This window comes from Narcine bancroftii, chromosome 9 (assembly GCF_036971445.1).
Source record: "Narcine bancroftii isolate sNarBan1 chromosome 9, sNarBan1.hap1, whole genome shotgun sequence".
Classification (NCBI taxonomy): domain Eukaryota; kingdom Metazoa; phylum Chordata; class Chondrichthyes; order Torpediniformes; family Narcinidae; genus Narcine; species Narcine bancroftii.
The window spans coordinates 32,546,848-32,790,640 of NC_091477.1; the positions used below are offsets into that span (position 1 = coordinate 32,546,848).

A 243,793-nucleotide genomic window follows, 5' to 3' on the forward strand; every position below is an offset into this window, starting at 1 on the left:
TAGTAGTTGAATCCAGGAAGAATTGAAGGGATCATATAGAGAATAAAAGGAGATGTGTTAAAAAAAAAAAAAAAAGTTTGATAGTAAGAATTCGCTTCATGCTGCATGTTCTATTTTTATCTCTATGTACGGTGTACTTGTGTTTTTGTGCGTGTACCATGGCCTGGAGAGATGCAGTTTCATTGGGTTGAATATGTACAATCAAATGTTAATAAAGTTGAACTTGAGTCAATGGGGGATGATGAGTCTTTGTGCTTTGTAAATTCACGCAGCAAATTCGGAAGTTTTCTACAGATCGAACACCATAGTAAAAGTTTTTAAAGACAGTAGTCCTGAAACAGAATGTGAGCTCTTCTACCTCTTATGCAAAATACTTTTGATATTTTGAATCCACAGAAGTGACAAAAATTAGAAGCATAAAACATACCCATTGATGTTGTCAGGAGGAATAGCTGTTCCATTGCTATATATGAAGTAGACCTCCATAATGGACCGGGCAGTGTTTCTAAGAGAGAAACAATGATTCTAGTTATTTTGGTAACTACAGTGCTCCTTGAAAACATGGAGGAGCATTTGGTTGTTTAAATGTAGGAAGCCTGAGACTTCCATACCCATGCTGTCAAATGTCCTCAATTTACTGACAGACTCAGAAGGCCAAACCTGTCACTTGGCTCCGCCACTGAACTCCCCACAGTTTACGGATAAAGGCAAGACTTGCTGTAATTCAATGGGAAACCCCTTCTCCATGTGAAACAGGAGGATTTAGGAGGAAAGATGCAAGAAACAAAAGGGAAGCTCATGCCAATGTTTTCATCATTGATAGGTGATTTAGGAGTTTCTGGCTTAATGTTATTTAAATAAATCATTTTTTAAAAAATAATGTGCTTTATTTTAATAGCTGTGAAATGTTTCTCAGTAATGGAAGCATTTGAAAATGTTATCTCTGCAACTAGCAAAGCTGAAGGAGGGGCTTTGATGGCTTCAAAGATCTTTTGGGACAGAGTCTCCTCATTCCTGCTCCTGAGGCTGTCCATCTGCTCAAATCGCCAAGAAAAATTAAGATTGGCCATTTGTATCAAGACTAATTAGGAATAGGCAAGAATGGATGTTTCTAGGACTAGAGGGCTTCAGCTATAAGGAAAGGCTAGATATATTGTGACATTTTTCCTGGAGTACAGGAGGCTGAGGTGACATATGGAAGTAGATAAATCAAAGATGAGGTTATATAATCATAGTCATTTCCCCAGTACAAGGAAGTCTAAAACTAGAAGGCATAGGACTAATGTAAAAGAGTGGGGGGGGGGGGAAAGGGGATGGGGCAGGGGGTGCCTTTTTCCCAGGTGTGTGAAGCAAGCTGCCGGAGGAAGTGCTAGAGGTGATTACAACTTTCAAAAGGCATTCAGATAAGTAAATGATAAGAATGGTAAATTCTATGAAAAGTTTAGAAGGATCATTCTTACCACAGCAGCTTGCTAGCAATTTAAACCATTCGGTAAATTTATTTTGAAAATACATTCCAAATTAAACCTTGACCTGTCTGAACTTTAAAAGCAAAGAAACGGCCTGCTGGAGGAAGTCACTGAGTTGAGCAGAATCAGTGGGAGAAAAAGAAAGGTTGGTATTTCGGGTCAGAATGCTTCATCGTCTTCTCCCACAGATGCTGCCCAACCTGCTGAACTCCTCCAGCAGAAGTTGTACTTTCAAATCAACACTGAAAAGGGCAAATTAAAATTCAACTTTCTGGTTGCTTTTGAGTAACCTTTTAAGTAAGTTAAGATGCCTAAATTTAAATACATTAATCACTACTCAACTATATTGCTTACATTATGTGGTATAGGAATATTAATGATGTACCTGGTTAATGATCGAATTTGTCCATTGCCAACAGCATTTATGCTCACCACACGTGGATCTGACAATGTAGCTTTGCGAAGAATGCTACAAAAAAGATAAAAATTATGAATAAATATCCATGAACAGCAAGCACAACAGCTTACAGGTGCAAAGTAATAAATTTGTTAGTTCAAGAACTTACGCAACTATTTCATTCATGTTTTTCTGAACTTCCTCAGCTGTCACCTGAAACTCTAATCGTGTTTTGAAAGTGTCATCCACTGTAATTAACTGCAAAAGTGCAACAACATGCAGAATAAATGTAATGGCATTGATCATGACCCCACTCTATTTTGCATCACCTGTCTTTTGCAAATCAATATTCATTATCTGCAACTTTTTTATATCCAGCAAGAAAAATGCAAATGACAATGAGTGAATGCAAATAACTTTCTTAATTTTCTTGGTCTTTCTCACAAAGGATAAATAAGCCAAATATTATGTTTGACTCTCTCCCTGAAAATCACTTGAGAACTGAAGAAAAAAAATTCCTTTTCAAGGGGCAAGATGAAAACTTAGAGCCTTTCCTTTGCATCAAGATTAGTCCCAGGACTGCAACTCTCTCCAGTGCTTTCAAACCCTTACCATTACCAGCCCCACAAAGTAAATATCAAGATGTCTCAATCTAAACTTTCCTTTGTCACGTCTTTGGTTATTTAAAATAGAATAGGAGCATGATTTGCCTACACTAATGGAAATCTACATTTAATAAAAGATAATACGATTTTACCTGGGGCATGAGGGAGACATCAGGATTTAGAAATTCATTATCATACACCATCAGAGAAGCTTACGGAGTCTAGGCTCTAAAGGTTAAAACCTTGTGCTTTTGATTCTTAGTTAATGATGTCACGTCTCCAGAATGGAGGACCATCGCCTTCCTAAGATCGTGTTCTATGGCGAGCTCGCCACTGGCCACCGAGACAGAGGTGGACCAAAGAAGAGGTACAAGGACTGCTTAAAGAAATCTCTTGCTGCTTGCCCCATTGACCACCGCCAGTGGGCTGATAACGCCTCCAACCGTGCATCTTTGCGCCTCACAGTTTGGCGTGCAGCAACCTCCTTTGAAGAAGACCGCAGAACCCACCTCACAGACAAAAGCCAAAGGAGGAAAAGCCCAACACGCAACCCCAACCAACCAATTTTCCCTTGCAACCGCTGCAACCGTGCCTGCCTGTCCCGCATCGGACTTGTCAGTCACCAACGAGCCTGCAGCAGACATGGACATACCCCTCCATAAATTTTCATCCGCGAAGCCAAGCCAAAGAATGTTGTTTGTAGTGTTTCCATAGTGACGATGATGTACTATGTCTAATACCAGCCCAGGCTAACGACTTGTGTCTCATTCTACAAGATTTGAAGGAAGCGTGAGCACGAGAAAAAAAATTTTAAGCTTTGGTATCTCTGAATACCTTTTTGTATCTTTATCATACAGTAAATCCTTTGTTATTCATCATTGTGAAAGTCTTATTGAGAAGTTTTGCAAAATGTTTATCTGTTCTATCAACAAATTAAAACTACATAAAGTAACAGCCACAGAGTTTGATTTGTTGGATTAAAGAGATCAAAATTTGGGATATAGCACCTCATGCTTTGGAAGATGATACTCTGAAATTAGGATATATTAGAATAAGGAAAGTGTCGTCTAATTGGGTGCTCAACATTGTGCAATCAGTATACCTTGTGTCAAAATTGATTGGTTTTTCAAACCTATGGAGGTTTATTCAATAGTTCTCTAAATCTGAAGAAATCCAGCCCATCGACAAAAAGCATATATGGAACTAAATTTATTCATATTGAACTAACCTGCATGGCATGCTCTAATCACACTCCAAGAGATACAAAGGTTAAATCATCCTGGAGGTCCTAATTTACCTCCAGGTTCATGAATTGTAGCTTGTGTAAAAGGTCTGCTGTCTGAACTCTTGGGTATGGCTAAGTTCTGGTACAAATGATTACAATGGAGGCAATGAAAAGGGCTAGCATGGCTACAAACAATTCACTGTGGTCACACCAAGTCAGAAGGATTTCTACCTTTTCTGGCTCCAAATACAAACACTAATGGTTTGTTTGGTGGCTTCTAAAACCTCTGTAGATCTGGAAACCTTGGTTAAAATATATTGCATCAAGGTCTAAGCCAGTGGTTCTCAACCTTTTTCTTTCCACTCTCATACCACTTTAAGTGATTAGTAAGGGATTGCTTAAGGTGGTATGTGGGTGGAAAGAAAAAAATTTGAAAACCACTGTTTTAATCGTACCTAATTGACTCGTTATGTGCACGGTTTCATAACTCCAAAGGAAATGGGCCAATGACAATTTTTCTCAAGCAAAATATTTCAGTAACAATTGGGTCTTGAGCAGTGATTCTCAACCTTCCCTTCCCATTCACATCCCACCTTAAACAATCCCCTATTAATCACCAACCATCAATGGCATAGGGATGACTTAAAGTGATATGAGAGTGGAAAGAATAAAGTTGAGAACCACGGTCTATACAGACATTAGAACAGCCGACAAAGACTAAATTGTTTCAGTTCCCATATAGGTGCCTGAAAGATTGGTATGAAAAAACCTTATGCAATAAAACAAAATAGACAGCTTGCATACAAGACACTAATATTTTTGCTGGAAGCAGCTGTGGATATTTGATTAAAAGGAACCTGTGTATTCTTCCTGTGGCAAAGCTAAAAGGGAATGCCCACGGAAAAAAATTATGCACTATTTGGGTATGTATATCCAACTTTTGGCTAATTAAAGATCCAAAATTCTACACCAAATTAAAGTCCCTCTGATAGTTGATCTCTAACATGCCAATCAAAATTGTTTTTTTTTAAATAATTATGGTACTGTTTGACAAGAAACAAACTATTGATATCAATGAGTAACAGGGATACATATTTGGAACCCAGGATATGGAACACAAGATCCAAACTGAGATGGAGGGGGAAAGTTCAAACAGCGCTTGGTATTGACATCAGATTGATGCAGGGTTCCTCCTTGTATCTTCCTTCACTACCAGACTCAATACTATCACAAAGCAGAAGAACATCAATATTGAAAGTACCTGCAATGTTAGAATCAGCCAATCATTGTTATACTTAAAAACTACCACTGATATCAGAGATTCTTCAAGTTGCTACAGTATTTGGCTTTTTACATATTATCTATTTGCTCCAAACTAAGCACTAATATTATTATATTAAGATACTTTGATGAAGGCCTTAAACCTGAAATGTTGGTTATGTATCTTTATCTTTGCTACATAAAATACACAGTTTGGCATACTAAGTTTCTCCAGTATTGAGTTTTTACTTCAGCCATGGTGCTTGCAGCCTTTCATGGTTTACTAATATACATATCAATAGGAATATATATTGATTTTAAAAAAGAGTGAATAATCTTAATAATACTTACATCTAAGTAACTTGTTGCATTTAAACTGGGATTTCCTTTATCTTTTGCTGTAATAGTGACGTTATATTGACCCCTTAATGTCTTGTCCAGTGAAGATTTAATCCTGTAAAACAATAGCAATAAGAAGATCAATGTTCCTGACATCTGCATAGTAGTTCTCAATCTTAGCCAAAAGCAAACTAAATTCATTAGAGTTGATGTAAAAGTAATTAATGTTTACTCCAAAAGCAACAAAAAAAAAAAAAATCAGGCTGCAGAGATAGAGATGGTGTGATGGATTTGTGCTAATATTAATCTTTTGGGGTGGATGACACACACACACACACACACACACACACACACACACACACACACACACACACACACACACACACACACACACACACACACACACACACACACACACACACACACACACACACACACACACACACACACACACACACACACACACACACACACACACACACACACACACACACACACACACACACACACACACACACTCCTTTGAAATGGCAGCTGGTAGATCTCTGAGATTGTGTCTGCTTATTCATTGTTCTTCTGGAACCCTGTTTGCTTAAAGAGTCAGTGTAACTGCTAATTCAAAGCTGTAAACAATCATAAAAGTCTTATGACTCCATTGAAAATTCAACAATAGGTGTTTGCTCAGAAGCATCTGTATACACGCACAGCCATTCTGCTGGCTAGACTCAATAGACAATTCGGAATCCTATCCACTCATACTTTTGGATGAGATAGAACTTCAAAGTCAGCAGGTCACATGATTCAAGACATTTTCAGAGAACATATTACTAAAATTTTGAGACTAGAAGAAGGTGCTTGACCATCCTGTAAGTCACACAGGATTGAAATTCAGTAACAATCCTTTGGAGAAGGAAGGCTGTTTCTGTTCACCTTATGAAAAGGAGGAACACTGAAAAATTGGTTTTGAAGAATTTAGCTACTTCAGCTATCTCTTTGAAAAGAGAACAGATTCATCATGACCATTTCTACATGGCCACTTCACGAAACCCTTGCTTGGGTTTGTGAAATCATTGTGGAAGAGAAACAATTTCCATGCAAGAAAGGAAAACATTCGTATGAAGAAACAATTATTTGAAAACAACTTTACAAGAAATTTGTGAGTTTTGAGAAGTCTGATGCTTCACACTTGCTCCATAATTGCTTTTGAACAACAGTAAAAACATTGAGTGTCAACAGAAAAACTTTCGGAGATTGAACTTTAAAAATCATCTCTTTGGAATTAAGCTTAAACGGTAATGGTTTCGGGTTTGCTACAGATACACATAGTGGAGTTATGTAAGAAGTGTTATGTTATTAATTTTAAAAATATTGTTTTGAAGTTACCATTGTCTTGGTGAATTTCTATCGCTGCTTGTCTAGTATGTAACAATTGATTCATAATGAATATCTCTCTGAAAGAGGCAGCACAGGGGCAATAGACTGAATGGCTTCTTTTCATACAATACAGTGACAGTGTTGGTAGTAAAGACAAAAGATCAATAAAGTTCAAGAAATAGTAGAAAGGCTTTTCTGAATCCCTGAGCCTGCTGTAAAAAACAAAAAAAAAACCCTAAATAAGTCATTAAGAGGAGCTGAACCAGTACCTTACTTATCTGGCAGACTGAATTTTCAATTTCTCCACCAAAGTGAATACATTCAAATTCATTCAGAATTTACCATTTTTTGTTAATGCTACCCATCAGAAAAGCATTATTGTGAAAGTTAAGCAGAGTTCTTGGAGCTCAAGATTTTAGACTACATGTTTTGTTGTTCAAAAGTTTCAGGGCCAGGTGCTGAAAATCAACAGCAAATTGTTTCATAGCAGGAATATAGCTAGTGTTCACATTCATCTTTCTCTCGGATTACTCTTATATTACTACAGTTTAGTAATATGCAGACTTTTCATAATTTATTAAGTCACAAAGAAGTTTAAACCTTACCTGATGGTCGCTGTGTATTCACCGCCATCAAAGGTTGCTTTCGAAGTTTCAAATAGATCTGGCAAGATTTTGCTTGGTTGTCCATCCAAAAAAAGGAATAGAACTTGGGTTACTACAAAGTAAACGTCAGCATTTTCCCCAGCATCATTGTCAGTTGCCTGTAAAAAGAAATCTTACATTATTTGCCAGTTAATTTGTAACCTTGACCCAAAGGAGTTGAAAGTCCTTGTCTCAGTTTTACATGTGTGAGCGCCTGGGAGTCTAGTTCTGCAGCTGTTTCTAGGGTGATTGAGAGACATGGGGATCAGGCGGTGATTTTGTGTTTCGGGACTGAGGATCAGAAGGTGAAGGGGTGGGGGGTTGTGAAGGAAAGCTGGTAATGAATTTGGAGGCCATTCACTTATCAGGTTAAAGTGACAGGTTGTGACCTATGTGGGGAGGGTCTCTTTATAAGTTGCACACCAAACATGATTCATGCTGAATTAGACTGAGAGTCTCCAGTAGCATATCAACTTTAGTGTCATATGGCTGAATTCCACCAGTCAATTAGTTAAACAAGTGTTGTTCAGGGGAGCAACATAATTTCACGTGCCTCCAACAGGGAAGCTAACTGGTACACAAACAACATTTGCAAAAGGAAGTGCCTGATTGAGTTTTCAGAATGATGGGATTTGTCTCAGATTTCAGAGAAATGGCATCCGACTCCAGTGAAGAACGAAGTGCCAAAGGCATGTGATTAAAAAAGAAATTCGTTTGTAAATATGTTAATCAAATTTAAACCTTTGTTTGAAATTGGAAAAACAAACAGAAAATCTGAAATCATTTCTAAGTTAAACTCAACATTAACATCACTCAATTTTGACATTTGCAACTCATACCATCAGAAGGAAGGTGAGTATAATTTAAAAATTGCTTCAGATTTTCCTGTCAAGTTTCCAAATAAATGTTTAAAGTTGATTAAAATACTTGTACTGTATCCCCAATATGAAAACAGACTATCAAAAGTTACCCCATGTTAACATCATTATACAGCAAAGGTTAAATTTGGCGTGCAGTTTTCCATGCATGTTGAAAGCAGCATTGTAATATATAATAAAGTTGAAAATATTTGTGCTATTGTTTTGATTTCAATCTCCTTTCATTATCGATGTCCAGTGTGGCCTTTTTGTCTTGTTAACAAGTTAAACATATACAGATATACCTCAACAGGAAAGTCTCAGATGCGATGATTGTAGTGCCATGTACAAAAATGCTGGAGGACCTCAGTAGGTCGTGCATCATCCATAGGAAGCAACAGGATCGAACCAACGTTTCAGGCCTTAGCTCTTCATGAAGGTATGAAGAGAAAGCAGGCAAGAGTAGCTTAGGCCCAAACATTGGTTATATCTTTTTGTTTCTGATGGACCTTGCTCAACTTGCTGAGATTCTCCAGCACTTTTGTGTATTGCATGTACAGATGTAGATTTGATAGGAGTAAATAGGTGGAATGGGTCTGTATCTGGTGGTGTGCAGGTTTACAAATGGAAACTCAAATCATTTCTAAATTATTCACATTTTCCCATTACATTCAGAAATGGGTAAGTCCTGTACAAAATTAAGTGCCCCCTGTCAGGACACAAAATAAATCAAAATCAGTATGAGAATGGATTTTCCACTGTGGGTGCAATAGGATCTACAGAGGTGTAGAGAGAGACTTACTGGTGGTCAATGAAATTTAACAATGCTCACAGAAATTTTAACATACCTGAACTGTTGTTACTTTAGCAGAAATTGTTGCTAATTCTGCCACGATAACTGAAAAGGAAAAAAAAATTGTCTCTAAGATTGATAGCATGGAACTTTGTCTGCAATTATTTGTCCCTGAGTGTCCCCCCACCCTAGATATTAATCACAGGGGTCAGATGTGAGGCAAAATTGCAAACTACTTTAGAAGCTCAGCAAGTCCAGTGTTTGTACAGGCAAAGGAATGATCAACATTTCAGGCTGAGACCTTGCTTCAGGCCAGAGCGTAGAGGAAAGATGGCCAGAGAGGGTGTGGAGACAGAGGCTGGTAGGTGATAGGTGGAAACAGAAAAGGGACAGATGATGTGAAAATGAAATCAGATGGCCAAGGAGATAGGAAAGGTGAAGTGAAGGAGAAGAAATACAGGTAGATAGATACAAGTAAACTTGCTGCATATCAAGCTCAATTTTACTGAAATGGGAAGGAAAATTGAACATTGTTTTTAATTGACGAGGATCTGTTATCAACAGTTCCACCTTCAGTTTAGGTGATACTTACCCAACAACCTTACCTTACTGTTAAAGGCTAAATAAAATGAGATGACTGAGAAAGATGATAAAACTTGTCATCAAGAATGTTAATATTTTGCCAGCACAGTTATTCTCTTGAGCTCCAACAAGCTGTACATTATGTTCATGTCATTGCTATTCTTGTGCCAGTACAATATGGTTATAATTCACATGTTTAGTAAAATGATTGTGGAAAAAGTAACTATTTTATATCAGTTACCTGCCTCAATTTTTGTTCACAGAATCTTATAATCATTAGGAGAGCATTAAAAAAAAAATCAAGGAATTAACACCTTTGTTACCTTTGAAACTAGGGGTTTGCACAAATTCATTCCAAGCAATTGGTTTACTTGCTAAGTATGGTATAGAGACCTACCAGATTTGCTTGTAAAGGGAAGAAACACGGGTGGGTTGTCGTTCACATCCACAATTCTGATGGTCAATGTGCCTATCAATTTTTAAAACAAATAATGATTATTTTTTTTAAAACCCATATGGTAACTCCAAATTATCCAATTAATTATTCACAAAGGAAGTTTTAAATGTATGGATCTCTGAAACACATGAAAGGGTAGAAGTTAAATATCATTCTTCTTGAAGTTCAGCCAGGAGGACCAGTTGAGACAAGTGAGGTGATTGGCTGCTCGTCTTTTAAAGGATGATATATGGTAAATTGGGAAATTATAACCAGATAAATCATGCAAAGATGGAGTTTACAAATGACCAAACCAGCAGCAGTAAAAACACAAAAAGACTGGAGGAACTCAGCATGCCTGACAACTTCCAGAGGACTCCATTCAGTTTATCCAACAGAAGTAATACTTACAATAATGCTTGCAGAATGGTTTTAATATCAGAAAAGATGCCATTCCAAACCACTTATACTCCTGTCCCTATCAGTGAATGGGTAATTTTCTTAATGATCTGATATGTTTAGATTGTAATTTGCTCAAACAATTATTTTGAAGTACAGTTAAACTCAGATAATCCATTATCAAGTACTGGTGATGCTGGACTATCAAGTTTTACAATATCATGAAGATTTATTTTAAGTTTTTACATAGAACAATAACAATCCCTATTATCCAGTATTCAATCAACCAGAAATTCAAACAACCAGCAATTTTTTTTTTTTTTTTTTTTAAATCAAAGAAATAAATATTTTTTAAAATTAATAAAGTTTTAAATAAAAGTTTAAAATTGTAAAAGTAAATGTTGTCCAAAGTAACACACAACCCCTTGGGAGCAAGCATTCAGCCAGCGGAGGGCCCCGATCATGCCCCACCTGCAGCAGCTAATTGAATAAAGTTTCAATAAAGTTGAGATTTAATAAAATACCGGTGTCCAGGATGAAGAGCCGCCTGATGCCGCTTGCCACTGGGGTAACACTCCCACTGGGTCTCCCTATCCCTGCTTCGTGAGAGTCTTTATCTTTATTAGTATATTAGTAAGGCTTTATCTGCAAACTTGTGAGAGGGGGCTAATTATGATGGCAGCACAGTTCGCTTAACAGCTAATGCAACATCATTACAGTGCCAGTGACCAGGGTTCAAATTTATAGGAAGGTGCACTGAGGGCACCTTGCGTGGAGGAGACATGGATTACGCCAATGGTCTGACTGGGACATCAGGATGAAAAGCTGATCAATGCCTTTAGTCGTTGGGGCGACTCTCCTAAAGTGTCTCCCTATCCCTGCCTAGTAAGTCTTTATCGATATTAGATATGAGTTAAGCTTTATCTGTAAACTTGGGGGAGGGGGAGGTTAATTATGACAGTAGCATGGTTAGCACAGCGGTCGACAAAACACTTACAGCGCCAGCAAATGGGGTTCAAATTAATATATAAATTTTGTAAGTTACAGGAATTACTTTACTGAAGTAAACTTTACATAATTAAAGACTGCAATACTGATTTTATTTCTTCAAATTACAGTGAAACCTCATTGGAACGCGATTCGTTATTCTGAGGAATCGCTTATAGCGCGGGTGTCTTTGGACCACAAACATTGATTTTAGGAGGCCAGGCTAACAGTGACTAACAGCCACAAACTCAAATATGGACTCTTACGACTCATTTACAAGATATGTATGCTCATATGTGGAATTTAAAATTATAGGGTTTGAGTCACAGTATTCTGTTTTCCTGACATATATGCATCTGTTCCGCAACTCGGCTGTAATGTGATATAAAATCTTGGACCACGACTACCGCATTCTAACAAGGTTTTATTGTACTTCACATTTTGCATTGTCTTTTATACTTTAAATGGTGTATTCTTAGTGCAGTTGTATTAGTTCGGCATTGTAAGACAGAGTCTCAGTCAACTGGAAAATTCACATTTTTAGAATCCATGATCCCCATAGGTATGGGATTTTACTGTATTTCACTATCTGCTTAATCTTGCTCTGTTAAATACAAAAACCTGTTGGTTTTACTTGTTGGCTTGCATCTGTGAGAATAGTTTAATACAAATGATTGTTCAGGCAGCTTCAACCAACTATTGGTGGAGTTCAGGAATCTCCGAATAATCAATGACATAAAAATACGAGACTGTGCCAGAAAGATTAGCAGATTACTGCAAATTCACCTGCAAGTCCTTCTACATCATTGCTATTTGCAAAAAATAGTCCTTTTGATTATTTGTCAATGTTGGCATTTTTCTTCCACTCCCCCTCCTATCAAAAATATATGCTTAATGAATCAGCCCCCGCATTAAAACTTTCATCTCTAACCACTCTGAATCGATCCAAATCTTATTACTATGCATCAATACCCTCGACATTTTATATTCCTACAATCACAAATGCACATCGTTCTTTCCTAAGCCCTTCTTAAAAATATTATAACTCAATTTATTAAAAACATGATCATTTTCATTTCCTATCCCATTTTAAAACAGCAATGAAGTGCATGAACTCTCAATTCTACTTGAAAACAGGTATTTTGCTGCTAGATTTCCAAATTCAATGCTTGGTGATGATTCAGAACTAAAATATAGTTACATTCCTACCAGACTACCATGTATGCATAGTAGAATTGGAACAATCGAAGTCAATTCTAACTGAGAAACATTGATTCTAGAGTATCAAAATAGACCCTTTGCCCCATTCATTCTGTACTGTCAAGTATTCATTTGCACCAATCCTACATTAATCCTGTTTTTTTTAAACCAAAATTCTCATCAATTCCCCCAATTCTACCACTCACACACACAATGGGGCCTATTAATCGACCAACTTGCACGTCTTTGAAATCTGGGAAGAAACCAAAGCAGCCAGAGGAAATCCTTGTCATGAGGAAGTCAAACTCAACACAAAGATCACACAAGGTCAGAAGAACCGTGGGGGGAACAACACTCCCAGCAACACCAGTCTGCTGCCCTACACCGTTATTTTGATCCTCATTCTCCAGGCTCTGATTTTTTTCTTTCAGGACATCATAGAGCAATGCACTCCAATTTTGCAATGGGATGGAGAAATTATACATTCCGATGTAGTAAAAGTAAGAAATCAGATGGTTAACATTACACTTCACAACCAGTTTGATGGCATCGAAGCAGGAACAGAGAAGTGGGAATGAACGGGGCACATATATTTGACCAGAGCTCTACAATTATTGCTCCTTCTCTTTGGGAACAAACTGATACTTTGCATGTTCCATCAATACGAAGAAGGATGTGGAAAGCAAGGTGCAACAAAATAAAATTCAGCATTAAAAGATAGGCTTACCATCTGTGTATTGATTGTTTTTTTCAGTGTAGACGTCAATAACACGAATTTCCATGATCACCTCATCATACTCTTCATAATCAATAATTGAAGATTCATTCACGTAGAGTGAGCCATTGTTATCAAGCCCAAACCAGTATTGGCATGATGGGTTGGATTGCTTATCAGTAATATCATGTTTCTTACAATCCAATGAAACCATTTGATAAATCAGGGAGTGGTGAGTATCAACATCACTGGCAGTAATGTTTCTCACTATTCCAACCATGGTATTATTTTCCCAAACATCTAGATCCTTCATTGAATTTTGATCTAATACAGGTGGTTCATCGTTCATATCCAATACAGTCACATGAACAGTTGCATAGGCTGATCTTGATGGCAATCCCAAATCTGAGGCACTGACCCCTAAAATATAAAATTTTGGTCCTTTGTCATAGTCCAGTGCAATAGCTGGATCAACTGTAATATTTCCTTCATATTGTTTTGGGTCAATTTTACTGGTTAAGATTGTTCTTATCAGGAAAGCTCCTGTGCTGCTGTTTTCAATACGATATATCACACGGTTGTTGATTTCTGTCGCATCATTGTCGCTTGCTTTTACCAGTGTCACGAAGGCTCCTGTGCACACAGGAATAAAAAACAAGGAAAGTAAGCACATGTTCACAGATGAGATGATAACATTCATCCACCAAAAATAAATAAGTAGACCACAGTTACTATTACCGTCAATGAGATTTGCATGTTTATTCTCCAGTTTTTTAATTATTTGAAGAGTAAAAAGTAAACCTGTGATAATTGATTTGAAAACCATGCAGCTATTTCATCTTCAGTGAAGTGTGAGCAGTATAAAGTTCTTTGTTAAAAGCTTTGTGATATTTCGACTGAACAATCAAAGAGGCACAGTCCTCATTTACTATCAAGTTCTAAGCGATGGCCCATCAAATTATAAAATTACAAAATAGAACACAGTATTGGGTTTACAAATGCTGACAATGTTTGATGGACTAACTGTGATACAAGAAGTTGATTATGAAACAGCCTGCCTTTAATAAACTGGACTATAGGGCAGTGGACTTCTTTGAACCAATCTGACAAATACCAATTTATCAGCTCTTAAGTATAAAGAGCTATTTAAAACAGAAAATCCCGGTTCTAAGTGAGCAAAGGTCATCAGGGCTGTCTTGCTATCTTCATTAAAAGCCATCCTAAGAAAGCTACCAGACTACACAAACAATCATAAATTCATAGGAGCTATGTTACAAGAGGTAGTCATCCAATCCACCATATCGATCATGTGAAGCTTTATAACTTAGTCCTTCTTTCTGTAATCTGATAGGTTAAAGCACTGGAATTGCTCACCCTAGGATCTCAAAAGTGTTACTGCCTTTGCTTTCAGAAGCAAGATCCAGGCCCATGGATGAAGGTAATGATCAATTCCTCTCCAATCCTTCCCCTGACTATCTGAAAGTTGTTTCTGCTGGATTAGTGGTACTTGCCAAAGGAAGCAGATCTTTCTTTTTCTCCCTGGTCAGTTTTCCTCATCACAGGTTTTTCTTAGGTCAGTAGCAATACATTAAAAAAAAACAGGATGTGGTTTGAATGGCTATCAAAAATTTATTTGCGACTTAAAATGACCAACCCCAGAGGGTCGCCACAAGGAAGACCAAGACAGGTTCTGGAGGGAAGTTCTTGCTGGGGTCATTTACAAGTTAGGTGAGGACTTGGTGGGTGGACGTGGTAACCTAGTCACTACCTCACTGTAAGCTCTGGACCAATCTGCTACCATCCAATTGGTGCTCAAATCTAAACACATTATTCAATTTATTGCACAGATAACCCAGCAAAAGAAATTAAGCAAAAAGTGAAAAAAGAGATTGGAAAGGAACAGAAAACAAAGCAAGCTGCTTACCTAATGTGTTCTCCATTACAGAGGCATTGTAGATGGACTGAGCAAATATAGGAGAATTGTCGTTTATATCCTGCATTTAAAAGATTGTTATTTAAAAATACAATAAAACCAACCATATCACAACTCTTTGCTCACTTCCTCAACTCCAAAATATCTTTTAAAATGCAGTTGACATAATCATCCATATTTATCTCAATTACTTTTAGACATCTGATGAATTTGGTAATGTCAATACCAAATGTTACTGATGATGTGGGCAAAGACAATATCTATTAAACAACAATACCATTATCTTTAACACTGCTATTTGTAATTTTAAAAATAAAATGATTTGGCATGCTCAATAGCTCACCAGAAAATGACCAGAAATCACAAAGAGAAAATAATAGAACATTGTAGAATGTGAACTTGCTTAAAAATGCCAAAATGCATTTAAAAAACTTGATAAAATATTTAACTCTCGGACAAGAGATAATAAATGAACTTGCAGACAAAAATAAACAGTCATAAAAGAGCATAACACGAAACAAGCTCTTCAGTCCAACTCATCCATGCCGATCACGTTGGCATTCTAGAGCTGTGTCATTTGCCTGCATTTGATCCATATCTATCTGAGTCCTTCCTATGCATGCATCTGTCCAAATGTCTCGGAACATTATAATTGTCATGTATCTGAGGTGTGTACAAAGAACAGTATGTGTATTGTGTTCAGATTGTGCTATTGTAACAAGCCCTGAGATACCTAGCTCACAATATTGAAATACTTACTCCTGGATAACCAATGATCACTTAAAATATTTTATTATAATTATGAATCTATGCAAAGGTAGAAGGCAGGGAAGCAAAACAGCAAGCCAATAAATGGGCAAGTCTCCTCATTGTTTTGTCACAGTTCTGACCAATATGCCAGCTCTTAAGCCAATGTATCTGAGAGAATTGGAAAACAGCAAGAAAAATCACTTCACAAAATAACATGTCTGTCTATGGTAAGTATCCAAAGTGAACATGAAAGCAGGTGGCTCCAGATATACAAGGATTCACTGGAGCTCTATTGTTTGTGTCCACATAATGCAGTTCTTGTTTGTGGCTTTAATCAGGATGAGAAAGAATTGAATTACACTAAGTGAATAGCCTGAACTAGGCCGACACCTGTTAGGGTAGTGCATGGAAATTAAGGATAATTCATGCACCAAGATTACCTGTACCAGCAGACTTACCTGTCTGATGTACAATGCAACTTTTTGCTTTGCAGCTCCAACCATTGCAAGATGGAAACATGCAAATAGTTTAGTATATAAAGTTATTGCAGAACAAGTAAGTTTTACTGTGACAGGGTTAATACGAGATCAAAGCCTGGCTTGGTGATGACATGCATAAAGGATTTACAGAGATGATTGAAAGGTTCGGTCTGTCTCATAGACATTATTACATTCAGGTCAAAGAAACCAAGAATTTCAATGTGAAATCAAAAGAGTGGAGATGATTCATCCTGGTGGGATGTCTGTAAGAATACTGCAATCCACCCACACATAGAATTATCTCTCAGACTTGATAATTGTCCTGTATCTGCTGCTGCTGTTCTGATACTCTAGCCAAGGGCATTGAAAAGTAATTGGGATACTGAATAAAGCTTATAGGATAAAGAGAAGCAGGAAAAATGTGACTCAGAAGAATTAAGATTCATGCACACTTGAGAGTGGACTGCAAGGCCCTGATTCTGAGCTGGGAGCCCCACCACATAATGAAATACTTTTGACTGTTCGGCTAAATTCTGAAAGTTACATAATTTTCCAAATTAGCTATTTAATAAAGGAAGGTTAATCTATGAACTGTATAAACACTATTTGTCTTGCAATGTCCTAGTCTAAGATGCTTTGCAAATAAACCTTCAGTTCAGTCCAACTCCAGAACCTTTCTATTAATGAGAAAAACTTGATATAACCAAGAGCCAGTTCTGAAGAAGTGACCCCTGAATGTGTCTCACAACTATGCTCTATACTTAATTAGAAGCTTTGTCAATTATAATTCTGATACTTCTGGACTAAAATTCGTTCATCCAACCAATCATCTGCAGCTTGCATGTACAAAACTTAAAGTTCATGTACAATGAATTGCAAACGAGAATTTCAGTAAAGCTGACTTAAGGTCCATTGTGATTCCTGTCCAACTGACTTATTCTAAGAACATCTCAACTTGTTGCAAAAAGCAAAAGGATGAAGCTAATGCTGCAGGCAACAGGAGGAAACAGACATTAGAAAGGATAAATCAAGAAATAGAGGAGGTGCTGAGCATTTTACACCAAAGTTGCTGTGGGTTCTGGAATCCTTAAGAAAGGGCAAAAAAGAAGAGCTACAAGGGAACATGAGGCGGCCTTTGCAAGAAGGATTAAGGAAAACTTGAAAGTATTTTACACATACGTGAAGAACAGAAGTATGATGAGTGTGAGGTTAAGACCAATTAGGCATAGGGGGGGGGGGGGGGGAACATGTGCCTAGAGGTAGAGGAAGTATTAAATGAATACTTTGCTTTAGTACTCAGTTGGCAAAGGGATCTTGGTGCATGTGAGGTCAGAGTAGAACCAGCTAATGTGCCTACTGCAGGAGGCAACCTCTGTACCTGCAGAAGTGTAAGGGGGACAGGATAACACCTGGCCGGCTGTCAATCAGTCGACCTGAATGGATCAAGCCCCACCCGGCCGGGTGTCAATCACCCTCCGGGTTATAAGCCTGCGCTGGCCTCCGAAGTCTCACTCAGAGTTGCTGCATCAATTGCCAGCCTGGTTCTGTGGAAGTCTTTGTTGATTAAAGCCTGTTGAACAGTCTTTTCCTTGTATGTGTCTGGTTCTGTCTAACAGCACATCACACTTCTTAAAAATATTTGGATAGATAAGTCCCATAAACAGACACCTCAAATTACTACAGGAAGCAAGCAAAGAGATTGCTGAGACTTTGGCAATGATCTTTACATCCTCCCTGGTCACAGGAGAGGTACCAGAAGATTGGAGAATGGCCAATGTGGTTCCCTTGTTGAAGAAAGATAAGAGGGAGAATCCTGGGAATTATAGACCAATGAGTCTTATATCAGTACTGGTCAAAATATCCAAGAAGATTCTCAGGCAAAGGATTTACAAACATTTTGAGAAGTAGAGTCTACTCAGGGATGGTCAGCATGGCTTTGAAAGGGAAACATCATGCCTAATTGAGTTTTTTTGAGAAGGTGACAAAATAAATTGATGAAGGTATAGATTTGGTGTGTATAGATTTGAGTAAAGCATTTGACAAGGTCTCTCATTGTAGACTCATTCAGAAAGTCATAAAGCATAGAATCCAAGGAACCTTGGCTGCTTGGATTCAAAATTGCTTGCCTGCAGAAGCCAGAGGGTGGGAGTAGATAGAATGTATTCTGCCTTGAGGTCAGTGACTAGTGGGCTCCACAGGGACTCCTGCTCTTCATAATTTTTATAAATGACGTTGATGAAGGAGTGGAGGGATGGGACTCTGTCTGCAGATGACATGAAGATTAGCGGTGTATGGATAGCATAGGTGATCACAGATTACAACAGAATATAGGTCGAAAGCAGCGTTGGGTGGAGAAGTGGCAAATGGAGTTCAATCTGGATTAGCATAAAATGCACTTTGAAAGGTTGAATTTGAAGGCAGAATACATGACTAATGGTAAGATTCTTAACAGTGTGGAGGAACAGACAGATTTTAGGGTCCAAGTCCATAGATCCTTCAAGTTTTCCGCACGTTGATATTGTGTTTAAGGAGTATAGTGTGTTGGCCTTCATTAGTCAGGGGGTGAGTTCAAAAGCTGCAAGGTAACGTTGCAGTTCTATAAAACCCTGGTTAGATCACAATTGGAGTGTTAGGTTCAGTTCTGGTTGCCTCATTTCAGGGCAACATGGTTGGTGTAGCAGTTAGCACAATGCGGTTACAGCGCCTACAATTGGAACTGGGGTTCAAATCCCATGCTCTCTATCAGGAATTTGTACATTCTCCCCACGTCTGCATGAGTTTACCAAAGGATATAGTTTCCTCTCACTGTTCAAACAGTATCAGGGGTGTAGGTTAATTGTAAATTGGGTGGCACGGACTTGTGGGTCTGTTGCTGTGCTGCATGTCTAAATTTAAAATGTAATTTAAAAAAAGATGTAAAAGCTTCCAAGAGGGTTCAGAGGAGATTTACCAGGATGATGCCTGGATTTACCAGGATGATGCCTGGATTTGGAGCAACAAAAAAAAAATGAGAGGTGACTAAACAGAGGTATACCTGGGGGCATATATAGAGAACCAGCACAGTTTTCCTCGAGGTGACATTTGCACTTACCAGAACACATCTCTTTAAAGTGAGTGGAGGTAAGTATAGGGAGTTGTTACAATAAATATGTCCCCCCCCCACCCCACCCCACACACACAGACCGTAATGAATGGTTGGAACGCATTTCAAGGGGTGATGGTGGAAGCTGGTACAATAGGGACATTTAAAAGACACTTAGATAGGCACATGGATGCAAGAAAAATAAAGGGTTATGGGTGTGAGGTCGAGAAGCATTAGATTGTTTTGGAGTCGATTTACCTAGATCAGCACATTGATGGCCAAAAAGCCTATACTGTGCTGCAATATTCTCTGTTCCTTCTAATGTGGCTGGGAAGAAATCAAGGCAGATTTAACAGAATTCTGACAGCTATTTTTAGATCTACTCACAAATTGGATTGGAAGACAGCAAATGTTGCATCTTGCTTGGAGAAAAAATGAGAAACCTTGTACATGTGAGATTGCAAAAGAAAATTGATAAGTAACTTATATGTGAGTATCGAAGAAACAGATTAAAAGGACTGTTTAAATTCATTTGCAAGTGTTTGAGACATAGTAGTGGATGGATGTTTTCTCACTGGAAATTGAAGTACTATGTCATCTCCATGTGATCTGTATTGGTCCACTGCTCTACCAATTATACCATTTTGTTTCATTAACAATGGTGCTTCATAACCACAAGTGTCAACAAAGTTAAACTTTGCTATGTTGCACATAAAGAGACAGATTTTAAGGAAGTTTTGGTTAATGAAGTGGGCAGGAAGATGTTTGGAAAAATAATATCAATAAATAGAAATGTATTTTTGGAATATGAACAATGTCAACTATAAGATTTGGATGCAGATATAATGTCTGGGTTACATATACATAATTGCCTGATGGTCCTCAGACAATATTTATCAAGCGGATAAGAATGCACAACGATCCTTTGGCTATCGAAGTAAAAGGATGGCAATAACACTCTTTATATTGATGACTTCAGCTCAGTTTTGGTGAGCAGTTCTGGATACCATAATTTAGGAATGACCTCAGAGATCTGGAGAATATGCAGAGGAGATTCACCACAATAATACCATGAATTGGGGTCTTCATTTGCAAGAACATTGCAACATTGGAGACACTGTAATTCCCCACAGATAACGAACCATCAGCAAATTTCAAAATTAGGAAGAGAGAGGTAGAGCAATTAGGAAAGAATTGCTTCCTCTGGCACACAAGTTGGCAGCTTGAAATTTAAAATAATTGACATCAGATTGTGAGGAACACTTGTTTAAAGTTTTGAAAGAGACTACCTGAAAAGGTGATGGAAGAAGTTTCTGTTTGAAAGCTCAGAGACATTTAATCAAGGAGTTGACTAATTTACATTATTATGGAAAAGTTGAGGTACAGGAGTAAATTGTATTATTCTTTCAAAAAGGAGTCACAGGCAATTCAGGAAGTATGATGGCCCTCTATGCTTTAAAGATGCTATGGTTTCTCTGGGTTAGGTTATTCTAATTTCATGCTGCAAAATGCTGTAACCATCCAAAATACCATTTTAATTAATCAACTTGGATGTTATTTCTCTGGATTTCGAGATCATTAATTTCTTACAAATATTGTGATTGACAACATGTCATGATTCTATGAATATATTTCCTTAAAATATCTTTTGGTATTTCCAGTCACTATCATCTTCTTTGAAGTGTAGCCATGATTTTTTGAAATATTGTGCATATTTTTTTTTATATAAAGCTTACTTTTCACAATTGTGTACTCAATCTGTATAATTTCACCAACTCCTTTTGAACACCAATCTCTTAAAATTGTTGTAGACATCAACCAGATCTTATTCCCAGTATGGATCCAATTTTCAACTATACAATTCTAAAATTGACTCTTGCCATTTTGTGGTTATCAACTTCATAGCAAATGAGTTGGGACAAGTTTCAAACTTCCACTCTCATTTCCTAAGATTTTGCTGTTTATAAAATCTACCTCAATATTGTATTTTGTTTCGAGGGCCAGAAACAATGTGGAGTTGACTTCATAGTTTGCAGCTCATCCATGCAAGGGATCGCAAAGACCTCTGCATTCCTGCATTTATTGTGTTTCATCCAAACAGCCAAGGAGCTGCATAGATGAAAGGGAGGTAAAGAGCACAGCTGATCAAAATAAGAGAGGAGGTTAGCCCTCACTGGAAAGAAAACTTCACAGATATCCTCAGCTGATATACTGTAGAAAGATAGGACTAAATGTTGGAACCCCAGAGAATGAAACTGGAAAATTAATAACAAGGAAATGGCAGATTAAAATTTTCTTTATTAATTTTAAATGTAGACATACAGCAAGGTAACGGGCCCTTTCAGCCCATGAGCCTGTACCACCCAATTGAACTATAACCCCTGGTAAATCTTGAAGGATGGAAGGAAATTGGAGACACCAGGGAAAACCCATGCAGACAGAGGGAGAACATACAAACATCTTACAGACAATGTGGGATTCAAACCCTGGTCCCGATCGCTGAGACAGTAACATCATTGTGCTAACCATTACACTAACCATCCTGCCCTTCCGATACTTTAATACTGTCTCAACCTTCACAGTGTAAGCCATTGGAAACATACCAAAGAGATGTGGGCGTAATGCCAACCCACCAGTTAGAAAAATGGTTCTCAACTTTTTTCTTTCTACTCACATACTATCTAAGTAATCCCTTACTAACCACAGAGCACCTATGGCATCCTATGGTTAGTAAGGGATTGCATAAGGTGGTACGCAAGTGGGGAAAAAAGGATGACAACCACCTGTGTAGGCTGAATCAATGATAGAGAAGGACAGAGCTTTGATGAAATCGAGAAAGAATGTGCAAAAGTAATCTACCCTTTGTCAGAGAGGGAAAGCAAGATGCTGGGAATTGGATTGGACAATGTGAGCAAGCAGACCTGAAAGGAACAGAACTTTGTCGTGCATGTAAGGTGAATGGTAGCAGCGATGGACCAAATGTGGCAGGATTCATCATGGAACATCCAACAGTAATTTATGTAGAATCGTTCAGGAAAGTAAGGTGGGCCGGGTGACATGAAGAAACAAATGTGAAAGGAAGATGGCAGCGCGGTGGACATGCAGACCGTGAAGGGTGAGTCACTAACATGAAGGGACGGAGCATGATGGAATTAAGCCCGAGCAATGTGCCGCCTTGTGAGGAGGAAGCTCAATGACAAACCTGCCAATGTGAGGGCTGCACCAGAAGAAGCCAGCGCACGGTAGTAGGGTGAAGCAAGAGTAGGTTATCAAGCAGAAGAAAGGGAGGCAGTGGCAAGATGCTCAGGCAGAGCTGTAAGGAACACAGTAGTACAATCTTCAGCGGGCCTGGAAGGAATACACAGTGTCAGTGTAATGTGGGTCTGGATGGATGACTGCATCTTCCAGCCCAAGCGGAAGTGAAAGGAGAACGGAAACATGATGCTTAAGCCGACTGTGTAGGGTGGATGAGTAAAGATAACCAGAGTTCAAAAGCATTAACCATGGAATGTACAACAGTGATTCTTATAGGGTCAAACATGGATTGTCTGTAACTGAGCCCAGCAATGAGAACAGGACCTGCAAGAGAGCAGACTCAAGGGTTCTGAGCAGGGAAAAATCTCTAAGAGGGATAGACAACGTTTTGAGGAAATTAATCAAGTGAAGCCCAGCAGTAAGCCAACTGGTGACTGTAGTGAGTAGGGACCTGGTTCGTGAACCCGGCGATGGGCGGACTACAGAGTGACAGGGTACAATTAAGTAAGAATGGGTTGTTCAGCATTTGAAAAGAAGACTGCAACACCGTGTTCAGGAGGAGCTGCAAGGGATATGGTCGCAAAAGATGGAAGTGGACCTGGAAGGAAAATGCAGGGCGAGTATGAAGCAGCCCTGAAAGGTAAACTATAACCTGCTTCTCAGGCAGATCACATGAAGTGAATCGAGAACATGGATGGATGGAGAGTCGATGAAATTAACCAAGTCATGTGCAACAGCAATGAACAAAGGGTCAGGCAAGTAAAAAAAAATGGGTTTTGAATTGGATGGGACAATATGAAGAAGCATGGTTGACACCAAGGGGGGGGGGGCATTCGCTGGCATGCATCCTGCGAGATGCCGGATCCCCCCTGCGAGATTCCATATCCCCCATGCAATAAAAACAGCACTTTTGGCTGCTACATCAGAGGTACAGAGAAGGTTTACGTCCACTCAGCAGGTAGTCCACCACCAGCCCATTCCCCCCCCCCCCTCCATGACTGAGTGACTGTCCCCACCCAGTTACCCGAATGCCTTCCTCAAACACTCTTTCTGGTGCCGACCCTGTGAAGAAGAGGACCCAAAAGGAATAGAAAGAACAGTGTGGTGCATAAGCAGGTTGTGCAGGCTGTCCCAATAAGGGAGAGAGAAACCTTGGAGGAATACCCCAAGGATTGCTGAACAGAAATAGGCTGCTGTCTGAATCAGGGGTTTGTTTGCTGACCAAGAAGTGTGAGGAACGCTGCCAGTGATCCTTCACACAGAGGGTGGGGTGAAGCAGGAATGGGTTGTCAAGCATCAGAAAAGGAGACAGTAGCATGCTGCTCAAGGAACATGGCACAGTCTTTGGCAGACTTGAGAGGAATATGCAGGGTGAAGTTAAATCGGACCTGAAAGGAATCTGACAAGGTGGTACTTAAGCAAACCTCATAGGGTGCATCAGTGGCTGACAGACATTGATAGAATTAACTAAGGAATGTGTATCAGCAACTGACAGGGGGGTCAAATAGGGGAAAAAATTTGGGGATTTGGAATTGGGCTTGGCAATGAACAAGTGGGCTTGAAAGAAATAGGACGGTGTGGCATGTAACCGGCTGGTGTGGAAGAATCAGTAATGGGACAGAGAATCCATGGAGGAAATAACCCTCTGATTGCTCATCAGTAATGGGCTGCTGGCTGATTCAGGAGTTTGATCATGGACCTGGCAAAGTGAGGAATGTAGTTTGGAAAGCCACCACACAAGGTTGGATGAAGCAGGAATGAGTTAACGAGCATCTGAAAAGGAAGATTGCAGCGTGGTTTTCCAGCCAAGTTGCAAAGACGACGGCAGTGCTGGTTTAAAGGACCCAGAAGGAATAGGCAGTGTGAATTCCAAAATGTGGGAAAATATTTAGACCATGCTTTTCATGTCTTGGGATGGAAACTACTGAAGATATGAATATAATGTAAAATTGAAACAAAAAAAAGTGGTGTTCATTCTGAGTATTAAAGTATTTTACTGATATTAGATTGCTTCTGCTTTTATAACAGATATTTCGACATTGCACAAATACGTCAAGTTGAAAATCTTACCTCTATATTGATAACAACACTGACATTTGTTGAAAGAGAGGGAACACCTGAATCATAAGTTTCCACAATGAGAGTGATTTTTCCGTTTAATGAAGGGTCCATTTCTTCTCGATCAAGAGGTCCAATTGAACGAAGAATGCCCGTGAAGGTATCAATGGTAAAATTTTGTCGGTAGTCACCACCAATTATAGCATATTCTACTCTACTGTTATTGGTACCTTCCTTGTCATTGTCAAAAGCCTAAAAGAAATCAAAAAGTTTTCATGCAATGCATTTGCTGCTAATTCTTTTCAATGATTCATTCTTCAACTGTATTGTATGACAATCTGATTCATCAATCACTCTCCTTCACCCAGGGAACATACATTAAATGCTATGTTTTGATTGAACAAATACAAAATAGAACAGAAGGAAGACATAGCCTCTGTCGCGCACTAAAGCCTGGCCAGGACACAGTTCTTTCTTTCAGCCAATGGTGTGAAGCTTTGTGACTTTTTTTTAAACCAAGTTACAACTGTACTTTCTGTTTAGAAAAGATAAATGTGTTTGTCTTCATTTAAGATAAAGATGTGCGTTAACCTCAAAAAATCTTCATATTGCCCTGTCCTAAATTCTCATCAGAATTTGGCTAATTTTACAGTCGACAAATATTATGCTTCCTGAACACTTTGGAGTTTATTTTATCGATATTGGCGGCTGATCACGAAAGCACCTCAAAATTTTCCAATCATGTACTGTTTTATTAGATATAACCTGTTTTTGTGATTTCCTGTCATATTTTTAACATGCTTCAAGCACACAAAAGCAGTATCAGGGCAACTGGAATCCATCAATGCTGGACACCGACACGAGAGGCATTTTTAGGTCAGTTGACCTAACACAACATGTCAGCATCATTATGTGATTAAACATGCTAAATTTAACAAAAATCAATTGAAAATCTCTCCAAATTCCTACTCAATGCAACAAATCTGAAAGTATCTTTGTGTTCATCTATCATGATCCCCAATGGGTTTTTTTTTTTTAAAAGGTAGAAAAACTTTTGAAAAAATTGCTGTCCAGTGTAATCTCACCAGGGATCTGTATAGTGTATAACCAGTCCTGCCTAGCATTCCCACCTTTGGGTTTTTCCAGCGTTACTGACCCTTGCAGCATTTTGATTTCAGGTATCAACATCTGTGCTTTGCATTTCCTGTGTTTGACAATTAGAGCAGGGCTTGGTTTCTTCAATGCTAGAAGTCGGATTCCGATAATGGAAAATATGCTATTTACCAATAACATCTCAACTCATTTGAACAGCAAGAAGAAATAAAAATGGATTTTGACCTACCTCAATTTTAATATTTAAATCATTTATTGCATCCTCTGTGATGAATGCATTGTAGGAATTTTTTGTCAGTTCGGGAGGGAAATCATTTATGTCCTCCAGGATAATTTCAAGCAAAGCAGTAGCTGCACGGTTCCCACCATCAATTGCCTGAAGAGTCACAAAATAAATGGGGCGTCTCTCCCTATCAATTGATGTGCAATTCCCAACTGTGATTACACCTGTTCTGCGGCCGACTCTGAATTCATATCTTCCATTAAAGAAAAACAAATTATACTTCAGGAGTCAGTATTTTACTTTCATTTTAGGCAAACACTGTCAAAATTACAAAAGAATCATCTGGTAATATTTCCAGTACTTCACCTTTGAATTTCCTAGATCCCATAGTTGTAAAATTCCAGGGAAGAATTTACATTCCCACCACCCTTTGGTGGGCTCCCATCATCACCCCACTTGAAAAGAAAGGAGTAAGGACACATAAGTATACCCACCACAATATCTGCACCAAAGTCATCTTTAAGTCACCTGAACATCCATGGTGAGTTGGTTGGTGATGAATGTGAACACAAATTCAGATTAAATTGATTACTGTTTTAATAGTGCAATGCAGAGCTGAAGTGAACACCTCTATGGAACATCAAGGATATTCTTTATTTTTCTTATTAGTTTTTACAATGAAAAGGGAACAAAACTGAAAATACAGTATTTTATGTGCGAATATTTGTTTAATCCTGAGAAGCAAGCTTTTAAATTTTGCCCCAATGTTTTTTTTGCTTCATGCAAACTATTGCATTTAAAGCTTTCCAACAAAAAACTGAAAAAGTACTGTAAAACTCCAACAATCTACAACACAATGTTCCAGAAATCCCAAGAGTTCATCAAATGACTCACCAAGTGATGTTCACTATGTTCCCTTGAAACTTACCAAAGTCTGAATACCATATACCTATTCAAAGCACAGGGTCCCAGTTCCCACATTCCTAAACTCATCAGGGCTCAGATTCAAAGTTTCCTCTTTTTGTCATGTAATAATACATTCAAAATTTAATATACAAAATATATCTCAACTTTTATCTGCCGTAAGGCAAAGAGTTGCCATTAGGATTTCCCAGAGTCCTTAACCATAGGAGAAAGAGAAGCAAAAGAAAGTCTCTTCAGAGTCATTGAGGGCCCATGGGTTCACCTCCCATACACCCACAGCCTCTGAGGCCACACAGTCTCCAGTTCAAACCATCGGTAACCTGAGCTCCAGATCCAAAGTTCTGATACGATCAGGAAGCCTTCAGCACCCAAGACCCTTCAGGAGTCCTTCTTGCCCTTAGCACCCTTTTGAATACCAGTTCTGATACTTGGCTCCCATGACCCAGTCTCCAGCAGTCTGCAGCCTGTGTGAGTCTATCTACCATAAGTCACCACCATCCACAACCCATGTAGGTCCTTCAGCTGCTGAGTCCTTGATGGTCTACTGCTGTGGACACTATCCTGTGGGGTTGTATTGGGAAGGGTTGTGGGCGTCATGTGACAGCACTTCCCCCTACCTAGTTGGAGAACACACCAGCTGCCAATCAAGATTTGGTTCCACCCCACCCATTAGTGCCTACCTTGCTGTTGGACACATCTAAATTACCTGGGCTGCACTCTCTAGGCTGCACTCTCTAGCCTGCCTGTCCTTGGCTTTGGCCCATTGGCTGTTGTAATTAGATTAACCCTCCTGCCACTGAGCTATTGGTCCCCTGTAAATGATCTGGGCTTGTTCCCCCAGCCCTATAAAGGTGCCATGTGCTCTTTGTTCTCTCTCTTTGCCAGTTTGGGATCACCCTGCTTCACTCTAGGTCTAGAAATGGGGAAGGGCGCTGTAGAAACTGTTGGTAAGATGTGCATTGTTAAAAGGGTTGGGAGTGTTTAATTAATGTCCCTTGTAGCATAGAGCCGTGCCTGCACTGAGTCAAGAGGTGGTGGGGCATCATTGTGATTTTTCCCTGATCATTGTATGCCCGTGTGTGTGCGCGCGCACGCTCTCGCTCTGCATCAGTTGCCATTTTCCCACACTTGCCTTCTGTAAATAAAATCCTTCCCTATATTAAAACGGTGTTCAGAATCCATGCCCTTGAGTCCTACCAAACCTGTTTCCTCACTCAAAAAAAGGGGTTATCTCCTACTCAACTGGGAGAGGGGTGGGCTTCCCATTTCTGATTCCATACACCAGTCTGAATCTCCCCGGAGTCTGCAACCCCTCTTGCTCAGCACCAGCATCACCATCTTTGGCACTGATCCTGTGGTGGCAGGATTTAACAAAAAGTCAGCTCCTTTTAGAGCCTGTATGGAGCCTTTGATGTTAAGCTTAGCTGCAGGACCCTGCGGAGCTGACTCTGCTCCCTGTTCTTCCAGGGAATGAGAGATGCAGTACTTCTGTGCTCCATCAAATCAACCAGGACCTCACTTCCTATTCTCCCTTTAAACTTACTAAATCAATTAGAAAAGCATAAGCTACCAAATGGTCACTAACAAAGTCCCTAGTGTGGCTGATTGTTGGAGTTTTCCTGAAATACTAATGCCAAATAAAGCTATGTCATGTTGTGAATCTGGATGGCAATATTTGGGAGTTTGAAGATGGCAAATCTGCCCAGATCAAACATTCCAATGGTGAAGATCCTAATCCTTGACCCTTTATGGCTGCAGCACAAAGTAAACACCCTCTAGTGCACAAGAGAGAACTCGAGGGGGCAAGGATTATTTGGGCTTGCATGCTCAAAACATCAGTAATAAGTGCAGGTCTCGAACAATTGTCGACAAGGTGTAGAAATAAAAATGGGATAGACAATGAGAAATGGCAGAAACTAATCTCATCCAAGGATGCAATGTAAGCGCTACTCACAAACTCAAGATAGTTGAAGAGAAATCAGAATATGGCCACAGCACTTTGGAGCAGCAGCTTTATTTTGGGATTGGGGAAAGGAGGCAACAGGAAGTACAATGTCACAGATTTAAGGAAGAAAACATAACTTTGATCAGAAGATAGTTCCGCAGAAGCGGCCAAATCTGATGAGTATTTCCAGCATGTTCACTTTTTTATTGGCATCTTTTCATTCTTTGTGACCATGATCAAGGATACCCCTTGAAATGTTGGTTGAGACATGGAAATCAGTGTTGGAATAAGTAGATTAGAATTGAACATCTGGCTGAAAGAGCGATATTATATCATCCCTCCTTCACGTAAAGGCTAGAATGATGAAGAACTATTCCATTTGGGAAGGCTTTCCTTTGGATAGAGGGCAATCATGGGAAGTTTAAATTGTAAAATGGAAGCAAAAGTTTAGGAGGAAAAAGATCTTACTGATAATTTGTTCCAAAGAGTAGAGTAAAATTTTTTAAAATTTAAAAAGCAAAATATATAATCATAATTAAACCAGAAGACAGAATGCTCTTACTTTCAAGTGTTCAGTTTGCTTTCGAAAGCCACAACTGAATCTGCACCTACCATAGATTCAGGCAGTGCATTCAAAAATCAGAACTATTCCCAAATCTTGTTTTACTCCCTTTTTTTTTTAATGTAGGGATATAGCACAGTAATAGGCCCTTTCTGCCAATAAGTCCATGCCACCCAAATGGACTAATTAACCTCTAGGTTTTCGGAGAGTGGGTGGAAATCCATTCAGACATGGAATGAATGACAAAATCCTTACAGGTAGTGCCAGATTTGGACTCAGGCCTCCGGTATTGCACTAACTGCTATGCTAACCAAGCTGCCCAAAATGCAAAAGCTTTCTTCTCAACATCCCCAAATATTTTTCCCGTCACTGCAAATCTATCTCTTTTCACCCTTGACTATTTTGCTAATGGGGTGGTGGGCATTTCTCCCTATTTTCCCTTATCTAAACCCATCAAATTTATGTATACCTCTATCCATTTCCTTCCAAACATCCTCTGCTCCAAGAAAAACAGACACAGGATTCCAGCCAGTCTTCTGGATTCCTTTAACCATGGAAATGGCCTCTTAAATCTTTCTGCTCTTTCAGGCCTTCACATTCTTCCTAAAGTACAGTGACCAGATCTGAATGCAATTGTAGGTTAATTATAAAATGCTACAATACAAGCTCTGATCAATTTCTAAAGTTAGTCGAAATTTGAACCTTCAATATCTGTGCAACCACGTTACATTTTCAACCTCAAATTTACACTTTCTGTGATGTTGAATAGAGTTGGGGGGTGGGGGGGAGATCACAGATCAAGTATCCCAATAATATTTTCATATATTTTAAATTTTAAACAGTGGCCAATCATTATTATTCTTTCTAAATGTTGCTTGACCAACAGTGTCCTTGCAAATATACAAGTATTTAAGGGTCTATGCAAGAACTATTCAAGTGTCTGTTTTAACTATTGCCGTTGAGTAAATAATGCAAGATGGTGAACCTATTTCAACTTATTCTGGTTTTCTTTCTGAGCAGGAACCAATAAAAACAACACTTTAACTTGCGCAAGAAAGCACAGCTACCAATCACTTCCATGTTCTGAAGCTGTATCACAAATACTAATTGACTCATTTTGATTTAAACCCATTGAGGTTAGTGGCAAAATAATGGTATTAAATTTTAATAAATGAACACATACATGCTTTGTGGCAACAAGCTGTACGTAATTTCTCCAAAGATGCCTTCGTCAGGATCAGTAGCCTATGGAAAAAGAAATATTCATATAAATATTAAAGTAGTCAACAGGCACATCATTCTGTTTTGTTATAATGTTTAGCTGCCTGATGTTAGGGGATTTAGGCCAACAGGTGGTCACCAATTGTCATCATGAATTGAAACATTTTAGAAATGCAATATATTGGATCACACATGTATCATACTCCATCAATACCAAGTATTATTTGAAATCCAAGTGCTTAGGAATAGTAAGAGCCAATGGCAACCCACCTCAACACCCCAAACCATCTAAGTTCTCGTTGATTTATCACCGAACTTTAGAAGGATCCTTAATGATTTGCAGGTTTCTACTTAGATGGTTCAAGAAACGTAAATTAATTCATTCAGTGAATAAAATTCTGTTACTATAGCTGAGGCTGCGGTGGAATCTGCAGTTAATGAAATGTAATCAATGTTCATGGATATTTTCGCAGACTCTCTGTAATCAGTTATGATTTATAAATGCCAGGCTAGTCTGTCGATGCCTTTATTGTCCCATATACCACCAAGTTCTAATTACCAGTAACTGTACACTATACACAAAGAAAGAACTGTAAACAAACTCATTGTGCAAATACACAAGTATAAATATTCAGTAATAAATATTGAGCACAGTACGAGACCTTAAATGAATCTTTGAATGAGTCTGTTGTTCAGGAGTCAGGTAGCAATTATTCCTGAACCTGGAGGTGCAAGTCTCGTGGCAGTGAGAACAGAGCACGTCCTGTTGGTTTGGATCCTTGATAATTGCTGCTGCTCTCCAACAGCAATGTCCCATGTACATGTACTCAATGATGGGGAGAGTTTTGCCTGTGATATATTGGGTTGAGTCCACCATTTTTTGCCAGATTTTTCACTCAGAAGTATTTGTGCCCCCATATTAGGCTGTGATGAGGCTGGCCAGAACAATTACCACTACACATCTGTAGAAGTTTCCCAATGTTTCCGATGCTATACCAAACTTCCAAAAACCCGAGGAATTTGATGCACTGATGTGCTTTCTACAAAATTCAATTAACATGATGGGTCGAGGACAGGTCAACCGAGATAGCAACCTCCAGAAATTTAAATTTGCTCACCCTCTCCAATTCTGATCCTCCAGTGGTCACAAGATTGTACACCTCTGGTTTTCCTTTCCTAAAGTCTTGGTGGCATTGAGTGTGAAGTTTTTGTTAGTACACCATTCAGTCAAGTTTTCAATCTTCCTCACTGAAGAATGTTGCATTCCCCTCTTGGCGAAATCCAAAGTAAGGTCAGAGGGGATCATGTCCTGTAAACAGAGAGTGCCCACGAGATGCAAAAGGCAAAAATTTTCACTGGGCTGCAAAGATCTGCCATAACCTGGCAAGGCACCAGTGCCGAATGAGACACTAAATCTCCAAACACATTGATGAAAACTGAGCCTTTGCTTGGGTAAAGGGTATGGCCCTCTCTATGTGCAGATGAGTCAAAGAAGCATGATGATGTTCCTGAAGCTCCTGTAAACGTCCAGCCATTCATCCTTTAGGTCCCACCATATTGTGTCACAAACAGCAGTAACTGTGATGTCTTCAATGGGACTAGCTGTGATAGTACAGACCTATCACCAATGTATATAGTTACAGTATCTAGAGTATGTATGTAATGACTGTGCTTACAGCGATTGGCTGAGAGCTTAGCCACGCCTACTGTCTGGGCCTTAAAGGGTTGTGTCCCTAGCCAGGTCAGATCATTCCGGACTGGTCGGCCACCTGTGAAGAGCTCCTGTCTTTTGCTAATAAAAGCCTTGGTTTGGATCAACAAGTCTTTGGTTCTTTCGACGAGCTCTACACTAGCTAACTGCAAGAAGGCACATTGATGTGTATTGAAGATGAACGTCATAGCTGACCACCACAGACTAATGATCACAACACTTTGCTAAAGTAATTGCAAACACTGCTATTCTATTGATTTTTTTTTTCTCCCACAAAGTCACCCAAGGCTGCAATATTGATTGTGAGATGTGATTATCAACCATTCAATCCCTTGCAAAGTTGCACCATTCGCAGCACACCTTAAATAAAACATGCCCCTTGCATTATGTTTAAAAATTGCTCTGAATGAGTCATTGATATCAAAATTTAAATTTAGAGACACAGGAATATAACAGGCCCTCTCGTCCCATGAGCCTGTGCCATCCAATTACACTCAATTGACCTGCACCCCCAAGACATTTTTGAACAGCAGGAGGAAACCAGAGCACCTGGAGGAAACCCACACAAAGACAGGGAGAATGCACAGACAGTGCCAGATTCGAACCCAGGTCACTAGCACTGTAACAGCATTGTGCTAATCACTACACTATTCTAAGGTGTTCTCCTGTTACCACCCAGAATACATGGGTACAATCCAGATGTTAGCGTGATTACATCTGTTTCTTACTCACTAGAATTTTGTCAGGTTTTAATGGCATCATTCAATCAACCCATGTGAATGCATCCTTCACATGTCCCTCTTTCGACTCAGCCTCAGGTATTCAGCCAAGTAAGATATTGCAACATACAAAAACACATCTCATAATCATCACTCATTTACTTCCAGAACAAGGCAAGGAGCAGGAACTGACCAAGGGAGGAAGGGCAGAATGGCAGCACAACTCCATGATGAGGATTCCTTCAGGTAAGTCATCCAGATGGTAGCCAAGAAAGGAGGTATGACCAAAGGGAAGGCAAGAGAAAGATTGCATGGACATTCTGGTCAGAGTAGTAAAATGCTTCAAAAGAAGCTCAGAGAGGTGATCTGGACTTTCAAGTTGAATGGGTTCTACAGAGAACCCCAGGAACACAGAGATCTACCCTTCCAATGGACTACTGAGGTACTGAGAATCTCCTTAAAGAAGCAGCACAGGAATTGTGAAAAAGAAACCTCCTGGCTTCTCTTCAGAGGGGAGCAACCCTGATTCCCTTTGATTTTCCTCTTGGCTGTGAATGTTATAATTTTGTCCAATTAGGAAGCTCTGAAATTCAATTGCTTTTAATTTAATTCTTTTCAGGGAAAGTATGGAACAAATCAAGTTGACAAACTTCTTGACAGATTCTCACAAATAGAAGTTAAAGCCTGAGACAATTCTAAAAAGTGACAAGTGATCTTTGCTCAGATAGTGGTGAGTGTCTCTGCCAGATTCAGGTCATTAATCTGGAATCTTCTTGAGATTTTCCGGCCCGTTTTTGTTTATTTTCTCTTTCTCCTCCACAGCCTCATCCGCATCTTCCTTATTTGACTCTGAAGAACCATTTTTGCTCTTGGTAACCAAGTGCCAGGTGTACCAAATCACCATGAAGCTGAACCTCTCAATCACCCTACTCCTCTCCTCCAGCAACTGGTGATTCTCATTTCCCTTTCCCCATTCCTCCGGCAGACCAAAAGATGGCTGAGGCATCTGCAGTATTTACCAGTGAATTTCTTGAGCGACTCTTTGCTAGTTTCCAGTCAGGCAGAAGAGTGCAGCATTTTTCAGTTGTTGTGTTCAGAACAAATGCTGACAGAACATTGACCACTGTGGTCCAAAATCCTTTTCAAACATACAAGAGTCAAATTATTTGCAAACACTGAGTGAACAGTGACAAGAGGCCAAGAAGTTTCAAAGTGCTCCTAATCTTCTCAGACTTCATTGCTTCTGTTCAGTGTACTGCTATCAACAAAATTACTTACAGTCACTTTAGTTTGCAATAGAAGACAAATAATTGATTATTAAAAGTTTAATCAGCTTGGAACAGTTGTGTTTCATATGCACTTAAGCTCCACTACTATGGTGGCATCTCTGGGTGTGGTAGCTCAATCTTAATTTAGCCACCTCTGAGATTCCCTATCACCTCAAGTATAAAGCAAAATTTCCCTGGAATCTCCATTGGTATTTTGCATATCAATATGTGATTTTAGAATATTGCAATTGGCTCGAACTTGCTGAGTGTTTCTAACAATTCTGATTGGATCTATCAGCACTCAACTGTCTGGCTTTGTTTCAATGCACTTTTCTGTGTGGGAATCTAGCAATTACGGAGTACAGATATGTTGCTGGTTTTCATTCAGCATTTCTTTAGAATCAGATTGGGCAAGGACCTGACTTCCCATCGATTATGATCCAAATCTATAGTTCAGTGGCCTAGCTGTGTTTTGTGCACTTTTTTTTTTAATTAAAGCATTTACTTAAATTTTAATTATTTTCAGATGTTCCTGAACATTTAAAACTATAAATCTTATTCAAGCTTGTAGAACCGGAAAAGTCCTACCAAGCTCTTCTGGATATGAAATGTCAGAGTTTCTCAAGGACAGGATCCCCACAGTAAGCTGCCCAAGGCCCATTTGTCGTTCATACTTCACTGCTGGATTCAAGAATGCAGAAGACCAGAAGAGAACACATCAGGCACCCAGCCCAACTAATAAAGTGAATGTGGGCCATGGAGGAAAATGCCAGGCTTAGCAATGACTATTCCAACATTTCAGTTCATAGTTTTGGACGGCATGGTTGGCATAGTTGTTAGCACAACGCTGTTACATCACCAGTGATCAGGATGGAGGCTCGAATCTGTAAGAAGTTTGAACATTCTCCCCATGTTTGAATGGGCTTCTTCCAAGTGCTCCGTTCCCTCCAACCATTCAAAATGTACCAGGGTTGTCGATCAATTAGGTGTAATTAGGTGGCACAGGCTCGTGGGCCAAAATGGCCTGTTACCATGCTATATGTCTACATTTAAAATTTAAAAGTGATGGACAGTAAGAGAACCAACCGTAATAGTTGCAATTATAGTTCCAACTCTTGCATGTTCTTTCACAGTCAGCTCATATGTATGGCTTGGGAACTCTGGATTGTAATCATTTATATCCAAAATGTTGATGATCACATTAGCTTTGGAGCAACAGTTGATCAGATTGGTTGTATCATTTGCAACAATCTATCAAAGAAATTTAAAGCAAATTATTATGGAAATTTTGCACCCACAGAATTTGAATCAAAGTACAAATAAAACTCTAAATAATTGTACAATGATTTTCAATTTCTAATGACAATTTATTAACACATTTGGCTCCAGTGCAGCACTGATAGCTACATTTTGATAAGAGCACATTAAAAACCTATGAGCATTTGCACAAGGGATTTCATGAAAATCCCTGCATGTTTCATGGAAGGCAGAAAGAGAAAGTAAACATTATGCCAAAAGGCAGATATCATCATGTGTGTGCAGCAGGTTGATTGACACAGTGAGTTTCAAAGAAGAGTTGAAGGAGAGAAACCGATGAAAATCCTTTGCATGGAGACTGCAAGACATGGTGGGGTGTGTTGGGAGAATAAATAACAGTAAAGGGGCCAATAATGGTTGAAGGGAAGAATGCTGCTAAAGAGGTAGAAGTGCCCTTCATTTAAAGCTGATATTGCTGGTGAGAATAGGTTATAAATGTAAGAACTAGAACCAGTAGCCAATCCTTCCCTCAAGACTACTCTAGCATTCAGTGAGATCATGGCTGATCTTTCCCCTTAATTTTCCTGCATTAGTTCCAGGTTCCTTGAAGCAAACATTGTCAACAGGCAACGTATAGGTGAGGAAATGGTTGGATTTTAAAAAATCATCTTGTTGGATTCCAGAATTGATAGTCAAGGGGTGAAAGAAATCCCACTGCTGGAAGTGACCTAGCTAGGATTGGTGGGTAAGGATAATCTCGCAAGGTAGACATTGAAGATTAGAAATTGGAAAACATGGTCAGCTTTGCATTGCAGCAGGGAGTCAATGAGGATAATGAAAGACAATTTAAATAATGGTCACCCTATCCTTCATTCTATTCAATTGTACATCAAGGTACCACATGGAAGGTTAGTTAGGAAGGTGCAGTCTTTAGGTATAAATTTTAAGATAGTCAAATGGATTGAACATTGGCTGAAAGGGAGAGGCCAGAGAGTGGTAGTGGATAATTGTCTGTCAGGTTGGAGGCCGGTGACCAGTGGTGTGCCTCAAGGATCTGTATTGGGCCCATTGTTGTTCGTTATATACATTAATGATCTAGATGATAGGGTGGTGAATTGGATTAGTAAATATGCAGACGATACTAAGATAGGTGGAATAGTGGATAATGAAGAAGGTTTTCAAGGATTGCAGAGGGATTTGGGCTGCTTAGAAAAGTGGGCTGAAAAATGGCAGATGGAATTTAATGCGGATAAGTGTGAGGTGCTTCATTTTGGTAAGAAGAATCAGAATAGGACATATGTGGTAAATGGGAGAGCATTGAGGAATACAGAAGAGCAGAAAGATTTAGGAGTAACAGTACATCGTTCCCTGAAGGTAGAAACTCACGTGAATAGGGTGGTGAAGAAGGCTTTTAGTATGCTGGCCTTTATCAATCATTGCATGGAATATAGGAGTTGGGAGGTGATGTTGAGATTGTATAAGACGTTGGTGCGGCCTAATTTGGAGTTCTGTGTGCAGTTCTGGTCGCCTAATTATAGGAAGGATATAAACAGAGTGGAGAGAGTGCAGAGAAGGTTTACCAGAATGTTGCCTGGGTTTAAGCATCTGGAGTATGGGGAGAGATTGGACAGATTGGGTCTTTATTCTTCGGAGCGTAGAAGGTTGAGAGGGGATTTGATAGAAGTATTTAAGATTATGAAAGGGATAGGCAGAATGGATGTGGATAGACTATTTCCGTTAAGAGGAGGAAAGATTAAAACAAGAGGACATGAGTTGAGAATTAAGGGGCAGAGGTTTAGAGGTAACATGAGGGGGAACTTCTTTACTCAGAGAGTGGTAGCTGTGTGGAATGATCTTCCGGGAGAAATAGTGGCGGCGGAGTCAATTGTATTATTTAAGAAAAGGTTGGACAGGTATATGGATGAGAAGAAGATGGAGGGTTATGGGCATTGTGCAGGGAGGTGGGATTAGAAAGGGGTGTTTGGTTCGGTGCGGACTAGAAGGGCCTAATGGCCTGTTTCCGTGCTGTAAATGTTATGTTAATTTCCTATTTATTATCACTTTATTGTTTCACCACCAAAGGAATGTTAACATCTATTCTTGCCTCAGTTTCTCTGCCTTAGTTTTAAAAAAAGCTGTTTTTTTAATTATTGAAACATCTGTCACCTCAATATTTATTGTTTTCCTTTGTTCATAATCGATGACTGATGAGTTTCTCACAATTATTTGTACCATTCCTTCATTTTTAATCACTTCTGGAGAGACAGTAAAAGCAGATGCATATTGTCCATCCAAGTATAGCATGAAGGTTCCATTTATGTCCTGTGGTCACATACAAGATTAACAATGATTAATACATACAGAAATACCAAAAATGGAACATAATCATAGCTTAGATCTTCAACTCAGTTTTATAACTTAATTATAAATGTTCCCACTGAAACACAGCAACTGCACATTATACATAATATTAGATAATTTATGATTTCCTGGAGTCCCAAATACCTAAAAACCAGAAAATGTTTGTTCTTGTAAGTCAGGGAAAAGTCACACTTATTTTTGATTGTCTCATATGAAGTTTCAAAAATTGGCAAATAACAAAATAGAAGAAATTTTATCCTGTGGCAGTGGATGAAGGATATCCAGTGTAGCTTGCCAATACTGAGATAGCCCATAAGCACATCCTCCAGAAATGACCAGTCAAGTTGAAAAAAGGAGACAAATCTGAGGGTCCATGTGGTTCCAAGAAAGTCAACAATTAACAAGTTTCCTTACTAACTAAAGGGTTCCTGTGGTTCCTTTATAAAGCATTTTTGTGATTAATTTTGTTTGATTAATTGGGAGGCACTTGTAAATCTATTTCTCTTATTTCACATTTCAAGCATGATCCTGAAAAGCATTCTTCAATTTCAAAGATGAATTACAAGATTTAGAAATGCATTGATTAACGTGACAATGGGAATGCGTACCTTATCAGGATCATGAGCCACTATTGTTAAATCTTCTATTGGCATTCCTTGGCTGGAGTGTTCAGGAAGCGAAATGTTAAATGAGTTTACTTTTGAGCTTTCATTAAAATTACAAGAAATGAGCCTACAATTATAGAAAAAAGGTGTGTTGTCATTGATATCAGTCACTGTGATGTACACAGTTGTATTTGTCCAGGCAACCATTCCATTGATATCAAGGTGGTTTTCTTTAGCCTACATGAAAGAACAAATTAAATATTAGATTTATCCTTAATAAGCTAATGTTTTGGAAAAAAAATCTTAAATACCTTTGTGCACTAATCTGTTAATTACTTTGCTACCGTAGCCAGTTTTGACAGCAACGTATTCATAATTCAAGATGGATCTCCCAGAATAGAAAACATCCCATTTGCCTGTGTTTTTCCCCATATTCCTTTAAACTTTCCTATCCATGTATGTGCATAAATGCTGTTTAATGTTGTAAGTGTACCCATCTCTACCACTTCCTTGAACAACTAATTTCATGCATCTACCATCCTGTAGGTTTTTAAAAAAGTGTCCCTCAGATCCCTTTTAAATTTTCCCCCTCTTACCTTAAACCTATGCCCTCTAGTTTTAGACTCCCTCATCCTGGGAAAAAAGAATATGACTATTTACCTGAACTCAACCTCACATCTCTATGTCGCATCCCTCTCCCTCTACACTCGAGGAAAATATTTCCAAGTCTATCCAGCCTCTCCATTAAACATCTCAACTCCTAAACTCAATGATCTTACCAATGAAGGCAAGCATATCAAAAGCCTTTTTCACCACCCTGTTTACCTGATTGCCAATTTCAGGGAACTATGTACCTGTGCTCCTCAGTCTCTTCATTCCACAACATTCTCCAGGGCCATACTATTTACCGTGCAAGTTGTGTCCTGGCTTGACAGTGTAAAATGCATCACAGCGTTTATCAAAATTAAATTCCATCTGCCATTCCTCGTCCCATTTGATCTAGATCTGTTGTTAACTTGGACAACCTACCATATTCATCGCAAGTAACAATGGGGCAAACTCTGATCCCTGTGGCACACCACTGATCACTCCCCTCCAATCCATAAAGCAACCCTCCACTCCCACCCTCTGACTTCTTGCACCAAGATAATGTGGAATCCATTTACAGGTTCACCTTAGATCCCATGCAGTCTTCTGCAGTTATAGTTTCTTCTTCTATGCAGAATCACCCTAAGAAATGTTAAATGGTTCTCTGTGCATTAGAATGAATGAAGCATTCCTGTCCTTCCTGAAACCAGAACTATGATCATTGATTTACTCTAGAATTGCAGTCATATTTTGTTCAACAACACCAAGGGCTATTTAAAAAGTAGTCCATGCATCTATTATCAGCCATTTTATTTTAAACAAAATGGCACCACTGGTGTAGTAGTTAGTGCAACCCTTTTACAGAACCGGCGCTTGGGACCAGGCTGGGCTTTGAATCCTACACTGTCTGCAAGGAGTTTATACATTTTCCCCATGTCTGCGTGGGTTTTCTCCGGGGCTCCAGTTTCCTTCCACCATTCAAACAAATGTTGATACGGTATAAATTAAGCAGCACGGACGCATGAGCTGAAATGGCTTGTTACCGTGCCATATGCCTAAATTTAATTTTTTTTTTAAACTAACAAATGCAAAAAGGCTACTATTTACAATTTAACTCTGTATCCACTTTTTCCCATGTAACACAATCAACAACAAGTGCAAAAGTGATTCTTCTTGTAATGTGTTCAACAAAAAAAAACAATGACCATTCTATAATGTATTCACTGGAAGAGAATAATTCCTATTATTCCATTTAATAATTTTATCTTATTAATGTATGAAATCATGGGTTGCTTCTGCCATACTTCCCAGCAGAGAAATTCATAGAGAGGACATATTAAGCCAATATGTGTCTATGGGTTTTAAATTATTACAAAACTTTTTTTAAAATTTCATCATGTATCCATTTGAATGCTAATATAATTTATTCAACCAATACATTCAGGAATCTTAATATACATTAAATTTTGTGGATAATGTTCTGCTGTGTTTTCACTTACTATAACTTCCAATTCAATGACTGTATTAAAGTCAAGAAGATCTTCTCTGTCCAGAGATCCATTTACATATATTTCTCCATTTGAAAAGCCAATTTCAAAAAATCCTGGAGGCTTTGCATCTGCATACAAAATAAAAGGCTGACAAGCTTGTGTTTTCTTCCTAAAAATCAGAGTAATTTTTGTTCCATGCCTGTCTGATTACTTTAATATGTACTATTAGTAAATTAAGAAACATGCATTCGTCGAATAACAAGCTAGTTTTAAAAAAATTGCAAAGTGCTCAACATTCAAAATGTATCATTCACTCCATCATGCTCTAATCTACCTCCACTAAACTTATTCCCTTCTCATGGTGTCTTCCTATGTTATAACAGATCCAAGACCTACCCTTTACTTTTTACCCTTCCAACCATCTAAGCACTAAAACAATCTTTCAGCGAGAAACAGCAAATCACTTGCATGTCTTGCAATTTAATGTTCACAATATGGTTTCCTCTACAATGGAAAAATCAAATGCAGGTCAGGTGACCAATTTGCAGAACAATTCCATTTATTCTGCAAGGACAACCCAGAATTTCATTTCCCTTTTATTTTTATTCCCTATCCAATTGCATTCCAATCTTACTGATCTTGTATTATTATTCTGTTCCAATGAGGTCAATCACAAGTTCAAGAAACAGCTCAACAGCAGTCTATCTTCCTACTAGGCACAGTGCATCCTCTGAGAATTCCAATTTCTATCAGAACTGGTCATCCAGTAAGGTTTACTTTTCCCACATATGCCATGCATTTCTGGCATGTTATATGTTTACAATTGATATTTGTTCCATTCATTGGAAAGTGCTGCAAAATACTGACAATAAAACAGTGGAATAGAGGTTATAAATTAGTAAAAAATGAGTGATCTCTTTTTTATTGCCTTAAGATTAATATTTTGGTCATATCATAAATGCTATTAATTACGTTACAATGTGTGAAAACTGATGGCAGGTTTGTAATAAAGTTGGCATGCAGTATCATGAAGAAGTGAAAGGAAGAACGTCTCTGCCTTACTTTGAATAGAATACGTTACTTTGTCTCCAATTCCTCGATCACCATCTATGGCCAAGACACGAAATATTGAAATTCCCTGTGAAAGAGATATAATTCAAAGCACATTTCGGAAGATAGTTCAGCTAACTGCAAATATTACACAAGATATTGACAGCATGAAATAATAAATAAACATATATCAGACTTTCTGATAAAGCTACTTTATTTGAACTTCAAATTCTTTAATGGTGTTCTTAAAGATGGTTACTCGAATTGATATTTTCCATAAATATCCTTTTTAACTCAAAATAATAGCTGATTTATATCACACACTATGGAACAACCATAATTAATCTATTATAAGGAAGCAGTTTTGACTCATCTTCTGTTATTTGGAGTATTGTGTCCAGAAAAAAACAATTACAGTACAGTAGAGAAACAGGAGGCAAGCAACCCAGGAATACTTGTAAACTTCAAACATGGGATTGTTAGATTGGGCAAGGTTGCAGGATCTATAATTTCATCTCCATCCCCTTCTCCAGAAATAATAATAATGCATTGAAGGTTTATCAATGCAGGGCACCAGAAACTGGGAAAACAACCACCCCCTCCTCCGTTGAGGAGAAACAGAAATGTCCCTGCATAGAAGATGACCATGGCACCTGACCAGTGAGGGCCACAGCGGCTGAGGGACCTACACAAGTTGTGAGTGACTTGCGGTCAGGGGACCCACACTGACTGTGGGCTACTGGTGATGGATTCATAGGAAGCAGGTATCGGAGCTTGATTTCAAGAGGTCAAGAAGGGCTCCCAAAGAGTCTCCGGTGCTGAAGCCATTCTGATCATGGTCAGAGTTTGGATCTGGAGCTTGGGTCGCCAATGAATCAAACAGGAGTCTGAGTGGCTAGGGAAATTCTGGAGGCAAATCAATGGACACTCAATTACTCTGAGAGACTCTCTAGTTTCTCTTTCTGTAAGGGACGCCAGGCAACACTAATGGTGACTCTTTGTCTGCCTTACAGCAGGCAGAAGGGAATTTTGTCTGACATTACATGACAATAAAGGAATTTTGAAGTTAGTTTGTTGTATTTAATTTATTCAATTCAACATACTCATTGAATTTGTTTATTGTCATGTGTTTTGAGATTCAGTGAAAAATGTTAGTGTGTCATTGAAATTCTGTTCACATTTTTAAAATTTACTTATTTTAAGCCTTTGTTATGGTAAACCATTGTTTTGTATAATTGTCTGGTCAAGCAGACCTATTGGCCAGTTTTACCTGTGGCCCTTCCCCCAGGCTCCTTTATAAAGGTGACTGTCCCACAGCCCCCTGCAGGACAACGGAACAGTATGGATGTGCTTATGTTCTTAAGTGAATAAAAGCCTATTGGTTTCTCCACAATAGTCTTTTGTGTAATTGATGATGCATCAATTGTAAATTTGTTTCAGTTAATTCCTAGATAGTCACATTTGTAAACTGAGCCTGAAATGAAATGCATACTGAAACACCTTTGTTATGAGCCCAGAGGACTCCAAACCCCAGCAGCAATAGAAATTCACCAACACAAATGGTTACTTAAACAAAAGTTGATTTTAAATTTTCTTTAAACATAAAAACACTATCAAACCAACATATTACTACTAACTTAACCCTCTACTAATTCTAAGCACACATGCGTGTAATGTGTACATGTTCAGGGAAATTATTTGATTCACAGTCCAATCTCACTTCTCACTCCTCCAAGTTCATCGGTATCAGGCAATTCTTATACTGTGTACAGAATTTAACATTTATGAATTTTCACCAGGCTCTGGTGCAGAAAGGCAAATGGTTACCACTCAGGAAGGTTCTTGTTGGTTTCAGAGAGATTTGTTGCTTATTGGACACACACAAACTGATTTCCTCTGATCAGTCACTTCAGTGACTTGCTGAAGAAACTTGCCCCATCATGGGTTTTCCAAACGATAACCTCTTCTTCCAGGTCACCACAGAGTTCCTCTTGTTTCCCCTATTTCAGGAGAAATGCTCTAGCCAGACATTTCCTCTTGTAAGGACTACAAGGGTTTTGAATAGGCTGAACTCTGAACTCACAACCCATCTACAAAATTGGGTTTTCAACAAGCCTGCCAGCTTGTCGTGTGTGCGTGCGTGCGTGGGTGCGTGTGAAATCCACAACTCTTTGCAGGGCTCCAAACCCAATCTTGGAAAGATCTTATCAACCTCTGAGTGTGGACATTATCCATTTGCACCTGCTTTTGAAGTTCCTTCCAAAGGAGTTCCATTGTCTTTTGCAAACCCACTGGTGCCTGAATGTCTACCTTCCGCCAAGCTCTCGCATTTTAAATGAAATATGAAGTGTAAGTGTCTGTTTGTGAAGTGATCAACACTAAACCCCCCACAATCTCTTTTAAAAATATATTTATATAATATAACCTCTAACATGTCACTCAGTGAAAAGTTAATTAAAAAGTTCAACAAATTGGAAATAAGCCCATAATGTCTCTAAGTAAGAATATACCAATACATCTTTGAAGAGGGTGAAAGTAAGCTTGACTAGTGCACCTCTCTCTCTCTTCCCCCTTCCCCCCCACCCCCCCCCCCTCCCCGCTAATGAACCTTTCTATCTGCATCTTTAAATTTGCCAAGATCATGACAGTAGTGTGCCAGGAATCAAGTAACAACAAATTGGAACATAGGAAAATAATGAAAAGTCATGTGATATGGTGCCAAGATAACAACATCTCTCAACATCAGTGAAACAAGGGAGAAGATCGCTGACTTCAGAAGTGGGAGGGGCAGAGACCACAACCATCCACGTTAATGGTGCTGATGTTGAAAGGATAGATAGCTTCATGTTCTTAAGAATAAATATTTTAAATTGTCTGACATGGGACAAGCACATCAAGATGGAATCAAGAAGACCACACCAATGCCTCTGCCTTCTTAAGAACTCTTGCATGTCCCCTGTTCCTCAACAACTTCTACAGGTGCACCATCGAAAGCATGCTTACTGGATGCATCACAATGGCTCAGAAAATGCTCTGTTAAAGATTGAAGCTGCAGAAGGTACTGAATGCAGCTCACAACCTAATGAAAACTTCCAACTATTCTATGGAGTCCCATCTACATCTCCCACTGCCTTGGAAAGGCAGCCAACACACTCAAAGACCCAGCTATCTCATGCCCTCTTTTCTCTCCTACCATTGGTAAGGAGACTCATCAACAGACTTCAAGGCTATTTCTTCACTGCAGCCATCAAGCTGCTGAATGAATATGATAAGAGTCTTCTCAAGCTGCCTTGCCTGGTGTTAATTGATCTTCCTTCTTTGTGGATTCTGCTCCTTTCATGGCTGGATGAACTCCAAAGATAATCTGTCAATTGGCTCGCTGAAGATTCCTTCTCACTGTATTAGGTATGTGGTGACATACAAACTTGAAGTTCAACTTAAATATGAAAATACGGATCTATTGGTCTAAAAATCTGGCATTTATTATGAAGTGTGATATAATCTCACTTAGAAAATAATAACATGATGGAGCAGAGTCAACATGAATGTATGAAAGAAAAACTATGTCTGGTAATCTATTAGAGTTATTTGAGAATATGGCCGATAAAATAGATAAAGTAGCAAATACGTATTTTCCAACATTTTTTTTTAAATGTTTTCATGCCAGAAATTGAACTAAGTTTGAGTACATGGAATGGGTGGTAATATATTGTCAATTGACAGGGTTAAAAGATAGAAAACTAAGAATAAATAAGTGGTTCCTTCTCAGATGGACAGATAGTGACTGGTGCTGTACAACATGTTTCAGAACTTGGGCTTCAATTATTCAAAATCTACACAAATATTTGACTGACATCATGAAACTAATTAAGGATGTGACGAGCCATTAGGATACAAGGATTCAATAGCACATGGACAAACAGAGTGAATCAGCAACAACATGTCACAGCATACCACAAGCCCAAGTAGCAGACTCTTAACAACTGCAGTTCTGGATCCTCTGTTGTTTAGTTGACTTAAATTGAAAATAATGTTCAGAAAAATAAGCAAGCTTACCCTCAGGTAGTCCCTAAATTAGTGAAATTAAGAAAAGAATTATGAGATCAGAAAAAGTTGGTAAGGGATTTTTAGATAATAACACCGCTCTCTTTATTTTTAACATATACTTAGAGATTGCAAGCTTCCATTTTCTCCTTCTAATAATATGGTCAGGAATTGCACAAATGCTAAATTAGAGCCAAACAATGAACTAAAAATTTTGCTCCTGTTTGAGTTCCATGATTAATTAACTGGTGTCAAAAATTGGATGAGCAAAAGTTCCCTTTAATTCAACAAGCCACCAACCCCATCTCTCTCAACGTTGTAATGTTTGATCAAATGAATGTCCAACTAGAAATCTATTTCAACATTAAGGCTGCCTAATCCACATCTGTAACAACCATCCAACTTCGCTCCTGCCTCTTTGTTGAAGCTCTCATTCTTCTTTTCTTACATCTGGTAATAGAAGTTCCATTTCATTCCTGTCCATAATTGTACAAAGCTGATCTCCATAGGCCCAATATGATGTTCCTGATTGGTTTTGCATTGGTTGAGAGTCTGGAGGAGAAAAACATCCCTCCCAGTGCAAGAAGTTTACCCAGTTACCTCCCTGCAATCAAAATTCTTCCTTCACCCTTAACACTGCCACAGCAAATGCAAAAGGCTGCGAAGACTGTGCTCCAACATACAGAATGGGTCATAGATTGACAACTGGACACTGTTCCAGAATGGCAATTAAATACACCTGATTCCCCCACACCAAGATCAGAAAAATCCCTCAATGGGCTTGCAGGCACAAATATCCCTCATTTCACCTGGAAATGGATCTTTCCTGGACAGTATAGCCATCTCCCACCACACTTACAAAAGATATTTGCAAGGGCCACATCTCTTCTTGGGATGTGGCCTATTTTCTAATTTTTCCTGTTCAACAGGGAGACAATCTTAATAACCAGTAGGATCAAAATTGCGTGATGTTCAGGCAAAACCAAAACTTGCCACATTAAATTGCATTCTCTATCCACTACCAAATACTGCCCCAGTTAAAGTTAGGTCTGCTGGTCACACTAAATGTCACAAAATATTATTTAATTATAAAAGTCTATTGAGATTTGAGGTAAATTAAGAAATTACAAACTGCACCTACCTTCTCCCTCACAAAACCAATTCCATAACCCGTATATTCATTACACTGAGGGAATGTTCATGCTCAAAACTGGATAGATTAGAAAAAAATTTGTTTTTGGGGCACAACTGCAAGACTCGCTTTGTTATGGCTAATCAAGTTCTAAAATAGCTCCTATCCAAATTTCAACACTATCCACAGGTTCTTCCAAATTCCCTGACCATCCAAGACCTTTCCAGCTGACCCTCACTGATATTTCTATGCTGACCTATCTACAATCCTACTCCATCCAAAATGTTCTCTTTGTTCACTAGCTGCAGCCCAGAACAGGCTTTGCGCCAGACAACTAACAAGCATATCAATCTTGAAGACTATCAATTCAAAGAAAAAAAAAGGCAGCATGTACTTCTAACATTAAGCTGGTAGAACCTCCACATCAACCCCACTGCCCATCTCATGCTGGAATCAAAGGGTTAGTTTTTAAATGTACATCACTCTTCATCTGCTTCAAATTTTCTTGGCAATACATAATTGTTTTGGATTCTTACCAGAGCAGAATTCTCAGGGACTGTAGTTTGATAAGGGGTGTTAAGAAATATTGGGTTCATGTTAGGGACATCTTCAATATTTATAAATGCAAACGCAGAGCTTTCTTGAAAAACATATTCTCCTTCATAGTATCCTCCAAAGTCCTAGATAACAAACAATATATTTATTCAAAACTCAAACTATTAGAATAACGAATATGTTGGTTTGATCAAAATGATATGAACCTTACTGAAGCATTGATCTTTAACTGATAGTTTATGCTTTTCTCAGTGTAATTCAGAGTACCATTCAAAATAACACTCCCATTCTGTAGAATTTCGAAAAGATAAGGGGATTCTGGCAGAACCTGCAACAGAATAAGATATCTCAATTACTCATCCATTTAGAGGATATCAGATGATTTTATGACTCATTGGATATATGACTCATACCATGAGTGGGACCATTCACATAACCCAAAAGCAATTGTGTGTTTTATCTAAGCATACATTGGTGTTCCATTTATACAGTAGTTTTGGTATTGGTGTTGTAATTTTATAGAGAAAAAAATATTCTTTAGAATATAAAAAAAAGCATCATGTAGAATTGTACAAAATAATTACAGAAAAGTTCATAGTTTCCAAAAATCAGTGACGTGGTTATTTCTGAACTTTTGCTACAGTTAAGATGTTTCTTGCAATCATAGCTTGGTCAGAAATATGTAGCTACAGTACATGATGAAAATTGTCATGGTCAACTCCAACTGAATGAAGTTTGTGCTGATGTTTTTTCAAGACTATTTTCTACTAGTTTAATAAATTACACATTTATGACTGCCAGAAAATGAATTCTGCATTGAAATATTTCATAAACCCACAGAAGATTAAATTATTAGACTGATGAGAACAGAAACTGATTTGACTTTTAAATGTTTCACTGTCCTTTTCAAAATAAAGGTTCAAGATTTATTTTGATGCCGATAGAGCAATTGTTCTAAAACTAAAGTGGTCAGATCAAGTACCAGTTCTTTCAATGCTTATTACCATCGCGAACTGTTATCCGAGCACTCAAAGCCAGAAGCAGCAAATCATCCGAATGCAATGCCTTGGTTTTATGTTATACTGTACTTACTTCCACAATTTTATACTTTATTTCTCCAGCAGCTCCTTGATCATGATCCAGAGCTACGGCATTAAATAATATTGCACCTTTAGTTTCATTCTGTAAGATATAATGTAAACTATTAATTCATACATCAGGTAAGAGATATTTCGTCGTGTTGTTAACATAGCATGTTAATCTCAATTACTTGTTAATTTTTTTCCAAAGGTCATGGGAAATTAATGTTACAGGAGAAGGAATTTAGAGGCCTAACTAGTAAGTAAAGGCCTGGAGAAATTAATTGGAATCCCTGCAGGACAAGACGTAAATTTAAATTCAATTAAACTAATCTCAAATAGAAAATCTGCCATCGGTCATAATGGCCATGAAAGTAACATATTGTTATTAAAATCATTTTTAGAGGAACTCAATTTAGAGTAAGCAAAATGCAGGACACAGTGTTGGCACACAGACTACAATGCAAACTAATTTCTGAGCATATATTGATTAGGAACTAAAATCTGTCCAATCTATTTAAAAATATCACCAATGCATCTTTTGATTCTCTTTAAATAAAAGGATAGAGAATTGTGCATGTAATGAACCGATTCAAAGAGAGAAGGAAAAATTTTGTAATTAAACACCGCTGTTTACTATTTCATATGCATTTTGCAATTATATGTTTTTTTGGTCTGTTTTTATTTTGCCCATGTTCTCACTGTCTAATTGCTCCCATTAACTCATTGACCAGATGGCTACGATAACAGCTTATCCCCAAGTTCAGCCCAAATTTTCCTCTGCAAGAAACAGCCCCCAACTCCATCCTCCTTGCATCTTAACAAACATCTTTGGTCTCCTTCCCAGTTCTGACAAAGAGTCTTTGACTTGGAATGTTTGTTCCTTTTCCCACAGATGCAGCCTGACATTAGTATTTCTAGCAGTTGCTATTTTTATTATCATTTAATATCAGTTGTGAAAACATTTGTGGAAACAATAATCATCCTCTGAATTATCATGGGATGACAAAAGAAAAACTCCTTTGTGTTTTGATGAGGTAACAAAATAGGCAAATGAAGTCAGTACCATTATAGTTGGATATATTGACTTCCAAAAGAACAAAGCCTGCTTAATAAAACTTGCATAACACTAAAGCCAGTGGTTTTAAATATGCATTTGTAACATGGATACACATTAGTTCACAGACAGCAGTTTTGGCAAATGATTGCATTTTAGGGCTGCTGTGGTGCTACCACTATGTGTGTGTATGTGCTGTACACCTGCCCAGAACCTGTGTCTCCTCCCTCCCAGGTATCCCCATAAAGGCTGTCATGTCTCAGTATCTGCCTTGGAACCAGGCCAGAAACATTCAAGCTGTGCTGTCACTTTGAGGTGATTAAAGCTCACTAATCATGACTCTCTGTCTTATTGTGGTTGATTGGTAGTATATGTGTACACTGATATTCTCTCAAGGTTCAATGTCAGAAATACTATGCATTAATTTTGAGATACAGGAATAATTATGATTTAGAAGTGCAATAAGCAGTGATAGATTTTTTTTTTAAAAAGACATGAAACTGTTACAGAAAATTGTTTGAAAACCTACATCTGGAGTAGATTTAAAGCCTTGACTCAAAGCTAAAAGAACAATTTTATTCATTACTTCAACACAAGAAGCCTCAAAGTTCCAACTCACCTCAAAAATAGATATTGTGTATGGAGCATTTTTAAAAATAGGTGAATTATCATTAACATCATCAACAAGGATTGTTTGTTTCTAGAGATAAAAGCAAAAGTTATTTAAATTACAAATCACAGGCCAATAAATAGACAACCACTGCATTTTGTCTGAGCACTGCAAGTTAGATTGAACTGGCCTTCATACTTTCCATTTCTAATTAAAGGTAAATGGACATTCCATAATTTTCCAAGGTGTCTCACATTTCTAAGATGTACTTCACAACTTTACTGAGATTTGATTCCATTTATACCAGTCATTTCTGCAGTGTTTACATACAGGAGATATGCAATCCTTGAACAATCACTTTTGTCTCTGCAACTACTTAATAGTTAATGGTCTGTCTCAGAAGCCAAACCTGCAATGTACAGAAGGACAATAAGTTCAGAAAATAGCTTCAGGAGTTTGTCACTCTGCCCTTCAAGTTTGCACCACATTCCACTTCACCGATCATAGCTGATGTACACAGGTTTCATCTGCTCTTCTAGGCCAGTCCCCCATAGTTCTCAATTCCTTGGTTTCTTTTAAATTAACTTCTTGCACTTTAAACACCTTCAATAATCTCACTTCCATACCCTGCAGGATGTACCCTTTCAGAGATTAACCACCCCTCTGGAAGAAGTTCCTGATCACCTCAGTTTGAAATGGCTGCCCTGTTATTGTGTCACACTCCTGCTAGTAGAAAGTTCTCAATAGCAACCCTGTCATAGCTGCTCAGAATCTTGCATGATTCAATAACTTCACTCCAATTAATATTATTTCTCTAACTACTCTCGTTAGCAAAGAAAATTCTCATCCTGGGTTTTAGCTGACTGATTTTTTGGGGGGTCCACCACCAATTCTTTCTTTAAAACTGAAACTGCACATTATAGCAGGTGTCTTCTCATTAATTGTAATAATACCATTCTATTTTAAACTCCAATCCTCTTGCAATAAAGGCAAGAAGCTATTTGCCTTCCCATGGATTTGCAGCACTTGCCTGTTACCATCTGGTATCTCTTGCACAAGAGCATCTAGATTCCTCTCTATTTCACACATCTGCAATCTTTTGCCATTAATATAATAGTCTGATTTTTAAGTGGTTTTGAGTATGGTCTTTAATTAGGTGATATCTTCAAAATTATCCAAATTGCCTCATAATCAGTACAATCTCATCAAATTCATTCAGAAACTTGCATCAGAAAAATGCATCTAAATAATATAAGTTGATCATGTACTGATCTCTCATGAATCAGATCAGATGAGTCTCATATTTTTTTAAAAGCAGAATGAGATGAATATGCAAGGTGAGACTTTGCAGCAGGTCAGGTGAATTTAATTAGTGCTAATCCAGATGAAGTCAACCAAACAAAGTAAAAGACTGAAGAATATTAAATCTAGAGTATATTATACATGTATATGCATCAAATATTTATAACCCTGGATTAAAAATAATTTCATCCAAGCTGTTTTATTTGTTGTGTACATTATGCTATGTCCATATCGATGGCAGCATCAACCCCTTAGTTGCATTCACTCAGTTCAGTTAAATCACTTTTGTTTTAAATGAGTTTTCCAAAACTTACCAAGCTAGTTGTATCTTGACCATCACTTACAGAAATAATAACTTTCAAAATCTCCTTAGTCTGGCATTAAAAATAAAAGAGAAGGATTTAGCGAGAACAAACATTAATAGTTTTAACTTCATTCATCAAATTTTAAATGGCAAAATCTCTTAAGGCTTCTTCATGACAACAGATGATTGAGCTCACAGCCACTTATAATCACGTTGAACCATTATTTGAAGCAGATTCCAAGCAAGGTTAACCATCTAAGTAATCTTTTTACAAGTGAAAGAAGGGTGAAAACTTTTCAGTCAACAAAGCAATCTTTTCATTCATATCCTCTATCCATCCAGAATCTTGAAAGTTTGAGTCCTTGCTTCATATTTAACCATAAAATCTGAAATATAGGAAGGAAAATGGTTCTGCCTGAATGTGAGAAAATCTGGTGGTGGCAGGAATCCATTGAAAGCCAAATATGTAATTAATGTTCCAGGAATGACCCTTCTCATGTTGCCCGGCCTGCTGCATATATCCAGCAATTTCTATATACAGTAAAAAATCCACATTATCTGGAATTCAGGTAACCAGTAACACGCAAAAAAAAAGCAGAAAATAAATAGGTAAAAAATATTTTTGTTTAAAATTGGTACCCCTAGCAGTCATTCAACATGCTATTTCAAGCAACCAGAAAATTAATTTATCCACCATCTACCAATCCCCATAGGTGCTGGATACCAGGGGGGAGGGTGGGTTATTGTATATAGTTTCATATGAATCTGATCATCAGGTAAAGTGCTTGCTAAAGATATTGCATGAGCTAAACTGCTATGTCAACTCTCTTTTTTTTTAAGTATTGCTCATCCAACAGACATTTCTGGATAAACAGAAATGTCCTTCAACAAGTGGAAAAACCAACGCCATTGCCTTTCATTCTCATTGCAAACTGCTTCCCTGTCATCAACTCAATTCCTCTCCCAAACAACTTGCTGAAACTGAACCAGGCTGTTCACACAACTTTGGTGTGAGCTATGACCCAGAGATGAACTTTGAACCAGGTCCCTATGCTGACACCTAATTTCACTGCTTATCAAGGCCACACACCTTGTCTGCCTCAAGAAAAGGGAGTTAGGAATGGATTGGTGACAAAATGAGAGTGGAGCTGAAAGTATTTTAGAGAAATATAGTGGATTAAGAGAATAAGCAGAACTGCAGCAAATAGATTTTAAGGGCACCAAATAAAAGGATAGAATAAATAATGTTCAAATTGTGAAAAGCTAAAATCCAAAGAGACTTGGGGATCCATAAATACAGATCATTAAAGTAATCAAAAATCACCATCTACATACAGAGTACAGGAATATTACATGAAGCAAAAAAAAACAAACTGCTAGACCCACTCCAGCAAGCAATAGCCCCTTTTCCACTGACATCCCAGTTAATTGGCTGTGCAGTGTCCTTGGTTTCCACTGGGCCACCCTTAACTGGGACACTAGTTTCTTTTCCATTGAACACACTCATTCCCGGGGATCAGAGTGTTCTACCTTCAACTGGAAATGGGTGACGCTCTGTTGTCCCTTTTCCACCTGTTTTATCAGCAAACGCTATGGATATGAGTAAGGGTAGAGGCAGTTAATCCCCGGCGTGAAATGATGTCATTTGACAGTCTTCCTTTTCCACTGGACCCTGTCCCAGTAAATTCCCAGTTAATTCCTGGGACAGGGTACCAGTGCATAAGAGGCTTATGAGATCAAGATTCAATTTATTGTCATTCAATTTAGTGTCATATTACATGAAATTGCTCTTACAAAAAAATTATGGAAAATAAATAGGTTAAAAAAATGCAAGTTTAAAATTGGTGCCCTAGCATTCAGTTCATCAATCACACAATCACCTCTGCTTCCCCTTCTCAGACGGGGGATGGTCTCCCCATTTCTGGTGACCTGCACCAGTTCTCCACTCCCCTGGTGTCTACAACCCCTCATGGCCATACTCGATCCTGGGCACCGCCATCTTGGGCGCAGATCGCACAGTCAGAGGATTTTAAATAAAACCACCGCTGACTCTTTTAATGGGCTGCTCAAAGCCTGTGCAGAACTGACAGCAGTTGACTGAGCACTTGGACACCACAGGAGCACTGTATTTCCGCTCCCTGCAGGTCTACACCAGTTCGTGTTGTGGGTGTTGGAGGGAGTTCCTCAAGCAATTATTTTTTGCTCTGATTCCAGCATCCTGTGTGTCCATCAATACAACAAATTACACAGTGATTGTGTTAGAAAATACTTTTTTACATGCAGAGTAAGGTACATGTTTTGAACTTCTTCCACAGACATCAATTGATACTAGATAAACTGTTTTTATTTTCCTCTGAGGTTTAAAGTATTTGTAGTTGCCAATATTAAGAAATCTGGCAAATAGGTATGTGTAATGATAATGATCATGTGCAATGCAACTAGCAATGTCTTACCGTTTGATTAGACTTGGCTGCCAGCAGGGGGCTGACACACTGAACAAGGCACTACAGTATGTTATCTGTAATGGAGGCCTGAAGCCTCATGGCCTGCCTCATGGTGCAGTTTACAACAATATTAGGTGCTGACCTATTCAAATGTCAAGGAAGGACTATCTTTAGTCACAGACAATTACTCCTTGTATCCAGAGGTGTGTAGACTGAGCACCACCACTGCAGATGCTGTAATAACAGGTATGAAAGCCATATTCTCCAGACATGGTGTGGCAAGTGAGGTCTTCACAGATAATGGACCCCAGTTTTGCAATTTAAATTTCCAACAGTTGGCCAGAGTGGGACTTTGTACACATGAGTTAAGTCCTCATTTTCCAAAGTCCAATGGTCTAGTGGAAAAATCAGTACAGACAGTGAAAAAACTGATGAACAAGGCAAAAGACAGTGAAATGGACCTCTACCAGAGCATGCTAGTATACCACACAATGCCACCCGAGTGTGGTATGTCACCAGCACAACTCCTTATGGGACGTAGGCTAAGAACAAACCTACCCATTCAGGAGAACCTCCTAACAACAAAAGAGGGGGAGAAAGTGAGGAAGTTCAAAGAACAAAAGAGGGGGAGAAAGTTAGGAAGTTCAAAGAACAACAGAAAGAAAAGCAAGAGTATTACTTTGACAGAGGAACATAAAAAAAACTACCAGAGCTCTACACTGGTGACCAAGTAAGGCTAAAAGACAAAACAAATTTATGGACTCAGAAGAGAACTGTCCTGAGTGAAGTCCAACCAAGATCATACACCATTCAGACAGATGAAGGTGCTGTTCTGTGAAGAAATTGTCAAGACCTTCAAGGGGCCTACTGTTCCTGAAATTTGGACACTGTCCCCTCGAACACTGTGTGCTTCCGCTCTAATGGCACATGGGCCCAGATGTATCCCTAAAAGAGGGCCAGGCAGTCAGCTCACCCTGAACCCTCAACTGCCCGCAGCCTTGACCTGTGAATAGCCAGCTTGGCCAGGCTCAATAACAACCCGACAAGGAGATCCTCCAAGCGCCCAGCTCCCCTCGCACCAGGTAAACATAAATCAGGAGTGTGGGGCTGAAGTGCAGCAGAGCCTGAGGAGCAGCTTCTTCAGATAGGGGCCTCTCCCATTCCACATACTCATGCTACCATCTCTTCCCGCTGCAGAAGTGAAGGGTGGCCAGAGTGTCGATTAACTCAATAAGGAAGCGGTACAACACTCTCCTCCCTGGAACTCCATGTAAAGAGGGAGGACTCACTCAGACAGAGACCTCCACCAGGAAACCTCCTTTCCTCCTCCCACTCCACCTGTTCATTCTCAATGTGATATCATATTGCAAAAAAAAGATGGATGCACAGCAGGAAGTCTGTTAGTACCAAACACTTTTGGAACTAACACTGGGTATTGTCAGTTATTTGGAAATAGTTGCTATTCCCTTTAAACAAGATTCATGGTCTTGAGGACAATGAGGATAAGGGTTCCTGCTGTTTACAGATTCATTCTTTGCATGAGATGAACATAAATCATTAGAAATGTGCTGTCTAAGCATGTGTGGTGATTTGTTCCAGTTACCAAAAAAGAACTGTAAATCAAAACATATTTTGTCTGCAGGCTTAAAAAGTTAAAAATGCCCTCCTGAATAACAGTGGTTGGCCAGTTGATAGCACAAATGTGCCTACGTGGCCACAAAACAATGCTTTTAGTACTCAAGCAAGGGCTGAACTATGAACCATTGTATTTTAGTCAGAAATGGAGGAATTTCTATGTTCTTTGATTCATTTATGTTTTTAGCCTTTTGTTATGTTTTATATCACACCTTTTCACAATAATTCTGCCATTTTGCATGAGCATATTTTATTGAGCAATCTTTGAATGATATCCACTCAATATTCAGAGGTGGGGCGAGAACTTAAGTCTTTTACAGTTACTAACAAGCCAAATTTCTAAGATACCTCACGATCCAGTTTAACTGCAATTGTGACATTGCCGGTGTCTTTATCTAGATGGAAGTATCTTGCATCAGTTCCAGACATTTGATAGGTCAGTTTGTCATTTTCTGGATCAGATGCAATGAGCTTATATGCTTCTTTACCTGGAAAATTAATAATAATAACTATTAATTATTGTTGTATTAAAGTTGTGGTTACTGTTAATTGATTCAAATATTATGCATATTTGTAAGGTTTCAATAAGGTCTCTTAGGCATCAAGACAAAGAGACATTTCAAGTATCCTTGCAAGTGCTGCACAAGACAGAATTAATTTATCATCTCAAATTAGTCAGTATTCTTGCCAAACTTTTTTCACTCTGTCCTTCATGCAGCCTTTAATCATCATTTACATGGTTTATCAACAGTGGAATCAAGAAATTCTATTAAGTAAAGCAGTAACGTAAAAATCTTTAAGCACCATTAAACCACTCTTGCAACTCAAAAAAGATCTGCTAATCTTCAAGAGCATTCATTTAAAGAAACATTGAAGGTAAATGCCAAAGCCAAACATGTTTTGAAATCATCTTCTTCCCTCGAGAGCAAAGCAAATCATAAAGTGGTTTACAAGCAGGGTGAGCCCAATTCAATAAGCACTAGCCATTGACAAAATCATAATCACATCTTCAATCCCACTCACTTATTTGCAAATGACATCATGGGAGCTTATTTGCACAAGTACGAACGCCTTCTCGAGAAAAATCAGGAAGATGTTAAACAGGTGCCTCACTGTGTGCCACTGAAAATTAAATGGTTCAGGAGTGATAAGTCTCCCAAATATATTCTGCATCCATGATAAAAAGAAAACATGGATACAAATAGATTTTGGAAACATCTGAAAATATTGAAAAAAAATCAGAGCCTTGCCAGGGGCAACACATTTACCCTACTCACCTACAACTGACAAAATGTGATATTCCCATAAGATTCTGTCCAATCAACAATCTGTGTGATTAGATTAGAATATTTGGCTTTGGTAGAACACATTTAATTTGATGGCTTTGAAAGACCACAGTAACATTCGTTCCTCTAATTAGATAAAACACAAGGATTATGCTTGAGATTTGATTATACTCAATAACTCAATTACTTTCAAGATCTGTTGGATTAACCAATAGACAGAATTTTTTGATGAGACTGATGACAGAAATAAAAGATAAGCGAGGACAAACACCATCCATGCCTGAACATAAATATATCATCAGTTCCACTGGATAATTGGGGAAATCTGGGAACAAGTGTGACTGGACAACTTCTATTATAGTTTGGTTTTATGAAATAACTTCAGGGACATGGCCCCACTCAGTGTAGAGGTTTGAATTGTATGTGGACTGAGGTCATCATCTGTAACGCTAAGACCAGTATGTTGAGTGTGCAAAGTTATATGGTCTAAGGGTCACAGCCATGCCCACAAATTGAAACTAATACAATTTTGATATTGTGTTTTGTGAACGACTGCTTGAATAAAAATAAATCTTGCTTATATTAAAATGACAACCAGCACAGTTACAGGAACTGATGCAAAGTATTAGAAATTCTACATTAAAAAGTGTTGATTTATCTAGAAGGTAATTGAATCAATGACCGAGTGGGAATGATCCCATTATTTGAGACACAATACTGGAGAATTTATAGCAACAAGAATCGTGGTTCTGATGGGATTGAAAGGTTCTAGAGAGGCAGATGTCTCTGCTTGACTCAATGTCTTCAACTTGAGCACGGTAATGACAAAGTGCTATCAGAACTCAGTTATGTCAGTCCCTTATACCCAAAACTAATGTGGCCTCTCTTTCTCTCTCTCTCTTTCTCTCTACTCAGCAAACAAAGTGAATGGATGAATTATCTTTCTGGAATGAACAATGAGTCTTTTGCTACTGGGACCTTTCAATAGTACCACGTAAGGAAGTTTCAGAATTAAATCTATTTTGAAATGACTTTTGCAACATTCCATTGTGTCGGTTGAGGGGATTTTGATACAACACAAAGAAAGAAATGCTTACTTTCTATTACACAATTTATGCATCACGTCTCAATACACAACAAAACACTGGTTGGTCAGTTAAGCCCCTTCATGATGGGGGGGGGGGGGGGTATAGAAATGCTAAGTATGACTTTTTGGCACTTTCAGAAATATATCAGAATTTATGAAGGAAAACCAACTTTTCTAAATATTAACAGTGAACCAACCTACAGGTGTGTCTTCTCGAACACGTACAAGAGTCATAGCTGAATCAAATAATGGTGCTTTTGCAGCCGACGCTGAAATTTAAATAAAAAGAAAATTGTTATGTTCAAGTCTTTTCACTTTGAGATAACTGAGACATCTTAGCAGCATATCATAAAAGGAGAAAAATATCAAACTACAGTCAGTGCTGATCACATGCAAATTAACTTAGTCAGAGTTGGAGTTTCAATAAGACAAGCTGGTCTCGAAACACCAAAAAGAAAAGGATGTTATTGGAGGGCAAAGACCTAGTGTGAATCAACAGTAGCCTTGACCTTTATAGCTTTATGTGGAACCAAGATCTTGCTGAGTCCTTGGTTAGAATATTTTACAATGTTATGATACTGGTTAGTTTTCTGCACAACCTGACCTCACAGCAGGCTCAGTGCCCTTCTTTATTTGTTTAAAATGGACCAGTATTGCTCTCAGGAAAATAGGGAATCGATAAACCAGTACATGATGATCATATGTTTGGCTTGAAATGTAGCATGGCCTGAAGATCTCCGCAGTACTGATCTGCAACTTCACTAAATTACTCTAAACTTCCTTGTGTTCAAAGTATCAAAGTTCCTGTATTAACGTTTTACCTTTCACATATAGAAGAGCAAGAAGGAGAGTGCACATTATTTTGTGTGATCTCATCATCTGCAAAAAAAATTACATATTTCTGAACAATCATTCCAAAGGAAAACAATTATTTTAAATACACTTTAAAGCAAAGTTACAAGGTCATGATTCATATAAACCCTTTTAGATCAAGCTACTTAATTACTTTTCCTGTGATAACCAAGTACTCTTTTAAAGAATGGGAAGTAACTTGAGGGGGGCTAATCTTTGCAGGATGTTTAATGCCCATTCAACAATTCAAATATCTGTTAAATATGTTCAATATTTCAGTTATATATATTTCACCTTTGTTATCTGTGTGATAACAATTCATTGCAATTTCAGACCAGAACATTTTATTTTGATGCGAGTGGACCTGGATGTTCCTTTTACCATGCCAAACTTTAGGGCTAACCTGGATTAATTCTGACTCTGTCAGCTGCTAAGATGCATTTTACTAAATGAATCAGAAATTCATACAACCTGAAGTTCAAATGTAACTTCCAACAGCATCAAAATATTTTAAGTTTACAACAATTCACTCCAACAAGTTGCAAAGTTTATATTTCTTCCCCCTTTGACGACTTGAGTATGTGGAAACAGTGAGCTGAAATAAGATAACATGTCATTTCCATAAAAAGCATAAAGAATGATAAGAACACTGTGATACTACATATTCTATCACCAATGTGTCTATGTATAGATGGTAGTGTAGGATGACTGTGATTGGCTGAGAATGTAACCACATCGACTGGCAGGTCTTAAAGGATTGCTCCTAGCCAGACCAGGTCATTCTGGACTGGTCAACCTACTTGTGATATGCTCCAGTCTTTTAGTTAATAAAAGCCTTGGTTTGGATCAACGAGTCTTTGGTTCTTTCGACGCACACTACAAACACTTACACGCATCTACTGACAGCCCTGACCCATCAAGAGTGCTAATTTACAAGGGGGGTGGGAAGGAGGGAGGGAAGGGAGGGGGGATAAAGGGGAGAAAATGACACTGTGTATATTCAAGAGGGAAATGTTTGTGTGTATTTTGGTTAATATGGTTCATAGTGTGAAAATTTAAAAAAAATGTTAAAAGAGTGCTAATTTACATTGTTAGAAAACACTCCAAATAGACTCAGAGTTTCCCATGCTTTATTCTCTTAAACAGAGGACAACTAATTTCCATGGCAACTGTCCACTCTGCTTAGATTTTTCAAGCACTTCAACACTCCCAAGTATTTTGAATAATAGCTGCAAATTATATCACCGCATTTTATTTTTACGAGTTTATCCCTGTGAATTAAATAAAGCATATATTTTAATGATGGAATTTTCATTACATCAGGATATTTTATACTAAATGCTGAATGTTTGATTAGTAAATTCTAAATTTAAAAAATCACTTTAAAAAATGAATACTGGCTCTCTCACAATGATGCCCAGTCTTTAAATATAATCACGTGTAACTGCAAGTTGAAGACTGATGCTTAATTCCTGCTCAGAAGATAGAACATTGTCCTTTCCCTTGTTCTAGATATCACAGCTCTGTGAGATAAAAATGTGTCTGTATATATTTAGCAAATCAACAATTATTCTATGTGAGTACAAGATACAGTCAGGGACAAAGGAACAATTGTTAGTGATAAAAAAATATGAGAAAGAAAAATAACAAGTCTGTAGTGCGTGTCAAAAGAACCAAAGACTTGTTGATCCAAACCCAGGCCTTTATTAACTAAAAGACTGGAGCATATCACAAGTAGGCCGACCAGTCCAGAATGACCTGGTCTGGCAAGGAGCAATCCTTTAAGACCTGCCAGTAGGTGTGGCTACACTCTCAGCCAATCACAGTCATCCTACACTACCATCTGTACATAGACACATTGGTGATAGAATCTGTACTGTCACAGAGTCATTCTCAGGTGATGCGAGATGCACCTGTTTTAAATGCCAGTGATTGGTTTCTTTACTGGTAAACATTATTTCCAGGTTACACAGTAGGTGTGAAAATATGTCCTTCATGTTGCTTATTTACATGTTCCACTCAGACACAAGGCATGGCCTTGCTGCCAGCATATGATATGCAAATAAAATTGCTGAAGATGTCACAAATCCTCCAACTTGTGCATTCATATGATACCCTAATAAAGTTAATTAATTTAATTTTGAGATGCAGCATGGTAACAGGCCCTTCTGACCCATGAGCCTGTGCCACCCAAATGCATGTGAGCAATTAACCTATTAAACCTGTACATCTTCAGAAAGGGGGAGGTAGCTCCCTGAAGAAACCCACTCAAACACGTGTAGGACATACAAACTCATTAAAGGCAATGCAGGATTTCAACCTGGCTCACTAGTGTTGCAATAGCGTTGTGCAAACCCAAATCTTCTTCATTAATTCTTTGAAATTAAGCATGGGTTACAAAATTCTGACTAAAATAAAAATTTATTATGAAGGTCTTATTTAGGAACTGTTTCCCAGAGATATAATCTCATAGAAAAAGATATGCCAAAGATAACTCATCTGAAAGGTAACAGGGTGTTTAAAGGTTAAGGGACATTTAAAGTGAAAAGTCATTGCTGGGATAGCTTTATTTTAATTACTTTCACTTACCTTTAAATCAGTGATCAATTCAAATAATGTTGTGGGTGGTGTTGAAGATACCAGCCAAGAACAGCAACAAACTAAAGGCCAAAGTGTCTTTGATCCCACAGGTCTACATGTTATGGTACTCCCCTATTCTCAATGGTACAGCTTGTCCAATATGATTTTACGTACAGAAACTTCTGACTACTTAATCCCCAAGTTCCTCTTCTCCTTCCCCGAAGAAATTTCTTTAAATGTATTCATTTGAGCATGTTTTTGGTCACTTTTCCTAATTCCTCATGCTACCTTGTGGCTCAATGACAAATTTTATTTGATATTGTTCCCTTGATGCATGCTGCAACATTTTGCTGCATTGATGGTGTAATGAAAAGATAAGTTGGTCTTGTTGCCCAGGAAGTTTGGAACTGAAGATCATTGCCTTAAATAAAAATGCGTCAGCCATTTTGAACTGACATTATGAAAACTTTTCATTCAAAAGGATATTAACCTTTGGAATTTTCTACTCTGAGGGACCATGAACTCTGATATACTGGGTAGATGATGCCAGAGATCAATAAAATCTTAGATTCTAGCAGAAATCAAAGGACATGGAAATAGTATGGGGAGGCAATAAATAATAGGATCTGACTGGATGATGGGATAGGTTCTGAGGTCTAACTGACCTCTCTTACATTTATTTCCTATATCCTGTCCCGCATCGGACTTGTCAGCCACAAACGAGCCTGCAGCTGACGTGGACTTTTTACCCCCTCCATAAATCTTCGTCCGCGAAGCCAAGCCAAAGACTTTGAAATTGAACAGACATATAATATATTGTTGTTCTTCCTCCAAAGAATGTAAACACTTCTAAAATAACTGGTAGTCTTATTTGTATAAATTAACTCTTAAAATTTGTACATTAAAGAAAAAGCTTATGGGAACTTTAAAGTCTGATGTGTTTTTAATATAACCATATAACCACATAACCATATCAAAGGATAGTTCGTGATGGGAATTGAAAGCACAGTTCAATGCTAGAACGTCTCATGTTGGGGAAAGGGGAAGTTGTGTTATTAATTTCCAAATTTAATATGTCGCTCAAAACTGAGTGAAGAAAATTTGCTTTTCCACACTGTGGGAATGAGATGAAAATGTGCTTCTGCATCCATAGAGGAAGCTTAGGTTTCACAAGCCTAATATCAAACACACACAGAAGCAGCATTAACAATGGCAAACTCTTCTACATTTAACAGGGCTTGGCATGTGAATGAAAGTATTTAACATGAGCATTAAACAAAACATCAAGAAATGTACTAGTCATCAGAGAAATAATTTCCATCTGGTAGTAAAAATAGCTATCTTTCATATAAATCTTATTTAACAGTGATAGGTGAATAATATCCTCTTGCGGGGGCAAAAAAACTGAAATAAGGAGAAAGACTTTGTTTTAAATATCCAGAATGTCTTCAAAAATTTATTTACACAATGATTAATAGCCATATCCAATCTGAAAAATTTTACCTTAACAATCATCAGATTGCCATAATTATTTTTCAACAATTTGTAAAACTAAAGCAATATACATGTTTGGGAAAATCTCCAAGCAGTTACAACTACTTACGATTTGTATGAAACTGTCCTCTTTTATTAATCTATCCACGAGTTGCTGGTTTTCACTCTGATACACTTCTCCTTGTTTCACTATTGAAACAGCAGCCCTTCCTATATTATAAATGGTAATCATTAACAAAAGCGTACCAACAGGAAGAGTTCTCAATGCCTGGAAAGTCTTTTGTTCATCACATGTCGGAAAGGAGGAAGAAATAGTTGCTCTGAACTAGTGGCTACATTATTAAAAACTGGGATAAAAATGTATCAACATGTCAATAACATCACAGAAGAAATAATATTTCATCCCTCCATTTTTTTCAATGTATATTAACACCTGTCAGAATTATATCACCCTTTAGTCAAATCATACAGCAGGTTAATTATATGGCTTATTTCACCATGGATGTTGATGATCAACTTTGTTGGCTGGCAAGTTCATTATTTAGTCTCAAAGCTACTTTGCTAATAACTAATCCACAATCAAGATTTTTCATGAAAAAAAGTAATAAAATCATCAGTGAAAGAAATATCAAATTTTGAACTAATAGAGGAGGAAAAGAAGATGGTGTGATGAAAGGTGCCATGACAACTCCCAAAAGAAGTTGTCTGTAAAAATGGCTGCCGCCCAGACTCTCTTTCATTTCTCCTTTCGATGATGTCATAAGTGCTGAATATCCAGCTCGTCGGGATTCTGCCTCCCCTCTCGCGAGAGCCTGAGCGTCTGGATGATGTTTCGAGGACGAAGTGGCGTGATCCGCCACGTGTCCCCCCCCCACCAGAACCGGATGGGTTTGGTCATGATGGTGGATGCCCTCGGCGGTGGGGTTGTGACACTTGCTTGGAGAGCAACTTGGAATTCACTTAACTAGTGACACTCATGGACACTCAACATCTCCTCACTTGCCAGGAAGGTGCAACAACAGAGTTGGCACCAGAACGAGTGTTAGAAGGGGAGATTAGGATAACGGGGGCGGAGGAGGGAAAACAGTCCAACACTCGTGTAGAGCTCGTCGAAAGAACCAAAGACTTGTTGATCCAAACCAAGGCTTTTATTAGCAAAAGACAGGAGCTCTTCACAGGTGGCCGACCAGTCCGGAATGATCCGACCTGGCTAGGGACACAACCCTTTAAGGCCCAGACAGTAGGCGTGGCTTAGCTCTCAGCCAATCGCTGTAAGCACAGTCTAGATACAGTAACTATATACACTATGTACATTGGTGATAGATCTGTACCGTCACAACTCGTAAAGTCGCTCAGCCAGGGGGAGGGGTGCTGGTACCTACCTGCCAAACAAACGTTAACCTCCTCTGTCCCTCTCACGTAGCAGTCAAAAGCGCTGCTTTTATTGCGTGGAGAGTCGCAAGTGTGTGTCAAGCTAGATGCTAGTGATGCGGGTTGAGCAGGGCCAGGTTTGATGGCTAGCGCTGACCACGAGCACATGGGGGAGGCACAGCACCTCATTTGGGGGGAAATGCACTCAAATGCCCCCCCCCCACCCTTGGTGCTGACCCTGTGCAACAGTGACTGCACTTCCTGAGAAGATTAAAGTGGGCAAGGCTACTGGCCACCATTATTTCAACTTTCTATAGGAGCTCTATTGAGGTTTCCTGGCCAGCTGTATTACGGCTTGGCATAGTTGCTGCAGAGAAATGGATTGGAAGTCAATCCGCAGGACCATAAAAGTGGCAGAGAGGATCACTGGAGTCTCCCTCCCATCAACATATCTGAAGAGGGAGCACAAAATCATTGAGGACCCCTTCCATCCTGCACACAGCATCTTTCAGCTGCTCCCATCGGGAAAGAGATAGAGAAGTAGCAGAGCCTACACCACCAGGCTGAGGAACAGCTTCTTCCCAGAATGATCAAATGAACTGCTCACACTGACCAACTGAGATTCTCATATATTTAAAGCAATATTTATTTGTCTGCAAATGTATTGTTTGCCTTTAAGAATGTTATATCTGGATGTGTGACTGCATGCTTTGCACCAAGGACTGGAGAACGCTTAAACTTAATAGGATAGACATCAATTTTTCTAATTTTAGATAACCCCCCACCTCCACCTGGTTCCACTGTTTCCATATCTTCTTTACCTATACCCATTCTTACTTTTCCCTTTACCTTTCCACTGGTCTCTGCTTCTACCTGTCTTTTCACCTCTCACAACTCCCGTTCGATTCCGTATCACCTTCCCGGCTTCTTTTTCCCTTCATCTATGTAATATCACCCTCATATTCCTTTAGTCACCGTGAGGAGGCCTGACTTGAACGTTGATTGGCCTTTTTTACCCATGGATCCATTGATTAAACACTCTGGGAATACCTTCACCAAAATGACTGCAGGGATTTTTTTTTAAATGGTGTAGAATCATCTTCTTGAGGGCAATCGGTGATGCATAAAAATGCTGGTCTCCTCAGACCCAAATCTGAAAATGAATTTTAATAATAACCTCATGTTTTGTGCTCTTGTGTATATTGTGCAATGTATTTAAGATAGAATTCTTTTGGGTAACTAAACATAATATATATATAAAACTGCATAGAATTGCAAAGTGTTATTACGTAGAAATCCCTATCAAATATTCAATGTCCACAGCAGGCAAATTATATTTGTGTAAAATAGCTGCTGTAAATAGTGGAAAAGGTATTACAAAAGCGATTTCAAAATAACAGGCCTTGTTTCAGAGAAGGTAAACAAAATTTATAACAAATATTTTGTTAGATTTGAACACCTTTGAATACCTGAAAATTCTTAAGTAGCAATAATGTATTATATACTATGTAATGCTCTGCCACTTTCACTGAGATTCTACAGCAAACACATTCCCACCCTTACCTTTTATCTTTCAACATTCTACAGTGACTGTTCTCTTTATGATTCCTCGTCCCTTCTTCTATCTTTACCAATTACTTCTCATATCCACTTCTCTCCATGCAACCATAGGAGCAAAAAGACCCTGACCTTTTACCCCTTCCCTTCCTGCCATCCAGGGACACAAACAGTTCTAACAAATAAAAGATTCATCTGTATTACTTCAAATCTAATTGATTGTCCTTCATGCAATGTTCACAAAGTGATTCCCTCTATATTGGAGAAATAAAATGCAAACTGCATGACCACTGTTACAAGCCCAGAGGACCCCAAAACCCAGCAGCAATAGAAATTTTCTTTAAACATTAAAACACGGTCAAACTTTAACTTATTATTATTAACTTAACCCCCTTCTAATTCTAAGCGCACATCTATGTAATGTGTATATGTTCAGGAAAGTTCTTTGATTCACAGTCCAATTTCACTTCTCACTCCTCCAAGTTCATCGGTATCAGCCAGTACTTATACTGTGCACAGAATTTAATATTTATGTATTTTCACCAGGCTCTGGTGAAAATGTAAATGGTTACCACTCAGGAAGGTTCTCATTGGTTTAAGAGAGAGAGATGCTGCTCATTGGACACACTCAAACTTATCTCCCATGATCAGCCACTTCAGTGTCTTGCCGAAGAAACTTACCCCCATCGTGGGCTTTCCAAATGATAACCTCTTCTTTCAGGTCACCACAGAGTTCCTCTTGTTTCCCTTATTTCAGGAGAAACGCTCTAGCCAGCCATTTCCTCTTGTAAGGACTACAAAGGTCTTTCAACAGGCTGAACTCAGAGCTCACAACCCATCTCAAAATGGGGTTTTTAAACCAGCTTGTCATGTTGCAGCCTTGAAAGCTGCAGCAGAACTGTTCTCTCATTCTCTTTCTCTCTCTCTCTCTCTCTTAGAGAAATCCTATTGGTTCTTTCCTCTCTCTGCTTGTAAAAACTAGAACTTCTTCCAGGGATAACCCAATCCTTGAAATATCTTTTTCAGCACTTTGAACCTGAAATGATTATTTGCACCTGCTTTTTAAAATTCCTTCAAAAACAGTCCCATTGTCTTTTAGAAAACCACTGGTCCCTGCATTTTAAATGAGATGTGAAATGACCTATACACTAACCCCCCCCCCCCCTCCACCTATCATTTTTTTTAAAGCCATATTAATATATAATGTAAAATTTAATATACTCCATAACACTACTTTCCAGTGTGCCTGTGTCAGCATGTAGGGCCAACCCTAAGCTTCTAGTAGCCTGACATTTTAATACTCCTTCTCCAACCTATCTTTTGGTTGTTTGCTGCTCTATTATAATTGTGAGAGATGAGTAAAACTAATATGAAAATATGAGAGATGAAGAAAGCTAGTATGGATATATGTATAATGAATAAAGCCAGTATGAATAGGATAAGGGTAGATAATAGAATGTAGGAAGTAAAGTTACTCTGAATAAGATAAGGGTCTTCTAGCCTTAGACAGAAATAGCAAGTTCTGCATATAAGAATTAGTAAGCCCTGAGGGTTGGGAAGGTGTGAATAAGGACAAAGGCAGGTGAATAAGGACAGTGACATGATGGGACACAGACAGGATACCGCCTGGTCCTCCAAGTTCACAGAAACAGCACGTAGGCAGACAGGATTGCCTAATGCCAAACTTATCCAGGAGGCAGAAGAATGTTAGGGGGGGGGAGGGTACCTCTACACTGAAATGAACTGTATAAAAGTTGGGTGAGCCCCAGTATGTGTGTGTATTCCCAGGGTAAGGGGAAGCACCCAACTTTGCATTGTTGTATAATAAATGTTCTTTATGTTCTCAATTTTTGTCTCGAGCAAATTCTGTGAAGGTACTTCTGTTTCTCACAACAATAAACCCAATATAAGCATGAAGAACAGCACCTCTTCATGTTGCAACATTCTGGACTTGGTTGAATTCTATAATCAGGTAGTCTCTGTTTCAGAGCTGACCAGCTCTGCTGCTGATCGTCGAGAATATTGGCTCAGTTTTTCTCTCTCTGCTAGCATGGCCTGACCTGCTGTACATTTTTATAGCTCTGGACTTTGCTTTTTTTTCTTTCCTTTGTATTTTCTCTCTTGCTAATAAATGACATCACCTACATCTTATCTCAATGGAAAACTGGCCTCACCCTGTTAGAGAATTCACTTTGACCCATCCCTTCCTTCCCCTCTCCTCCCTTTTTGCAATTTAATACACAGCTATTTTCTCCCCATCCCATTTCTGACAAAGTGTGTGTTCCCTGAAATATTGGATCAGTTAAATTGTTGCTGCATAACCTGTGGAGTGTTTCTCACCTTTTCTGTTTTTATTTTAAATCAACACCTGGGTGTGACAAAAACCACTTATTGACTTCTGATTGATGTCTTCTTCTTCTTTGGCTTGGCTTCGTGGACGAAGATTTATGGAGGGGTAATGTCCACGTCAGCTGCAGGCTCGTTTGTGGCTGACAAGTCCGATGCGGGACAGGCAGACACGGTTGCAGCGGTTGCAAGGGAAAATTGGTGGGTTGGGGTTGGGTGTTGGGTTTTTCCTCCTTTGTGTTGTTGATGTCACTGTTTACTGGAACTACATAGTCAGCAATTACTTCATATTAAGCAATAACTCAATATAATGTTGAAAGAGTCTCCTGATAGATAAGTTTATATCTGGGTAGGTATAAAGGAGGGAACTTTGGCTGTCGTTGCTGGTGTGAGATCAATGACAACATATGTACTCACCCCATAGTTTGGTTCCTCTGCAGATCATTGGTTGCCAAAGCAGCCAATTAAGGTTCACTGTTGGCAGAAAAGACAAAAATTTCCCTGCACAGATTTGAAACTATTTGATATCATTGTACCCAGAATACCCCCTACAGAAAAAAAAACTAGGGTTTCTACGCAGGATGTCAAAGCCTCAGAAATATTTTTATGAAGCTGTTCTTCTGGTATCACCTCTTTTCTGAAACATATGATTTCAATTTTTAGCCACTTTCACATACTGACTCTGCCCTATTGGATTCCAGCTTAATGAATTGATTGGCTTCAAAGCAACACCCTATTTTCACCTAGACTGTATCATTTAAAATAATATATGAACTTTGATACAGGAATATCATTTTTAACATGGAGGGTAATCTCAATAAAACTTGAATACATTGTTCATCTTAACTCGATGAGGAAAACAAGACCATAGAATTTCGTCAGCAATGATTTACATGATAATTCCTGTGTTTGATGACGTCAAGGTTCAATCTTAGTTTATACTGCATTCAAAGGTATGAGAAGATCAAATTTCAGTGTCTTGTGTATACTCTTTTTGTTTATAATCTAAAGGCAGGAACATAACTAAGGACAGAGAACATAAGAAATAGGATCAGGAATAGGCCAACTGGCCTCTCAAGCCTTCCCCACCATTCAAAAGGATCAGCTCAAGTTCCCCATAACCCATAATTCCCCCAATATTCAAATATCTTTCTCTCTATCTGAAACTTAACTACATTGAATGAGGCTGCCTCTACTACTTTGTTTGGCAGAAAATTTCACAATTCATTACACTCTGGGAGAAACAGTTCTTCCTCATCTCTGTCTTAAATCTACTCCCCCAAATTTTGGGGCTAGTTCTCATCTCACCTGCCAGTGGAAACAATTCCCCTGCTTCTATCTTATCTATTTCCTTCATAATTTTGTATGTTTCTATGAGATTCCCACCATCCTTCTGAACACCAATGAGTATAATCAAGACGCAACTAGGAACACTGGTTGAACATTCTTTGTGGAAATTATGCTTATGGTTGTCAGCTGTGAAGAAATTCATTGAATTATAACGTCCTCTCTGATAAAATAGCCTGCTGCATCTGACTCTTTACCTTCTGCATGATGTCAAAATATGAACAATCAAAAGATCAAACTCATATGAAACCTACTTAATGACATGATAGTTAATACATCAGCATCAAGGTTACACAGATCCTTTACAAATGGCCCAATGACAGAAGCCAATCTTTCAGAAATAGGTCATTCGCTAACTGTGTTGACAGATGAAAATGACTCAGCTCCAATAATAAACTTGATAATTTGGATAAATTAAGAGAAAGCTCATGAAGGTTTTGATCTGAACCATGCAAGCAATTCCACTTTTGAAATGCATGCATGCAGAATATCTTCTCTGTTTACACCTTTGGTGTGTTTTTATAATTCTCTGTTTAATTGTAAGGATAAGTCGAATGGACAATGCAGGCACTCAGATGTCCTAATCCCAAAATCTGCAAGGCACCCAATGGTTTAGCATCCTAAATATTTAATTTTAGAGCTGGTTTAATGCACAAATGCAAGGCACTGGGCTCATTATACATACAAGGATATATAGCCTAATTAGGAGACAAGATCACCCAAAGTAAATATGGGCATTATTAAGGAGACAGGCATCCATGTTAATTTGCACATTGTAGACATGCTGAAAACTGCAAAAGAAAGAAGCCGCAACCCACAAACTTAAAGGATTGCGACCCCCAAAAGAAGCTTTGGCCAAGTAATTGACATCATGTAGAGAAGGGAGGCCATGAAAGTGAAGGAAAAACAACTTGATAGACAACTGACCATAGGTCCAGCAGAGATGGGTATGAAAGTTACGAGACCCAGAAATAGTCAAATACTATTTAAATGATTAACAAATTCAATTGTATTAAATATACAAAATAAGATGATGTTAAAGCATTTAAATAAACTAAAAAATTAAATCAATCTAAAATTTCTAATATTCGTGCTTTCTTTCTCTATTAAAATCAATGGAAAATTTATTCAACAGCAAGTTCTTAAAGCACATTTCTCTTGTCAGTCAGAAATTTACGTAACTGAGAGCTTCACAAGGAATGCGTTCTTAAAAAATGCTGCCAACATTTTGCAAGTTTACATTGATGGAAATCTGAAAGTTGCCTTCAAGCAAATAAGGACCGGTTGGTTGACAGTTTGACAGGGAACTATTGATTTTTCGTGACAGAGTGCAGATTTTTATCTTTACTGCTCTGTTTTGGACAGAACTTTGCCTGTATTTTCAGTAGTTAAGTTCTGATATCTTTTACTATTTTATGAAATCTGGAAATGTCAATGCTTCCTGATAAGAGCTGTGAACATCCTCTCCTTTTTTGAGAGTGGTGAGCAGAGCTAACAGAAGGAAATCTCCAACAAAACCTGCCAAGGTTCGAGTGAATGCAAATCCCTGTCACTTCTCACAATCTTCCATACATAAGTAGGATGTTGGCACATTCATTTCTAGGATAAGATACAGAAATTCATCCTTATCAATACAAAAATACATCCCTTGTTGGTAGTGCTAGTATGATAGTATGTGTGGCAGCAAACTCCGCTTCTGAAATTCATTGAATTTCATTCCAAGGAAAAAGGATAAAATAAACACCCCATTATTGTTCCAACACTTTCATTGGATCCCACAATTAATCAGGTGATTATATTACCTGTCGAAAAACATTGAACAACAAGAAAATGCTCTCTATTTTTATGATGTAATGGAATTTCCACATTTGATTTCATTGTGATGACTATAATACGACACTAACTGAAATTATATTGGAAGGCTTTCTATTCTATTGACCCCATAAAGAAGGCCATATTGTGGTAATTTAATTCATACTATTGTACTTGGGATTTCTTATCTACTTGTTTAGCAGCAACATGTAAGAATTTCGGTGTATCTGTACATTGGGCTTAGGTACGGCACATGGCAATAAACGCGCAACTCATCAAGTTATTACAGTAATTAAATCTTCATCAGCTCTGTAATGCTCCTGTCATGTTACCTACAATCAACCTCGCACCACACACACCCCCTCCCCCAACCCCCACAGCACTCCTCAAAAAAGGTCACAGTACAGTGGAGCCTTGATATATTCACCATCATGGTTAGTTCTCAACCAGATTGCCCTCTGGCAGCAGAACCTAAAACAAATTCCTTGTGCTCACAGCTCTTGAGGTTTCACAAGCTGCTGTTTGTGTCCTGAAGGAATTTGCATAAATTATCATTTGTTTACAAAAGCAAAACACCAGCTAATAATATTTAGGCCTCTGGGAGCATCCCTGCAATGAGCTCAGTACTGTTTCATCCTCCCTGAACCAACATCCTGTGATTATGGTAGTTGCAAGTTCAAGAAGATTGATGACATGACAAGAATGAAAGTTTGTCATGCACATAAGTACAATGTACAAATACACTGAAATTCTTGCTTTAGGACAGAGGACACCATTTAGCCTATGGCATCTGTGCTGGTGGAGCAGAACTATTCAGCCTAATCTCACATTCCACCACTTTGTCCATGGCCTTGTGATAAGGTTTCCTGCCTCTCCCATTCTTTCAGGCAGTTAGCAAGCATTGTCCAACCATTAGAATGTCATCCATTCTAATGCAGGCCAATTGCACACAGCAAGAAAACATAAACTACAAACCAATTAATCTTTCTCTATTGTTGATATTGGTCATGTTATCAACAAAAACTTTAATGGCACCAAGTAAGCTCGTCTGCCTTCACCTAAATAGATAGGATCTGTTTATTATTTCATTTAATGACTCTCACTTTGCACATTATTTATAACTGATTTTTCTTCTGTACTGCAGTCAGTTTGTTGACATTTCTTTCTTTGTTTACATTTCTCTCTTTTGTATCCGCATATTTTTCTTGTCGAGTTTTCACTCTACTGATAAGTAGAAATTCTGCCTGGCCTGCAGAAGTATGTGATGTTCTCTCACAATAAATCTGAAATTTTATACCCTTTAATACCATAAATTAATTTTAACTTAAAAATAATACCTCTGCCATTGTACCAATATTTATTTCTAAAATGGAATTGTCATCCTGAATGACAATTCCATTTTATAGTAATAATTCAAAAGAGTGGAGTTACAGAACTATCAACTTTTGTTTACAATAAACTTGAAGGTCATCCTGTGCTGTGACCCAGGCTTTCTGGGGAGGGGTTATGGCATTGGAGGCTTTATACAGGGTCAAGAGGGAGGAGTCACGGGTACAATGACAGAACTGGGCAGAGCCAGATAAATTAGTGTACAGCAGTTCACCACATTCACCTCTTGATTTTATTATATTTTGCCAGCAGTGTGACGTGGGGTTTCCAATGAGACTGGCAGAGAGCCGGTTACTGTGCTGTAGCTTGGGCCATTGTTGAGTCCTGGACCTCCAGTCCTGTTTCAATCTGCTGGGGGCGTGGTGACTCAACCAGACTGACTGGGATGGGCTCGGCTTAGGAAGCAATAGTATGTAGTGTGTGCCCATGGAAGGAGGGAGGGGATTGCTCTTTGGTGGGTATGCTCTTTGGGTGCCTCTGCGTATGCGAGGTCCTGGATGGAGACAATTTCCTCATGCCCATCCAAGTAGGCCACATAGGGATATTGGGGTTTCACATGGAGGAGCTGGACCCTTTCCACCAGTGGGTTGGTTTTATGGCCCCTGACCTGTTTCTGTAGCAGGTCCGGCCGTGGGGATGTCAACCAGGATGGCAGGATGATCCCCAACGCGGTCTTCCTGGGTAATAAGAAAATTAATTTGTGATGTGTAGCATTGGTGGCAGTACATAACAGCAACCTGATAGCGTGGAGTGCCTCGGGAAGGATGTCCTGCCAGTGAGAGACGAGCAACCCCCCTGGACTTAAAGGGCCCTCTCCACCTGGCCATTCCCTCAGGGGTTATATCTAGTGGTCCTGCTGGTGGCGATACCTCTGGCCAGCAAGTATTGGCACAGCTCGTCGCTCATGAACGAGGACCCCTGGTTGCTGTGGATGTATGACGGGTACCTGAATAGGGTGGACAAGTTGTGCAGTGCCCTGATGACTGTGGTGGTGGTCATGTCCGGGCAGGGGATGGCAAAGGGGAAATGTGAATATTCATCGATGACCATGAGGAAATACGCAGAGAAGATTTACCAGGATGTTGCCTGGATTGAAGAACATGCCTTGGGAGCCAAGGTTAGGGCTTTTCTCTTCGAAGTGTAGAAGGATGAGAGGAGATTTTCTGGAGGTTTACAAGATAATGGCAGCCATAGATAGGTTGGACGGCCAGCACCTTTTTCCCAGGGTAACATTTGCAAATACCAGAGGATATCTGTATAAGGTGAGGGAAGGGATAAGTTTGTTTTTACACAGAGAGCAGTGGGTGTCTAGAAAACATTGCCGGGGTGGTGGTGGAGGCTGGTATAATTAGGACATTTAAAACTTTTAGACAAGCATATGGATGCAAAAAAAAATAGAGGGTTATAGGTGTGAAGGAGGAAAGGTTTAGATTGTTGAGTAGGGCCTATATGTGCTGAAATGTTCTATGGAGACCATCATTGCCACCCATTTCACCCCTTTGGTGATAGAAAACTTCTTGTGTTTGAGAAGCTTTTACAGGGCTTAACCCTGCAATGTTTAGCATTAGAAGGACCAAAGACTGAAGTCCTTCTCCACAAAGCCTTTCTGTTGGCTACACTAAAACTCAATTCTTATTCATTGACTCAGCAGCATTTCCTAATGGGTATCCAATTATATCAGAAAGCCAATAAATTACAGGCAGCTAAAGTGTGTATTTTACCAGGTCGATGATGTTCCAACTGTGTTTAATGTTTGTCTTGGGGTGCATCCCTGGAAAAAGCTTCTAGATCATACTGGCAGAGTATGATCTGCCTCTGTTATACAGTTCTTCAAGATGAAATCCTTTCCCATACTTTCTTTGCAAATCTATTGTCTACAAGGTTATGGGAAATCATCTCATCTATATAATTGCTGTCATAAAGACAGTGAGTGTTGTGAATGAGGCTGACCATGCAGGAAGGATCAGATATGGAGGATCCCTCTCACTGCTAGTAAAGCAAGGTCTTGATGCTTGCTGGTGATTTCTGGTGTTGAGGCATTCTGCTAAATAGTCTGCTCAGGGAACCATCCCACAGGATTCATCATCCTTCACTTTTCCACAAAGGATAATGATGTGGCTATATTTATCAACATGGGAGAATGTGTGGCAACGAGGCTTGGCCTATACTTCAGAGTACCAGGGATGTGTCAGCTGACAAGTGGCATAGAAGAGTAGATTGCAGTGCTTCAGCCCACAATGTTTGATGATTGATATAAACCTATTCCAGCATCAATCTTGCCCTTCCCAATTCACAGCCCATATCATTACATTTTTCTTACATCCATGTGCCTATCTAAGTGTCTTTTAAATTTCTCATTTGTACCAACCTCCACCTCATTCATGCATTCCAGGCATCCACCACTCTCTGTATAATAAAAAACTTATCTCTGGCATCTACCCTAAATTTTCCTCCACTCACCTTAAACAGATGTCCTTTTGTATTTGGCCATTGCTGCTGTGGGAAAAAGGTGTTGCCTCTCCACCCTATTCTTGCCTCTCATAATCTTATACACCTTTATTAAGCTGCCTCTCAACCCCATCGTTCTAAAGAGAGAAGTCATAGCGCAGTTAACCTTTCTTTATAAGACATATTCTCCATTCCAAGCAACATCCTGGCACCCTCGGTACCCTCTCTAAAGCTTCCACATCCTTCCCTCAATGAGGCAGACAAAACTGAACACAATACCCTGTGTGGTCTAACCAGAGTTTTATAGAGCTGCAACATTACTTCACAGTTATTGAACTCAATAGAAATCAATGAACTCAAGCATAGTGACTCTTGGTGTTAGTGTACTTCAGTTCTATGCACAGATTAATGGAGACACATACAAAGGCAGTGATCAGGATGCTGGGTATATTTCCCACCCCCGACCCCCTACTTTCTGCCAGAAATGTTCCATTGGGATCTCCAGATGAATCAGAAGGTGGCTCGAGTGACTGTTGTGAAGGAGGTGCAGAGTATGACCCACACCTACAGTAATACTGACAGCATCTCACATTGATGACCAATTTTGTCAGTCAATGAGGGGAAGCACCACTTCCACAGTCCCATTTCCCTTTAACCTTGTTTTATACTACTGGCCGTACTCCTACCAGCCTACTGCAAGGAGCCACCACTGTACCTGCAGGTAGGCAAACCTGGTAGGCTGGCTCCATCTGCCTGCTGTCATCACCGGCCTGTATAAAGACTCGAGCAACCCCTTTGGGGATAGTCAAACACATGAAACCAGCAGTATACTGAGACCTGGTGTGTACATTTAAGCTAATTAAAGCCTGTTGTGCAGTCTGTGGACTTGAGTCGGAATTATTCACGCAGCAGCGCTTACAATACTCTAATCGATTTTTGGTACAGGCTTTACCTCGTCTGAAACAGATGCCCAGTACTATGTAGTCAGACTCAACAGCGAACTCTGTAAGGGTCAAAATATAATCATATGACGTATTGATGGAAGTGATATTGTCATTCCATATATTCTACATATTCTTATTCAGGTTAACCAATCTAATCTCAATTATCTAACAAAGGGGAAGAAATTCAAGTAATGCACATGATTTGTCCAATGTCCAAGTCATGATGAAGAAAAGTAAATATGGCTGGAAAAAAAATTATCAAGGAAAACTAAGAAGGGAAGAAAAAGACAATTCCCAATAAAGCTTTAGAGAGACAAAAAAATGGACAGAGAAGAAAACTGACAATAAGCAAAATTGATTAAGAAATAAGAAAAGAAAATAAATGGGCCTTGAGAGTTTGAGGGCAATGGATAACATTAGAAGTGTCAAGGCCGATGTCTTTTCTTTAATCTTGAAAACCATAATTATGAAACGGTCACTCAGAACCAGGAAACGAAATAACAGTAATGGCTCTTGAATAAGATACTAACAGCTCAATTTAAATGTAGTCTTCTGAACTTCCCAAAATGGCCAATCTGCTGAAAGTCCTTAAGTTTTGAGTATGTAATTGGCACCTATGGAGATGGCAAACCGTTCGCCCATTTGTCCAGTCCAGATAGCTGCATGAGATAGATGCAGATATTGTTTCTGAGGTTTACACCAGAAGCAAAATCTTGCAGATGTTGTCATGGCAGATTAGTTCAGCAAAGGTAACCATTTTCTCTCGTAATGATTTTTTTTCTCTGAAGTACATAATCCTGATTATTTTTTTCATCAGGATGGAAAGATGTGAAGATATGACAAGCACCAAAATAAGGTTCCAGATGTTATTATTTACTTCAGGTTTTCAGGATCAATGCATATTTTTGATTTATTTTTCATCCGAATGCTATTTTGTTCATCAGCCAATTTTAAAAAAGCACAAAGCTCTGTGTCATTTTGTGAGCTGGATGCTCCATCTAGTGGCTATTTTGAAAAACGGGTCCAGCTATAATTGAACAAATTCCTGGAAATGGAAAATCAGAGCCCACATGCCACCTTGCTCCTTGGTCCTAAAGGGAGAACAGAGGTAAGAGCAAGGAAAGCACTATGTTAAAAAGGGTGAAAGAGACTTGTCAGCACATCGTGAGGGTCTATTTTACATTCATTGGTGCTGTCCTTATATTGTATGCACCTGAGTGCCTGACTGGCACCTTTCCATTGTTTTGGTTTTGTGGTGGAGTATACATAGTAATTGAGAGTGATAGCTTTGATCCCATCATTGTTCATTCATATGGGTACCATTCAGATTCAGATTTTGGATTTATTGTCAGAGTACATACATGACATCACATTACATACAACCCTGAGATTCATTTATCTGTGAGCAAGGCCGAATTACCACTTATTAGTCATGCAAAAAAAGTACTCAATGTACACCTGTAAACAAATAAAGAAATGTAAACAAATTGTGCAATACAGAGAGAAAAGAATCAATGAAGTGCGTAAGTGAGAGTCTTCAAATGTGTCCCTGATTGAGTTTGTTGTTCAGGAGTCTGATGGTGGAGGGGTAGCAACTGTTCCTGAATCTGGTGGAGCAAGACTTGTGGCACCTACATTTCTTCCTTGATGGCAGCAGAGAGGACAGGGCATGTGCTGGGTGGTGTGGATCTTTGATGATTGCTGCTGCTCTCCGACAGCAGCGATTCCTGTTGATGTACTCAATGGTGGGAAGGGCTTCACCTGTGATGTCCTAGGTTGTGTCCACTACCCTTTTCAGGGCTTTACACTCAGGAGTATTGGTGTCCCCATACCAGACCATGATGCAGCCACCAGCACACTTTTCATCACACATCTCGAGAAGTTTGCCAGGGTTTCCGATGTCATACCAAATCTCAGCAAACTACTGATCAAGTAGAGGCACTGAGATAATTTCTTCACGAGGTGGGAGGCATGGTTGGTGTAGCAGTTAGTGCAATGCCTTTACAATGCCAGTAATCAGGACCGGACCTGGGTTCAAATCCCATGCAGTCTGTAAGGAGTTTCTTGTGACAATCTTCCTTTATAGTCACCTGGAGAGACGGGAATGTTGTTAAAAAATGATCCATACCAAAGTTGAATTGAGTTTTCCAAGGTTTATAAAATCTTACATGGGTTACTGCATTATTACAACTTTGTTGTACAATTAAATGATGTTTAAAAAGATACTTAAAATGGTTAATAAAAGTTTTGAGTCTATTACAAGACCTCCATCTTTGCACAACAAAATAAAATCAAAACTGAAATTTATCTTAAAACAGCATTTTAATGCATTTCAATGGAGACACTTAAAGAATGTCAATAATGTCTTCACAGACTCCTTGAAGTATCTACATTTTTAACCCTTGCAATACTGGCCCCTAATTATTATATCTAAAATATATAATAATAATTACCATACAAAGAAAAAAAATCAAACATAGTAATAAATATATATATATATATATATACATAGCAGTTAAATATTCAAAAGAAAGTGAAAATCAACTATCAAAGCTTTTGGCTTCTTGTAAAAGACAGATTTTGGTCATTGCTCTGTTCAGTAAGCCAGTTTTAGTCTTAATCCAAACTTGACGTACAAGTCCTCTTTTGTCCTGGATGGTATCAACAATCTTCCCCATCAACCAGGAATTTCGAGATGCTGAATGTTCCATGACATTCATTCCCTTTTTCCACCTTGCCTTTTTAAAACAATTCCAGAATGAGAAGTAATAGATTAAATGGATAATTGAATCCATTTCTTCAGCTATTATCTGAACAGCATTTGCAGTCTTACTTTTGATTTCAATGTCTTCTCTTTTGATTTCCGGGTCTTCTGGTAAAATTTATTTTAATTTATCAGGATTTTGAGACCACTTCTTTTAAGGCAGTAGAAGAAACCCTGACACCCACATTTCATTCTTCAGAAAAGACTTGACTTTCGAACTTCTGGAAGCCAGATCGGCAGGATTGTTAAATGCATTAACATATCTTGACTGGATTGGACGTAAGACTTTTATCAACATCAGTGATTCTGTTAGCCATGAAAGTTTGAAACCTTGTTGTTGTATTTGAGCACAGAGGTGCTATCAGTCCAAAATATAGTCTGTTAGTTCCATTTGCAACTTCTTTTACAACACTGTGTCCATTCTGTTTGTCATGGTAGCAGACATCAACTCCACTTGTGGGATAGTAACTGGTTTCAATGGAGCCACTCTGGCCTTTCCCATTTGCAAATTCACAATGTACTTGATCCTTATTATCATGCATTAATAGGTAACACTTCCGTAACTGTCTTTATATGCATCAGCAAAATGATGCAATTTGCAGATGTTACCGTTCCAAAATTTGTGGGTTTGACGCATCTTGAAGTCTTCCAGCTTCCGAAGATCCTGTATCCAACACATCCATTTTTGTACAGTCGATTCTGGTGTCTCATCATCCTAATCAATCTTTTTCCTGCACAAATCTTGCAGGATCTTCTTGGCAGTCAGGACAACTGGTGCCAATATCCCTAGAAGATCATATATCGAACTGACTGTTGGCAGAATCTCCCTTCTTGTGAGAGGTCAGTCCTTCAAAGTGCTTTTGAACTTAAAAAACATCACATTGAACACACCATTGTACACCTAACACTCTCTCAACAGGAAGGTTGTCATGGTCTAAGTCCAAATTCTTCATTTATTTCACTCTCTCTTTTTCAGGTATGGCAGGTAATACCTGTCAATTGTTGCTTGTCCATTTGGTAAGTAAAAAACCACCTTTGTTGCAGAGCACCTTTAACTCATGATAAATAGCTATTGCTTCTTTAACTGTTGCTGCAGAAGTGAGACAGTTATCCATATAGAAGTTATTCCTGATGGTTCTTATATCTTGAGAGCTAAATTGTTCCATTTTGTCCTCAGCGCAATTCCTAAGGGCAAAATTCACATGACTTGGTAATTAAATTGCTCCAAATAAATGCCCTGTCATTCTGTATTCTACCATGTTCTGACTGTATTCTCCATCAGACCACCAAAGGAATCGTAACAAGTCACGGTCTTCATTCAATACTTTCACCTGGTGGGACATTGCTTCAATGTCTGCAGTAATGATGAAAGGTTCTTTACAGAATCAAGTTAAGATTCTTATCAACGTACTGGTCAAATCAGGACCTTGTAAGAGTTAATAATTTAGTGGGAACCCCCCACCCCCCTTACCACCACCACCACCACCACCACCAAAAGGTTGCTCCACAATCAAATACCACATGAAGATTTTTCTTCTGTGGATGCAAAGCTCCATGATGTGGTAAGTACCATTTTTTTGCAATCACTATGTCCAAAAATATTATCTGGTACTTTCTCTGCCTATACATTTGGTGTCGACTAAATTAAAGGAATAAACTTTCTTGAATCTTCTCTTTAAATTCAGTGTACAGTGTTCAATAACACTTCTTGTATCACGTATGCGTATTTCCCTTGTCTTTAAAGGTAATCCAATGCACTAATGATCATTAACCAGCTTGGCAGATGTTGACACTGATTCCAAGAACTGCTGGTCTTCCTTTGAATGTTCTTGGTCATCATTGATGAACTCAGGAATGTTATTCTTGACCTGCTACTCCCACACCTTATCAAGCTTAATAATCAATCTCATTTGTACTTATAGCCACTGACTTTGAATCTATTTTCTTTTTCCAAATGGTCCATTACTCATCCAACCAAGCATAGTTTTGAGCACATAAGGTCCATCTCCCACACTCCTTATCATATCTAGTGGTTCCAGATCCTTTGGTACATTTAAATCAATCAGCAACTCAATGTCAGAGTTGATTTTGTAAAACTGAACATTTTTCAAATGCGTCCATGGTTCAATGTTGTTTTGATGTGGGATGTTTTCTTTATGCACAGGTAGAATCTTTTGAGTGTATACACCAGGGAGTTCACAAAAATCATTACCATTCAGCCCAGTGATCTCTAGGCCAAAACAATGTTGGTTTCAATGTGTTTAACTTGCCTATAGTTCTCAATAGAATTTTTGTACTTCTGCCTTGTAGATTAAGCTTATTCATTAGCCCCACGGTGCAAAATGAGGCAGTGCTTCCTGTGTTGAGAAATCCACAAGTATGCCCTACTGCACTTCCTTTCTTGGCCTTGACCTGGACAGGTACTTTCAAAAGTTTGCAGTTATTTTCACCAGCCCCAGTATGACAATTTGTCAGCGCTGTTTTCATCCGCTTCTTGTCATGTTGCTTGTTTTTTTCCATATTCTTCTTTTTCTGGATGATACATAGCATTTTGGGATGCTTTCAACTACATCATGTTGCAGCTGAGTCACTTTTTGCAGTTTTTTGCTGACGTGTCCTTTACACAGACAGCCAAAACATAGTCAATTTTCCTTCAAAAAAAGTGCCTCTTTTTCATCTGTGCCCACTTTTCCAAAACATGCTTATCATTGCAGAATAATCATTTCTTCACAACAGGCAAACATTTACTATCTTTAATTTCTTTATCTGCCACTGCCAGAGAGGTGGCAAATGTACTTTTTAAAAAAAATTTGGTCGAGAGTATGATTTGGATCTCTCAACTTCTTTATTTACTGTTTGAGTGTGGTGGTACACCACTGGCCTACTGCAGGGGACAACCTCTGTACCTGCAGAAGAGCATGGGGACAAGACAACACCTGGCCGGCTGTCAATCAGCCAACCTGAATGGACCAAACCCCACCCATCGGGTGTCAATCACCCTCTGGGATATAAGCCTGAGCTGGCTCTTCGAAATCACTCTCAGAGTTTATAGCAGCATATATCATAGCTGACTCTGTGGAGGTTTATGTCTAATAAAGCCTGTTGTATAGTCTTTTGGTTTTGTGTGTTTGCTTCTGACTGACATTGAGGACCATTGATCATTCCATTCATTGGATCTGTGACAACATCCACTTGCCTTTCAATGAACTTAAAAGTAGCTGTCACATAGTTTCTTTTCTGGAATTCAACAACTTGACTTCTCCATAGTTCTCTCATCCGAAAGGGTAATTTATTTACAACGATTACCATATTATTAGGTATGTTAAGCTCTCAAAGATGGCCAATTTCCATCATAACAGTGAAGCATCCTCTTAGAAAGAGGGTGTAAGCTTGTAAACCCTGTCATGTCTTGACCATGAAAGAGCCTTCTGTACACAAGCTGTAGAAATTTTATACTTGTTGCCAAAATGTTTCTTTAGTAATGACTTAGTGTGTTTGAATCCTTCAATCAGAGCCAGATGTTGGCAACTCTTTACAAGATCTCATGGTTGTCCCCTCATGAACTGCTGCAAATAACATAAACAATCCTCTGAGTTTTGACACTTAATTTCAATACTGCATTCAAAGCTTTACATAAATGCTTGAAATTCAAATGGGTCACGTCAAAAACTGGAATCTTTCTCTTGGGAAGAGAAGGGAGAATCTGTAACTGAATTAACAATTAATCTTGTCTTGTCATGCCTGGGCATACATTACTTTGTTCAACAAATATCTATTAGCTGCTGGGAATGGGTGGTATTATGTTTCGCAAGATGGTATTAGGCTCACATCTCTGTCCAATGGGGTTGTCATTGGGGTTTGAGATCTGACACCACCCTGTCTAGTTCAGGCTCAGCACTCTGCCTTAATCTAGTTCCTGACCAAGCACATCTTGTGACCATAGCACTGGCTCCGCCTTGGTATTAAATATTTTCTTTTTCTGTTGTCCTTCCTCAAAATGTGATGCCTTAGATCATTTACTTTGAACACCAGTTGCCTCCTTAACTGCTCCTCCCGCTCTTCAAAGGCAAATCTATATTGAGGCAATTGCTGTTCATTTTGTTTCAAGAGCTGCCATATCGGCCTTAATCTTCACACATGTAGATGCAACAATTGAAACACTGGAGGTTGATCTAGAACTACTCTTACTTCTACTGCTTTCAGCATTTGACACACTAGCCTCAGGTCCTACTACATCCTGTAAGTCAGATGTTGCCTTAATATCTGACTCTGTCTCCATTTTGGATTTCCCACACTGAACTTTATCTTAAAACACAGAGAGAGAGACCTTGGCTAAGAATAGATTTCTATGGAGACATTCAAAGAATGTCAACAACGTCTTCACAGATTTCTTGCAGCATCTGCATTTTTAACCCTTACAGTTTTACATTTTCCCTGAGTGCGTGAGTTTTCTCCAGAAGCTGTGGTTTCCTCCCACCATTCAAAAACATACCAGGGTGAAGATTAATGGGGTGTAAATTGGGCTAAATTGGCCAGATTCAGTGCTCTATTTTTAAAATTGCGCGTTAGGTCCAGGAAAGATCTTCCGAGATAGGGGGTCCTAAAAAATTTAATTTGCTCGCCCTCTTCATGCCTGACCCCCCCCCCCCCCACCTCCCAATAATCACTGGATCATACACCTTTGGCTTTCTTTCCCTGAAGTCAACAATCAGCTCCTTGGTTTTGGTGACATTGAGTGTGAGGTTGTTGTTGGTGGACTATTCAACCAATTTTCAATCTCCCTCCTTTATGCTCCCTATTTATAGAACCCATTGCTGTGGTATCATCAGCGAATTTGTAGATGGTGTTGTTGTCATACTGAGCAACACTCATAGTGGTACCCCGATTTAACACGAATTCGGATATAACATGATGAGTCATTGGACTCATCAACAGGAATAGGGACATCCATATATTAACTACAAAGAATGGGCAAGTGGTGGTGTGAGATACGAGTTACAATTCCTCTGTGCTAGATAAGCTCTGTGCCTCTCTGTCCAGTCCCGAAGCTGTCATGCCCCTGAGACAGTGAGAGAAAATGGGTAACTTTGACCACGTTCCCCCCATTGCAGGGTCCCAGTGCACAAACCAACAGACTCCAGAACCCCTGGCTGCAGGGATGGTTATTTGAATCACATCAACCACATATGAACCAGGCAGCAGCAGCATCCAAGCAGCCACCATCATCCAAATGGCTTGAAGAGTCACCAAGGTCAGGCTGCGAAGATCCATGCTTTATTCCGAGAGTACAAGATCAGGTGAAGGAGGGAGGCAACTCTGGGGGGAATACAGGGAAGTAGCCACAGACGCTGTCAGGGGATAGCCCCAAGAATGTCCACTTGCTCATGAGAGCTGGAGAGGTGGTGAGCTGGAGAGCACTGCTCCAGGCTGAAGAACCAGCAATTTGGATCAAGCGCAATGCTTGCTAAAATGCCCACAAAGTGACCATACATGTGAAGGTGTCAATGGCAGACATGCACTAAGATAGATACCTTATAAGCACCATAAGATAAACAGGGAGATCAGCACTGTCCCTAGAATTACAAAAAAGGTAACGACCTACAAATATACTGGATTGGGTGGGGGAATCACAATAGGAGGGGGGGGCAATGCTCACGAATGCCCCTCCTTGGCGCAAACCCTGATCTTAGACATGTCATGCTTATAGAGTGAAGCCCTGATTTAGCGTGACCCCTCTTTTTTTGCGATGCAATCTTTTGGACCCAAACCATTGCATTATAACAGGGTTCCACTGTATATAGCAAGTAGAGCAGGGGGCTAAGAACACAGCCCTGTGATGATCCAGTGCTGATGGAGATTGTGGAAGAGATGTTCTTACCAATCCTCACTGATAGTGGTCTGGAGATGAGGAAATCCAGAATCCAAATACAAGGTTGGATGTTGAGTCCCATGTCTTGGAGTTTGCTGATCAATTTTGAGGGGATGATGGTGTTAAATGCCAAAATGTAGTCAATACAGAGCATCCTGATGTATGCAGCTTTGTTGTCCAGGTGTTCCAAGGCTTTGTGTAGAGCCAGTGAGGAGATATCTGTTGTAGACCTGTTGCTACAATAGGCAAATTGGAATAGGTCAATGTCGCTGCTCAGACAGGAGCTGATATGCTTCAACACCAGCCTTTCATCACAGTTGATGTGAGTGCCACTGGTTGATAGTAATTTAAGCAGGTTACCACACTCTTCTTGGGCACTGGTACATTGAAGCCAGTTTGAAACAGGTGGGTACCATGCACTCCTGGAGGGAGATGTTGAAGATACCTGTGAATACATTGACAAGTTGGTCAGCAAAAATTTTTAATACTCAGCTGAGTACTCCATTCAGACTGGATGCTTTCCTTGGATTCATCCTCCTGAAAGAAGCCTGCACCTCATCCACTGATACAGACATGAGAGGGTCATTAGGGGATATGGGTTGCGCCATGATGGCTTTTCCTTGCTCTTGTGGTTGAATTAGGGCATAGAAAGCATTGTGTTCATTTGGGAGTGAAGATCTGCTGTCTCCTACTACACCAGATTTGGGTTTATAGCAGGTTATTTTATTTTGACCCTGCCATAGCTATCAGGTATCCTTCGTTCTTTCCATTTTCATCTGGAAGTTCCACTTCACCCAGGAAATGGCTTTCCAAAGGTCACACCTGCTCCTTCTGTAGTGATATGGATCTCTGGACTTAAATGCTTGTGATCTTAATCTCAGCAGCTTCTGGATTTCATCCAGGGCTTCTGATTGAGGAAATCCCTGAATGATTTGGTGGGGACAAACTTGTCCACAGCTGTTTTAATAAAGTCTGTGACCGCCCTGGTGTAATCATTCAGATCTTCAGGTGAGTCCTTGACTACCCAATCTGTTGACTCGAGGAAGTCCTGTAACCGTTCTTTGGCTTCCTGCAGCCAACTTATAGCTGTCCTGATCTCTGGAGCTTCTGTTTTTAGGCTCTGGCAGTATGAAGACAGAAGGAGCACAGCTGGGTGATATCCAACTTAAAAGCAAATTATTGTTTTGGCAAGTGTAGTCCTCAAGCAGGGATATTGAGCTGAGATCTATCAGTACACCCAATTTCTGTGAACAATGTCACCAAGGAGAACATGTAGATGAAAGATACCAAAGGTAAATGTCTGGACAATTCCAGAGGTTGAGGTGCAATGGTGATGCAAGTGAGATATTTGAATGATGTTTTTACCTATTGCACCAACTGGGTGCGTGAAAAATTAACTGCATTGTTTAGTGCCTCCTGGGAGTATGAGCAAGTTAAAATTCAAAGAAGAAGAAATTAGGAAGTGATTATCTTACTGGAAATTACAGCTAGTTACTCCTACAACATATCCTAAAATCCATTGCTCTGAAAGGCTCCTGTAATGGATCATTAGGAACTAATTCCTATTCAGGAGAAAAAATGAAAACAGGAAAACATATAAATTCATGAAAAGTTGACTTGCTTCTCATTTATTCTACTGCTCCATAAGCATTGTAACCATTTTCCCCCACCAGTTTAACATCACCTCTCATCTCCCAGCTATTTTCATGCTTGAAGTAACAAAATTAGCAGTTGGTAAAATAGCATAATGATATTAATGGATGCCAATGCTTCACCTTGCCAGCTTCCAGGCATCCCCAGCTGTGCGCATCTTTGTATGAAGCATTCTTTGGAAACAGTGAAAATACAAGGGGTCGGTTAATATAGAGTTCATGTCTTTTAGAGAGCAATACAAAATCCAATTTATGCAGCATTTGTGATCAGTGTGTATCAACGATTGCATTGATGACCAGCCATTACTATATTCTTCCCTTCTTTGGAGTCAGCTCCTCAAGGTAAAAGATGACCCTTTTACACTCAACTGCTCTTGGTTCTGAGGTGAATGAGGTCAATGCGAGACCTACAGACTGCCACAAGTGGGCAGGAGGTGTTTGACAGATAAGACAGGAGGGTCATTAAGGAGATGATGTGTTCCTTCCACTAATTATGCTTGGACATGTGTGCTCCCAGCAAAGGAACACGATTTTCTTATTGCCATCCCAAATGCTTCTTCCCCATTTTGAATGGTCATAGTCTAAGGATTCACTCGAGTTACTGGGGATATTGCCCATTTGCAAGAGGATTTTGGAATCATTACTTCTGTTCATCTAGTAATCATTTATCATGAACAAACCCAAAAGTAGAGAGCTTTTGGTGTCAGGCAGACAAATTACACAGTCTACCAATCAGAGTCAACTGAATGTAATTAAACCATCAGTCCCAGAACTAAAGGCCTAGGGGAGAGCATTATTATAAATTTGCTTATCCAATCAGTGGATTTGGAGAATTTTGATGATGGTTTCTCTCTTATGCTTTGAATTGACCACTTCAGATCTCAGAAGTTGACAGGAGGGGCAGTAGTTACAGTTATTATACAGATCATTAGCTCTGGGCGAGTTCAGGGTTTTGATCGTCAAACACTCTTTACCTCAGTTAGCAAAAAGCTACGTAGGCAAACTGAAAATGATGTAAATTTCATTAACCCTGACTGCCTTCACTGAGAGGCAGCACCTGAAATATGGGAAGTGTTTCAAATTTTCAAAAAATGCCTTTTTGACCTTGACTGTGTGAAGGTAATATTGTACAGCAGAGACAGATTGGTAGAAGTCTTTTGTTTTGCACTTGATAAGAACAAGGTGAATTTCACTGCATAGTTCAGTAAACAAAGAAACAATGACTCTGATGTCAAGCATATACTGCAACTCAGAAACAGAGGTTGGAGCACCTGTTATTCTGAGCAGAGATAAAGCAAGATAAACAGTTTCCCATTTGTCTTTTAGATTAATTGTCCTCCATTGGGAAGTCTTTTAGTGATGAGATGCAACATTGATGTGAGAATGATTGAGGGAAGTGGAGGGATGTTGATGAACTTTTATTTGACATCACTTTGCACTAAGGTTGTCTGTTGTAGATCCATTGGTTGAGATCACACCTTATATACAAGCGATGATGATACACTTCTACAGCAACCAAAGGTAATTATTTTATTTTATTTTTTATTTAATTTGACATACAGCATAGTAACCAGCCATTCTGACCCACAAACCTGCTCCACCCAATTACACCCAATTAACCTACAACCCCTGTACATTTTGAAGGGTGGGAGGAAACTGGAGCATCCAAAGGAAACCCACATAGACACAGGAGAACATACAAACTTCTTATCGACAGCGCCAGATTCATACCCCAGTCATTGCCACTGTAACAGCATCGCTCCAACTGCTACGCTAACCATGCTAACCTGTTGCATCCGGAGATTGAGAAGGACAAGGGAACAGAGCGGCAAGCCTGGGGCCCTGAAGGTGCAGCAGCAGGCACACCCATGATGAATATTCTGCGATACTCTGATATAATATGTTTACTAAACAGTCCTGGGTTGTAGGCTGATGGCATCACTGTGACATCATCAGCCTGCCCCTAGCTAGCTGCTTGCAGTGGCTGGATGTTTATGGAGCAAGGTGGAGTCCTCCTCTCCACCTCTGACCCAAGCCTATGGAAGGATTGGAGTCAGTCCCTTGGAGCTCCTCACTGACCATTTACAAAGGTAAGGTTTGTGACTTAAGGGCGAAGAATCTCTGCATTTAGGTTTGGATTTTATTACTTTATAAAAGGCCCTATTGATACTGCAGTGACAGAAAACAGAAATCCTCCCTCACTACCATTCGGGGGCCCAAACAGTCCTTTCAAGTGAATCTGCAGGTGTTACTTAGTGCATCCGGTGCTCCCGTTGTGGTCTTCTCTACATCGGAGAGATTGGGATTTCACTTTGTTGAGCACCTCTGCTCAGTCTGATGAAATAACATGGATCTCCCAGTGGCCATCCATTTCAATTCCCCATTCTATATCCTTGCTGCTATGTCTGACCCATGGACTCACGCACTGCCAGACAGAGACCACCCACAAATTGGAGGAACAGCACCTCATCTTCCCACTGGGCGCCTCCATCCAGATGGCATTAATATTGACTTGATGAAACATCTCACCCTCACCTTCCCACAGCTCTGTCTCTCTTCCTTTTCCCCGTCTCCTTTCACACAGACATAATCAATTCTCACCTCTCCCCTTAACATATCCAATGTTCACCTTTTGCTGGTTTGACTCCTCCCCCAGCCAACAACTGTCTCTATTCTGAGATTTCCTATTTTTTGCTCATTCTGTTTATTCTTTGCTTATTCCTTGAAGAAGGTTCAGGCCCGAAATGTCGGCAATATATCTTTGTCTCCCATGGACACTGTGAGACTGGCCGAGTTCCTTTAACATTTTCATGTGTTTTTACGACAATCACAGTGTGTCCAGTCTTTCGTGGTTCACACACAAATCATCTCTATTCGCATATTCACAGAACCAAAATAGATCACTAAAGTTTATTAATTCACCTTAGAATTGGAAATGAGTATTCAGTTTGGTTTTAGATAAATCCATCGCAATGAGTTTATTTTTAATGTTTCAGGAGTGAATTTACATCTGTGCAATTTTAAATGTTGGTGACACATTAGCAAAATGGAAAGGCCTTAAGAATGGTATCAAAGCTGAGAGCCTCGGATAAAGACACATACACCAGGATGCTTTTTATTGACTACAGTTCGACATTCAACGCCTCAAAACTGATCAGAAAACTCCAAGAACTAGACCTTAGTTCACCAATGTGTAATTGGATCCTGGATTTCCTCACCTCCAGACCATAATCAGTGAGGATGGGTAAGAGCATCTCCTCCATAATCTCCATCAGTTCCAGAGCACCACTGGGCTACATTCTGCTTGCTTTACATTTATGACAGTTTAGCTCGGTACGACAACAACCCCATGTACAAATTTGCTGATGATGATACCACAGTGGTGGGATGTAGAAAAAGGGGGGAAGGATCCACATGCAAGAGGGAGAATGAAAACTTGGCTAAATGGTGTATTCACAACTCACTAAAACCAAGGAGCTGATTGCAGAATTTAAGAAGGGTTCCAATTCAATGATCATCGGGGGGATCAGAGGTAGAGATGGTGAGTACTTTTAAATTCCAAGGAGTCACCATTTCAGAGGACCTTTCCTGGAGCCACCATCATGAAGAGAACACGTCAGTGCCTCTATTTCCTCAGGTGTTTGCAATGGTTTGGTATGGCATCAAAAACCTTGGCAAACTTCTACATATGTTCAGTTGAAAGTGTGCTGACTGGCTGCATCATGGCCTGGTATGGACCAATACTTCCCTGCAAATGAAAGTGGACACAGTCCAGAACATCACAGGCAAAATTTTCCTCAGCAGTAAGAACACTGTAGAGAACAGTAACAATCATCAAGGATCCACAATATCCAGGGCACACTCTATTCTTGCTGCTGCCATCGGGAAAGAGGTATAGGTACCCCAGGACTCACACCACCAGGTTCAGGAACAGTTGCTACCCCTCCACCATCACTCCTCAACAACAAACTCAATCAGAGACTCATTTAAGGACTCTTAATTTGCACGTTATTTATTATTGAATATTTATTTTCTGTATTTCACAGTCAGTTTGTTTAAATTTCTTTCTTTGTTTGCGTTTCTCTCTTTTGTATATGTATATTTTCTTAAGTACAGTTTTTTTGCCCTACAAATGAGTAGAAATTCTGCCTAGCCCACAGAAAAAAAAAATCTCAGGGTTGTATGTGATGTCCTGTCTGTATTCTGACAATAAATCTAAATGTTGAACTTTGGATTGGATGTGTTTACTTTTGTAAAACCACATAGACTTAAATAAACAATTTGCTGTGATGAATGTGTGTGTATTTTTGGAATCCTGGTGGGTTTGTGTTTTAAATGCATCTGTCTTTTTTTCTCTGCAATAATTTGTAAATCACTTTCTTCTTACCCAAAAAATCAACCCGGGCTTTTCAAGATACTGCATCTTTAAAATGAATAAATAAGCACAGACTGACTGACACCTCCTTTAGTATGGGGGCAGCTGTCTTGCTGTTCTCATCCCATTGAATTGCTGAGATTAGAACATCCCACCAATTGTGCCGCATTTGTAATCAGCTGCCATGCTCATCAGAAGATAAATGAGCGGATGGAGAGGGACCTACAGATGGGAGCTGAAGGACTAGTCTCGAGTAATCTACAGCTAGAGGATCGATCAAAGGCTTTGCCGGGAGATGGAGAAAGCAGTGGAAATGTTGAATGAAATGGAGGGAAATAAAAAGACAGAAATGTTGAAGGAACTCAGCAGATCTTGCAGCGTCCATAGGAGGTAAAGATTATATCTGACGTTTTGAACTTGAACTCTTCTTCAATGTATGAGTAAAAAGCAGGCAGGTGTCTGAATTAAAAGAAAGGGCAGGGGGAGGAGTATAGAACAACTGACAAAAGATGTTATTGGATATGGAGAGGAGATTAGGAGAGAGGAAAGATGAAAATTGATAGGGGAGATGGGAGGAGTTTGGATCTGTGAATGTAGAGCTGGAGTAAAGGAGACAGAGGGAAAAGAAAAGAGACAGACAGACAGACAGACAGCTAGAAGAAGGAAGCCATGGGGAAAGGTAGGGGGTGCTAATGGAAACCAGAGAAGTCAATGTTAATCCCATTCAGTTGTTGGGTGCCCATATGGAATATGAGGTGTTGTTTCTCCAATTTGCGGATAGTCTCAGTCTGGCAGTGCATGAGACCATGGACAGACATATTGGCAAGGGAATGAGGTGGAGAATTGAAATGGGTGGCCACAGGGAGATCCCTGCTATTGCAGCAGACAGAGCCAAATTGCTGAATCTCCCAGTCTGTATCCATTCTATCCAATGTAGGGGAGACCATAATGAGAGCACCGAATGCAGTAGATGACCCCTGCAGATTTACAAGTGAAGTGTTGCTTCATCTTGAAGGATTGTTTGGGGCCACGAATGGTGGTGAGGTAAGCGGTACACTTCCTGCAGTCACAGTGGTCGTCAAAGAGGGCAATTGGTGGGAAAGGAGGAGTGGATGAGGGAGTCACAGAGGGAGTGGTTCCTGCAGAAGGCAGAGAGGGGAGGACCAGGGAAAAGATGTTTGGTGGCAGGATCACATCGTATGTGGCAGGTCTACCTCCTACGGTCTCCTCTTCATTAGTGAAACTGAATACACACAGGGAAATCGCTTCGTTCAGTGCCTTGGCTCTGTCTACCACAATAGCAGGGATCTCTCAGTGGTGACCCATTTAAATTCCCCATCCCATTCACTTGCTGACATGTCTGTCCATGGTTTCATGCACTGCCAGACTGAAATCACCCACAAATTGGAGGAACAAGACCTCATATTCTATCTGGGCATCCTCCAACCAGATGGTATTAACATCAACTTCTCCATTTTCCATTAGTCCCTATCTTTCCCTGTGTCTCCTTTCCTCTAGCTCTCTTTCTCTCTCTCTTTCTCTTTCTTTCCTTTTCCCTCTGTCTCCTTTACCCCAGTTCTGTATTCACATAGCCAAACCAGCACCCCCCACCCCCAATCAATTTTCACATTTCCTGTCTCCTGACCTCCTCTCCATATCCAATTAACACCCTTTGTCTGTTTGTCTGTACATCTCCCCCTGCCCGTTCTTTTAATTCACACCTTGTGGCCCAAAACACCCATTATAATCTTTACCTCCTATGGACAGTGCAAGATCAGCTGAGATCCTCCAGCACTTCTGTGTTTTTATTATAATCACAGCACCTTCAGAATTTTGTGCTTTAATGAAATGAGAGGGAAGTTGCAATGGGTAAGGGAAGAAAAGAGGGAACAGAATTCTTTTTTAAATAGATATATTTTTAGATGAGAACAAAATTGTCAAATGTGCAGAGAGGAATTACAACTCTTGCCATTTTATCCTTTCCTTTTCCACCATCTGGAGACCCAACCACTCCTTCCAGGTTACATCGGGATTTCCTTCCACTTTTTCCAATCTAATGAACAACATTGGTACTTACAATACGCTGAGCAGCAGATTACAGAAACCAAACACAGACTTTGAATAGCAATTTTGTTCAATTTGAAAGGTAACCCTGAGGTTTCAGTTGCTTTTCATTCTACTTCTCCATCCAGCTCCGACCTCTGGCTTTTGATTTTGCCCTGTTCCAATTGAAACCAATGTAAAATTGTCTAGTCATGATTTAAGGCCATCAACCTTAGCATTAACTTATCTTTTCTCTTGACAGAAATGCTACCTGACCGTTGATGTCCTTTATATCACATTTATGATAACTTGAGATCAAAAGAGAGAGAAAAAAAGTCATTTCTACATCTCTCTTGGAAGATCAGTGATAATTAATGAGCCTTGAATGAATGGCTTTAGTTTATACAGTAACAGATTCCAACATACCATTTATATTGTTTGATACAATTTCTAGACTCTGTTAAAAATATAAAAATTTGAAGATATTCAAACATTGATGCTTGATAAAGATGAATGTAGATTTGGGATGGAATACATGGGAAGTAGTTAGCAAGGATTGAGGTCTTAATAGTTGCTTTTGATGAAAAGGATGATAATGGTGAATTTGAAGAGGATATGGTCCATCAGACCAAAAGGCATAGGACCTGAAATAGGCTATTCAGCCCATCAAGTCTACCCCATTTAATTATGAGCTGATCCATTTTCCCAATCAGCCCCATTGCCCAGACCTCTCCCTCTTGCCTTTGATACCCTGGCTCATCAAGAACCCTTTAATCTCTGCTTTAAATACATCCAATGACCTGGCCTCCACAACTGCCTGTGGCAACAAATTCCACAGATTTGCCACTCTCTGTCTGAAGAAATTTCAATGGTCTCTGTTCTCAACAGGTGCCCTTCAATCTAAAGTTGTGCCCTCTTGTCCTCAACTCTCTTACCATGTGAAACAAAATTTCTACATCTACTCTTCCCACGCCTTTCAACATTCAAAATTTTTCAATAAGATCTCCCCCCCCCCCCCACCTCCCCATTTCTCCTAAATTTAAATGAATACAGGCCAAGACCTGACAAATGCTCCTCATACGATAAACCTTTAATTCCCAGAATCATCCTTGTGAACCTCCTCTGAACCCTCTCCAATGTCAGGACATCTTTTCTTAAATGAGGAGTCCAAAACTGATCACAATAGCAAGGAATTTCTGTGAGGCATGGTTCAGTGGTAGTCTTGGATTGCAAAATAATTTAATAAGCATTATATAAAATCTCCTAGCTTTCACTTGGTTTTGAAGTAGACCTAACCAGTGGTGATTATTTGCTTTTAATAATTCTGTTATATCAGGAGATTAAAACATTCATCAATCGCACAGCAGAGGAGACACCGCCTCCACCACCCGCAGCCTACAGTGGCTCCAGAACACAGCCCACCACCACCCCTGAAAGAGCAACCAATGTCGCTCCAGCCAGGGACCCCCAAAGCACAATAGCACAGGCCACGACCAAGCACAGCTCAGAAACTGTGCAAACATGGAACTACTGGAGAACTCCACAGCTAATAGGGGGACTAGGAGAAGTTATCTAGTAAAAATGCATCTGGGAAAGAACAGGATGAACAGAGGGGGAAGAAAAAAAAAGATAAGAGAGGAACTAGGTAAAAATGCAAGGCATACAAGTTTGGCTTGAAAATTGAAGGACCGGTAAAACCTTACTGGATATAACTGAGTGGATGGTCTCAATTTTAATGACAAGAAGAACGTCAGTTTCTCGCAATTGGAACAGAGTAATTAATTTATGGGAATAGTAATCTAGACCTGATGATCCAAAGACGTTGATTCAAAATCACTTTTCTTAGCAAGAGAATTGAATTATTGTAAAACAAATGATCCTTATTTATAAAATCTAGTATCATGGTAAGCATGAAATTAGCCCTCTAGGTTCAAGAACAATTTATTTTTCCAACAGCTATCATATTCTAAAACTTCTCCTTACTATTCTACTCAGTGTAGTTGTCAAAGTCAAACTACTCTTGCACTACTGTAACTGTGAACATTTATCAACAATTCTTTTATATCACCTCTTTCAGTGTTGTAATTTCATGTATAATATTAGGGATTTTTTTTTAAATACCTTTTTGGCTACAGCAATTAAGAATTTTGGTGCGTATATATATTGCATTTGATTCGATGACAATAAACTCATTAATTTATCAATTATTTTGTGAGTTAAACTTCATTTTCTGCTCAAAGAAGATAATAAACTTGACTTAAAAGATGAGCATCACTTTTGGGGATGATTTTTCCAGACAGTATCAGAGATTCTCAGAGTGAAATTGGATCCTTGTCCTTGTATAGATTTGTTTGGCTATTCTCAACAGGAAAATATTTCCCTAAATTTAACCCAAAGAAGAGTTGCAGCCTTTACTTCACTGATAGCCAGATGAACAATCTGATTAAATGGAAAGATAGTTCACCACCTACTCATGCGTTAGATACAGGAGAAAAATTGGATATAATATTAAAGAAACTATGACGGAATTTCATAAATTATGGGGTCCCTTGGGTTATTATCATTATTTGATTAAATAGGCTTGAATGCTCTGGGGTTACTTGCTGATTGTGTGGAGGTTGAAACTTGATTACTTTTTTTTCCTTTTGCTGATGACCATGTTTAGAGGGATGGGTATGATTACTATGGAGGGGGGGGAAGAGGGGTTCTTTTTCCTTTCTTTTCTCCTTTTCTCTTTTATCTTTTTCAATTTCTGTTTTCCTTCATTTTATTTTCCTTTTTTCTCTACACATCAAAGAGATAACTTTATTTAGTTATCTTATAAATTTATTTCAGTAATAGAATATGAAGCAAAGTTCCTTCAAATGAACTTCTTTTATAAATGTTTATTGTATTTATTGTATAATTTGGTTATGATTTGTATTCTGTATTTTATCATATTAAGATTGATGATTACTTTTTGTTCAACATACAACTTGTAATATTTCTCTCTTTAAAATCAATTAAAATATATGAAAAGAAAAGACAAGCATTAGATATTCAGCATAAATTAACTTTACCAACAATTTAAATAAACCTAAAACTGTCTATGTACATGTACATTGTTTTGAATATCTGCATCATCGAGATAACTATTTTGGTTTAATGGACAAAACTATATCATATTAACCATAATGTTCCAGGTTCATTGCTCAGGTCAGAGCTGAGTAAGTTGGTGTCAACTTCATTTTGAAACCAATGATTAGGCTTCTGGATGATACAATGATCTTCTCTGAAGTGCTTATCGACAAAATCTGGTGACACTATAAAGTTCAAATGAGTAAAATAGGCTCTCATAGAAAAAATGACACATGTCGGATCAGAGAAGACTGGAGGAATGAATTTGTGGATGAAAAGCCAAACTTCATCATATTGCCTGAATATTCCACAGTTCAGTAAAGATTTAACAAATTTCAGAAATTTTCAGGGTCTTCTCAAACATGTTTTTAATAACTTCCATCTTGTTCACGAGAAACCAATGCAGAGACAGTTGGAATGTGAATCGCCAGAATTAGGTGAAAACAACTAATTCAGTTTACTAATTTATTTTAAAATGACTTTTAGTATATTTACCAAATTAAACTGGAAATCAATATATGTGTGATTAAGTAATGCGCAGGTCCATTTAGTTAATAAGATTGATTCTCTAAAGATCTTCATTGAAACGGCAAGAATAATACGATAGTGTCCTGAACATCACCAAGTCAGCTGAGATGTGCAGAAGAAAGGGCTGGACTGAGAAAAAACACAAAATTGCAGATGCTGGAGTCTTGAAAAAAACAACAAACTGCTGGAGGAACTCAGCGGGTCAGGCAGCATCTGTACATTTTGGGTGGAAATGGTCAGTCAACATTTCCAGTCAGGACCTTTCATCATGACTACAGTGAAAAGGGATGGGGTGTTGATATTACAGATACAAAGGGAGGAAAGAAGCTGGTAGGGGCTATATGGTGATAAGTTATGAGACATAAAGTGTTTAAAGTAGAGAGACAGGTAGAGGGAGTGACAACTGGGAAGGGAATGGGGAAAAGTCAGAGAGAAAAGTTAGTACAGGAGTAGGGAAAGAAGAAATGGAAATAATGGAACAAGATCACAAGATATAGGAGCAAAGTAGGGCCATTGGCTTATCGAGTCTGCTCTGCCATTCTAATTATGAGCGGATCCATCCTCCCACTCAGCCCCATTCCCCACCAGATGGAGGTGGGGCTTACCTAAAATTTTTAAAAATGGTAAGTAATTCATGACTCTTGGTCTCAGGCTATCCAGGAGGAAATATGATGTGTTGTTTCTCAAATTTACTGACAATGGATAAGGCCTTGGACAGATACCTCTGTGTAGGCATGGTTGACAAGAGCAGGATTTGGTTGCCTCTAAGAATCAGAGAAATTTACACACAGGAGGCATGAAGTCCAATGTGAACCTGCTGGTAGAAAACATTTTGTAGAATCCGGAAACACCACGGCTGCAGATGCTGGATTCATAAACAGACAAAGAATTGCTAGAGGAACAGACAGCATTCATGGTTAGAAATTGTTAATGTTTTGGAGTGGGACCCTTTATCAAGACTAAGATTCAAAGATGAAATTACAAATAAAGTGGGAAAGATGCTGGAGGAGGGGCCCATATAGGGTAAAGGACAGGTGTGAGAGATGAAGAGGTAGAGACTGCAGGGGAGTCAGGGGGGAGAAATGTTTGAGAGAGAAAGAAAAAAGTATGAGTTGATAAAGAAAGCATGGAAACTGGAACCAGAGGTATTCAGAATAATCCACTGCCACTCTTGGCCTCTGACCAAGCAGGTTATGTTGCATCTAAAATCAGAATCAGAATTTACTATCATGAATATGTCATGAAATACATTTTTTTACACCAGCATCACAGTGCAAACTTTTATATAAACCACATTTCAAAATGTCAAAAAATAGAGCAGAGGAACTGGCTTTTTATCCCATAATATTTGTGTACTGACCCTGGTGCCAATGTAAATTGCATATCTACTTGCATAACTAATTATCTCCAATCCAGACAACATCCCAGTGAACATCTTCTGAATCTTTTCTTAAACCTCTACATTCCTTCCTTTCTTATAGTGATTAGAATTGCCCACAATATTCCAAATTTGACCCAACAAAAATGTTCTGCAATTCCAACATGATTTACCACTTTTATACTCAATGCTCCAACCAAGCCAAACCTCTTCTTTCCCATCCTCTCTACTTATGTGGCCATTTAAAGGAAATATAAACCCCAAGATCCATTGTTCACTAATGCTCTGTCTTCTTACATTTGACCTCCTAAAGTACAACAGGTCACAGTCATGTCCTTTACTGAACTGTCGAGGTTGGATGCTGGTTTGGGGTGGGGTGGGAGAAGGAAAGGAGAGAGTTCATGAACATTATTTGATTTAAATGTGTCATGCATTTCCACTTCTATTACTCATTTCAATCTTTTTTATTGAGTTTTATAGAACAAGAACACATTGTATAGAGAACACAATGTTACCAAATATGAAGAATATAAGTACATTTCCAAAAATAAAACAATAACGATATACCCCTTCCCCATAAAATGTGTCAGAATGACAAAAAAGAAAAGAATAAAAAATAAAGAAACCAAAGAAAAGAGCTTTAATCCCCTACCGAATAAAAAACCTGGGATGTTTTGACATAAAATTAAAGGTAATGTAGATCCGCTGAATCTATACAACATTACTAACTGAAGGAAAAACCATGTACGTAAATAAAAACAATCAATGATCGAGACAAACAGATTTAATGAGCATGAAAATAGTCCTCAAACTTTTTCTGAATGAAAAATTTCCACAGGTTCTTCATTACCATTCCTCTTCCCCCACTACCCAGTTATTTAAATTTATAGCTCATCATATGGCGGTCTCTGTTCAGGGAAATTAATAATTAAATATTAAGGCAATTAAAGAGGAATACGATTAGATCAGGAAAATGGACTGGTCCAGACAGAATACCTGGCTAAGTATTAAAAATCTGTGCTGACCAATTTATCAATATTTTCACAGATATCTTCAACATCTCACTCTGACACGACATGGTACCCACCTGTATCAAACAAATGTCAATTATACCAGTGCCCAAGAAGAGCACAGTAACCTGCCTTAATGACTATCGACCAGTAGCACTTACATCAACAGTAATAAATAGTTTTGAAACGCTGGTGTTGAAGCATATCAGGCTCCAATTCACCTATTTTATGGTGGATGTCATCTCAATGGGTGAAAACAAAGCCCTGGAACACCTGAATAACAAAAATTCATTCATCAGGATGCTCTTTATTGACTACAGTTCAGCGTTTTACATCATCATCCCCTCAAAAATGATCAGCAAACTCCAAGGCCTGGGATTCATCATCCCATGTTGTAATTGGATCATGGATTTCCTCACCTCCAAATCACAATTAGTGAGGACTGGTAAGCTATCTCTTCTCCAACCTCCATCAGTACCAGAGCAGCACAGGGCTGTGGTTCTGTGTGGCTCGATACGACAATAGCATCATCAACAAATTTGGTGACGATACTATGGTAGTGGGTTGTATAAAGAAAGGCGTAATACAGGATAGAGATTGAAAACTTGGCTGAATGGTGCACCAACAACAAGCTTCCACTCAATGTCACCAAAACCAAGGAGCTGATTGTTGACTTCAGGAAGAAGTCCAGAGGCATATGATCTTCTGATCACTGGGGGATCAGGGGTGGAGTGGTTGAGCAAATTTAAGTTCTTGGGAGTCACTTTCTCAGAGGATCTTTCCTGGACCCAACACACTAATGGCATCATGAAGAAAGCACACCAGCCCCTTTACTTCCTCAGGAGTTTGCAGAGGTTTAGTATGATACCAGAAACCCTGACTAATTTCTACAGATGCATGGTGGAATGTGTTCTGACCAGCTGCATCACAGGGACGCCCATATCCCTGAGTATGGGGACACCAATATGGGGATACCAATATCCCTGAGCGTAAAGCCGTCCAAAAGGTAGTGGACACAGCCCAGGACATCACAGACAAAATCCTCCCCACTACCAAGAGCATCTCAGAGAACGCTGCTGTAGCAGCAATCATCAAGGGTCCACACCCTCCAGCCCACGCCCTGTTCTCGCTGCTGCACCAGGACTTGCACCACCAGGTTCAGGAACAGCTGCGACCCCCCCCCCCCCCCTCCACCATCAGACGCCTCAACAACACACTCAATCAGGGACTCATTTAAGCGCTCTTACTTGTCCCCTTTATTGATTATTTTTTTCATTCTCTCTGCCTCGCACAGCTTGTTTTACATTCCTTATCTATTTACAGGTCTTTGTTTCCATGCGTACTTTGTGCACAGTTTGTTTTTGCAACTGCCAAGAAGTAGTAATTCTGCTTTGTAGCAGGGTGGTATATGATGTCATGTCATGCCAATAACTGGGATAATAAATCTGAAACTGATCAGCCATGGCGGACGGACTAAATAGGGTTTGTTTCTGACGTTTCGTCTCCTTTGAAAAGATGCCAGCAAGGAGGTGAGGCCAGCCGGGTCGCAGAAGGAGGGGAGGGGAGTGAAAGCTCTCCCCCAGCACCCGGCGCTAGGGAATCGATGCGTCGAGCCTGAGTGTGGATCTAAAGCCCGGTTCCAGGAAGGTTCGGATGAACATAGCAGAGCCAAGCACCCGGTCAGGCTGACTGGACCGAGTTGTCTGTGGCGGCGCTGGGGACACCCCCACCCCAGTTACTGGACTCAGCACAAAGTTTGTGGCCAGGTTTTCCTTGGAGAGAGGTGGACAGTCCCCTGCTGCTTTCTGATCGGGTTGGGGGGGCACAGGGCAGCGGTGAACCATTGGTTTCGAAGTTTGCCTTGCCGATACCCGGGGGAAGGAGACGCATGAAAAATCCACCGGCTTCAAGGGGGAGTCGCACATGATGGAAAGTTTAACGCTTTGAGAGAGGAAGCTGGAAAAGAGAGGAGAGAGGGTTGGAAAAAGATGCCAAGGACGAGTGGCGCCCGGCCGGCCGGGGAGCCTCGGCTGCGGACGCGGCTCCGTCCGATGCTTGCGACCAAGCGCGGTGCCCGGTGCCAAGGGCGAGGCATTGGCCGGCGGGCCGCTCAACTGGAAACCTCCGATCGAGTGGGGATGCGCCGGCCGCCGCAGCCTTCCGATGGTGGACCCGCTCGACGGCCCCAGGCCAGCACTCCGAACACCGGCTGCAGCCCAGGGCCGCTGCGGCGGGGCATCCGGCTCCCCTCGCCGGGTAAGCGGGAGATGGGCAGCGGCTCAAACAAGGGGTCCAGTCATTTCGTGCTCGTTGGTCTATTGGTAATCGAGATTCTCAATTGTTAATCGCAATCTCTGTTTACATTTCATGTTTATATATAAATCTAAGGGTCCAGAAATGCAAAGGTGGGGGGTTGTGGCTGCTTCCAACGTTGGATGTCTGGGGCGAGGGAGTGTTTCACAGACAGAACGTTTGAACTTCGGTGGCAAAGTCGGGCGTGCAGGGAACTGTTGGAATCTTCCCGGAGACCCACGGATTTGTGGTCATAATACTTCGCCAACCATCCTATCGCCCAAGCTCCTCCACCTGCCTTGAGGAGGCTGGGGCTTCCTTCCCTGCTGGCAAGCGCAGCGTTCGCAGGAATCCACTGCTGCTGTGGCTGTGGCAAAGTTGAGATCCTGCCCGAGAAAAGACCAATACAGTTCCTGTTGCCTGCACAGCGAGACAAGTTAGAACGGGGTCAAGCCTGACGTGCTCATTAAAGAATTGCTCTAATATTTTCACTGGAGTATCTCCAAGGCAGATTTTTTTTTTGTCTAGACGAATGCTGTAGTAAAGTGGCTGGTGTGCTTTCTTCATGATGCCATTAGTGTGTTGGGTCCAGGAAAGATCCTCTGAGAAAGTGACTCCCAAGAACTTAAATTTGCTCAACCACTCCACCTCTGATCCCCCAATGATCAGGAGATCATATGCCTCTGGACTTCTTCCTGAAGTCAACAATCAGCTCCTTGGTTTTGGTGACATTGAGTGGAAGCTTGTTGTGAAGCACAGAATTAAATGAATGCGGTGCAGCCGGGGAATTAGCCTCGAATCGACAAAGCCGATGTAATCGGTGATCAAGGAGGCAGTTGAGCCATTTCCCACTTTAGTCCAACCAATTTGGAGTTACTTCAGTTGTCAGAATGTTCTCTTCTGGTTAGTGATTCAAACAAAATGATTTAAAATAAAGGTACTGAAAAATATTATGCCTTATCCATGGTGGGGGGAAAAATGGTTTAAGATCTCTGATCTTGCATCAGAACTGGCCCATATCTGATCCAAAACAAAAAGTCCAGGCTGATGTGCTAAAATTGTTGATTTCAGTATTGACCCCTGGAGGCTGCCAAGGGTTTTGGGAGATGAATGTTATGTTTCAAATTGTGCTGGAGGGTTGTCATCGGAACAGTAAGATGGAAAATTAAACTGACAGTCAGCAAAAGCTCCGGGTTGTGCAGGGCGAACAGAGGTTTCTTTCAAATGGTCACCCAGTCCAATGTAAATGGACCACATTGTGAGCTCTGAATGGGGTTCACTGGATGGGAAGAAGTCCAAATGATTTGCTGGTTCATCCGGAAGGATTGATTGGATCCTTGGATGGTGATAGGGGTTGAGGGAAAAGGGCAGATGGAACCCTTGTCCCTGAACATCTACATTGTGGCTCTCAATTCTCTGTGCTCATTTAGCCATTAACTTGATAGTTTCATAAACATTGTGTCACCTGGATATCTCACAGACATTCTTACACTTGGTCCTCCCCCTCTCTGCAACTTTATCCATACTTGCTCTTTCACTTCTTCAGGTTTGAGGACAGACCATTGAAGTAAAATCATTAACCCCCTGTTTCTCTCTCGACAGACCTGTTGAAAAATTCATTTTTATTTCAGATTTATTGCATCTGAAATTTTGTTTTTTAATATTTAGATGTATTATCACCTTGTCTTTGGCTACTGACTGAAAACGAAAACAAACTTTCCATAATCTTGGTGTTCTATTTGACTCTAAATTGAGCTTTACAGGTCATTTTTCCTGCTGTTTCTTACATTGGGCTCGTGGCTAGCCTCCACTGGTTAACTCTGCATCAATGAGGAGGTCCAAAACTCTGTTTACACCAATAATTTATATCTCTTTTTTCCCTCCCTGACACCTAATTAAGCAGGGCCTCAATTTTTACAATTCTCACTCTTGTATTTAGAGTCATCTGTTGACTTTCTTTCCTCTTTCTCTGTAATCTCTCATCTTTTATTCCACCAAGGTTTTTTTTACCAATATTGGCTTCTTAAATATGTATTCCTAGATTTATTTGTTGCAACATTAATTAGAAGTCATGTTTTTTCCTACCAATGTCTTAAAATTTAGAATACTCTCTTCAAACATCCCCAACCTGTAACTACTTTAAGAAGCTCTTCAAAACCTACTCTTTTTGTCAAAACTCTTGGTTATTTTCAATAACCTCATTATATGTGCATTGTTATCAACTTACTTTTCATAAACATTCATGTAAAGCACATTTGCTGTGTTTATCATACTATATTAGTATTGTCTTGTTACCCATATCATTTGATTAATTCCAATGATGGAAATTGTTTTCTAAAAAGAAACCTATTGCCAGATCCCCATTCAGTAACATATATATTACATTTTATATTCTTTTTTCTTTGGCTTGGCTTCGCGGACGAAGATTTATGGAGGGGGTAAAAAGTCCACGTCAGCTGCAGGCTCGTTTGTGGCTGACATGTCCGATGCGGGACAGGCAGACACGGTTGCAGCGGTTGCAGGGGAAAATTGGTTGGTTGGGGTTGGGTGTTGGGTTTTTCCTCCTTTGCCTTTTGTCAGTGAGGTGGGCTCTGCGGTCTTCTTCAAAGGAGGTTGCTGCCCGCCAAACTGTGAGGCGCCAAGATGCACGGTTTGAGGCGTTATCAGCCCACTGGCGGTGGTCAATGTGGCAGGCACCAAGCGATTTCTTTAGGCAGTCCTTGTACCTTTTCTTTGGTGCACCTCTGTCACGGTGGCCAGTGGAGAGCTCACCATATAACACGATCTTGGGAAGGCGATGGTCCTCCATTCTGGAGACGTGACCCATCCAGCGCAGCTGGATCTTCAGCAGCGTGGACTCGATGCTGTCGACCTCTGCCATCTCGAGTACTTCGACGTTAGGGAAGAATGGATGTTGAGGATGGAGCGGAGACAACGCTGGTGGAAGCGTTCTAGGAGCCGTAGGTGGTGCCGGTAGAGGACCCATGATTCGGAGCCGAACAGGAGTGTGGGTATGACAACGGCTCTGTATACGCTTATCTTTGTGAGGTTTTTCAGTTGGTTGTTTTTCCAGACTCTTTTGTGTAGTCTTCCAAAGGCGCTATTTGCCTTGGCGAGTCTGTTGTCTATCTCATTGTCGATCCTTGCATCTGATGAAATGGTGCAGCCGAGATAGGTAAACTGGTTGACCGTTTTGAGTTTTGTGTGCCCGATGGAGATGTGGGGGGGCTGGTAGTCATGGTGGGGAGCTGGCTGATGGAGGACCTCAGTTTTCTTCAGGCTGACTTCCAGGCCAAACATTTTGGCAGTTTCCGCAAAGCAGGACGTCAAGCGCTGAAGAGCTGGCTCTGAATGGGCAACTAAAGCGGCATCGTCTGCAAAGAGTAGTTCACGGACAAGTTTCTCTTGTGTCTTGGTAACTACTGACATGGTCTTTGCCCTCAGACAGCTCCAAGAAAAGTGCAGAGAACAAAACAAAGGACTCTACATCACCTTTGTTGACCTCACCAAAGCCTTCGACACCGTGAGCAGGAAAGGGCTTTGGCAAATACTAGAGTGCATCGGATGTCCCCCAAAGTTCCTCAACATAATTATCCAACTGCACGAAAACCAACAAGGTCGGGTCAGATACAGCAATGAGCTCTCTGAACCCTTCTCCGTTAACAATGGCGTGAAGCAAGGCTGTGTTCTCGCACCAACCCTCTTTTCAATCTTCTTCAGCATGATGCTGAACCAAGCCATGCAAGACCCCAACAGTTTATATTACCTTAAACATAATTAGCATGAAAACAAATGATAACTACACTGAGCACTAATTTAACGTACAAGAGAGATGTTGGATAATTTTGCTTGGTGATTTGATTTGTGAATTCTTGTGATCAAAAGTTATCATTTTATCTTAAACATCAAAAATCAATGGTCATTTTCCATCTTCCTTGAACTGAATGGCATGGCCATGAGTGAACATGTTTTTTCTTAGTCATTCTACCCCTGACATTATAGTGCACAGACACTGAGGAACACAGGAGTCATCTGTATAATAACCCTTTGTCAACTGCGAGAGACACAACTGCCAGAGATGTGTCGGATCTTAATATATAAATGATCCACTTTTAACTTTTAAACTCTATGGGTTTTTCCAATTTTTTGGGGGAAGCTGATATTGCTCCATTCCCAGTTGAGAGAAGGGGACTTACAGCAACTTGGGCCGAACTATTTTAAAATATGTGCTCTGCAGAGCTGTAATTCTGGAGCTTACCAAAGTGCCTAGAATGCCATTCTTCTTGCTGAAAAAGGTAGCAAAGCACACAGTAACTTCTAGCATGAGGCATCAACAATTGATCTCGATGTCGCAGTTCCGATTTTTCCATAGTCGCTGGGAATAATTAAACAAAGGTGCCATCATGACATAGCTGTACAAAGTGTTAGTGAGATCATCATTGTGCAGTTCCGGTCACCCAGTTTTTGAAGGGATGCAGAGGAGATTCATCAAAATGTTACTGGGATTTGAGTTATGGGGAAAAGCTGGATAGGCTGGGCCTTTATTGCCTGCAATGTAGGAAGCTGAGGGGTAACCTTGTAGCAAAAATCTTGGGGGGATTGGGGGGGGAGGTGAATAAAGTGAATGCTTGTTTTCCAGGGATGATGATTCTAAAACTTTATCATGAGAGGGAAAGATTTAAGAGGAACCTCGGGGATAACATTTTTCACTTGGACGGTAGTATGTATCTGGTACGAGCTGTCAGAGAAAGCTATAGAACGAAATACAATTTTGATTTTCAAAAGACCTTATGGACAGCAAGGGTTTGGAAGAAAATGGTCCAGAATGCCAACTTGCCAGAGACGAGTTAGGTTGAAGGATTTGTTCCATGTGGAATGGCTCAATAACTCCATCTCGGATTTACTGGTGGAAATGTGAAGAGGTTTTGAAAAATCTTGCTTTCTAATTACAGCCTCAAGCAGATTGTCACCATAATTGGACATTTATGTAATGCATTCAGTTGTATTCATTCAAAAAATGCTACATGCAAATCCTGCTGCTTTTAGACTAAATTTGTAGTCACACAAATGGGAAAGTAATACGAATAATGTTTTAATAATTAGGATAATTAAAACAAATGTGACAGGCAGATAGCACTCATGAATATATTCAAAATGTAAATGAAACATGAGGAAAACTTCAGCTACTGGTGACATTAGTTCATTCGGGCTGTACAGCACAGAAATAAACTCTTTAGTCCAACTCCTCCATGCTGACTGTGAAGGCCATCCAACTCTAATCCCATTTGCCTGAATTACACCTGTATCCTCTCTCTCTTTCCTGTGCAAGTGCTTGTTCAAATACCCTTATAATGTAGTAATTACATCTACCATTTCATATCCTCTGGCAGCTCATTCCTCATAACCAACATCTTCTATATTGAAAAATGGCGCCACTCTAAACATTTTCATTTGCCTCAAACCTATACATTCTAATTTCTGACTCCTGATTCCTCCCATCCTTAGAAAAGGAAAAAATATCCTATCAATGCTCCTCAAAATTTTATAAAATCTTCTGCAAGTTAAGATTTATTTTCTTGTGATTTATCAAATAATTAGCTCTTTATATTGTTCACCATGTCAATAGTTGGTCAAGTGTAAAATGGATTTTTCATTGTAATCTAATATTATTTATTGCAAATAGCAACCTGCATTTTTCATGAAATAACCTGAGGGTCATTAGTTTTCATTACTGAGGAAGATGTCCTCTTAAACCAGAATTGAACTCCTACTTTCATCCCTCGTAATCCAGGCTTTTGTTCACTTCTTGACTGAACACTCAAGATGTTGTCTTGAACAGTCTCAGTGGTCTGTAACAGTTTTCTGCAGTATCCTGCTGTCTGAATTCTCTCCTGTAGTGAAGGCTCATTGTCTTCTGGGGCCTCAAATTCAAATCTCTCACCTTTGTGTTTAATTTTGTTCTTGACCTTTTAATTTGCTGATTTTTATAATCCCTTCATGTCAACCCTTCAGGATTTCTGCACTCCTTGAATCTATTGAGACTCATTTCCACAGCACCATTAATCTTTTCACATCACTCCTCCTCCTTTTCCTAAGCAATATTTATTGATATCACCATATCAAGCAATAAAGTGGCCTGGGACAAATAACCTGGAGTAGTTTATTATGCAGCAGGTCTTTTTAGGTTGGGGAGGGGGAAAGAGGGAGTGAGGCTCCATTTAAAAAGTGGATAAAATAGAAATGACGTTATTTCTCAATAAAAGCAGTAATTATTCAAAAATTATGGTGAATGGAAGACAGGAATGCATATATTTGATGCAATAACCAATTTCAGGGTAGCTGCTAATGTCTCTCTCTACTTGTAGCCTTCCTTAAGAAACACTCTTTTTAGACATACAGCAAGGTAACAGGCCATTTCGGCCCATGACATCGTGCCATCCAATTTACACTCATTTAACTTGTACTCTGAGAGCGTTTCAAACAGTGGGAGGAAACTGCAGACACGGGGAGAACATACAAATTCCTTCCAGTGCAGAATTCGAACCCTGGTCCCGATCGCTGGAGCGGTAAATGCATTGTACTAACTACTATGCCAACCACGCCACCCTTTCGAATTTTTCTTGGCTCCAGGCAGTCCCAGTGTTATGAAAGTTTGTCACCCATTTCTTTCATAAATCAGAAATGAATTAAAACCATGTGTGGGAGAGGATGCAGAAACAGCTAGGATGGGAGATTGAGCAAGCACACGAAGAGTGGCCTCCAACTCTCTTCACTGAGTCAGTGAGGGAGTGAGTCTGCTCAGTGCTCACAGTTCTGCACGACTCCCCCCATCCCCCCCCCACCCCCCCAGCCACTAATTGTTGAGGCTTGTTCGCATGTACAAGACTCCATAAGTCACGCATTCATTACCCAGGAGGGCCAGAATACCGTCAAGTAAATTAGGTTGATTCTTTTACCTCCTATATCTAATGTTATTTAAATATCTGGTCATTTAAGAGGCATTAATGTAGTGATAAATGACAGGATATTTTTAAAAATTAAAATACAAATGTACAGAAGAACATGCTTTGAAGTATTCATTTTGATCTTTTCACTTTCAGAGGAAAAAAAATCTATCAACTGGGTGAAAAAAATCTCATTAATGAAATGTTTAGCAAACCTTTATGTTATTTAATGTTTTTACCACAAGCTTTCTAATGGCATAATAACTCTGTCAGCTATGGCTAACTTCAAAACAAAATTGTACATCTGAAAAAAAAATTACTGTGCCTCCTGTAACAGATAAAAGCTTGGGTGCAAAATAGTTGTAAATGGTTGGATACCTATTTTAAACCTTGATGTAGAATAGGTTGTCTGCTAGTTGGAAACTTGGTGTTTCAGCTTTTGTTTAGACAGGGTTACCTAATGAAATTTCTCTGACTCCTTGCCTTGTTGGGAGCCTTTCGTTGACCTTGCATGAAGCAGTTGTATTTGTGGCACAGTGTCTTTACTGCCTTTGGTTTTTGTCAGAGAAGCAATTGTGGATTTCTTTTTTACATTTGAATATGCTGTAACTTGCAAAATGTCTCATTCTACTGCTTTAAGAAAACTAAAAGAACGTGCATTCTGGCAAGCATTTTAAATGTGCTTTTTATTTTGGGTCCAGAAACTTTGACAAGGACCGAAGCTAAGGGGTATGTTTAACATGTATGGGGCACCAATACCTCTGAATGGAAAGCCCTGCAAAAAGTAGTGGACAAAGACTGGTAAAATCATCCCCACTATTGAGAGAATCTACATGCAGCACAGCCGTCGGAGAGCAACAACAATCATCAAGGAAACACACTGCCCAAGACATGCTCCATTCTTGCTTCTGCCATCAGGAAAAAGATGCAGGTGCCACAAGACTCCTGCCACCAGGTTCAGGAAGAGGTGCTACCCCTTCACCATCTGACTCCTCAATGACAAACTCAATCAGAGACTCATTTAAGGACTCTTACTTTACACATTATTTATTACTGAATATTTACTTTTTTTTCCGTATGGCACAATTTGTTTACATTTCTTTCTTTTGTGTATATATATATATCTTGAGTTCAGTTTTATGCATTACCGACAAGTAGAAATTCTGCCCAGCCCACAGGTAAATTAATTTTGGCGTTGTATGAGATATCATATATGTTCTCTGACAATAAATCCGAACTTTGAACTTTAAAATGAATTAGTATTTCAGTGTTCCAGAATGTACAGGTGTTGGAGAGATGGTTGATGTCTAAGCAGAGAAGTTCAAGTGTAAAATCAGGAAGTATGTCAACGCATGGATAAATGGTTGAACTCTGAAACCGTCTTCCTCAGAAGGGGAGGGGAGGCACTGAATAGCCAAATTTATGAGTGAGAAACAGAAGTTTTCTGACCCAAGTAGGAATTGGAAAACAATGCTGTCACTTCTTTTTGTTAGATGACAATCATGGGGAATGGAAGTGGTCAAGAGAAAGCCTCCCAGGTGCATAATTGAGCTCACAGATGGGTTAGCATCCATGACTAGTTTGAACTGACCTGGGGTGGGGTAGTGGATTCAGAGTCACTCACGTGAAACCACGTTCTTTGAAAAAATGGTCCAACGAATCCCCCGTTCCTTTCACTGTCTGGTCCAATTAATAGTAGGTCATAGGAATATGCTTCAGAGATGCCATGATATTCAGAAGATTTGGGTGAAATGAAAATGAAGTTGTGAATATGGGAGCAGTACTCCATTTGAATGGTTAAAAATTATTGGCTGTGAAGTGTTCCTGATGCAACCCTAGTATGTCCCATACTCTGGTGAAGCCAACTTCCATCTCTTCCAGGCATCCAAAATGGATCATGTCAGTTCTACAAGATCTACAAGTCTCCAAACAAAGAAGAGTAAGCGTACCTCATGCACGTGGATATCAGGATGAAGATAGTATATTATTGCATCAAGCTGCATTGGAGCCAGAGTATTACAAACCCTGATTGTTGGGATGTGCTGGGATCCATCTATCCTTGATAGATGACCCTAGTCCCTTTGCCATGGAATATTCCATTCATGTGGACTATACTGCATTACTGGTCTCTTGAAGAAATGTTTCTGAGGAATAACAAGTGGATCAGGCAGTGGACCACATGAAATATTTGGGAAAACCAGCTACTGCAAAGAAACTATGGTGGAAAGCCTACAGTCACAGACACTGAATGGCTGAGCACTGTATAGTTGCCTCTCCATGTGATGAAATGTTTGTCAAGGTCACAAAAGTGAATGCATTGAATTTCTTCATCAGTGAAGAAAGAAATTGCCAGGCCCCAATTTTATTACCAAATATTTTGCAATATTTTTTACAAAAATATTTATTCTAATAGAATTGGAGTATAATGATCCTATGAAAGATAAAATCTCAAACTTGCATCTGTTTATAAAATGTGGAGGTGGGCTGCCATGGTATCTTCAGTATTTCTGACTTGAGAAGAACAGTACTGCACCTATGGGTTCCTTCCATCTGCAGTGAGACCCTGTTGCCAAGGTAACATATTTTTAATTGACAAATGAAACAGACTCACCATCATATCCATCGGCATGCCTGGGCCTGTCAATGTGAAAACTGGTGTAATTAAGATTCTTCCTTGGCAATGCTCACACCTCATAGCAGACCAAAGTTGAAATAGATCATGTATGTTACATTTTTAAGTATTATTATGTGACAATAAAAGGAACATTGATCCTAATTGAATACAAATGCTTCTGAAAAGCTTGATAGAATCACATAGTGATAAGTTATATTGCACATAGCTGGATGAATAGAGGTTAATCCCATCTGTTCGAACTCCATCTGATCACAGCCAAGTATGAAAAAGTGATATTAGAATTGGCCTTGGTCCTCAACAAATAGGAAAGGGGGAGTTTGTTGAAACTCCTTCTTTTGATGGCTAATCTGCACCCTGTTGATGGTGTGAAAGTTGAATAAAAAGAGGATATCTAGTGCAAATCTATTCTTGACCAAATAGCATCAGGTAATAGCCACTGGTGGCTTGAGAATATGCACCCAAGGAGGCAAGAACTTCACATTTGGAAGAGGGAGAAAATTAACTGTGTCTCAATCCCATGTAGTTTCCCTCACTTCCCTTATTGCTAGATGATGAATGTTAATGAGATGGAAAGGTGCTGTCCCTCCTACTCATACTCAATGGTAATGATTTTTTAAAAAAAAATGTATTTATAAATTTTAAAACCACAAAAATACTCACTTATTTTACAAAATTACAAATGCATGAGTTATATACAAGAAAAAAGAAAGAAAAAGAAGAAAGGCCCCCTATTTAACCTCCCCCCCCAACCCTCTACAAAAACAAGAAAAAAATAGAAAAATATCATACAAGAGATTTTCAACAAGAGTACTCCTCACTCCTTAATATATGAAACCTATTTTAGGAGGAAGGGAATGTCTGAGTTTCATTTAAATATTCATACCAACACTTTGTAAATATGGACACAATATTTTCCAATGGTTGGACGATATGATGGCATGTCTAACTTTGGGGGAAAAAATAGATGTTTCTCTGATTCTGAATGTAACAGATTTAAACTTTTCATGTTTATGGGGTCCTTTTATCATTTTTTTTCATAATCTATAAGATCATTTAGATCTTGTCCTTGTGAGTTTGTATTTTTTTAATGGTAGTGAAATTTCATATATTTATCAAATAACTTTGGAAGGGAATGGGAGATAATTTGTAGTATAGTATCAATTTAATTTTTTTAAATCTTTTTCAATTAGTCACGTTATAACTGATTAAATGATTACTTGATTATTTCCTTTTTTGTTTGATTGTTGTTATCTAGTTTATATGTAAAACTTTTCTTCAGTCTTTCTTTTGTATGTTTCCTTTTTCATTTTACTCCTTTATTTTTAGATAAATATGGCTTCTACATTTTGTATTATTATTGTAAAATGTAATTAAAATATTGAAACAGAAGAGAGAGAAAAAATGGTATGAAAAAACTGCAGAGAAACACAAAGAGAACTTGGTCTGACCAGTAAATATTTATATATTATATGTAGATTGCCAAGAAATTGTGTCAAGCAATTCAGTTTCCACAGAACTTCAGAATTTATTAAATTACCTGAATGTTAGTGTAGAGCGCGTTGAAAGAACCGAAGACTTGTTGATCCAAACCAAGGCTTTTATTAACTAAAAGACTGGAGCATATCACAAGTAGGTCAACCAGTCCAGAATGACCTGATCTGGCGAGGAGCAATCCTTTGAGACCTGCCAGTAGGTGTGGCTACACTCTCAGCCAATCACAGACATCCTACACTTCCTTCTGTACATATACACATTGATGATAGAATTTGTACAATCACAGTTAGGAAACCAATGCAACAGATTTTAAATGGAGATATCTGAAATATCAGTATGTGTCATGTGTGTTTTGTTTGTGGTTGGGAATCCAGAGTTATGAATTTTATATTCCTTTAATCTTGTTTCAATTCATTAAGTATTATATTAGATGGATTGATTATGGCTTTGGGAAAAGGTGATCTTAAAAGAATACTTCAATTTCCGTCTTTCCCCTCCCAAAGCTAATCTGATTCATTTTCCTGTTCCTCAATGGCTTGAATGCCGACCATTGATATCTTTGATCACACTATGCAGGCATTGTATTTGCTTCATGTCGTGACATATAACATCACTTCATTAATCTGCTGAAAAACATCGTCTTCTTGGCATCTGTATCAGTCCTTTAAATCTAGGCCATTGCAATTCCTGACTGAGAAGCCACTATTGTAATATGGATGCATCTTCTTATCCATTTTTGGCCTTCTCTTAATAAGTTGCAGGAAGCAATTTGATTTGGATAATTTCTAATCTGAAAATTCCATAAAGTCCCAAACTTGACTTTGAGACTTTCTGAACTAATGAATGCTGGTAGCATAATGTCACATCCATGGAGATATTTTTTTTCTTTTTTTGTCTGCGGTGAATCATAGCAGTCTGTAGTTTCTCTGGATATTGACAAGTTTTCAGTACTTGTTACTCAATGTTAATAGCATCATTTCTGGTTGTCATACTCAGAGGCACTTTAATGTTGAGGTCATGAAATGTGAATCCTACTGCTTATTTTTTCTCTAATTTAGGTATTACAAACTGAACCAGAGATCAGTTGTTTTATTTTAAAAGATGAGCTAAAGGCAAAATTGATGATATTGAATTAGAATTGTGGTGAGCTGTTAGACTGAATCAGACACACACAAGGTAAAGACTGTACAACAGACTTTAATCCACAAAGACTTCCACAGAGCCAGGCTGGTTGTGGCTGCAGCAACTCTGTGTGAGGCCTCGGGAAGCCGGCACAGCCTTATATCCCGGAGGGTGATTGACACCCGACCGGGTGGAGCTTGATCCATTCAGGCCAACTGATTGACAGCCGGCCATGTGTTGTCCTGTCCCTTTACAATCCTGCAGGTACAGAGGTTTCCCCCTGCAGTAGGCCGGTGGTGGACCACCACAAGAATCAAAGTAGAATGCATTGAAACATTCACTAAATTGTATCCACCAACCTCTTCCAGTCATTGAGTGTATAAAGGAACCTCCATCCAGATCAGGCATAGCTGTGACAATTCCCAAAGTCTGCCGACATTCTCCTTCTGGGTTCACGTCACTGAAAGCAAGCTGCAGAGTGCCCAGTGATGACTCAATGCCAGCAGGAGAGGAGAAGCACAATGTTTTGTGGGAAGGGGAGGAAAGAACCATAAATAACCGAAAAGAGAATAGCTTACAGGCAGCAGCTTCAAGACAAAAGAAAGCAATGATTTGCAGTTTGACTTGATGTTAAACTACCCAGTTTTACAAAGCTGTTTTGTGTAATCTATATTATACATATTATTTGACGAGAGACCAGTGGAAACTCGAACATCCATTACTATTTTAATTGGTAAAACAAATAGTGCATAAAACAATAGGATAACAAAAAGATGCTGAAATGCAAATAACCTGGAAGTTGTACGCACTTAATGACGGAATTTAGAAGAGGTATGTTCAGGAATATTTCTTTATATGCCTTTTTAAAGCAAAAATTACGATTGCTTTGCAATCATCTTTTAATGATTTGATATATGCATTCTATGTTTGCTTCATGACAATAATGGTGTTAACTCGACCAGTTGTCTATTGTATTCCTTCTTTTGGAGGTGATGCTTGGGGATGGGGTGATCATGTGGTGAAGAAAGAGGGAAAGGGGAATGCCTAAACAAGGTGCTGGATTTTAATTAGTATCAGAAAATTGGTACTTAATACCCTCATCCAGGAAGTTTATTTTCAGTCCAAGTAAGCAGGAATAACAGATAATTTAATAATCCTACAGATTTAAGCAACTTGCATGTCACAGAATCAAAATCAATTCTAATGATGTTTATTTGGTGCAAACTAGAATCTTAATTTTATCCTCTCAATTATTCCAACTCAATGCATTTACTTATTATTAACTGACTATGCTGGGGGGAAAAAGTGATTTCCTTAATTAACTGCTTAATGACAAATGGAGTTTGTCTATTTGTATTTATGTCTGAATATGAATGTATTTACACTCTTCTGAAGTAAGAGAGTGACTGATACTTGGAAGGCAATTAATTTGATATTTTTTTAAATAATTTTAATCTTGAAACATTTGGCAACCAACTGGACAAACCAATTGATAGAAGTGGTCATTTGAAGACAAATATTGTGAGCACTGGACTTTTTAAAAATTACAAAATAGCTGTAGTTTTCCAAGGCAAAATGTATCCAATTATATTTTGGTTATTTTGTAAGATGTGTTCCGATTTGGTTCAAATACACCAGTGTTGATTGTTTTATTCTTTGCCTTTTACAATTAACACGACTAATTGCTTTGAATTGTTCTGTGCTGTATATGGTTTATATGGAATTGAACGTATTGATTAGCAAGTTTTTCCAGTCTGACTTGTCTTTCATTTTGTCTACGCAGGGGAGTTGAATGGACCCTTTCAGTACCAGGCAAACCAAGAAATCTATTGCTGTCACGAAAACAGAGACAAGGTAGGTGCTTCACAAAAAATTCGAGCAATAAAAACTTCAAAATAATATGCAAGGGGATGGAAATGTCAATGTTGTGGAGAGAGTTAAATTAAATCTTTATATCCTGATCATTTATTTTTTACTGCTGTAAAGGAAGGTCTAGTTGATGAGTTCAAAAATATAAAATCGTGACAAAAGTTGTATCAAAAAAATTATGTACATCATAAAAAATATTGTAATGGTCATTTAAGAAAGCACTTAAATACAAGGTCTTATTTTATGAGAGAGGGAAAATAAAATGTTGTGAATTACGATGAACCACTTTTAATAGTTCTGTATCAAACATTGTCTTTAAAGATACATTAAAATAAATGGTCATTAGCACCTATGATGGGTCTAAAATTCTGGGTGAAGTACCAGATTGAAATCCTAATTTTGAGTAACTTTTGCATCTTCCAGAAAAAAATAGGTTGCATCACCACGATATCAAATAAACACAATTTGAAGCTATAATGCCATTTTCTTAAATTTTGTTTAGGATGAAATGCTTTTTATTCCTGGTTAAAACAGTGATTGAGAGTATGAATGTTTATCATGTACTGTGTGATATTTGATCTGGGACCATTAGCTTTTTCCAAAATTACACAATCAGTGTTTTCTGGATTGGAGCATTGGTTTCTAACCTTCAAATTGTAAAACTGGGGAAATTAATCTCTCTGATGCCCATCTCAAATTATGGTTTCAAAGATGAACATTTTTTTGCATCAGAGGTACAAGTAATGATAACATGCCTCATGTAACAATCCTTCATATTTGGTCCAAATGTAGCCATTGTTTGGTTTTGAGAATCTCCCCACATTTTCACACAGAGCTTTCTTGTACTGCTACCATAACACAATTTAAAATGAGGATGCCTGAGCAGGCTGGAGAACGTAATTGGAGTGAACCTGTTAACATTATTGCCTCTCCCAATCCTGTCTGCCCTCCAGCCATCTAATTGGCTTCCATTTATTCTACAACTTTACCATGGAAGGCTCATCCTTGCACCTCCTTCCAATTCAGAAATCTCCCTCCATCTTCTGCTCTGAACTTGACTGATGTACAGTATTACTATCTGTGCAAGGCATATTACATCTGATGAGCAACACATCCAGTGTGAGGCCAACTCTGTAAACCTTCAGGCTTTACTGAATTTTCATACTATAATGCCTATAATTACCTGTCATTAGTGCACATGTAGTGACTGATTAACGCACCATCAGAGGTGCCAATGAGTTCCACGTCTTTGGCCCTCTGAACCAGATAATATTCTGAAATTTTGCCAGGATCCTGAAGATTTGACTGCCTGCACCTGTTCTATATTAAGTGTTGGGAATTAATGAAGATCAGAATTGCTACAGATATCACAGGGATTTCATGATTAAACCAGAAAATGCCAATTCAATTTGCCAATATTTTTAAAGACAGATTCTTGTCTCTAGATCGTGCCTTAATAACTGAGTAATTTAAAGGAAGTCATTGTGAGTAATTTGATCGTTCTTGTCAATAAGCCAACATCCTGACAGCCAGATTAAATGTTGGTTTATCAATAGTCAAATGGCACACAGTTAGCTTTTTTTTTAAAAAAATCAGTTTTTTTTACATGATTGGAATGATAAGCCCAGCAACTTTCTTGATGCTGCATGAATATTGGAAGTCATCCTGTAAGAATAAAGAACTATAAATTAATTTCCAAAATTCATATTGTACTATAAAAATATAGTAAAAATGGAGAAGGCTGCCCCAATACAAAAAATACATAAGAATCAGTTTCAAGTGTTAAATAACTATTTCCATTGTCACTAGAAATACCAATCATATGGCACCTTTAATCTTAAAAAGAAATGTCAAAATGTTTCACAGTGGCATGTAAAGATGAATAGATGCCCAAGCTGGGAGAAGGTATTTAGAAGATGTAACCAATGTTTTATGTAGATTAGATCAGAAGCCTGAAAATTTGCTATTTCCATGTGTTTTAATGCCTAACTTTAAACAATTGTCTCTACTCCAGAACGGAATTTTCAGATACCTTTGTCTTTTATTCTTTTCCAACTGAGTTTATCTTTAAAAAATAGCTTTATCTTTATTTTTTTAATTTCATAAAAGCTATATCATATTGTCAAGTTAATACATGGAAGAACCAATGTCACTCATGTGGCTTCTTTGAAGAATATGCTGTTATAATGTTCAATGGTCAGTTATACAGCACCCAGCCCCTAAGTGTTGAGTGGTGCAGGGCCTTTGATTGCACTCCTTTCTTGTGAAGTATTTGCATTGGCTGCAGCAAGTTTCTGTGTGACTGAGTACATACTTCTGCAGCCTAGAATGTACCAGGCAGCAATGTAGGCATCTCATTATACAAGAAGACCAACGAGTTTCAGATAGATCAAAGTGCATCTTGCACAGAGTTCATGTACTGTAGATCGAGCAGCACCTTGTCTTTCTCTTGTTAGGAACAAGGAGTCCTTTGTTTCAGACTTTCCTTGCAAATGCACAGTCCACAATCCACAGTCATTGTTATTACAGTTGTCTTGAGAAGACCGTGCTTCAGGAGTGAGGCTGTGCAGGAAGGATATGATGAGGAGGGACCCTGCCAGCCAAGTGAGGTCTTGTTTTATCTATTTTGGTTAAATTTGAGCCCATGACTTAGTGATGAAATCACGTTGTGTTAAATTGGTATATGAGCCAGACTTGTCTCTCTTTTGAGACTTTAAATTGATGGTAACTATGTATGTTAGTATTAATTTCAGTTTTAGAAGGACCAACTTTTTTATGTTTTAAGCCCAGCAATATCTTTTTCCTGGATGATTCATATAAATGAAACTAAGATCAAATTGTTTGAGCAGCGTATGATTGATTGCATCATTATAAAGTGGCCTGTACTAATTAGACTGCTGTGAAATACAGTAGCCACTTGGCCCTACAACTGTTCTAACATATGCTCTGTTGTGAAGCATCAGCAGGTATACAAGAACAAACAATTTGTCCCAAGAGTGAGCTGTTTTTAAATTATTATTAAAGCCAAATAAACCAAATGTTGGAATTTGAAAATCAAACCTGAACATGTTTAATTAATTATTTTTACTTTGCTGTTCTATTTGACCTTTGTTTTGCATTATGGCCAAATCTACATTTAGTTACTCAAGTACATAATCTCAATTTCACATTTTCTGTGATCAAGCTGAAAGTATTTCAAAGGTCTTTCTACCCGAGATGGAGACCAATCATCCCATTTTTCCTGTGCTGGCTCTTTGAGCAAGTTTATAATTTAGTCCCACATTTCACCCCATTACTCATTAAATTACTAGTCCACTTGCTTTTTGAAATTTCTCATGTGGGGAAGTAAATCATATTATTCACCTTCCTCATGCCTTCTACTTAGTTTAAATCTATGGTTACTGGCACAATTGACTGAGAGGATTGTATATGTAGACCTGCTCTATCAAAACACTCCAATTGGTGAAAGTCAAATTTCCCTTCAGTCATTCTTCACTTACAAGAGAATATTCCCAGCTTTGCCAGACTTACTGCATAACTGGTCTCTTACCCAACTTAAAAAAAAACTTCCACACTGCAAATCTTTGAGAGCTTTAGTAAAGTATGGAACCTAGAATCATACACAAGGCAAAACCAGTGATTTCTGAAGATTTTGAATGGCTTGATAAGCTCCCGTGTCTTTGTCAAAGATTTGTGAACTGCACCCCCCCCCCACCCCCACAGTTTTTCTGCTCTTTGCCTTGCATTGGAAATACCATTTCTATTGTGCCCCAAAGTGCCTCATTTTGAGCTTCACTGTTGCTGCTCATTCACTGTACTGTCTTTAGCCTTAAGTCTGCTGCTCTTCACTACTGACCATATTATCTGATGATAGGGACTTCAGAAGGAGCTCAAGAGAGATTTTGGCAATCCTAGCAAAAGGCTTCACCTTTGTTTTATTGCATTTATTTGAGACTCTGCTGTGGAGTCATGAAGGCACCATCTAACATTGTCTTTTTATTACCCATTGGCATTCATTGTGCGATGTGCCAGGCTCTGGAATTTTGATCTAATCTGACAGGATTATTTTGCCCTGTCTATTGCGTATTGCTTCCATTATTGATTATGTAGTACAATGTTATCACTTCACCAGGTGGACACCTCATTTTAGCACATGCCTATTGTTGCTCCTGGCATTCTCTCCTGTGTTCCTCATTGAACAAGGACTGACCTTGAGTGTGACATCAATACCTACATGGGAGAGAAAGGTTTTGGACTTCCTCGCCACCAGATCAAGATGTCATAATTTATGAAAATTGGTGTGTAATGACTAAGCTATGTGAAAACAAACCATTCAATATGACAGCAACTCCAGTATTTTAAGTTTGGGGTTTGGAATATCAGCCTGTTGCTCAACACTCCAAATAGTAACAGGGCTGAACACCTTTCTATTATCATACAAAGTAGCTCTGATGCTTTGACATTGATGCTGATGCCTCAGGAGATGAGGCAGTGGCTAGGTCTTCAGATTTAGAAGCAACAGATGCATTACTTGAAGATCAATGTCAAAGCTCACAAAGGCTGCTCTTCTCAGATGGTGTTTCAACTCCCTCTCTACAGGAGCTGCAGCGTGTCCACAGTGTTCTTCAAGTTCACCATAATTGGGAGAATTCAAGAAGAGCTGGGAATGGCTTGATGAATGATTGTGAACTGAAAATCTGGTAGCTGAAGATTGATGTGTGGCTCAGAAGCTCACTGACACCGAGTGTAGGTTCTTCAGCTGGTAATGTAATTTACTGTCTAAGCATTTGAGGCTCCATCCCACTGAGAACCAAGAATTAAGTTGAGCTCATCAGGGACAGAGAGGCAGTCAATGTGTAGGAAGGGAACTTCTGAAGACCCCCATCACTGCAATCTGTCCGTAATGTGGGCACCTTTCATTCTGTGGCACAGAAAATGATTTAATGTAGCCTTCCCACTGCTCCTCATTGACTGGAAGAAAATAACAAGGTCTCCTTGTTTGGACACCTGCATCCTCTTAGGACCCCCTCTCCTTCAGCTGCATTGGGATAGCTGGTCAACTGACTTCTTATTATGCTCAAATGTACTGCATGCCTCTGTGATTTTACTGTTAGATTATCTTTACTGCAACCATAAAATGTATAAAGCTTAAGACTATGAAAACATGCTGAGATTTGCAATATTTGGTGTTCACCATCTTTTCACCCATGAAACTGATAACAATTTTGTGATTTCCAAGCATGGATTGTGAATACCAGAAATACTAATTTTTAATATTTAAACATCACCTTCATGGGCTGTATTCCTTGGAGACTTTCCTACTGGATTCATAAAAATCTTTTGAATTTGTGGCACTAAAAGGCACAAAGGAACAGATGTGGAAAAAATCACATAAAAACTGAATGGCAGGAAGTCCGACAGCATCTGTGAGAGAGGATTAAATTTAATGTTTCAGGTTTTTTTTAAAATTCAGAACCCTCTTGCGTGTCCTGGTGAAAAGTCGTTGACCTGAAACATAGCCCATGTTCTTTATTTTTAATGATGAGTTTGAAATATTTCCTCATAGTTTCACTTAAAAATTGATTTTTTGATGCACAACATGTAATTAAGTTAAATTATCTTTTTGTTGCCTGTAGATGATAGAGTAACTCCCTTGCGTGTTATTTTTAATTTTAATTTTTTTCTTCTAGCTTAATTGTGCAATTTTAAAATTCTTGTTTTCTATGAAAAATTCTGATTATTTTAAAAATGTTTTTTTTCTTTGTGTCACCTGAGAAAAATCTTTTTGTAATTGACTTCATTCAAATCAATGAGGACCCAGAACCAGGGTGCAAACATTGGAAGAGGAACTGGGGATGGTCAGAATGATACAGGGTACTAATCAAAGAATAGCTTTTGAGTTTGTGGTCTGCTGAGAATAAACCTTCCCAATGTATACCTGCACACTTAGGAAAAGAACAATGGAGATTAAGTTTTGTGCTTTCAAGGTTCTGAAGAAGATTAATTGGGAGGGGAAATTGTTACACAGTTATTATCATGGATCAGTTAGGCTGACTAGCATATTTCTGAGCTGTTAATATTTTAATTATTTAGTTTATCCATCTTTGTCTATCTTCACCCAAACACATTCTACTGTCATTTTGGCTCAAGGCCGTTCCTTATTACTGTATTTATTTCATCCTCTATTATTATATCGACATTTTCCCATTCCTTCCCTTCATTTTCCAATTTGTTTGAATATTCAAAAACTAGATTTCCAACTTGTGCTGGCATGGTTTTGGAACAGGTTTCAAGTTAAACTAGACCCCTTTTATAGTGGAGGAGAAAAGAGTGAATGTAAAGGCAGAGGTTCTACGTCTTTACATTGCTGCACTTGCCTCCATAAAAGGTCCAAAGGCAGGTGGACTGCGCAAACTCATTCCAGCTTCCATCCACCTAGGGGGATACACTTAGAGTAAATCCATAAAAGGATTGCCATTGAAAGCAGCTACAAAGGGGAGGGCTGATGATGCCATCAGCCTATGCTCAGGAGTGCGTATTTTTAAAAACCCATATGATTAATAAAGACTATTACGTTGTGCAGAAGATCTGGCTGAGTACTAAGACTGCTTGCACAGATCTCCACTAGCGCTCTTACCTGCTCTTCAGTCGCCACTGTTGAGTATAGGCCGTTTCAATTCTCGGTGCGCAAGTTCAACGTCATGGTGGTGCTTTTGCACCACTTTCCCCGCCTCCTTCAGCTCTGGAAGCCGACTCAGCTCTGGATAAAATCATCGCAGATCTGCCTTATAGGTCGTTGTCATAAAAGGTAAAAATCACCATTTTTTTTTTAACTTGAGCCGGCTGTAATGCGGTGTTTCACCATAAAAAGGCCTAGAGACGCATTGCAATTTGTGCCACCAGTTTGTCAGGGTTTTTTTTTTAAGATGAATGTCTCTTGCACAATGTCTTTTCAATTTGTTGCCATTTTTTTTCTTGAACTGACCTTGTAGTGATATACCATCGTCATTACACTCTGACCCTTGTCTCATTGCACTCTGACCCTTGTCTCATTGCACCCTTGTCTCATTGCTTTCCTCGACCAGCCTCGACGCCTCTCTCGTTATTGTAAATACTTATAGATGAACAATAGCATCGATAATAGGAATTTGCTTTTTCTAAACTGCAAGTGATTCAATTACTTTATAAGCAGAAGATTAGTTATACAATTAAAGATGTTTATGTTATTATTTTTCCTTTCTTTCCTCTCTTTGAGATGAGAGCTCTGTGGATTATGATTACCCTCCGGTATTCAGCTTGCACGAATAATTAGTACATTCGCTCAAAGTCTACACTTCAGTGATCAAGCTTCAAGCATCCTGGTTAGTTTCCCCCCTTCCTTGACTGAGCCAATTGTCACGTTCCCATGACTGTTCTGACTGACGTTTGTTAATCTAGCACAAACCAGTGTTCAGAATTGGAATTTAGCTCTTTTACCTCAGCTAAATTCACAAATCTGTCAAAAAACCTTTGCCACTTTCATAAAATATTTCAAATAGCATACTTGCCTTAGTCAGCATTAGCTCACTGATGACAACTTGATACTCTGGAGCAGCTTCAAGATTACCAAAAAATAGTTATTATATTGGAATGATGTCCTAATCAGTATGGAACATGAAAACCAAAATGGTCACAATATTTAGATTTGGTCTATGTATTAACCAATTTCATTAGATCTGAAATTATCCTTAGCATTTCTATGTGTGACAAATATTAGCCAATTTCTTTGAATAGCTCCTGCAGCAAAAGCATATTTTCCTCTGTGGATGCGTTTGCACCTCGGATGTGGGCAGACAGATTAGATTCAAGAAAAACAGCATTTCGCTTGCTGTTCAAACTTCTGTTATGATGAGGTACTGGAGAGCAGGTGCAGAGACATATTCCAGTTAAGGTTGTGTTCTGAATATATGCCAGTAGTATTTTCAACCATTGCCTGAAAATGAAGAGCATTCTAAAAACTATATTTAAAAAAAAATCAGTGTCCCAGTCAAATAATTAACTTAATATTAGATGATTGTTTTGAGTGGAGTACTTGTACCCAAATTTTTTTTTAAATCTCCGCTTCCTACTGACTTTGAATTTCTCACCACCAGCTGCTGTTTCACATACCCAGCACTTTTATATTCCTGTGTTTTGTGTGGCTTACCCTATTGTTCAGATATTGACTAAATTTCAAACCCTTCCAGCCTCTTTCCTTCCCAATGATGCTTATATGGTCTTAGGTCTTTGGCAATTATAGAAGTGAATAGGTTTTGAAAGCCTTTGAATTGTACTTCTATGCTCGTTGCGGTAATAAAATTTATTGCATACTAATGTCCTAATTAGCACAGGGAAAGATGACTTGATTCTTTAGTATTTGAAATGTTGCCTCATTATAACATACTGGTGTACTTGTCTGTGTTAACGATAGGCATTTCCATTAAATTACTAGCATTCTATCCCAGATATATTTTTATTGCTTGATTGCCCGCCTCAACGATTATAAGAAATAATGATCAGAATTGTTTTGGCTTTGCAATAGCTTTGGCTTTTCAAGGAACACTAGCTATCTGGAGAATTGTTTTTTTTCTGTACTAAATAAAGTAAAATCAGATGAATAAACAAAATTATATTCAAATACCAAGTGAGCAAACAACATTTCAAAGAAAAAGATACATTAAAGATATTTTTCGCACACAATTATTTTTCAGGAATTTAACTCGAGCTGTTCTTGGGTGCCTACCATAAACACTGTTCTTTAGTCACTGGCATGATCCCTCTTCCAAGCAATTGTCTCAGACAGAATCATATTTATTATTGTATTTCAATCCCATGTTGATTTTCAGATTTCACATTTGCCACAAATTCTAAGATTAACCATTTACATTTCCATCTTTGCCTCAATCCATCTGCAATTACAATCCTTAAACATACCCATTACCTTTTACTATTTGACTATTCCATTGCACTCCTCTCCAACAATTACTTCCCCTCTTCTCTCTCTCTCTCTCTCTCTCTCTCTCTCACATACACACACACACACACACACACACCCCTACCTCCTTCTGTAATTACAAGCATATCAACACATCTGATGCCTGTATCCTGGCACACAAAATGTATCTGTCTGTCACTCGAATGTCTGCTAAATTACACTGCTTCACTCAGAATTTTAAATTCTCATCTTTGTTTGCAAATTGCTCCATGATTTTATCTTTCCCTATTTCTGTCACTTCTTTTAGTCCAACAAACTTCTGAGGAAAATAAAAACTTCAGATACTGAAAATATAAAAATAGAAGTCAGGCAGCATCTATAGAAAGAAAATAACATTAAGGTTTTATATTGAAACTTTATCAGAATGGAGAAAGCGAGAGAACAAATTAGTCTAGGTAGTAGAGAACTGGTAAGAAAATTTATATGATAGGGTGAAAATCTAACTCTTCAGGGCAGCTAAACTCCATTGCCTCTGTAACATGTTGCTAATGTTGAATAGTCCAGCCTTCTGCAATATGCCCAGGGGGACTGAAGATTCTAATAGAAGGAAAGGAAAGGCAGGCAAAGTAGCCAATCCTGCTACAAACAGGAAATAAAAGCATTTGTGTGAAGCTGGAGAAGTTGAGAGTTCTGAAGACTCTTACGTGTCCAGATGAAAGATTAGGCCCATTTTAACCAGCAGATGCCTCTGTTCATTCTCCCCAACCTGCCCTCCCGTCCTCATCTTACTGACAACTTGAACTTGCCTTCCTCCACCCCCACACCCATTTGATTGCCCAAACATTTTACCCAAACTGTTCCTCTCGTTTTCAAAATCTCTCATCTAACAGGACTATCCCACTGGTCTCTGCTAACTGCCAACAAGAAATTGAGTACTTTGACTCTACTCCCTTTGCTCACTCTAAGGTCCCTGTCTCCACCACCACCCCCTCCCCCAATGAATTTGCAGTACGTTACAAATAAGGGGGTTGCTGTTGAGATCTGATATACATCTCTGGGGACAAATTTCAGTTTTCAGACACATCCTTGTACTACCATCTACACTATCACTCCACCATTGAACATCAAGCCACTGTCTTCCTTGGGTCTTCCTCCGCGTCTTCCCTCCCACAACTAACTTGACCACAAGTCCTCCCTTCCCGTACCTGGAAGGGGTCTTGCATTCTCCCAGTTCATCTATCTCCGCAGCGCATCTTCCAATGAAGAGACTTTCCCCAAAGATCCCTCTGAAATGCTTTTCTTCCTAAACCGTGGTTTCCAAAATCTCTCCCATCCCTTTCCATTGTGGACAGAGTGCTTTAATTTACCCATTTCCTGCCCTTCTATTGTGCCTTGAATTCAACCCAATCTTGAACAAATTATGAACCATACTTAATTATTAGTATACATTTTTGAACCAATTACAAGTGACACAGCTGAGCCAACTTGATGAATGGGTTTCACAATATTCCTCATTTCAATTTTTAATTCCTATTAGACTGCTAACGATGACTGTCAAATAAGATTTAGTAGATTATAACCTTGACAACTGTCTATAATATTCGAGTTTAAATTATTAACTGTTTTCCTGGTTTGAAATGCTATCACTTACCAATCCATGATTGGCATCAAATCTGATAAAAGTATGAGTTGACTTCAGTCATGAATATGTTTATTAAATATTGGAGCAACTCTCCTCCTTTCAATGATAATCTTCAAGGTGCATCTGTTTAAAGTGCCTTCCAAAAACAACCCCACTTTAAATTACTGTGCATGTCCTTGCTCTTGTTATTTTGTTTGAGTAAATAGATTAGCATTAGATTTAAGTTTTTCCAAACATTGCCAAAAAACTGGCCTTTCTGCAGAATTTAGTCACTAGAAGAGAAAGTTTGAAGCAGTAATTTCAACACCTTGGTCTTACTCTCTTTTTAAAAAAGTTTCACCGAGGGGATAGTCACAGACAGAGTGGGAGAATAGTTGGCCGGACAAAAACTGCCAACGTGGAATTGGATAAGATCAATGATCAGCTAGCACAACGATTCTGAACTTGCCTGCTGCTTTGCCTTGAAGTGTATGCTTAATTCTACAAACCAAATCTCCAAATTCAGAGAGAAGTCATTAAGAACAAAAAAAAAACACACTTGCTGAAAAATCAAAATATGTCAGATGCTGGAAACCTGTAATAGAAGTCGAAAAACGCTGAAAACACTCAACAAGTTGGATAGTATCGGTGGAAAGATGAAAGGTTAGTATTTTGGGTGTGAAACTGTCACTCTGTTCCTCTTTCCACAAATGCTGTATGATTTGTTGTTTTCTGTTGTTTGTTTTACATTAATTGAACATTAAGTCATCTACATTTATACTCCTGTACATCATCATGCAAAAGTGATTTTATTAAAAATTTGGAGAAAGCTGCCCACTCTCTTGTTTAAAGACTTGGGGGTATTAAGTGCATCAGCAACTGCTGGAAATTTTCATTTTTATAACTTGGTCACATTTCTGTTACTGTTTACAACACCCTACTATTTTTATCCCCTCAGAGCACGGTCAGTGTCATGGGACGCATCTGCGTGCCCCCCCCCCCCCCAAATTAGTTATTGTGCCCCTATCCTCCTGGTCCACCGCTGCCACCCTCACGCCCTGTCTGGCTCTATCGCCACCATCCCTCACCCCCCAGTCTGATACTGCCACCACCATACCCCCTGGTCCGATGCTGCTGCTGCTGCCCCCCCCCCCCACAACCCCGGTCCGATGCCACCAAAAAATCAGTGCCCCACTGCAGTTACCCTAATGCCCCTCAATTAGATTTGTTCTGACACCGACTTTGCCTCAGAGTAAATTTCTTTTCTCTCATCCAAAACCACATCTTACTATGAAGCCACCTTTAATTAGCATCAAAATTCAAAACAGTCTCTTTATTATGAATCTACATTTTTTTAAAAATTACAGGTGCTTCCCAAAAATGTGTATGCTCATAAGCATCCAAGTTCAATTTATTGTCAGAGTACATACTTAACATCACATACAACCCTAAGATTCATTTTCCTGCGGGCCAGGCAGATATTCCAACCAGGAAGGGAGATGTACACAATCTTGTATTGGCAAATGAGCCCAGCTAGGTGATTGGAGTTTCAGTGGGGGAACATTTTGGAAATAGTGATATCTAGAGTTTCAAGATCAGAGTTGGGATGAGTAAATTTGGAGCAGCTGTTATCAGGCAACTCCACAACTGACACAACTAATTAGAGTTCAGGACAAAGAAAAAGAACCTTGGTTGATGGGAAATGTCATGAATTTAGTGAAAAAGAAAAGAGGCACATGTAAGATCCCAGAAGCTACAATCAGACAGGGGCTTCGGAGAAATATAAAGATTCTAAGTAAGAGAGCAAGCAGGGTATCAAGGGCCATGAAATAGACTTGGTGAGCAGGATTTTTTAAAAAAATATGAAGACATTTTACACTTGCATTAAAAACATGAGGACCAGGAAAGGATACAACCACTCATGGGCAAATTGGGGGTGGATTTATGGAGCAAGGAGGAAGTGTGTGAGGTAGTAAATGAGTACTTTGCATTTGTATTTATCAAGAAGAAGAAAATGATGATCGGGAGTTTAAATTTGAAAATGGTCATGTGTTGTATCATTTTGAAATCAAGAAATGTGGTGGTGGGTCTTTTGAGAAGCATTAGGGTGGATGCTCCTTGGGCTTGATGGGATCTATCCCAGGTTATTGCAAGAGCCAAGTAAAGAGATTCAAGAATGGTCTCAGGAAAAAGCCTGGGCTAGATACCAAAGAGAATATATGCATGCACTTGGATTGTCAAGGGCTGATTAGGAATAGTCTGCACAGGTTTGTAAGTCTCACAAATCTAAATGTATTTTTTGAAAATGTGAGCAAAGTGTTTACAAGTGCATTGTGAATATGGATTTCAGAAAGAGACTTGATAAGGTTCTGCACAGTAGGCTGGTCTGGACGATTAGATTGCATGGGATCCAAGGAAAGATTAGCTGAATGGAAGAAAATAGAGGGCAATGGCAAAAAGTCATTTTTTGGACTGGAAGCCTGTTATTGGGGCTGGGCCTATTGTTGTTTGTGATTTCAATCAATGATTTTGATTTTAATGGCATGATTAGCAAGTTTTGTGAATGAGACTGAAGAGGCTGGTATTTCAGAGAATGAAGACAGGTGCCATAAATTGTTTGATGTTTAATATAGAGAAATGCAAAATGTTGCTTTTTGGAAAGTCTAATATGGGTAGGACCAACCAATGAATTGTAGGGATCTGGGGAGTGTTGTAGAACTGAGGGATCTGAAAGTAAAGGTACATTGTACCTTGAAAATGGTGTCACAGGTAAATAAGGTAGTCAAAAAAGGCTTTTGACACATTTGTCTTCCTCAGTCAGAGTAGTGAGTATAGAAGTTGGGAGGTCATGTTGTATTCTTTAAGACGCTGTTGAGACCATATTTGGAGTATTATGTTCAGTTTTGGTCACTGTGCTATTGGAAGATTTTGTAAACCTGCAGAAGGTGCAGAGAAGATTTATGAGCATCTGAGTTTAAGGGAAAGGTTGAATAAGCCAGGACTTTTTTTTTAGTTCACTGGTTATATATGGGTTTAATTATGGTTGTCTTCGATCAGATCATCAAGTTAAACAGAAATTACTCAGTGTCTTGATCAAAGGATTGTACAATGCAACTTGGTCTCTATCCAAAATTATTTTAAATAAATAATGTTAAATAAACAAATATTGATAGCTATTTTGAATTACATTTACCATATATTTTGGCATACAAGTCAAGTTGTGAAACTCAAAACAAATTCCAAAACTGGGGATCGACTTGTACGCTGGGTGTACTTTTGAAATCTTCAGTTCAGCTCAAAATCCAATCTGTGCTGATCTGGTGTATAAGTCGACCCTTGAAAAACAAAAAAAAACCCAACTGTGACAGATTTTCATTGTGATTTTTTTTTTAATTGAAAACAACAACACAATTTGCACCCTTCAAAATCACTCTCATTGACTGAAAGCAATACATTTAGAACCCTTCAAAATCACTCTATCACCGTCTGCAGCAAGCACCTCCATACTCTCACTGTTTAAACAATCATCATATGGGTGTGATGAGGCAGTTTCAGCTTCGTTGTCCGTGTCCCACAATAAACGATCTTCTGTGCCATCGATTGCACAAGAGATAGCACACTTTTTACTGATTTGAACCACGTTTGGCACAGACACATGGGCCAAAAGGCCTGTACTAAACCATTTGTACTACGTTAAACCTATTACCAAGCCTTTAATTTTTATTTGCATTTCCAACATTCTATAGCCTCTCCTGATCAATATTCTAGTTTCTGATTTCCTTCCACTTTCTGCACTTGACACTATTTTCTAATATAGCCTACCATCCATATAGCCAAGCAATATCGCACTGTCTGTGTAATTCACTTTTAATATCACTTCTTTCAAGAAGCTTTTGATCACACAGTCTTGCCATATGTTAAGCATTCTTTCTCTCCTCCCACCACCACCCTCAAAATGTATATACATCTATAGGAAAGCAAACCAGTTATTTGCTTCTGGCCATCTGGATGCATTACATTTAGTGTTGATTCCAGAATGCATAACATCAAGACAATGACAAAATTGAATGATTATTAATTTTGTGCACAGTAATTTTCAAATCCACTGAGATCTACTTTAAATACAAAATGAGATTACAAAATAGTCAAAACCAAACATTTTTACTGATTGTGTGCTTCGTCCAGAACACTGCCTAAACTTTCCTCTCCTAAGAAATGATATAGTGACCAAAATTATCCTTGGTGGTTTTGGCATTTTTGTTTGCTATTTCAACCAATTCAACATTAATGTAACAAATTTAAAGCAGGAAATGTTTGTTTATCCTTTCTTGAACTGCTCTGAAAAAGGAGGCATGTGGGGTGGATCAATTCATTTGTGACCGTGCTTTTATTTTCTCTAGTGCCATGAATATGAAAACTGATTTCTACCAACAGCCCATCCTCCATGCTAGAACCAAATTCAATTACAATAATCTCCAAGAATAAAAGCCTCAGGAATTCAACGAGGAACTCCAAGCTGCACTTGTACTGATGAGATTTCCATATTGAACTTTTATCTGCCATCGCCAGTCCTGATGTCATTCTAAGGTGCATCTTTTGCCTCACAACTGGGCTTCTTTTTTCTGCTAGACTTTTACTTTCCGGGAGCTTCCAAGCAAATCTCAGCCGGGTGCTGGAACTTTAACTCGAGTATATTTTCTGTAATCACTTAACTGTTTGACGTTTGTAACCTTGACCATCCATTGACACCGTGAACTGCTGTTTTTTTTTATAAACAGCACATCCTTAATTTGCAATTCTCTTGGTTCTACTGGAGGAGAATCCCAGCAAAAAAAGTCTCTTCCCTTCCCCCTCCCCGAAACTTCACTCCCAGATTTATTTGCTACTTTCCAGAGTGCTTCAGGAATGGCACAAAGCAATGTGAAAGGGCCATTCGATGGTGTTGATGCCATGGCCCCTGTGAATTATCAATGATTAAACCAGTCTGTGCTGTGCCATGCTGATTTCTGGGTGTGTGTGTTCTCTTGAGGGATAAAGTGTTGGGACTCCAAGTCACGAGAACAGAATTTACTCTTTCAACCCCTTATCCAAACACGAGGGTTTGATTTATAGCAGTGGATCTGTTTCTCACAGATCAAGATCACTTAAGACCACAGCCATTCTCTTCGGTCCATCACATTTCATCTCCAACAACCCTCCGAGATGATTTTTATTCCGCGAGTATTTGGACCCCTCATCGATACAAGTTATGCCCATGTCTATCATGTGGCCGGATTTCCCTGTTCCCTCAGTACATTAGTGGCTGGGGAAACAAAACTCTTATCCCTGGCCAATATTCGTCCACACCCTGAGGAAGAAGTGACGCTCTCTCTACCTTCCATCAACTGGTTTATCCAAAACCTTTGCTTCTTTTCACCCAGTTCTCTCTGCTCCTGGTAGCTCAGCGGCTCATTTGTTTTCAAGTCCTTCCGGGATGACTCATTCTTCGTAATCTCCTCCAGTTCTCCTCCCCCACCCAGCCCAGCACCGCCCCCCGATGTCAACATCTCCACCATTGCTGATCATGTGTGTGTCCCCCTCCCCACCTTCAGGTGGTCGTATTCACCTGGAACTCCTCGGCGCTTTTGGAAGCTCCACGACATCAACCTGGCAGCGTCCAACGTGCTCTCTCGGAGTCCCACCCAGTGGCTTCCACTGGATCCAAAGCCATCGATGTCCCAATAGAATCCAATAACCGAGCTCCTTCAAGTCGTTGCCATTGTATCAGTCGGAGTTGTTGTCTTCAAGTTGCCCAATGTCACCAACCCAGGTCTGAACGAGCTGTTCGAATTGAATTGTCTTTGAGAGCGTCGCTGCTTTCAACTCCCCGGACAATTGGTATCAATTCAAAGTAAATAAGACTTTGCAGTCATCCTGAACCAAACTTATCCGGGCAATGCTATTTCGCCCTCCTCTCGAAGTCCTGGCAAAGGTGGAGCGACGACCGTCCGCAGTCTCTCTCGCTCGCCTGGGTTCTGGGCACTGAGCTGTCAATCAGCAGCGTGGTCGGTCGTCGGCAGCTTCAGTGCGAGCAGCCCAGTGAAACCTACGCGTCGCGCAGATCGGCGAGCCTCTTGCCAGCGGCTGCAGCCCGTTGCCGGCCGGCCGGCCGGAGCATTGGAACTGGGTCCACTTCACACAGGAATCGAGCGTCCTCCTGGGTGGGGGTGGAAGGGGGGGGGGGGGGGGGGGGGGAAGGAGTCTGCAAAAGAGCCGCATTGGTGTAGATCGAGCCCGATTACTTACCTATTTATGTTTGGTCACGCCCCTGGACGGTTCCATTTTGAGCCTTGGCGGAGCAGCAGGGAGAGAAAAAACGAGAGAAAGAAAGCGAGCTCTTAGATAAGAGAAAAAGCACTGAAACATGTAGTGAGAGGGTGAAGGAGGATGAAGTGGGCCAGATCAGCGGTTAAAGTGATGTCCGATTAAACACCTCAATCAGGTATCTGATCATCCTCTGAGAGGCTTTTTGCAGAGTGTTGCGCATATTTCGAAGAGCAATGTTTGGGCGGATGTTTGCATGGAAGGAAGGTTGCAGCAGGCTGGCTTTGCTCCGATTGCCTCCGAGTCTCCAGCCTTTTGTCTTAATGTCGTGCACTGCCGTCAGATCGCAGCCCCCGCCTTATTTTTGTTGGTGCTGTCTTCTATTTTTATCCCCCCCACCTTCCTCCCTTTTCCAGTGGTTGCTCGGGCTACGCGGCGACTGAGTGCGTCGGTTATTTTTCTGGGTGTTGATCGGATCGCCAATGTTGGGACGATCTGCTTTTCTTTGAGGTGGTGTCGAGGCCTGAACTGTAACTGTGTCCATTGTGCGCGTCTGCATCGCTCGGCCTTGCACTGTCTGATGTCCAGTCATGACAGGAGGAGCAAGGGTGACCCATTTTAGTGACCCAGCCAAGCTCTAGCGCACTGTTGGGCTCTTGCTCTCTCGATTGATTTTGGGAAGGGCGTGCGTGCTCTTCCGCCTGCCTGGTCGGGAGAAAAACAACACTCTTGCATCGTTAGCTGTTGTCGAGTTCAGAAATGCTCGTTCGGGCTTGTCGTGTGTGATTAAGAGTTTAATTGCAAAAGGCCATTCACTGCCGATGTTTGCATTCAGAAACTTTCAACAGTTCGGAACAGTGCGAGCCTGGACTTTCGCCTTTATTGTGTACGGAGTTTGTTATTGCCTCAGTCAGGCTCGACTGCAAAACTTCTTTCTCCAGTATTTTAAAGATTCATCTTGAAAGGCAGACATTGAAATAATTGGATTTATTTAAAAAAACATTTGATTAAACGCCAGTTGAACCATTCATGTCCATGTGAGTACTTTCATCTGTTGCCCAGTCGTAAAACGTTACCATGCCCTCAATCAACTCGATTTATTGTCCGTATTTCGGGAAAACTTGCCTCTTTCGCATTTGCTTTGTCCAGATACTTCCTTCTGGTTCTGCTCTGAACCTACTGAGGTCTAGTTCCTCTGTGTTGCTGTTCAGGGAAGGTGGAGACAGGAGGAAGAGCCGCTGTTTTGGAAGAATTGTGGGGTGGGGACACATCAGATCGGACACCATATTACAAATCCCCTATTTTTGAGCAATGTAATTTGATGCTCATTTCATTTGTGGTAAGCTTGTTGGGGATCTGCATTTATTGCATTAATGTTTGTGGGTTATTGGCCTCTGGGAGTAGGGAAGATTGATTTTGAAATAGCCATGGTTTATCTGAAACTCTCTTTGCAGAAATAATTCAAGTTTACTTGTACAACACTGGAAATGCCATCTGATCTTTTGAAACAACTATGCATATTTATGTTGTGATTATAGAAACACTAGAGCTATGGCCTTTGTTTTTTTTTATTAACTTTCAATTTACATCATTGGTGTTGATAATTTTTTTAATTATTCTTTCCTGAACTAGTCTGAATACTCCAATAATGAACTTAATAAATCTGATAATATTCTCACTTCATGAATAAGAAATGTAAGTCTATAAATCCCATTCTAGGCCTAAAATGGGTATTCTAGATTGGAGGGTCGGTGTATGACCAGGGGAGCGAAATATTGCTGAAGGTGCCATCTTCTGTTCTAATGACTGCCAGGAACTGTATGTTAATGCCAACTCCTTCTTACAACACACTAACTGAGACGTTGCCATGTTTGTCAATCTCACAGTGATTTAATTGAGCATAAGATGCATAGTAAATTTAGCCTTGCACTTAATTGTTCATCCTCATTCTTTTGATGTCCCACTGTGCAATCAGGAGCTTAAAACTCACCATTTTAAACCAGGTTCGTCTCCTCTTTTGCAAGCCAAATGTTTATCCCATGGATAAACTTGTTGATGATAATTCCCCTCAGTGCACTGATCAGTTAAAAGTCCACACTCTTATTATGGACTGTGGGTGATTTTTAAATCCAACTTGTGTCTTCTTTATTGATTGGACAATAAACCACAGAACCACCACAATGCATTCTGCTTTAATTGTACAGATGGGGTATATTGATGTAATCAATATACCAGTTAGAACTCTATTTGAGAAAAGTTGCTTTTTCTACATGTCAAATGAAAATATTAGTGTAATATGTTGTGTTTCATATATTCTAAATTTTTTTAAAGAATGCATTCACTGGCATTGGGAGTGTGTCATTTCAGGATTCCCACATGCTAGACACTTATAGGAAATTATCTGAATAACTTCCAGCCAGGTGACAGACTGAGTGTTTTGTTCGCAAGTGAGCATTTGTCAAGAATTACAAATGTTTTTGCCTGTAATTTCTATTCATTTAATATGTGAATATTGGCAAAGGCACTTTCTCTTTTCTTGTGTGCTATTATAATCTTGTGACTTACATGAAATATCTGGCTCGGAGCTATAAATCAACAGAGGGAATAAATCAATATTCCTTATCTAACAGGTTATGAACTTAAACTTGTCACACAGGTATCTATCCAGGATTCTTTCATGCTGGTGTGAAGACCGTGTATGAGTATCTTTCTGATATTTCCACATGTTCCATCTTCCACCTTTACCTATTCTGATTGTTGATCCATTGCTAAATTTTCTGATTCTGGTTTAAGGTTTGAAAGATTTAAAATATATTTTAAAATTTAAAAATATCAATATTTTCCCTCTATATTCTGAATATTAAACTGGAAAATATCCTGGATGTATTAATGCCTGGTTTAGAACAGCCTTTTTTTTGCCTACAGCCCCCTTAGGACTCAAAGATTATGTGCCCCCTTCCCTGTGAAGCAGTTAAGTTTAGTTGGCTTCTTCTGTACTTTTACCAACTCCTTTATTTTAAAAAAAATCAAACATATTTTATGATTTCAGTCCATGTCCCCCACCACCACCCTTAAATGTTTTGTGGCCTCCATTGAGAATGGCTACTTTAGATGAATGAACAGAATTTAAGTACTAAACAGCATGGGAATATAAATGGGATTGAAAACTTTGATGTCACTTCCTTTCATTATCGAGTGTTAAATGTTTTTAACCGATTATTTAGTGGTCTGTATTCTTAAAAACTCTCCTTCCCAACCACCAAGTACCATTCAGATTCTTTTCTCCTGTTTTTTCAGTGGATACCTGATAAATTAATGTATGACAAGAAAAGCACAGTAATTTTTGTCAAAATTGCCACTATAATTTCCGCAATAACATTTCCCATCCCAGCCTTTCATTCAACCTTTTGGTTTTGTGAACAAGCTCTTATTGGTTTTTTTTTAAATGTTTTAAAAATATTTTTACAGCTTTTGTAATCCTTTTTATATTATTAATTCGTATTCCTTCCAGGCTTTTGTTTTCACTTTCTTTCTCATTCAAGTTTTTGAATATTTGCAAAACATGCCTGATTTTGTTTTAAAATGAAATCTGATATCTGTTCATATAATAAAAAAAAAGGCTTGTTAATTATTTAGGCAGCAATTGGAAGTTGTGTTGACAATCCACTTTGAGGGAAATAAATATTTTTTGTTTGCTTTTCTTTCCCTTTTGACAAAACTGTCCAAGTCTAGATTGCTCATGGTTAGAGAGATTCCATATCACCAGTGTCTACTAAAGTTCAGACAGTACATAAAAGTGAGGCCCAGCGGGCAGTGTCATTCAAGAGGTCACGTGAGATTTGATCAGAGAATCAGCAGCTGGTTGGGAAAACAAAAGAGATGAGGCCCCAAAATTGTGTGTGTGAGACCCGTGTACATTTTTGAACAAATATTAGGAACCTTGGGCTGGTGCTGAATCCTAATGGTGTTTTTGCATGAAGCTGTGAAGTTTGAGAATATTCAGGAGAGCAAGAGCTGGATATTTACTACCAAATGATCATTTACTCGGATGTTTTCCTTCATTTCTGCAATTTCTTTTGTTAGAATTGAAACTGAAGGACAAAGTTAGAACATGAAAGATTGTGTAGTTTGTTAAAATGGTTTTCTTCAAGCTCACTCAAAAGTAACAACGTAAAGTACAGGTGAGCCTTGCGTTATGGACTAGTTGCATCAAAGCTTAGAGTGATTTTTTTTCCCCATTAAATAAAGCTGCATCTTGTGCGCTTGTGTCAAGAAATGCAAGTTGAGACAAATAAATTGTTTATTGAATTATTTTGCACAAATTCTGTGAAAATCAATTTTATTCTTTCCTTCAAATTTTTGGAGGGTGATTTGTAAATTTTGTAAGGGCAAATTTGTATACCTGAACAGCCATAATGTGGGACAAAACCAATCTGGAAGAAAGTAACAGATCGAGCAATGTCAGTGGGAGATAAAGAATGCTTGATATTTTTGGTTAGAACCTTTCGTTCAGACGAGATTCTTCTCCCACTGTTGATGTTTGACCTGCTGAATTGATCTAGGAGATTGTTTTTGCTCCAGTATTTGCAGTCTGTTGTGTCTATTGCTTCTTGCCTGTAGTTACAATATTCTACTGGACGTTTTTATGATGTTGCTAACAATTCCCATGGTGACGTATAGAATTGTTCATTGTCTCTTAAATGTTTCACTAAATACTGGGACAGTTCTTTTTCTCTAGATCAGACTAATTACTACCAAAGTTATTTAGACTTGCAATGACACTTGCAAATTGCCTTGCAAAAAAAAATAAAAAATTGCAACCCAATATTGCACCAAAGAAAATGGTTTCTGAGTCCTGAATGAATAGGAAGGTGTCCATTACATTGAGAAGAGAAATAAAGGAAAGAACAGAAATGTTGTTTGGAGCAGAAAAGACAGTTTTCAAATATTTTTAAAATCTTCAATAAAAACGCAAGACTGGAATGAATGAGAATTGCCATTTGTAATAATTATTTTCAGTGCCAGCGAATGAGTGGTAGTCATTACACTTCATTAATAGACGGAATACATAGACGGAAATGGACAAGAGTTAATTGTTTGTTGTACATGTATATCTGCAAATGGATGCAGGTCGAAGAATGTGGAACTGGTTGTTTCACACAGATATGGGGAAAGGATAGAGAATTGCAACAAAAAAATGCATTGCCTTTCATTGAACCAACACAATATGATGAAAATGAGTTTATTGTCCTATACTTTGCACAATGTACTTGTGCACTGGAATTCTTACTAGCCAAACAGGTACCCTACAATAATGTACACTCAAGAGATAATAAATATAAAAGATTGAATTATGCTGGTGCAGATAGCCCTTTTTGTGGTGTTGATGGGTTGTTAAGGGGATGTTTACAAGCCCAATAGCTGTTTGAAAGAAACTTGAATGTTGCATGATTGTCCAAGTTACTTTCTTATTTTGATGCAAGTCTATGATGTGAACACAGCATATGGAATGATTTAAGATTATACTAGACAATGTATTCAATTACACTTGTTGTGGGAAATGCAATATGGAAGGAGTCAAACTAGCAAATGGGAAAGGGTAATGATAAAAAGAGTGATGGAGTGGAAGTAATTAGCTGAAAGAACTATCACATACAGGTCAAATGCCCTCCTGTGTGGTATGATTCTACTTCACTACTCCTGCTATTCACTGCATTTGACGAGTGTGGCAAACTGTAAGATTCATTTTTTTTTAATGCAGCCACTGATGGAAGGGCACATCCTGACACCTTTTGGATTTTTTGTAACTGCACATTGCCTCTTACTGGAGTTGTTGTAAAACTTGCACATAAATTATGAGAAGTTCAATTGTATGTTACTTTGACACCATTCTTTTTTTACCCATTAATCTTGTAGCTGAAAAGCTTGCTAAAATTAGGCTTTGCTAGATTTTTGTCAAAAATGTATCTGTCACAGTGGGGAAGGACTTCTGATTTTTTTCTTCTTCTTCTTGCTATCATATGTCATGTTATCTAGTGCTCTGGCAAAGGGAAGGGTGGATCTGACCCACACTTGTCCTGCATGTGCTTTGAAAGGACTGGTTTGAAGTATCAGATGTTTGTGTGTGGGTAGAGTGCTTCTACCTATCCACTAGTGAGGTAAATAAGGGGGCTACAGAGGAGAGAAAGTAACTTGTGAGGTTGGTGGTCAGTAATACCTTATAACCTTAAGAGCTTTTTGTAAGTAAATTGTAAAAGCCTTATGAAGTTCTGTAACATGATGTGAATTTCATAGATAACTTTAAGTGACGGAATTGTTTGGATCGAAGGTGCCCAAATTTTATTTTGTTGCTCTTCACTTCAAAAAGATTTGCTTTGATTTTTTTTTTTCCTTTGCAGCCCCTTCCTATCCTTCTCCAAGTAGTTTTAAATATTGAAATAATCTCTTTGGTTTTATAATTGTGCCTTTGTTCAAACTTTACCAAGGTGCCCATTTTGAAATTCAAACTTTACCAAGGTCACCCATTTTGAAAGCCAAGAGTTTTGGACTGATTTGAACTGTGAATGTCTTTGGTCTTTTAAAACAATGCTAAGGATTTCTTTGTCACAAAACCACTTCTCCATCTCTTCCCTTAGATCTGCAAATCTGTGTCAACCCATCTCTATCCCTTGTGTCCTTCATTTTTGTTTCTTCTCTTATTGTTTTTCTGGTCTTCTAAATAAGTTGCCTTATTAAACCATTCCAAGTCCATTGACCCCATTTCCGCTGGTACACTGACCATCCAATTATTCGTTCCGTTGTCTTCTAAGAAATGTTATGCTTACCTGGCAATCTTCTTGCTTTTAATCACCACCCTTTTAAATAACAACTTTCAACTGCTCATTCTCTTTACTGTATACCGACAAACCTGACTACTTTCCCCATCAGCTCTCCTCTTTCTTTGTCCAGTTCGGCAGGAATGCCCTTGGCATCAGCCAGAAATGGGCTGCGTCCTCACTGCCTCTCTATTATCCCCAAATGGTTTCAGCTTTAGAGTGACACGGTTGGTGTAGCTATTAGCGCAATGCCTTCACGGGACTGGGGTTCGAATCCAGCACTGCCCGGAAGGAGTTTGCACCTTCTCTCTGTGTCTGCGTGGGTTTTCCCCGGGGGCCACCGGTTTCCTCCCACAGTTTGAAATGTACCAGGAGTGTAGGTTAATCAGGTTTAATTTGGGTGGCAAGGACTCATGCACTGAAATGGCCTGTTACCATGATGTATATCTAAATTAAATTTAAAAATTCAGCAATCCTACATCATCTGTAAAGACTGCCTACTTCCATCCAGAAAACCACTTCTTTCTTGTATCATGGCATCTCTCCACCTTTCTCACCTTTTACTGATTTTGTTTTAAAAACAAAGTTAGTTGTACAGCACAGAAACGGCCCCTTTCTGCCCATCACTACCAAAGCGACTTATCCTCCTATCTACACTACCCCATTTGTTCACATTCTATGTTTTGCCTGTCTGTTAAATGCATTGATTGATACGGTCTCCTTCAACTTCAAAACAGCAAGTTCTAGATACCAACTCTCTCCATATCTATTCAAAACATTCCTTCAAATCCCCTCACCTTAATCTTGTACTCTCTTGTTTTATTATATCTCTCCCATTGGAAAATATATCCTGTCTACCATAAATATGCCTTTTTAATTTTGTATACTTTTGGGTCACCCCTCCGCCTCTTTCACTTCAGGGAAAACAAATCCAGCCTATCCAATCACTCCCCATTACTAAAGTCCTCCATCCAGGTAACAACCTGGTGAATATCCTCCTCGTGCTCTCCAGTGCAACCATATCCTTCCGTTAGTGTGGTGGCCAGAATTTCATGTCAAGAATGATTGAAACAGTGTCTTGTAGTTGTGTCAAACATTAGAAACATAAATCTCTGACCAATTTTGTCTTGTAGCATATTTTTTATTAATAATTACATGATTTTTAATGTATTTGGCAGTGAAGCTATAAAGAAGTAAATTAAGTAATTTAGTTGATGTAATTATTTTCTTTTCCAAAGAATGTGTACAAACTGCTTTGCAGGTATTAAATTTGTTTTGAAATCTAATCATCATTGTAACTGAGGGAAGTGGGTGACTGATCGACTCACGTCGATGTCAATAAATAGTAGTTGATAGATTTGTAGATGATATAAAGAATGTTTAGCAATTGTGCTCCCACAGATCATTTGCAATCACTCAGGACCAGACAAGACCTCAGTTTAAATGTCTTATCTGAAAAATCATACTCTCTCACAATTTAAAATTGAAAATTGAAATACTCAGTCGGTCAAGCAGCATCTGGGAGAGAAACAGAGTTAACATTTGAGGTTGAGGACCCTTAACTGAACAGGATATCCAAAGCATAATTGAACTCTTTTTCTCATTCCACAGATGATGTGTGACTTGCTGAGTATTTCCATCATTTTCTGTTTTTATTACATGTATCCAGCATCTATGTTTTTAACTTTCATTTAATAAAGTATTTTAATTTATAATGCAAATTGAAATTGATCTACAAATCATCAAATTTTTTTGCTAATTCCTTATTCATTAATTCAGAAAGGTCCGTATAACCAAATAGAACTGGCTCCATGTGCAATAATTTTTGTCAGTAATAGCAGATGATCCTGAAAGTGTTTCTGAGATCATGATATTTTTATTGAAGACATGGATTAATTCAGTCAATGACTATATGATCATGTATGTTTATTAATGAATTACTGAAATAAATTCAATGTTATAATTTGATACAGGGTTTGTTTAATTATATAAATGGAATTATATAACTAGTCATTCCATTCTGTGAAAATAATGCTACAGTTTTTGAAATTAATGACTTGTTTGCAAACTGTATACTTTAGTTTTTTTTTAACATTATTTCTGTGCCTCTCTGTCTATAAAGTTTTTCCTGGCTTTAAATTTTAATAACATTTTGGTGGAAAAGAGTCAGCATTATATTTTACAGGATGGAAATGAATATCTCTGCAGCCCCCATGTTTTATGGGGTGAATAAGCCTCATTTTTGTCACCTATACAATTGTCATAGAACACTTTTGTAGTCAGAAGAAGGGGTTTTTTTTGTTTGTTTCTGATTTTTCAGCTACGTTAGCAATAGTCTTAACACTATTTGACAGATCCATTCCTGCTTACCATTCATTGGGCATTTATCCAATCTTGTATTTCCACTAGGCTTGTCCCCATTCTTCTTTGCTCTTGTATGCGTTGTATATCTATATCCTCTTGTGACAAAGAACATCACATATATACTGCTTTACAAAATTGCTTTGACTTTTCTGTGAATGTGAGTACATTTGCTGGTGTGTATCTATCTTCCAGGAGGTTTAACATCTGAAGCAAGAACCTGAAATGACCTGCTGTTAATATTTGGCTAATGATGGGTTTATCTGGGGCAGGGGGTGGGTAAACCTTTTAAACCATCGACCTCTTCATGGATCCTTGATCTCTCATCGACCCCCAAGCATGTAAAATAAATAAATATTATCAATTATAAATTTCTCTATAGACATTTAGCGACCCCTTGAATAGTCCCATCGACCCCCAGGGGTCAATATAGACCACTTTGTCAACCCCTGATCTAAAGAGATGGAAAATGTTTTTTTTTGTTGGTAGTCTATGAACATGCAGGTATGTAAAGGAGTTCTACTTCAGTCCATGTACAAATTTATAAATGTGCTTTTATTCATTTCAGTTTCAGTATCAGTGTACAATTTCAGTATCAATTAATGCTGTGAATCTCTGCAATCAATTTGAGGTAATCTTACACACCGATTCTGAAACCCCAATTACAGGTCAAAGCTGACTGAATATGAATTTGCCATAATCAAATAGTCTACACTAAGTAATTATTTAACATTTCTTCTTCAATTTAACCAAAAGCTGTAGATGCAAGCAATAGACCAAAATGTTTCCTGTTCAACTACTTAGACAACTGCAAAGTACTGTATCTGGAAAATCCTGAAATAAATCTTGAGATGGTTTTGCCATTTAAAAAAAAAAATGCTCCTTACCCAAACTACTTCTAATGCTGGGTAAGAAACATCTCAACATTTTTGAGGAGTGTCCATAGTATTGTTTATAATCCTGCGTATAATTTTTTTTAAAAATAACAATATTTTAAAAACTTAGAGGTTTCATGGGCAGTTGTAAATCATTTCATTCAAACTTGTAATCTCGTAAGATTTTGTGGTGTATTCTACTCTGAGTTCATTAGCATGAATTATAATTTCAGTCTAATTAGTTTCTTCACCAGTTTTTTTTTTCTCCTGAAGGTTTCAGAAGAATTTGGGTGCGGGTTATGGTCCTTTCCTAAGGCTGGGTGGAAGTTATATTTTCAGTCCTTTTATGTTGCATCCTGTATCAGAGATCAACTTTGACTGGGCAATTTCATGATTTGCAACATTTGTTTCCCCCCCCCCCCCCCCCCCCTTCACTTTGGATTGGGTATGGAGGTGGCTTTGGGGAAGAATGTTGCTACAGACAGTTAGATTTGATAGTTCACTCTTGCATCAACACGATCTGAAATGTAGTTTTCACTCTGTAGTATATCCCTGCTCTGAGTAGTTAACTCGGGCTCCCATTCTTTGTCGTTGCTGAAGACTATCAATGGGAACGTCTGTGTTGATTATCGGGTGAGAATTGAGATTGGTTGTTAAATTGGAAAGTTTGTGTTGCCCTTCATTTGAATAACTTTCTGGCAATTCGGGGTGAATGAAACCCACCTTGTGCCCATGGATCCGTATCCAGCAAGCATTTAACTTCTGGAAATGACAAGGAAATTGGTGAGAAAAGAATTAAAAAAAGCCTTAATGGAAATTGCTTCAAATGCTCCAAGTGAGTTGAGGTGAAAGATTTGGAACTGGAAGGAGGAGTGCAATTTTTTAAGCAGTAATCGAAGTAGAACAAGGACGAAGAGCACAAAAGAGGAACGTCTGTGGAACGAGATTAATAAGCTACAAAAGGGATACAATGGTGGAAAGCATTAAAAGAGAACGCCGGAGATCCTCATAGGTTCAATGTTTTGTTTGCTTAAAGAGACAAAGGTGAATCTGGAAGGGTAAATCCATAGCAATGCCTTCGTTTGCTGGAAAATCGCCAGGGTACCTTGTAGAAGAAACCCCAACAAAGTTTATTTACAAAAGTAATGGAGAATATAGATTGCACTTGAAGGTAGAACTCTGCTTCCCATATAACAACATGTCGCTTCAAACAAAACCGCTTTCTGCTTGAAGGCCATGCTGCTTTTGTGTGAAAAGTTAAGAGGGAGCAAGCAGAAATCAAAGGAAGAGGATCACGACCTCCATTAGGCACTTTGTCAAACGTGTTGAGGCTGCCGGGGCAAGGGGGGGGGACGGACTGAGTGCAACAGTCCCGCCGCGGAGACGGGTCTTCCCTCCTCCCGCTGATCATCGATCACGTCTGCCCCGCTGAGGGGGCGGATTTTCCATGCCTGTGAGACTCTGACCCTCCAAACACGAGGCTGGGCGCCGCGGGAGCGCGCTCGCTCCCGAATGTTGTGAATCAAACTTTTTTTTCCCCCAAGGTGGTGCTCGTTCGGACTCGGGGAGTTTAATCGTCCACGTCGCGACAAGCAGCGGCGGGGGGGTGGGGGGGTGGGAGCGGAGCTTGCAACAACCACACGGCAATAAACGGGCAAGGTGGGGGCGAGGGAAGGTGGTTGCGGGCCAGGAAGGATTGGGAGGCGAGTGAGTGAGAGCGCGGGGTTGATTGGATACATTGCCCTCGATACATTGTTTCAGCCGGAGCGGCTCTTCCTGATCAGCAACACCAGGTAACAGCGCGGCTCCTTCAAACTGCCCTGCGGCGCTCAGTGTGCGTGTGTCTGCCGGGATGTTTATTGTGATGGCTTTCTTTATTTATTGATCTGCCTTTGGACGGAGGCAGCGCGGTCTAACTGAAACGGAATGCAGCCGATGTTTGTATTTGGTTTTTAAAAATTATTATTGGTGGTGGGACCAGGCTGTGGGGTGTCAGTCGCACTTCCCAAGTCCTGGGCTCGATGCCCGACTGGTGGGATGGGGAGGGGGGGGGGAGAGGGGAGAGAGAGTCTTTCCCCGGCACCCACAGCAGAGCGGTGGCGGCGAAGGTGCAGTTTAACTGAACTCCCAGTGATTTTTTTTTGGGTGGTTGTTATTTTTGACCTTTGTTCGGCTTCTGGATTCGGGGGCGGTTAAGGGATCGACACCGGCGGGACTGGAATGGTCCCGTTTACGCTCCCTTCCCCCGGCCAGCCCCCGTGGGCCGGGGAGACAGTTGCGATTGTTACCCGGGTTCGGAGCCCCCTCGTCTTCTGCTCCTTTTCTTCCCGCAGATTCATTGTTGCTTTGTTTGGCTGCGAGCACGTGGTGTCCTGGCGGCGCGGCCCCGAATCGCTACTCCACTTGCATCTTTGCATTGTATCGTTGGGTTGAGTCACCCCAACCACGGACAAGACCGCTGGAAAGCAGCCCGGACCCCCCCCCCCACCCCCCCAAGGGTTTCGGTTTTGATGGGGAAACTGAAGGATGTTGAGTCTCCGCCAGCTTGATCGAGTTTTGCCACTGGGCAGGGTTACCCCCGAGTCCTTTCAGGTTGGGCAGGAAAAGCTACATTGTGTCTTTTTTCTTTCCACTGTTGGATTTCCAACCCCCCCCCCCCCCATAAAAAACACATCAAAGTCGCAACTGGGAAGTTCCCCGCCGGTAGACTTTGCAACTTCCAACTCGAATGGAGATGTACATTAAAAGGTTTTGTGTGCTTTCAAGTTTTCATTTCTGGCCATTCGATTCACGCCATATGGCCCTCACGATCAGCCCGTGTCAACCAAATGCTCCCCTTGTCCGCTTGCCAGTCCACTTGGCAGATTCTAACCCATCGAGGCATCTGTGATGAGGTCACGGTTGGTGACTTGAAGTACGTTTTGTCTTGCACATTGTTTTGAGTTGGACAGAAACGAAAGGGGGGAAAAAAAGCCCTCACCTGGATGCAAGTGCCTTGTAAACGCTAGAGCAGTTTATTTGACTTCTTCAAAGAGCCTTCATCCAACTGAGATGTTTGGAGGTGTTTTTCCATGTGTTAGTTTTTTGGGAGGATGGATTTATGTTTGATGGCTTTTTCCAACTGGTAGGTCATTGACTGGGCATAATATTTTGCTCTACAATGTGCTCCAGATAAATATGTACCTTTTTCCAAAGATCCCAGTGATCAGAAATGAAAACAACTTTATGACAGTTTGAATTTCTGGTCGTTGTTATATCTCTGCAGGTACGTGGCACTTTGAAAACCATAAAAACAGCCAATTGGATAATAAAGAATTAGCAGTAGACATGGTCAGTCAGTATTTCGAGTTGGGACTCTCTATGGAGCCTAAAGTGAAAAGGGATGTGACATTGCATATTTAAAATATAGAATACTTTACATATGTATGTAATAATCTTCCTGTTTCACTTTGGTCTTGATAAAGAGTCCAGAGCTGAAACATTGACCATTTCACCCTTTGCAGATCAGATGCTGCTGATCTGCTTTGTTCCTCCAGCAATCCATTTTACTCAAGATTCCAGTGTCTGTCGCCTTTGTGTTAATCGACTGATAATGACGGTTGAAGTATTATTTCCAAATATTAGGAGGAGAAATGGTAATAGTTTTCCACTTGGTAGAACAGCACAAAAGCATAATAGGGTTCTGGGTGGCACAATGTTCTTGCAGCACCGGAGACACAGGTTCGAATCCGGGGCTGTCAGAAAGGAGTTTGTACTTTCTTCCTGTGTCTGTGTGGGTTTCCTCTGGGTGCTCTGGTTTCCTCCCTCGCTTTAAAACAGATGGGGGTTGTAGGTTAATTGGGGTATTTTTGGCAGCTCAGGCTCATTGGCTGGATATATGCTGTATGTCTAATTTTTTTTACAAAATTAAAATTTAAAATTAAATTAGAGAACTTCTTTTCCACAACGCCAAACAAATAATGTAGAATTATCTGGTTGTAGTTATAAAACAAAAAGTGAAAATGCTAGGGAAAATTTCCAATCAATGTCTTTTTTTCTGCAACCTCTCCAATCTCAGCTCATGTGAGAGGTTACAGAAAACATTGACTTTTTTTCTTTCCACGAGTACAGTCTGATTTGATGAATTTTTTGAGTATTTATGATTTTTTTTATGCTTCATTTTACATTCATGATGCATCATTGGACACACTAGTCTGGAAGTTCATGCTGAGCAAAAGATCTTGTCTGAATAATATTCTCTTTTTTAAAAAAATAATCTGAATGTACGCTGCATAACCAATGAAATGCTTTGAAGCAATGTCAACTCTTAGTTCTAACAGCTACATAAAAATGGCATTGAGATAGAGTAGAAAAACTTAATTAGAACCTTGTTGAAGGATAAATATTGTGTAAAACATTGAGAAAACTTGTTTGTAGATGGATCTTGACTAGATTGTAGCAGGTTGTGATGTGATGTTTTGATTTAATTAAAACAGTGTTTACAAATATTATGGATACTTATTTTTAAGTTCCTTACTATTTGGATAAATTGTATGTGATGTGGAGAGTGAAAGAAGAATCAGAAGGAAACTAATTTTATATAATTGATTCTTTTGTCAGATTTTCATTCTAATACTTTATTTGGATGGAGGGAAGAGTGGCTGAGCCTCTCTCACTGTTCTATAAGTGAGAGAATGCAGATTCGTGCACCTGATTCCCATATCTTGAATTTTGGCTGAGCGATATTTTTGGTTATGGCTCCAGAAATGGTTGGTTTAAAACCACTTCTGAGATTTGAACCTGTAATCTAAACTAACACTGCAGATTGAAGAACCATCTTTAAAATGAATTATCATTTAAACACTTATTTGCTTAGATAGATGTAAAACATTTTATTTGGCATTAACTAAAATAAACACATAAGCATTCACCAGGTGTTTTGACCAATGCTCACCCTCCTATCAAAGTCCAATACATCTGGTCATTAACTCCTTGCTGTTTGTGGGTTATTAATGTTTAAGCTGTGGTTTCTGTTGAATTCTATTGGCTCTACAGCACTTAATGATGCACGGAGGTCATAAAAGGTATTATTAAAAACTTTTTTCCCATTTACCAGAGCGTCTAGACAAGGCCACACTTCAAATCATTAATAATGCAAATGAATGATAACTATTTCAAAAGGCAGTAGTTTTGTGACCTCATTTAAATAAGTCAAAGTGTCATCATGGCTATTTGTCCTCAAGCCATTGCAGTTATACAGTACTTGTGTGATAATGGTGCCATTATACATTGGGCTCACATGCCAATGGTATAGCCCCCTTCCCTACAAAATTTTGTGTTCAACTAATATGGAGGCTTGTTTGGGAAAAATAGGGCTTGGTGAAATTAGCATGATATCAGAAATGATCTCCACTTGATTTAAAACATTGCTTCACAAAGTTCTGATAAAAGTTATTTGCAAGATGCTTTTTGTTCCTTGTGTATTCCCTGGTAGAACAATATTTGCCTCTGTAAAATATAATTTAATAATACTGGATTTAACCAACCTTTTTTACTTCTGCTTTTTGACAAACTTGTGAAGACCATTGTAGTCCCACACTTAGGATGATGCTTTAATATTAATTTTAGTTTTGATGAACACTAATTATCCTTTTCCAATAAACTACCCAGCATCTAGTCTCATGTGTCTCCATTAAAAATCCTATGTTGAATCAGAAGGAAATTGAGGTGATTTTCTGAAGCTCAAAGTAATATTCCTTTCTCAAATTAGAGCACAACAAATCGATGAATGTTCACTAAATTTATTGTGGGATGCTGCTATGTAAAGGACTTTCAGCCTGTTATTTAAAACATTTACTGTGGTTTTTGTTTAGAATAAGAAGTCTATTTTACATGATGAATTTTGGGACACTAGACAAAATTATGTTTATGTAATGTCCCATATTTTCCTACTTTGTTATGCATATTTGATATCCAGCTAGAAACTTAGATTCTGGGCTGAACTATAATTATTGTCTAATCCCAATGACCAACACATGGACCATTGCCCTCCACACCCAACCCATCTAAATTTTTCTTAAATGTCAAAATGAGCCCGCATTCACCGCTTCAGCTGGCAGCTCATTCCACACTCTCAAGGTTTCTGTATTGAGGATTTTCCTCTAAATGTAGAACTAACAAATGATTATTAATTTTTCATTAAATAGTGGCTATGCTAGCAGACAAGAAAGCAACAACATATCAACCATTCATATTCAACCAACTTGTTTCTGGAAACCGTGTGATACGTGATCAACGTAAGGAACATTGTAAAATCGGCTGAACTTAATCAGATGGTATTGTCGTTAATAAACTAATTTACCTATATTACCATTTCCATGTATCATTGCACAAACTTCTCTGCGGGCATACTTCATATAATGATTCTTATAAAATTTCTTGTCATTAGTTTGATCAATCGTGCTTTGATATTTATCATGCATAAGTAATACAGTAAAATCCCCATTATCTAGAACTCAAACAACCGGAAAGAAAAAAAATTGCGGAAAATAAACGGGTAAAAAAAAATATGAAAGTTTAAAATTGGTGCCCATTAACGGTTAGTTCACCAATCACTCAACACCCCATCTCAAGCAACCAGCAAATTCATTTATCTGACCAATCCCCATCGGTGCTGCATACTGGGGGTTTTACTGTATAATGGTTACATTTTTATCCTCTGACGTTTATGTAACATGACTGAACAGCACGTGGCATTTAGTAACTTGAATGTAATTGTGGCTGGTGATCAAGATGAACTGCGTTAGGACCTGGTTTGGCCTTCAAATTTTACTCATCTGATCACTCAGGATTCTTTCAACTAATCTTCATCCTGTTCATAGTCCACAGTACAGAGCTATAATAAAACATACATTTAGAAATATTTCAGAAAACTGGTGTGGTTCATAAGTTTTTTTTTTTAAAAAGCACATCCTTGCAGTATCTGCTTGTCAGATGTGGAGTTAGACATAAGTGAGAGTATTTTCCTATCAGAACTGACTGTAATTTCTTTTGCTGTATTTAAATAATTCCACGGGTTGTATCAGAAATGTTATTCTGGCATCTTAAAGTGAAGAGTGTTGGTCAGCCCTAAATATGATTGGACATTTCAGCTTCCACCTCTTTCTACTCCCATGGTTTAAAGTAACATTCCAAATTTTCCTTTTGTTACATTAAATCTCCTTTCCTCCAGAGACATTGGATTCATTATGATTTGCCTATAGAAGCTGTTCCACAGACCATGCTATCGCCTTGTCTCTTCACTTTGTTCTGGCCCACCTGGAGAACAACGCCTCATATGCCAGGCTGCTGTTCATTGACTTCAACTCAGTGTTATGATCATTCCCTAGAGGCTGTTGGAGAAGTTGTCCTTATTGGGACTCAACACCCCTCTCTGGAACTGGATCCTGGATTTCCTAACAGAAAGGCCACATTCTGTCCATTCAGTAGCAGGGTATCGAGTATTGTCATTCTGAACCCTGGCACAGCTCAGGACTGTGTGCGCCGTCCACTCCTGTTCACGCTACTGAGCCATCATTAGATCCAGCTTCAACACTGTCTTCAAGTTTGCAGATGACAAAACCGTGGTTGGCCTCATAATCAACAATGTTGAGTCACACTACAGAGAAGAAGTGGGAACTCTCGTAGAATGGTGCATAATCAACAACCTGAGTCTCAATGAGGACAAGATGAAGGAAATTATCATGGATTTCAGGAGGACCAGGAACGACCACCATCCACTACACATCAACCAATCTGTAATAGCGAGTGGAGAGTACCCAGTTCCTTGGAGGTCACTTAACTAGAGACCTATTGCAGACACTCGGCATCTCTCACTTGTCAAGAAGGCACAACAGCAACTGCACTTCCTGAGAAGACTGAAGTGAACAAGGCTACTGGCCACCATTATGCCCACCCATAGGAGCTCTCTCTCTCGAGTGACCTGGCCGGCTGCATCACTGTGTGGTACGGTTGCTACAGAAAAATGGATCGGCGGTCAATCTACAAGACCATAAAAGTGGCAGAGAGGATCACTCCCTCCCTTCCATTGATATGATCAACTGGGATTGTTGTCTGAAGAGGGAGCGCAATATAATTGAGGACCCCTTCCACCCTGCACACAGCTTCTTTTAGCTGCTCCTGTCGGGGAAGAGATACAGGGGTATAAGCCAGCACCATCAGGCTGAGGAACAGCTTCTTCCCAGGGGCATTGAGAATGCTGAACGACGAAAGGAACTGCTCACATTAACCCTCCAAGACCCGCATCTGTACAAAACAACATTTATCTATTTACTTTTATAAATATAATACTTGTCCTGCATGTGTTATGTCGGAGTGTGTGGCTGTATGTTTTGCAGTGAGGTCCGGAGAGCAATCCTTTGACAATAAACTTGACTTGGTATAGAATTCAATTATTTTTAATTTTTGTGTTTGACTTGAGACCTTTAAAGCTAGCTGTCTTTTGTTGCATCTTTATTTTGTCTCAAGTGTTTTCAAGTCCTCTCCCTTAATCACCAGAACTTACTTGATGCATTCAGAAAGGTGTGGCACACTGTATAATTTCTTCTGAAATAAGCTCTGTTCTTGTTAGTTAGCATAAAATGATGTATTTTATTTTAATTGAATCAGTGTGCACTGCATTCTAATTGGGTTAATAGATTTTAACATAATGTGACCAGAGCAAATATTCTGATTCTGAGAATCAAGGTGACATTTATCTTGATAAACAAAACACAAAACAAAAATTCTCTTCCTTTTTTTACCTCCCCCTTCTGCCACATGTAAATAGATGTAGTAATAACACTTGCTTACATTTAGCAAAGAAATTTTTGTTTGAGAGAGAATCTTCAATATGATTTGTTATATAATCTTGCTTCAGAAAATGTGGCTCAATATTTTCTCTTTTACTGGGTATCAGGTACTTTTTTTTGGAGTGTAAGGTTCAAAATTAATATTCTTAAAATGTATGTCGATTAACTATAGGAATTGTGTTATTAAGCTGGAAAGGGTGCAGTAAAGATTCATAAGAATGCTTCTGGGACTGGAGGCCAGAGTTGTAAGGAGAGAGGAACTTTTTGCTGGCTGATGGATGACTTGATAGGGGTATATAACATTTTGAGGGGCATCGATAAGGTAAATGGTCACTGTCTTTATTATGGGGCTGGGAATGGCCTTCTAGGTTTTATCTTTGGGTTTTAGGTGAGAGGAAAAAGTTTTAAAAGGGACCTGAAAGGGCAAATTTTTTCCACCAAGAATGTGGTGGGCGTATGGAATAAGCAGGTGGAAGGAATGTCAGGGACAGGTATGATTTTTAAAACGCATTGAGACAGGTAAAAATGTAAAGGTTCCATTATTGTCACATACTACCTTTAGAATGTAACATACATGAAATTCTTTAACTTTTGTCTACTGTAAGGGGGACAGAGAGTTGCCACTTTGTCCAGTACCCCTCACAGAAACCTACAGCACCTGGTGTTCCTTGACAGTCTCCCCTCTAAGTATTGACCAGTCCTATGCCTGCTTAGCTTCCGAGATCAGACAACCCTGGGCATATTCATGCTGTTAGGTTCTGACATGGTCAGAAAAGGTTTGAGAGGTGGGGGCCAAATGCTGCGAAATGAGACAAGATCAGACAGGCAGTTTGGTCAACGTGGACAAATTGGGCTGAAGTGCCTGTTTATGGGCTGTACAACTGTGATTATTTTTGGGGTATTGGTAGGTAATGGAAGAAATAGTTTATTTATGCACACACTGAGATTCCAGATGATTCATTTTTGTCCTTCAAAATGTTTGGTTACATTGATCAATGTGTTTTGCAAAGCAAATTATATCTGATTCAGCAGTTTTTTTTTCTGAACAACTGTTCTATTCTATCCAAGCTCTGTGTGCTGCCCATACCTGACAACCATTACTAACCTATTTTAAACCAGCAGGTTTACATTCTGAACAATGAAGGGTGGGTTATGATGGGTTTTTTTAAATATTAAAAAAAATCCTTAAATCCAACTGAAAGAAGAGTCAGTGAAGGCAAAGCTTAGTTACTTTGACAAGATAATTACATTTTTTCCCAAAAATAATAGAATATCTGGCCTATGCAAACTTAACAATCCTGTAATCACCTATTGGGAATTGCAGATCAATTAAAATCTTTCAAGACTTTCGTAAAAATGCTTAATGCAGATTTAAAGTTTAAGCCTACGCACGTCAGCAATGAAAATATTTGATTAATATCTCGTTTTGTAGCAGACGTTAGCTCAGAACGGCTGAAAACTTTGGGTTCGTAATCGTCTTTGTGCCACAGACTGAATGATTTTGAATCCTTTAATTTGGTTACTGATCTCCACCCCCAAGTCCCTTGAACAGCTGGTCCTCCCACACTCCTATGAGCATGTGTTCCCTTTGTCTGAGTGACAGCTATATGTACAGTTTTAACAATATGGTTCACTTCACCATCATAAAGTACACCAGGGTAAATTTAGATGGATTTTATGGAATATTTCTTCTATTTGAAACTCAATTGTTACATGCTGCTAGTTTTACTTGTGGAAATAATACCAGACATGCAACATCATCTATTGTTCTCTGTAATAATGAATTGGACCTGATATATTTTTCTGTCTTCTGCACGTGTGACTAGTTCCTACTGTTCTTTGGATATCGGATATGTATTACTTTCAGTTTTAGACTTGCCAGTAAGTGAAAATCAGTCATGCGTTCCATACCTTTTTTAAAACAAAGATACCACAGTCAAATAATAATGGCATAGCTTTCCAAATCCACACTGAAATATCAGTACATACAAGATACAGTTTAGGTGCTTGTGTTTTAGTATAGGGGTGAACATCTGTGATGCTTTTAAATTGTGAAATTTTCATTAAAAAAAAATGTTTGAAATCATGATACAGTAAAAATCCCTGTTATTCAAGCAACCGGCAGCCTCAAGCAACGAGCAAAAAAAATCACAGAAAATAAATAAATGGGTTAAAAATACGGAAGTTTAAAATTGGCATGCCTCACCATTAGTTGTTCATTCACGCAACACACACTCAAGCAACAGGAAACCACTTGTATGGCATTTATAAGCAGGATACCAGGGATTTAACTGTAATAAGTTTATTGTCATATACATTTTATAATGTATACATGCATCAAAATTGTTACTTGCTTCAACCAAACAGGTACTTTTAAAAAAAAACAATTTTAATAGTGTTCCTTTAATTTAAAAATAAGTAATAAAAACAAAAGGAGAATAGGTGATAAATATTCACAGTTACCATAGTTTTTGAACCTGAAGTGCTGGTCCTCTGGTTTCTGCATCTTCTACCAGTGAGATGAGGTTGTGACCAGAGTAATGGGAGTCCTTTATGACGATGGCTGCCTCTTTGAGGCAACGCCTCACATTAATGTCTTCAGAGGATGGGAGATTGGAGGCTGTGGTGGATCTGACTATAGGCCCTTTCAAGCAAGGAAAATGCCCGACTGTAAAGGGAGGTTCTCCACCCTTTCGCCTATAAACTTGCCTTTCTGAATCCATGCAGCTGCCTCTGAGGTAATGAATCCAACCCTTCACAGGGAAGGATAATCGGTGGAGTGCTGTGCACTGCCGCCTGGCTTGAATGTGCAGCCGCTGCAAATGGCTGGTTAGGGGTGGGCTGATGACGCTGTCAGCCCATGATCCATCTTCTCCCCTCTCTCCGACCTTGACTCCCTCAAGGCAGGGGCGGTGGGCAGGAGTCGTCAGCAGCAGGGGCCATCAGGGCAGGGGTGGCTGGTGTGGCTGGTGTGGGCTGTAACAGCTCTGCTGGTTGCTTCGGCCTTTGGGGCCGCTCTCTGCGGCTCAAACACAGCAGAGCAATGGCTGTCTTCCCTACCCATAATCCCCAACGTAGCTGGAACTGTTCTGGGAACCACAGAGCCGATACAGCTGCATGGGGGATTATGGGTAGGGAAGACAGCCATTGCTCTGCTGTGTGTTTATGGCAGGTGGCGCAACGGCACCAGTCGCTCCGTATCCATCGGAGGTGTGGCTCAATATGAATGCAACTCAGGAGCAGCGTTTCAGGGCTGCTGTCTGAAAGATACGTTTTCCCTCCACTCTTGTAGCTGGCCTCCTGGTGGAGGCCTGGCATGAAATGGCCTACAGTTTGCTACCACTTTCAGTCTTCTGTGTTTCAGGGTACTCTAATTACCAAACCTGGATGTGCTGTAGTCTGTCATGTAAATAGTACCTGGTTTTCCTAGTTATTGCTCTTTGCTCAGCGCTGATAGGGCAGCATTTCTGGTTTAGCGTGCTCTATTTTTAAATTTGTCGCAAGCCAATTGTAGTGCTTAACAGTCATGAACTTGTGAGGATGGATTTCTTTTTAAAATATTTTTATTAATATTTTACAGTATAAACAGTTGAACAGTATAATTGTACTAGGAAAAAAAAGTGTGCAAATATTCTCGTAAGGAAGTCCAGAGCAATGGATTAAAATTTAACAACACATTTTTTTTAAAAACTCATAAAAGAAAGAAAAAGAGAGAAAAAAAATTCAAACCCCTTTCCTCTAAGCAAGGTTGAAAGTTGGCATGTATGAATCAAGTGACATCAATTTGGAGAGGGACAGTGCAGCGCCAAAATTCCAGAACAACACTAATTCTTGAGATGATCATAATAGTCCATAAATGGGGCCCATGTCTTTTGGAAGTTAACATTTGAATCCTTGATAGCATATTTAATTTATATAATTTATGATATCAAATGTAAAATAGGTGATGCTTCTTTGGTCCATATGTTCTGGACCTGCCCTAGTTTAGAAGCTAAGCTATCGATGTAATTCTTGAGTTAAAATTGGAACCTTGCCTTATAATTGCTCTTTTTAGATCACTTCAAGATGTTGATGTATTACTGACTTCAATTCCAACCCAAATTTTACTTTATTGATAAGCCAACTGTGCAATTTTGATTAAATGGAAAGATAACACTCCATCTCAATGGCTTGCTTAACTCTAGAACAAAAAATCAGATAGTTTAGCAAGGATGGATTTCAAACCTCAGTTGTCTTTTTGACAGATCATCATGAATTGTTAAGTTTCTGTCAGTAATTTGTAATTGATATTTAAATTCTTCCGATCACTGCTCTTCCATTTGTAATATGTTTTGTGAGAAAATGCGATGCCTTCACTTATACAAGCTGCTGCAAGCTTGGGTAAGGATGCTACTACCTGTAAAAGAAGAATGAATTAACACAGACTTAAAATGAGGGTGAATATGTGACAGTAGTTTTCCTTATCCATTATGCTTTTTTTAATTCAAATTTTCATAATCAGTCCTACACCCATATACTCACTAAGAGCTGAGCAAAAGCTGACTAACAATTCCATTATTATCAGAAATAGATTTGCCGTGAGCCCTGGTAATTAGTAAAGCTTTGTAATTTAATTTGCACGTGGATGTAACATACTTTTAACTGTTGGGGACAAAGCAGAGGTACATGAAAACCTGACGAGATAATTAGTGAGAATTTTAATACCTTTCAGAAACCTTTGTTCTCCATCAAAAAGTGCATTCTAATTAATTTTAACTTGCCACTTATATGTAGAGCATAAGCCAATAAACATTTTGAACAATATCATTTTAAAATTTTTAATCTGATAATTAGATTGACAATTAAATGACAACTTCCTTAAACGTTACCTCAAATGTCAATTGCAAATGTCCAAAAACTTCAGTTCTTGGGTGAAAATATCTGGCATGGTTTGAAGGCACTGCCCAATTCAACACCCCTTCTTTTCATGCTGGTAACTTTTCTTTAATCCTCCCTGGGAATATGGCACTTTTCTGTGCTTTTCTCATTAATTTAACCTGTCAAATCTTCGCTTCCACTATGGCAGTGGTTCCCAACCTTTTTCTTCCAACTCCCATATTCCCTTGTTACCTTTCAATTGAATCAACAACTTGAACTTGTGCAGTGTCTTTTAATGGAGTCTGGATCAAAAGTGGTCAAAATTAGACATCCAGTCATAGAAGAAGTCATCAGGGTAAACGATCAAATGCCTTTCAATAGATTAGATTTTAGAGGGTTGGATCAGAATAGAGGCTCCAAGTTTGAATTCCAAAGCTGGAGATCCAAAGGCACATTGCTGGTAACGGAAGATGCACCTGACCAAAGTTTGACAAGGAGGGGGAAGTGAGTATTAGGGGAGAATTTTAAAATTGTCTTTTTGTGATATGGGAACCAGTGGTTGGAAGGAGCCGAGCAACAGTGTTAATTAAGTTTATTCTGCAGAAGGTGGAAGGTGGAAAGGCATCTAGGAGATTCTTGTAGTTGTTGAAATAAAAACAGATAATGCTGAAGGTGGGAGGGAGATCAGGCACCATCGATGCAAGGAGAAACAAAGCTCACAACTTTTAACTCTTTCCACGGATGCCACTTGACATTTTCTGTTTTATTTCAAATTTCCTGCATCTCTACCTTTTCCTTGTTTTTCCATTCATTTGTTAAGTCTAACAATAAAAAGCAGAATAATATCAGCTGGAGATGGCCTGCATTGTGTGGAGATGGGTGAATATCAAGAGTGAGAAGATAGTCTTGGTACGGACAGAATAATCCCCATCCAGGTTTACTTACTTTTCTAATCCTTTGGTGCCATTTCCTTTTTCTTCACCCACTCAGGTATTGAAATTTGCCTGTTGAGCAGATGCTGTGATTGCCATGCAATACACAAAAGAGCAGGAGAAACTCAGCAGGTCATGCAGCATCTATGGGAACCAATGGGTAAGCAACAGTTAGGGCCTGAGCTCTTAGTCAAGGTATGAGCAAAAAACCAGGCAGCGCCGTGGCATTTTAAAGTGATGGGGGACATGTGAGCAATGTTCCCTCTAATTTTTAGTCCTCGGTGTGCACAAAAATCTTAAGTTGTGCAAATTTTTTTCCTGTAACAGAATTATATGTACCCTTAATTCAATAAGTATAATTATGAATTACCACATTATTTTAGGTAGCTAACCTTTGTGCGCAGGTTGCAAAACATGAGGACGCGCACAGCTTGGAGGGAACAGTGCATGTGAGGTATCATGGATGGAGGTGAGGAGGAACAGGGCCAGGGGGAGGTGGGGGGTACAGACAAAATGGAGTAAAATGACACCAGTACGGTGGGGGAGGAGCACACTGACACAATGGGTCTATCGGGACAATTGGGTCAGAGGAAAACCGTGCAGTGCGGTGTTGGGAAACCGGTTTGAGGCTGTGGGAGGGAGATGACCAGAAGGGATGGTGTTTAAGATGGTGGTTTAATGTTTCTTGGTGGACTTGCTTGCTTACCTTGTTATTTTTGCACCAATGACTCCAGGAACTATATGGATTGCAGCCTTCATTCTGCACTTTTTCTAGTACTGGCACTGGATCTCTCTTTTATAGGAGACAATAGGATTAGGTTCTTGCAATGGCCCTCAAAGCATTAGAACCTGAACAGCAATACAATCTATTTTGTATGCTGAATATTGATTAAAAATACCATGGAGTAGATGTGATAGAGAGGGATAGTGCTCTGGTCTATGCCCCACAAACCATTTAATGTCAGCATTAAATGCTGCATGCTTGTTATGTTCTGCAAACAAATGACCAATTTTAAAACCAATAATCATAATTTCATTTAATGCTTTTTTTAAGTGTAGGGCCACATGTGTGAGAGAAACACTGCTCTTAAATCATCCTCAACACTTAAGGAATTTCCCTTTTTACAATTGTGTCGAGAGCTGGAGTTTTTAAATTTAATTTTAATTTAGACATACAGCACAGTAACCGGCCCTTCCGGGTCATGCTGCCCATATAACCTATAACCTCGGAAAGTTTGGAAGGGTGTGAGAAAACCGGAGCACCCAGAAGACACCCAGGGGGACACTTAGAGACCATACGAACTCCTTACAAACGGCACCAGATTCGGACCCAGGTTGCCGATGCTATAATAGTGTTACACTAACTGGTTGTGAGTCCATTTGTAGAATTCATATAAATGTTGGAGTAAATTCAATCTGGGAAGATTCCCTTGCCAACAAGTCGGTTCTTGGTGTAATGCATTGATAGTCTGAGACCATCCACAATTTGGAGAAACAATATTAATTGGGATAAGGAAGGAAGAGCGGGAAGGGTGAAATTGGACTCGATGGTGTATATAATTGGAAAATTTAGTGAGTTTTTATTATTATGGATTGTTGACACTGTTTGAGTTTCAAAAATTTTAACTAAAATACTGTTATTTTTAAATTGGAGGACCAACACCTCATATTTCATCTGGGCACCTTCCAACTGGATGGCATTTACATAGATTTCTCCAGTTTCGGTTTCTTTTCGCCCCATACTCTCGTGCTCTCCCTTTTACACTCTCTCTCTCTTGGTTTATTTCTCACTCTCTCTCCCTTTTTCTCTCTCTCTTTCTCATACTCTCTCTTTCACTCTCACGTTCTCTTTCTTTTTCTCTCTCTCCATGGCACACTGACCTCTATCTGGCCAAGGCCAGATGTCAATTCTCGGACACCTTCTCTTACTTTTCCCTCCACAAGATCCGATGAAAACTTATCCAACCACTATTCACACTTTTTCTGAACTCATCACTACATCAGTCATCTCCCTTGCATGGCGTCTAACTTTATTGTTTCTCAACCCTGGTTCCACCTCGTACCCAAGAACCACAAATCCATTTGTTCCGGCAGATCTGTCATTTCCACTTGCTCCTGCTGCACCAAACTGGTATTCACTTCCCTTGACTCCACTTTGTCCCTCCGATCCAATACTTATCCACATAGATTCGTGATACTTCATGCCCTCCATCATTTCAACAATTTCCAGTTGCCAGAACTTGACCACCTCATGTTTACTATGGACATCGAATCCCTGTACACCTCTATCACCCATATAGAAGGCCTTGAAGCCCTTTGTTTCTTTCTCAACAATAGATGCAACCAGTACCCCTCCACCATCACCCTCCTCCACCTGGCAGAACCTGTTTTGGCCCTCAATAACTACTCCTTTGATCTCGTCCCACTTTCAAAATGGTAGGCCCTAATCATCCCTGCCTTTTTGTTGGGTACGTGTGCAGGCCATGCTCAAAGCTTACATAGGCAAGGCCCCTCAATTCTTCCTCCATAACATCGACAACTACTGTGCCCATGATGAGCTCATCAACTTTGTCCACTTTGCTGCCAAGTTCCATGATGACCTTAAATTCACTTGGTCCATCTCTAGCAACACTGTCCCCTTTCTCAATCTCTGTCTCTCAAGCTCTTTACTGACATCTTCTAAAAACCCACCAACTATCAAAGCTAGCTCAACTATACCTCTTCACATCTTGTCTCCTGTAAGAATTCCATTCCTTTTTCTCTATTTCTCTGTCTTTGTCCCATCTCCTCCCAGGATGAGGACTTGGACGTCAGATCGTCAAATGTCCTCCTCTTTCAAAAAAAGTGGCTTTTCCTGTACCACCATCAGCTCGGCCCTCATTCGCCGATCCTCTATTACCCACACATCTGCCCTGGCTCCCTCCACCCCCAAGACAAGGACAGGATTCCCCTTGTTCTTATCAACCACCCCACCAGCTTCCGCATTCAACATATCATCCTCTGCCATTTCTGCCACCTATTAGAGGAATACATCTTCCCTTCTCCCTTCTCAGTCTTCCATGGGGACCATTCCCCTGTCTACTCCTTTCTTCCTTCCCATTAATTGCTCCCTTGCCATCTTCCATTGTGACTGCAGGAAGTGCTCCGCTTGTACCCAAACCTTTTCCCTCACTACCAATTGGGGATCCCAAACAGTCCTTCCAAGTGAAGCAACACTTGTGAATCTGCAGGGATTTTCTACCGTTGTGGTTATTTACATTTACAGTTTATTTTTTTTTAAAAACTTTAGACCTACAACATGGTAATAGGCCCTTCTGGCCCATGAGCCCACAACCCCCATACATTTTGAAGGCTGGAGCACCCAGAGGAAACCCATGCACACTGGGAGAAAGTGCAAACTCCTTATAGACATTGTCAGATACGAATCCTGGTCACTAACGCTGTTGCAGCATTGCGCTAACTGCTACTCTAACCATGACTTGGTCTCCTCTATGTCGGAGAGACTGCATTCAGACTGGGAAATCTTTGTTGGGCACCCCAGTTTTCTCTGCAACAATAACAGTGGCCACTCATTTCAATTCCCTGTCCCATTCCCTTGCTGGCATGTGTGCCCATGGTCTCATGCACTGCAAGATTGAGACCACCTGCAAATTGGAGGAACAACACCTCATGTTTTGTCTGGGCACCCTCCAGCGGATGGCATTAGCATCGATCTCTCTAGTTTCTGCCCCCCCCCCCCCCATCTTTCCATGTGTCTCCTTTCCTCTAGCGTGCGCTCACTCGCTCTCTCTTTCTTGTGTCTTCATTCCCCCAGGTCTGCTTACACAGAGCCAAAAAACAACCCCCTTCTCACAGTCTATTCTCTCCTTTCCTCTCTCCTGTGTTACATCCATATTCTCACCTTGTGTCTATTGGCGTCTATACCTCTCCTTGTTCTATCTTCCTGTCTCCACAGCCTTTTATTTCATAGCGAGAAGAAGGGCTCGTTATTTATCTTTACCTTCTATGGAGATCTGTTGAGTTCCTCCATCATTTCTGTGTTCCTGCTACGATCGCAGCATCTGCAGACTTCGTGCTTCACTCTGGGAAGATTACTTGACCGATGGAATAGAATTCAAATTTGTTCTATCAATCCAAAATGGGGTTTGAGAGTTTGGAAGCCTGTGAAAAGTCAAGTGTTTATATTTTGTTTTGGTTCAGCTTGAATTTTTTTCTCCAATTTAATAAGATGGGGCTATTTCAAAATATAAGGGCCGGCACCCCGATACGGGCGATCCACTGACTGGCCAGCATCCTGGCGCATGTCTCCGCAGAGGCTTCTCTGATGGGGCTAGCCTTGGGCCATCTCGTGGTTTGGTCTACCACCGTAAGGAGGTAATGTGCCTCCTTGGACACTGGCAAGGGATCAATGACATCAACGTGGATGTGCTGGGACCTCCGTGCCGCTGAGTCAAAGTGCTGGTTTGGAGCCTGCATGTGCCGGTGAACCTTGGAGGTCTGGCATCTGGTGCAGTTCCTAGCCAGCACCACCATCTCTTTCTTAAGACCGTGCCACACAAAGCAATCTGTGACCACCCGTACGATCGTTTTCACCGCGGGGTGAACGAGGTCATGGATCAAGCTGAAGACTCTCGCCCTCCAGTGCGGTGGGACTAACGGACATGTTGTACTTTTTGAAATGTAGTAGAACAGCGTGTCCGGGCTGTTGGGTAACTGGATGTCCTTGAGGTCGAGGCCCGAAATTGCAGTCCAGAGGGCTTGTGTCTCTGCGTCAGTTCGCTGGTCGTGGGACAGTTGTGTATAGTCCAGGCCAGGGGTGAGGGTGTTGATGGCCAGGCGCAAGAGTGCGTCTGCTACCACATTATCCTTGCCTTCCCTGTGCCGGATGTCGGTGGTGAACTCCGACACGCAAGAGAGTGACGCCGTTGCCTGGCTGACCACAGGTCTTTGGCCATCACCAGTGCCTGGTTGAGGGGCCCGTGGTCTGTGAAGACCATGCCCTCCAGGAAGTAGCGAAAATGGCAGATGGCCAAGTACAGTGCCAGGAACTTCTGGTCGAAGGCGCTATATTTGAGCTCTGGTGGGCACAGCTGCTTACTGAAAAAGGACAGCGGGCGCCAATGTCCGTCAAGCCATTGCTCCAGAACTCCCCCGACTGCCGTGGCTGAGGCGTCCATGGAGAGTGCTGTGTGCACCTCCGGACATGGGTGTACCAGTAGCATCGCGCTGGCAATGGCCTCCTTCGTCGCCCTGAAAGCCTCGTCTGCCTCTTCCAACTAGGATAAAGTCTTTTCCTTGACGGTGATCAGCACGAACAGTGGGCACATGGTACGGGTGATCCCCAGGGATGAATCAATGGTAAATGTTCACCATCCCCACGAACTCCTGCAGGCCTTTAAGGGTAAAAGGTTTGGGGAAACGTTGGACGGCTGCCACTTTTTCCGGCGCTGCAACGGCCCAGGCCGCTGAGACGATGTGCCCCAGGATCTGCAGTGACTGCTTGCCAAACTGGCATTTGGCGGCATTGACTGTGAGGCTGAAATCCGCCAGCTGGGCAAACAGGGTGCGGAGATGGGCCTCGTGCTCCTCGCGGTTGCGACTGGTGATCAGGATATCGTCTAGATAAATGAACACAAAGTCCATGTCCTTTCCCACTGCGTCCATGAGGCGCTGAAATGTCTGGGCCGCGTTCTTTAACCCGAAAGGCATACAGAGGAATTCAAAAACGCCAAACAGGGTGATGATGGCTGTCTTTCCCACGTCATCGGGGTGCACTGGGATCTGGCGATATCCCCGCACGAGGTCGACTTTGGAAAAGACTTGCATGCCGTAGAGGTTGGCTGAGAAGTCCTGTATGTGGGGGACCAGGTACTTGTCGGGAGTTGTTACGTCGTTCAGCTATCGGTAGTCTCCGCAAAGTCTCCAGCCCCCAAACGATTTGGGGACCATGTGGAGTGGTGATGCCCAGGCACTGTCCGAACGCTAGATGATCCACAGCTCTTAAAGCCTGGAAAATTCCTCCTTCACCTGTTGCAGCTTTTTGGGCGACAGCCGTCTGGGTCTGGCATGCAGCGGGGCCTTGTGTAGCAATGTGGTGGAATACTTCATGCTGGGGTAAGGTGGCGTTGAAGCATGGCTCCAAGATGGTGGGGAACTCCTGGAGTATGTCAGAGTACTCCTCTCCTCTGCGATGGTGGCGGCTTACAGGGGTCTGTAGTGTCCATTCGCACGGAGTGGAATGTGCAGGCGTTGACCAGCCTTTTGCCCTTCATATCAACCAGCAAGCTGTGAGCTCTCAGGAAGTAAGCCCGCAACAGCACGGTGCCCACCGAGGCCAGCACGAACCTCCAGTGGAATTTTTCCTTGCCGATTTGGAGCTGCACCCTGCACAGGTCTTGATGGTGGAACCATTGGCCACCGCAGGGTTGGACCACAATATAGGGTGCAAGTCTCTAAGGCTGTGGGGGGGGGGGGGTAGGGTGCTGAACTCTGCCCCTGTGTCCACCAGGGAATGCCTGCCAATGGATTTGTCCGTGACATGAAGGAGACTGTTCACATGGCCAGCTGTTGCAGCCATCAACGGTGGCTGGCCTGGTCGTTTCCCTCAAAGTTGCAGGGTTGTCGGCACTTTCAGGCTTGAATGGGTCTCTTCCGGCTTGTGTTTGAGGGCAGCTTGAGGTCGGCTGGTTCCCGGTCGTGCAACCTGGTTGAGGGCTGCCTCGTTCTCCCTCTTCGTGTGCCAGAGGGCATTTGCCCGGGCTGCGGCTTTATGAGGGTCTGCAAAATTCTTGTCGGTCAGGAGTAGCTGGATATCCTCCAGCACCTCCTCGAGGAAAATTTGGAGGAAGAGGAGACAGGGCTTATGATCCTCCTCCAGGGCCAGGATTTCATCCATCAGCGCTGAGGGGCTGCAGTCCCCAAGCCCGTCCAGGTGCAGGAGCCTGGAAGCTGGGGGGTGAGGCCAAATGTCCCGAGGAGCAAATTCATGAGAGCGGTATATTTACTCTCAGCCGGCGGGTGTTGGATGAGGTCATCCACTCTAGCTGCTGTGTCTTGATCCAGCGCGCTCACAGTGTGGTAAAACATCGTGGCATTCGCTGAGATGTTTCAAAACCGGAACTGTGCTTCCACCTGCCCAAACCGCGTCCGTGGGCAATGGGTCCAAAAGGGGGGAAGCTTGATCTCTGCCGAATTCATGTTTCAGAGTCCAGAAAAAAGTCTGGGCTCATCGGGGTCACCAATGTGGCATTGGGTGCAGCAGAAGAAAGCACAGCTACCACGCTAAGAGTCGTTAACGACTGTGTTTATTTGAATTTGGCGCATGCCCCTTTAAGGGCAGCGTTGATTCAGTCACCATCTTCCTAGGGCTGCCCCGCCACGTGGCGTTACATGCGGGGCCGGTTTGCCCTGCGAGAGTGCGCCACCATCCCTTGTATTTTTTGAACAACTGCACCTAAAACGCGCGCACACAAAAAGTCCTATGTTTTGAATTCAGCAGATAATCTAGGAGTCATTTAATTTTGTCTGGAGAAGCAGGTGAATGTAGTGTTTGTGGAAGGTCATTTCAGGCAAAAAGGAATGTTGTTTGGAAGCTCTTCTAGTAATATTTCTAAGAACCACAGATGTACATTAGAATTTCCTGTGGCATTTGGAAGGAGTGTTCTTTCCCACAGAGTGGAAAGCTAGACTAATCATTATCGAGTTCTGCAGCTCAGAAATGGGGCCTTTCAGCCATCAAGTGCCCGTTATTATCAAATCCCATTGTTATGCTCCCCAGATTCCTTTCAGCTCTCCCCTCTCTCGAACACGAGGGGGGAAATTTCGAATAGCTAGTTAACCCACCAACTGACACACTTTCAGATGAGAGAGGAAACTGGAATCACAAGAAGAAACCCATATGGTCAGTGGGAGAATGTGCAAACACCACACCAACGGGGCCAGAGGTCTGGATTGACTCTGGGTCATTGGGCTTTGAACCAGCAGCTCAACTAGCTCTGCCATTCATTTCCTCGTTGCAATCAGTGTCCTCTCACTGGTGCTTGAATGTCTGGGTGCTACTATTTAGTAGCTATGATCCTTTGGAAAAAAAATTTTGAGAAGGTCATAGCAGAAATAGAATCTATTAATTTCAGAATAAAGGTTTTTTTAAAAAAAAATCTACTTGAACTTTCACGTGCAGATCTAATTATTATTCAGATTGAGAATTTCCTGACTTTAGCAAGGCTAGAGAGATTACCTGAGCTAAAACCTGAATTTGGCTACTTGCACAGGAGAACGGGCAATGGAAACTTGGAAGGCTTATCTGGGGGATCTCAGTGTTCATGGCAAATTACCCCTAAAATAGCTAGCAACTATGTTATTGGGTAAGTGCACAAATGCTTAGAATAGCGAATATTTAATCCAAATTCTGGTGAGCCCGTGAAATATGTGGTAGAGAAAGTTGGAAGAAGAGATGGTAATCACCAAGTATAAGTGAGAGAAACATTGGGATTAATGGGGTGAGTGGCATTGGGAAGATTCCTACTTTTAGAGCATTCGAGTTCCTTGTGTTACAAGCTCCTGTTTTATTTAGCAACCAGACTTTAAGGGGTTAATCATTCAGCAAACCTTTCACAACTCACAGACTCCGAGGTACCATTAAGTGATAACTGTTAACAAAGTTAATGCTCTGAAAGAAGACAACAGGACAATGGTTGTTTATCCAGGAAAACAGATGGACACTGAGAGTCTTATGTTTGGGACACTTAAAGAAACAGGGTTCATTATTGATCAGGCACCCATTTGATGAAAAACAGACGGTGAGTGAGACATGTGATTGAAAGTCATGTGATTAATGAGCAACCAGAGATCTGCAGCAAAACTATGGAGCGACTGTGTGAAATGGACAACTTGCTGATTCTCCTGGTCAGGGGAAGAACCACTGTGACTATTGCAGTAGTTATTTGGATTGACCCTTATCTAGGTAAAGGAAGCAGGATCATGATCATTTTGATAGTCATTTCATCTGACCCATGCCTGGGTTTTGGAAGCAGAAGTTGCATGTTTTGTTTCCACTATGCAAGGAAGAGGGGAGTTATGACAAACATTCGTATGAAAGGACATTTCTCTGAAAGCAACTCAACAAGGATTTGTGAGTTTTGGGTAGTTTGATCACCCACTCTCACCTCCTTTGTGATTACTTCAATGCAACAGTTTAAAAGTCTGAGTTTCAACACAGGATTTCTAGGACTGAAATTTGAATGGACTTTTCATGTCTTTTGTTAGACCCAAGCCCATTTCACACCCAGTGAAGTTGTAATATATAGACTTACAATTTTCATGCAGGAACATTGCACAAAAAGGGTGAAGCAAATGCACAGGAACGTTTTTTTTTCTTCATAGTGGTTGATGGTTTGTAATTCTTTTGCCTTTAAACAGATCTTTCGTGTGCTTTGAAGGTATAAACAGACCTTGGTTTGTAATGTTCCTTTTGAAAGATGGTGTTCCCTCAATATGGCCATGAAGTACTCAGATTGTGTTTAATACTCTAGAGTTGAGCTTAAATCCTTCAATGGCAAGGCAAAAGTTTTACTGTTGAAACCAGGCTAAACTGAAAGAAGAATGAGTAAAAACAATGCTGAGAAACACAGCAGGTCAAACAGTGTACTTTATGTAGCAAAGATAAAGATACATACCTAATGTTTTGAGCTTGAGCCCTTCATCAAAGTATGAAAAAATGTTGAGAGGTGCCCAAACAAATTGGCAGGGGGAGGGGGGACACAGACCCAAAAGCAGGAGGTGATAAGGGAGGGAGGACACAACAGCAAGCAGGGGGAGGAAGGATGGCTCAGTGAATAGAGAGAGAAAAGGGGGTTGAGAGCTAAGGGAAAGAAGACAAGGGGGGAGGGAGGGAGAATGGAGAGTAGGTTAGCAGAAACCAGAGACATCAATGTTAATGCCATCCGGCTGGAGGGCGCCCAGATGGAAGATTATGGGTTCCTCCAATTTACCGATGGTCTTGGTGGGATGGTACATGAGGACCATGGACAGACATGGGACTATGGGAATCAGTCCCACTGATAAGGACAGAGCGATGGTGCTCAGGGAAGCAATCTCCCAGTCTGGGCAGAGTGTCCGATTTAGAGAAGGCTACAAAGGGAGCAACAGAGGCAGTAAATCACTCCCATCGATACTCAGGTGAAGTGCTGCTTCATTTGAAAGGCCTGTTTTGGGCCCCAAATGTCGTGCGGGAGGAGATGTTGGCACATGTTTTGCACTTCCTGCGGCCACAGGGGAAGGTGCCAGGTGGTCAATTGGTGGGAAGGGATGAGTGCATGAGGGAATCACAGAGGGAGTGATCCCTACAGAAGCCAGAAAGAAGAGGAGAGGGGAAGATGTATCTGGTAGTGGGATCATGTTGTAGGTGCTGGAAATTATGGAGGGTATCCCAAGATGGGAAACCTATGAACATTCTATTCCCTTCTCGTATTTTCCCTTGTCTCTGCCACATCTGTTCCCAAGATGAGGTATTCCAGTCCAGATCATCTGGAATGCCTGCCGCCTTCTACAAACGTGGATTCCCCTCCACTACCATCAGCAACTCGGTCCTCACCCGCATATTCTCCATTTCCTGCTCATCTGCTCTGCTCCCGGATGTAACAAACACAGGATTCCTCTTGTCCTTACCTACCCTCCACATCCAACACATTATCCTCTGTAATTTCTGGCACCTACAACAGGATCCCACTATCAGACACATCTTCCCCTCTCCTCCTCTCTCTGCCTTCTGTAGGGACCGCTCCCTCTGTGACTCCCGCGTGCACTCATCCCTCCCCACCAACGCTCCCTCTGACACCTTCCCCTGTGGCTACAGGAAGTGCAATGTGCGCCGACACCTCCTCCCTCACCACCGTCTGAAGCCCCAAAGAGGTCTTTCAAGTGAAACAACACTTCACTTGTGTATCTATGGGAGTGATCTACTCATCTGATGCTCCCTTTGTGGCCTCCTCTACATGGGAGAGACTGGGTGCTGACTGGGAGATCACTTCGCTGAGTACCTTCGCTCTGCATCAGGGAATTGGATCTCCCAGTGGCCAACCATTTCAATTCTGCGTCCCCCCTCCCATAGTCGCATGTCTGCCCATGGCTTTGTGTACTATCCACAGGACCATCCATAAATTGGAGAAACAACACTTGATTTTCCACCTGGGCACTGTCCAGCCGGATGGCATTAACTTTGACTTCTCCATTTTCTGCTAGCCAACTCTCTCTCCCTCCCTCCCCTGAGCTTGGCTCTCAAACACCTTCTCTCTAGTCATGGAGCCATCCCTTGTCCCCCTACTTGCTTCTCTGTTCTCCCTCCCCTATCCAGCTATTACCTCCTGCCCTTGGGACCATACTCCTTCCCCCACTCCCACCATTTTGTTCGGATGCCTGCCGACATTTTTCCATACCTTGATGAAGGGCTCAAGCCTGAAATGTGGGTTATGTATTTTTGTCTTTGCTGTATAAAGTCCACAATTTGACCTGCTGAGTTTCTTGAGCATGTGTTGTTACTTCAACCACTGTGTCTGCAGACTTTTGTATTTTATTTCTGAAAGAAGAATGAGCAATGAATTCTCTTTTCCTGAGTTTACTCAGGGCTAGCTAATTAATTCTGCTGCAACCTTAAACATATCTGATGTTTTTGCACAAATGATTTTCCTAGAGTCTGCATCAAAACAGCTGTACAACGGCATCATGAGGCTCAGTAGTGTATTCGGTGGAAGAAAAGGGTTGAAATTGGGCAGCCTAAATTTTAATTGGATAAACTTATTTTTTTAATATACTTATCTCAGGTGCAGAGTTGCATGTTCTTTTTGTGATCATGTGTGTTTTTTCTGAGGTGCCTCTCGCATCCCAAAGTTATGCTTTTAGGTTAATTGGCTACTCTAAATTATTACTTGATCCCAATTTCTTTTTTTCGACATGCAGCACGGTAACGTGCCATTTCGGCCCACAAGTTCGTGCTGCTCAATTTACACCCAATTAACCTACACCCCCGTTACATTTTTGGACGGTGGGACGATACCAGAGCCCCTGAACAAAACATGGGGAGAATATACAAACTTCTTACAGACAGTGTGGGATTTGAACCCTGCTCTGGTCCCGATCGCTGGTGCTATTTGCGCTCACCGCTATGCCAAATGTGCCGCTTCATTTTTTTATATAAATTGCCACTTGGAGTAGATTAATGGCAAAAAAAACAAAGGGAAGATGTTGAGCATATGAGAGGAAATGTGCGGGTACAAGGAAATAGATGAGGGGAATGGGATTAAAGGAATTGCTCCCCTGGGCCTGGCAATGACATAATGGATTGAATTACTTTCTCCCATCTTATTTTAAGTATAGATAAGACTAGTTGCAGCAATTTAATTCTCACATGAAATTTGGAACTGGCCCAGAGTTTGTGCTGCTGTGGCTTCAAAGTTCAGATTTAAAGTCAGAGAAAATACAACTCCGAGCTTCTTTCTCCTGCAGGCAAGACAGAATTTCTATTTATCGGTAGCGCAAAAAAAAAACAACTCAAGATATGCACACATGTAAACAAACCAATAGAGGGAGAACAAATAAATTTGGTGTAAAACCAAGAGTCCTTAAGTGAGTCCCTGATTGAGTTTATTTATTGTTGAAGAGTCTGATGGTGGAGGGGTAGCAGCTGTCCCTGAACCTGGTGGCATGAGACTTGTGGCACAGAGACCTGATAGTAGCAGCAAAAACAGTGTGTGTGCTGGGTGATGTAGATCTTTGATGATTGCTGCTGCTCTCTGATGACAGCATTCCCTGTAGATGTTCTTGATCAGAGGGATGGTTTTGCCTGTGATGTCCTGCGCTGTGTCCACTGCCTTTGAAGGGCTTTCTGTTATGTCCCCATAACAGACTGTGATGCAGCCAGTTAGCACACTTTTCACCACACATCTGTAGGAATTTGCTAGGGTTTATGATGTCACATCAAACCTCAGCAAACTCCAGATGAAATAGAGATGCTGATGTGCATTCTTCACGATGCCATTCGTATGTAAGGTCCAGGAAAGGTCCTCTGAGATGGCGACTCCCAGAAATTAAATTTGCTCATCCTCTCCACCGAGATGATCACAAGATTGTACACCTGGTTTTCCCTTTCTGAAGCCAACAATCAGCTCCTGGTTTTGGTGACTCTGAGGGTGAAGTTGTTGTCAGTACACCATTCAGCCAACTTTAAAATCTCCAACCTGTATACTGACTCATCACCTCTTTTTGTACAATCCACTACTGTGGTAATAGTCAATGAATTTGTAAATGATGTTGTCATACTGAGCCACACAGACATAGGTGTATCGCGAGTAGAGCAGGGGGCTAAGAACACAGCCCTGTGGTGCTCCAGTACTGATGGAGATTGTGGAGGAGTTTTTCATTCCGGTTCTCACTGATTGGGGTCTGGAGTTGTGGAAATCCAGGGTCCTGTTATACAGTGGAGTGTTGAGGCCCACATCTTGGAATTTGCTGATAATTTTTGAGGGATGATGGTGTTGAATGTTGAACTGTAGTCAATAAGGAGCATTCTAATGTATGCATCTTTGTGTCCAGCTGTTCCAGGGCAACCCTTCTTGGAGAAGAATAATTGGCAGAGTACAGCGCTCCACCGCCCCATATGAATGTACAGCCACTGCAAGCAGCTAGTTAGGGGTGGGCTGATGACACCATCAGCCCACGACCCATTTCCACACTCGCCCCTCTCCCTCCATGGCCCCCTCAAGGCAGCGGGGGCCAGCGGGAGCCATCAGGGTGGATGGTGCAGGTTGTGACAACCTCACTGGGCCGCTTCGGCCTTCAGGGTCACTCTCTGCAGCTCAAAACGTGGCAGAGCAATGGCTGTCTTCCTACCCATAATCCCCTATGCAGCTGGAACTGTTATGGGAAACAGCCATTCCAGCTGAATGGGGGATTATGGGTAGGGAAGACCGCCATTGCTATGCTGCGTATTTATGACGGGTGGCGCTACGGCACCAGTTCCCCCACCTCCATCAGCTCTGGAGGGCGCTACGAGGCGCCACTCAACATGAATGCGACACTGGAGCAGCCTTTTAGGGCTGCTCTGTGAAAGATATGTTTTATGTTTTCCCTCCGCGCTTGTAGCCGGCCTCCAGGTGGAGGCTTGGGATGAAATGGCCTTGTATGTTCAGTTTCATTTTCTGAAATCCGACTAGGAGTTTGTGATTCACTTAGATATTCTGTTTGCTCTCATTTATTTAAAATCTTTCAATGTCCTGGTGAAGTTGAAGTAGTTTTGGGTAATATAGTTTCTACCTGAATATAACTTGTCTGTAATTTACTTTGCTCTTCGAGTCTTTAAAATCTGGCTTCCAAATATTATTTTTTTTGTAAAATGAGTTTGGTTAAATATGGAGAAAGGGAACAATTGATCACAATTTGAATTTGAAGATGTATTTTGTTTCCAATGACTGTTGGGTCTAATGTGAGCTCTAATTTCTTCCTGCTCTATATTTCAGTATAAACTCTACAGTTTGCATAATAATCTTCATTTACTTGGCAGGTGCACACATTTTTATTAGGATCCAAGGGAGCTTGGTAAAAAGAGTTAGAAATCATTAATTTCCTTTAAAAAGGAAAGTAATCTGGTTGAAATTCACTGGGGCTGATCCGTTATATTTGTTCCCAGTGATTTCTGGCCTTAAAACGTGGGGGTGTAGGAGACTTTTGGAGATGGTAAACTCCACTCTTCCTACAATTTGTTTCTCTGTCGGTTATGAATGGTTGAGGAGGTAAGATTTCTTTTTCAGGACAGTATCAAGCAAATTTTTTTTTACAGCTTATGCAAAGTGCCTAAGATTCTTGTTGAATATGTTCTGCTGGTTGGATCATTTGTTTCTTCAAGCAGTGAGCCTATTGCCTCTTCTGTTCCCAGGTGACTTCTCATATAATCATAGATTATTCACGGGGGTATGACAGAAACACTGAATCTTTGCTCTCCACTAAATCTGTTGATTTCTGTTCCTGATGCAGTGCAATGTACTCCAAAGCCCTTAATTTGCCATGTGGAAGTCCATAAGGGAAATAAAAGCTCCCACATACCTTCTTACAGTATTAAGTGGAGTTTGTTGCATCATAACATGAAAGTATAATTTCTTCTTGCACCCTCACCCATTGTCTCAAATATTTTTTTATAATTTTTTATTTTTCACACTATGAACCATATCATTCAAAATATGTACAAATGTTTCTCATTAAATTTACACAGTGGTCTTTTCTCCCCTTCCCCCCCCTTTACCTCCCTCCCCTCTACCCACCCCCCTCCAAAATCCATGAATATTCAACATATACAATACAATAAAACCATAAAACAATAACTTCACACAAAGGAAAATAAACAAGAAAAATGCGTCATCTATTTATTACACATGAATCTCGTGTTTTGTCATCATTTTCATTCTCATTTTAGGGGATGGAGGTCGTAGGCAAGCTCTCTCTGATATGTTCCATGAATGGTTCCCAAATTTGTTCAAACATTGTAACTTTATTTTTTTAAATTATATGTTATTTTTTCCAATGGAATACATTTATTCATTTCCATGTACAATTGCTCTCTTTCATTTTCCAAGTTGACATTATACATTCTTTTGCTATCGCTAAGGCTATCATAATGAATTTTTTTGCACTTTATCCAATTTGAGGCCTAATTCTCTACTTCTTATGTTACTTAAAAGAAATAACTCTGGATTTTTTGGTATGTTATTTTTTGTAATTTTATTTAGTATCTGATTTAATTCTTCCCAAAACGTATTTACTTTTGTACATGCCCAAGTTGCATATACGGTTGTTCCCATTTCCTTCTTACAGAGAAAACATCAATCCGATAATGTTGAATCCCTTTTTTTTTAAATTTTAGAGGAGTGATATATACCCTGTGCAACCAATTATACTGTATCATGCATAACCTTGTGTTCTTCATAGTTCCAGTACATAACTTTTCCCATACTTCATTTTTTATCTTTATGTTTAGATTCTTTTCCCACTTTTGCTTAGGTTTATAGTTTATTTCATTTTCCTGATCTTGCAGATTAATGTTTATAAATCTTTTAATTATCATTGTGTCTGTAATCATGTATTCAAAGCTGCTTCCTTCAGGTAATCTCAAGCTGTTTCCCAATTTATCCTTTAAATAAGCTTTCAATTGATGATATGCAAACATTGTACCATGAGTTATTCCATATTTGTACTTCAACTGTTCAAATGTTAATAAATTGTTTCCCAAAAAACAATTTTCTATTCTTTTGATTCCTTTTCTCTCTAATCCTCTAAAGGAAAGGGGTTGTCTATTGTAAAAGGGATTAGCGGATTTTGCGTCAATAGTAATTTTGGTATTTGATAATTATTATTTTTTCCTTTCTAAGTGGATCTTCTTCCATGTATTAAGTAAATGATGCAATACTGGTGAGTTTTTATATTGCACCAGCTTTTCATCCCACTTATAAAATATATGTTCCCGTACCTTTTCCCCTATTTTATCTAGTTCTATCTTAGTCCAGTCTGGTTTTTCCCTTGACTGGTAAAAATCTGATAAATACCTTAATTGTGCGGCTCTGTAATAATTTCTAAAGTTTGGTAACTGCAAACCACCTTGATTATACCTCTCTGCTAATTTATCTAATGCTACCCTCAGTTTCCTCCCTTCCACAATAATTTCCTTATTATTCTCTTTAGTTCATTTTTTAAAAATTCTGTTAAGGGAATTGGTAACGTTTGAAATAAGTATTGTATCCTTGGGAACACGTTCATTTGAATGCAGTTTACCCTCCCTATCAACATTAGTGGTAATTCTTTCCAATGTTCTAAGTCTTCCTGCAATTTCTTCATTAGTGGCTGATAATTTAGTTTCTACAAGTGGCTTAAGTTATTATCTAACCTGATCCCTAGGTATCGGATTGCTTGTGCTTGCAATTTAAATGGTGATTCTTTTTTAAATTCTGTATAATCCGTGTTACTCATTGGCATCACTTCACTTTTATTTGCGTTGATCTTGTACCCCGATATTTCTCCATATTCCTTCAATTTCTTATGTAATTCTTTTACAGATACCTCTGGTTCTGTTAGGTATACTATGATTTCATCTGCAAATAAGGTGATTTTCTACTCCTTCTCCTTTATTTTTATCCCTTTTATTTTTATTTTCTATTCTTATTAGTTCTATTGCTAAGACGAACAATGAGGGGGATAATGGACATCCCTGTCTCGTTGACCTACTTAATTTAAAGTGACTCAATACATATCCATTTACTACTACCTTCGCCAACAGTCCATTATTCAATGCTTTTATCCAATTTATATATTTTTCTGGTAGATTGAACTTCTGTAATACTTTAAATAAGTAATTCCACTCTACTCTGTCAAAAGCTTTTTCTGTGTCGAGAGCAACAGCCACTGTTGGTTTCTTATTTCCTTGAACTGCGTGGATTAGATTAATAAGTTTGCAGACATTGTCCGGTGTTCATCATTTCTTAATATATCCAGTTTGATCTTGTTTTACTATTTTAGGTACAGAATCGGCCAATCTGTTTGCTAATAATTTCGCTATTGTCTTATAGTCTGAATTAAGTAGAGATATTGGTCTATATGATGCTGTTGTTAATGGATCCTTCCCCATCTTTGGTATTACTGTAATTATTGCTGTCTTGTATTAATCCAGCAAGTTTTGTGTTTCTTCTACCTGGTTCATTACTTCCAGGAGAGGAGGAATTAATAACTCTTTAAATGTTTTATAAAATTCTATTGGGAATCCATCCCCTCCTGGTGTTTTATTGTTCGGCAGCTTTTTTAATATATCCTATACTTCCTCTATTTCAAATGGTTTGATGAGTTTGTTTTGTTCCTCTTCTTGCAATTTCGGCAGTTAAATTTTAGCTAAAAATTCCCCAATTTTATCATCTTTCCCCTCGTTCTCAGTTTGATACAATTGTTCATAAAATTTCTTAAAATTTTCATTAATCTCTGTTGGATTATATGTAATTTGTTTCTCCTTTTTCCTTGATGCCAGTATTGTTCTTTTAGCTTGTTCTGTTTTAAGTTGCCAGGCTAATATTTTATGTGTTTTTTTTTCTCCCAGTTCGTAATACTTTTGCTTTGTTTTCATTATGTTCTTTTCCACCTTGTATGTTTGTAATGTTTGGTATTTATTTATTTTTTTTGTCTGCCAATTCTCTCCTTTTCATTATATCATCCCTTTTTACTAATTCCTTTTCTGTACTTACTATCTCCCTTTCCAACTGCTCCATTTCCCGATTGTAATCCTTTTTCATCTTAGTCATATAACTTATTATCTGCCCTCTAATGAAGGCTTTCATTGCGTGCCATAATATAAATTTGTCTTTCACTGATCATGTGCTTATTTCAAAATATGTTTTAATTTGGCGTTCAATAAACTCCCTAAATTCTTGCTTTTAAGTAGCATGGAGTTTAACCTCCATCTATATGTTCTTGGTGGGATGTCCTCCAGTTCTATTGCTAATAACAGGGCCAAATGATCTGATAGTAGTCTAGCTTTATACTCAGTTTTCCTAACTCTCCCTTGAATATGGGCTGACAACAAAAACATATCAATCCTTGAGTAAGTTTTGTGCCTACTCGATTAATATGAATATTCCTTCTCTCTTGGGTGTTGCCTCCTCCATATATCCAATTTCCTGCATTGATTTAATCATAAATTTGGTTACTTTATTCTTTTTACTTGTCTTTTGTCCAATTTTATCCAACATTGGGTCCAAATTAAGGTTAAAATCCCCTCCTATTAATATATTTCCTTGTGTGTCTGCAATCTTCAAAAAAATATCCAGCATAAACTTTTGATCCTCCTTGTTAGGTGCATATATATTGAGCAAATTCCAAAATTCTGAGTATATCTGACACTTTATCATTGCATACCTCCCTGTTGGATCTATTATTTCCTCCTCTATTTTGATTGGTACATTTTTGTTAACTAGTGGCTACACCTTTAGCTTTTGAATGATAGGATGTTGCCGTTATGTGTCCTACCCAGTCTCTCTAGTTTGTTATGTTCCGCTTCAGTTAGATGCGTTTCCTGCACAAATGCTATATCTTTTTTTCCTTCTTCGGTAAATTTAGTAGCAACTTCCTTTTAATTTGGTTATGTATTCCATTATTGTTTATAGTCATATAGTCCAACATGGCCATTTTATATCTTGCATACACCTCTTCGCCACCTCCATCCCTCTTTTCCCCATTTTCATCTCTTAGTTTTCTCTTATTACACTTAATGTATGACAACACATTTAAGACATAAAGTACCCCTGCAGTTCCCACATCCACTAATACCTTAACCCCAAAAGTTCCCCCCCTCTCTGAGTTGCCCCATGTCCCTTGCCGGGCAACCACAACTCCCCTTTTCATTTGGATTGCAATCTTGTTCGCAGTATGAATTGATTTTGCAGTGACGGTTATTCCCCCTCTACCCAGCCCTCTCCCTAACGCTTTTTTATCACATATAACAAAACTCTCTCTCTCTTCCCCCACCCTAACTCCCTTCCTTCCCTTCTCTTTAGTTCTTTACATATACATTGAAATTGTTTTTACATCTTTATATATACTTTATCGGCATTCTTCATTTTTGTTACATCTCTTCATCTCTTCTCCTGTCCTGCAAACGTTCTGCGAATTCTTGCGCTTTCTCTGGATCCGAGAACAGTCTGTTTTGCTCCCCAGGTATAAATATTTTAAGCACAGCTGGATGTCTTAATATGAATTTGTAACCTTTTTTCCATAAAATCGATTTCACTATATTAAACTCCTTCCTCCTCTTTAAGAGTTCAAAACTTATGTCTGGGTTAAAAAAAAAATACTTTTTGACCCTTGTATTCCAATGGATTTCAATCTTCTCTCTTTATTCCTTGCCCGTTCCAGTATATTTTCTCTTGTCGTGTATCTCAAAAATTTGACTAAGATGGATCTTGGTTTTTGATGTGTCTGTGGTTTCGGAACTAATGCTCTGTGTGCCTGTTCTATTTCCATTTCTTCCTGCATTTCTGACATTCCCAGGACTTTCGGGATCCATCTTTTTATAAATTCCTTCATGTCTGTGCCTTCTTCACCTTCCTTCATGCCCACTATTTTTATGTTATTTCACCTACTATAATTTTCCAACATATCAATGTTCTGAGATAACAACTCGTTCTTCCAATTTTTCTCTTGTCATTTACTTCCATTTCTACACCAGTTTCCCGCTCTTCCACATTCTCTGCTCTTTTCCCTATTTCTGTCATTTTATTTTCATTTTATTTTCTGTTTGCATTTTATTTTCTGTTCTTTTCATTTTCCTTTTAATTGCTTTAAATGAGCTTCCGAATGAGATAGTTGCAGCAGGGTCCCTTCTGTCATTTAAGAAAAGGTTGGATGTGTACATGGAGGTGAGGGGGTTGGAGGGTTATTGGCAGAGAGCGGGAGGTTTGAGGTAGTGGAGCTGTTCTAGTGAACCGGTGCGGACTCGAAAGGCCAACATGGCCAGTTTCCGCTCCGTAAATGGTTATATGGTTAATCTCTAATGACAACCATTCTTTTAGTGATCTAATTTGTTCTTCAAAAAAGACTTTATCTATATTCATCAGTTTTACCTTTTATTTCTCTTCATCCATCAGTTTTACCTTCTATTATTTCTCTGTGAAGATCTTGGTCTTCTTCCTCTTCTTCTGTGACTGCATCTGTGTTTGTGTCTTCTCTTTGTGTCTGTGTCTCTTCTGTTTTTCCTGATGAGCTGCTTGTATCTCTTTGTCGGGCCTCTTCTTGCTGGTCCTCCCCTCCTGGGCTGCTCGTCTGTAGTGCTTCCTGACGTTGGTCTTCTTGTCAGTCATCCCTCCGTCTATCTCCCATGTCTGCTTCATTGCTCCCTCTTCTGCTGCCTTCCTCGTCCTCCAGCTGAGCGTCCTGGTGTCAGGCGTCCCTTAGCTGTTCGTTCTGTGACAGCCCGCTCCTCTGCTGAGCCCCCCTCCTGCCGGTGTCCTCTTACTCCTTTGATTACACACTGCGCATGCACAACTCCTCGCACACGTGCAGTTGCGCACTTTTGTTTGGCTCCGAGAGCGATTTTTGTAGTGCAGATGGGTCGCGACTCCGCAGGGCAGGCACTGACCTCTAGGGTCGGGCGCTCCTCGCCACCACAGTGTCCTGTTTCTTCATGCAGGTAAGGCCTTCTTCTTTCGCCTTCTCCAGCGACTTTTCTATTTTCTTTCCAGTTGTTTTTACTTTCTCCTTCTTGGAAGCCATCTTCTTTCTCTTCTCTATATCTTTATCTTCTATTTCTTATATTTTATTTTTGTTATGCTTTGCTTTTTCCTAACTTTTTTTCCCTATTTTCCTGGAGATGGCTGGTTTTCCCGACCTGCCACTACTCCATCACGTGACTCCTCCGTCTCTGTTTCCAATCTTGACTGTGTGTATGATTGGTACATAATTATTTGTTTTGGGGGTCCAACAGTAAAGCGCTCAAGAATGGGTTTGTGAGAGTTTGAATTGCCTGGTGAATTTAATTGGATGGATCTTCAAATACATGCAAAATGTATCCCTAACAGTACTTGTCGGTTTACAAAACAATTCGTAAATTCAACCTAGATCACTTTGCATTTCTCTAGAATTCCCTGAGGAATAGTGAAAAAATTGGTGTAAATATAATTTATAGGTAAATGGTCTTTTTGCTGTGTGATGGCCAAATTAATAAAGTCTCTCTGAATTGCCCATCTGACTGGTATGCAAACAAATGAATGTGGCTTGGTTGACGTATTTACCAAGACAAATTATAAAATAATAAAAATATAGGAACGGTTCCTTCAGCCTGCTCTGCCATTCGATAAGGTAATGTCTAATTTAATTGTAAACTCATCTTCTCATTGCTGCCTGCCCCCAGTTACCATTCATCTTATTAATATGCTATTGACTTTTGCCTTAAAAAAAAGTCTAAGATTTTGCTTTGTCAAAGAGATTTCCAAAGACTAATGACTTAAAGTAACGACCAGTCAATGATTTGAGTGCAAGCTGGAATATAACTTTCTGGTGTCTTGATGATACTAACAACTAGAGTTTTGAAGAATATGCCAGTTTAAAAAAAAATGTTCAGGGGCTCCCCAGGATAGAAATGACCTGATGTTGAAGTCTGACTTTACACAAATTCTCTCATGCATTTTTCAAAATATTAATAAACATGATATTGATGACTAGATTCAATATGTATTCCACTAGTTTAATTATTGGTAGTGTTAGGGTGTGAATATTCCATGAAATGAAACAAATCTACCAAGTATACATGGAAAAATATCATGTAGGTTGCAATAGAAGATGGATGTTCTAGTTTGCTCAGGAACAACCTCTACGTAACCCAGGGACTGCTGCAAGAACAACCATTAACAATCTAGTTGTATGGTTCCAATAAAACCACCTGAGAGAACAGGAACAACCTCTACGTAACCCAGGGACTGCTGCATGAACAACCATTAACAATCGAGTTGTATGGTTCCAATAAAACAGCCTGAGAGAATATTTAAAGCTCACAGATGTAGTGTGAAGGCTTTGAACTTTGTGACAACATGATTATAGTGATCTGGTATTTTGAACTATATTTAATATATTATGGTTCAGTTAATCTTTTGCAACTTTAAAAAAAAAAGTTTCAAGTATGCAAATTCATCGTCTTCTTAATGATACGGGACACATTTTAAATATGGTGTGTTTTTTTTTTAACCATTCAACATTTTCAGTCCAGAATTATAATTATTTCTTGCTGATTTTTCTCCCTCTGCTCTATTCTAAAATGTGTCCTTGGAGCGTACTGTTTGAGTGCTGGCTCTCCAGTGGCTAGCTCAGGTGTCCATATGTAACTTGGGTGGATTTTGGTTGTAGTGGATGAAGATGGACAAAGACTAATGCTACATTTGACTGGTTATCCCATTGCTATTATTGTAGCAGTTTCAGCATGTCTATCAACAGATGATTAAAGTCAACATTAACACTGAAAATAGCTGGCTGCAATATTTGGCTTTGTGCCAACTGGAGCAATAAACACATCCATTTCGACTTAAGGGGCTATCAGGGACAATTATTGAATATTGAGAGAAAGAGAGAGAAACCATTCCGTTATTGGAAGTTTCTAACCCAAATACTTGTTTATGAAATTACTCTCATGGGAATTCATGTAAAGTCCATCTTATTGTCATTGCTGGTAGTAGCCCAAAATGTAAGTTGCCATCCATTCAATGCTGCTGGTTCTGGTAATCATCACACAGTCCCTGTGAAGATCCAGTTTTTTCAGCTCTGGCCTCCTTAGGGCTATGCTCAAAGTGTATGGGGTCCCCTTCCCTGTGAAGTAGCCAAGTTTTGGTTTCTTCTGTTCTTCTCTCCTACCCATTGCATAGAAAACCCTAAAAAACATTTCCATAATGCGACGTGAAAGAAAACATGGCTTTTACTTAAATGTACTCTGGGGGTGTGTTTGTGTGGGGCCCCGAATGAGAATGGTTCCAATAGAGGAGCCTCTGTGGCTGCTGCCCTGGATTTGGTTCTGTTTCTCCTCTGTTTTTTTTTTGTCCTTATAATTTTTTTTTTCAGATATTTAACAGTGTAAATTACAGCCATACAATTCAGAGTCTTTGGTTTTATGTGTATGTTTATAAAAGGAGAACATAGATAATTTTGTTTTAAGTTAGTCAGAAATGATTTTGCTGTTTGTTTTCAAGGCTAGTGTTTTGGCCTTGCAGTAATCAGATTTTTCATTTTGTATTAACACGCATCAATACTTCAATTAAATCCCATTGTTTTTGGAAATGTACCGGAAGGTTATTCTTGTCTTGTGTTTATGATTGAAGCCATGATTTATCAGTCATTCTGTTACTGACAGGAGAGAAAGATTCACCTACTGAGATATTTTGTGAGGTTGACAGCTTAAAATAGAGAGTACAGTATTTAAAAAAGAAAGTTTATTCTGAAATGTAAAATACAAGCTGAAGATAACACTTTAAGGAATGTTGAAAATAAGGATACTTGTGCTGTTAGTTGAATTGATATAAAAAAGATGATTACAAATGGAATGAAATGCAAAAGTCTGCAGATGCTGTGATTGTAGTAAAATAAATACAGAAACACTGGATGAACTCAGCAGGTCTCAGCATACATCGGCGTTAAAGATATATAACTGACATTTCGGCTCGAGCCCTTCTTCAAGGTATCTGTAAAAAGCAGGCAGATGCCTGAATTAAAAGGTTGGCAAGATGGAAAGAAGTATCCAGGGAGAAACACAGACCAACAGACAAAGGTGAGAATTGGAAATGAATAGGAGGACAGGAAAGGAAAAGTGAGAATTGATTGCAGGAGTCTCTGTGAAAGCAGAGCTGGGGGAAAGGAATCAGCGAGAGAGAGTGTGTTAGTTAGTTGGAGGGTGCCCAGATGGAATATGAGGTGTTCCTCCAATTTGTGGGTTGTCTGGGTCTGGCAGGGCACGAAACCATGGACAGAAGTGTCGGCATGTGAATAGGTTGGGGAATTGTTATGAGTCATCACTGGGGATCCATGGTGTTGCAGCAGACAGAGCCGAGGTGCTGAACGAAGCAATCTTCCAGTCTCTCCAATGTAGAGGAGGCCACAACAGGAGCCCCAGATGCAGTAGATGACCCCTGCGGATTCACAAGTGAAATATTACTTCACTTCGAAGGACTGTTTGGGGCCTGGAATGGTGATGAGGGCAGAACTTGGCCTCACCTTCAATAATTTACCTTCAATAATTTCTCTTTTGACTCATCCCACTTTCTCCTCTTTAAAAGGGGAGCCATGGGTACTTGCATGGACCCCAGCTATTCTTGTCTTTTAGTTGTCTAGGATGGGCAAGACATGCAACAACCCAACACAGGCAAGAATCCTCAACTTTCTATGCTTCATTGACGACTATTTTGATGCATCCATGATGAGTTCATGAACTTTATCCACTTTGCTGACAATTTGCACCCTGATCTATGCACTCAATGTCAGCACTACCAAGGAGCTGACTTCAGGAAGGGAAAATCAGAGGTGCATGATCCAGTAATTATTGGAGGACCAGAGGTGGAGAGGGCAAGCAAATTTAAGTTCTTGGGAGGCACTATCTCAGAGGATCTTTCCTGGGACCCAGCACACACTAATGGCATCATGAAGAAAACACGTCAGTGTCTCTACTTCATCAGGAGTTTGCGTATGTTTGGTATGAGTTCAGAAACCCTAGGTTGGATCAACTAGGCTGATACTCACTGGAATTTAGAAGATTGAGAAGGGATCTTATAAAAATGTATAAAATTCTTAAGAGATTGGACAGGAAGGTTATTCCCATTGTTGGGGAAGACCAGAACCAGGGGTCACAGATTAAGGATAAGGACTAAGATGAGAGAACATTTTTTTCTCGCAGAGAGTGGTGTATCTGGAATTCTCTGGCACAGGAAGTAGTTGAAGCTGGTTCCTTATCTAAATACAAGAGAGAGTTAGATCTGGCTCTTGTGTTTAAGGGATCAGAGGGTCTGGGGAGAAGGCAGGTTCTGAGTTCATGATCAAATCAATGGCAGTGTACGCCAAATGGCCTACTCCTATACCTATTTTGTATGTTTCTATGTTAACGCACAGTCAGTTTGTTTACGTTCATTTATCTGTTTGCAGTTCTTGTTTGCATGTGTACATTGTGTACCAATTTTATTTTTGCACTGCAGCAAAAAGAATCTCAGGGTTTTATGTGATGTCTGACAACAAATCTGAAATCTGATCTCATTCACTTAGTCCATCTCTAGCAAGAATCTCCCGTTCTCTATCTTGGGAGACAAACTCTTAACAGTTTTTGACAAACCCACCAAATCCCACAGATACCTCTTCACGCCCTGTCCCCTATAATGATTCCTTTCTCACTGTTCTTCCGTTATAGTCGCATCTGCTCCCAGATCGGCTTTAACAATGACTTTGCCAATTTCCATTTAACACCCCCAATCTATTCTCATTCTCTCTCTCTCGCTCTCTCTCTCTCGCTCTCTCACTCTCTCTCTCTCGCTCTCTCTCTCTCTCTCTCTTAAAGGCAGAGGTTCTTCACCCTTACGGCTTTCTGAATGCGCTGTGGCTGACTCTGAGGCGCCGATTCCAAGCCTTCTTGGGGAAGGATAATTGGTGGAGCGCTGTGCTCTGCTGCCTGACCTGAATGTACAGCCACTGCAAGTGGCTGGTTAGGGGTGAGCTGATGATGCTGTCAGCACGCGACCCATCTCCCCACTCACTCCTCCCTCCAAGGCAGGGGCAGTGGGTGGGTGCCATCGGGGGCGGCTGGTGCGAGCTGAGACAGCCACACCAGGTCGCTTCTGCCTTCAGTGCTGCTCTGTGGAGCTCAAAATGCAGATAAGCGATGGCTGTCTTCCCTATCCATAATCCCCCATGTAGCTTGAACTGTTCTGGGAACCACAGAGCAGTTCCAGTGACATGGGGGATTATGGGTAGTGAAGACGGTTATTGCTCTGCTGTGTATTTATGATGGGTAGTGGTATGGCACCAGTCACCTTGCCTCCGTCTGATTTGGAAGGCACTACGAAAGGTCTCTGGATATGAATGGGATGCTGGAAAAGCCTTTTAGGGCTGCTGTCTGAAAGATAAGTTTTAAGTTTTCAATCCGTCTTGTAGCCGACCTCCAGGCGGAGGCCTGACATGAAATGGCCTTCTGTCTCTGTCTGTTTCCTTTGCTCTTGTTGCACATTCACACAGCCACCTTCTCCCCAATCTACTCTCACCTTTCCTCTCTTGTGCTCCTACACATGTCCATTATCACCTTTTGTCTGTTGGTCTGAACTCCTCCCCCTCCTTTTTCTTTCCTTTTCTCCACCCTATTAATTCAGGTCCCTGTCTGCTTTTTCCCGTGAAGTGTTGGTTATAAATCTTTACCTCTTCTAGATGCTATGAGAACTGCAGCATTTCTGTGTTTTTGCTATGATTGCAAATGAGATAAGATTTGCAATCACATATTGCTGTTAAACTTCAGTTGTTATAAATGCTGAACTGTTGAAAATAAAATATGAACTTTGTAAATTCAAGGGGTTTTATTTCAGTTACCTATGTGCAGTTTTTCCAGTGGCTTTCAGTTTATTTTTCATGCATTAATTTGTGGAAAGTGCATGGTTGTGTTAGCTTACACAATACCATTTTCCATCGCCATCAGCAAAATTTGAAGGAAAATGGCATTGAGAGTGAATAGTCTTTTTTTTAATTCCTGTTTCTCATTTTTCTTGATTTCTCCTTTAAATTCTCCTTTTCCTTCTCTCCAATTTGTTTCTCTAATTGTCCTTTCCTCCCAACTTTATTTCTTGATATTTTTTCATTTATTTCTTCTCAATCTGCATTGCATCATTAACTCCATGCATCTTTAGTTTTGAATCTTGAATTTGTGAATGAGAGCATATGTTTATAGACAAGTTGCTTCTCTAGACATTAATCATTTTGCATTAATTGATGTGCTGTGTCTATTATGTTAATCTTTATCCTTTGTTCTAATATGCATGCATGCATACTACTTAACATCATGACATCCCATTCACTGGTACATCAGACTGAATCGTATTTTCATAATACACAACTCTGATTATCCGAAATGGTCGGGGCCAGACCTATTTCAGATGACTGGATTTTTCGGATATCTGGTCATTTTTGTAAAAACAGCTCAGTATCAACAGCAAATCACCTGTATCAATTTTGAAACAACAACAAACAATAAGGGAAGGCTTTTTATGCATTAAAATAATGTTTAATTCTCACCAAAAAAAATGCTGGCCACCACCAACCACCGACGTGTCCCCGGGAAGGCTTCCCGGGCTAGTGGACATTCACTTGTGAGTCGGCGGGCTCCTGTCCTCCTGTGAGCTCATTCTGGCAGGGGCAGTTCCAGTTTCACGTCCTGGTTCTCGATGTTGGAGCCTGACACAGACCCAATCTTTGTCTGTGCGTACTCCCTCTCCCAACCATGCTGATCACTGACACTGCCTGGGAGGCCGCTCTCTTAATGATCCTGGGATGAGGGATTCTTCTGACTGCTTGTGGCTGGGAGACAGTGGCATGCAGTTTGAGAGGGAGAGTTGGAGAGAAAAGTCAAAAGGGAAGGTAAAGAAGAATTGGAAAGAGCGAGGGGGAGGGAGTTACCTGAAATGAGGACAATCGTCGTTCTAATTTCATGTCGAGTAAATTATTTTTCTCTAATTTGTGAGGTCAGTTCGACTCTGAAAAAATTTCTGATAACTAAAGATTTCTGATTGTTTTGGATATCAAAAAATTTTCAGAGGTGAACAGACATCACTCGGGTCCAAAAGATTTTCAGAGAAATTGGAGAAGCTGGGATTTTTCTCAATGAAATGTAGGGGTAAGATGCAAGGTTTTAAGTCAAGAGAGGATAAACAAATAATACAGTTTAAAAAAAAAATACCCAGATTATCCAATATCCTCATTAATCCAAAAATTTTCAGAGGTGAACAGACGTCATTTTTGGATCCAGACCTCAGTGATGATGTTGAGGCTACAGTAGGCAGGTGCAACCATTTCAAGAATGATAAAAATCTGGTATTATGCCAAAAAACAAAAATTACACAGAAACTACCAAAAGATCAAGATCATAAAGTTGTGAATTTTCACCAGTTTTGTATATGGAACCGCCGGGAACAGCAGTTTGCTTTGGCAAATATCGGAAACATGGATGAAATCCCCATGAATTTTGACATGATAGACAATAACAATGGAATGTAAAGGTGTTAAAACTGTGCAAACCAGAAGTACAGGCCACCAAAGGACCCGGTTTACCATGGTGTTATCGTGACAAAGTTAAGACCCCTGGTAATCTTCAAACATAAAATTAAACCTAAAATGAAATTCCCTACACGTACTTTTGTACATTTTTATGAAAAAGGATGGATGGATGAAAATGGTGTAAAACTATAGATGGACAATGTGAGAAACAGGTGGTCTGGGGTTTGTTTCATAGCCACTTAACTGAGAACACTAAAAGTAGATTAGCACTACATCATACTTACATGGTGATTATCCTGGGTGGTTTGACATCTATATTGCAACCTCTTGATGTCCGCTTGAACAAGCTATTTAAACACCACGTGCGCAAGGAATGGAATACGTGGATGTCGAGGGCAGAAAAGTCATTCACAAAAGGCAGGGTAATGCGTGTTGTATCACTTGATGTGCTGTGTAACTTCATGCTCAAGGGATGGGACAAAGTTAAAGTAGAGACTGTGATAAAATCACTTCAAAAGTGTGGTATCTCTTGTGTGATTGATGGCACAGAAGAAGATTTGTTATGGGACACTGACGATGAAGCCGAAACTGCCTCATTAGATGCAGACTGGGACCCATGTGACTGTTTTAACAGTGAGAGTGTGGACGTGTCGCTGCCATCTTTGCCTCAGACGACGATAACAAGAGTGATTTTTGAAGGGTTCTAAATGCGTTGGTGTTTTCAGACAACGATAGCGATTTTGAAAGTTACTAATTGTGTTTATTTTTAATAAAAATCTCAATAAATGTATGTCGCAATCGGGTTTTTCTTTTTGTTTTTAAAGAGTCGACTTGTACATCAAATCTGCTTTTTGTGGGTCAACTTGTATGCCAAATCGGTTTTTCATGGGTTGACTTGTGTGCCGGGTTGACGTAGTTTGCATTTTGAGCTGAATTTAAGGTGTCAAGCAAGGGTATATTCAGCGTGTAAGTCGACCCCCATTTTTTGACAGTTTTTTTTTGGCTTTCACAACTCAATTTGCACGCTTATCTATATCGGAGTTTGTTTGCACTTCCTCCTTGTTTAAATTTCAATTTCAAATTTAATTTTAAATTTAGACATACATCATGGTAAAAGGCCATTTTGGCCCACAAGTCTGCCGCTCAATTTACACCCCATAATCCCATCAACCCCATAACCCATAACATTTCGAACGATGGGAGGAAACTGGAGCCCCCGGGAAAACCACACAGACGTGTGAAGAACATACAAATTCCTTTTGGGCAGCGCGGGATTCGAACCCCAGTCCTAATCACTGACACTGTAAAGGCATTGCACTAATCGCTACACCAATTGTGGCACCCATGTATGTAAAAGTAAAGATTCCATTATTGTCACGTAATACTACATTTAGAACATAACATGCATGAAATTCTTTACTTTTGTCCACCTTAATGCAGACAGAGTCACCACTTTGTCCAGCGCCCCTCACAGAAACCTACAGCACCTGGTGTTCCCAGGCGGTCTCCCCTCTAAGTACTGAACAGTCCTGAGCCTGATTAGCTTCTGAGATCAGCCAATCTCAGGCTTATTCAGCCTATTGGGCTTCTGTAGTCTGACAATAAATGTGAACTTTGAATTTGGCCTCAAAATATATTGTAATTTATGTTGTCTGAATAATTCTTGCCCATCATTCAATGCCATTGCCCCCCCCCCACGACTTAGTGGCTCTTTGTGTCCCTGCACTGTGACATCTAGAATAAACCCTTTACAGATCATTCTCCTCCATTCTCTACTGTCAGAATTTACAAGTATTTTGGTACCAGTTCTTCACAGTTCTCTCCACCTAAAATGACCTGTTTTGGTTTGGCACCTCATTTCCATAATCTTAATTTGAATTTATTGCCCATGATGTAGTATTTAAATGCAAATTATGTGCTTGCATGTCCTTTATAAAATTCCTCAAAATATATAACAAAAAGTAAAATTTTCCATCTTTCCTTGTATGTTTCTTCAATTGTTAAACTTTTATTGTTCCCCACTAGGGGAGAACAACTTGTTTGTTTACTTCCTTTTGTTTCACAGTTTGGCCCAGCCAAGTGTCTAATGCAGTAATATTGATATTGTCTTGTTCTTTATAAGGATCTGCAACTACATAGAACTTTTTCAATAGAGTAAAACAATTGGAAGGTGAAGCGCTCCAAGCATAAAAAAAAAAGACACAACCACAACAGATTTTGAAAGAATTTACCAAAGATTTTGTCAGAGGTCAGTTTTAAGAGTGACATAGAGAGGGAAGGAGAAGACGGGAACTTGAATGTATTCGACTGAAATCACATTGATGATTGTCTCACCTTGGCAGACACAACCACAAATGGTATAGGGTTTAAATATAGAGATGAACAGGATGAGGAGAGCAGAAATCTCATTTACAGTGATTAGGAGGATAAGATTTAAAAACTAGAATCAGAACTAACATTGAGATTTTGCATAGCTGGAAGTCTATATAGATTAGCAAGCATGGGTAATGAACAAACAAAGTCACAGCTTTTACCAACTGCAAGCTTACAAAGAATAAGGTGAGGGTGAAGAGCCGAAAGTCTGGATTAGTCAAGTCTATAGGTAGGAAGGACAGAGAAAAGAGTTGGTGTTTCTCATGGCATGAATTGGAGCACTGAATTTGAATAATCAAAAAAAAATGGAAGCCAGCCTCCTCTGTCTGGACTAATTTAAAATAAAAGTTCTCTGGTTTCCTCCCACCGTTCAAAACGTACTAGCGGTGTAGGTTGATGGGATGCAAATTGAGCGGCCCGGACTCAAGAGCTGAAATGGCCTGTTTCTGTACTGCATGTCTAAATTTTTTAAAGTAAAATACCACAGGATCTTTGTGTTCAGAAAGATGAGCCAGTTCCTGGTCAAATACCTCAGCTGAAAGGCAGCATTCCTCAGGGTTTGGGATTCCCTGAATAAAATGCATTTTATTATGGTGTAGTGTCTTATTAATGTGGTGTCTCTCCACATTTACTGTGATACTTGAACACCAGCCTTCTAACCCATAAATAACAATCATTATTAATTGCTCACAAGCATGGTGTTTCATTGGACTAGTAAAGAGCATGCTATTTCCAAATCCATGAGTTTGCTCATTAGTCGGTGTGTTTTAATATTATTTCACTACTTCTACGATGATCATTTATTTCTACTACATATTTATTAACTGCTTACATCTACCATCACGTAGCTTTGATATGTCCAGTGTGATATTGTTCATTGATGCATCGTCAATGTATGATAATGAAGGGCTCGAGCCCAAAACATCAGTTATGTATCTTTGCCTTGACTACATAAAGGACACTTGACCAGCATTTTGTGTTTTTCCTTCAACCACAGTGTCTACAGAATTTTGTGATTGACTTTTGATATTGTTCAGCTCAAAATGCTTTCCCAGTTGCATCCTAGTTGGATATGAATTTTTTTTTTGTCCACTCTTTTGAATTGTCCAGTTGAATCAATATTCCTCAATGCCCTTTTGAATTTTATTGAAATCCTTTTTTTAATAATATAGATGGATATTTTGTGGCCTGCTGACTCGATTCCTGATCAACAAAGAAGATACCATGAATTTCCTCTGTAAGGCTGTGAGGTTCCTTCAGTATTCTAAGTCTTAGTTATTATGATGTGCAATTTTCTCCTCTTGGGGGAAAAAAAAATTAACAATTCCTTCTTCATGGTCCCACTGCTCTGCAGTATTTCCCCCCCCCCCCCCCCTCCTTTTAGGAACTTAATTGATAGTTGATGTCGCATCCACTTCTACCAGTGAATAAAAGCTGTTCTTTATTTCAAGCTTCTCTTATTTCTGTACAAGGCTGAAGTTCTATAACCTTGTCAGTTTTTTTTTAAACAAACCTCATCATGACTTATTCAGATTTGGTCATGAAATACCAATTGGGGTCTAACTGGTATTTTAAAACTTTCTTGCATTTATAATGTATGCTCTGCTCACAAAGGCATGGATCCTACTTTCCTTTTAACAGCATTCTTGGTATCATTTCTGAACATTCAGTAAATCTCCAACTGTAGACTTCGGTAAGTTTTTTTTTGTTGATGATTTTTCACTCCTCTATTACTTATTGGTTTTGATATTGTCTACATGTGATTTAAAATTAAAATTCAGAGCAATTACTTAAACACATCATTAAATTGAAATAGAATGTGCTTCAGCATTGGTAATTAAAGAAATTGGATGAATTTCATGGTCAAAATTCACCTCCATGGCTGAAGTCTTTGTCCGTGACAATCTCACTGCTCAATATCTCATGTGAAATGTTTTTTTGTCTGATGTATCTCCCTCCCAAGGTGCATGGTTATGAAGGGAGCATTGTGAAAATAGAAGAGGCTGTTCTTGGCCAATGTAGGCTTTTGCTCTACACCATTAGTGTGCAGCTGACTTAAGAATCAAGATGTCATTGCAAAGCAAAGTCCTTCATTCCCAAACTCTGATGCTTGTGTATGTTAACAGTGGAAAGTAATAAAATGAAGTTGCAGTAGCTTCAAAGTCAGACACAGCTAAACTTTACGAGAGAGAGACACAATTAGTGTTTATAGAGTTTTGGGGAAAATCGCGGGGGGAAAAAAATAACAATTACTGCCCATGTGGACATTCACACTGGCTTCCTTTTATAAACTATAAATACCTGAGTGCAGCAGTTCTGGTGGTTGGACGTGCAGTAGAGTGAATGACTGTCAACAAATTTTTCCAGTACGATTTACACTGCAGACTTTTGTAATTATGAGAGTGTGTCTCACCATTCAATTAAGATGTGAATTAAAAATAGGAGTACATTTATGGTTTTTAGACTGCAGAGCATATAATGGCACAATCAAGAAATGTTGCCGCTCCACGGGCAGTCTTAAAAGGAATGTGCAGGAATTTTGAGTCAATTCCTGCACCGCGATTGATCCTGCAGGACCCCTACAACATTTTGGAGAAAGCCTGCAGTGTAAATCGTACTGGAAAAATTTGTTGACGGTCATTCACTCTTCTTCTTTTGGCTTGGCTTCACGGACGAAGATCTATGGAGGGGTAATGTCCACGTCAGCTGCAGGCTCGTTTGTGGCTGACAAGTCCGATGCGGGACAGGCAGACACGGTTGCAAGGGAAAATTGGTGGGTTGGGGTTGGGTGTTGGTTTTTCCTCCTTTGTCTTTTGTCAGTGAGGTGGGCTCTGCAGTCTTCTTCAAAGGAGGTTGCTGCCCGCCAAACTGTGAGGCGCCAAGATGCATGGTTTGAGGCGATATCAGCCCACTGGCGGTGGTCAATATGGCAGGCACCAAGAGATTTCTTTAGGCAGTCATTCACTCTACTGCACGTCCAACCACCAGGACTAGAACTGCTGCACTCAGGTATTTGCAGTCTATAAAGGCAGCCAGTGTGAACGACCTCATGGGCAGTAATTGTTAATTTTTTCCCGCGATTTTCCCAACATTGCAGTCTAAAAACAATAATTGTGTCTCTCTCTTGTAAAGTTTAGAAGTATACTATTTATGTATTCCATTTGTTTGTGAACAACTTGTTGAAATTATCTTCAAAATACTTTTTAAAAAACTGAGATATTCTCTTTGGTGGAACATTTTATTGATTGGCTCTCTTGTTATTATCAGTGAACTGCCCCGAGGACATTTTGATGCCTTGTTCTCTCAGCAGCTCAGTTGAGTTCAAGTAACGTGTTGAAAATTTCTCCTGAAATTGCAGAATTCTGCAAAGATATTCCTATTGCCTTTAGTTAGTTCGGCTTGTACTGTGCAACCATTGTAAGAGGTGACTGTTGATGTGAAGTGAAATGGAGGGATACCTCTAATCTTATTTGTGCCAAAATTGTCATCTAGGAGTCAGAAATCTGTTAAGAATTCATATTACTTAATATTTTGACTTGTTACAACAACAAGTCAACTTGCCTCTGTTTAGACATAAAAGCTTTTTTTTTAAACAGAGTTGTACTCCAACACACCAGACTTACGCATTGATGTAAACTGCTTAAACTAATCAGTTTTGTTGTGCAATTGTTGTAGCCAGTTACTGGACTATATATGTGCCCGATTCCATATGATATTACTGATTATGACTGAATGAGCTATTAATAGTCAGTGAAGAGGGTTAATCTTTAAAACATCTGGATTTTCCGCAAACCAGGCAGAATCAGGCAAAGAAAAATAAATGCAGTCAGAGATCTTTCATCGGAATAGTTTTGATGCATTTTCAAATTCCAATATCCAGCATTTATATTTATTTGCATTTAAATCAATTAATTTATGACTTGTATTGAGTGACTTGCTTGTTTGGGGCCACTGAGAATGCCTAATTAAATTAAAATTGTAAACTGGAAAACTGGGCATTGACCTTTAGTTGTCAAATCTTGCAGTCGGGGAGTGACAGTAAAGCGAATTATTCCTGTGGTGCAAAAAGCATTTGCATCCACTGTACTGTTTTAGCATAAAATCTGTTTAAGAGAAAGGGAACTTTCCTGCTCGATAGTACTTGGAGTTTCCAATTCACTTGGCAGTGTTTTCTCTGGAACACAACTCCAACTAAACTGGGTCATTTGTTTCAATGTAAAATTGAACATGCACACAAAATTAGAGTGGACTGCATTTTGTTCTTTTACGTTATAACCAATTTTAACCCAACCCTATAAGGTGCTTCCCTTGTGCCTTCAGCAAAACTGGGAGATGCCATCTCTGATGGGTGGAAAGGGACTTAGAACAGCTGATTATGGTGGTCAAGCCTTTGTTGTCAGCTACTGCCATTGTAGTTTACTCCAGCTGTCTTTTTGGGGCATGACCAATAGAGGCTGTGGTTAAGAAGCACATCTTACGACGGCAGTGCCACCACTCCCATGTGACTCATCACTTCCACTGAACTACGGTGGTGGAGCAGAGAAAACGTGGGTGATTCTCTGAAGGGACTATTCAACAAATCCAGAACATGGAAGAGAACATTTGAGAGGGCCCATCTGAAATGCCCATATCCTCCAAGTACTAATACTCTTAAGAAAATACCACATGGTCTATAATTCTCCTTGTACTTTCTCCTTGACTGGTAGCTTTATTCTTCATTATGACTTTGGTCCTCCTTTTTAAATACTCTTCTTCAGACTGTCTAACCACTTTAATCTTTTTATTTGAGCGGTACTCAGCAAGTTAGCTGAAAATATAATAGCATTTAGAAATCACATTATTTAGCTGTAGGTTACCTTAGGATAACATTACAGTTGTAAGGCTCAATATAAATTCTTCATTTGGGATCTGAGCAAGTAACCTGAGCCACTTTGTTAACGCTTTGCTTGTCGCATCACCCGGAATGGATGAAATAATTCAGTGTGCCACCCTTTGTTGTAATGGAAGAGCAGAAGCAGTCCATATTCTGCAGGTGGGAAGGGAAACAAGAAGGGGATAAATGGATAATAATTGAAGAAGTGATGACCAATATTGTCATCACCTTTAGCGAGAGAATATGACGGGCCCGATGTTCCAGCTTCAGTACTTGACGGGCCTGGTGTTTTGCTTTCAGTACTCGATGGGCCCAGTGTTTCAGCTTTAGTTCTTGATGGACCCCGTGTCTCAGCTTTTGTTCTCGACGGGCCCCATGATTTGCCTTCAGTACACAATGGGCCTGGTGTTCCCTTTGACTTAGTGCCCTGCAAGTTTTCTTCCGAAGGAAATTGGTCGTGTTTATAAAAAAAAATCTCTGGTTGTGACTCCCCTCGTGTCCTCTTCTGAACGATTATGTATTTTGAGGGGGTTTTACGAATGTTCTTATTGCTAGAAATAGCTCAGATGTCTGTGCATGATGCATGCCAAATATATATTTTTTTACTTGTGTGAACTTCTTAACTAAGTTGCCTCAAAGCCCTCCTGCAGTCTTTGGCAGACACCTCTCCATCCAACCATTGACCTTAGTCTCAAGTTACTCGTGCGTTCTCTCCTAAACTGATATTTATTTAAAAATATAATCTTCAAGAAATCAGTGCTAACTATTTCCATGGTCCAAGGTCCATCTTCTCTTGGATCAACCCTTAATTCATTGAAATATTGTCTCCTGAGTAGTTTTGAATTTACCCTCCAAATTTGGGCTTGTAAAATTGCTTGCCCTGAAATAAGTCATTCACTGCTTTTAAGGATTGTAAAATTAGCTATTTCAGTGAGAGCATGGTCAATTTGTACAATTGCTCCCCTTAAATCAAATGTCTCCATTTTGATGGTTCTTGTTACTTGAATATGTGCATTTCCCTTTCTGGATTGGGCTATGCACCATCAATTTAATTCATAAGGCAGACAGCATTCCCTCAATTTCCACATGGTAATACTATACAGTATTGAATCCCACTAACAGGTTTACTTTGTACAATGCCGTTGAAGGTTGTAATACATGTAGCTTCAATTATTGACATTTGGGATATCAAGATCTCTGATATTATCCATAAACAAAATCTCCCTTCACTTCAATAGCTACTTGCCTGGAATTGTGTGGTTGTGAACAATGAAATTGCAAGATTCTTACCTTGGTATTTCCGCTTTGATTATTGAACATTTCTTGACTTGGTCTTAATGGTAAACTCCTGGAATTAAAATGCTTTGAAACTTCTTCCTGATGGCAACTGCACCGTTGCTAGGGAGCTTCCTTGCTGCATCCCAGTCAGTACCTCTTCTCGCCACTTTGAAGCTTTCGTTGTGAGTTGTGTCCTGGTGCGTTCAGAATCAGAATTTAAGGTCATGAACAAGTCATGAAATTCGGTGTTTTGCGGCAGCGTCATAGAGCAAACGTGTATTATAACCATCTTAAAACAATAATATTTAAAAAAAGGTGCACAAAAAGTAAACCAGTGTCGTTGGTTCATTGATTATTCAGGAATCTGATGGCAGTGGGGAAGGAGCTGTCCTTGCGCCACTGAGTGCTCGTCTTTAGGCTCCTGTACCTTTTCCCCGATGGCAGCTGAGTGAAAAGGGCACGGCCTGGGTGGTGGGGTCTTTGAGGATAGAGGATGTTTTTTTTTTAAGACACCACCTCATGTAGATGTCCTCGATGGAGTGAAGTCTGGTGTCTGTGATGCCACAGGGCAAGTTAACAACCCTCAGGAGTTTATTCTTGTCCTGTGAGTTGACATCCCCTTACCAAACAGTGATGCAACCAGCTAGAATGCTCTGTAGAAGATTATGGGAATCTTCGTTGACATTACCGAATCTCCTCATACACCTCACGAAGTATAGCCACTGGTGAACCTTCTTTGTGATTGCATCAAAGTGGAGGCTCCAGGACAGATCCTCTGAGATGCAGAAACCCAGAAATTTGAAGTTCTTGACCATCTCTACTAATGAGCCCTCGATGAGGACAGGGTCATGTTCCCCTGACTCCCTCCTGAAGTCCACAATCATCTCCTTGGTTTTGCTGATGATGAGTGGAAGGTTGTTGATGTGACACCATTTGACGAGCTGATCTATCTCCCTCCTGGACTCTTCCTCATTGTCGTTTGTGATTCTGCTGACAACTGTGGTGTCATCGGGAAACTTGTAGAATGGCGTATACCTGCCCACACAGTCATCGGTGTATAATGAGTGGAGCAGTGGGCTAAGCACGCATCCTTGGGCTGTGCCTGTGTTGATAATCAGTGAGGAGGAGACATTGTTTCTAATTCGTACTGACTGTGGACTTCCAATGAGAAGATCAAGGATCCAGTCGCAGGAGAGGGGTACAGAGGCCTAGAGGTTGTCGCTTCTTGACCAGCACTGAGGGAATAGTGGTATTGAAGGCTGAGCTGTAGTCAATGAAGAGCAGCTGTATGTCTGACTTGTTGTTTTTAATGTGATCCAGAACGAAGTGGAGAGGCAGCGATTTTACATCTGTTGTGGAGCGATTGTGATGAATTGCAGTGGGTCCAAATCTGTGCTTAGGTGCGTGTTAATTCTGGCCATGACCAGCCTCTCATTTGCTTTGCACCTTCTCTTTGACTTTTTATGCATCCCAGTGAAATCCAAGTTTCTGTCAAACAAAACAAATGCTGAACCAAGAAAGAGTTAGGTTAGTGTTGACTGCATTACTTGACACGTTGCCTTGATCAAGAAGTCAGATGTGTTCTCAGCATCTTGTTTTCAGTTGAATTTCTAAAGCCAGAAATTCTGGATTTGCCATGAAGAGAACTACAACTGTGTGTATGGGTCATGTTTGCTTTCATTATTTATATTGCTGATAATGCTAAATCTTTGAAAGAATACAGATGTGTTACTGTTGTCACGTTTGCTGTTGAGAATCCCCAGAACAAGATCTAACCCTTTAAATGGTTTGAGCGTCTCATAAATTAATTACAAATTGATTTTAAAATCCAGTTCAAATCTTGTTGACATTAAATTTGATTACATTCCACAAAATAAGCAGTAAGTAAACAATTCCACTAGTTTCTGTTCTAATTGAATTCTGTGTGAAAAGCCTGCACAAACTTGAGTGCTTTCCACTTGCTCTTGATGGGATATTATGTGACAATAGAATATCCTCAGAGTAGAATAAACCTTCATTTATTAAGATAATCAAGCATCTTCCCATTTTTAAGTAATTTCTTGCATTATGCGAAAGAATATCGTCATAGATTGTTAGGAATTTAAAGCCTGTCTTGTACACCTGTTAGCCATAAGAATCTAAATACAGAAAAATCCCTGTTATCCAGAATTCAAGCAACTGGCAGCCTCAAGTAACTTGCAAAAAACAATCCCGCAAGGTAAATAGGTAAAAATTATGGAAGTTTAAAATTGGCGTGCCTTGCCATTAGTTTACCAATTCACGTAACATGCAACCTCAAACTACCAAAAAATTCACTAATCTGGCATCTATCAATCCCCATAGGTGCTGAATACCAGGGGTTTTACTCTATCTACGTTTCAGGGCAAATGGAACTTGATTTTTAGTGACCATGACTTGTACTATAAAACTGTCTTCCATTATTAGTCTCTCTCAGGTTGTGAGATGGCAGTTGCCAAAAATTGAAAAAAAAATTTGTAAAGAACTAATAATGTTCTATTTTATTGTGCTTGCACATCTGGCTTTAATCAGTAAAATACAGCAATTTAAAAAAAAACCCTGAGTCTTTCTATTGTAATTATCATACAAAGGTGCTTCTTGGTGCAACCCATTGTTTCATGCAATGATTTTTCTGCCGGGAGATGCAGGACATTCCTTTGAGAATTGAAAGCCTGCTTTATGCTGTGAAAAATACACAAAAGTGCTGGAGAAACTCTGCATCATCCTTAGGAAGAAAAGATATATAATCAACATGTCAAACCTGGGCCCTTTGTCAAAGTATGAGCCAAAAGGAGGTAGGCGGAGTTTCTCCAGCACTTTTGTGTGTGTACTACCATCTGCACACTTGCTTGTTTTATTCTGTATGATGTCAAGTTTATCATCATCCAATTGCACAAATACAACCTTACCAAACAGCGTTCGGCAAAACATGCAGACACACATCCCGAAATGACACACATTCATGAAAACAGACAAGCGTATTCAGGACAAATAGTCGTATACAGGTATGTAGTGCTTAACATCCACGATACACTCTGTGAAATTGGGTGTTATGCAAAGTGGACGGTGTGCAAACACAATATTAGCAAAACTATACGGGATACTGAACTTATTTAGGCTATCGATACTTCTCCTTTGCCTCTTGCTGTTGCTATCACAAGCACTGGTTTTGCTGTGTTTGGGAGCCATGATGGATTTACAGTACATACATACATAAGCCTTTGTGTACAAAACACATGAGATACATGCATTGCGTGCGGGAAGTTGTGGCGTGCATCTGCTATATCCCATATTCCAATCAGGATTTCTGAACTCTTATAACCTTATGGGACCATGGACAAAGATGTACACATTGCCTGAACAGACATTAAGTGATTTGTATCTGTATGTAAATAAATATTGATTCATAAATATGAATATCTCAGATGTGTGAGCAGTTCCTTTGGTCGTTCAGCATTCTCACTGCATGTAAAAAGAAGCTGTTCCTCAGCCTGGTGGTACTGGCTCTGATACTCCAGTATCTCCTGGTGGTGCAGGGTGGAAAGAATCCTCATCAATTTTTCACGTCCTCTACAGACAATGATTCCAATAGATCGTGTCGAGGTGGAGGGGTTTGGGGTGGGACGACGACGGGGGGGGGGGGGGTGGTGGTACACTCCACTGATCCTCTTTGCCACTCTTACAGTCCTGTGAATTGACCTCCGATCCAGTTCTCTGCAGCAACTGTACCACACTGTAATGCAGCCGGCCAGCACATTCTTAATTGAGCTCCTGTAGAAGGTTGACGTACATAATGGTGGCCGGTAGCTTTGCCCACTTCAGTCTTCTCAGGAAGTGAAGTCGCTGTTGCATCTTCCTGGCAAATGAGGAGATGGTATCAGAATTAAGACTTAAGAAAGCTTCAGTTGGTCAGAGTTGCACAATGTCTTGACATCAACATTGGTTGACACATCTGGGAGTGGATATGTTTGCCAAGGTTTAAAAAGCGGGGAGGGGGGTATTTGATGCCACATGTTGTATAATGTGGTACTTGTAATGCACGTCGAAAGAACCAAAGACTTGTTGATCCAAACCAAGGTTTTCATTAACTAAAAGACTGGAGTATACCACAAGTAGGTCGACCAGTCCAGAATGACTTGGTCTGGCTAGGAGCAATCCTTTAAGACCTGCCAGTAGGTGTGGCTACACTCTCACCCAATCACAGTCATCCTACACTACCATCTGTACATATACACATTGGTGATAGAATCTGTACTGTCACAATACTCCTTTAGCATGTACCAGTAATGGTTAGAATAAGAATTAGCTGTGCTTTCAGTGAAGTAATTGGTCAGCACTGGTACATTACTAGAAATAGTGACAGAAATAGTCAACTGCTTTTTATTCCCTTCCCTGATTTGGAAAAATAAATTGGGATGAAAACTTTGTAACAAGGAAACATCTTGACATGGTTTTACAACATAATTTCAACATCTTGACAATTAACATAACAATTTAAATGACTAATAAAGTCATTTATATTCTGAGGTTTGTCATGGAGAGTCATCAACATAGAACCAGCTCATTGGCCTATTTATTCATTCTACATAAAGCACCTATTAACACTGATTCCATTTGGTTTTTCCCATCAACTCTCTCCCATTTCCATGAACATTAGAGACCATAAAGAGCAGTTTATTTATCTGCTTACGATCAAACCCGAGCACCTAGTAGAAATATACAGAAAGTGCAAATCCAAATAGACATTATAATTTTAGTTTTGGGCTCAAATCATCTTGTAACAAGGAGAAACATCATTGACCCTACCTTCATGTACCTGCACTTTAATTTGCAATGGTTTGTTTACAAGGTCACCTAGATCCTTGACCACAGCTAACAACTTGCTATTTAAAAATGTTCTTTCTATGGGTGAGGACTCTTAGCCAAAGTCGATGACCTCCCGTGAATCTCTATAATATCTCCCTGCCTTGCTGCTGCCTGCTTGACTGGTCTGACTGTATCCCCTTGAAGTTTCTGCATCCTCCTCATTGCCCACACTTCCAATCAACTTGGTATCAGTACCAACTTTGGAAATATTGCATCTGGCATTCGCATCCAAATATCCACTCTCATTGTGGTACTAGATCTGACCTGCAGTCATATTTAAAGCAGCCCCAGTTCTTCTTTCTATTCCCAACCCTCAGACTATATATATATATATATACATACATACACACACACACATATATATATATATATATAAACCTGCAGCTGCTTAAGTGAAATTGTACTTTCGCTTTAATATTTGAGTTGATGAAGAGAAAGAGCTGAATTTGTCTTTATACAGTTAAACTGTGAGAAATTATGACCTTGTTTCAGTTCTGTAAATTTGCAGAATCTTATAATTGAATAATTATAATTCCATGAGGATTTCTGCTCATTCTTAACTCAGAGCATTTATTCCTTCCCAGCCTTCTCTCTAATTACACTCCTTTTCCATGCATGTCCAGTTTTAGTTTTTCTTTTACCTTTTCTCTGTTGTTCCTTATTGACTTATCTTCTCGTGTTGAGTATTATTGCCAAGGCAAGCATTCTCGCATTTATCTGAAGTTGCTCATGCATTTCAGCTTCTTGATCGCTGCAGCCCCTGCGGTGAAAGTACTCCAATATGATTTTGGTAGCATTTTTCAGAGTTCAGATACAGAGATGGCGAAGAAGTGTTGATGTGTGTCCAAGTTATGATGGCTCATTGTTTATAAGCAAAGTTGTTGTTCCAATGCGTGTTATCCTCGTCCTCTGAGCTGCAGTGTTTGGAAGCTACAGAATTAAAGTAGTTGAATCAGTAGTGACCCTGTCATGGAGGATGTTGTCTGTTTATCAATCTGGAAATGCCCTTCAATAAGAAGGAAAAACGGATGTTCTTTTGCTTTGATGGAGATGGCATGTTAATTGCTTGCATATTTCATTCATTTGATCTGGACTATAAATCCATAGCCATATTTTCCACCTTTCTTTACTTTCTGCGAAGATTTAATCCAATAAAATGAATTTGCTGTCTCACTATTACTTATTGGTTTTGATATTGTCTACATGTCATTTAAAAATAAAATTCGGAGCAATACTCAACATCTCATTAAATTTAAATAGAAAGTGGTTTAACGTTGTCCAATTTCTTTACTTATTGAATTTCATGATCAAAATTCACCTCCACTGGTGAAATCTTTATCCATGACAATCTCTCCCAACATCCAATTGGTATTAAATTTCTTGTCCATATTTAAATGTGCCTGACGTTTAAGAACCTTGGTTTTTAAACGATTACATTGATGGATTTTGTGTTGTATATTGCAGAGCAACGAAAGTCCCAGGCCAAAACGCCGGCGTCTATCTCATTCTGTCCTTGAGATCCAGAGTGCATCTCCTCTCCCGACGCCACCAATGCGACCATGGGAAATAACAGTGAATAGGCGGCCTCCCTCAGCCCCTTTCAACCAGCGACGATTCTCAGGGGAAAGGTGCAACACACCAGCACATCACAGGAGAAGGTAAGTGCTACATTAGCAATAAATCATCCATGTCTTCAGGCTTAAATGGTTCCTGCAGGGTTAATTGATAGTGAGAAAGGACAGAAAATCCCATTGCTATCAACTTCCAGGGCCAGACGTGTGCATTAAATTTCTTATGTAGGCCAATGTAAGAAATATATGTTTCTTCATTCTGATATACCATCTTAATCTGCTGAATAATCGCTGTATCTAGGGAGAATCAGTCATAAATAGGTATATTATTCAGATGGGCATAAAATGTTGATTTAAATTTTATCCATTTATACAAGGAATAAAAACATTATTAAATAGAATCTAAAAGTAGTTTGTTATTTGTTTACTAGTTTTTGTGGCTTTATATAGTTCTTCAAGCCAAAGGAGCCAAATGTGTGACTTCATCTATCCTTGTTTGCTTTTGATTCTGGAATAATTGTCTGTATTTTCCCTTTATTACTTTTATCTCCCTATTTAAGTCTGACTTGATTTGTCTGCTCCATAATTCCATTTTTAATCTTCCCACAAATTCTCATCACTATTGAGGCACTTGCATTTAATTGATGCCTGCAACCTTCATATCCTCTAGTTAAATTTTCCTGGACTGAGTATATAAAGGAAGAACAGGGACCAGCCTGTAACTAATTGAAATCCTAATTTGAATTTTGACAAGCTTCTATCTACAGCTAGGAATTTATTTTATACAATGTTACAAGTCTCTTTACAAAGATTTTCACTTTTGTGGTCAGTGGGTAGTGACAACTGTCTATAAAAAGTGACGTTCAGGTGAAATGGGAGCATTCAAGATTTCTTTATTGTCATGTAATAAATAGCACAGAACATGTAATATTATGCAAAATTGCCATCTGCCTGTCGTAAGGCAAACAAAGAGTCACCATAAGTGTTCCAGGCGCCCCTTACAGTCGGAGAGGAAAAAAAGCAAAAGAGAATCCCTTCAGAGACATTGTTTGTGGATTTGGCTCCAGCCCTCCCACAGCCACTCCAGTCGTATTGACTCCTGTTCAGTTCATTGGCACCCCGAGCCCCGGATCCAAACTTCCACCATGATCACGAAGCCTTCAGTGCCTGAGGCCCTTTGGGAGCCCTCCTCGCCCTCAGCACCCTCTCGGGTCCCAGCTCCGATACCCGGTTCCCACAAGCCAATCTCCAGCAGCCCGCAGCCTATGCGGGTCCCCTGACCGCAAGTGGCCCGCAGCTAGCGTAGGACGCTCAGCTGTGGAACCTCTTGCTGGTTTGCTGCCGTGAATGAATGAATGAATGTAGATGAGTAAACTTGAAAACTAAGATTGTTGAAATTCTAGGTTCGGTGTATATTTTAAAATCTTTTCTTTTCACAGTTTCAGTCTTTTTACATTCTTGCCGGTTTGTTGCAGTCCTCCTGCGCGACGACAGTGGGGTAGGCGTGACAGGCCTTTGCATAATCCCATCAACCAGGATGAAAACTACCACCACTCTCCATATTCACAGCAAATGTCTATAGATGAAAATCGATCTTACAATCACACAAACCTATCACCACGTATGCTTCACCCTGCTGCTCATCCTCCACAGCAAAATCCCGTAATGGTGGATCTCCACGAGCAGGTTAGAGTTGCTCTGTTAATTTGATTGACTGCTCTCCAACTTTAATGGGTCTCACCAGCGCTGTAGCCAGTCTGCCAGTGAAGGGGATATAATTTGCCCAAGAAGTTTCAAAAGAACTTGGTTCGAGGTAGAATGGCTATTGATGACATTGATGCTCCTTTTAAGACATTCAGTTTATCAGGCCCATGCCCTTGCAATCCTGCTTCTACCCCTCCTCCAGTTCCTGCGTCCCTGTAATTTGTTCTCTTCTCACGCCTTCCCATACATAAATCACCAAGCATCAGCAGCGCTTTGGTGAATTGCATCAGGCAGCGCCTGAGCTAATTTACTGATGGTCTCAAATTGACCCCAGAATGATGGCATTTCATGTGCATTTGTACTAAAAGGGGCGTACTGAAAATCCCATTTCTTCGCAATTTTGTTCGTCAGCATGAGGAATGGGGGAAAGAGCTGGTACCAGAGTGCAAGGAGTGTTCTCCCAACTTCCACTTGTGAAGAGTGCATGTTAACTTTTAGATATCTTTTTCAAATGCTCCTTTACAGCCACTCCCATAACATTTCTAATCTGAGACTGCCTCCAAATCTTACAGAACCCAGGACTTCTCATTATGTTCAGAGATCCTGGAAACATTTTCTTCCCCACTCCTTCCCCCACCCCCCCCCTCAAAAAAAATAAATTGGAGCATGAGATCCTCATTCGTGTCCTCATAAATCTCATCCCTTTTTGCACTGATTCTGTCTTACGATGTATTATGAGAAATCAGTGAACTCCACTATCCTCTGTGCGTAATGCATCTGTTCTTGGGCGTCCACAAGGTGCAATGAGATCATTAACTCTGTCTGTTTGCCTGGTGCAATGATCTCTCATCCATAATCGTTCAGTTTGTTCCCAACCGTTGGTGCCTAACTTCCTTCTTTGTCCAGTTTGAGAGTGGGAGTAATAATGGTTTGTAGCTGGACTCTTTAAAATTTCTGAGAAAATAATTTGGTGTGTGTTGAGACTGTAATAAATAGTAAGACATTAATTAACTACCACTTACCTTCAGATAAGATGGGACCCCAATTTCAGCCTGAATTTCATGGTTTTAGCTCATATTGGTCGTATAAGATGACCCGCCAGTTTTCTGCTCGATGCCTCAGAGCGGCTGCAAGGAACATGCTGGTGTCCGGGCCACCCAGCAGCAACCCAAACTTTGGGTAAAACACCCCAATCATTAAGTAACCCAGAGTCCAAATTTGCAGCATTAGCTGCAGCTGGATTCAGGTACAGTGTCCTTCACATCGAAGAAGTCGCCTTGGGCTCCCAGGCAGGAGTGGGGAACTCAGGCTCTACATTTTTTTACAATTGTAAAATGTCTGGGTGGGTTATGGTTGGGGACTGGTGATGGCAGTGGGGAGATGTCGGGCCCAGCAGCAGTGATGGGGAAGTGTTGGGATCAGTGGTAGGGAAGTGGTTGGGGACTGGAGGTGGTCGGGGACCGGCAGCAGTGGTGGGGAAGTGGTTGGGGGTTGGCGGCGGCGGTGGGGAGGTTGTTGGGGGCTGACAGCAGTGGTGAGGAGGTGGTCGGGGACCGGCGGTATTGGGGAAGTGACCGGGGACCGTCAGTGGCGGGGATGTGGTTGGGACCAGTGTGCTTTCCCGGCCAGAATTTTACGGTCACCTGTTTTTGTATCTGGCCTATAAGTCGATCTTTTTTTTTCCGGGTGCTTCAAGGGTCATCTTATCCACTGAAATATACAGTATATTTCAAATGATAGCTTATTCTGAACAGAATTTTGTTAATGAATTACTGTGGAACTGTAGACAATATGTAGTTATAATCATTGTAGCAATAATTCAAATAAATACATTACAATGCAAGTTTAGTGCACAGTTTGTGAATTGACCGCTTTATTAAAATCCTTAAAATTTTCAGACGGTGTATTTCTTTGTCCAGGTTTACAGATGGTCAGGAATAATGGAATCTCAGGATTGATCTTTGAAGCACTACTGTTCTTGGAAAGATGAGTTATTCATTTTATCTTGTATTCTAGATGCATCAAGGAACAGTCCCTGTGTCCTATACTGTCACCACAGTAACAGCACATGGTTTTCCACTCCACGCGGGGCAACATATTCCAGGGTGCAACACGCAACAGGTCCCGGCATGCTCAGTTATGTTCAGTGGACAGCACTATCCAGTCTGCTGTGTTCCACCGCCTGTAAGTTTTAAGAATTAAGATGTTCAGAAGAATAAATATTATGGTCAATCTCTTACAAACTAAAACCCTCAGTATCCATAATATTCTTCTGTACCTGAGCAGCTTCGGAAGTGAAAGTTTGTCATATTTTCAAATCGTATTAGATATTATTTTTATTGGTACACATTCATTTAAACTTAGGATCCATTCTGCCACAGAAAAGTCAAGTGAGATCAGAAACCAGTGGTTATTTAGGTTGTAGCTTTGAGTCCAATGTAACCTCAGTAAGGTTGGGGTGACATTTGAGAGATGTTTTGATGTCATCACATAAGTATTTCAAAAGTTAGGAAACTGCACTAATTTTGTATCATTGTGTGTATGGAGCTTTTTTTTAATGCTACTTACATTTTCAGAAAATGTTATTTCTGAAGTCTGGTCTGATTGTAACTGAAATCTGTTGATATTAAAGTTTGATTTTTCAAAGATAAGATTGAGAGGCATATATAGGTTGAGCAGCCTGCACTTTTTTTCCTGGAGTGATAATAGCAAACACCAGAGTGGATCTGTACAAAATGAAGGAAAGAACATTTGGGAGAAATGTCAGGTGTAAGGTTTTTTTAAATACACAGAGTCATGGGTGCTGGGAATACATTGCCAGTGTGGTGGTGGAAACTGGTACAATAAGACATTTAAAAGACAGGCAAGTGGATGCAAGAAAAATAAGAGGGTTATGGGTGTGAGGTAGGAAAGGTTTACTTTGTTGAGATGGTTTATATAACAAGCCAATGAATTCATGATTTTGTAACCTTTGTGCAGGTACCAAACCAAGCTGTTCAATTCACAAATTAATGATAGTGAACTGTGTTACTTACTACATCCAGTCCATGAACATTTTTACTACTATCACATTAACATCAACAACATTGTGGGCCGAAGGGCCTGTACTTTTCCATAATATATGTTCTATAAGGCTGGCCATAATCTTTTCACAATTCAGGACATTCTTGTGTTTTACTTTGCAATGTTGTGTATAAAGTTAAATCAACCAATGTCAGGAGGATTGTAAGGATAAAGGACTTTTAATATCATTTGAACAGCTGAAGAAGAACTATGACTTGTCCAATAAGACTTTTTTTTGTTACCTTCAGTTGTGATCTTTCCTTGTGGCCAAGTTGGGGCCTGAAATAACTACCAGGACTCGATGAAAAGAGAAACTACTTCATGAAGGAAATGTATATGTTTATTTCTAGAATGTACTTTTTATTAATGAGTGAGAGCCCAAAACCAGGTTTGCATAAGTCTTAAGTGATCGGAATTAGACCTGGACACAACAATTATTGAACAACTCTGCTCAGATATTTCTCAGGGAAGTTTGATAGCTCCTATAAATGCCAGGATTAGATTGGTCCATTATAATTTTCTCCATATGCTGTACCTCACCCCACAGAAATTACACCAATATAAACCTCAATTATCAGAGGTTTTTGGTGTGATATTGAGGTTGGTTTCTATTTGCATTCTAATTGGCTTTGCATGAAGGTGAGCTCCTCTGATATGACCTCTGTGATACCCTAAGATCACGGGAGTCACCTTCCCAGTAGACCCAGAGCTTTGTCTTCTGGGGAACTTTACCACGGTTCGTAGATTACTAACTAATTCTCAAATTAACCACAGAAATTGCCTTGGGTGTGGCCAGGGAATTCATAGTGGTAACATGGAAGTCTGACTCCCTTCTACTCATGGATAGGTGGTCTTCGGAGATGAATAGCTACCTATCACTTGAAAAGATCACATACAATCTCAGGAAGGGATATAACACCTTTCTAAAAATCTGGCAGCCTTATTTAGAGCATATAGGTACCTCACTGGTGCCAATATAAATTTACAATTGTTACTGGCTAGCCAGTAGACTTCTACTGTGATATTATTGTGTCTCAGTATGCTTTATTGCATACACTAACAATGGGATCCTTTTTTTGTTTCCATCATTCTTTCTCTGTTTAATAAGACATAGAGAGGAAGGGGATGAAGAGAGGGGTTTTCCTGATGTCTTACATTTGTATGATTGTTAAGTATATTAAAATCTTAAATAAAATATTACAAAAAAGTTAAATCAACAAATCAACTTTTTTCTGTTGATTTATTTTTGTTTACCTTTATCAGAATTATTGACCACATGACTCAAAACCTTTTAAACAGATTAGCTTTGCAGTGATTCCGCTCTTTAATGTTTGCATTCAGTGATGTATCAATGTTGTACTGAATCGAGTGAATATTTTCGAACAACCATTCTCAACAGGGGCAACAGCACATTTAATTAAAAGCCTTGTTTTCTTTTCACCACACACAGCATAATTTTTGGTTGCTTTTTTTTTAATGTAGTTGGTAGGAGAGATGTATGGAAGAAACCAAAATGACTGCTGTGCAGGGAAAGGGGGTCTTTGGGCAGTCCTGGGGCTATCATTGAAGAAAGGTTGAGAATGGCTGTTTAGACTGAACAAGCAGAGAGGATGCTATTCATGTTTGAACGAACTCTGATACAATTTGACAGTGTAATTGATCCCTTTGCCTAAGCTGTTAGAGCAAAAATAACACTGCTTCTTCTACCCGCTCTTTCATTTCCTTAATTTAAACAGATTAGGAATAAGAGTTGTTTTCTTTTGTGGTTTTTTTTCCTTTCTGTCCTCAATCGTGAAATAATTGTCAGCATTTTTTTTGCTGAAGTCCTTCAGCTTTTCAAAATTTCCTTCAGATTTTAAACAGCAGTAGGGAATCAGTTTTACAGTTAAAGTTCCAAGTTAGGGGCTCTGGCCTGATAGTATTTTGTAAATGTTAACGTGATCATAGTAAAAAATTATTGGCTGATGGTCCTGTTGTGACATAGATTGCAGTCATTCGTTTGTGAATTGAACAGCTTGTTTTGGTACCTGTACAAAGGTTATGAAATCATGATTTCGCTGGGTTGTTTTGTACCTCTAGAAACTGTATAAGTGATATCTCACTGAAAAGTACAGCACTGAAAATTGCTGCATTGATATCATATACCTGCTATTATGCTCACCAGAAAAAGTTAGATTTTAATTACCTTTATAATTATATAAAATAATTATTCCAATGATCTTAACACTGAAATTGCAGTGTTTGACCCATTTTAATTATTCTGGATGTTTTTTAAAATCAATGTTTCTCTGCCTTATTCTCATTCCTCTTATCCTTTTATGTTAAATTCGAAATGTAATTTTACATTGTGTACAAGTAGCAGTATTTAATTCAATCTCTGTTGCTCAGTTGATGGACTAGTTAGGTTGCAGAGTTGCTTAGTTTAAATAGTCCTACTAGTTGGTTCAGATGCTGCTTATTAGCAGTTGCTTATGGAATTGTTTGGTGAGTGGGATGCACAGTTTCATGGCTTGTTTCACTTGGATTAGAATCCTGAAGAGGGCAGTGCACAATTTTAGTTGCATAATTTACAACGTTCTGCCGTAGGATCTGAGTGGGCAATGTAATGAACAGCAGGTCTCAATCATAACACTGACCATCTCTGGTGGTGCTCACATTTCTTTTTAAAGAACCTACTTAATATTACATTTAACTGTCTGTTTATGAAAACACCATGGATTAATAATCTAGAGAATTTCAATAACGTTGTGATTAGCAAACGAAGCAAATGACCAGATTTGATTCTCAGAATGTGCCTAAGTTTGCAGTCCTGTGGATGTCATAAAATTTAGGCAGATGGACTCAAAGTGGCTTCTCACTATCCAGTAACCCTTGCTGAAATTATGCACAAGAGCATCAAATTGTGACAGAATTTAGACTAGACTGTGATACTCCCTGTTTTGGAAGAACTCACTACCAACATCCATCCACATAAAAATGATACTCATTTGGGCATGGAACTGTAATACAAGAGCTTCCAATCAAGCAGTAAGCAGCAAAGATGGGAAAGTCTTGAATGATGAAACAGCTAAGTCTTCAATATCATAAAGTCAGGCCAGCATATTTTATTTTCTTACACTTTGGCCTTTGTATACAAACAGTTTCAAAATGTGTCTCTGAAATTATATTGAAGGGAATTGTTCAAAATATATAATGAATTATGTTGTAAATTTCTTGACTGTTAAAATGATCAAGATGTACATTTCTTTTAAAATTCTGAATGTTAGAGTTTGAGTGCCTTTTGTTTTCAAGGTATCAGTAATTTTTCCTGGTAAATGTCTCTATATCTTGTTTTTCAGCTGATTCATGCATGTACAATGCAGCATCTGCCAGTCTCTTATCAAACTTTCCCTCCACTTATCTCCAGTGAACATTTTATACTGCACCCTCCCCATCTGCCACCCCAGCAACATCCTCACCTTTCTCCTTTGGGCCAATTTGTTCCTATCCAACCACAGCACCCACGATTGGTAAGTAAAAAATTTAAAGGCAGAAATGTATAAACCCAAAGCCTGGCTCTTCTGACAATGCACTCTGCTACATTTTGAGTTCCACTCTGAAAGATGATAATAATAGTTTGCTTGTTTTCTTTCCCTTTGATTTTTTTTGCCTCATTTGAATTTGTAGTGAATGATTGAAAGTGGAGGCAATTAACGCTATTGCACCTGCCATCAGATCTCCACACCTCTGAGATGCAATTCTATTGAAGTCATAGGAACTGCATATCAGACGGATGGATAACGGCAGCCACTGCCACATTACACATTTTTCATTCCCTCACGTTGAAAAAATACTCCTATTGGGATGTGGGAGGAAATATTTGTATTTGCAGATTTTTTTTGGTATCATCTCCACTCCATTTGTTTGGGCCATTTAGTAAAGGTGTATAATGGAGCTCTATAAACTACCAGGCTTTGATTCTGACGGACAGTCCATTTGAGAATTAACTTCATCTCAGTGGGCTTGGAAGGTAGCTATTTTGTGGAATGCCTCCTCCTCATTCATCTGCTGGAAACTAACCATGTGATGCCACTACTCAGTCAGCTGGCCGTTGATCCCTGTCTAGTAAAGGACAAATGCACAAGGTGAACGGGAAGAGGGTTCCTATCAGCACTGAAACCAGAAAACCAAAGAAGTGCAGATTGGTATAGATGCCAAATCCCTGTTATTCCCACTGAGATTTGTGATGTGGGTGAAATTCTTCAAAACACATGAAATATAATCACAAGGAAAAGGAACAGAAATAGGCCACTTGGGCTCATCGAATCTGGCCTGCAAATCCACCTGAGCTAAACTGTTCTCGAATCTAGTTCCAAGTTCTGGCCTTTTCTCCATATCCCTTGATTCCTTGACTAATTAGACCCCTATCAATCTCTCTCTTAAACTCCCTCAATGGTCCGGCCTCCACAGCTGCATGTGGCAATGAATTCCACAAATCCACGACCTTCTGGCTAAAGAAATTTCTCCTCATCTCTTTTTTAAATGGGTACCTTCTAATTCTTAAGATGGTGATAGCAGGGACAAAGGGCTAATAACCATTTCTGTTAAAACTTTTATTTCCAAAATGCTTTTAGAGCATATCAATTATATTTATGCAGGGACGGCATGATTAGCCTAGCAGGATCGGGATCAGGGTTCGAATCCCACACTGTTTGTAAGGAGTTTGTACCTTCTCCCCATGTTGGCATGGATTTTCCCCAGGGGGACTCTGGTTTCCTCCCACTGTTCGAAGTGTACCGGGGGTATAAGTTAATTGGCTGTAAATGGCCTGTTACTGTGCTGTATATCTAAAAATAATAATAATACATGCAGCCAAACTGGGCTCATTGGAGAGTGGCAGGATGGGGGATTAGATTCAGTGGCAGGATGGGGGATTAGATTCAGTGGCAGGATGGGGGATTAGATTCAGTGGCAGGATGGGGGATTAGATTCAGTGGCAGGATGGGGGATTAGATTCAGTGGCAGGATGGGGGATTAGATTCAGTGTCCTTGGTCCAGAGTAATTGTGGCTAGGCTGTTTGATCTGGTGAGATGGGATCACTACTAAATTCTCAGTAAGTCTTTAAATACTCATCAGGGATCGAAGTTGTGGTTGTTCACTGGTTATTTCACATTGTTGTACTGTCTGTTAATTTAACTTCCTTCCAAAACAATTACTTTGTTTATGGAATAAGTACCAATTGAGCCTTTTTTTTTAAAAAAAAAACCTCTTATTTCTCAATAGCCATTGCAGAGGATAGAGAATGAAGTGGAAATGAGAGGGGACCAGCATCCAGTTGGAGGTTTTACATACCCACCTTCACATCATCCCCCTGCCATGCCCACCTCCGTCCCTCTGCAGTATCTTCCTCATGACCCTTTACACCAGGAGTTGCCCTTTGGAGTGGTAAGTATATCTCAAAGTTGTCTCTAGTGAAAAGTGTAATTTAGACTTTCAGATTGTTTGATGAAAGTCACAACAAATCCAAGGTGTCAGAAAATCACATTACTAGAGAACTAAGTAATGAATGTTGTTTCTCTGCCTTGATCAGTTTAGCATCTCTTTGTTGCTCCAGTTGATGTCACCATTTTGTTTTCTTTTTAATAGTGACCCATTTAATTTGATCTAATTCCAGAATCGACTATTTCTGATTTGACTGCAGTTAAGTGATTTGCTTTAAGCTAGTAAAAACACACAATGCCGGAGAGACTTTAAGCCAGTAGCAGGTACATTTGTCTTGTATCAGCCCTGTGGGATTCTTGGGCATATCAAATCTTATGCCACCAATTCCCTTAACTGGCGAACTTGATGTTCAGGAGGTGCTTCACACTTGCACCAAGATTCCAGAAAAACAAATCCTTCATGGCAATCTAAGATAGCAAAATAACTTATTGCAGAGAAGGCAACTATTTGAGGAATAGAAATATCTAAAAGTTATCATAATATTTAATGAAAGCTTTGACATTGTTGTCGATGAATATTATTGGCTCAATCTGCGCTTCATTTATGTGGGCACCATAAAAAGGAATGTTTACAAAAATGCCAGATTATTCAGGGAGAGACAATGCCATTTACAGCAAAGTATATATTTTTAAAATTTTATTTTTAAAAATTTAGACATACAGCACCGTAACAGGCCAATTCGGCCCTACGAGTCTGTGCCACCCAATTACACCCCATTAACTTACACCCCGGTATGGTGAGAGGAAACCGGAGCCCCCGGACAAAACCCATGCAGAAGGTCTTCCACAGGAAGAATGTACAAATTCCTTACAGACATCGTGGGATTCGAACCCAGGTCCGGTCCTGATCGATATAAAGGCTATAAAGGCGTGGCGCTAACTGCCACACCCACCGTGCGGCCTTTCAACAGATGGGAACAAGATATACATTTTGCCGTGAAGAAAATATACGATCGCTTGCACAGATGTGACTTGGATTGATGGATAGAAAGGCAATGGCTGTCTCGTTAGTAACAATAAATAGAGGCTTGTTTTTTTTTCTGTGTAATTAATCATAGCAGGATTCTGGTGGCATTGTGGAGAGTCAGTTGATCAATTAGGACCTACTCTTGTTCATCAGTGTAGGGCATCAGAAGTGAGAAATTGTAGGTCGTAGGTATATTTCACCAGTGAGAAATGTGATCTCCACTTATTTGCTGCCCTGTTTGTACTTTGAGATGAAAGATTTGTCACGATAAGAGAAATTTATACAGATAGACAGCAAATAAAACAAAGAACTCCAAATTATTCTAGAGCAGTGATTTTTTTTTGTTGTTGTTGCATGGTGCAAGTGAATTTTGTCTAAAATGATTTGTGGGTGCAACCAGGTGTTTTGTACGATGATGGGTGCTCTTTCCCAAGTTAGATCCAAAACCTATCTATGATGTAAATAATATGCAAACTGCCAGACATACATGATGTTTTATGTATTCAAGACACCTAAATTGCTACAAGCACGCTCATTGGATCAGAGTTCTGACTGGGGAATTGAATCTCAATGTAGACTGTGAGCATTCACTTTTATCTATGCCCCTCATGGCTTTGTATATCTCTTTAAGATCACCTGCCAGCCAGCCATTCTCAACCTTTCTTTCAGTTATGGACCACCACTTCCTCCTACCAGGACTTTGCTCTAAATTTTTGAGCCCCCTTCCCTGTGAAGTAGTCATTTTGTTTTTTTCCCCATACTTTTCTCCTACTAACTACATTTTAAAAGAAAAACATTTAAAATATTTATGTTACATGAGGTGAAAAGGCTTTTACTTAAATGTGCTGTGGCCCCCAGGGTAGGGCCTCTGTTGAGAATGGCTGCTCTACCCTGTCAAACTTCAGGCCCTCTGATCCTGGCAGCATCCTGGTGTATCTTCTTTAAACCCCATTCCATCTTATTGATATCCTTCCTATTGCTGGCATACCGGAACTGCATACAGTACTCCAAGTATGGTCTCACCAATGCCTTGTATACCTGCATCATGAGGTCCCAACTTTCATACTCAATTCCCTGCCCATTGAAGCCAAGCCTCCCATATGCTGCCTTTCCCATCCTGCCCACCTGAGTTGCCACTTTCATAGAACTATCCACCTGAACCTCTGGGTCTCTCTGTTCCACATCACTCTCCAGTGCCCTGCCACTTGCTATGTAAGTCTTGCCATGATTTTACTTACTAATGTACAGCACCTCACACGTGTCAGAATTAAAGTTCACTCGTCACACCAAGGCCCACCTTCCCAAATGATCTGGATCCAGTTGTAAATTTAGATATCCTTCCTCACTGTTCATTATACCACCAATTTTGGTGTCCTCTCCAAATTTACTAATCATGTTAATGATATGAAAAATAGCAATGGAGCCAGACCTGGCACACCGCTGGTTACAGGCCTCCAAACTGAGAGATAACCCTCCACTAACACACCCTTTCTCCTACCATCAAACCAGTTTTGAATCAAATAGGCCAACTGACCTAGGATCCCAGGTGATCTAACCTTCTGGACACAACCTGCCAAGCAGCTGTTTCATTATGCAAATTGTCTTCATATCCCCAAATCACAGCCCCCATTCATCTCAACAGTATTGCTACGATCTCCACTCTCACATTTGGCTGTCTGCTTCCCTAATCCTCACCACTATAACCCAATCACTTCTCTGGCTTGCACCATCAGATGGTGTGATGACCCCCAACTGCCACTGACCTCCCCCCAAGACATCTGAAACCCTCCTCCCCCACAACTTGTCCCTGTTGATCCATCTCTCCATCCATGTGATTTACAGCCTCGCCTGTAAAGTTTCTAGTGGACAGAACTGTCAAGTTTCTTTGGGACCTCATACAAGGTTAATATGGTTGTCACACATTCCATCCTTCCAAGATGGTTCTTTTTTTTTTAATGTAATTGCCTGCTCCTCCTTAAGTAAGTAAATAGATAGACAAATGGATAGAACATGACAGCACAGTACAGGCCCTTTGGCCCTTTGGCCCTTGATGTTGTGTCGACTCGTATATTCCTTAAAAAAAAGTACTAAACCCCTTATCCCATAACCCTCTATTTTTCTTCCATCCATGTACCTTTCTAGGAGTCTCTTAAATGCCCCTAATATTTCAGCCTCCACCACCATCCCTGACAAACCACCCCCGCCACACGAACTGACAGCCTCCCCCTCCCAGCTGCCCCTGCCCCAACGTACCACCGACTTCCCCTCCCCAGTAAGGCAGGGTCTGTCAGGCAGCAGGGAGGGGGGCTCAGGCAACGGGGAAGGGGCAGCCGGCACTAGCCGTCAGGACAGGGGCTGCTCAAAATGTGGCAGAGTAATGGCGGTCGATCCTACCCATAAACTCCCACGCAGCTGGAACTGTGGGAAACGCCGAGCATTTCCATCTACGTGGGGGATTATGGGCAGGGAAGACTGCCATTGCTATGCCGCATATTTATGACAGGTGGCACCAGTTGCCCCACCTCCTTCAGATGCAGAGGCGCAACAAGGCGCCTCTGGAGAAACAGGCCCTTTCAGGTTGGCTGTGGCAGCCTTTTAGGGTTGCACCTGAAAGGTGAGTCTTCAGGCTGGGATCCGCTCCTGCAGCTGCCCTCAAGGCGGAGGATGCACCTGAAAGTGGCTACGGTAACATACTAGTATGTCCAGATACAGTTGTTTCATTTGCATGCTTTCAAACATTCTCCTGAGAGGCCTCCCTGGATTGCAGGCAGAATGGAAATGTGTAAGTATAAAATGCTAGAATGAGGAATGCATCTATTGGGAATTGGGCTGCTAGTCTGCATCCAGATTTGGCTGGCAGACGTCCATGTTTATCCTAATTGGTACTAGCATGTAACCTGTCCCTGAGGTGGGTCTTGTTTAGATGGATGCTGAATCAGAACTTGTTCCTTGAGCAATTTGAGAAAGGCGAGAAGCTGGGAGAGGGGGAGGGGTAAGCAGTGTCAGATTTCAGAGTGTCCGAGCTGTTGCAGCTTGTGTGGGAAACAAGGAATGATGTTATTTTAGTCCTCATTAGCAGACTTTCATGCACTTTTACTTTCATGCATAATTGTGCAGCTAGAAGAGCTACTGCCTCACAGTTCTCATGAACGGGTTCGATCCTAACCTCAAGTGTTTACTGCTTGTTCTCACTGTGCCTGTGGGTTTGCCTGAGATGCTTCGACTTCCTTCCGTGACCAAAAAAAAATAAGTGCATGTTGGAAGGTTAATGGAATGCTGTAAATTTCCATAAGTGTGTAGTTTGATTGGAGGAGTTGATAGTAATTTGAAAAATAGATTACAGGGGAAATTAATGAGGGAACCAACTAGTCTTGATGGGCTGAAAATGCCTCCTATAATGTAAGGAATATGGAATTTGAGAGTTTAAATTTGATCTTTGTCACGTGATTTTTAAAATATTTGAGTTTACATTTCTTAATTTATGGAATTTGTAAATTTTGATAATAAATATTTTATTGCAAGATTAATTGGTTACTTAACCATATTATCTGTGTTCTATAAATGCCCCATTTTCTCTTTGGAGTCTTTGACATCATAGATTGGGAGAGGTATTCTGTTATAATCTATAAAAAGTATATCTGGGAATGTCTGATAATGGTCTGAAATGAATATATTACAGGGAGAAGCTGTCAGAGTTGTAATTGAAATATGCTGTTTTCTTTTCAATAGCCATACCCACATGTTATGCCAAGGAGAATGACTGGACAACGATACCGCTTACAGCAGCCTTTGCCACCACCTCCACCCTATTACCCCAGCTTCTTGCCATATTTCTTGTAAGTGATCCTTTGTGACTATTGAGCCAAATGTATTCCACAAACTGAAATCTGTTCTGAATTTAACTGTGAAGTATCACAAGCTGCTACAGCTGCCTTCTGAACAATAATGTATATTGTTAAGCTTTGAACTTTATTTTTCAATAATCGAATTATTAGAAAACCTCATCCTACAGACCTGCACCAAGTCCATATCCTTCCCATTCATGCACCTATCCAAATTGTTCTTAATGCCAAAATTGAGCATTCCCTACATCAGCTGGCAGCTTGTTCCATATTTGCACTGGTCTCTGTGTGAAGAAATTCCCTCTCATGTTCCCCTTAAACCACACATGTCAAACTCTGGCCTGCGGGCCAAATTTGGCCCGCGATATAATTATATTTGGCCTGCAAGATCATATTAAATATATATTAGAGTTGGCCCGCTGGCCGCCGCGCCAGTATAGCACATGCACACTGAAGGTGAAAATGAAGACGCCGGAGGTGTGGAGGGATCTCGGAGTCCCGAATCCCGGGGATCGGAGCGCCGCACTCAGCCCGCCTGGCTCCCGGACACACAGACGCGGCTGGAGTTGGGGACCATCCTCGCTGGGTCTGCGCTTCAGCGGCGACACCGGACCGAACGTCTCGTTGGTGATACCTTCCCCCTCGCTCCGTGCGCGGCGGACCCTGCCTCCCGCTCCTCTTGTTGGAGACGAGCCCGGCGCCGTGAGATCGCAGTTTAATCCCTCTCCAACCATGGGAGGGGGGTGGGAGCAACACGCTCTTCTCAGCCAATTCCTCCACCGCCCCGGACGCCGGCGTTTCAACAGGGGGTTCGGGTGCCTTCGTCAGGCGACCGACCTGTTGGTCCAAGACAAGGGGAGAGCGTACAAACTCCATACAGACAGCACCTGAACTCGGGTGAACGTGGAGCTGCGACCCCACATTCCACATCAGGACTGTGTGTAAGATTGGGAGCAGTGAGACGGAAGCTTATTTTGTTCCTGTGATTTAAGCCTTTCTTGGGGTTGGGGGGTGGTGGTGGGGATCCTTCTCTGACCACTTGCCTAACAATTAACCTAATCAGATGTGGAGTTATCACAATACAACAGTTCTCAACCTTTTTCTTTCCACTCGCGTCCCTGTGCCATAGGTGCTCTGTGATTAGTAAGGGATTGCTTCAGGTGGTCTGTGGGTGGAAAGAAAAAGTTTGAAGACCACTGCTTTATTTATCCCTCATTGACTCGTCATGTGCACGGTTTCAGACGCTAAAGGAAATGGGCCAATGACGATGACAATGAAAGAGTTTATCCAAAACTATTATTAAACATTTATTTTAATAAGAAAAAGTTTAACATTACATATGTTGAAAGAAGAGAAAACATGCAGATGTTGTTGAAAATTTTCAATAAATATTTAGTTCGGCCCTCGACTTAGTCCAAGTTTTTAATTTTGGCCCTCCGTCAATTTGAGTTTGACACCCCTGCCTTAAACCTTTCCCCTTTCACACTTAACCTATGTCCTCTGGCTTGTATCTCACCTACGCTCAGTAGAAAAAGCAATTTGCATTTACTCTCTACCCCTTATAATTTTGTATACTTCTGTCAAATCTCCCCTGATTCTTCCATGTTCCAGGGAATAAAGTCTTGACCTGTTTAACCTTACCCTGTAACTCAGTTCCTCAAGTCCTGGCAACATCTTGGTAAATCTTCTCTGCACTCTTTCAATTGTAATGGATTTGTGTTAACCTTTAATGTTAAACTATATTTTTTTAATAAAAATGTCTTAAAGTAAATTATAAGAGTTCAAATATTGTACCTTTATTCTTAGTAAGTTAGCTGTGGGTTGGTACAGGGTCACTCACAGGTCACAGCACATTTAGAGAACCATTGTTTTCTGAGAAGAGTGTTCATTCTCTTGGTCAACATGTCTTGGACAGACAGAGCTAATGAATTTCAAGTGGGTCTTAATTATTCAAGAACTGCTGAGGAAGCCATCTGTTTTTAGTCAAAGCCACTTCAGCCTCTTGAACAGAGATGAGGTCAGAGGTTGTTATGGATATGGAATGGTTTTGAAAAAGGAATTTTAGTAGAAATAAAACCAATGGTCATGTGGCTTCTAAGAATTGGGACTCAACTCAGTGATTAAGTAATGGTCACGTGATTTGGAGAAATATATTACCGAATTCAGACATTTTTAGTTCAGTTTTTGGAATAATTCAGTTTTGTGTACAAAAGTCAAAAAACCCCTGTGACACAGGAGTTGAAAGCTTGTGAAAGTCAGTGTTGAGTTACAGTAATTAGAATTGGTCCAGTTGTGTGTTACTCCTGGCAAAAGGGAAACGCAGAATAAGTGGCTTTTGAAATAAGGAAGACCATTTCATTGTCTCTTTTGCAAAGAACAGATTTATACTGGGTCTATTTTTGTGTTTGGCGACTTCATTTAACCCTTGTCTTGGTTTGTGAATTCATCGTGGAAGAAAATAACCACATTGTGAATAAAAAGGCCTGAAGATATAGTGTTTAAAAGCACTTTATAACTATTTCTGAACTTGGAGTTTAAGACCTTCAGGCAAGACTAAGATGATGCTGAACTTTAAAAGATTGACTTTTCAGAGTGGGACTTTAATTTTATACACACACACACACATCTGCACATAGTGGATTTAAGTTTAGAGTTAAGTAAGTTTACAGATAAGTAAGAAATGTTATGTTGTTAATAGTTTAATTAAAAACTATTATTTTGAATTGGTAGATTTTCCATTGCTGTTCCTGTGTTGGTGCTAACAAAGTCCCTTTAGTCCAAAACAAAATTTAAAAGATTTGTTAGTTCGTAACACAATCTTATTGATAACTTTTCTGTTAGGTGTCTCCACTGGTATATAATACTACACATCAGTCAATAAATGATCAAGACTTTTTCAGTTTAACTGTTTTTTGTTAAAGTTAGAACTTAAATTCTCTTGTGTATGTATGGAAGGAGACCATTTAAAAGTGAATCTGGGAACTATCCTGACAGAGCATATAACTTACGAACTAATGAAGGATTTGTCGTAATGTCTATTTTCATTTGGAAAATCAAATTACTACTTGTTTCCTGTAACACAGATCAATGCTTCCAGTGCCTCCTGCTGTGGGACCAGCTATCAGTGTAGAGCTCGAGGTGGAGGATGTAGAAGTTGAAAATTATGAGGTGTGTAATTCTCATTTATCATTTCATGGACTTTTATTCATTGAACCTCTAAGTGAGAAACAACTACGCTTCCAGTTTTCAGATTGCCTTTCATTTAATTTTCAGTATTTATTTGTATTCACCCTTCTACTCTCATTGCCATTTTGTGTTTATAGGCACTGCTAAACTTGGCTGAGCGATTGGGAGAAGCTAAGCCACGGGGGCTCACCAAAGCAGACATAGAGCAGCTTCCGTCCTACCGGTTTAATCCTGAAAACCACCAGTCAGAACAAACCTTGTAAGTAAAATGTATACTGTTTGCTCATCTTTCATTCTGATTTGTTTTCCCCATTCCAACATAAGGAAATATGGAAGAATGGAATAAAGAATCTTCACCCTTTCCAAATAAGCTTCACATAGAGTGCTACATTGCCAGTCTAACTCTATTATGGGTGGAAATAACACAGTGAGCTTGAGTTGCAGTCCATTCTGTCAGCAATGAAACAAAGTTAGAATGATTTAAGGTTTAAAAAGATTACCTTTTCTGTCGAGGAAGCAGCAAATGTCAGAATGCAATAGGCTGAGGCAGAAATGTGTTGCCTTCATCTAATTATAGTTTGCTGTCAGCAGATAAATACTGGTATTGAACTACTTCTTGCTATAGGAGAATGACTTCTCCATTGCAGAGAGTGTTTCTTTCCAGCTTTCTTTTCCTAGGCAGCCTTCACTGCATCTTGCACACTGCCACTCACTTTCTGGCATCACTTACCATGACCTGTCTGAAATGGGAGCTATGCCTCTTTGACATTGAAAACTATTTTTAAACCTTGGCACAACGCGAAGAGGGAAAAAGAATCAGGATCTTCAAACAGACTTTCTGAACGCTGTTCAAAGGAACTTCAATTTTGTACTTGATGATTGGAAATCCAACTTTCCAAGATATTGCCCTCAACTCTGACCTCCACCCTCAATCTCTAACCTGGGGTTTCGAATACAGGTGCCTAAACTTTTATCCCAATCAATGGGACTGGACACTGCTGTTGTTTTGAACCTTCTGGATTTCTGAATCATTTCAAAATGGCAGTCCCTTTAAGCAAATCTGATATTTCAAAATCGCACAAAGAGGATGTTAAATAAATTTTGATAAATAAGACCATAAAAGACCATAATATCTCTAGCCTGTTTTATTTTAATTTTACAGACATCTCAAACAGTGCAAATGCAGTAAACACACATTACAGCTCAAACATTATGGTCAGAATGAACTCTTTAAAGACTTCTTCCAGTGTCATCTGTATAATTAAAAAAGGATTCTGTTTAGGCAGTTTCTCTTTAATTGAATAAACACCCATAATCTCATGCTTACTTATAAATGAATGTTGTTCCATTCCACCAATTAACAGATCGCACATTTTAACCATATCATCAATAGGGTTTTTTTCACCTGTGCACAATGTCTTCATCCTCTTCATAACTTTACTCGTGCTTATCGGTATGGAATACGATTTCAGCAATTTCTCCATTACTCCAGGAATGCACAATTGTCAATGTTCAGCACTTCTTTGATGTTGGCTGCCTCCAACTTGCCAATATTTTCTGTGGCAACGCTTCTGGCATAAGCAATGAGGTTAGCGATCATCCTCCTCTCGTTACTGACACGAAAACCTTCCAAGTCTTCACCTGTAGGTTAATTTTCATTGAACATTGTTAACAGCCAAAGTCTATGCCAAGCATGTTATAATGTTTTATATTTCTCCGTGTATTAACAAGTCCATAAATTACATCCTTTAGAGTGAAAATTTTAATGAAGACTTTAATCCATATGGCTCTGTTGACTTCATAGAACACACAGTTCAGAAAAAAAGTCCTTGTTATTGCTCTTCATTGAGTGTAAAATTTCTTGGTTGCAAGGCTGTATTAACGATGTAACGTTAGGGGGAAGATAAATGCTGAACACATTATTTCTCAGAAGAACTTCAGCAAAACAAATTTTGCAGTTTTCTTCGGACAACTGTACAATGTGTGCGTGCAGCCGGTACAAAGTGGTTATTGAACCAATCAGAAAAAAATTCTCACGTTACCCATGCTTTCCTTTTGGCATAATAATGCACAGTTAACCTTGTTACACCTTTAAAGCAGCGAGGATGTTGGCCTCTTCCAAGTATTGCCAACCTTAACCTGTGTGTGCCTGCACCATTTGCATATTCAAGAACGGTCACCCTGTCCTTAGCGTCCTTGAAACCTGATGGTGCTTTTTCATCTGTGGTTGTTAATGTCTTTCTTGGAAGGTAACGCCAGTAGAAAGTTCTGGGTTAAGGTTTTGATCAGGTATCATTTTAGCAAATTCATCTATGTTACATTCAGATGCATCATAATTTACAGAAGCTTTTTCACCACAGATTTTAAGATATTTTATACCGTGACACTTAAAGTTTTGCAGCCAACCAAGGTTGGGTTTTTAATGGAATTTTCGAGCTTGATTCATTACAAGCAGACCAGTTGGTGACATGCATTCACTTCTTTGTTGTTGCACCCATTCAATAACCACTTTATCTACTTTTTTTGCCCTCTGCAAAGTTTTCCTTTTATTCATCAGTCTGTGGTCATCGCTCTTGCTGTAAAACTTCAACAACTGTTCTTTGTTTCCTCAAATCATAAATGGTGGATGATCCCACACCATAATCTTCTGTTAGACGACACACAGATACGCCACTATCAAGGTTCTGCAACAACTCCACCTTCTCCACAATCGATAATGATTCCTCTTCTGCATCTCACTATTACCCATAGGGGACTCTACAGCTCTCTTTGCCAGGTGGTCCAGCAACTCCCATGGACCAGCACGTTTGAATCAGCTGCTCTTGGTACAGTGAAATCCCACTCTAACGTAATCGTTGGGGTCCATAAAAGCTCGTCCTGAAAAAACCGGGATCGCGCTAAATCGGGGTTTCACTGTACTTGTATTTTGCCCAGCATCCCCAAATCCCATGACTCATGGCGTTATCCAAATTTGCGTTTAAATCGGGTCCACATAAAATCAAGGTTTCACTGTACAGACTCCTTTCAGGTAGCACGGGACCCTGGCTCCGATCACTGGCGCTGTAAAGGCGTTACGCTAACCGCTATGCTAATCATGCCCCCCCACAATATTATTTCCTGTTTTAAGCTTTGATCTACCTTTGATATGTTTGCATAGGGGGTTCCATTAGGGGGTTAATTTCTGTTTTCCAGCACTTGCTGCGGTCTGGCAATGACCAGATCCCAACGTCACCGAATTAGAGTTACAACCTATAATGTCAATTGATCCATGCAGTATTGATGCTGAATTAACAGCTTCATAAAAAAATAAATACTACTATTTTGAGTTTCATTGCAGTTACATTTATATTTGTTAACAGAACTTATCGGGGAGGGGTGGGGGATGGCATGCGCAGTTAAGAACCTTCATAACTCTATACAGAATAAACAGTTGATACACAATGAAAAGTGTATCAGTTACATACGAATTGCAGTCTTGGATGAGAAGTACATTTCTGTGATGCACCATGGTCTGTAATTTAAGCACATAATAACCACACATTTTTATATTCATTCCAGGTGTGTAGTGTGCTTCAGCGATTTTGAGTCAAGGCAGCTACTCAGAGTCTTACCCTGCAACCATGAGTTCCACGCCAAGTGTGTTGATAAATGGCTGAAGGTAATAAAATGGTTTTGAATGGGTCTGATGGTCGATGATTGATGAATGATTATTTTTTAAGAACAGCCATTCTCAACCTGTTTTTTGGCTGTGGCCCCCCCTTAGGACTCTGCTCAACGTTTATGGACCCCCTTCCCTGTGAAGCAGTCAAATGTAGTTGGTTTCTTCTGCACTTCTCCAAACTACATAAAAAGATTTTATAATTGGTGCTATGGCCTGGAGTTGGGGTGGGGGGGGGGGGGAGCTTTATGGTCCCCTTTGAGAATGGCGACTTCTGAAGATGCTTGTATCTCTGCCAAGATCATTGTCCGTCTGCTATAAATTATTAAGTGTTAGATGCTCAACAGAACGTACTCATGTCTATTTTTGATCCATTAGTGGGAGAACTTAGAACCTTTTACTAATGATCTGTTGTTTTTCCAATTTGTCTTAAAATTTTCTTTACAATGACATCAATCTATGTTGACAGATGAATGTTAGTTATTGGTAAAATATTAAAAATTTATTTTCAACTAGCCTGTAGTATTGCAATGCCCCTTCAATTCTGATTCCAAATAGAACCTCTACTAAATACAGTAAAAATCCTTGTTATCCAGAACTTACACAACTGGCAGCCTCAAGCAACCAGCGAAACAAAATCGCGGAAAGTAAATAGGTAAAAATTATGAGAGTTTAAAATAACATCCCCCACCGCAGCCAGTTCGTCAATCAGGCAACATTCAATCTCTAGCAACTGGCAAATTCACTTATCTACCAATCCCCCATAGGCATACTGTAATTGTTCATTAGGATTCAGCACTATTCTCCAGGTGAAGGGGCAAAAAAAGAAAATCACAACTTGCTCTACTCTAACTTCTCCTACTCTAACAAATCTGTTCTACCTACAAGGGTATCAGGGCTGTAACCAGAAACAGGTGCTGGGGTGATTTTCCTTCAGCTGGGTTGGAGGTTAAATATAACACCTTTCTAAACTGTCCTGTGTTTCTACTGTACTTACAAACTCAAACAAAAAGTATTTTCTGTTTATAGAATAGCTTTCAGTAAGTTTATTGTTTCAATTTAGTTTCAGAAATCATATTTTTATGTCCCTGAGGGTGCTCTATATGTGTAACAGTGAATTATTATCATAGATTTCATAGCTGATAGCATTTAGGAGCCTTCTAATAGACACATGAATATGCACATAAGGGAATAATCTGCATCATGGGCATTTAGGTTACTTGAGCAATGCTGAAATAAATATGCTGAAAGTGGGATTTTCAAAGGACACAGCTTGAAATAGACCAGCTCCGTTTTTCAATTTCAGTGATAGGCATCTTTTAAAGTTAGAGGTTTACATGCAGGATTATTTATTATGTTAAATACAAATTATTTTTCAAATAGCTTTCATCCTGGAAAAATCTTTGATTCATTTGTTAGAGTCACCAACTATCTGCCCAAGGGGCCATCCTTGATTCAGGGAGCTGAATTAGTTTGATATTAAATTTGAAGAAGAGAGGGCATTCTGGTCCTGCCCTTGTTTAACGCGACTCACATTTTTCAAGGTTGGGTTATCCATATACACTGGAAAGTGTAGGCCTGCACTGCCGTGCGATCATAGACAAACCACAGAAACAGCCCACAAGGTCCGTGCCAACCATCAACTGTCCACCTTTCACCAATCTGACGACTTATTTCATTCTACCCACATTCATTAGGATTGAACCTGGGTCGCTGGTGTAACATCACATTACAGAAGAGCATCCAAGTTCACTGATTTTTTTTTTATTCTTCTCTATCCTGTTTACTTAAGAAATTGCTAGTTTACATTAAAGCATTAAGTTTTACTAATTATGATGCCCTTTTGGCAGCAATTGTAGTTGCAAAAGTAATTTTCCTTCTTTACCCAGACCAATCGTACATGTCCTATCTGTCGAGCCGATGCTTCTGAAGTTCACCGAGATCTAGAGTGAAGCCATTTCTGCAGCGCAATATTGAAGACGTTACCTAGGTGATGTGGGGAAGAGCACAATGTTCACCCACGCATCCTTGTTACCTTAAGCCTTCCCCTTGAACAACAGCAATCTAGGATCTTATCTGGAGTCCTGTTACCTCTGTTTGCACCGTGCGATTTGATGACTTCAGCAAACACCTAGTATCTTCGCTTAGAAACAGTTATGGAGTTGTGTTGTACTAACATTGTGTTCCAAACTCCAAAGATTTTAACCTGCGTGTATTTTGATGTGTATTAACATTTTATAGTTTGTATGGATCATTCCAAGTATTGACACGAAATTCAAGGGGTTGTGATTTCATCATATGCTCGATAAGAAACAGTAGGTGGAAGACGATGGGGTACTCTGCCCAATAAACCCTCCAGCATACTGTACTGATGGAGCGAAGTAGGATGGTTGAGTTGTATGTGCGCGCGTGTATGTTATCTGTATAATGTCTGAATGTACCTATCCATGTTTTCTTGTATTTGTACCATACACTGGTCTAGTTCTCCTGTGTGCTTTTGCACACACTATCCTAACCACTTCCAAAATATTTCCTGTATTGTTTGCATGAATAACAGTGCGTGAATGTGTTGGAGTGAAAGATTAGAGGAGGGAAAATATTTAATGTGCACATATGCATGCGTGTCCGGCCAGCTTGGACTGGTGATGACTAGCTCTATCCAGCTGTGGGTGGGGGTGGGAATCTGTGCTCAGCTATTACTGCCATGCACTGTACTGCACACATACCTAAGCTCACAGCCTTTGTGGTGCAAAAATTATTCCAAGCAGCTAAATTATTTTAGGATTTGTGGTTGTTGATTGCTCTGTAGATGCCACCAATTGTTTACCAATGATTTATGTGGTGGGATAGTGGATTGTTTACTGTTTTAATTAGTCCTGACCTGAGGGACGGTGGACTCTGTAGGAGACCCATTGGCCAGGGGCCAGGGCCCTGTGTTCTGTGTTAGGAAGATTTTTGCTTTGGTACTTGCACAGTTACAGTTACCTCATTTTGCCATGTATGTATTTGAAATTTGCTAATATATATATAGGAAATGGTTCTGATGCTAAACATTTTGTGTTTTCATCCCATTTGAATCATATTGTTGTAGCATTTAACATAACTAGTTATAATGTATTATACATCTGTAAACCAAATTGTTTCAGAGACAAAATTTTTAACAGATTTGTACTTTTTTTATGAAAGTTGCTAGTTATGCTTTACCAGGTAGTGCAATCATTTTTTTATTGTTGTGGCTGATTTGAGAGGGTTGTTCACTAATAAATGTATGATGTATACCAATATAAACCATGTTTCGTGGCTGAGTTTCATTTTTCAACTTGTGAATTTGCTGCTGCTACCGTGACTTCAGGAAAGTAAATTGGTTCACGTTGATGAGACCCACAAAGTTGAATCATGGACACATTACTGTTTGTGTTCTGTGTATCTATGTAAATATCTTCCTTTTCTAATTAAGTTATAAGTAAGTGGTAATCATATCCTGGATACAATGAGTGCCACAATGGCTACATTACAGGAGTGGAATTTCACTTTTTTCATTTCAATTGCTGTAAATGCTTTACTATTACCCCAGGTCTTGAAAGGATTCCTTGAAATGTGATTTTTTTTTTGGAATCACTATCAAGTGTAATCCAGTTTTGACTGATTCCTCTGGTCTTCAGCATCTTTCAAAGATGTTTTGAGAACAGCCTTGAACATCTTCCTCTGTTCTCAGCAACTTCTTCCCTTGGCAAAGTGTAGGAGGTCATTGTCGATAGCTCAAATGAAGAAAATGCTTGAAGTGGAGAGGCGTTCATGATGGCATTGAAATGCTTGGGACTATGCATCAATGGCCCACTAATGTCCACCTGAAAGAGTGGAAGGAACACACCAAGTTCCCAACGTGACCACCTGTCCATCCTGCCAGCTGACACCTGCTCCAGCTAGTGGAAGAGTTTGGAACCCACAAAACTGAATAGAAGAATTGGCGAAGGTGGTGAGAGTATATGGCAAGTGGCTTTCAAACTTAACAGCCTGATTATCATCTGTTAAGGTAACTGTCTTCTTGATCTAGCTTAACAATATTCTAGCATGATTGCATTTTTTTTTTGTTGAAATGGATGTTAGATTGTATATATTTGTCAGTTTATGTACAATGAAATAATAACTATGATTAATATATGCATTGAAGTCCAAGTATGAAAATGATACATTTCCATATTGAAGTTAATTAGCTTGTCAATTAATTTATCACAATTTTTTGAATATTTAAAATGTTAGTCCGTACATGGAGTCGTTGACAAAATTGAAAAGATACAAATATAAAAATAAATCCATTATACACCATGGTTAAATTTCTACTCCCCCACCCTGGACACCCCAAAAGAAAAAGACATGAAGGGAAAAGAAAGCAGAAAGGGTTGGAAAGAAAGTGTTACTCACCACACGGATCTCCAATATATATTCTATTAAGTTCTTTGTGGAGAAAGTTAACGCAAGTCCCTTAGATTCGAAAACAGTCTACAAATTTATACAGGAAATTTATAAATATGGGTGCAAAATTTGCAGAAATATGTCATTTATTTCTTAAATTTAAGTTATCTTCTCAAGGGTAACACATTAATGCATCTCGGAATTCCATCATGCCATACCTAGATTTCCAAGGAACTGCTAATGCTATTTTGACAATTCAGGCATTGTAACTGTTATTAATAAAGGTGAACGATCTGATAAAATTCATGTTTTATATTCAGATTCAATAATGCTACCAGGTCAATGTGCTGTCATTAAAAATAAATCAATTCTAGAATAAGAATGAAGTCTACTTGAATAAAAAGAATAGTCTCTCTTGGATGTATTCTTCTCCATCTACTAAATTCAATTCTCTCATTAATGCCAAAATGGATGTTGTCCTTATCACTACTCTAGTTAACCTATCTAATGCTGAGTCCAAACAAAAATTAAAATCTCCACCTACTAAAATATTTTAATAAGCATCTGCTAAGTTGAGAAATGTTTCTTGAATAAATTCATAAGGGTCCATAGTTCTAAATAAATCTGACAATGTACTATTTATTACACATCTCCCTGCTGGATCTGTTACTACATTCTGTATTTTAACTGGAAGATTTCTCCTCATCAAAATTACCACTCCCCTCGCCATCAAATTAAATTAAGAGGCTATAACATCCTACCCAATCTCATTTTAATTTTTGATGTTATTTTTCAATTAAAGTGAGTTTTTTGCAAAAATCTAAGTCAACTCTCAATTTTTTTAATGTGTGCCAATACCCTCTTTCTCTTTGCTGTATTCTTATGTTCCGACTTCCTCTTCCCATCTGCCTCCTCCAATAATTCAATCAATTATTATCTTCCGTTAGAGTACACCTTACCCAGCAATCCAAGAACAATGCAATTAAGACATAAGTAATATGATACACATAACAATCAAAATTAAAGAACATACAAAAATCCCTCCATTAGCATTGTTTAAATAATACACATGCTACCCCCTCCATGATACGGCAAATGCCACAAAAACACACATGACTCTATAGTAGTCAACCCCCCCTTCCCAATATTTACCAGATATTTGTTAATTATTCTTTCATATGTAAAAACAATGTTTTAATTAAACCAATATGTTAATTTAGTCACCACAAACTCCTGCCCAGCCACTATTTGAAAAGATTTTTTTTTCCACTGTCTGGCAAAAAGATCTTCAAAATTACTGGATGACGCAGTATAAATCTATACCCTTTTTGCCAAAGAGAATTTTTAATCTGCTTAAATTCTCTCCTTTGCTTCACTAATGCTGTGTTTACGTCTGGGTAGAATAAAACTCCACATCCTTGACAATCAAGTGGACCACTTCTTGCCTTTGCTCCTTCTGCCGCTGCAGTCAATATCCTCTTATCTTGATATGTCAAACATTTGATCAGTATGGAGCGTGGCTTTTGATCTGAAGATGGTTGTGGTCTGAGAGCTCTGTGTGCTCTCTCAATTGCAATTGGTTGTTCAAACTTCTCCACTTCCAAAACTTCAGGTATCCATTTTTGAAAAAAAATCAAATTGAATCTTGACCTTCAATACCTTCCTTGAGGCCAACAATTTTAATGTTATTTCTTCTACTAAAATGTTCTAATATATCCACCTTTTTCCAAAGTTTTTTTTTCCTTTTTATAAACCATGCAAGTGTTTCATTCTCCACTCTTCCCTGTACATGTTCCACTCCATCTTCCATATTTTTAACTCTTTCGTCGATATTGGTCAAAGAAACTTGCATCTTATTCACAATTGCAAAATATTTTTTGATCTGTATTTTGTATTCTTTAATTGTCCTCTCAATTCTCTCAACAAGTCTGCATTTGAGTATTCAACTTCATGTTTCTTAGATTTTTTTTAATCTTTACCTTTAGTAGAAACTAACTTTTTCTTGTATTACTACTTATTCCTCTTCACTGTCACTGTCCTCTCCGATTTCCTGTTGCAAAAATGCTAGCTACTCCAGCTGCCTCTGGGGCCCTTTTTAATTTGTGCATGTACAGCAAGTCATCTTCTACGCCATCTCCCTTCTCCAGCGGCGGAGATGCTTCAGCAGACATCCCAGTGGGGACAAGGCTTACTTGGGAGGCAGCTTGCATTCCAGCCCCAGGCTTCATTTGGACAGGAGGCCTCAGATGGCGATCTTCTTGCTCCAGTCGTTGGACTCTGGATGGTTCAGTGAGAGATTTATTTCTTTTCGGAGACCTATTTAAAATGTTCTTATGCAGTTCTAATGTTTTTTTTCTTCAATTCATTTATTGTACTTAAAGAGCACTTTTTAAACTTAATTTTCCAGGATGGTCAGGCTCTTACGCCCTGACTCTACCATGTCACATAGCGTTCCCACCTTATCACCATTTCTTCACGCTTGACTGAGCTATATTCATGGATCTCTTTCCCATCATCTATAATGCTTCAAACTCCCTGCAAACAAAAACAAACAACTTGAAATGGCTAATCCTTCCCACATTTTAATGAGTACCCAATTGTGCAAATATTAACATGTTTGTTAGGAAACTACAAGTACAGATTTCTAGTGGACGTGATGCATTTGCTACCAACAGGAAATTTGGTAATGATTGCCGAAAATCTTTTGCCAGTTAGGATTCTGTAGCAAATAATATCTTGGAACTACTAATATTACTTTCAGGACCACTATTTGCATCAACTGTCTTAACCTATCCCTTCTTTAGCTACACAATTGTTACATCACCCATAGTCAGTCTCACGCAATCAGTGCTGAATTACGCAACTGCCACATGTTTTTAGTATGTTATCATATTTAAATGTTTCCATTCTTTCCCAGAAACCTAAACTTTAGAATCTGCAGTAATACTTGGCAATTCATTTTTAAAATGGATTAAATGCTAACGTGGTTTTGGACTCAAAATTCACAGAAAAGTGAATCCAAACTGACTTATTAAAAGTGCAAACCAGCTACTCCCATTCCAATGCTTTCTCTCCATAGCTTTCAAGTACTGATCCAGTTCCATTGTTAAAGTTTGTTTCCTTGTAACAAAATACAAATAACAAGTTAGTTAAACAGAACAACATTTATTACTTTTGTCCAGGATGGGAGTGGCAGAACTCGGCTGTATTGAACTTGATACTTTGCTCTGAGTGCCCACTCAGTGTGTAATACAAAAGAGACTTCAATACAATTCAGACTAATCAAAGTTTTCCATATTTGGAATTACATTTAGTTAGCTGAGACACCATTCTTCAGCAGGTAACTGCATTCCATTCAAGCAGGTGTTATCAGCAGATGTTACAGAATTTAAAGAATTCACCTTAAGTGTACACCTTAAGTGTAGATTTTTCAGACAGCTATTTTGTTACATAATTTTCTTTAAAACATTCTGCAGCTAGTACCATCTTATCCAAACAACTATTTGCATCTTGTCATACAAAATAATTCTTTGGATGTTAAATTCATCATTCCCTCCTTTTAGCATTCCAAGATAACTAATTAAATTATACTGTTAAAAGTGTATAGTTGTACACATTTTATCAAAACACACAAACCCTTGAGTAGGACCATAACAAAAAAGGCTGTGGAGACAACTTGGACAGCATAGAAACAGAAAATCTACAAGGGTAGTTGGGAGCATAAAAGTTGTTTTTCTCCATCCACTGGATCCATCCCAGTAGCAAAGCATTGTGCAAATGAATAGTTGTGATGGACAGGCATTTGGTATTAATTTATCACAAGTCCTATATTTCTCTTTTTACATGTGGTTCACCCATTTAGTGATGTTGTCAGAGCCGTTCATTCAGAAGCCTTGACCTATAATCATACAGGTCTCCCCACAACCAGCCAGAATAGTCAGGGTCCATTCGATTCTGGATTGTCACTGCACAGATAGCAACCACCTCTGCCAACACCACCTTCCCAGCTGCTTCATTAGCCGATAGCCCCAGCTTCTGAGTCGGCAAACCAGCTCTTTGGATGCCTTTCTCCTACCATCGAAGGGCAACAGAAAAGACCTGCTCCATCTTTGAGATATCTCTCTTTGTCCTGACCCCAGTTACCTCTGGCCAATCAGGGTATTGCTATAGCTTCTGTACATTATGTACAGAGGGAAGCACATATCCCAAATAACAGGACTCCATCCAATTAGTAGTCAGCCTTGATACGTCTAATATCAGAAATAAAATAAGTCTCATTGTATATAGTTAAAGCTTCACATCAATGTTCTCCAGGTTTGGTATGGTTACACAACTGTAGGAACCATTTAAATAAAAGATGTTATGCTATATCCTGCTGTCCTCATGTTTATATCCTTTCTTTCACTTGCCTGTAATTTGTTCAGTCTTAAAATCCATTCTTTCACTTCCTATCTGGGGTAGGGTATGTTTCTTAAGGGAACTCCTCCCATTGGGTTGGTTAGAATATGGAAATGGATTTAACAGCTATAAATATTCATTTTATCAACATACAAGTAAGACATTTACAAAGCTATAATTACTGTCACTAAATAATTCCTCCTTTCAGTCACAATGTCAAGGCGACTAAAGGACATAACAATAAAAGTTGTCATGTTGTAGTTGGGCTTTAATTCTTTCTCTCTGTTATAATAAAAAGTCTCAATGTCTTAGATGGGCCATTTTCCTTCAATCAGTGTATGCGGCCAGTGTAATTAGCAGCACTTGTAATGGCCCTTTCCACCTTTCCCAATTTCTTCCTATCCCATTTCTTTACGAGGACATCATTCTCAGGTTAGATGTTAGGATATTCACCCCTTCGATTCTGTTGGATCGTCCTCTTTTAGGTGGGCTTGATGTACCTGTGAATACACCATTCAAAAAAGTCCTAGTCAGATTACCCAAATATTTGCTCACGTCATCGCCTCACGATAATAAATCCATCCCTACTGGCAATGCGGGCTTTTGCTCCATAACGTGTCTATTGGCTGTCTGTGGACTATCTCTGCAGCAGATAGCTCCAAATTAGCCTGTGGTGTCACCCGCATTTTAAACAATGCTAGGGGTTGCACTTGTTAGCCAATTTTAGCCCTGTTTCCTCAGTCAATTGTGCCATCTTAGTTTTTTTTAATGTTCTATTTGCACATTCCACTATTCCTGCTGTCTAGTTTTGATGGGAATAGTGGAAACACTGCACAATTCCCAATTCCTTGTATAATTTTTCATTTATCTTGGATACAAAGGACCATTATCTGCATTCAGTGCCTCAGGGAATTAATAATCAAGGTAGTAAAACAAAATCTTAACCAACATTATTGTAAAAAGTCAAAGCAATATCATTGCTAGTTGGGTTACTTTTAATCCACCAACTAAAACAAGTACGATCATCAAGCAATATTTACAGCAATGCACTCAAGATAATTCAGTTAAATCTGATTCTAACCAAGATGGTCAATTATAAACAAAAAATGGCTTCATGGCAAGAGGTACGTTCCTGCTGGCATGGTACATCTTTACGGACTTTGTGTTATTGTCACAAACCATTTCCTTATTCTTAACGGCATCACTTAAATATGGATGCCACCATGCCTTCAGTGAGGTTTTTCAATAATATTTATCATTCCTTCCTTGCCACTGCACATAATCAAGTAACAAAGATACAAGGTACTGTAAACATGTTTAGCTGGCCAGCATAATCTATAACTAAGTAGTGTTATGAGCCCAGCAGCAATAGATATTCACAAAGACAAATGGTTACTTAAACAAAAGTTGCTTTTAATTATCATAAAACATGAAAACAGAATCACATTTTAACTAACCTAACTTAACCCCTTTCTAATTCTAAGTACATGTGTATGTAATGTGTGTGTGAATTCAGCAAGGTTCTTTGATTCACACTCCAATCTCACTTCTCATTCCTCCAAGTTCATTGATTACAGGCAAATCTTATACTGTGCACAGAACTTTACATTTATAAAGTTCACCAGGCTTTGGTGCTTGAAAGGTAAATGGTTACTGCTCAGGAAGGTTCTTGTCAGTTCTCAGAGAGATTTGTTGTTCTTTTTTAATCAGCCACTTTAGTGGCTTGCTAACAAAAATTGCCCCCTCAGGGTTCTCCAGATGATAACCTCTTTCAGGTCACCACAGAGTTCCTTTCTGTTTCTCTTACTCCAAGTGAAACATTAGACAGCCAGTCCTCTCCTCTTGCATGAACCACAAGGGCTTTGACCAGACTGAACTAAGAACTCACAACCCATCTTCCAAATGGGGTTTTCCACAAGCTTCCCAGCTTGTCCTGTTCCAGTCCCAGCTGCTGTTTCTGATTGTAACACTGTAGAAGTGATCTGTGTGTGTCTCTCACAGAGAGAAAGCCTGTTTTACTCTCTCTGCAAAATCACATGACCCTCTTAGAACAGCAAGTTCCTTTCCAGACAACGTGCGGTTCTGACAAGCTCATCTGTTGCCTTTTTGTAAACAACAATCCATTAGTGAAGTCACTTGGGCACTCTACAAAGCTTTTGCAAAGGCTTTGAGGCCCCGGTATGTCAGCAGAGCTCCAATATTTTAAATAAGATCTGTTTTAGTGACCTACACTAAAACTCTGCACCAATTTATCTCCCAAAACTATATCTATATTCTGTCACAGCAGGGGGATATGGGGGCAGAACCCCTCTATTCCCATTGTTGATTCTCAGTGGTAGAGGCATTCCTTTACTGTAAATCACATATTACAAGTCTGGCAAATCCAGTCTGTGTTAACTAATTGTAAAACAGTTAGTTTATTTCTGCCCCGGGACCTTCCTCTCAGGGTTCCCTGTTGTTTACAGGCAAAAGAATGCAATCTGAATAAAATGAAAAATCCAAATACTATTAAAAAAATGGAAGTACATATGATCATTTTCATATTCTACCCTTTTCTGTCTCAGTTAATTATTCCACAGTTGCATCTCTGCTGATTTCTAACAACATCCTTTAAATAGTTCTCATTTTGAGTCTAGGAATGAAGTCGAATTAATGTTTAATTTTTTTCTTAAATCTTAATTTTTCTCACTGCCCCATTTGTCTCGAAATATGCTGCTTGCCTTGTTTATGCCTTAGTATTTTGTCTATTGCTGAGGTGCTACATCTCAATGAATTGGAAATATTCATTCATCTCATTAATTCTGTTTAATTATTTATTGATTGCATCACCACTAGGTTAACTTGCGATTGAGTTTAAAGTCCTCAAGAATTGGAGTGTTTAACAAAAACAAGGATGGTTTAAAAGTGAGGAATCGGAGTTTTTTTTTAAAAGTTGCAGTAAAAACCTACACTGCAGCAGGCATTTTAAAACACTGTTTTCCCAACATTATTTTGCCGCACACATACGGGTGAACCACTTCTTAATTTCCATATTTGGGGCAGTGTAGGTTGAAACGACCACATAGAGAACTAATTTTCCTCCTGAAAAAACCCTAAAAGTGATTAACCTAAAAATTCTCATCTCTTTAACAAAGATGCAAGCATCTGTATGGGTCACGCCGCTTACATGAATGTTTCAGAAGTAACAAAAAAAGGGCACTTAATAAATCAATTCATTTTATAATGTCTTAAAAAAATCTGCAAATATTTAAAGATCTGCTAACTACTGGCTTGTTTACATGATTCATCTTTAAAGGGTTTAAAGTGGAACATTTAATGTGGGCTCAGTGATGTTTTAAAAAGCTGGAAGCACTTAGATTAACAAAACAAAGAGTTAATTCTGTCACGAAGGAATAGTAGAAAAAAAATTCTAAAGTGGAGGTGTGGGCAAGAGAGTGTAAAGTAAATTCTACAGAACTTTTTAGATTTCCCCTGCTGCTCATCCAAATAATTTAGGTGGGTTAGTTTCTATAACGCCTAGAAAAAGTTTAATTTCAGTCTTTAAAAAATATTACAGACAGGGCAGGAGCTGCCAATTATTTTATTAACTCACGCATTTCTAACACACACACACCCCTCAGAACTTCCCAATCGCTGGGTTTACCATCCTTTGTGTTGATTACTAAGCAAGGTTAGAGTCGATATTCCCAACATATAATTGGGATCCCAAAGTTTCCTCTCCTGTGGCTCGCATCTCTCACTCTAATTCTGTTTTTTCATTTATTTTATATATCTTTTTTATTTCCACATTGTTTGTTCTTTGATATTGTGTGACCAATTTACATTTGTCTTAAACAATAATGCATTTTTTTCTGGTAAGTATTGCATGAAGATTGTATTAAATTGGAGGAGTCACGTGATGGAGTGGTGGCCGGTAGGAGAATACAAGCCCTCTTCAGAAAAGAAGGAAAAAAGTAAAGAAAAAGCAAAGCCACAGACACACAAACCACAACAAATAAAAAAATAAAGGTGTGGAGGAAATGGCACCAAAGAAAGAAAAGCCAAAAAACAAACAGGAAGAAAAGACGCCGGAAGAGAAAGGTGAAGGCCTTACCTGTACGAAGAAGCAGGGACCCGCCATGGAAAGAGGAGCCCACTCCCTGAGGTCAGCGGAAACCCCACAGGGTCGCAACCCAACTACAAAGAGGGCTCACGGAGCCAAACAGAGGTGCGCAACCGTGCATGCGCACGACAAAGACAACACCGACGGAAGGGGGGACCAGCTGTGGAGTGGAACTCCACAGCTTGAATAGCTGAGAAAGACCCAACAGCAGGGCTCCCAGCGGGAAGATATAGAAAATAACGGAAATGGGAGGGAGGAGAATGAAAAAAGGAAATCAGAGAAAGAGCAGATGACCAGCCCAGAGGAAGAGGACCAACATCAAGACACCATAAAAAAAAATACCCAGCAAACTGAGATAAACAGCCCAATGAGAAAGTCAGAAGAGACACAGATACAAGGAAGAGAGGTAGAGGACACAGGTCCTGGAGCGGACATGGGAAGAGGAGAGAGAACATCAAGCTCTGCACAGAGAAATAGAAGATAAAGGGAATGGACTGTACATAGATAGAACATTTTTTGAAGAATATATGGAAGCAGTAAAAGAATGGCAGACACGAGAATTTAATGAAATAAAAAGAAGAATAAAAGGTACAGAAGAAAAAGTGAGTAAATTAGAGATGGTCATGACAGAAATAGGGAAAAGAGTAGACAAGGTGGAAGAACGAGAAACAGCCGTAGAAATGGAAGTAGATGACTTAAAAAGGAAATTGGAAGAATCTGATAAAAAAAAGTTAAAAAAACACAGGAGTTGTTAGCTCAGAAGATGGATATAATGGAAAACTATAATAGGATAAACAATATAAAGATAGTGGGCCTTAAGGAATATGAAGAAGGCAAAGATATGAAGGAATGGAAATAGAAAGGGCACACAGAACATTAACCCCAAAACCACAGCCACAACAAAAACCAAGATCCATTCTAGTAAAATTCCTGAGATATACGACAAGAGAAAATATATTGAAGAAGGCAATGAAAAAAATGAGAGAAGACAAAAAGCCACTGGAATACAAAGGTCAAAAAAAATTTTTCTATCCAGACATAAGTTTTGAGCTGCTGAAGAAGAGGAAGGAGTTTAATGCACCAAAATCAGTCCTATGGAAGAAAGGCTATAAATTTATGTTAAGATATCCAGCGGTGCTTAAAATAGTTATCCCGGGGCAGCAAAGCAGACTGTTGTCGGATCTGGAGAAAGCACGAGAATTTGCAGAACGCCTGCAAAACTGACAGAGAGATGAAGAGATGTAACAAGAACAAGAAGGGTGACAAACTTCATATAAAGAAGAAAAATAATGTATAAGTAAGAACTAAGAAGGGGAAGAAAGGAAGGGGGGAATTAAGAGGGTAAGATTTGTTATATGTGAAGATAAAAGTCTTTTCTGGAGGGGGCTGAGTGGGAGAGAATAATGGTCACTGCGAAATCAGTTGACGCTTGCGAGCGGGTTCGCAATCCAAATGGAGAGGGGAGTTGTGGTTGCCCAGCAAGGGCAACTCAGAGAGGGGGGGGACATTTGGGGTTAAGGGAATTTTAGATGTGGGAATAGTGGAAATATTTTATGTTTTAGAAGTGTTGTCTTACAGTGTGTTCAAAAAAAGAAAATAGAAATAGATATGGGGGATAGATGGTGATGAGGAAGCAGAAATGAGAGGTAAACAAAGTATGAAATGGCCATGTTGAACTATATGACTATAAATATTAACAGAATACATAACCAAATCAAAAGGATGAGGCTGTTAAATTTACTGAAGAAAGAAAAACTTGATATAGCATTCGTGCAGGAAACACATCTAACGGAAGTGGAACACAAGAAATTAAGGAGAGACTGGGTGTGGCGTGTAACGGCAGCATCATATAATACAAAAGCCAGAGGAGTAGCTATATTAATCAATAAAAATGTACCAATCAAAATAGAGGAGGAAATAATAGATCTAGCAGAGAGGTATGTGATGATAAAGTGTCAGATATGTTCAGAATTTTGGAATTTGCTCAATTTATGCAAGATAACTTTTTGAAGATTGCAGATACACAGGGGAATATACTGATAGGAGGGGACTTTAACCTTAATTTGGACTCAAAGATGGATAAAACTGGAAAAAAGACCAGCAGAAAGAACAAAGTAACCAAATTTATGGTTAAATCGATGCAGGAAATGCAACTTTTGGATATATGCAACTTTTCTCCCAAAGGAGAAGGAATACTCATTATTCGGGTAGACATAAAACATACTCAAGGATAGACCTGTTCCTGTTGTCAGCCCACATCCAAGGGAGAGTTAGGAAAATGGAATATAAAGCTAGATTGTTATCGGATCACTCACCCCTATTATTAGCAATAGTGCTGGAGGACATCCCACTGAGAACGTATAGATGGAGATTAAACTCCATGCTACTTAAAAGACAGGATTTTAGATAATTCATTGAGCGACAAATTAAAATGTACTTTGAAATAAATGCGGAATTAGTGAAAGATAAATTTATACTATGGGATGCAATGAAAGTGTTCATCAGAGGGCAGATAATAAGTTATGTAACTGAGATGAAGAAGGACTACAATCGGGAAATAGAACAGCTGGAAAGGGAAATAGCAAGTACAGAAAAAGAATTAGCAATAAGGGAAGATACAACAAAAAGAAAATTGGCAGACAAAAAAATAAAATATGAAACACTACAAACATACAAGGTGGAGAAGAACATAATGAAGACAAAACAGAAGTATTATGAGCTAGGAGAAAAAATCCAAAACAGAAGTATTATGAGCTAGGAGAAAAAAATCCACAAAATATTAGCTTGGCAGCTTAAGACAGAACAAACTAAAAGAACGGTATTGGCATCAAGGAAAAAGGACAAACAAATTACATATAACCCAACAGAGATCAATGAAAACTTCAAGGAACTCTACGAGCAACTACATCGAACTGAGAACGAAGGGAAAGAAGACAAAATAGATGAGTTTCTAGCTAAAATTGAACTACCGAAATTGCAAGAAGAGGAGCAAAGTAAATTAATAAAATCATTTGAAATAGAGGAAATACAGGATATATTAAAAAAAACTACCGAACAATAAAACGCCGGGAGAGGATGGACTCCCAATAGAATTCTATAAAACACTCAAAGACTTATTAATTCCTCCTCTCCTGGAAGTAATGAACTAGATTGAAGAAACACAAAACATGCCAGATTCATGCAAAACAGCAATAATTACAGTAATACCAAAGGTGGGGAAAGATCCACTAACACCAGCATCGTACAATATCTCTACTTAACACAGATTATAAGATAATAGCTAAACTATTAGCAAACAGATTGGCTGACTGTGTACCAAAAATAGTAAAACTAGATCAAACTGGATTTATTAAGAAAAGACGGACAATATCTGTGTTCATTAACTTAATCCATGCAGTACAAGGAAACAAGATGCCAACAGTGGCAGTTGCCTTAGATGCAAAGAAAGGCTTTGACAAAGTAGAATGGAATTATTTATTCAAAGTACAACAGAGGTTCAACCTACCAGAGAAATATATTAATTGAAATAAAAAATTAAAAAATATATATATATATTAATTGGATTAAAGCATTATATAAGGGACAATCGGCGAAGGTGACAGTAAATGGATATATATCAAATCAATTTAAATTAAGCAGGTCAACTAGGCAGGAATGTCCACTATCTCCTTCACTGTTCGAGTTAGCTAAAGAACCACTGGCAGAACTGATAAGAACAGAAAATAAAATAAGAGGGATAAAAATAAAAGAGAAGGAATATAAAATCAGTCTATTTGCAGATGACATCATAGTATACTTAACAGAACCAGAAATATCAATAAAAGAATTACATAAGAAATTGAAGGAATATGGAGAAGTATCGGGTACAAGATCATCGCAAATAAAAGTGAAGCAATGCCAATGAATAATGCTGATTTCACAAAGTTTAAGAAAGAATCACCATTTAGATGGCAAACACAAGCAATCCAATACCTAGGTATACAACTAGATAATAATCTAGCCCATCTATACAAACTAAATTATCAGCCATTAATGGAGAAATTACAAGATGACTTAGAACATTGGAAAGACTTACCACTAACACTGATAGGAAGGGTAAATTGCATTAAAATGAACATCTTCCCAAGGATATAATACCTATTCCAATCGTTACCAATTCACCTAACAGAGAAATTCTTCAAGGAGCTAAAGAAAATAATAAGGAAATTCTTATGGAAAGGAGGGGAAACCGAGGATAGCGCTAGATAAATTAACAGAATGGTACAAACAAGGGGGCTTACAGCTACCAAACTTTAAGAATTATTATAGAGCAGCACAATTAAGAAACCTATCAGATTTTTATCAAACAAGGGAAAAACCAGATTGGACCAGATTAGAGCGAGATAAAATGGGGGAGAAGGTACCTGAATATATACTATGTAAGTGGGATGAAAAGCTGGTGCAACATAGGAATTCACCAGTACTGCACCATCTGCTCAACATTTGGAAGAAGATTCACGTAGAAAGGAATAAAACAAATTATCAACTACCAAAATTAATATTGACGCAAAATCAACTAATCCCTTTCACAATAGATAACCTTTCCTTTAGAGAATGGGAGAGAAAAGGGATCAAAAGAATAGAAAATTGTTTTTCGGGAAATAAATTATTATGTTTTGAACAAATGAAGGACAAATATGGTATAACTCACGGTACAATGTTTGCATACCACTAACTGAAAACCTACTTGAAGGACAAATTGGGAAGCAGGCTGAGGTTACCAGAAGGAAGCAATTATGAATATGTGATTACAGACACAATGATAATTAAAAGATTTATAACAAACATGTACATCAAACTGCAAGAGAAAGAGAACGAGGAAACAAGCTGTAAACCCAAAGAAAAATGAGAACAAGATCTAAACATAAAGATAAAGAATGAAACATGGGAAAAGCTATGCTCTGAACTATGAGAAATACAATAAACACGAGGTTACGCATGATACAATATAATTGGTAACACAAGCCATACACCATGCCCCAAAAGTTAAATAAATGGGACCCAACATTATCAGACAGATGTTTTCGATGTAAGAAGGAAACAGGAACAACAGTACTTGCAATTTGGGCATGTGAGAAAGTGGAAAAGTTTTGGGAAGATCTAAACCAGGTATTAAATTAAATCACAAAAAGCAACATACCAAAAAATCCAGAGATCTTTCTTCTAAGTAATATAAGAAGTAAAGAACTTGGACTCGATTTGGATGGAGCATAAAAAAGATTTATTATGATAGCCTTAGCTGTAGCAAAAAAATGTATTATGTCAACCTGGAAATTAGAAGATAGCCTGAGAATACAGGAATTGTACATAGAAATGAATAAATGTATTCCATTGGAAAAAATAACATATAATTTAAGAAATAACATCACAGTATTCGAACAAATTTGGGAACCGTACATGGAACACAACAGAGAAGTCCTACCGTGGACCTCCACCGCCTAAAATGACAGAAGGAGAAGAAGACGAAATGAACTGACCCAGTATGTAAAAGTAGAAGACACAAATTTCTTGTTTATTTTCATTGGGTGATGACATTGTTTAATGGGTGTAATGTATCATATATGTTGAACGTTGAGTGGGTGGGGAGGGGGAGTGAAGGAGGGAGGGAAGGGAGGGGGGGAAAGGGGAGAAAATGACACTGTGTATATTCAAGAGGGAAATGTTTGTGTGTATTTTGGTTAGTATGGTTCATAGTGTGAAAAATAAAAAAAAAAATAAAAGATTGCATTAAATTAATCTGAGGGTTGCTGTTAAATGTCATAATCTCCAAAATTCCTATTTAGTATCTTCTAGGAAGGGCTTACATTCAAGGTAATTAGTCCCTTTAGTTCTTCATACAACAGAACGGATCTTGCCTGCCCTCTATTTCTTAGGTTTCAAATGACTGCAGGTAACATTCATCTTGAATTTTTAACCCCTTCCTCCTGCTTCGTACTATTGGGACATGAGGCAAGTGTAATTGTAGTTGCTGGGGGGTACATAGGGGGAGGAATCTTTTCATTCCTTGTTCTCATCATTCTTGCAATCATGCCTGACATGGGCCCCTGGGGTTTTCTTTATCACTTTCTATTCATTAACCAAAAATGTCACTTCAAATCCATAGCTGAGAAAAAAAGTGGCAAAAATTGACATTTGCCTTTTTTAAAAAAAAAATTATTTAAAAATTTTAATTTTCTATCTGACTTAAAATACAATTAGGTAGCTACATATCAATCCATGCATTCAATCTGCAAAAATTATCACAAACCCAGTATGTGTGCACATTTCTCTCACACATACACCCCTCAGAACTTCCCAATCGCTGGGTTTACCATCCTTTGTTTCTCTTTGTTAGCTATTTTGGTGCCTGATTTCTTGCCTCTCACATTCAGCCTGCAGGACTTCGTTTTTTTTGAACATTACACTCACTGTCCTTCTATGACTTGCTTTTTTTCCCCTCCAGTTTATTTCTTTAGATTGGTCATCTTTTTGTATACACTTGCTCCATTTCTCTTTTCTCATTAATTTTTCCACTTTTTAAGCTGCAGCTTTTTCCCAAATTAATTACTCTGTCTCTGCTATTTTTAGTCAATCAAACCTCCTACAACAGGGATTCAAACCCCATACTTACACTGGAGCCTCTATTACCAAACCAACAGGGGCTCTAATCCCATCTATCACGAAAGGGGACTCTAGCATCTACCACAAAGAGGGACTCAACCCCTCAGGGGACTCTAACCCTGACAACAAATCACAAAATGAAATTCTAATCCCAATATTCAATCACCGACAGGGACTTGAACCCTCTTTTCTTACCTCAACAGGGACTCGAACCCAGTGGCCAAAATGTTACAAGTGATCTCGGTAGGGAACCAGATCAACCTCTGACGAGGGACCACAATGTTCCCGGGAGGTTCTGTGGGACGTCAGTCACAAGGGGTCCGACTTTGAGCTCAGAATTCTCCCCATCTGGTCCCAGTAATGTTGTAGCCGCTTTTTCAGTCGTCAGTGACCTATCGACTAAGCCAATGTTGAAGTTTATTTCCTTGTAACAAAATACAATTAACAAGTTAGTTAAACAGAACATTTATTACTTTCATCCAGGATGGGAGTGGCAGAACTCAGCAGTATTCTACTTGATACTTCTTTGCTCTGAATGCCCACTCACTGTGTGTAATACAAAAGGGACTTAAATACAATACAGACTAATCAAAGTTTTCCATATTTGGAATTGCATTTCATTTCCTGAGACAGCATTCTTCAGCAGGTCACGGTATTCCATTCAAGCAGTCCTATCAGCAGATGTTACAATAAGGAATTTACGGAATTTAGCCCTTATCTTAAGTGTTCAAGTCAGGTTCTAGCTATTTCCCTTAGAAGGAGTTATCTTTCCCATTTTTAGACAGCTATTTCGTTCCATCATTTTCTTTAAAACATTCTACAGCTACTTTAGCCCAGCACAGATGAGTACCAGCTTATCCAAACTCAAAAACAACTACTTGCATCTTGTCATATAAAATAATCCTTTGGATGTTAACTTCATCACCATTTTGAGTGCCATCACAACTATCCTTAGAAGTGTTTTCAGATCCAAATCATAAACAATTGTTTTCTTATCACTTTGGGTTATTTTGCCATTTAGTCCTATTTTTTAATCTCTTTGTTGAATCCTTCACCGATAAGAAGTTTCCATCCCATTGGTCCCAACACTTATGTATCAACCACCCCCGCACCCCCCCCCTCTAGACCAGGGGTGTCAAACTCAAATTCACAGAGGGCCAAAATTAAAAACTTGGATTAAGTCGTGGGCCAAACTAAATATTTATTGAAAATTTTCAACAACATCTGCATGTTTTCTCTTCTTTCAACATATGTAATGTTAAACTTTTTCTTATTAAAATAAATGTTTAATAATAGTTTTGGTTAAACTCTTTCCAGAAGAAGCATTAACAAATGAGAAATAAAATATTCAATAAATAATATTTCTCTATAGCCTTTAAGCTCCTTTT

At 39.5% G+C, this 243,793-nt stretch overlaps 2 protein-coding genes and 2 long non-coding RNA genes across 15 annotated transcripts; 1 reads left to right on the forward strand and 3 right to left on the reverse strand.

Annotated features, from left to right (window-relative positions):
• Positions 1-13,591: 13,591 nt before the first annotated feature.
• LOC138743534 (cadherin-related family member 2-like) lies at positions 13,592-39,180 on the reverse strand. Its single transcript, XM_069899026.1, has 10 exons — positions 39,085-39,180; positions 38,752-38,985; positions 38,015-38,104; positions 35,612-35,776; positions 30,790-30,851; positions 26,182-26,428; positions 24,852-25,091; positions 15,207-15,276; positions 13,701-13,915; positions 13,592-13,606 (listed from the first exon to the last, which is right to left on the reverse strand). Exons 1-10 carry the CDS (start codon positions 39,178-39,180, stop codon positions 13,592-13,594), a joined length of 1,434 nt encoding a protein of 477 aa, XP_069755127.1.
• Positions 39,181-101,253: 62,073 nt separating this feature from the next.
• On the forward strand, positions 101,254-226,137 carry rnf44 (ring finger protein 44). Of its 11 annotated transcripts, none has more exons than XM_069898705.1 (12): positions 101,254-101,543; positions 115,558-115,628; positions 200,846-201,039; positions 202,392-202,638; positions 204,673-204,840; positions 209,058-209,228; positions 210,983-211,144; positions 215,897-216,003; positions 219,093-219,177; positions 219,333-219,454; positions 222,754-222,853; positions 224,743-226,137. In XM_069898705.1, the coding sequence occupies exons 1-12, from the start codon at positions 101,276-101,278 to the stop codon at positions 224,803-224,805; spliced, it is 1,758 nt and encodes a 585-aa protein (XP_069754806.1). In that variant the 5' UTR covers positions 101,254-101,275; the 3' UTR covers positions 224,806-226,137. The 11 variants fall into 11 exon arrangements, with proteins under 11 accessions (XP_069754806.1, XP_069754816.1, XP_069754817.1 ...); XM_069898708.1 differs by lacking the exons at positions 101,254-101,543; positions 115,558-115,628 and adding exons at positions 144,183-144,364; positions 148,757-148,885; XM_069898714.1 differs by lacking the exons at positions 101,254-101,543; positions 115,558-115,628 and adding exons at positions 144,183-144,364; positions 148,757-148,846.
• LOC138743392 (uncharacterized) lies at positions 127,532-132,489 on the reverse strand. Its single transcript, XR_011344855.1, has 2 exons — positions 131,592-132,489; positions 127,532-129,552 (listed from the first exon to the last, which is right to left on the reverse strand). It is a non-coding gene; the product is annotated as an uncharacterized lncRNA (long non-coding RNA).
• Positions 204,514-242,931, reverse strand: LOC138743391 (uncharacterized). Of its 2 annotated transcripts, none has more exons than XR_011344853.1 (3): positions 242,601-242,931; positions 220,601-220,836; positions 204,514-204,838 (listed from the first exon to the last, which is right to left on the reverse strand). It is a non-coding gene; the product is annotated as an uncharacterized lncRNA (long non-coding RNA). The 2 variants fall into 2 exon arrangements; XR_011344854.1 differs by lacking the exon at positions 204,514-204,838 and adding an exon at positions 220,326-220,448.
• Positions 242,932-243,793: the final 862 nt, after the last annotated feature.

Bases quoted from the DNA above. Each gene is read 5' to 3' on its own strand.
- LOC138743534 (XM_069899026.1), bottom strand. From the start codon at position 39,180: ATGGGGAAAAACACAGGCAAATGGGATGTTTTCTATTCTGGGAGATCC. The intron at 38,105-38,751 runs GTACGCATTCCC...ATGTGACCACAG, and splicing joins TGGCTCATGATCCTGATAAG to GACATAAATGGAACCTTCAT. The intron at 13,916-15,206 runs GTAAGCAGCTTG...CTGTGTGCACAG, and splicing joins TGTAATGGAGAACACATTAG to GAGCCTTCGTGACACTGGTA.
- rnf44 (XM_069898705.1), top strand. From the start codon at position 101,276: ATGCCAAGGACGAGTGGCGCCCGGCCGGCCGGGGAGCCTCGGCTGCGG. The intron at 101,544-115,557 runs GTAAGCGGGAGA...TTGTCTACGCAG, and splicing joins CATCCGGCTCCCCTCGCCGG to GGGAGTTGAATGGACCCTTT. The intron at 115,629-200,845 runs GTAGGTGCTTCA...TGTATATTGCAG, and splicing joins GTCACGAAAACAGAGACAAG to AGCAACGAAAGTCCCAGGCC.